Consider the following 288,358-nt stretch of genomic DNA (forward strand, 5'->3'; position numbering starts at 1 on the left):
GTTGATGGACAGAATGCAGAACAATGTCATACATTCACATGGCGTGGTGAGCAAATTAACGATTAAACCCAGATTTGTGACTGGGGGTGAATGTTTTGCCAATGTGCAACATTCCGTCCATCATCTTGTGTGTTTTGCAAATCAACTCTGCCATAGATTTAGTTTATCGAATGTAAATTACTATGACATTATGAATTTGAGTTCCAATGCCTTTACCACTTTCTGGTCTAAGTCTTGCTAGTACCGCTTTTAAGAGATAAGTTTACAAAAGGAATAGCTCTGTTATCCAAATAGAATGAAATAGTCTTAGGCAACCAAACACCAATAGTAAATATTAGCACCCAGCATGGATCACCTACTGCCACAGAACCCAAAGAAAAGGTTTCGCAATCTACTTACATTTTTTCCCATTATATGAAAATATTGGTGAAACTTAAAATCAGTCTAAATACAGATAGTGAGTTTAAAAAAAATCTTTGATGGGGCTCCTATAAATGGAGGAAAAGTCACCGGGGCGCATAGAAAACAGAACAAGATGCAATTGAGTGAATGTAACTATGACACTTTGAGCCAGACTTATCGAGAAGTTGCATCGCTCTTGCGCAACGCAATGGGGTGCAAAAGCGATGCAACTACTAAGTAAGATTTGTAAAGTCACACAAGACCACTTTGCATCACCCTGCGTGGCTTGATAAATCTGGAGTAATGCAACAGAGCGCAAATCGATGTGTTGTGTTACTCTGCCCCAGGGAAGTGTTCCAAGGGTGATGTGTGGGTGTTCACATGCATCCACCCATGGATTTTGGCACATTCCCTAATTTACCATTAGTGGTAGAACTGGGAATGCATAAAAATGCTACGCCTCCCCAGGTGACGCGCAACAAGAAGTATCTTTATTTCTCATTGTTTTTCCTCTTTTTTTGTGTGCTGAATACAGCACACTGAAAAGAGGAAAATGATGAAGAGGATGGGTTTGGTGCAGGAAAATGCCGCTTCCTGCACAAAACAATCCTGTCTGCAACGCAGCCACCCTTGCTCCATGGTGCAAGGGTGCCTGCCTTGGCTCTAGGCAGCAGTTCGTGCAACAGTGCAAAGAAAGGACAGGAATGCACTATATATTGGTAAATACACCTAATTCCTGCACTTCCCCTTGCACGCAGTGCAGCAAGGTAGCTTGCTGCGCTGCGTGAAAGTTTGATAAATGAGGCCTCTAATTTCAGCTTTACCACTTCACTTAAATATGATGGAAATAAATACTGTACTGTAAATCTGGCAGGGCCAAAATATAGAGGCAAACCTGTGATGGTTGGTCCCCTGACCTTGCCATTAAAATCAGTGCCAAATTAGTTGTGGGCTAGTAGGCTAGTTGGGTGGTGTGGAACAAGGTGACATGGTTATTAATTCGAGCCTTCCCATTTTCTCAAAAGTGTATGCTCTAGGGCAATCCTCTTTTGAAACTATTCCTCTGCTTACACTTTTTGGCATGATTGAGAATATTTTGAATCAGTCTAAAAGTTAGTAGTAAGGGTATGGTTAAAAAAGAAAACTGGACTGTATAATATCTGTGGGAGAGGGACAGTCTCCTATTTGCTAAAATTCAATGTGGTGGTAAATGTATAGAAAGTATTAATGTGTTGCAGTCGCAATTTTCTTTAAGACACTTTTTGGATTTGAACAAATCATACTCTTACTATGCCTCTTTCACTAAACTTACAATATGTGAGCACTTTGAAATATGCTCAATTTAAAAAATAAACACATAAGGAATATTCCCATTACAGGACCTGAGGATGGAATAATTCACAAATATAGGGATGTTTGATGACAGGAGGAAGGATTCTGTATTTGCATTTATAAAGCTAACCCCCCGCCCCAACATCTTGTGCTGCAGCTCATCCCCTCCAGGCTCAGTGAGGTACCTTTTACTGCTAATATAACTGTAAAATAGTTTGACTTGGACATCCTCAATCTACATGTCTGTCATGGCAGCTCCAGTCTTCCATTCTTGATTGTCTGGTCAATGGCAAAAAGAGGAGCATTTGTCTAGGCCTGAAAAAACTCTGCCGCGCTACGCGGATTTCCGCAAGTGGCGCAGTGTGTTACATCCCGCTATTTGAGCTGATTTGTAGTGCCGGGTGTTTGTCCTGTGCTGTAAAATCAGTGCAAACTGCACCACACGCCGCCCCAGAGGGCGCTGCTTCTTTCTGCCGCTCGTGTAGATGTTCTACTCAAGCGACAGCTTCCTCAATGTGAACAGAAGGTTTCTCAACGCAAGCAGTAGTAACCATCCGCAACCGCCCGCTTTGAGAAATCTCGCGGGGAGGTGGCCTGGAATAAGATTTCCCTTGTACGCACCCGCCAACATAACGTTGGAGAGTGAGGAAAAAACTCCACTCTGTGGAGTTTTTTGGAACTCTGCGTGCTGCGCAATGGGAAAAACTGCGAGCGTAGCGAAATTTCATGCCCAGGTCTACGTTTGTTGTCCTACCGCAGCTCATTGTGGGTGGTAGGACAAACTCACAGAAAAATGACAGTCCCCACCCGAAATGAGAGGGAAACCCTCAGTGACACCTGATAGTCCTATTCGAGTGTAAATGTATTATAGTGTGGCTAGTAAATACTGCCAATTGACTTAGTCCAGTGTACACATTGAAATTGTTTAAGCTATAGTTGTTATCAAGTCTGTCTTATTTAATAAATATTTAAATATTTAGGCAGTGGCCGCTCGTGACATTTCAAAGTAATGGGGGTAAAAGTTTGGGAGGAGGCTTACGTAGTAAAGTGATCCAGTACAATTTATGAGGAGGGTTTGTCTTTGCCAATTTTGAAAATAAAGAGTGGAAAGTTGTGAATTTTAAAGCAAATTTGAATACATTTTTTTGCATGAAAGCAAGAAAGTTTCTGAAGCAATCGTGAATATGATTACTTGAAATATTTAAACACATAAAATACTGCCTCATGTCTTATTACATTAAATATGTTCTACGAATACTATAGTGTGAAAATTGTATAATTAGACAAGTAAGGTTTTTAATTATGTTACCTGTACACGCAGCTGTCTCTGCACTGCTTCTGTTTGGTAAAACTGAAAGATCTTCATGTTATATTAGTTGATGATCTCAAAAGCGTGGTCATTGCAAAATTAAAATAGAAATGCAAATATGTTCTGAACATTTATGAAAACTTTAATTTGTAGTATTTAATCAGCATGTGGACATATATTACATGGTGGGAGACTACATTCTCTCTATAACAACCAGCCCCAAATTTGCTTCTTACGGTCTAGTTATGACATCAATAAAGACGACCCTATCACTTGTTGACTCTATACTTGCCTTTGACCCTGTACATAACTCCTCTGCCTTTTTGGCCAGAATCCTGCTATACAATTAGTGCACATACACATGACTTACACTTTGTATGCAGCTCCTTGATGCTGGTAAATACATTACTGTGCTATATTAGAAGGATTGCAACATATGAACTCGAAGTTACAAAATGATCTCAGTGTCAAAAGCCCACTTGCCTTCCTACTTAAAATACAAATCTGTGAACTGCACGTTACACGATGTGCTTTGAAGATAGTGGCCGTTAAGGGTCACTCAGGACCACCTCTCAGCCTTCCATACAAATGAAGAGTCGGTCAGACAGCAGAGAATACAAACCAAAGGTATTTATTAAAGGTACACTCGAGTGGAGTCCGGTCTGACCAGCCTCCTTAGATTGCTGCAGAGGGACTGACTTCTGCCAACATGGTAACACATAGGGGCAGATTTATAAGCCCCCTGTGCCACCAGTACGTCACTTTTTGTGAAGTACTAGTGGCGCATTTCACTGCTTCATATTTACAAGGACAGGAAAAGCCACCCTCGTGACTTTTCCTGTCCTTGTAAATATGGCCCCTTTACATGCAGCACTTTGCGTGGAAGGGGCGTTCCATGGGTATTTCTGTGGCTGTTCCCACGCAACACCCATGGAACCAGACACATTTCCAGATATACCAGGAATCGTAAATCTGAAAATGTGTCAGTATGCTACCCCACACCAGGGTTTGCGTAGGGAGGAGCAACGAGGAGAAATGTTTTCAATTCTCCTCGTTTTTTCCTCTTTCAATGCGTGCTGCATTTTACAGCATGCATTGAAAGAGGAAAATGCCTGTAGTGATTGTTTTTGTGCAGGAAGGTACCCCTTCCTGCACAAAAACAATCTCCCCATGACGCAGGCATCCTTGCACCATGGTGCAAGGGTGCCTGTGCTGTCGCATGGCAGCAGTTTGTGCGCCAGTGCAGGGAGAAGCACAGAGATGCGACATATTGTTGTAAATATGTCACATCCCTGTGCTTTGAAAGTGACTCAGTGCAGCGCAGCCAAATGGTTTGCAGAGTCACTTTCATTGTAAATCTGCCCCAGACTGGAAATTTCCGGTTGGTAGCTGGTGAACAAAGGAGATACAGAAGGATGAGTTTCAATACTGGGACTGGGTACATGCTATCTCAGTGTCAAGGTTACTCTGCCTGCGCCTGCCGCTCTAAGGGTGGGAGCAGGCCTATCTACAGGGAAAGGTATGCACTAGCAAAATCGATGTATTCATTAGCACAGCGAAATTCAGCCTTGGAGAAACAAAAAAAAACTATTGCAGCTGCTTTCAGCTGAGGCAGACAGGAAATGAGACAAAAGTTTGTTTTGATCATGGCTCAAAATGGCGGCTGAATACAAAATGGTGCATCGAATGCTAGCTTAAGTCGTACAATGCATAGAGAATTCGGCTAAAAACATTTCTATTCCAACAGCTTTGCCACAGGCACATTAATCTTCTATGCTACTTTATGAGTGAAACCTGAGACTGGAAAGAACAGAGAGCTCTCCCAGAACTGCATTAACCAGCAGAGTTGTCTCACCGCAATAATAATCCCCTCAAAAGTTCTGGGCACACAAATATCTCTGCAGCACGTATCTTAATGGCAGTGGTGGCTGGAAAATCCGCTGGTTAGAGGGGCGGGAAAAAAGTTTACCACATTTTTAAAAAGGCACATAAATACAATAACATACACAAAAGAAAAAAAGGTACTTACCACATTTTCCAGAGACACTTCCTCCTCGCTCAGGTCATCTTCTTCTCTTCACATTACGTTACGTCCAGCTGGGCTTAATCAATCCTAGTGCTGCATGTGAACAGTGCCCTGATTGGTGGGAGCAGCCTCTCTCGCCCTTCCTAAGGACACTGGAGGCTTGTGCAGTCTCTCAACGGGTTGAGAGGTTTATAATACGCATGTCAGGATTACTTTTACATACTCCCTAAAATACACAAACCAACATGTCGTCCTCCAGGAAGACCCATTGTGTCAGGGGCTGGGTCTATTTTGGAACCCTTATCACAGTTCTGTGACTTCTACCTTAAACCCATTGGTACAAAGGATGAAAGCTTACTTACAGGACACTCAGGACATTTTAAATCTGATTAAAGACTTTGAATTCGACCTCCAGAACGAGTATCTGCTGGGCCTGGATATCAAGACCTTGTGCACGAATATCCCCCAGAGATAAACTCTGAGAGTACTTGAGGAACTCCAATATGCTGAATATTGGCTATACCAAACCCCCAGGTCCTTCATCTTGAACCTGGCTGAAATTTCTCTCACAAAGAACTTCTTTGAATTTGAGAGTACTCTATTTCTGCAGACCTATGAGATGTCCATGGGGAGTACCTTCGGCCCGAGTCTGGCAGGATTGTACGTTGGAGTTTTTGAGAACGAAAACATTTACAATGAAGGAAACCCGTGGTCCCAAAACATCAGACTATGGCGCAGATACATTGACGACGTCTTGGTGATATGGAGAGGTGACGGAAGAACTGTACAAAAAATTCTGGAGTGGTTGAATGACTGCAACCCATTGCTGCACTTCACGACTACCATCACAAAAACTGATTTACCGTTTTTGGATTTGGTCATTGAACCAAAAGAAGGAAGGCTCTCCACCAAGTCTACCATAAAAACACATGACAAGAATTCTCTTCTCTCTTTTGATAGCTTTCATCATAAATCTCTAAGAGAAAATTTACCAGTGGGTCAATTATTTCGCCTTTAGTGCAAATGCACAAGACAGGATGGTCTTTAACAATGAAGCCACTCTTCTGACCAACAGATTCCAGTATAGGGGATACCTTGCAGGTTTGGTGAAACGAGCAAGAAAGAGAGCCATGAACACCAATAGAGACATCATCCTGGAGAAAGTGGAAAAACCAACGATGACGAATACCGTATGTGTTACCACCTTCAACACAGCCTCACATTACATCAAACGGCTGATACTCAAGAATTGGCGTATATTGAACTCCAATGGCCTGAAGTTGGAAAAACCATTGTTCTCCTTTAAGAGGAGCGCCAACCTGAAGGATCTACTGGGTCACACATGACCCACCGTGACAAAACTTAGCGGAACCACAGGACAAATGTCTTTGACCCCTGTGGTAGGACACACGAGATGTGGTTCATGTGATATCTGTCATCTGACGAGGGACTTGAAGAGCGTGGATGTGTGGTTGTGTGTGGTTGTGTGTGTGGTTGTGTGTGTGGTTGTGTGTGTGTGGTTGTGTGTGTGGTCGTGTGTGTGGTTGTATGTGTGGTTGTGTGTGTGGTTGTGTGTGTGTGGTTGTGTGTGTGTGTGGTTGTGTGTGTGGTTGTGGTTGTGTGTGTGGTTGTGGTTGTGTGTGTGGTTGTGTGTGGTTGTGTGTGTGTGTGGTTGTGTGTGTGTGGTTGTGTGTGTGGTCGTGTGTGTGTGTGTCTGTGTGGTTGTGGGTGTGGTTGTGTGGTTGTGTGTGGTTGTGGTTGTGTGTGTGTCTGGTTGTGGTTGTGGTTGTGTGGGTGTGGTTGTGGGTGTGGTTGTGTGTGGTTGTGTGTGTGGTTGTGTGTGTGGTTGTGGTTGTGTGTGTGGTTGTGGTTGTGTGTGTGGTTGTGGTTGTGTGCGTGGTTGTGTGTGTGGTTGTGTGTGTGGTTGTGTGTGTGGTTGTGTGTGTGGTTGTGTGTGGTTGTGGGTGTGTGGTTATGTATGTGGCTGTGTGTGTGGTTGTGGTTGTGTGTGTGGTTGTGTGTGTGTGTGGTTGTGTGTGTGGTTGTGTGTGTGTGGTTGTGTGTCTGTGTGGTTGTGTGTGTGTGGTTTTGTGTGTGTGTGTGGTTGTGTGTGTGTGTGGTTTTGTGTGTGGTTGTATGTGTGGTTGTGTGTGTGGTTGTGTGTGTGTGGTTGTGTGAGTGGTTGTGGTTGTGTGTGTGGTTGTGTGTGTGGTTGTGTGTGGTTGTGTGGTTGTGTGTGTGGTTGTGGTTGTGGTTGTGTGTGTGTGGTTGTGGGTGTGGTTGTGTGTGTGTGGTTGTGGGTGTGGTTGTGTGTGGTTGTGGTTATGGTTGTGTGTGGGGTTGTGTGTGTGGTTGTGTGGTTGTTGTGTGTATGGTTGTGTGTGTGGTTGTGTGTATTTGTGTGGTTGTGTGTGTGTGTGGTTGTGTGTGTGGTTGTGTGTGTGGTTGTGGTTGTATGTGTGTGTGGTTGTGTTTGTGGTTGTGTGTGTGTGGTTGTGTGTGTGGTTGTGCATGTGGTTGTGTGTGTGGTTGTGTGTGTGGTTGTGTGTGTGACAGTAATACTAAAAGCATCTCAAAATAAAGGAACACAAACATCGAGTTTGTGGAAAGAGAAAGCATGTTGTAAGTCAAATGGGCGCAGTAAAGCATTAACACAACAACAAAACAAAAAAGATCACTTAGCGAAGACTGATAATGGATACACACAGCCCATCATCTTAAGAGTTCAATTGCAACCAATGTGCACTCAAACCTGCTCCCTCCTTGTAAGTTGCACCCCATATTTCATGAGTTGTAACTGCTGCACCCACCACAGCGCTTTGAGATCTAAAGCGCTACATAGGTCTAATCGATTAACCAGTCGCCAACATGCTGTGCTTTTAAAGAGAATGTGCCAAAAGTTTCCAGCTTCCTCATGACGTCCTCATGAAAGCGCCAACGAAAGGACTCCCTGAATGGTGCAACGGACATGAAGCAGCCCCTGCGATCAGAAATAAACGCTGTGAACGTTGTCCAGTTTCACAGTAACATTTCCTTAATGTTCTTTAAGTCACAAAACAGTAATACTAAAAGCATCTCAAAATAAGGAACACAAACATCGAGTTTGTGGAAAGAGAAAGCACATTGTAAGTCAAACTGGCGCAGCAAAGCATTAACACAACAACATGTTCTTTGAATGAGAACATCAAAGGGGCTCTGCGAAAGTGGTCTCGGGCGAAAGTGAAAGTGATCGGGGGCGCTTAATGAGCATGACGAGGTTTGCCATATGGTGCCTCTGCTCCTAAGCGCGTGCCCGCATACATGCACTGTAGCTCTAGGCTGGCCACGGTAGCATTTTTTGAGTCCTCACTAAAAGTCTCCCCAGACCAGCGCATGCGCTGGGTCAGGCAAGACCTAAAAATGAGCTTTAAAAAGCACCACTGAGAGAGAATGAGAGAATTTGGCCATGCCCCTGTGTTTATTGCCTGGAAAGCAGCCTTTGACTGGGCAAATGTTCTGTGTTTCCGCTGAAAAAGAGCGCTTGGTTGCACTGTTTGCCTTGTGGGAAAGCATATTCTCAATAAAGCAGGACTACATTGGTTATGGAGACAGGTCAATGATCAAGGCTACAGGACTAATCTGTTGATTCTGAAAGTTACGAGAAGGGAAGTAGACCGTATGCATTTATTGTGAACGCATGTATTAAAGCCAAAAGGTATTTAACAGTGAATTGTTATAACACTGTGTTTAGGCCTGTATGGAGGTATTTGGTTGTACGGAATCCCCCAGTTTAATACAGTAGTCAAAGGTTTGGGTGTTGATTACCCCCTCTGACAAATCCTTGAAATAGAAAATGTGCACTGTGTTAATTCTTGTTAGGCCATTTTAGGAGGGATTGTCGTTTATTTTGCCTTGTGGAAATATCTATGATCAATCCAGGAGGGTTGAGTTTGTTATGGTGAGAAGCCAATGATAAAGGCGCTAGGCTGACTGATTCATTGGGAAAAATTATGTATTATCCCTAAATTAAGTTGCAACAAAAAATACTAGGCTTGACTTATTGATTGGGAAGAGCATTTGTTAAAACCAGGATGCGTTTATGGGTATAGTAAAGCATGTAGATGGGTATGTTGTTACATGGAATCTCACCACAGCAGTGGGAATCGCCCAGGACATACTTTTAAGGATCAATGACAAGTCTGTCTGATTATCTTAGCCACAGGATAAGATGATGATCTGCTAAGGCAGGTTATCTACCCATACGTACAGGATGTTTACAATGATAATATGTGGTTCTTTAATGGAAAGCATGTAGTGTTAGGCCCTCTGAAAAATATGGTGTGTCTTGCATTAATGGCACTGATTGCAGTATAATAATTTGCACGTGTCTACAAAATGTAACAGTTTATAGCTACTTATAATTGCCCTCAGAATGGTCCTTTATTCTATGCAAATAAATATGGAAGAATGGAATGAAGGATGTTGATTTTATTTCACATGAAAACAATACACCCCCAAAGAAAGTTTGACTTGAAAAAATGATGAGGGCTGAAGGTGGTTTTGCTAAATTATCAAGCAATTTGTTTGCTTTAAAAAATGCCCAAAAAAGTGTGCAAGAAAAAAAAGTCAGGAGACATATTTCGTGAACTATACTGTGTGTTTAATAGGGACAATTTTAAATTCCATTTCTCAAAAGCATAATTTAAATAAAAATATTTGATATATAACTAATATATACAAACTAATAATGGAGAATTACTTTAAAACCCATCTGGTCCCCATTTTTAGAGAAAGTCAAGAAAGTGCACCCACAAGTTTAAGATCTTTCATTGGTCTAGATTTACCACTTTCAGAAGTTCATCAGATTTTACAAAAGTAGTCCTGGAAAGCTATGGCAGTCCTAGTAAACCTTTGTGAATTCAATTTTTGCATGAGTAAATATACATGTGTATATCTATGCTCATGCAAAAATCTACCAAGCAAGTGCAAATTTACTTGTTAAACTTTGATTTATTTTTGTATCCAAAGGGAAAATATTGCTCTCCAATGGAGAAACTCCCCTCTGCCAATGGAAAAAGTTTTACTCCTGTCCTTGTCAGAATTGAATTTCCATCCATTTCCAAGTTGGTGATTACCATTAGATATCTAAATCTGTGGGTCTGTACAAACTCATCATTCATCCCTAGAATGACCACTTCCTGCCTACTTCCAGTTCCCTCGAGTAAATGTGCTTAAATGAAAATCTTCGTGCCAGTTATACCTTTTTATGAGTGAAAAAATATCCCTTGGATGTGGAGTCCAACCTTACATGTGCAGATAGACCATAACATTTAGACTCTGACAAGACTTTGCAGAGTTGATCTAATTGTAAAATCTAAATGTCCAGTAATTGACAAATCTCTTATTATGCACTCACAGACAAGTGCACTATGGCATAGTGAGATGGAGTGATCCACCCAAAAATTACACAATGTGGTCAAGGGGAGAATGTCAGACTTGCAAGATCTCCTTGATCTTCAATTGCCATCCTAACCACTAGGTCTCAAGTAGAATCTGAGTTTATTTACATGACCATGTTGTGAAATTGAGTGAATGCTTAAAGTAAAGAGCTTTTTCTCCCGTCCTCCTGTTCAGCTCCATGGATCGCCAGAACAATCTGAGGATCTACAAGGATCTGATTGGCTGACTGCAACATGAGAGAAAATGATGTGGCATTACAGGACTCGGGGACTGTAAAAACAGGTTCCAATACTTAATTCCCTAACAGCAACAACTACAACCAAAAAGCATATCTTGAATACTGTGAATGTACTCTTATAGAAACCAAACCTCTTTTCCTTTTTTCAAAGGGTATTTTTGTAGGGGTATGATCCCCTATAATAAAAGACTAGGAAAAAAATGTTTGTAAAAAAAAAAAAAACAGTTGTTTACACCAATATGGTTACTACTGTTTAACCACTCAGACAAACAGAAGGTGCCTAGCTGTGTTGCGCATGTACTGTTGATCCAAGAACTTGATACTTTTTTGATGCATGTTCAGAATGAGAAAACTGATAAATTGCATGGCAACTAGCTCCGCACACATATTTACAGTGGCAGTTCGTATGCCTTGTGGATAGGTAAATTGAATAAAAGTCTTCAGGACAGGAGACTTGTAACAAATTGCAATGCCATACGTGCCACCATGCCATGGCAGGCCACTTGGCATTTTATATCCGCTTTTCAGAAATAAGACCCCAAATATGGAGGTTAGTTTCTGACAAACACAAAAGAAATGCCACTGATGTACACGTTTTCTGTATGTGTCTCAGGGGGATTTCTGTCTCTTCACATCTTGTCCTCCATGCCTTGCATGCCTGATCCTGGCAAGAAAAATCTGTGTTGAAAGCCTAACCTAACATTGGAGTGTCATTTGACTCATGAATACCAGTTACCCTATAGCGTATCAACCACCAGCTAAGGCTTCTGATAGCAAAGCCAGTGGAGGGCTCCCATCGGAAACAAAATGGTGCCACCATCTTTTAATGAGGCAGGGGTTCCATGATTGTGGCAGAGTAGGACAATCTGCCACACTCAATATAACCTCATTTGTATTCTGCTTCTTGCAGATATCACTTGCTGTTAGCAGGGGATAATGTGTATCATTGGCGGACTCTCTGATAGTTTAATCAGTTTGGATGGATGTCTCCTTGCTTCAGTCTTTCATCTTTAGGGCGGCTCCTCCGTTTTAGCGGAGGAGCGTCTCCCCACCTGCTGTGAGCTCAGCAGGCACACACAAATAAGTAAAATGGCATGTTGATGCCATTTTACTTAAACGCCGCAGGGCGAGAGCAAGGGTGAGGCTGCATCCTGCAATTGCAGGATTACAGCTGCCTCTGCAGTGCGCATGTCGGGTTGGCCGGCTCTATTGCTACAGCCCAGTCCGACATGCACACTGTAAACCCAGCAATCCCCAAAATAGCCAGGGGATTGCTGGCACAGGCCTCCAGCCTCAAAATGTGCTCTGAGTTAGCCTACTCTCACCAATCCTGAAGCTGCTCTCAGCATGAGAGCAGTTTCAGGATTGGTTGTATTGGTTTTCACTGAGCAGAAAGGAGGTCCTTCCCTTTCCTGCTCATTGACGCTGATCGGGGAGAGAGGTACACACCCGAGGGAGCAGTACATGGTGAGTTTGGCACCCTAGCGCCACACCATATTTTTATAGTTGTAGCCGTCACTGTGATGGAGCAAGGTTTCGCATAAAAGAGACTTGCTCGTATGCAATCCTCTCGAATAACATGTAATACTATAATCAATTTGTCCGTAAATACTAACAGTGCACTACATTCAACATATTGTATCAAGGGGACGCTTTTCTATGTGCCTTACTAATGAATAACCAGAGTGTCCTATAACGGCCACAGAAAACGCAGGAATTCTTCTGCGCATGCGTCTACTGCATCTACGTTTTCTGTCGCTTGGGGGGAAATCTTATGCAGCTGCGCAATAGCTCCTAAAATGCAATCAAAACAATCAGGGGGATGCCCAAATGACCCTCCTATACCTGGGCATAGAAGCATCCAGGATATATCGACAAATGGTATAGAGGGATAGATCATATTTTGTTTAGCACAAGAGTTTAATAATTACCTTGGCAAACAGCCTATTTCTTCTGGCAAATTTAGAAAATTATTTTATATAGGCACAAATATCCATCGGTGAGCATCAAAACGAATGGATCACAAGACTACACACATTCATTACACAAATACCAAAAAATTCATTTGCAAAACAATACATATATACATATTCATGTGCAAAAATATCTCAATCCAAAAAATCCAAAAAATCCTTTCCCCTAAAGATATATTTCATAAAAATTTACACTTCTCACTCCTAGTGATACATTAGAAGGTCGTCCTCTAGGCAAAACAAAGATATTGATACTCCATCTTAATTTGTAATGCCAACAAACTCATGTATTGATTCCACAAATAGGTGGACTCCTCCTTCATCTATGTGTCGACGCTTTCGCGTTTCAGCCTCCACTTTCTTTATGGCTTCCTCAGGACGGGGATATAATCTACAACAATAATTAAACTACAATGAACTCCTAAAAAAACATAATATTTTATGTGCTGTGTTCTGTCCCTTATTTGCCCAGACAGTGTTAAGAAAGGCGGAGAGTCCACACTGTAGCGACAGTTTACTGGAAACTATAGTTATAGTCTCCAAGCTAATCATACAATAATACCATTAATCAAAATGAAAAATAAATAATAATTACTAATACTGGTCATAAAGCGCCCTCACTAATATAGTTCAAGAAGCTGAGGCACCAAACTGGTGAATGTAAAGTGAGCGCAGAAACCTAAAAACCTCGTGCACACCAACACCACTGTTGTGACATCAAGGTCAACGCTACCCAAGATTATCAAATCCAAGCCAGGTTCAAGGCTGGAATACATGTATATTCATCCGAATCAACCCGGTCTCACACTTTAAAAGGCCGGGCGGCTTATACTACGGCCCCGCTCCTCGGTATCAGGCTCCTACGGGGAAGGAGGAAAGGTGCTTTTTAGCAACTCTTATCATTCATGTAGAGACCTACAGCAGATCACGGAGCACGGTGTCGGTGTAGAAGACCTGGAAGAAATGTAAGTGGCGATCACTTGATTCCCTAAGTAGGAGAGACTGAGTAGGGTTTGCACATGTATAGAATTAGTTGAGACCTAGATTACAGGTTTCGTGAGTTGCTTGGTATGTGTGTGGCACTAGCTAAGATACGTTCTCATTCTTTGTCAGTCCAGGGCCTGCCCCTGTCTTCAGTCCAGCGCGTACGGAGTCGTTGTGGTGGCTTTAATACATGCGTGAGTAGGGCCTGCACCAGCCAGTGAACCACATGCGACCCCTCCCCCATCACATACAGGTATTGTATAAGCTGATGCATTGGCGGCTCAGTAGTCAAGTCTCCCCACGTTAGAGTCAGCGTTCGTATGATGGCTGCATGCAGGAGGAACTGGCCCAACGGCAATCCTGTATCCGCCGACAAGGCTGCAAAAGGCAGCAGGGCACCATCCTCGAATAAATCTCCCTAGTGTCTCCACTCCCGCAGCGGTCCAGGGTGCTAGTACCGTGTCTGTTACAGTATCCCTGCCTCTGGGTGTCCCAGTAAGTGGGAGTATTGGGGCATAGGGAATGACGTTTTTTGTGAGTTGAAGGCTCCTTCGATAGCATCTATGGGCTAATTCTATATGTATCTGTGTCGGACGGGGAAGTTTCGCCAATGGATGAAATAGACTATAGATCTGAGTCTGCGTCCATGACGCTGATGCGGTGGCAGTGTCCGTTAGGTTCCTGCCACTTATCCATTTGGCTACCCATTGTAGCTGTGCCGCTAAGTAATATAATTCTAAATGGGGAACTGCTAAGCCCCCATTCTCCGGCGGTGCATATAGCTTCTGCAATGCTATCCTGGGCCGGCCCGGATTCCAGATTAGACCCCGTATTAATCCCTCTAGCTCCCTAAACATTCGCACCGGAAAATACACTGGGAGGTTTGCAAAGTAATACAACAGCCTCGGCAGTATTATCATCTTGGTTAGAGTGATACGGCCCATGACATTTAGCGGCAGAGTCTTCCAGAACTGGATCTGTGCCCTTATGGAGGTGACAGCTCGTACCAGGTTACCCTCCAGAATGTCCACCGGTGACCTGTAAATATATATGCCGAGGTATCTGAACGTGGTTGGGTACCAAGTAAGCATAGTCCCGTTAACAACTATGTCCTTCACGGCTACATTCTCGTGAAAAGGATAGGCTCCCGATTTAGTCCAGTTTACCCTAAGGCCGGACACCGCCTCAAAGTTATGGAATATCTCAGATATGACCGGCGGTATAGCATGCAAGTCACGTATATATATCAGCAAGTCATCCGCATATAGAGACACCGCATGCAAACCATCATTGAGGGGGACACCCCAGTCCGCGCCGCTCTCCCGGAGCATAGCTGCCAACGGCTCCATGGCAAGAGAGAAAAGTAGCGGTGATAAAGGGCATCCCTGCCTAGTGCCACGTCTGACCCTGATCGCGTCAGATATGAGTTTACCTGTGCGGACCCGTACCATGGGTCGCTGGTATAGTAATTGCACCAGTTTGAGGTACCCGTCGCCTAGGTCATATTTACGTAGCACTGCCGCTAGATAGGGCCATTCCAATTAATCGAATGCTTTTTCTAAATCCAACACTAAGCAGCCCGACCGTGGCCAGTCCCTCGTTGCATACTTCTGAACTCTGAATAATCTGCGTATATTAAGAGAGGTGCTTCTGGTTGGGACAAAGCCGTTTTGATCAGTGTGGACTATGGCTGGGACGAACGGGGTTATTCGTATGGTTAGGGCGGAGGCAAGTATTTTATAGTCTGTGTTCAATAGGGCCAGTGGACGATAAGAACCAAGGAGTTCGGGGTCCAAGAGAGAGACCAGCAGTGCCTCATTTTGCGTGAGCGTGAGGGACGAGTCCTCTAGGGCCGCTGAGTATATACGCAACAGTTCCGGTACTAATATGTCCGAGTAGGCTTTATAAAATTCAGCCGGCAGTCCATCCGGACCTGGAGATTTGCCATTTGAGAGGGAGAAAATACTATCGCGCAGTTTTTCCGATAGCAAAGGAGCACCCAATTCCTCCTGCTGATGGTTTGTCAATTGCGGAAGCGTCAGGGCGGAGAGAAATTCTCTTATGTCCGCGTCTGTGGCTAGGAGGTAAGACTTGTATACCGCGGAGTAATGTTCTACAAAGGCTTCATGTATATCTCTTTGGGAATGTACTAAGTCACCGTGTATGGTTCGTATAGACATCACGGGTGGGGTAGTCGCCTCCTGTCTTATCAGCCACGACATCAGCTTGCCCGGTTTGTCTCTCGCACTATGGGAGCGCGCTGAGTGTGCTGCATAATTCAGATTGCGAAGCCGGTCCAGCAATCTGGAATGCTCCCCTCTTATTTGCAGCAAGGACCTATCATCTCCTCCTAGTGCCTCCCCCTCGCTTTGGAGCAGCTGATTTTCAAGGTGCGTAAGTTCAGTCTCTAATTGTCTCCGCATACCCGCTTGCATGCCTAGGCAATCGCCCCTGACCACTACCTTAAATGCATCCCATTCAACCTGAGGAGTTGCAGCTGTGCCTGTGTTCTCCTCAAAATATTGTGCAATATTGGCGGCTAGGAGACTCCTGAAAGGTGCGTCCAATAATACATCTGGCTGTAGTCGCCAGGCAGGAATTGGCGGTCGGGCGCATTCCCAGGATAATTCCAATACATGCGGGTTGTGATCTGAATGTGTCCTGCCCAAATAGTATACTGTAGATACATGTGGGAGCAACCCTTCTGAGAGCATGCAGCGGTCTAACCGGACATGCAACGTATGAGCACCAGAGTAATAGGAATACACCCTGTCATGGGGGTTCCGGTGTCTCCAGACGTCCTTGAGATGCCACTGCCTTGCCCAGCTGTGTAATGCCTTCATGGCTACATGCGCATTTGTACCCGGAAGGGGTGGAAAGGAGCGGTCCAATGAGACATCCAGTACAACCTTGTAATCCCCCCCCAAGAGCATAGGAATATCATGCCATGGCGCCATGGCGCCAGGACGCGCGACATATCGTCAAAGAAAAGAGCCTGGTCCGTATTGGGAGCATATATTGATGCAATTACCACCTGTCGGCCATCTAATGAGCCCCTGATCACTACATATCTGCCTTCCGTGTCTACTAATGTTTGTGTGACCTTAAGTGGGACCCCTGGACGTACCCAGATTAGTGCACCTCGCACGTAGGCTGAATACCCCGTGGCATATAGTTGATCGCGCCAGCAGCGGTGTAATCGTTGGATTTCTGACTTGGCCACATGTGTCTCTTGCAAAAGAGCTATCTGTATGTGATGTCGTTTGAGGTACGAGTATATCTGGTATCTACGTGACGGTGTGTGCATGCCCCGCACATTCCAAGTACCTATTTTAAGTGTAGCCATAGTTCTTATAATGTGTTGAGTAGCATCTCATTCGCGGCAGTGCGACAAACTTATGCAGTGTGAAGGACCCAGCAACGTACCAGTCCCCAAGCTCAATGACCCAAGGCATCATGCAATATGTGTGAACAGCATACAATAAAGGATATCTCATAATAAAACCAAAACTGAATAATAAACCAAAGAGAATGCCAAAAGGGCGATGATGTAACCAGCAATCGCCCAAACTCCTAATGGAGGTAACAGTAACAACCAATCTAGGGGGGATGCGCTACGTCTCTCGTTCCGTTAATTCACGGAATATGTGGCCCGTGTTTCAGAGGCTCCCCGCCTTGAGGCATGATACAGTATAATAAAAGCAAACTTTGTAACCCGGCTCAGGATTACCCACCAGACCGACGCTGGGTGTTAGTGTCCGCCCAGCCGCAATCAAACTCAAGATCAGTTCCCGTCTTCCTTCCCCCCCCAGCGTGACACTACCCACCATCGCATGCAATATTCAAAATCACATCAGGACTATTACACATGACTATACCGTGTGCGACTGCATACCCCCATGTATAGATTACAATACCTCAGTTCGCAGTCCAGAATAGGATTAAATTGTACAATGTTTATATAATTGTATCGGCTGTCTGCGGGGTAACGTCCGGCTGCTCAGTCGATTCCTGTGTGTCCTGTAGGCCATATATCCTCTCATCATCACTGGACAGGTCACGCTGGCCGGAGCTGGATGCATCCTCGGTCACCAAAGAACCACTGATCTCCGCTACCGCCTGCAGGGCATCTCGTTGTCCACTAAGAATCAAATCTGTATGTGGTCCCACCGGAGGCGAGGGCGGTGCCCGGATCCTCGCCGGCCTACGCTCTCTCCGGCGGCGGCGAAATGGGCCCCTCGATCTCAATGGGGCCGTCGTCACAGGGGCATCACGGGGCCCCACACCGAGGTGAAGGTGTCCAGCCAGTCCTCCGCTTCGTCTGATGTGGCAAAGAAGTGTGTCTTGTCATTTGCCACGACCCGCAAGCGTGCTGGAAAAGCAGGGAGTACTTCAGGTTGTGTTGCCGTAGACGTTTTTTCACTGCCATGAACGAAAACCTCTGCCTCTGCACCTGGATGGTATAGTCCGGGAAAAACATTATTTTATGATTATCTATTTGAATTTCTTGGAGCTTTCTGGTTTCTTGTAGGATTGAGTCGCGGTCTCGATAGTTGAGAAGTCGGAGGAGCATTGGCCGAGGATTCGCTCCCGTGGGGGGAGGTCTTGCCGGTACTCTATGCGCACGTTCTATGACAAAGTAAAGCAAGAGTGTTCCCTCCGGCAGCAGGCTTCTGAGCCATTTTTCCATGTGCACGGTGGGCTCCTTTCCTTCCCAGCGTTCCGGCACACCTACTATTCGCACGTTGTTGCGGCGTGCCCGTCCTTCTGCGTCCTCGGCTCTGTCCTCCAGAAACTCCACTCGGGCGTGCAAATCTTGTACTTGTTTATCTGCCTGCACCACCTGCGGTTTAATGTCTGCAATCGCAGACTCCAGGGCGCTCGCGCGGTTCGTTAGTTTCCGATGGTCAGCATGCAGATGAGTGAGATCAATGGCAACCCTGTGGATCTTAGACTCCAAGGAAGTACGGGTCTGATTGAGGGTTTCTTCCATACGTTCCATTGCAGCCAGCACCGCATCCAATTTGTTCGCAGTCTGATCAGCATGTCCTTGCTTCGCCATTTTGTCTGTCTTGGACTTAGTCGGCGGCTGTTGGGCCTGTGTACCCCTCGTTCCGGCCCGAGCCCGGGTACCCCCTGACATAGGTCGCCGCGACCACACACCCGTGCCGCTCCGTTTAGGACAGGATCTCAAGACAATGGCGTCAGGGCTCGAGCGGGGGTCTCGGTGGTATTCGGAAGTCGCGGTCAGCAACTGCGTCTGCTCCGCTGCCCGGGGCCCCGGCGATAGGGCATTCCCGCCCCGCACTGGTGTCTCCGTCACAACACAACCACCATCCGCGTCTTGCAGGTATCTGGTTCACTCTGGTTCGTGGACATCCGCTGGTCACCCCGACATCCCACACAGAGTCCTCCGAGCGTGACTCAGCAGCGCAGGAGCCTCCTTGTGTCAATGTTCGCCCCTCCGTCAACACAAAGGCTGTGGTGTGGTATTCCAGTATAATAGTCAAATGGCGGGGCGCGCTAGATCCCAAGCGCCACCGCCACCAGGCACCAGACAGGACAGGCCCTGCGCCTCACCATGCAGCACCACATCCCATGCACAGAGGCATCAGCACTGCATTCCTCATCATACCTCAGTTGGTGTAAGATATCCACGCCATGGACGCTGGTGTCGGTAGTGGCAGCATGGGAGGTAGCGACAAGGCGGGCATGGGTCCTCAGGCCTCAGCAAACAGCCCAGTAGCAGTGGCTCGCTCCGATTGAGCCTGCCAGGAGGGCAATGCCAATGATAGCAGGTCTGGCAGTCGATTCTGCTGTCTCTTTCCCCCTGGAGTCCACGTAGCACACAGCAGCCACCCACAGGTTCAGCCTCACAGTAATCAGCAACGTAGGCAACCCCCGTTCAGATGGGGTCACTGCTCGCCTCGATGTAGTGCAGGGGCAGCCAGGCGTTCCCCACAGCTGTCGTACTAACAGCCAGTGCAGTGCAAGCCCTCCAGCATAAATGCGTGGGCAGTCCAGCGTTTTCGCCCGGTGGGGGCGGGGGGGGTCACATATCGCAGTCGCACCTAGGAAGCAGCAGCTCGCTGTGTACGCGTTCGCGATCCTGCCGGCAGCAACTGCAGTCAGGGGTCACAGGAGGCCAGGGCAGGCAGGCAGGCAGGCAGTGCGGCGGGGTGGGGGACTCCGATCCTACCTCACCCATTGCATTAATCGATGAAGGTGCGTTTCGCCGCTACGCCATCTCCTCGCGGCCTAGTGGGCGGAGCCAATCCTCGGGCTTGCCTAGTGCGCGGCAGCCGGAGTAATCGAGGACCTGTCAGTCCGCGGCAGCCGAAGCAAGCTACGGAGCCAGCGAGAGCAGCGGGGGTCCAGGACGGGTGTCCGCCAGGTCGACGCTTAGGTCTGCTTACTAGGGTGTCCGTCGCCGGGGTTTGGAGCCCGTTTAGGGGGAGCCTCCGTTGGAGCTTCACCCGGACACGTCTTCTTCCATCGCTGCCGTAGCCACGCCCCCTAACGTGTTCTTCTTTGACTTTATTAATAGTTCCCATTTGGGCCTTGGAGGGTGACCGCGTCTCTGTTTCCATGTGACTTCTACACATGCGTAAAACGTCTGCTTGCTCTGAACAAGTGAACTAAATTTACTGGCTGACAAACTCAAGCCCAGCAAGGACATGGGAACCCAACTTTTGACCCTACAAGAGGATGAAGAAGAAACATTGTAAATTAGACTTACCAATTCACATATAAAATATCTGTGGGAATAAAGCTTCTGGGTATTAAAATTAAGGGGCGGGGAGTTAGACAATAAACTAAAGAGAAATATGACACTTGGTATGGTGTGATGTCCTCACCCCACTGCTTGGCCCAATCAAATTGCGGGTGAACAGGGAATCAAAACATCTGGGGGTGGATCATACACTTGAATTTGGTATAACAGAGGTAAGTTCTAGTTAGTTATACACACTTGATGCTGAGATGCTGATGCTATGCTGAGATGCTGCCCGATTTTGCTGCAATCTGACTGAAGAATCCAACACTAGGGAAAATTTGCAGAACAACCGAGGAGGCACATCTAGGAAGGGGTCCGGACGAGCCCGGGCCAGAGAGTAGCACCAGAGAGGGGTGTAACGCTGGTGTTACACTAGAAGAGATCACCTTTCCCTGTCCCGAACCTGTCCTGAATCCTTGACTCTTTGATGTAGGGGTCCTCACACCATTCTAGGTAAATATATCTGTAGGGTAAATGCTCCGTACTTGCTCTCTGTCCTTTCTCTCCTCAGGTGCTGTCATTGCAATAATTTATTAATGCAAACTGATTATAAGCTAACTGTACTATTTTTCTGATGGAGATTTCTGGCATATTCATGTGTATTTTGATTTGACTCACAAAATTATTAATTCAGATAAACTTTTAAAACTCCCTCTGAGTCTGTGGTTCTTTAAAATAAAGTTAAATGTATTATTGTCTTTCCTCCCTATTCTAATCTACTACTAGATCTTATTGAACGTTTATTTGCTCAGGAGACAGGAATGGTAAGAATACTGGTGTAAAGGTTTCCTAGGGTAAAATAAAATTGATGACCAGTGGATATTTGCAAGCTCATTGAGTATATGAATGTATATGGGCCCAAATGAGTGTTGTGTATATGAATGTGTAGAGCTGGTAAACTCTGCTGCATCAGTTTTACTTGGTAGCAGAGGCATGATAAGTATAGTTAGTTAGGTGAGGAGTGTATTTGAAAGTTGAATTATTGATTTATGTTTAACCAAAACTCAATATGTATTGTTTTACGTTGTCTGGAAATTCCCGGGAATATTGAATAGCGGGTGGCGAATGGAAGCCACACTGCAGTGAGGTTATTGGTCTGGATCGAGAAAGTGCTGAAACGCAGAACTGGAAGCACTAAGTTAGGGAAAATTTATTGTATATTATTGAGAATAATTGATAGCAAGGAGTTCACTGGTGAAATTTTGGTATTATATCACCTAGGAAGGGTAATACTGAACAAGTAGCAGGTTCTCTGATGCTTGTGTGAAGAGTAAGCAGAAAGGTTTTACTCGTAGTGTGTGAAGAGTAAGCGGAAGGGTTTTACTCGCTGTGAAAGAAATCTTACTATTCTTTGAATTAGTGGGTCAGACAAAATAGCGAATGTTTATTCGTTGTTAATTAATGAAACTGTGTGAAAAGTTTTGTGAAAAATAAGTTGTCGCATTACCTTGTGAAGGAGGGGTCAGTTGCAGGTGCTGCACTGACGTCACTAAGAGCCGCGCTGGGATTAGTTGAAACAGCGGGCGTGTAGTTGATGCGAAATTTTACGAAACGGGTCAGTTGTAAGGAGTAAGACTGACGTCATAGAAAAGCCGCGTAAGCATTGGCAGAGCAAGCGAGCAGAGTAAAAATTGATTGGTCTGCAGACTAGAAAATGCGCTGGTATTGGAGAATTATTAGAATTAAAGCAAGTGTTTGATTGGTCATCAAAATAGAGATCCCGAGAAAAATTATAGATAGTGGAGTTTGCATGTACGATCCAACCTTAACAGGGTCTCGACCAGATAGAAGATTTGTAGGGTTTGCTCACGAGCAGTACCTTAATCAGCACAAGCACGAAATGTACGGATAAAAGAGAAAAATGACATTCATGCAAAACGTTAAGAATTATTTCAAAAAGGACAAACCCATTATGAGTAGAGAGGGGATTCTCATTCCTCCTCCTCCTCCAAATACGCCTGCATCATACATGATGGTGGAGAGAGGCTATCATGCCTGTGTATGGTTAGAAAATCGGGTGGAATACACAAAGGATGATGGTATATTAGCATTTCCTGAGTACGGAAGCTTTAATGGAAGAATACTGTACAATTTAAGAACACAAATGAATGAGTTAGAACTCAGACCTAGATTGACTCAATATGAGGTTTTAGAAGAATGGGAAATTGAAGCATTTGAACGTGACAGGCCGAAGTAACAGGACTTTAAGCAAATATTACCTGAAATTTCCCCGGGAGACTAGAGATAATCAAATGAAACAATGGAGACAGGCCATGGTGGTAGAAGGTTTATATCCTTGTTAACATCAGAAGAGCAGATGGGAGGTAAATGTACAGAGAAGACTAAGCACTTAATAGATAGCGGATAATGATAGATAGCGGAGAAACAGAAGAAGGGTATTTACAGGACGTATTGATGAAAAGTCCTCCACCTTTTAATGACGGATTCAATAGAATGACCCCTAGTGCCCCAATGATAGGAAAACCTTTGGTTCCACAGATAATACATGACACCGCAGACAGGGTACTTCAAGAAAAGGAAAGGGAAGCAACAAATAAGAATAAGGATGAACTGATACAGAAAATAACTCAGATGAATATACATCCTGATGCCTTGACCATACCAGTGACAATAGGTCTGGTAGTTTCATTGTATGGGGAAAAATCAAATTGTCCTAAAGTTCCTGCAATGCCTACTCCAAGCATAGAACCTAGAAAAGAAAAGGTAATAATAGATTATCAAGCCAGTGAATGTGAATCAGTAATATCATTGATGGATTTGCCTATAAGAGAGCCAATAATGGAAAGCCCGAAAATAAATTTGCCCAGTTGTTCAAAGGAAGGTAGACTAGAGACGTCATCAGGAACTAGGAGTGCCACAATAGTAACTCCAGAAGATATAGAGAGATGGTCTCAAGAAATGGAGAAGCCAAAATCACAGCCATATAATATTAGACATTTTTAAGTTGAGAGTAGAATTGGAAGAAATGGTTGCTGGAAATGTGGGTCTAGACCAGCAAAACACATACAGTGAAGAAGAATTACTGTTAATTTGTAGAAGCATTACACGAAATACAAAGGCATTTCATGAAAAGCTGACTAATTTGGCACCAGAAATGGGAATTGACATAGGGAAATCAAAGGTGTTGCAGAAACCATATAGAGCAGAATTTTCTGATAAGGATTTGGTAAACATGAATGTGTCTGGAAGAAAGTTGCAGATCAGAGAGTTGTTATTTCTGTTACAAAAATGGGGAGATCTTGAAAGATGGAGAGTTAGATGGGCAAAGAAAAAGGAAGAAGCACAGGTAAATCGAACAACATCTGAATATGTCATGAGAGAAACGGAAAAGGCTGAGAGGTTTTACAAATTATTTCCCAAAATTGAGAGATAAACCAGTGGAGTGGTATAGACAATTTGAGAGATTTGTGAAGGTTTCAAAGGTTTTATTGAAGGATCTGGATGGTCTGTTTGACATAGTAGTACCTGTAGATTTGTGGACAGAATGTAAGATTACTGTGGATTGGCCTAGTGAGGAATAGCCAAGAGACGCAAAAACAGGAGCTCCATCAGAGGATGTAATGAAGAAGTATCATCAGGTAGTCACCTTTCTGAAGAGTAAAATTCCCCTGAAAGAAACTGATTGAATAAAGATAGACAGAACAACTCAAGAAAAGCATGAGTCTGTACATGCCTACTACGAACGTCTTTTACAGGTGTTCAAACAGTATAGTGGGTTTGAAAGTTTAGAAAATAAAGACATGATTCATTTTGTGTATCGATTTGTGTCTGGGATGAGATTGGATATATCTAAAATGATTAAGCATCACATGCTGTGCTGGCAGTCAAAGCCCATTGATGAGATTTTAAAATATGCAAAATATTGTGGGGATGAAATTAATAACAAACGGAAAGCTTTAGAAGAAAAAGTAATGTGGGCTCAAGTAAAATTAGCTGAACAGCAAGAGCTCCAATTAAATAAACAATCAGAAAACCAGGGAAGGGCACAAGGTCAGAGTGACAATAATGGGGAAAAGCCATGGGGAAGATTAAATCGGGAAGAGGCAAAGAAAAAATTCCCTTGTCATGGGTGCGGGAAGTTGGGACATTGGATGAATGAGTGTAAAGACATACAAGTTAATAATGCCCCACATCAAAATTTGAATCCACAGACGCAGAATGAGGTGTTAATGAGTCATCAGCAACAGGGTATAGATCTTCAGAGTCAATTGCCACCTGTCCCTAAATCAAATTTGTGAGTCAAGCCAAGCACTGTGTGGACGCCGGATTTCCAGAAGGAAGTGGTAAGAACATTTTTGTAACTCTCAGTTTCTTTTGCAGGACCCACTGATTGATTATGACCAGGAATGACGGTGCCCGAGGGGAGAGGAGGGGGAGTGCGTACTTGGCGCATCCCTACCGGTAGATCAGTCAGGGCCTTACATAGAGGGTAAAGTAAAGGGAACTGATATTACCTTCTTGTTAGATACTGGCGCTACCAGGTCTACTGTGAGAACGGCAGACATTCCTAACCTGCCCCTCTCGGGAGAGAACATACAAGTTGTAGGTGTTTCAAACAAACAGATTAGCACTCCAATCACAGAACCCATGGGGGTGCGAATTGGTAATTTTAAAGAAATGCATAAGTTCGTGGTCTGCGACTCAAGCCATGTAAACTTGCTTGGAAGAGACCTGTTGTGCAAAATGAATTGCACTATATTTTGCACAACGGATGGTGTTGCAATACAAACCCCAGATGAAGATGGAGTTTATAAGTTCATATTAGCTAAACAGGGAACAGAAGCAAATTAATTATATTCGATGATGACACAAAATGAATTACCTGCAGACGTCAAACTGACTGTAAATGCAGAAATATTGGATTTTACTGGAAAAGAAATAGGATTAATGGCAAATGTAGACCCCGTAAAAGTGACTGTGAAAGAAGGTGCTGTTTACCCGAACACCCAACAATATAAAATGAGTCCAGAAGTAAAGGCAGGTGTCGCAGCAGAAATAGAGCGATTGGTCGAACAAGGTATCTTGGAAGAAATAATGAGTAGCCCTTGTAACTCACCCATAACTGACATTAAGAAACCTAAAGGGAAATATAGGGTGGTTCAAAACCACAGGAAAATTAACAAGATTGATGTACCATGCTGTCCAGTAGTGCCTAATCCAGCTGTGATTCTTTATCAGATACCATGGAAAGCAGGATGGTTCACAGTGATCGATTTATGTCATGCATTCTTTTCCATTCCACTGCATACAGATAGCAAGTTCTTATTTTCGTTCAAATTTGAAGAGCATGTTTATGATTGGAATCGTGTGCCTCAAGAGTACACAGAAAGCCCTTCAATCTTTAATCAGATTCTCAAAAGAAGCCTTGAATCTCTTGTATTGCCCAGAGAGTCAGTCCTGGTGCAGTATATTGACAATCTATTGGTGGCATCGAACACACGAGAGGACTGTGTTACTGATTCAATTGCATTGTTAAATCATTTGGCAAAGGGTGGACATAAAGTGTCCCCTGAAAAACTCCAGTTTTGTAAAAATTCTGTTAAATACCTGGGACATCAAATAGAAAAAAGAGTTAGAAGGGTGACCTCTGAAAGAATCAGAATAATAAGACAAATGAAGTTGCCACGAACCCAAAAAGAAATAAGAATGTTCCTTGGAGTTGTAGTATATTGTAAACAGTGGATCGTAGGGTTTGCTTTATTAGCCAAACCTCTGATACAAATGACCAGAAAGAGAGCAAATGATCCTATAGAATGGGATGAGGAAAGTATAGGATCTTTTAGGAAATTGCGCAAATGTTTGTGTGAAGCACCTGCTTTGGGCATGCTCAACTATTCAAAAGAATTAGCATTATTCTGCTATGAGCGGGGTAATTGTGCGCTTTCTGTTCTGACACAGAGACACAGATTAATGAGAAGGCCAGTGGCCTATTTTTCTGCTACCTTAGATCCTGTGGCCTGTGCATTACCAGGTTGCCTGAAAGCTGTGGCTGCAACTTGCGTGAGCTTGAGTAAATTGTGATGGGACACCCTGTCAAGGTGTATGTCCCTCATGCAGTGGTGATTTTACTGACCAGGACCCAAACACAGTACCTAACTCCCAGTAGGCTGACAAAATATGAAAGAATAATACTGGGGGCTGAAAATGTGACTATAGTGAGGTGTACTGTTCTTAACCCAGCTACCTTACTACCTGATCCATATGAAGAGGAAGTAAGAGATGAAGTTGAGCATGAATGTCTTGACGTGACTGATCTTAGCACCAAACCACGTCCTGACATACAAGAGGAACCTTTGAAAAACGCAGAACATGAGCTGTTTGTAGACAGCTCCTGCATGAGACACGAGGAGGGAGGATTGAGTGCTGCTTATGCTGTATGTACAATAACTGGAATAGTCGAAGCATCCTATTTACCAGAGGTCAGATCTGCACAAGTTGCTGAATTGATAGCTTTAATTAAAGCATGCAAAATTGGGAGAAATTGGAGAGTAACCATATTTACTGACAGTCCATATGGTTATGGGGTTGTGCATTATTTTGGCGAACTGTCGATGCAAAGGGATTTCCTGACTTCTTTAGGAACTCCTATTAAAAATTGAATTTTTGTGAAACAATTACTGGAGGCAATTCAATTACCAAAAGAGGTAGCTGTGGTTAAGTGTGCAGCTCACCAATCAGGAAATGACTATGTGACAGCCGGTAACCGATATGTTGACCAGGTTGGCCAACATTGTGCAAGGCATAAGATTGCCCTAAACCAGAAAATCAAAACTTGTGGAATCAGCTGCCAACTTATGCTACTTGCAGGAGTGGGAACCTGGGAGGAGGTGAAAGGTCTGCAGGATTCTGTAGACATGAGAGAAAAGGAAGAGTGGGTGAAAATAGGATGTCAAAGAAGGGCAGAAGATGGTGTGTGGGTTTGTTATGATGGCAGACCAGTCATGCCAGACAGTATGCTTGCACCAATGGCTAGAATGCACTATGGAGACACACATGTGGGCAGGGATGCAATGATTCGACTCTTCAGACAAGATTGGTTTAACGCAAAGTTCAGGAATGTAGCAGAGAGCCTTTGCCAGAGATGTTTAATATGTCAACAAATGAACCCTGGCAGGAAAACTGTGGTCTGCATGGGAAAGATTGGAAAGGCAGAAGGTCCTTTTGTGAGACTCCAGTTAGATTTCATTCAACTGCCTGCTTGTCGAGGGTTGAAATATGTACTTGTCATAGTTTGTTTATTTTCAAAGTGGGTGGAAGCATACCCTACCCGAAGAAATGACAGCTTGACAGTGGCCAAACTTTTATTAAGAGAACTCATTCCTAGATTTGCTTTTCCAGTAACGATTGAATCAGATAGAGGGTCACATTTTAATAATGAAATAATTCGACTAATCTGTGAAGCGTTCAAAGTTGAACAGAAATTGCACTGCGCTTACCGTCCAGAGGCTTCTGGAGTGGTAGAACAACTGAAAGGCACAATCAAGTCAAGACTCAGAAAGGTGTGTGCATCCACTCCACTGGAATGGCCTGATGCTTTGCCTCTTGTTCTGATAGGACAGAAATACTGGATTGAGTCCCCATGAAATACTCATGGAAAGAACAATGAGACAAGAATGTGTACCAGGACACAAGCTGTTGAATATAACTGATGACTTGGTTTTGGAGTATGGCAAAGAGTTGGCTGACAGAGTGCGTTCTATCTCTCATCAGGTTGGGGAAGACACTTTTAACAGACAGCTGAGCCACTCACATGATCTGAATCCCGGTGACTGGGTAGTTGTGAAGAATCACACTAGAGAATCGTGCCTACCACCAAGGTGGGATAAACCGCATCAAGTTATTCTGACAACCTCAACAGCTGTAAAATGTGCAGGGTTGTCTAATTGGATTCCTGCAAGCCATACCAAAAGGGTACCAGCTCCTGAAGAAGAAGAGTTACAATTGAAACCAGAAATCGGTGGTGCTGAAGGTTGTGCAGCTGAAGAACTTCCTATAGAAGATCCTGAAGTAGCTGCCCAAGATCAACCAAGCACTTATCAGGATGACTGGATCCCAGGGGTGGACATACCTGAAGTACTTATAAGAACTAGAAGTCAAACACAGTTAGATAGACAGGAGGAGAGTGAGGACCAGACAGGAATAGAAGAAGTCGCTCAGGAAAGTAGGGACACGACTATTAGGGAGCTTGAGCAGGAACAAATAAGGAGAGAACAATATACTCAGACAGAAGAAACTCAAAGCATTGTTTCGGAGTCTGAGGAGGGACAGTCAGGACTTAGAGAAACCGTTCAGGCAGAAGAAGGTAAAAAGACCTGAACAGGACCAGATAGGCATAGAAACGCAGGTTCAGGATACAGAAGAAAAAACAGACATCACTAATCCTGAACAGGGTCAGATTAAGGTAGATGAACCCATCCAGGCAGAAAAGGCCAAAACAATAAACCCTGGACAAGGTCAGATAGTGAGGAAATCTGAAGATGAAGCTGATCAAGTCGTGCCAAAGTCTAAAGAAAGTAAAAAGAGGCTTGAACCTGGCAGTGCAGTGAAGTTGAAGAAGAGTCAAAAAGGTGATAATTGGCCAAGAATTATCAAGAGACTTAAGGCAATCAATGAAGAACCTGATCAAGTAAATGAAGTAACTAGTCAATCTGGACCTTCCAAGGTAATACCAAAGAGAAGGAGTCAAAGATTGAAGACATTGAATAACAAGTTCAAGGGTCCTGAATGGACATATGTTATTCTTGAAGACTTTGAAAACCTCAATTTAAATTAAGAAAGTGATGAAGAATTGAGTGTTGAACAAATTAAAGAAGTGACACCGACCTGAAAGAGAAAAGACGCCTAAGGTGTTATCTCATACAAGTTTCTGAAGTTAAGAAGATATATTCTTCTTGTACAAGATGTCTGATAATAATGTTGCTGGAAAACCAAAACAAAACTGTATAAAGAAGTGTTTTAGGATCTGTATATGTAGTTTAATCTTAGTCCTCATAATATGGGTGATATTAGCAATAGTTATTCCCTATCTGATGGTTACTGACAAACAAAATAGTACTAACACACATACAGAAATTGCAAACATTAAAAGAGATAGAGTAGACCTAGAAACACCAGATGAGCTAGATTCACACCACACTGTAATAAGAATGGAACTGATTTAAATGTATTTGCAAATCTCTTAGTACATTATGTAGAAACTATGGAAGTTAGTGATTGTTACGTTTGCATGAAATTACCAAGCTCAGTAGCTGACGGGGTAACTTATCATCATTTACCCTTGACATATGGAATTTCTTGTAGTGCACTAGCTAGTTTATTCTATAGAACTGGAAAATTGCAGTATTATTATTCAAATGTAGATGTAATATTTTCCGAAGTTCCCATGCAAAAGAGCATGAACCTTGCCCTTAGTACTAAAGACTCACAATTCATGGGTGAATATTTCCTAGCAATGAAGACAATAGATATAGCTGATGCACATAAACGCAACTTAACCTGTAAATTACATGAAGAAGAAAAGATATTTTTGAATTTAGTAGAAAACGGGAGACAGTATTTCCAAAGAAGAGCCTCTGAACTGAAACCTCAGATACCTAAATGGAAGGGAAGATCTTTTAGTAACTGGCAAGACTCATGCTGCTATGTCTCTGGACTTTGAAAAGAAAGGGAAAATCTGTCTCCACAGACTTAAAACAGAATATAACAATGTATTTATTGGTTCCAGTGAATGTGAACATAATTTCCTAGTAATTGGGGGTTGGGGACTAAAATGAGGAACTCATCCAGTATTCCCTGGAATTTATTATATTTGTGGAAACAAAGCCTATTTTAGGTTGCCTGATCACTGGTATGGGAGTTGATATTTCAGAATAGTATTCCCTAAAGTCTACCATGTTAAAAGTATCACTGGAAGCAATAACGACAGTAGTGGGACTAACTAGATATAAAAGAGCTCGTTTTTTGGAAATAGTAGGTGATATATTTGGTGCATTGATACCTTCAGTGGGGGTTCTGCTATATTCTCGAAAAATGTGTCAATTGTCAACAGTAGTTGATCGGTTATCTACTGACACTGCTGGAGGATTTCTACTTATCAATACAAAATTAGTTGCTGTCAGATCTATGGTTTTGCAAAATCGACTTGCCCTTGATATCTTATTGGCAAAAGAGGGTGAAGTCTCTAAAATGCTGAAAGAGCAACATTGTTGCACGTATATGCCAGACAAAAGTGTAGAGATTGGAAGATATATTAAAAATATTACACATTTGGTAGAAGAACTGAAACCACTGGAGGTTGACAGTGTATGGAAGAAAATAACAAATAGTTTTTCCACCATAAGTAGTTGGTTTTCTAATATAGGTAAAGGTATCTTAGGTTAAATGTTATTGCCAATCATGAGCATAACTTTGTTAGTTCTGATGAAAATGTGTTTTCGCAAGTGCAGTGGGAAAAGAAAGAAGTACGAAGTGTAGGCAAGTGGCTCTCTATATACTGTTCCCAAATAGGTACAGAGTATACAGAGTCCCTAGTCCCCAGAGGTTTGGCAGAGGCTAACGTTAGATATAACCTTACTCTCTAAAGTGGTAGCTTGGTCGAGCAGTAAGGCAGTATCAGAGGACAGTGTAAAGCATTTGTTGTACGCACTCAGTCAGCAAATGGTCTGTATATAAAAATATATGGTTGTTTTATTTTAGAACCAACAATAGGTATCAAAATATACTTTCTCAGAATGAGATGCTTTCGTTAAATACTTTGCAATAGGCAATTGACTTTTGAAGGTAATAGTTACAGTTTGTTGCAATAGGCAACACAATTTCAAACACAATAATACATTGTGCTCAATGGGAATTTTAAGTTAAATGCAATTGATTACTTTCAGGATTACTTTTCTAACTCCAGGACTGGACCCTAGGTTCAGTCCTGGGACAGTTCTTTGAAACAAGTGAGTAAATACGTTTTAGTTACTGTTGTGATTTTTAAGCAATATTTTGGTATTTTAAATGTTGACACTTCAAATTATCAATGTTATCCTATGGGAGGAAATTCACTTAGCAGGTAAGTGGGGTTATGGTTACTTTTTCAGGTTCAGTGTTGGATCCTGGATCCAGCACTAGTATACCACCTGTAAGCAGTTGATAGAATGTGTTTAGGTTATACAGGCGATTTTTAACGAATATTTGTAAGTTTGCAAAATCGACACAGAAGAAATTTTACAGAAAACAGTCAATGGTTTCCTATGGGAGAAAGTTCAAGTTACCGATAAAGTATGTTCTCGTTACTTTTGTAATCCAGTGCTGGGCTCCTAGGCTCAGTACTGGGACATCTATCTAAAACAGGTAAGTAATTACGTTTTCACAGTTAGTACGATTTTTAAAGAATATTTGTAGTTTGCAAAAATCGACACTTAGAAGAAATGTCACAGAAAAGCAATGGTTTCCTATGGAAGAAAATTGAGTTAGCGGTAAGTAGGGTTTGTAATTACTTTTCAGGGTAAGTGCTGGGCACCAAGATCCAGCACTAGGATCTCTCTTAATAGCAGGTAAGTATTTCCGGTTTCGTTACTCGGTTGATTTTAGGTGAATATTTTAAAGTTTAGAAACTCCACACTTCGAAGAAATTTAAAAAACCAGTCAATGTTACCCTATGGAAGAAAAGTGAGTTATCGGCTTTTGGGTAAGAACTCAACTGGCAGAGTAAAGGTTTTGGGCATAGACTCAGGGGTCTCCCAGGGTCAGGTAAGTACAGTTGTTACACCCTCAGCGGCACAGGGGCAGCCGGGTGCAGAGTGAGTTAGGCCCAATGTTATCCTATGGAAGGCAGGGGGCCTTATTGGTGGCTTCTGGCTAGCAGGCCACGTGGCTGTGGGAGCTGGGCTCCTGGTCACTTGCTCAGGGCAAATGGGGAAGTAGGTAGAAGTAGAGGTTGCACAGCCAGGGGCACTCGGGCGGCTGGGTGCAGGGTGCTTTTGAGACTTTGGGCGCTCAATAGATTGCAATGGAGAAGCTCAAGAACGAACAAAGGCTGCAAGCTCAGGGACGAAGATTCTTCAGGTGTGACCACCACTCTGGGTAGTTGGAGGATAGGTAGGTACCCAGGAGTTGGGCACAGGGGGGCGCAGGGGTGCCTTTTGGTGTCGGGAAATCTTACCCTCTGTTGAACGCGGATGGGGGGTCCCTGGTTCTGAGGTTGCAGGCGTCGTCAGAAGCGTCGAGGTGGGCCCTTGGGTGCCGGGTTCGGGGTCACAGTCGCCGGGGGACGCCCTCGTGGTCTTTGTCCACTCCCGCGCAGGCCAGGCTTGGCCGGTGCAGAGTGTGCAGGGTTCGCGGTTCCTGGCTGATGCCAGGGGTCAGTTACTTGCTTTGAGCAGTGCCACTGCTCGTGGGAGTCCCAGATGCTCAGAGTCACAAGCTAGCCAGGTCCTCCGGGGTTTGGGAGGTTGCTGGCCACGGGAGATGCCAGGATTTAGCAGGAGCAGGTTTGAGGGTCGACAGGCCGGTAGGGCTGGGGCCAAAGCAGTTGGTGTCTTCGTCTTTTTAGCAGCTGCACGGCAGGTCTTCTTTCTTCTTGATCTTCTTTGCTGTTTTGGAATCTGGATCCAAGGAAGGAAGGTTCAGGGTGCCCCTAAATACTAAATTATGGGGTGTTACAGGTAGGTAAAGGGCAGGGACGACTGGGTCCCTGCCCTGGGGTGGGTACCCCCCTATCCTGCCACTCTCCTGTGGGAGGAGGGCAGTGGCCTAGTCCTGATTGGGCATCTTCAAGATGGCGAGAGCCAGGGGATGTGCTTCACCTTGCCTCCCCCACCTGAGGGGTGGGGTTGGCAGAGGCTGGCACACCCTCTGTCCTTCCTTTGGGTTTCCGGCCAGTCTTCCGACCAGAGTAGGGGTTTAGAACCGGTAGGGGCCAGTTGCTGAGTACAGCAAGTGGCCTGGAGAAGCTCACAAAGGCGGCATGCCTTTGAAGCTTCCCCTGCCCATCCTGGGGGAGGGGACCTAGCACCTCACCCAGGATGTGCATTGTTGCAGGCCCAGGAGAGCGCATGGCTCTCTACCCAGGGGTCCAGCAACATGTCTGCTGTGTGGCAGCCTAGGCAGCCCCTCAGACCAGACATGGATTGTAGGTTAGGTTCAGGGGGCATCTCTAAGATGCCCTCTGTCGTGCATTGTACATTAAATCCAGCACTGGCATCAGTGCGGGTTTAATGTGCTGAGAAGTTTGATACCAAACTTCTCAGTCTTCAGTGGAGTCATCATAGTGCTGTGGAGTTCATGTTTGATGATCTCCCAGCACCATATACTCTTAAATGGCAGCACTGCACTTACAGTGTACAGGAATGGACCTGGGTACTGTAGGGGTACAGGGCTCATGCTCCTGTACCCACACCACTGGCATAGGGCACCCAGCTAGAGGGGTGGATGATGTATGCCAGGGCAGTGTATGTTGTGGGCATGGCACACAGGGATGTGTGCCATGTCAACTCTCTGTTTTGTCCTATACCCAGACATTCAGCCTGCATGGGAAGTGTGTTTGTGTCAGGGTACAGGGCCTCTAAGGGTGGCACAATAAGTGCTGCAGCCCTTAGAGGCCTTCCCTGGTCACAAGGCCCTGGGTACCTAGTGTACCATTTACCTGGGGCTGACATGTTGCCAGGGTTTGCAATTTGGGTTTTAGGTTTCAGCACAGTTTTTAGGGAAGGAACATAGGCCCTGGGCACCTGATTGGCAGGAGCCTAGGGCACACTCAGTCAAAGTACATTCAGCAATTCAGCAAAAAGTGGGGGCATACCATGCAAGAAAGATGCCACTTTCTCACACGAAGTGAATGAGAAAGGTAGAAAAAGAAAATTAGAAGAAATACAATTTGAAGAATTGATGGGAAATATCTACAAAAGAATGAAAGGATCACAATTTAGGAAAGATAAGGGAAAGAATAAAAGATTTGAAGACACCGAAATGGTAGAATGCTAAAGTTGGCATAGAATTTATTGATGGCATAAAATGCCATCAGGGAGGGGATTGATCGAGCAAGGTTTTGCATAAAAGAGACTTGCTCCTGTGCAATCCTCTCGAATAACATTTAATACTATAATCAATTTGTCCGTAAGTACTAACAGTGCACCACATTCAACATATTGTATCTAGGGGACGCTTTTCTATGTGCCTCACTAATGAATAACCCGAATGTCCTAAAATGGCCGCCGAAAACGTGGGAATTCTTCTGCGCATGCCTCTACTGCATCTACGTAGTATGACGTTTTCTGTCGCTTGGGGGGAAATCTTTGCAGCTGCGCAATAGCTTCTAAAATGGCCGCTTTAAAGTAACACACTAACGCACATGCTGAGCTGAAACTAACCCATGCAAGCTCTACTAAGCTATTAATGCAAAAGATTTATTAAGTAAATGGGGTTAGAGTAGAAGTAAGTGGTATACAGTGAATTCATTTAAGTTTGTATTCTAACGTGTTCTTCTTTGACTTTATTAATAGTTCCCATTTGGGCCTTGGAGGCTGACCGTATCTCTGTTTCCATGTGACTTCTACAAATGCGTAAAACGTCTGCTTGCTCTGACGAAGTGAACTAAATTGACTGGCTGCCAAACTCAAGCCCAGCAAGGACATGGGAACCCAAATTCTGACCCAACAAGAGGAAGGAGAAGAAACATTGTAAATTAGACTTACCAATTCACATATGAAATATCTGTAGGGAATAAAGCTTGTGGGTATTAAAATTAAGAGGCGGGGAATTGGACAACAGACTAAAGAAAAATATTACACTTGGTATGGTGTGATGTCCTCACCCCACTGCTTGGCCCAATCAAATTGCGGGTGAACATGGAATTGAAACATTTGGGGGTGGATCATACACTTGAATTTGGTATAACAGAGGTAAGTTCTAGTTAGTTAGACACACTTGATGCTGAGATGCTGCCTGATTTTGCTGCAATCTGAGTGAAGAATCCAACAATAGGGAAAATTCATGGAACAACCGAGGAGGCACATCTAGGAAGGGGTCCGGATGAGCCCGAGCCGGAGAGAGCAGCACCAGAGAGGGGTGTAACGCTGGCGTTACACTAGAAGAGGTCACCTTTCCCTGTCCCGAACCTGTCCTGAATCCTTGACTCTTTGATGTTGGGGTCTTCACACCATTCTAGGTAAATATATCTGTAGGGTAAATGCTCCGTACTTGCTCTCTGTCCTTTCCCTCCTCAGGTGCTGTCATTGCAAGAATTTATTAATGCAAACTGATTATAAGCTAACTGTACTATTTTCCTGATGGAGATTTCTGGTATATTCATGTGTATTTTGATTTGACTCACAAAATTATTAATTCAGATAAACTTTTAAAACTCCCTTTGAGTCTGTGGTCCTTTAAAATAAAGTTACATGTATTATTGTCTTTCCTCCCTATTCTAATCCACTACTAGATCTTATCGAACGTTCATTTACTCAGGAGACAGGAATGGTAAGAATACTGGTGTAAAGGTTTCCTAGGGTAAAATAAAATTGATGACCAGTGGATATTTGCCAGCTCATTGTGTGTATGAATGTATATGGGCCCAAATGAATGTTGTGTGTATGAATGTGTAGAGCTGGTAAACTCCGCTGCATCAACAGCTCCAACCCTTTGCATTTCTAGATGTTGGGTGATTATCTACTTGCTGGTGTACTTTTTAGCCCACTGTCCTTAGTTTGGGTCTGATGGCACTTTTGTGCTTTGTTTTTTCATTTGTACATTCTGTCCTGTGCGGGGTGGATTCATGGCCTCTATATATGGTGATGGTAACACTACTGTGGTCATTGTTTTAAGAGCAACAAACATATGTACATAAGGGTCATAGGGAAAATAATTAAAGACTGAGCAATCTCCAATCCCCATTCAAAGACTTAACAACTAACATGAGATACTCAGTCTATTTACACTAAACAGATACCTAATGAGAATCGTGAGATAGAATAGTGAAACTGAAAGTAGAAAACTAAGAGATCAGATAGTTTGCTCATAAATCGGTAAGATTATAGAGTCCATCAGCCCACCCTTATTGGCGGAGCTTCGTCATCTGGGCCTATAGAAGAACAGGATCGCCGGCCACAGTCTTGAGCCACCAGGCCCTGCTGGGCACCTGACCCTGATACTCCTGAAGAAACTCTTACCCAGATGTATGTTCCAACTATGTGAACTCCAAAAAATGTGCAGTGCTCTATTGCATGTGCTAATTAAGAATGACTACTAGGGCCAAAAAATCTATATTTATTGTGAGTATGTCCAAGTGTCATGTCTAAAATAACCTAATAGTCTTGAAATATATAGACTAATTCCTAGCTAAATCCAATTGTGGTCGACATGTTTCAGCCGGATGGGTCACTCGACCCGGCTTTCTTCAGGACCTCAAAAAATAAAAATAGCTACTGCAAAGTAAACGCAAATCGTGCAAGTGTATATATAAGACAGTTCTTATAACAAATAATAATGTATGTGCTGGTCCGACCAGTCCGTGGCTGTAGCCACCCTACCAGATAACCGGACCCAGTGTTTGGAAGGTAAGAATCACCTCTTCTTTCCTAAAAAAGAAAAGAGTCAAACTATCACAACCATAATAGCTGCAAAAATCACTATCTCAAAAAGTACCTGTTCATTAATGCCAATTATGCACTAATATTTGAGATGAAAACCCACAGGGTGGCCACATTCATCAAATCAAAAATTAGATTGTAACTATATTGGACTTACCCAGCTTTGTGTGGGAGAACCGCCTCACCTCACCCGGCTGACTGCTCGGAGAAAGAGGCACCGCTCTGTTAGTAGGTAGAGTAAAAAACAGAAAAGTTTGCCTCATGCTACCAATCTGACTGCATACTCCACCCATATATCAAACACTGTAATGACCCTAAACAGGCCTAAAACCAGAAAAACACACAGCCCCTGATTGGTACGCCTGTGCAGGAAAAGCTTAGATGAAAACTCAATTTTTAGAAAAAGCCGCTGAGAAAGTCTGATGCTAGAGAGTTCTGCAAACTGAAGAACTACAGGGCCAAGGAGAGCCCTCTGTATGCAGACCCTCACTCCTTGTTACTGAAGATCGAAAAAAACTAAGTTAACAACAAGATAGCGTAATAAAGGGAATTGCTTGTAAACACATTAAAAAACGCCATCAAACTAGGAATTAACGTTAGAACAGGAGAGGGACTTAAGAATATGATCAATATTGAAAGCTCTCCTTTCTTACCTATCCGTCGGTACTTCAGACCAGGCTGCGAACAGTCTGGGAGGTGATAGGCGGAAGGAGAGCTCTTTTTAAACCCGCCGTAATTGGCGCAAAAAGACCTAATCTGTAACAGCTGCCACTGTAAAGTTAAATGTATTATTGTCTTTCCTCCCTATTCTAATCCACTACTAGATCTTATCGAACGTTCATTTACTCAGGAGACAGGAATGGTAAGAATACTGGTGTAAAGGTTTCCTAGGGTACAATAAAATTGATGACCAGTGGATATTTGCCAGCTCATTGTGTGTATGAATGTATATGGGCCCAAATGAGTGTTGTGTGTATGAATGTGTAGAGCTGGTAAACTCCGCTGCATCAACAGCTCCAACCCTTTGCATTTCTAGATGTTGGGTGATTATCTACTTGCTGGTGTACTTTTTAGCCCACTGTCCTTAGTTTGGGTCTGATGGTACTTTTGTGCTTTGTTTTTTCATTTGTACATTCTGTCCTGTGCGGGGTGGATTCATGGCCTCTATATATGGTGATGGTAACACTACTGTGGTCATTGTTTTAAGAGTTCATCAAATAATGGCTTACTTTCTTGAATTGCCTTTAGGAACGAACGGGCTTATTTACGAACTCCCTGTGCTACCGAAGCATCTCTTTTTGTGGTGCGCCTGCGGTGCAGATTACAAAATCATACCTGTGAGGCCACACAAAGCTAATATTCATGGCTTTGGATGTCCTCATAGATATGGAGTAAGGCAAGGCAGCACAAATCGCTGCATTGCCTTACTGGTCACTCTGGAGGCATTCCATGGGCATTGCCGTGGGTTTTCCCATGCAACACCCATGGATTTTGATGCTGCCCCAGATTTACCAAATCATGTAAACCTGGGGAAGCGCCAAAACCCTTTGCCTCCCGAGGTGAGGCATATTATCAAGGAGAAATATCTTTACTTCTTTTCGTTTATTCCTCTTTCTAAGTGTGCTGAATTCTGCAGCACACATAGAAAGAGGAAAATGTCTCTTACGATTGTTTTTGTGCAGGAAGATGCCCCTTCCTGCACAAAAACAATCCTGCCAACTACACAGGCACCCTGGTGCAAGGGTGCCTGTGTTGACACTAGGCTGCCGAAATGGTGCCAGCGCAAGGGGAAAGAACAGGAATGACCCGTCCCGTTTTGCATAAATACAGAGCACTCCTGCCCTTTCACTTTGGCGTAGGGCAGCGCAGCAAAAGCTGCTCTACTCCAAATCCCCGTAAATGAGGGCATTAGACTCTCAAGAGTTTAGATGGTGAGGAGCTTATGGTTGCCTTCTTAGAGATTTCAGTTGAAGACTTGTTAAAGCCTCAAAACGTGTTGACTGTGACAAGAACTAGAAACCATGGGGTAGCTGTACCAAGATTGTGCACCACTGCAAATTAATGCAAAGCGGCGCACCATTTTAGAAAGCCACTTACTTTCCAGAGGAACAAGTATTTTACACTGGAAAGATGCCTTTTTCTCAGTTCAGATTGCCCTTTGTGGTGCTTTGTCCCAGTTTGCGAAAAGAGGTTCTCCATGGGTGCTTCTTGGGTGAATCAGCACAAGCGCCTAAAGCTTCTGATGCTTAATCTGATTTACAAACATACTCAAACCGGGCAATGAGTCAAAAAGTAGCACCTCCTTAAAAGTGGTGCTAAATTGAAGAAATATATTTCCACAAACATTCCACACACTGCATATGTGTTGCTCTGTACAACACGCATCCGGAGTGTGAGGTTTTATAGAACCTGTCTAGATTAAGGGTACAGTTCCAGTAGAAACCTACGCTCGATATCAAGCACACACTTTTGCACTAGGTCTCTGGGGTCCACAGCATGTTTGTGCCCCAGCACAGGGGGTGAGAGCCCAGCATGCAATTGTTAATAAATACAGCTCTGCGCAGCTTTCTTCCACTTGCGCAACAAAGGGCAGCAACTTTGCTGCACTGCGTGCCTAAAAAATGAATAAGTCTGCCCCCAAATGTCAAATCTCTTACTTCATGGTAATCATGGCTGCGTTGAGTTCTACCAGTGGCGTAGCTAGAGCTTTTGCCACCACTGAGTTTGACGCCCAGTGAGGTCGGTGCAGTTAGAGCATGTTTGAGTCGACAGACGAGGAGGAGAGAAAATAAAATTTAAAAAAAGAAAAACACTTACCTTGCGCTCACCTCACCCGCCGCTCCCCAAAAAGTGCCGCCCGGTGTGGTCTGCCCCCCTGATCCCACTTAGCTACGCCACTGAGTTCTACTCATCCTTCTTACAGTTCATGCTTCCTATTCTTCCTCGCTCTGTCCTGTGCTTCCTGCTCCTTAAATACGGTGATGCTGCTTGGAGATTACCAACAGGGCTTCCGGGTGAAAGGTCACGCATGTATCTCCTCTGAGCTAGGGAAGGGCCCCGTTTTATGTTAATTCCAAAGGGCTGGTGCAGCTGCTTGTTTTATGGATGTGTCGCACCCTCATAATGTAAGGAGTCTGACGAAGAAGGTAACTATCACCCAGTGGCTTAATTAATCTGGGTCACACTAAAATGGTGACGAGTCCTTTAAAGGGCTATTCTGCCTTTATGTCTGAAGACAAAAGCTCATGTATAACTGTGTTATGAAATAGCCTGGCAGAGCTGAGGGGTGGGGGGATAGAGAAATTATGAAAACTGAAAAAAGGACTAAGAGATGCATATAGAGAAGGTAAGAGTCAGGAAGGCAAGACAGGAAATACAAGGGGGAGAAAAAGAAAGAAAGAAGGGGAGAAAGAAAGGGGAGGAAAGAAAAAATGAAGGGTGAAAGGTGGAAGGAAGGCATAGAGAAATCAAGGGTGAAATGAAAGATGTAAGGAAAAAGGAATGGTGAAAGGAATAAAAGGAAAGACAAAAGGATAAAGGAGGGAAGTAATGTTGGAAGGAAAGAATGTGAAAATTAGAGAAGGACAGGGGAATTGATCGATTGATTAAAGGACTGATGGATGTAAGAGTGAAGATTTGTGTTGTGCCTTGAGACATATGGGTCAAAGAGCAGAGGTGCTTTAGTTCTGGGCTATACTACTGAGATTGCAAGTAGGTCGCCAGACAGAGCATTGATGCACCGTTTTTCTCTAGTCCAGTGGCAGGAGAGCCCACCTATCACCCCTGAAGAATATAGGCATCCCCAACATGTACCTTCGTAGGTTCTATTTAAAGAATCAAGGCCGGACAGGCCATACTGGGCAGTGGGCGTTTCCCCGGGAGGCTGAAAGAGTGGGGGGGGGGGGCGGTTTTGTTACTGTGGCCATTTTTGTAGCAGAGCAGCAGTTTTGAAAGCACCTGCTGGAGAGTTCCTTGTCTAGCCAACAGTTTTCAGGCAACATTAAAAGTGTCAAGATAATTCTGGTGATCAATGAACCTCCTGGAGAGAGATCAGAGTTTTGTCTAGTGGCAGTTTTGACTCATATAAGGTAGTGCAGATGATTAATATGCCTGTTGCAAAGGACGTGTACCATGCAGATCACAGAACAGTATTTTTTTATATATATATATATATATTTTTATTGGTTTATGTAGTAAACAGTACAAGTCATTGAGGTAATTTGTTATAAAGACAACATTTTATGCATTTAGTGCAAGAGACACTTTTCTGATGGGACTTCTGGGATGCATATTCTCAGGTTCATCCGCACCCATCTCTGTCTTTCCTTGCCTTTCCGATTGATGGAGAGATGCAGATCTCTCCTCTATATATATTCCATTTACCCCAATTTGTATGCCATTTTTTAGGACACCCTCTGTTTTTAAACACTTCCTTTTCAGCAATCATGCATTTATCCATATCCTTTGCCCATCCCTTCTAGGTCGGTTCATCACCAGCCCTCCAGCGCATCACGATATTGTGTTTGACCATTGTGAACCCCAAAGTGACACATTGTTCTGTTGTAGTGAGATCTGTGGCGTCCCATATATTGAGGAGTCCCAACTTAGGTGTTAGTTGGATATCTTTACCAATTGCATTTCGTAAACGTCGTGTGACTTTTCCTCAGAGTGGTATTATATTAGGACAACTCCATAGCACGTGATAGAATGTGGCCTCTTCCTTGCAGTGCCCGAGGCAACGTGGGTCTTCACGACACCCTATTTTAGTAAAGGTAGCCCCAGTTAAGTATGTTCTATGCAGTATCTTGAGCTGGATAAGGCGGAATATGAGTGAGATAGCAGCCTCACGGGGGACATTAACACGGTTTGCCATGCCTTGTCTTCAAGTGGCCCTAGCTCTACTTGCCATTTTTCTCGAAGTCATTGGGGTTGATCAGGTAGGTTGTTGCAAAGTTTTTGGTATATCATAGATATGGCTTTTTTATTCATGGGTTCATATAGTAGTCTATCTTCTAACGGGGTGCCTCCGGTATCTCACCCTGGTAGGGATGGTTGTAATCAGAGCATGGCGGAGTTGCATGTATTAAAATACTTCCCTCTGGTCTAAATTGTATTCTTTTTGTGATTCTGAGAACGGTTGAATTTTCCCTTTTTTCCATAAGTCACCAAGGGTGGAGATACCAATCGTGTCCTATTTGTCAAATCCTGGCTGTGCACCAGAACAGTATTTTTTTAAACATATCTTAGTGGGTTACTGCTTTTGTCTCAGAGACCCTTTTCTTACTGTTCAGTTCATAAGTTACAACCCTAACATAGCACAGTGAGCTATGAAGTGTCATCAAAGAGCTGCATGCAAACTTCATGGGTCAGGTTAGAAAGGTGTGTGTTTGTTCTGAGTTTTTTCTTATCATAATGTTGCTAAAAACGGTTTGTTTGGGTAAAAAAAAAAATCTTATTAGTAAAGCCAACCCTAACAACTGTATTATGTACTGAATTCTGAGTTTGTGGTTCTACAGACCAAGCACTCTTAAAAAATGCCTACCAGTATGGATGGCGTGTGAATCCTACACCTTGCAGTCACCTTTGCCTTATGTAACATTGTCTTTACATTGATTTATAGGGGTGGTCGGAATTTGCAAAAGCGACTTTCACAAATTATCGCGAAAATGTTTAAAATCTCCGCAAACACGCGGAAATATCGCGAAGATGCGGAAGTTTTTTTCCCGCCCTTTCGCGGTATTTTCTGCGTGTTCGCGGCTTGCCAACTTACCCATGCGGTTGCTTGCGGGCGCGGCCATCTTGTTTTCACTCTTCTCGCGGTGCATGATCGCGAGAAGAAAGACGTGATCGCGCGACGCATGACATTACTGCGGGCGCGAACTGTCGCGAGACAGCGCAAATGGCTACCAACAATCCAACATCTTGTGGAGAACGCGACCGGATCGGGAAAACTTGTCGGCGAACGCGGGGATTCAGGTAAGGCGATCGCGTGCGCGCGAGAATGTATTATTTTACAGCGCGAGCAAGAACCAAATTATCGCTAAACTGCGGAATGCGGAAATTTTGACATTTTCGCGCTCTCCGTGGAACGCAAAAATGTCAAATTATCGCAATTTCCGCGAGCGGAACGGAAATTTAGCCCAGGCCTATTGATTTACACACATGTGATTCGTTGTCTCTCTATGTGTGTGATTTAAAGAGCTCCGACACCCTACACTGGTATGATAGGCACTATAAAGCAAATGAAATACATGTTGGAGAGGGGCTATGGAGGGATGAGAGACACTGTTGGAGGGTGATAGTGATGGAATCATTGAAGAGCCCCAACAAAGATTGTCGTATTCTGGTGCACAGTGACGTCATAATTTATTATACTTTAAAAGCTAATACAATTGAACATATAATTAAATATGTGTTGAAGAACGTGCCATTTTTGCCCAAATATTTGGGGAGGGAAACCCCCCAGACCATCTTTGTAGTGGTCTGGCTCGCTGTATTCGCTAGGCAACATCTGGGACTGGTCTGACCGCATTTGCCAGGGCTGCTTTGGGTTCCCTGTAAAGAACTTTGTGTTTTCCTGGGCACAGTACGCCCACTGTAAATAATACGAATAAAATAATAAACTCAGAAACAAGTCTGTGGCGTTTTTGCTACTCCTGAAGACTTCTCGTGTGCGTGTTTTAAGGCAGCTTTTGAGTCGGTTGCCCGGGCTAACAATTTTGTTGCCCGAGGAATGCAGAACCTCTTGAAAGTCACATGAAATAAACATACAATCTTCCTGCCTTTGAGCCCCTTAGGTAGGAAGTCTGCATCTGCTTACTGGACCAAAGGTATTACAGGCAAGGACGTGGCTCTGGACAGTAGAAGCAGGTGCAGGGGCACCGGGGTTCGGGCTGTGAAGGGTCAAGAGTCCGGCATGGGGGTCATTTGCTGCCAAACTGTGCGTGTGGTCCATTATTCCAGCCTGCATGAGCGCCCGTGGCACCCTTGTTACGTCACTGTCTGTAGGTTCAGGGATTTTCTCACCCACACAAAAGAAATGAGTGGCTGTTCTACAGTCCAGCATCCCAAAAAGGGCAGATGTGTGGTTTTATTGTCCCAAGCATTGTCTGCCATAATGTGGGAGCCTAAAATAGATGCGTACGTCGTTAAAAGCCTATTGTACAGAGGGCAAAGTGAGAGCGACGTCAGCGGAGGTCAAGCCCCCGGCGTTATCGAAGAATTTGCCAAATGGCCGTTTGTAAAGCGATGCTTTCTCATCCTACCCGTTATCCCCTACACGGGGTCTTCCGTGGCTCTATTAAACAGCCATAGTCGCCATGACTACCCCAGGACACAAACCTCGACCGGAGAGGAGGGGCAGAGGTGGTGTACCGCCGACAAAGGGCACGAAAGACCATTGTGGCTGTAGGAGAGCGGGGGTCCCCTCATCCGTCGCGCAGGCCGGTGCCTCTGGGGATGGGCTGGGTGACTCGCCCCCTCTGGGCCTGCCTCTGTCCCCGAGGGGGAGGAATCAGGGGGGCTGGCTGACGGAGGCAGGGGTGTCACCGTGTGATCCCAGCGGCACAGCTGTTACATGCTCAGCATCCTCCCGGCCCCCACCAGCTCGCAGCGCTTGGGAGACGAGGCAGCAGCGCGCGCCTAGAGAAGAATGCGAAGATGGCCACGGGCAAGGGGGCAACTTTACAGCGCCTGTCACAGCTGTTTGCTCTGCTCCACTTTGCGACGAGAGGGCTGCACGCCATAGAAACAGGTACGTGCCGGCCCCAGGGCTGTTTAGAACTGTATATGTCCTGCCCCCCCCCACCCCCCTTTTAACACCGTAACTGTCATTAATTGGAGTGCACCGAAAGCTGTGAGTGTTGACGCTCTGCCGTTACCGAGGAATTTACACCAAACTCTTTACCTTAGAGCAACAACTTGTTCCCAGACTCGAAGTTAAAGGATTAACGTATCCCTCCCTGATTGACCGCACAGAGCAACGTATTCACAAGCGAACTTTACAGGAACAACATGTTCACAGACTCAACCCTACAGGAAAACCCTGTTCCCAGATTGAAACCTGCATTAACAACAATGTTCCCCTTATTCATCATACCTACAGAAGGAGCTTGTTTCCAGGCGCAATCTTACATCTACTCCTTCCCAGAATTGACCTTACAGAAACACCTTCTTTCCAGACTTATTACTATAGGCGAAGATGTTACCAGATTCATTCTTACAGGATCAACTTGTTAGCAGGTTCAAACTCGCAGGAACAACTTATTTTCAGACATGACTTTGATGGCTGAATTTGTTTGAGGATTGAACTTTATAGGACTTGTTCCCAGACTCAGACTCGAACTCATAGAAGAAACTTAATTCTAGAAGTATCCTTACAGGATACATTTGAATTCAGACTTAACTTTATAAGAACAGGTTGTTCCCCGATTCAGCTATGTTGGAAGAACATATTCATGGATTCAACTGTAAAACATGTCGCAGACTCAAACCTATAGAGCCAGCTTGTTTCCTGACATGTCCTTGATGGAAGAATTTGTTTGAGGATTACATTTTGTAAGAGAAACTTGTTGCCAAGCTTGTATTCACAGGAGAAGCTTGTTTCTAAATGTAAACTAAAAGAGCAAACGTGATCCCAGACATAAACTTACAAGAAGTGTCTGTTCCCAGATTCAAATCTATAAGAACATATTCACAAATACAGTTATAACAACTTGGTCCCAGACTTAGACCTACAGGAAAAACATGTATCGAAACATAACCATATAGTAAGAATGTGTTCACAGAGCTAAAAACGACAGGAACAACTTGTTTCCAGACATGACCATGAAGGATGAATTTGTTCGCGGATTAAACTGTTCAGGAAAAATTTGCTCCCAAGCTTATAGTTACTGGAGAAACAAGTTTCTAAATGTAACCCAACAGAATAAACTTGATCACATACCTAACCTTACAAGAAGAAGTTGTTCAGACACCCAACTCTATGAGAGCAACATGTTCACAAATTAATTCTTAACAAATTATTCCCAAACGCGAAATGACAGAAACAGCATTTTTCCAGACTCAACCCTTTCGCAAGAACATGGTCCCATATTCAGTCTCAACAATGTGTCCCGGGACTCAAATCTACAGGAACGGCATGCTTTCAAATACAACATCGCAAATAACAACTCTTTCCCTGGTTTAATTTTACCAGTTACATTTATTGCCAGATGTGACCTTACAGGATCAGTTTCTCGCCGTACTCATTCTGAGAGTTTGCAAGAAAAGGATTTTTAATTCCCTTTTTGAAATGTTCACTTGAACAGGGAGTAATAAACATCTTTCCCTGGGCATCCCACTTCCCCATCAGTCTAAAGAAGGCCTATATGAATTAAAGCATGAATTATTTACATATACTTTTAATATATTTGTGTGCTTTGTGCAGCAGCACCTTGTTGTTTTTCAGCACTCCAATGCTCTTTGTGTTTCTGTAAACACAGAGGAACACAATAAATGCCAATGCTCTCGCTTTAAGAGGGGGACCGTCGAATTTTAAAGCAAAAATGGCTTTATTTCCACTTTCATTCACCTGAAACTGTATCCTGTTCAATGCAAGTCAAATGGGAAATACATTCTTATAATTTTATATTAAATGTTCCTCTTATCTGTTCTCAAATGTTGGCTTGTATGGGTTACATAAAGCAATAGAGGAATTCAGATACTCTAAGCTAAGAGTGAGTGCCTCGTGTCTCCAGAAGGCAGCAGGGCTCTTGAGCTATCTGCTGCTTCCCAGCCAAAATATGACAGAGTGCCTCATGCCTCAGAGTGGTGGTGCTGTCATGGCCTGAGTGTCTGCGTCACTGCCAAAGCTAAGGGCCATATTTATAATTTTTACATGCAATGCAAAACAGCAAGACACATAGCTGTGCTGCGTAAACGGGAGCGGCATGAAGAACAGGGTATATGGCACACTCCTGCTCTCTACTTGTGCTGGCACACTTATGGCTGCCTAGTGCCAGTGGAGGCCCTCCGGCAAAATGGTGCACGGGTGCCTGCGTTGCAGGCAGGATTCTTTTTGTGCTGGAGGGAACATCGTTCTGCACCAAAACAATAATTTGAGGCTTTTTGCTCTTTGTGTGTGTGCTGCAGAATACAGCCCACGTAGATTAATAATGAGATTTCTCCTCGTTATGCCTCCACTGTAAAGGTGTAGCAATTTGGCACATTTTCAGGTCTACCACTCATTGCAAATCTGGGAATGCACCAAAATCCATGGGTAGATGCATGGAACACCCACACGTCACCCATTAAACACCTCCCTTGGGCAGAGTTACGCAAGGCAGCAACTCTCTCTGCCTTACTTTCCTCCAGATTTACCATGTACCGCAAGGTGGATCTTGCGTGCTTTGGTAAATTTCATCTAGATTTTGCGTTGCCTTGCGTGGCTCAAGGGCGACTCAAAACCTTTATAAATAAATAGATGAATATGCCTCTAAGTGTGAGTGCCTCATTCTTCAAGCAGGCAGTGGGCTGAGATGATGCATCACTGAAAAGATGAGTAAACCTCATGCTCAAGCTAAGTGAGCGTGCCTTGTTCTTCAAGAAGGTAGCAGGCAGTGGACTAAGGTGCTGTGTCACTGTAGAAGCAAAGTGCGTCTCATGCCTCAGGTAGGTAGCACTGCAGCGACCTGAGTTTCTGTGTCACTGTTCAAGCTGAGGGAGAGTGCCTCTTTCTTCATGAAGGCAGCAGGCAGGAAACATAGGTGCCTTGTCTCTGCATAAGTTGAGTGTACCTCAGGTCTCAGGTTGGAAGCACTGCTATGTCACTGTCCTTGCCTTGAGGGTGTGCCTCGGTGTAGCAGATCTAGTAGCTGAGGTGCTGCATCGCGTACCATTCTCAGTGAGTGTTTCATGCCTCAGGGTGGTAGCACTGCCATTAGCTGAGGTGCTGTGTCACAGTACAAGCTAAGAGAGTGAGCTTCATGCCTCAGAGTAGTATCCAAGGTCTGAGGTGGGGTGCTCCATGCTCCGGTGGTATCTGTGGTGGTGTGCATCATGCCTCAGCATGGCATCCGTGGTCTGAGGTGGTGTGCTTTATACCCTAGGGTGGTATCCATGGTCTGAGGTGCTGTGCTCCATGCTTCGGTGGTATTTGTGGTCTGAGATGGTGTGCGTCATGCCTCAGTGTGGTGTCGGTGGTCTGAGGTGGTGTGCTTTACACCGTAGGGTGGTATCCATGGTCTGATGTGATGTGCTTCATGCCTCGGTGGTATCCGTGGTCTGAGGTGGTGTGCTTCATATCTCAGAGTGGTATCTGTGGTCTGAGGTGGTATGCTTTATACCTTAGGGTGGTATCCATGGCCTGAGGTGGTGTGCTCCATGCTTCGATGGTATCCGTGGGGTGAGGTGGTCTGCGTCATGCCTCAGCGTGGTATCCATGGTCTGAGGTGGTGTGCTTTATACCGTAGGGTGGTATCCATGGTCTGATGTGGTGTGTTTCATGCCTCGGTGGTATCTGTGGTCTGAGGTGGTGTGCTTCATGTCTCAGAGTGGTATCCGTGGTCAGAGGTGGTTTCTTCATGCCTCGGTGATATCCGTGGTCGGAGGTGGTGTGCTTCATACCTCAGGGTGGTATCCAGGGTCTGAGGTGGTGTTCTTCATGCCTCAGAGTGGTATCTGTGGTCTGAGGTGGTGTGCTTTATGCCTCAGTGATATCCGTGGTCTGAGGTGGTGTGCTTCATGCCTCGGTGGTATCCATGGTCTGAGGTGGTGTTCTTCATGCCTCAGCATGGTATCTGTGGTCTGAGGTGGTGTGCTTTATGCCTTGGTGGTATACGTGGTCTGAAGTGGTGTTCTTCATGCCTCAGATTGGTATTCGTGGTCTGAGGTGGTGTGCTTCATGCCTCAGTGGTATCCGTGGTCTGGGTTGGTGTGTTTCATACCTCAGAGTGGTATCTGTGGTCTGAGGTGGTGTGTTTCATGCCTCAGTGGTATCTCTGGTCTGAGGTGGTGTGCTTCATGCTTCGATGGTGTCCGTGGTCTGAGGTAGTGTTCTTCATGCCTCAGCATGGTATCCATGGTCTGAGGAGTTGTTCTTCATGCCTCAGCATGGTTTTCATGGTCTGATGTGACATGCTTCATGCCTCGTTGGTATCTGTGGTCTGAGTTTGTGTGCTTCATGCCTTGGTGGTATCTGTGGTCTGAGGTGGTGTGCTTCATGCCTCAGAATGGTATCCATGGTCTGAGGAGTTGTTCTTCATGCCTCAGCATGGTATCCATCGTCTGAGGTGGTGTGCTTCATGCCTCAGGGTGGTATCCGTGGTCTGAGGTGGTGTCCTTCATGCCTTAGCATGGTATCCCTGGTTTGAGGTGGTGTGCTTCATGCCTCCGTGCTCTGAGGTGGTGTTCTTTATGCCTTAGGGTGGTATCGTGGTCTGATGTGGGGTGCTTCATGTTTCCGTGGTATCCATGGTCTGAGGTGGTGTGCTTCATGCCTCAGAGTGGTATGTGTGGTCTGAGGTGGTATGCTTCATGCCTCGTGGTATCCAGTGTCTGAGGTGTGTGCCTCATGCCTCGGTGGTATGCGTGGTCTGAGGTGGTATGCTTCATGCCTCGGTGGTATCCAGTGTCTGAGGTGTGTGCTTCATGCCTCGGTGGTATCTGTGGTCTAAGGTGGTGTGCTACATGTCTCAGAGTGGTGTCCGTGGTCTGAGGAAATGTGTTCTTTATACTTCAGGAGGTATCCATAGTCTCAGGTGGTGTGCTTCATGCCTCGGTGTTATTCGTGGTCTGAGGTGGTGTTCTTCATGCCTTGGCATGGTCTCTGTGGTCTGAGGTGGTGTGCTTCATGCCTCGGTGGTCTCCGTGGTCTGAGGTGGTGTTCTTCATGCCTCAGCACGGTATCCATGGTCGGAGGTGGTGTGCTTCATGCCTCGGTGGTATCAATGGTCTGAGGTGGTGTGCTTTATACCTCAGGGTGGTAGCACTGCCGGGGTTAAGGTGCTGCCTCACTGCCCAAGCTGAATGAGTGCACCTCATTTTTCAGGAAGAAAGAAGGACCGTCAGCTGTGGGGCTGCGTCACTGCCAAAGCATTCTGCTGGTAGCAAGATGGTGGGATGAGGGGGTGCACCGCTATTTACGGGACACACTCCGTGGCCATTGGCTTCAAGTGAGTTCTTCTTAAGTAGACAACGCTTCCTTGTGTGTTTATCTAGTAGCCACATTTAATACAAATTGCAGCAATGTAATTCAAGATTCTGTAATCCCTGTGAACTAACAGGCACATGCATCAATGTAGGCTTTTGCGATTCCTTAATTGCGATTATTAAGGAATCATAATTAAGGAATTGCAAAAGTCTATGCATGTAGGAATCGCTATAAAATTTGCGATTCCCAAACTTTCCTTAATTGCGACTCGAAAATTGCGAGTCGCAATTAAGGAATGCCTTCCCATTCTTTCCTATGAGCCAATAGGTACTCGCAAATTGCGCATGCAATTTCAAGGGTGCAAGGGTGTCAAAAGGACACCCTGTTGCAACCATGAAATTGATCTGTGCACACATGTTGCACACACACATGCCCCAAGGGGATATGTGTGTGTAACCTACAACTTTGAAAAATTTACTTTAGTGCATTTTTCAAAGTTTTTGAAAATCACCATCAAGTACAAATTGATGGTAATTTGCACCCCCTAGTGGCAAAATCGCAATTTGCGATTCCATCATGCATTGCATTTAAGGAATCGCAATTTGCCATTCCATCATGCATTGCATTTAAGGAATCGCAATTTGCCATTCCTTAAATGCAATCGCAATTTAAGAAATCTCAATAATTTGAAATTTCTTAAATTTGCGAGAGGTTGACAGGTTGATGCGGGCGTAAAAGGATGACTTTTGCGAATCGCACCGTTTGCGCTCGCAAAAATGGTTGATGCATGTGCCAGTAAATGTCTTTAATTTTATTATTACAGGATACATCTGACATAACTAGTCACCATTTGTAACTGGTCAAATGGATTTTCGTTTTTATCATTGCCACGCGTAGCTTTCCCTGAAAGTGTTGAATGACTGGAGTAGAACTATTCGTGCAGGAGAGATGCTATATAACATTCAATATAAAATGAAATATTTTTGTTGTTATTATTGACCTTGGTTTTATTACATAGTCCACAAGCTAATTCAAGGGACCATAGATTTACTCCCTGCCCTTCCTATATAGAAATATGTCTATAATGTTTTTTAAATACATGGAATCCCGCATCCCCTTTTTCAAAAATCTGTCTCTAATTTTCTTATTGCAGTCTAGTTTTGTCATTGCCTGTTATAAGAAGACTATGTGGCTAATTTACTCTAATAACTTATTAATAAAAAAACGATCTGGCTACCTCACTGTAACAACCTATGACAGTTAAGTTGTGATGTCACAATGTCTCTGCCAGAACCAATAGAAAGTTTGAAAGAAAGCTTTTTCAGCAGAACGCTTAATGACGTTTAAACAGCTAAAAAAACAAGCTATTCAGGCCCGTTCTTCCAAACTTTCCACAAAACTCTCAAATGGTAGCATGTTTTTTCTACAGCTGGGATAATTTATTATACACAGGGACGACTATCATACATGTTACCACACATTCTTAACTTACAGACATGCCCATAAAATTGTTTTGCAACAAATAACCAGCTGTATACTGGTGCCATGAGTTTCACACAGTAGATTCCACACTTATTCTACATATCTGCCACCATGCTCTTCCATATGAAGGATTAAGAGATCAAGAAAGTGAGCTTTTGGCTGGATGGGTAAAGGTGTGATCACATAGTCTAATAAATACAACTTCTTCTGCCAGGGCCGGGGTTAGCACTGGTGGCGCCCGGTGCGACAATACCTGTTGGCGCACCCAACCATGGTGCAGGTAATGACCACCTCCACCACGGATTCCCTCACTACCACCTTTTTACCGTGCCCCTCAAGTCTCCATAACCACTCTCTTTTCAATGCATTTAGGGGCATATCTACAAGGCGGCGATAAAAAATTATCGCTGCTTTTGCGGCCGTTCTCGGCCGAAAAGTGGCGATAATTTTATCGCTATATCAGCAAGGTCACGCTACCGCGTGAATTCTTGCCTTAGCGCCTGTTTACTGAACGCCCAGCTTTGCATCTCTAATGAGAAATAACTGGAGAAATGTCGCTAACCGACATTTCTCCAATTATCAAGGGAATCGCTAACAAGCATAGCGATATAAAAAATAGCGCTAACCATGGTTATCGCTACTTTCCTTACGCCTGCTTTAATTCTGACTCAGCCATGTAATCCAATGGGAGGTGGATTACATGGCTAAGACCACCCTGCCCTATCAGCAAGGTATCGCCGGTCACAGTGCGATTATCGCTGGATTTCCAGCGATAATCACACTGTTTTCCACCTAACGTTTGCATCTCTATCGCTTTGGAGAGAAGTGTTGCTGATAGCACGCTATCTCCGCGATAGGAAGCAGAGATAGCCGGTGATAATTATCCTAGCGCTAAGTGCGCTTAGCGATAATTATCACCCGCCCTTGCTGATATGCCCCTTAATTAGTTATATAGCACCACTCTTACCAGTGCAGGGTGTCAGAGCACTTTGCATCACACACATATTACACAGAGACAATCAATCGTATGTGCGTAAATCAGGTTATAGGAAGTCTTACATAAGCCAGAGGACCACAAGGTATAGGAGTGACATGCCATCCATACTGGTAGGCAGTATAGTTAAAAAGGGTTCGGTCTGGAGAAGCTCAAACTCTGAATTGAAAACGGAACACCAGAGATGGGGGTTCTCTTCAATAATACGAATCGATTTCTACCCAAATTAACCCTTTTCGCAACATTAATCTATGCTCTAATCTATACTTGTGTGCAGTGTGAATGCAGTTCTATGATGACAGTTAATAAATCATGTTCTATATTAGGATTTTAACTTATAAACTACAAGTAACAAAAGGATTTCTCTTAGATAAACGGTCATGTGTACTTTGTGATATGCATGGTACACGTTCTTTGCAGCAGGCATATTAATCCTCTGTGCTATTTTATGATCCGTCAAAACCTCAACTACACAAAAGTCTGATCTCTCTCCAGGAAGAACATTAATCACCAGAGTTATCTTGACATTTTTACTGTTGCCTGGAAATTGCTGGAGGCAAGGAAGACGGCAGCAGGTGCTTTTAAAACCAAAATAAACTTGAAAACACAGCACCCCTGAAGTCAGCACCCGGTGCAGTGACACCGATCGCACCACCCTAGAGCCGGCCCTGTCATCTGCCATCCTTTAAACTAACATTGCAAGTCCCTTCAGAGTTCCGTTGGCAGTATAAAATAAGTCAGCCTATGGCCTTGTTCCTTTACATGGTCACGGCGCTCCTTGGTGACTAGCAATGTCTTCATAATATACTGCCAAGGGAACTTTATCCACGTATGATATGTGGGAGTCTGCAATCCCTGAATACAAAGTGTTTTTTATTTTCTTATTACAGGATAGATCTGACATAACTAGTCACCTGAAATAAAACATACTGTAGTTGCTCAACTATGATAAATTATTACAGTTGAGTTGTGACATCATGGCAGTTAAGTGCATGGAAGTAGGACTTTTTCTGCATTTTCCCCCCAACATATTCTAATGCACAAATGTAACCTTGACACTGACTCATGTGAAACTGTGTATGGTTGTGTTTGAAAGAAATTATAAACTGCTTAATATATTTATTTTCACAGTACAAATTTCACATTCATGATGCATAACCTGCAACCAGATGTTTTCTTTGTGTGGAAGGAGCAAGAGCCAAGAATTTAAGGGGGGCTGGGGGGTACAGGAGGAGGGGTAAGGTGTGACCATCTTTTAGAATGAATACAACATAAAATGATGAGGTCTTGTTCTTCGATATGATTAAAGACCTCCTCTTTGACTTGCAGTATCCTTATGGTAACACAAAAAGATGATAGATGTAATGCTGAACATTGTCAAACATTCACCCCCACTACAGAAATCTGGGCCTAAATCCATCATTTTTTGCCCACCATGCCATTCTAATTTGGACCTAGCCATATGCAAAACAGTTTTGACCCTGCTCCCCATGGGAACAGTCCATCCCAAACTGCCAGGCAGGGTCCTTCCTGGACTGGAAACAAGCATCCTTGGACCGGTTTCGGGATATCACCCCTCATTAGCCAGGCTAGCTTGAATCAAGTGGCAGAGTGAGCACAGGACTCATGTCTGGGCCCCCCTTCCCACTTAGGGCAACTATAGTAACACAAAAAGATGATGGACGAAACATGCAATATCCTTATAGTATACAAAGGGTGTACTTTATCTCATCCATTATTATTCCTTCTATGAACATTATGATGGTTAGAGCAAATTAGCTACACTGCATTTTTTTTGTAATAAGGATATTGCAAGTCACTCAGAAGTTCATAATCATATAGAGGGAGACGGCAGATGGCCAAGCTTCTTTACAATGTCCTTTTAATACACAGCAGAGGTATTTTATTCCTCATAAAAACATGGGTACATCATTTCTTTCCACAATAAGCTCTTTTTGTGAATCTTTGGTCTCTTTGATCCTTCTTCTAAAAAGTAGAATGAATATGAAATATATATTAAAAATGAAAACACCATTATGCAGTCTGTAATTTGTTGCACGGATATGAGCCAACTGTGGGTTAGAATGTGTGGTGACACACAGATTGTTGCTTACTTGTAGAGCCATCTTGCCTTGTAATTAATAAAGGTTGCACCATAATATATATCTTTACCACCCAATTATGGTGAATTTTCAGAAGTAAATTGTTCAGACAAAAGAGGGATAAAAAGGCAGATAACCCCTTAATTGTTTAGGCCAAAGCTGTGATTTTGCTCAGGGACCTACCTATCACACTGTGGCTGACTCAGATATGTCACTCTGACATAATAACTCAAATGCAATTGATTATAATAGTAAATTAGAAGCATAGTTTTTTTTTTTATTGCAGATGGGTTGTGATGTCACTAGAGAGTGATAAAGAAATTAAATGTGGTCCTTTAGGTGTTTGTGTGTTTTTATACTTTTTAGTATATCATTGCTATGCTTACTTGTAAGCTCATTATAATATTATTAAGATCATTAATTGCAGGCACAACGGGCACAGGTAAGAGCGGTCGGGCAGGGGCAGGGCGGGATGGGGGAAGTCGACAGATGACGGGATAGGTAAAATTAAATATAAAAATAAATAAAACCACTTACCTTGCGCTCTCCTCATCGCCGACTCGGCGATGCAGCAAGCACATGGTAAGTGGTTTTATTTATTTTTTAAATTTGATTTTACATATACGGTCGTCTGTTGACTTCCTCCACCACCCAGCCCTGCCCCACAGCCCACCGCTCTTACCTGTGCTGGCCGCGCCTGGTGAATTGTTATTATAATTATTACACACAAGTTTTAATACGTTTCTTATTGTGCATATCATATCTGACTGATTGTCCGGTGACTAACTCTGTCACAGCTATATTTGATTTTCAGATGTTGCAGCCCAAATATCTGTACATGCCGGCACACCTCATGTTATCTTATGTCTATCTGCAGAGCGCACTAATCACCTGTGAGGGTATCCAGGCGCTTGAGCAGATGTGCAGGCGTGTAGTGCCCTCAGAATTATTCAAAGAGCCAGGTCTTCAACTTCTTGCAAAAGTCAAGTAGTGAGGAGGAAGCTCTGATGCATTGTGGGAGGTCATTCCATGCTCTGGGTGCGATGTAAGCAAACGAGCGACTACCTGCTCTGCATCTGTGAATTCGGTGTGTGTGCGCGAGATTCAGGCTCTGGTCATGTTTTAGAATTTGGCAGAGGATTACTCTGTGACAAATGTGACTTATATTTCATCAGCCTTATTACAAGTGCACTTGAATACAATTGTAATCAGGCGGATGTCATCTCTGTCACCTGTGTTACGTAGTAGCCTTCCGCCAAACTAGGTCCTAAGCTTTGTTCAAGTTTGCCTTCAGGCTGGTCTCTGTGGCTCTTTCCTGGGACTTGCTTTCCAGAGAGGCTGGTGGGTGAGATGGTAACCAAGCAGTGTGCCAAGTTATGCCTCGTTGGTACATTTCCGTGCGGAATGCTTCCAGCCTTCCTGTTCGTGGAAATCCAGCTCTCGCCTTAGGCAACAGGCAGGCTTTTGGCAATGTCTGTGTCCTCGAGGGACAAACAAGCATTGCCGGCAAGTGTCTCTCCAGGAGGCCATTCTCTAGAAAGGGGCGACCGCGTGACCTGTTAACATGTTGTTTTCTTTTCTATACTTTCCATATCTTTTGTCAGCACCGAACCAAAGTTATCATTTACTGTTTGCTTCATACACTAAATTTTCAGTCAGGAACCAACACAGGACAGAACAGGTATGTCTGACTTCCGCACAATAATAATTGAGCTATCCACCTGTCTGTGTATCCATCTATCCAACCACCTACATTTCCACCCGTCCTTCTAGCCGCTAGTTCTTCTACCTGTCCGTTCATTAATGAGTCCATTAAACTATCCATCTACCATTCATTCATTCATCCATAGATCTAGCAATCAACCTACCCCTGGGGTAGGTGTTCCTTTTTATGATTTCAGAACGGATGTGCTCAACTGCAGCCCCGCCATTTTGTTATGTGGTCCTTGTGGTACTTGACCTGATCCCTCCATCTTGCGGTTGCCTTAGACTTCCAGATTGTTCCTCGCCGCTTGGTTTGCTCCTCTTCCGCCATATGGACCTTTAAAATTCTTCCAGTAACCGATGTTAACTGTATTTTGATGCAATGTTTTTAATCACTGTTCATCCTCTTGTATTTTGCCCCTTTCCTCTTTCACCCTCTACCCCCTCTGCTCCATTGCTTCTGCTTTCCCCGTTCGCAAATTGCTCTAGTATCTTATGTAACGGAATATTGTTTTGTTCTCAACCTCATGTAAAGCGCTCCGATACCTCCGGGTCTAGCCAGCGCTATATAAAACTCATCAAATAAATAAATAAAATCTATACATCTAATTCACACCCTCTTGTCCTTGCATACACCATGAGGATTTCTGCTGGCTGACAAAGTAAACCACAAGGCTGGAGGCTGAGTGCTGTATTTGTTACCACAACCCAAGATGGCGACAAAGGGCAATATTATGCATATTTCACTTTACAATATTTTTGTTATCAGGGGTGTGGCTTGAGGGGGGTGTTTGGGGAGTTACACCCCCTTAATAAATGTTTTTTTTAGTAAATAGTTGGGTTCAGGTGTCTTCAGACAGGTATGGTGAGGTGGCTGTGGGATTTCACCTAGGATTTTGACATGCACACGCAAGACAAAAACATATACACACGCACTCACTCCTCTCAGTTTTGAAGTTTTCAAAACTGTTGGCTATTTACAACATATTGGGGCACATGTATCAAAATTGGAAATTGCGTTTACGTAATTGCGATTTTCTGAGAATTGCAATTAGGTAATCTCAATTTCCAATGTATGAAACTACAAGAGTGTCATATACCGATTCCAAAGGAGTCGCAAATCGACCTACCTCATTAATATTAATGAGGTAGATCAAATTTGCGACCCCCTTGGAATTGTTAAAGGGATGGTGGCCTGCGAGGGTTAGTAGACCACCATGTCCGTGATTGCTTTTAAATAAAGCAATCTTTTTTTTTTAATGCAGTTCGTTTTCCTTAAAGGAAAACAGGTTGCATTAAAAAAAAAAAAAATGAAAAGTTTTCTTTTAATTTTTTAAGAGCAGGCAGAGGTCCATGGGACCAATGCCTGCTCTTAAAAACGTTTTTGCAACCATTCCCAAAGGGGAAGGGGTCCGTGGGGAACCCCTCCTATTTGCGTATGGGTTACGACCTACTTGAAGTAGGTGGTAAATTGTGAATGTTTTGCGACCGCATTCACGGCCACAAAACATTGATACAACCATTTGGATTCGCTATTTGGAAGGGACGCCCTAAACATGCCCTTCCAAATACCGAATCACAAACCCATTTTGCGATTCGGTAACAGATTACAGAATCACAAAATGGGTTTTCATACATGTAAAAAGCCTTTTTTGCATTCGCAATCAGGCCGATTATGAGAATTGGCCCGTTTGTGAACACAAATTTGGTTGATACTTGTGCCCCATTGTCTTTCAAGTAACCCTAGCAATCCGCACTGCTATCCCTTTGGCCCCCTCATGCTCTGCATCTCAAATAATGCATTTTAGTATGAGATGCCGCCGTGATTGTTGGGAAATTTGACTCTTACTCCCCCCTCCATCTTACTGACCAAGCTTTACCCCTGTACATTACTTGTTTATTTTAGAGAAGCTTGCTTGAAAAAGGTGGGTTTTTTTTAGAAAAATATTTATTAAATATAGAAAGTTAAATATTGGACTCTAATATTTGGCCTTCTGAAATAAAATAAATACTTATGTAGCAAAGAATGTAGAATTTTATTAAAAAACACTACTTTGCTTTTTTTAAAAAACACATTCTGTCTTTAAAATAGAGAGACAGATAAAGCTTCAAGGCACAACTGATAATGGCCCCTGATGGAAATTCGATTTTTTTAGGTTTTATTTATCTTTTCTAAAGATTATTGATAAACACTAGACATTGGCCATGGCCAGTGGAGTAATACAATTTTGCGCCTGCCATGTTTATTACATAACTTTGGATTTCATGCATTTACCAAATAATATTCCACATTGTTGACAGTTTTCAGCAAAAAAGGTTGGCATCATGTACTAAGTATTTTTGTGAATGGACTTATGTACTATTAGGTCAGTTCACCTAAATCCCCATTCACATGGTCGAAAATAACCTGACTAATAAATATTAAATATTAATTAGGCAAGCCACAATTAACGATCACGTGTGACTGGCCACAAACACAGGGGTGGGGGCCTGAAGGGACCACAGACCACAATTACGGTGTTTGCATTCCTGAACAAGATTTCTTTTTTACAGCAGCAATCTCCTTAAAAGAACCAGTGAAACTTTAAAAAATACAAGTTTTTATTTTTGGAAAACATTGGGGCGAGAAGACAATGGTCCCCTAGATCACGCCCACTCTTCCCCAGGCTGCCAATGCAATTTCCAAGGTTGAAGGTATCCCACAGGGACTCATTCCCCTTTGCAAATCAGTTACCACCTCCATTGAGTAGTCAGTCACGGGTCGATGTTTGTCAACCTAAATTGCAGTCACAAACTATTATACATATTATACAGAATTGCAATTTGGACAAAACATCAATTTCAAGCCTCTTCAAAATTCAGCATGGGTCGCAAATCTCATTTTACGAGCCAGAAACACATTTCTGACTCCTGATAGGAAATAGCCATTTTTTGCAGTGCCAAACCCTGTGATGTTGCAAATCACAGGGTTTGCAATCGCAAATTAGCTTAGTTCATCTAGCTTGTTATATAATCCTACCCGAGAATATGTTGCATAATGTCACTTAATTTGCTTGTCTTTCTAACTAATTTAAATAGGGATGACACAATGCGTGATTTGATCCTACATTTATGCATATAATCTTGGCGGCCCTGACAGTAGTAAACCTTTGCAGAGTGTTTGGCTGTAATTATGAAGACAAAACCCATATGTCACAGCAATTCGTAAAAATGCTTTCCATATTTTATGGGTCTCTGTGAAATCTGGGATGTTATACCCCTACATTTTGTGCAATAAAAGCACCCAAACATGTCATAATTAAAAAGCAAGTACAAGTGTTGCTTTGTTTGTGTTTAAAGGGCAATTCGGTATGTTGAATAGACAAGGTAGACAACAAGCAATCAGGATTTAGAAACAACCACCTCGCTGAAACTGCATTCATCGCGACCACTGACAATATTCGAAACATCCAGGATCAAGGAGAACCAGCCGCCCTTCATCCTGCTCGACCTCTCCGGGGCCTTTGACACTGTCTCCCTCGACACCTTCATCAGCAGACTCCATGAGATTGGCGCACAAGGATACGCTCACAAATGGATGAACCCAAAGGTTCAGGGTGCCACCCTTCATATCAGAGAACAAGAAACTGATATACAGTGTCTTACAGGGATCATCCGTCAGCCCCAGCCTTTTCAACATATACATGACACCGCTCGCCACCATCATCCGATCACAAAACATCACCGTCATCTCCTATGTCGATGACACCCAACTCATCATCTCCCTGATGGACAAGACAAACATCACCAGAATCAACTTCACCAATTTCATGACCATAGTAGCAAACTGGTTGGGAACCAACTGCCTGAAGCCCAACTCCATGCCACTGGAGTCAAGCTATCCTGGCTGATGAGGGCTGAAAGCCCGAAACCGGTTCTAGGTTGCTTGTTTCCAGTCCAGGGAGGACCTGGCCTGGCAGTTCGGGCTGGACTGTTCCCATTGGGTGCAGGGTCAAGACTGATTTACATATGGCTGGGTCCAAACTGGAATGGCATGGTCAGAAAAAAAACGATGGATTTAGGCCCAGATCTCTGTACTGGGGTGAATGTATGACATTGTTCTGCATTCTGTCCATCAATTGTTGTTTTTGCATTTGTCACCCCGAGTGGGACGGGTATGCCCAGACGTGGGTCCCGTGCTCTCCATGCAACTGGAGTCAAGCTATCCTGGCTGATGAGGGCTGAAAGCCCAAAACCGGTCCTAGGATGCTTGTTTCCAGTCCAGGGAGGACCTGGCCTGGCAGTTCGGGCTGGACTGTTCCCATTGGGCGCAGGGTCAAGATTGATTTTCATATGGCTGGGTCCGAACTGGAATGGTATGGTGAGCAAAAAAACGATGGATTTAGGCCCAGATCTTTGTACTGTTGTGAATGTACGACATTGTTCTGCATTCTGTCCATCAATTGTTGTTTTTGCATTAAGCCCAACTCCGACAAGACCGAAGTACTGGTCTTCAGCAAAAAGACCTCCCCATGGGATTCCACCTGGTGGCCATCAGAGTTGGGACCCACAGACCATGCAAGAAACCTAGGGATCATCAGAGATGACAAGCTCAACGTGACAGTCAAGTCAACGCAGTGTTCACCTCCTGTTTCCACATCCTATGCACACTGAGAAAGATCTTCAAATGGTTGTCTCAGAACACCAGACAGACTGTCACACAAGCACTCATCACCAGCAGGCAGCACTATGGTAACACTTTCTATGCCTTAATCTCCAAACAAATCCTACACATACTCCAGACCATCCAGAACGCAGCCGTAAGATTTAGTCTAAAACTCCAATGCCTCACTCAAATCACACCGTACCTCACAAAGTTTCTCTGGCTCCCCATTCACAAGCGCAGCCAATTCAAACTTCTCATGGAGAGGTGTGGCTCACTGGTTAGAGGCGGCCGATCCGTAAGCAGAGAATCGGCCAGGGACCAGGGTTCAATTCCCGACGCGGCAGGGTCGTGGACCAGGGTCAAAACGGACTCGATAATTCTCGCCTCGGTACCTACTCTAACCAGGAACACACTCGGCAACTCTGGGCATTAGCTTGCCTCATCTCCACAACGGCCCCCCACATTCGCCGGGGATGCCTGGTTTCACCTTGGAGATACCCTGGAGGGACCATCTCACAGGGATAGCCAGGACGGGTTCCCCAGCGGTCTACAGCGCCACGACGCCTCAGGGCAGCAGTGCGCTTTACAAGACACATACATACATACATTTACATTTACATTCATGCACACATACAAAGCCCTACACAACACAGGACCCGAACAGCCACATACACTTCAACAGCCCGCCAGACACCTATTCTCTGCCTCACTCTCACTCGCACACAATCGCCACATCTGCAAAAGGAAAACTAGAGGTTGCTCATTCCTCTGCATGGAACCCGGGACATGGAACGATCTCCCTCAACACATCAACCTGGCTCTTTATGTTAGTGTGAGAAGTTGGCCTGAGGTATGATGTCACTAGTTCTAGTGTACACCTTATATCAGTCCAAACAACCCTTATGGTGATTGGTTGTAAAGTCAACCTTATAGACCAGCTATCCTAGTGGTAGCATGGACAAGAGCAGTCTTAGGCTAAACTCTGAATGGCATGTGAAGCCAGCTGTGATACCATATATAATCCCTTGAATACCAAATGAAAGGACACCACAACAGATATATATCAAAATAAAGTGTATTTATTCTAGACAAACCCTCAGCACTCTTTATGAGATTAGAGGTAAGTACAACACAGTCTTATTTAAGCATACATTAAGTCACACAGGTAAGTAATACAGTTAGGCCCTAGGGGCCACGCAAACCATATACTAAGTAAGTGGTATAAGGACCACTGTCACGGAAATAGGATAGGCCTAGGCCTAGGGAATCGCTGGGGCTACACTATACTACCAAAGGTTAGGAAGTGGGAGGCCCACGGGATTCAGGTGCAGAGTGGAAACACTCACGCGTAATGCGTATAATCGATAGAAATAGTACAGTTTTGAATTAAATAGATTTAGGACACTTCCGGAGTAGCTAGGAAGTCGAGACTGGAAAACTAGACACTAGGATAGCCACTACCCTGATGAGCACCGGAGTACCCAAGTTACCTAGCCCACAGGCTGCGGGTGCATAGGTGTGAAGTTGCGTCGGGTTTCGTCGTCGACTCCTATGGATGCCTGAAGAAAGATGCTGACAGGCAGTCAGTGAAGAGTGTCCGGTGGATCCCAAGGCTGGGATCAGGAAGAAAGGATACCTGCAAGCAGAGGCGACAGAGTCAAGGTCACTAGCCAGTGACCACGTGGAACCAGGAAGGAACCAGGCGATGTCGTGAAGATTGCAGGTGAAGGTGAAGCTTGTCGCTGCAGCCACGAGGACCAGGGAACGTCGAGGACGACCAGGACCAGGAGGCGAGCTGTCCCACGAAGGCTCTTGCTGTCGGCGGCGTTGAAGTTGGACTAGGACTCACCAAGCCTTGGCAAGCGGAACCCACGAAGAACGGAGGACTTGCTTCTGGTGCAGACCAGGAAGGTCTGGGGTGCTTCTCTTTTTCAAAGAAGCGGGAGCCAGTCTGGAGGAGCCAAACCAGCGCTGAAGATTTCAGGGTGCGTTGTCTCAAAGGCCACTAGCCAGCGGGCAAGCAACCGGACATACGCGGCAAGCAGGAAAATGCAGAAGGGCCCCACGCAGGACTCGTGGAGTGTGGGGGGCTGATCTTCGGTGCAGATGGTGCTTGGGGTTGGGGCTTCTCAATCCCCGGTGCACAACTTCGAGGGTGCCTCAGAAGCTGCGCTTGAAGATACTAGCCACTTTTCCCAGGTAGCCGGTCCCACGTCTCTCGTCGCCTCCATGGATCTCAGCACGGCTGTGGATGTGGATCAGGATCGGAGAAGTCTGGAAGTCAAGGCTCTGGTCGGGCTCTGCAGTCGGTCCCTCGTAGAACTTCAGCAAAGCAAAGGGTAGTCTCTTGATGGTGCCTGTTTGCACAGGGTAGCCACTCCTGGGCCACAAGGGAGATTCTTCAGTCTTCTTCTTTCGTCGAAGGTCCAGAGTTTCTGTTCAAGTTGCAGGTTCAGGATAATCTAAAGTCTTGAGGCCCAACTCCCACTCTTATACTAATCTGGGGTGCTGGGATACCTGCTAGGTCACGCCTTATGGGTGGGACCTGGGAGGGGGGTGGTTACACCCCCTTCCCTTTGTCCAGTTTCGCGCCAGGACTGGGACTGGAGTGCCCCAGCACCGGTTTGAACTGGACTATGCACGGGACACCTTGTGTGCCCCAGGCATGTCTCATTCTATTCATCCCTCCCTGCCCCAATACACTAAGGCCTGTCTGGGGTGGTGCTAGCACCTCCCAAGGCAGGAAACCTATTGTCCAAGCCTCCCTTGCCGGGATCACTCCCAGCAGCAGGAGGTCAGACTCGTGTCTGTGGCAGCAGCATCCATTTTGTGATGCTGGGGCTCTGGTTAACTTTAACCGGGTAAGTAGGTTACAACATGTCTTCTCCCTCTAGAAGGGAGGGATAATATCCTCATCCCCAGAAATGGGATGGGGGTATTATTCCAAAGTGTTAGACACTTTACACGACATGTTTTGATAAAGCCAAACCATAGTTACCATAACCGTTTAAGATTATAAGGCACTTTAAGAGTATATGGTAGGCTATATCATAGAACAGCTATAAGGACATGGTTCCGAAAGCTGCAGACAGGCTCAGCTCATGCTAGAGCACCATCTCACATGTTACCAAGCACTCTGCCTCCAGGATTGTTAAGGCCTGCCATAGGAGTGGCTGATAGGTACACATGTGTCTATATGTAAGTTAGGTATAGGAATACTACACCTAAGCAAGGGGTGATTACACGACCTTGCCCCAGCTGAGTGATCAGCCAGTTGTGTCATAATGGAAGGCCAGGCCAGGGGTGGCATAATACATGCTGCAGCCCCTGGTAGGCCTAGGGTACACCTATGCCCTGGGTACCTAGGGTACACTGTACAGGGGCCAATAAGGTGATCCTATTCCAATGGGTTATGCACCTAAAGTACATAGTATCAATTTAGAGAGAGAACAGCAGGGCTGTGGGTCTGATTAGCAGGCCCACAGCCACATCTAAGTCGAAAACCAGTAAAGCAAAAAGTGGGGGTGAACATAGAAAGCAGACCCTACTCTCCTACACAACCCCTCCCCCCCCAAACTTAGGGACATTAAACTAACCTTGACCAGTTGAGTCTTCATGTTCTAAGTGGAAATATCTGGAGAGTCCATCTGTATTGGCATGGTCAGTCCCAGGTCTATGTTCCACTGTGAAGTCCATCCCCTGTAGGGAAATGGACCACCTAAGAAGTTTGGGATTTTCACCCTTCATCTGATTTAGCCACAAGAGGGGCTTATGGTCTGTCTGAATCTTGAAGTGAGTGCCAAACAAGTATGGCCTCAGTTTCTTCAGGGCCCAAACCACAGCAAAGGCCTCCCTCTCAATAGCTGACCAACGTTTCTCTCTAGGGGTCAGCCTTCTACTTATAAAAGCAATGGGCTGGTCTTGACCATCTACATTCAGTTGTGAAAGAACAGCTCCCACACCTAACTCAGAAGCATCTGTCTGGACAATGAACTCTTTGGAGTAGTCTGGACTTTTCAGAATAGGTGCACTGCACATGGCCTGCTTCAGGTCATCAAATGCTTTTTGACAGCTTACTGTCCACTGAACTTTCTTTGGCATCTTCTTGGAGGTCAAGTCATTAAGTGGTGTCACAATGGACCCATAGTTCTTAACAAACTTTCTGTAGTACCCAGTCAGGCCCAAGAAAGCTCTGACCTGAGTCTGGGTAGTTGGAGGAGTCCAGTCCTTTATGGTCTGGATCTTGCTCTCCAGTGGTTGAACCTGACCCCCACCAACTAGGTGGCCCAGGTATGCAACCTTGCTCTGCCCTATCTGGCACTTAGTGGCCTTGATAGTGAGGCCTGCCTTTTGTAGGGCCTCTAAAACATTCCTCAGGTGGACCAGGTGATCCTCCCAGGTGGAGCTAAAGACAGCAATATCATCAAGATAAGCTGCACAATAATCATCCAACCCAGTAAGGACTTGATTCACCAACCTTTGGAAAGTGGCAGGTGCATTCTTCAAACCAAAGGGCATTACCACAAATTGATAATGTCCTCCTGGGGTCGAGAAAGCAGTTTTGGCCTTTGCATTCTCAGCTAGTCTGATTTGCCAGTAGCCTGCTGTCAGGTCAAATGTGCTCAAAAACTTAGCAGCTGCCAGTCTGCCAATGAGCTCATCTGCCCTAGGTATTGGGTGGGCATCTGTCCTAGTGACAGCATTGAGACCTCTGTAGTCTACGCAAAACCTCATCTCTCTCTTACCATCTTGGGTGTGAGGTTTTGGCACAAGAACTACAGGACTAGCCCAAGGGCTCTCTGAAGGTTCAATGACTCCCAGCTCCAACATCTTTTGTACCTCAACTTTTATGCAGTCCCTGACATGGTCAGGTTGCCTGTAGATTTTACTCTTCACAGGCAGACTGTCACTAGTGTCCACGTCATGGGTGCACCAGTTTGTCTGACTTGGGGTCAGAGAGAACATATGTCTGTAGGATTGCAGAACCTGTCTGCAGTCCTGTTGCTGATGGACAGTGAGGCTGTCAGAAAAGACCACACCATCAACTGAGCCATCATCAGGGTTCTGAGTCAACAGGTCTGGGAGAGGGTCACTCTCTTCCTCCTGCCCCTCATCTGTAGCCATGAGTAAGCCCATGTCTGCCCTGTCAACATATGCCTTCAATCTGTTGACATGAAGCACCCTGTGGGGGCTTCTGGGAGTCCCAAGGTCCACCAAATAGGTGACTTCTCCCTTTTTCTCAACAATAGTGTGGGGTCCAGACCATTTGTCTTGGGGTGCTGCTGGGGCCACTGGCTCCAACACCCACACTTTCTGCCCTGGCTGGTAAACAGTCAGCACAGCCTTTTGGTCATGCCAAGCTTTTTGGAGTTCTTGGCTTGCCTCAAGGTTTTTAGAAGCCTTCTTCATATACTCTGCCATCCTGGAGCGGAGACCAAGTACATAATCCACTATGTCAAGTTTGGGTTGTCTGAGAGGTCTCTCCCATCCTTCCCTTACCAAACACAGGGGTCCTCTTACAGGATGCCCAAACAAAAGCTAAAAAGGGCTGTAGCCAACCCCCTTTTGTGGGACCTCTCTGTAAGCAAACAGAAGGCAGGGTAAAAGGATGTCCCATCTTCGCCTAAGCTTGTCTGGTAACCCTTTTATCATTCCCTTTAGGGTCTTGTTGAATCTCTCAACAAGCCCATTGCACTGTGGGTGATAGGGTGTGGTGAACTTGTAGTTCACACCACACTCCTTCCACATTGCAGTCAAGTATCCTGACATGAAGTTGGCACCTCTGTCAGAAATGACCTCCTTTGGAAAGCCCACTCTGGAGAATACTCCAAGCAGGGCCCTTGCCACAACAGGAGCTGTTGTGGTCCTCAGGGGAATAGCTTCTGGATACCTGGTGGCATGGTCCACTATCACCAGTATGAATCTGTGCCCAGATGCTGTTTGTGGGTCCATTGGACCTACAATATCTATGCCCACTCTTTCAAAGGGGACCCCCACCACAGGTAGTGGTATGAGGGGGGCCTTTGTGGTGCCACCTGATTTGCCACTGGCTTGGCAGGTGACACAGGTGCGACAAAACTCCTTAGTATCTTCTGACATGTGGGGCCAGTGAAAGTGAGGGACAAGCCTGTCCCAAGTCTTGTTCTGCCTAAATGTCCTGCAAGGGGAATATCATGGGCCAAGGTAAGAAGGAAGCCTCTGAACTTCAGTGGTATGACCAACCTCCTGGATGCACCAGGCTTGGGGTCTCTAGCCTCTGAGTACAGTAGCCCTTCATCCCAATACACTCTATGGGTACCTTGAGCATTCCCTGCAGCCTCAGCAGCAGCCAGCTGTCTGAGGGGTTCAAGAGAGGGGCAGTCTAATTGAGCCTGCCTCAGATCTGCCCTTGAAGGTCCCCCTGTCCCAAGAAACTCAACCTGATCAGGTTCAAGTTCTTCTAGGACAGTTCCTTCAGGGCTCTCAGAATCATCCTCCTGGGAGGGCTGATCCACCACCTGAGGCAGGGGGGAAGGCACAGCCTTAACCCTACTGCTCTTTCTCTTGGGTTGTGACTGGCCCATAGTTTCAGGGTCCAGCACTTGTTCAGTGGTGCACTTTTTGGCCTGTGACCTGGTCACAGCAAGGACATGTGCATCTATCCCCAGCATTTCTGCATGGGTCCTATACTCCACTTCAGACCAAACTGAAGTTTCAAGATCATTGCCCAGTAAACACTCTACAGGAAGGTCTGAAGTAACAACAACTTTCTTGAGGCCAGTTACCCCTCCCCAGGAGAAGTTAACAATAGCCACACTATGGGAGGTAGTGGCATTGCTAGCGTTGGTCACTAGGTAATTCTCACCTAGTATGATCTGTCCAGGGTCCACAAAGGCAGGTGTCACCATAGTGACACTAGCCCCAGTGTCCCTGTAGGCCTGAGCCATTCTTTGGTTGATAAAAGGAGTCTGTCTGTACTTGCCCAGGTTACTGGGGCCTACAGTAGAGGACAAAGCTAAGTCCCCATCACAGATCAGAACAGCCTGAGTAGGTATTCTGACTAGGCCAGAATCCTCCTCAGTTCCCAGGGTTAACCCTACTACACCCTTTTGCTGGGAACCACCACTTACAGCTGAACTAGGGGGTACAGTTGCCTTAGGGGCAATGGTGGCTGGGGGCTTATCCTTTTTGGTGCACTCACTAAACCAATGTGAGTTGGACTTACAATAGTTGCACCATGGTTTCTTTTGGCCATCTTTCTTTTTATCCTTTTGGGACCACCCTCCCCCTGAGCCTTTTGGGGGCCTGGTGAAGACTTCTGGTCTTTTTGTTTCTGATCATTACCCTTCTGGTCTGCCTTGTTCTGATCACCGCCCTGGTTCTGGTTTTTCTGCTTAACTCTAGTCCTGACCCATCTATCTGCCTTCTTTCCCAATTCTTGGGGAGAAGTCAGATCAGAATCAATCAGGTGTTGATGCAGTAGCTGGTTTTGACAGTTGTTAAGGATTTGCTCTCTCATGATCAAATTATACAATCCTGTATAGTCCTTAACCTTACTTCCCACTAGCCAGCCTTCCAGAGCCTTAGTGGCACAATCTACAAAGTCAGTCCAGTCCTGAGTCTGTGTCTTCTGGGTATCCCTGAACAACAACCTGTATTGTTCAGTGGTTAGGCCAAACCCATCAATTAGAGCACTCTTCAGGACAGTGTAATTATCTGCATCCTCATCACTAACTGTGAGGAGCTTGTCTCTGCCTTTCTCAGAGAAGGAGAGCCACAAGATAGCTGCCCACTGACTTTGGGGTACCTGCTGTACTTTGCAAGCTCTCTCCAAAGCAGTTATCCATTTGTGGATGTCATCCCCACACTTGTAGGGAGGGACAATCTTGCTCAGGTTTCTATTATCATAGTGCCTGTCTCTATCCTTAGGGATATTGCTGCCACCAGTGGGTTCTAACCCACTTAACTTTTGTTCTCTAGCCAGAGCAAGCTTCTCTTTGGCAAGGGCAAGTTCTTCCCTCTGAATCCTCAGATTAGCTTCCCTCATTCTGGCTTCATGCTCCTTTCTCTCAGGGGAAGTCATTCCCCTGTGAGAGGAAACACTAGAGATGCTAGAGACATGGGAGTGGATGGATTCCCTTGAAGGGGATCTGTCCCTCCTGCTCTCTGGTTAAGCCCACTTGGGGGTCTGTATGGGGGGACCCCATGCAAACTCCCATGTAAACTTAGGTTAGCCTGGCTAAGTCTTCCTACTTGGCCCTGGCTGTCTACCTCTTCATCTGAAGCCCCATCTGACTCCTCTGTGGTGGGTAGACCCTTATCTACAGCTATGGCACCATCCTTGGCAGCTCTTTCAGCATCATAGGCCTCCAGAAGCTCTACTAGCTGTCTAAGGGTAGGGTTGGAACCCTGTTTTAATCTCCTGGAGGTACACAGTTGTCTCATCTCCTGGAAAGTGAATGCATCATATCTAGAGGGAACCTGTCTAGGATTCTCCTCTCCTGAGGGAGCATCAGTGTGATCTCCATTCAGGGACATGATTCTAGTGAGGGTGTGGTGTGTGCACCTACCTACACTAGTTGTATCTACTAAACCTCTCTAGTAGTTGTAGTCAGGGTGTGTTACTCCCTTCAACCTACAACCACTAAGTCCAGTAGGACTTAACTATTATAATCTATGTTATATGTACCTAAACAATATCTGTGTGATCTTTCAATTTAGTATCTCAAGATTACAATGGTATTACAACAGCAAGCTCAGATCCCAACCGCTGCTCACCAATGTGAGAAGTTGGCCTGAGGTATGATGTCACTAGTTCTAGTGTACACCTTATATCAGTCCAAACAACCCTTATGGTGATTGGTTGTAAAGTCAACCTTATAGACCAGCTATCCTAGTGTTAGCATGGACAAGAGCAGTCTTAGGCTAAACTCTGAATGGCATGTGAAGCCAGCTGTTATACCATATATAATCCCTTGAATACCAAATGAAAGGACACCACAACAGATATATATCAAAATAAAGTGTATTTTTTCTAGACAAACCCTCAGCACTCTTTATGAGATTAGAGGTAAGTATAACACAGTCTTATTTAAGCATACATTAAGTCACACAGGTAAGTATTACAGTTAGGCCCTAGGGGCCACGCAAACCATATACTAAGTAAGTGGTATAAGGACCACTGTCACGGAAATAGGATAGGCCTAGGCCTAGGGAATCGCTGGGGCTACACTATACTACCAAAGGTTAGGAAGTGGGAGGCCCACGGGATTCAGGTGCAGAGTGGAAACACTCACGCGTAATGCGTATAATCGATAGAAATAGTACAGTTTTGAATTAAATAGATTTAGGATACTTCCGGAGTAGCTAGGAAGTCGAGACTGGAAAACTAGACACTAGGATAGTCACTACCCTGATGAGCACCGGAGTACCCAAGTTACCTAGCCCACAGGCTGCGGGTGCATAGGTGTGAAGTTGCGTTGGGTTTCGTCGTCGACTCCTATGGATGCCTGAAGAAAGATGCTGACAGGCAGTCAGTGAAGAGTGTCCGGTGGATCCCAAGGCTGGGATCAGGAAGAAAGGATACCTGCAAGCAGAGGGGACAGAGTCAAGGTCACTAGCCAGTGACCACGTGGAACCAGGAAGGAACCAGGCGATGTCGTGAAGATTGCAGTTGAAGGTGAAGCTTGTCGCTGCAGCCACGAGGACCAGGGAACGTCGAGGACGACCAGGACCAGGAGGCGAGCTGTCCCACGAAGGCTCTTGCTGTCGGCGGCATCGAAGTTGGACTAGGACTCACCAAGCCTTGGCAAGCGGAACCCACGAAGAACGGAGGACTTGCTTCTGGTGCAGACCAGGAAGGTCTGGGGTGCTTCTCTTTTTCAAAGAAGCGGGAGCCAGTCTGGAGGAGCCAAACCAGCACTGAAGATTTCAGGGTGCGTCGTCTCAAAGGCCACTAGCCAGCGGGCAAGCAACCGGACATACGCGGCAAGCAGGAAAATGCAGAAGGGTCCCACGCAGGACTCGTGGAGTGTGGGGGGCTGATCTTCGGTGCAGATGGTGCTTGGGGTTGGGGCTTCTCAATCCCCGGTGCACAACTTCGAGGGTGCCTCAGAAGCTGCGCTTGAAGATACTAGCCACTTTTCCCAGGTAGCCGGTCCCACGTCTCTCGTCGCCCCCACGGATCTCAGCACGGCTGTGGATGTGGATCAGGGTCGGAAAAGTCTGGAAGTCAAGGCTCTGGTCGGGCTCTGCAGTCGGTCCCTCGTAGAACTTCAGCAAAGCAAAGGGTAGTCTCTTGATGGTGCCTGTTTGCACAGGGTAGCCACTCCTTGGCCACAAGGGAGATTCTTCAGTCTTCTTCTTTCGTCGAATGTCGAAGGTCCAGAGTTTCTGTTCAAGTTGCAGGTTCAGGATAATCTAAAGTCTTGAGGCCCAACTCCCACTCTTATACTAATCTGGGGTGCTGGGATACCTGCTAGGTCACGCCTTATGGGTGGGACCTGGGAGGGGGGTGGTTACACCCCCTTCCCTTTGTCCAGTTTCACGCCAGGACTGGGGCTGGAGTGCCCCAGCACCGGTTTGAACTGGACTATGCACGGGACACCTTGTGTGCCCCAGGCATGTCTCATTCTATTCATCCCTCCCTGCCCCAATACACTAAGGCCTGTCTGGGGTGGTGCTAGCACCTCCCAAGGCAGGAAACCTATTGTCCAAGCCTCCCTTGCCGGGATCACTCCCAGCAGCAGGAGGTCTGACTCGTGTCTGTGGCAGCAGCATCCATTTTGTGATGCTGGGGCTCTGGTTAACTTTAAGTAGGTTACAACATGTCTTCTCCCTCTAGAAGGGAGGGATAATATCCTCATCCCCAGAAATGGGATGGGGGTATTATTCCAAAGTGTTAGACACCTTACACGACATGTTTTGATAAAGCCAAACCATAGTTACCATAACCATTTAAGATTATAAGGCACTTTAAGAGTATATGGTAGGCTATATCATAGAACAGCTATAAGGACATGGTTCCGAAAGCTGCAGACAGGCTCAGCTCATGCTAGAGCACCATCTCACATGTTACCAAGCACTCTGCCTCCAGGATTGTTAAGGCCTGCTATAGGAGTGGCTGATAGGTACACATGTGTCTATATGTATGTTAGGTATAGGAATACTACACCTAAGCAAGGGGTGATTACACGACCTTGCCCCAGCTGAGTGATCAGCCAGTTGTGTCATAATGGAAGGCCAGGCCAGGGGTGGCATAATACATGCTGCAGCCCCTGGTAGGCCTAGGGTACACCTATGCCCTGGGTACCTAGGGTACACTGTACAGGGGCCAATAAGGTGATCCTATTCCAATGGGTTATGCACCTAAAGTACATAGTATCAATTTAGAGAGAGAACAGCAGGGCTGTGGGTCTGATTAGCAGGCCCACAGCCACATCTAAGTCGAAAACCAGTAAAGCAAAAGCAAAAAGTGGGGGTGAACATAGAAAGCAGACCCTACTCTCCTACAGTTAGTACCTTGGGACCACACTCCAACACACCTTGCCGGAGGTGATTAGTGTGCTATATATATCAACATAACATATAACATAACAAGGTAGTTTAGAGGGGCTGGCTGCTGGCTTATCTGAATCTGTATGTAATCTATAGGGTAATGGTTCAGATTCTGTTGGGTCCATTTAGTATTTCAATCTTCTGAAATTGGTAAAATGAATACAGTTGACCTGGATTAATAACAATGCTTGCAACTACAGCTCTATGAACCTGTCTGCCTGGGCAACTACAGTTTTGAAATGCACTTGCAGCAGGTTTGGTGCTATACTTAAATGGGGTGAAGCACACTAGGGGGCATATGTACAAGAAAATGGTGCAGAGGGACGCTGCAGCAAATTTGCGGCACCGCCATGCATCATTTTCAAAACACAGGACAAACTCGTGTTTCCACGAATACGGTGCACCCATGTGTTTTCCCTAGCGCAGGCACTAAAAATAGCTGCCTAGTGCCAACACAGACACCCTTGCGCCATAGTGCAAGGTTGCCTGCGTTGCAGGGATGATTGTTTATGTGCAGGAAGGTGTGCCTTCCTGCACATACACAATCAATAATTGCGATTTGCTACTTCTATATGTGCTGCATTTTGCAGCACACATAGAAGTAGTAAATGACCATTATTTAATTATTGTTTTTATGCATAAAGGGACAGCATCCTGCACAAATACAATCATTAATAGGGTTTTCCTCTTTCTATGTGTGCTACAGAATGCAGTACAAATAGAAAAAGCAAAAACGCCAATCTGACGCCTGATTTCGCATGGAGTTAATTTTTGGCGCTGCTCCAGATTTACAGATCCTTGTAAATCTGGGCCAGCGTAAAAAAGCAATGGGTGTTGCGGTGGAACGCCCACAGCAACGCCCATTGCACACCTCTTTCATGCAGATACCTGCGTGAAAGGCTACCATATTTACAAAGCGGCATTAAGCCAGGCAAAGTGGCATAACGCTGCTTTGTAAATATGGTGCAGGGCATTGCGCTACCAGAACGTGGAAAAAAGTGACGTTCCGGTGGTGCAGTCCCCTTGTACATATGCCACTAGGTATTGTAAAATTCAAAAGAGGTGTGTATGAAGGACTGCTGTTAATTGGGAAATTATTTTTATTGGAGAGTAGAATGCAACAGAAAAAAACACGGAGCATATTCTCAAGAACGTGTGATAATCATCGCAAATTTAGCTTAACGCAACTTTGCATATCTCAGTCTATCGCGGGAAAATCACCATGTTAACGTGGTATGCCCAACACGGCGGTACCATGCAATAGTCGCAGGACAACGCGTCAAATGAACGCATTAAAACCAACGCGGCGCAGAAAAAACGCGACACAAGAATGCGAAAAAAGTAGTGATGAGGCCAATCGCGATACAAAAATCAGCGATAGGCCTGCAATTCCCATGCGTCATGCGGGAAAATGCACCATAAAAGCAGAGTAAAAAAACGGTGAGATGACAATGTACGAGCAGAACCCCACATCCGTGACGTAGAACAAATGACCATTGTCCCGCATCAAATAGGCATCTCGTCATAATCACAATGTACATTGACATGCAGTCTGCATGTCAACTGTGCCAATGCTGACACATGCATGAAACACACTGTGAAACCGCATCTCTCCTTCACATTGCAGAGGGACAAGCAACCCCTCCTGCACATAGACGTGTCATGACCATGATCAATCAATTATGAAAGCGTGGACGAATGTTGGGGCAGTGACTCCCGCTTACATACATATTGCCCATGTTGTGGGACTTGAGTCACAGGGGGCATCCCTGCATCATGGTGGTACATATCTGACCCCAAAAGGAGCCCTGTTAACACCTGTAGGCCAGAAATGGCAGCCTAAATGGAATGATCTTGGACACATGTGAAACGCCGAAGAGTGGGATACCCTACTAACTGTGACACACAGAACTGGCATTTCGAATATGTGACACCCCGAACAGCCTCTCTGCACAGAGGTGACACACCCACCATCCATGAACAAATCATAAAATCATTAGCAATACATGTTGCACTCACACTTGTCTGAGTGATGTGCCTGTACAGATGAGTGACATGCACTCATGGAATGTGTTTTTGGAATGCATTTATTTGCACATGCTGTGCCTGTGGTAATTTTGTGCTGGCCCATGAGTGTCAAGGACTGTCAAAATGTGACGTGCTCATCTGAAGAAATTTGCAATGATGGTGTCCCTACGGGCTATTCCTGCGGCGGCTGCAGTGGGGTGTGGTCCACCTGCATCATCTTCATCATCATCGTTCGATGCTTCTGGAACTTGTATCCATGGTGCCTTGCTGCGTACACATATGTTGTGCAACACACAACATGCAATGATCATCTTGCACACGATGTCTGGGCTGTACAGAAGCCTTCCACCTGTGACATCCAGGCACCTGAAACGTGACTTCAACACGCCAAATGTGCGTTCCACGATGCCCCTGGTGCGTTTGTGGGCCGCATTGTACTGCCTCTGGGCCTGTGTGTTCAGGGCTCGGAGGGGTGTCATCATCCAAGCGCAGAGTGCATATCCTTGGTCACCTGTGACAGTGCAGAGAGACATGAGTCAATAGTTAGTTCAGCATGATGTGTTGGCAGGCTCACTGGTTCATTGGTGTGTTATATGTGTGACTTTGTGACTCCTGTATGACATGTACTGCTTGTAGCAAATGAGCGGCATCAATGTGATTTACGTAGCCTCACTGATGCTCCTCCCTCCCCCCGAGCCTATTCACTAGTGTGCACAGCGCGGTTGGATCACTTGCACCCCTACGGCACACCATTGTCATGCCTGTCTGCGCATGTCCACAAGCCTGACAATGACAAAGTGATGTTGTGCGGTGAAGGTGGGCAGCCACGTGTGTGTAGGCTTATGGTAGGGACAGGGCGGATACAGATATAGAGTACATGCCTGGCTGAACTCGCCATGCGGTTGAAGTCAGACCTTAGGTTCATGCTGCGGAAATAGCGACACACACAACAGTTGGCATGTTTGAACCCTGACCACGAGCGGGCTTGCGCACCATCATTTACCCCTCGACCCAGTCCGTACTCCGGGGGCATGCTACATGGCAACATTGTATATTGCGTGACCGGTGGCGCCGACACTACACCAGAGACACACGCATTAGTTACTTCCTTGGCAAGGCCTAAACTTAACCACGCCCAGAGCCACATGTTGAATGACCACACCCCTACACTGTACTGCCGTACGCCGGTCCACTCCCTCACGCTCACAGAGGGGTTCGACATAGCTACATGTCCCAGGTCTACTCCAGTGCCTGAGGTGACAAGGTTGCGCATGCTGTACACAGCACAATGCATACATAATGACCACACGGACACACACAGATTATTTGTGGAACTGGCTACAGGCATGTGCGCCCAGCACCTTTTATTGCCAGGGTCACACGTCCAGTGACACCTGTGCTGGATGGGTGTTGTATAGTGTAAGCCACCCCTCAGAGGTTGGTTGGTGCTGGCAACAACTACAACAGTGATCAGACAATCAGAAGTTCAAAGTACTAACAGCAAGGGTCTATGACTTGTGCTGCACAGAGTTGGCGGCCCCGGATGCACAGTGGCAGGCACAGGCACACCGCCACGGGACGGTGACTTGCGATGTACTGAGGTAGGGCCACGAGAGCTGAGCGGGTCCTCGTTGATGTACAAGGAGAATGTTGTGGAGTGTTACAGGGGACAGTGGAAGGTGTCCATCCAGGGCACGATGCAGAGGGCAGAAGCAAGCAGAAACAGGCAATATGGAGAAATTGAATGCTACAGTCTCCTTTTTCCCACAATGTCAGTATCAGCTACATGATGCTGAAGACAACCCCCAGGCCATAGACTCAGACGTCACCAAAGTTCAACCAGAGAGAGTCCATGACTCCCGTGGCACAGAGTCAGTGGCACCAGAGCTGGAAGGGGATGCAGTCTGCGATGAGGCCTGTACAATGATATAAACTCTGCAATGCACAAATCAAGACTCAGTTCTAATTTTGTGTCCTATTCGACCGCAGTGTGTGCCGGAGGCAGCGGTCAGCGCGGGGCAACCGCTGTGCAGTCGGCTCCTCCTGGATCTCTAACACACAGCGTTGGAATGGCATGTGGAGAAGATTCCTGATTGACGGTTGTGGAGGCACCAGAGCTGAGCGGGTGTGCAGCCTGCGACGATGCAGTGTCCTGCCTGGTATGGACTGGATTGGATTGGTCTGAGGCCTGCTGGACCGCTGTGTAGGCCGAAGGCAGAAGTCTGCAAGGGCCCACAGACATGTGTGGTCGGAATGCTATGCACAGAGTTGGTGGCACCACATCGAAGGGAGTATAGGGATTTAAACGATGCCATAAATATATACTCTGCTATTGTGCATTAAAGAATCAGTTCCAAATGTGTGACCTACTTGTTCGCTGTGCATGCCGGTGGAGTACGTCAACGAGAAAGGAGTACTGCGGGCCTTGCTCGAGGAGGCCGTGATGTTCTGAGGAGGCTGCCAAGGTCATGGGCCTCTGGCTTGGAGCTAGCACAGCCACGTGGTGGGCACTCCTGGAGACACGCCGGTGTCGGCAGGTGAGCAGCGAGGCCTGGATGCGCAGGGGCGGATGGGACTGGTTCGGGGACCAGCAGCCGGGGTGCAGCAGGTGCACAGGATCGCAGGCACTACTGCACACGGCATCGGCCTCGTGGCGGGGTGAGAGGCGCCACCCTGGCAGACACGTCGGCCATTCCGGAAGAAAACCATGCTCAGGGCTACGTGCATTTTATTCACACCCCTACGCTAGCCTGGCGTACGCCGGGAAAGCCCACTCCGCACATGCTTACAGGGGGGAGTAACAAGCTACATTTCCGAGATCTTCCCCACTGGCTGGGGTGACATGGTGGCGTCCACTGTCCACAACACTACCACCACCAGCCTTATTTGTCGACATGGATATGTCTGTGGTCTACATACTGCAGTCTGTCCAGCACATCCACGCCACACTTGACAATGATAGCATTCTCATTCATGGGTCACTTGCCTCCTTCGTACATGCCTGGTTGCCACCTCTCTCCACATTCCGCTAGTGTGTGGCTGAGGTGCCATGCTGTTGATGGCTCATGTACATGGCTAGCCCAGGTTGCCACAGTAAGTTGTGCTGTCGTGTCTGGTGGGTGGGCATGTTGTTCGGCATGTTGTATGTGATTTTGTAACGTGTGCATTGCCAGAGTTGTGAGTTGCATGATTGTGGAGTTGAGGTGTGTGGTGTGTTCATTTGGTACTTACCAACGAGCAGTGCATTCCCATAGGTGCCATCCTGAAAGCGCCGGTTGATGATGGACTATCAGAAGATGTATGAATCATACACACTGCCTGGGTAGTTGGTGACGACATTGGTGAAGAGTCCACGGTGGTCCACTATTGCCTGCATATTGATGGAATGCGTGTGCTTTCTGTTGCGGTAATTGTGTGCAGTGTCGGCAGGGGGCACAAGTAGGACATGTGTGCAGTCAATTGCACCCAACATGTGCGGGAATCCAGCTATGGCGTAGAATCCTTGCTTGGTGTCCAGCTGTTCCTGCACCATGTGGGGGAAGTATAGGTACTGGGGTACCAAGCTGATGATGGCATCCAGGACAGGTTTGAGGAACTTGGATAGGGCTGGCTGTGAGACTCCTCCGACTCTGGCGGTTGTTGGTTGGAATGTCCCAGAGGCCAACGAGTGCAGCACAGCCAGCAGCTTTATCTGCGGAGGGATGTTGGTTGTCCGCTGTGTTGGTACCGTCAGCCTGTGGGCAATAATTAGGCCTTCTTGTTTTCAGTTTCTATTTTTGGTCAATTCTGGTGGTGTTTTTTCAGTGTTTTCCTGTGATTCCAATACCTTAAAAAAACAGTGCTTTTCAGTGGTTACTCGTTTTCACGCCATAAAAAACTAACAAACAGTGTTTTAACGGTGTTTATGGAATGCTTTGCTCTTATTATTGCTTGCTTTCTTCATTGATGCATGGTATATAGACAGTGTGCGTACAGTGTATATGAGGTCCAAATACATTTTTACAAGTCAAACTTATTGTAGTACACCATACAATATTTCTTCAGTGAGTCTTTGGTCATTTGGGCTCTCTCTTTCCTTCCCATGTAAACTTTTATTTGTGAAAAGGCCCTTTTGACATTGGCACTTGAGATTGGCAACGCCAAAACAATCAGTACACAATTTGCCAACTCTGGCCACTGACATAGCCAGTCAGTCAGTCAAAAAGCTTTTATTTCGGCATGATGCCATAAAAAGACATAAATAATTCTGTACAATAAAACTCAATTAAATCAGATATACATAGAGTGCAAGCCATAAAAACATTAAAACTTTATGCTAAAAAATTTGCACAGAGAACAAGATAGAATATTCCCACAAGGAGCCAGTTATAGAAACTATGACCAAACCCCCAAGTAATCTCAGGACATCGGCAGATTCTAGAATAACCATAAAAACCATGCCGGAATCAAAAGGGTTGTGGGACAGTGATCATCTTTTTGGACCTGGTAAGCCACATGGAAAAAAGAAATTTAGCCATCGCAAAGACTATCAATGGAGTGGTGTCATATTTTAGAATCCTAAAGACTAACTGGAAGTCCCTAAGGCCCCTAGACTTACATAGCTGAATAATCCATTTCTTCCTAGCCTTGACATAAAGGGGACAAAAAAGAACAACATGCATCTCAGTTTCGCAGGTGTCAGTACATGCGGGACACGTGCTTGAATGATCAGATGCGTTAGACCATCTATAGGTGAGGGCCCTCAAAGGTAATGAACTATGACGAAACTGGATGTAGAGTTTCTTTGCCAGGGGGGGTTGGATAACATCCAGGAAGATTTCATACTGGGGGCTGGACTTAATGTCCAAAAAGATGTCAGTGAGCCTACCCAAAGACGAGTGTAATAACAATTCCTTCCGATAGAGACACAAGGCCTCATTCAAGGATTTCTTGGATAATGTGCCGTTTGTCTCTTCCGGGGCAGTCCAAAGGTCCCCCTTCCCTATGGCATAACACAAGGTCTTAACGTGTGATAACCAGGGAATCTTATTCAGTTTCCCCCTTGTCAATATGTCGGCCAGGTCAAGCCTATAGCTCGCAAGCTCGGGTGTTGACCAAAGTCGTCTCCAAAACAGGAGAGGGCGATTCAGGGCAATTTCTTCTATAGGAACTAGGCCTAGATCCCATCTCAGGGGGATTAGGGGGGTACTTACAGGTAGTTTCAGAAGACGCCTGATAAAGGAGTTCTCAGTTACCGCTAAAGAAGCAGGAGTAGAATACCCCCAAAGCTCAGCGCCATATAGCGCGCCCCCTCTTGCTTGGGATTTATAGATTTCCATGGGGGGGCCCAGAGGTTTAGAAGAGGTGTTATTAAAAACCTTCAATAGACCCCCCACTGATTGAGCTAGCTTTAGGTTTGCCTTTGCCATGTGAGACCCCCATTTCATTTTATCATTGAGGGTCACTCCTAAATAGTCAAAGGTAGCAACCCTGTCTAGTTCTACATCTCCCATCTTAGGGTGGGGACAGTTGATTGATTTGGGGCTAAAAACCATAAATTTTGTTTTGGATAGGTTCAATTCCAAATCCCTTATTTCACAGAAAGAGCAAAAGGCCTCCAATGTGCGCTGAACGCCCATGAAAGATTTAGATAACAAGAGCGTGTCATCCGCGAACATAAGGGCCGGTATCCTACGCCCCGCGAGGATAGGAGAATCCAAATTAGCGGAGCGCAGGAGATGCTCGATCATCCCGTTGATAAAAAGGGAGAAAAGGGTGGGGGCCAGGACACAACCCTGCCGCACACCCTTTTCAACCGGAAAAGGCCCTGAAATTTCCCCACATCTCCCATATCTCACCCTTGCGTAAGTGCCTTGGTGTAGGCGTTTGAATAAATGACAAAGGTAGGGGGGGACACCCATCTCTAATAACAAAAGCCACAGTTTTTCCCTTTGGACCAAATCAAATGCGGAGCGAAGGTCCACAAAGATTAAATAAAGATTACCAGCTCCCATACTGACTGTCTTCCAGTAGATCAACTGCAGCCTAAACAGTTGGTCGATAGTGGAAACCTTTGCTCGGAACCCTGCCTGGAGCGAGGATAAAATTTGATGTTCCTCCATCCAGGACTGCAACCTTGTTAAGAGGACTCGGGCAAATAGCTTCTGCAGGACGTCAATCAAACTAATGGGGCGGTAGTTGACTGGGTCCAGGGGGGGGGATTTTTTATGAATGGGTATTATTTCCGCTCCCGACCAGGTATCCGGGATCTCAAGGCCCTGCAAAATGGCATTAAAATATACCAATATGTAAGGGGCCCAAATATTTGGTTCACTTCTAAACAGATCACCGGGGATCCTGTCAAGCCCCGGAGCCTTCCCTGCAGCTAGGGTGCTAAGAGCCAGCTCTATTTCTGAGAGGGAGAAAGAACGACTCACAGAGTCTTCTTGGTCCTTCTGGTACGATGGAGTAAAATTATGCGGGGTTACCAGGACAGCTCCTCCCGTGGGGGCACTTAAAGAATATAGGGGTTTGAAATGGGCGAGCCACACCTCCTCACTAAGGTTAGGAATGATAGCGGGACTACAAGCTGCTGAACCAGTTCGAACGATGTTCCAGAAGGCCTTCGAGTCATGAACTGCTAGTGCTTGTTTCATATTTTGCCACCTAAGGTCCTCCCATTCCGATTTAGCCTCCTTAATCAAATATTTATAAAAAGCCCTTGCAACCCGGATACTCGACGGTGTGCCGTTTTTTACCTCCTTGATCAGGGCAGTCTTGGCCAGCCTGCAGGAACTGTTGAACCAATGCTCAGGCCTAGGTGCTCGTGGCCTTGAAACAGAGGCACTATAGAAAAAACCGGCCAGGCCACCAAGAAGTTCATTATGGATGTTTTGGAGATCAGGGAGATGGTTCTGTTCAATACCCCCGTTAGGGCTCAATATGAGGTAAACCGCCTCCAAGGAACGAGTAACACTACTATATAAGGCTGCAAGCTTTGTTTCATCGGTCACAACCCTTACCCACCTAATCCGTCTACCACCTGCAGCTAGAACCAAGTTCTCGCTATTATGTGACGGCTGAACATGTAGGCTTGCACTGCCACCAATATTGCTTAACAACTCTAGTGACAGTAGATTATGATCACTATCGACCCGCGGAATAACAGAAAATGCTGCTAAGTAGCCCCAAAATTCCACGTTCACCAAGATATAGTCGATAGTTGAAAAACTCCCGGGTCTATTGAAGGTGAAGGCTCCCGGTGTGTCAGGGCACAATCTACCATTACAAGCCCTCAAAGAATGTGCAATAGCTAACTTATTAATCTCGAGGGCTAGAGGGAGGAGACGTTTAGCCGAGTAGATGGTAGGGACAGGGATTTTATAGTGTTCGTCCTCATCGCAGGTAAGGGAAGGGATCCCGAGAAGAGGTTCGTAGTGGCAATTAAAATCCGCACCTAGTAGTTTGTGCGATTTAGGTGGCAGGGAGTGTAGTACCTCATCCAAGGCTCCCAAAATTGACCACCCCAGCTGAGCCGGATAGGGGCGTAGGTAAACATTTAGGACTACCAACGAATATCCGGCGGGGAAGGTAAGTAACAGGCACAGGATATCAGGGGATTTAGTATCAATTGATTTTACAGAGCAACCTAAATGGGTTGCAACCCAAATAACTAACCCCCCCGATGGTCTACCCCTTACACCTTGGACCGCGGGAATAGAATAAGTTGCGTAACCCACCCTCGCTGGGCTATATCGGAGCCAAGTTTCTTGAAATAAACAGATATCGAATTGGTCCATTAGCTCTCCCCACTCTGGGTCAGAGAGTTTAGTCTCTAGACCGGCCACATTCCAGGACCCTATTAGTGGTCTACGAGAGGGTGTGGAACAAGGACCGGCCACCAACTGAGGAGAAACAGAGGACCCATGCGAGGCAGTATGTTCAAGGAAACCCAGCTCAGGGTATCCTTCCATAAGGCTATTGTACAGTTGGGGAGGGGGGAGGGAAGTGGGTCGACTCCCGATACCTAGTGTGGTCAGGGAAGAATCCCTCACCACTCCATACACCTCTCTACCAAGATTCCCCTCTATACTCATGTGCCTACCCTTAGTATTCCTTCCGGATGATGGTCAATCCACGGAGCTAAGTGCATCAAAACGATTAGCAACCGGGATGTTGAATAAAAAATTATGGGTAGGATGGTGGAAGTGTGAGAGTCCTACCGTGCTCCGGACGTTATGATGAGGATAAAAATACCCCAAATGGGAAGTATCAATAGAACCTAATTTAGGTTTCCCGCTCAAATCCAAAATATGTCCCACTACTCCAGGGTCCCTGAAGTTGATCAAAACGCAGTCCCCGCTAATGTCCTTTGGGCGGGTCCCCAGCCAACTAACCCTACGAACAAACAGGATCTCCCCATTACCAGCTCCATTCAGTGGTCTATTTTTGGACAGCCAATATGTGACTTTGTTTTTTAATTCGTAGTAGGTTTCCCCCTTAGAACTAGATAACGGAGGAACTCCTGTGAGCACAATCACATACGGGGCAGACTCGGGGGGGAGCTGTACAGATGGCAGAGGATTAACCAGATTCCAAGGGGCTAAATTCCCTACCGTACTAGGAAGGGACCTGCCCACCCCAGGGCCCCGTGGGCTATGTTCCTTATTGCTCAGAGGCTGGTCACATGCTGATGGAGCAATAGAGATTTGGGGAGCATTCCGGGGATTAGGAGAACCAACGGAAGGAGGAGGGGCAGTTGGTAGCGCCAAAGGGGGCTGGGATAAAATCGAAGAAGTGGGGGGCAAGCAGGCGCTAGGCTGATCCTGGGAGGCGGGATTTGTGGACTTAGCTTGGGTATTACTGCCTACCATGGAGCGAGAAGTGGGCAATGGATCAGGATGTGACTGTTGTGGCCCTATACCTTTGGTGTTAACAAGAGATACCAGCCTGTCTATTTTAGATGACAGGGTTTTTAGAAAAAGGTTTAGGGAGTGATCAATGTGCGATTGAAGATCTAATAATAGATTAGAAGCCCAAACCGGTGGATTAATAGTAGCAGGTTGGTGAATCTGGTCTAAAGAGGCAAGGCCAGGATCAGGGGGGGCAGAGTTGACGGTCCTTTGTTTTGATTTCTGTTTTATTTTCTGTTTATTTTTCTTTGATTTTACCCGTTTCGTGGTGGCCACTATAGAAACAAAAGAAGAAGATAATGGACCAATTTCCGAGCGCTCAGGCTCAGCTGCAATCACCTGTGCACAGGGTAAGTGGGTAAAAGATGGCAGCATAGATGTCATAGCTTCCATATCTACCTGATATGTGGACGCATCAGCCGAGCCCTCATGTGGGGGTTCCAAGGTAAATGCAGGAGTAATGGACAGCCGTCTTTCCGTATTTTCAATGGCTGTAGCAACCACCCCAATTGTTTTCTGCAACATTTTATCTATCGCAGTCAAACTTGGCAGCGGAGGATTCAGATTAGCTAATTGTCTGGTCATGGGCCGACTCGAAGAGGGTTTAGTATGTTTCCCCATAACTCAGTTGGGGACTAGCAGACTAGTATAATACGGGTAAAAAACAAAAAAAAATATAAAAACCCTCTAGGTATGGTAGCTTAATACTAAAAAATACAAGAATAAAATAACATACAACACGCTATGTAGCTTATGACTGAGTACTGTGTAACGATTAAAACACTACTCATTAATAGTGTGATTTACAGTCCAAACTAACCCGGAGTCCAGAGCCAAGAGGTGTTGCCCGGTCCGGCCTCTTCCGGCCCCGGACGGCCACAGACGGTCCCGCCCTTGTCCCGGGCTTCTCCCGGCGCTACCCGCGCGCGATCCCGCGTCGCGGGGGCGGCGGCGGTAATTTAAGCGCCTCCTGGCGCGCAGCTGTGCATCAGGTGATGTGTGCCCGCTAATCCTCCTGGGACAGGTAGTCCTGTCTCCCCACTGCGGCCGCGGACGTTGTGAATGCGGCGGCGGGAGACCAGGAGCACTTCAGGGCAAAGGGCAGCAGAAACAGGCAGCAGAGTTCAGGGACCACAGAACCTCAAGGGTGAGTGGAGACAAGTTGCCCAACAACGATGTACAGGAAACGAAACCCGCTCTGCCGGAGCGGCGGCGGTAATTTAAGCGCCTCCTGGCGCGCAGCTGTGCATCAGGTGATGTGTGCCCGCTAATCCTCCTGGGACAGGTAGTCCTGTCTCCCCACTGCGGCCGCGGACGTTGTGAATGCGGCGGCGGGAGACCAGGAGCACTTCAGGGCAAAGGGCAGCAGAAACAGGCAGCAGAGTTCAGGGACCACAGAACCTCAAGGGTGAGTGGAGACAAGTTGCCCAACAACGATGTACAGGAAACGAAACCCGCTCTGCCGGAGCGGCGGCGGTAATTTAAGCGCCTCCTGGCGCGCAGCTGTGCATCAGGTGATGTGTGCCCGCTAATCCTCCTGGGACAGGTAGTCCTGTCTCCCCACTGCGGCCGCGGACGTTGTGAATGCGGCGGCGGGAGACCAGGAGCACTTCAGGGCAAAGGGCAGCAGAAACAGGCAGCAGAGTTCAGGGACCACAGAACCTCAAGGGTGAGTGGAGACAAGTTGCCCAACAACGATGTACAGGAAACGAAACCCGCTCTGCCGGAGCGGCGGCGGTAATTTAAGCGCCTCCTGGCGCGCAGCTGTGCATCAGGTGATGTGTGCCCGCTAATCCTCCTGGGACAGGTAGTCCTGTCTCCCCACTGCGGCCGCGGACGTTGTGAATGCGGCGGCAGGAGACCAGGAGCACTTCAGGGCAAAGGGCAGCAGAAACAGGCAGCAGAGTTCAGGGACCACAGAACCTCAAGGGTGAGTGGAGACAAGTTGCCCAACAACGATGTACAGGAAACGAAACCCGCTCTGCCGGAGCGGCGGCGGTAATTTAAGCGCCTCCTGGCGCGCAGCTGTGCATCAGGTGATGTGTGCCCGCTAATCCTCCTGGGACAGGTAGTCCTGTCTCCCCACTGCGGCCGCGGACGTTGTGAATGCGGCGGCGGGAGACCAGGAGCACTTCAGGGCAAAGGGCAGCAGAAACAGGCAGCAGAGTTCAGGGACCACAGAACCTCAAGGGTGAGTGGAGACAAGTTGCCCAACAACGATGTACAGGAAACGAAACCCGCTCTGCCGGAGCGGCGGCGGTAATTTAAGCGCCTCCTGGCGCGCAGCAGTGCATCAGGTGATGTGTGCCCGCTAATCCTCCTGGGACAGGTAGTCCTGTCTCCCCACTGCGGCCGCGGACGTTGTGAATGCGGCGGCGGGAGACCAGGAGCACTTCAGGGCAAAGGGCAGCAGAAACAGGCAGCAGAGTTCAGGGACCACAGAACCTCATGGGTGAGTGGAGACAAGTTGCCCAACAACGATGTACAGGAAACGAAACCACTGACATAGCTTTCCATGCCAATACTACGTACAAATTCAGGGTGTGACACGCCAGTGGGGTAACACAAAACAATGGGTCTCCCTGCATAAAATAACACCCACCCCCTAGTCTCCCAAATTTCACAAATATTAAATGGCATTGTATTGTATTGTAATTGCATTTATATAGCGCTTACTTCCCCTAATGAGGCGTCGAAGTGCTTTTTCAGGGAGTAGCACACTACTCTGGAACCCAAGGAGGATTAGTGTTGAATTAGTATAGTGAAATGTGAAAGTAATTTGAGTGGTGGATATTAGTCAGTTATTTGGATTGAGAAGGATAGCGGAGGGATTGGAGAGGCAAAACGGTTTGCATTTATATAGTGCTTGCTACCCGTGTTAAAGGGAGGTGATGGAAGGGAGACAGCTAGGCCCTCTGGCATATGGACGATCTTAAAGCACGTGGCTAGCCTGTACCATCCCTCTGCACAGGGTGAGGGGTATGAAGACAGAGATGCACCTGCCAACATAGAGCAGTACCTATGTAAGGTTGATCCTCCACGACACGATACTCTGTCCCACCAAGCTAAAGATCATCTTAGACAGAAGTTATTCTTCTTCACAGATGCTGCAGAGGCCCTGGTGTGGATCACACAACATGACCGAGCATAACCCCCAAAAATTGCAGAGCAATGGAAATAAAGGAGGAGCAAGAACCAAAGTCTGCAGAGGCCCGGACACACTGAACACTCTCAAATTGTCTCTACCCCCACACAGCAGGAGCCACAGAAAAGGCCCTAGGTGCTGTGGTGGCTCTCAGCCAAGGCCCGCAATTAACTCAACTGAAGTAGGTGTCTCTACAGATTAAGATAACTTTGCCAGCTCAATTATGAGCACCAAAGGGGGTGACCTGCCAAAAGTTACACCACAAAAAACAGAAAATATGTTCTGATCCCATGCTCTGAAACGTACGACTGCCTCACTGACAGAGCAAAAATGTTTGTGAAGTGTCTAATAAACAGGAGGTTATCACCGCTATGGGTGGAGCAGGTAATACAATGGTATCAGTGCGATCAGGGTTTAAAGAAAAGTCTTATTTGGTCAGGATCTGGTGTGTGAAGGAGAAGTTGGAAAGTTTTACCCTGGATGAACAAGGGTCTCCTTCAGTGCCACACTAGTGTTGCACAAGTGTTATTTAACAATATTAACAATCTAGAGATGCTAAGAGAAGCCATCCATGTGAAGAATGAGAGGTAGGTTTATATGAAATTTAAGAGAGAGAAATGGCGGACGAGTTGGCTGTACAAACAACTGATTACTTACACCAACCTGGACGAAAACAATCAACTCTAGGCAAGAACCAAGCATGGGCAGGAAAGCAGCAGGCCACATTCTCTACAAACAATGGTGGAGCGGTCTCATTCTGGTCTCATCAAGGTAAACAACAGCTATGCCCATGCTGAAGCACGAAACACAACAATGAAACAGTTAGCAAAACAGTGGACTAGGAAAACATTACCAGTGTATTATGGAAAGCAAACACTAAACAATTTCAGAGACACGGCGGCGTGGGATTTCTTTTGTTGAAAACTGTATCCACTGTTGAATGCAGGTATATAATTTCTCCTGAGCAGGGATAGATCCTGTAACGCCATTTATCAAGGGCCCACAGACCGTCATACCCCGATGGAAGGTACATGCTTGAAGCTTGCTTGTGTAACTCTGCACTGCAGAAGCCTCTTTAACGTCAATGATTTCAAACATGAGCTCAAAATAATATCATATTACAAAGGAAGCATCACTTCAACAAGACTTTGTCAAACTAAAAAAGAAAGACACGTCTTACAGAGGTTTAACAATTAAAGATGCGTTTCATGCTGTTTGTGAAGGCGGTCGCTTAGACAACTATGTAGGCAATTACCGACGGGCCACATACCAGCATTACTTAATCACCCTGTGCCAAATAAAACAATGAAAAAAAGCTTTGTCCTTGAGTAATGTAAACAGGTTCTCATGAAAAATGCACTAACAGCTTTGGGCCAAGTTCACGCTTTATTCCAGACTATGCAAGACGAGCGAAGGCAGCAGTGCAGTAATTATGTACTCAGTGTGGAGCTGCTGTCCACTCGGCCCCTCGGCTGCTGGCACGGGCGACGGGGGGTTGCGCTCTCCCCTGCTGGCACCCAGAGAGGAGCGACTGGTCGATCGGATCCAGCCGCGACGGGTGCCCTAGGCGGCGAGGAGCGGACCACAGTTCTGGGCAGAGCCGGGGACGGGAGAGGGGCTCCTCCCTTCTCAGCCACACATAATCTCCCGGCATCGCCGTAGGTGCCGCGTACAACAGAGGGTCAGGTCATGAATGAGTAAATATACAGTTACCCGTACCTAGTTTACATATTAGTATTAAATGGCTCTCAGAGGCGCAACTAGAGTCAAAATCGGCAGAGTGTAGCTGCAGGGGCTTCTAAGCAGGGGCGAAAGAAGAACAAAGCTTCGTTAACTAAATGGTCTTTTTAATGACTTGTGAAGTACTCTGGTGCGGCCGCAGTGAAACAGACGACAGACCACAACAGCTTCTCTCCCCCCAAGCGAGCCAGGCAGGGGGCCTGGTGTTGCTCTGACCCTTGGACCATTCACACCTCGGCTCCCCTGACACCTCTGCGCCAGGCCCCCACAGGCAGGCCAATGCGGATGGGCAAGAAGTATGCGTGGGCCTCGACAACCAATGTGTCTTCCAAATTTAATGGGGGTGGCTCGCGTTCCGATCTGCTTCCTTCTCGGGCCTAATTTGCTGTTGGTTTGTAATGCTTTGGCTTCATCTAGTGGCCAAGGCATTACAAACCAACAGCAATTTAGCCCCAAGTGGTGCAACAACTATGAAAATCAGTGACACTCGGTTTAAACCAGGTCATCTGATTTTCATCCGGTAGAGTACTGTCCAGGACAGTCGGTTTTAACCGATTTCCGGACAGCCTAGCAATAATGTTCAGGATGCGGAGGATGGTTGTCCTTTTGAGCCTGTAGTGGGAAATTACATACACTGGTGTTAAGTCTGTGAGGCTGGTGCGTTTCCTGAAGGTCTGCTGTCTTTGTCTGCGCTGCCTCTGTGGTGGTCCAGGGGACGGGCGGGAGAGTCCGGGGGTGTGGCGGTCCTAGGGAGGGGTGGTGGTGGGTGTTGTGGCCCTGTTGGGGCTCCGAGCTGCATGATGAGTAGCTCCATGGCATCTGTTGTTCTTCAGGTGTGACTGTGGGCTGGGCTCCCTTTTATGCTGCAGGTTGTCCTCCGACTTTGCACCAGGTCAGAGCAGGTGTTAATTTCCTGCTGCTAATGCACCTTATCTCCTGTTTTGGGATCTTATCGCCGATGTGGCTGGTCGTTGAGAATGCTGAGGTGTTGTGTTGTCGCAGATTTTTGCTCGGGAACGCCTACTCTGCACCTCATTAGCGATAGTTGCCAGGGTCATCTGTGGCGATGTATTTTGCGGATGCTATCGCAGGTAAACTGGTAGTATCAGCTGTTGGCACCAGCTTGTGAATGGGGCAATATATTTATCGCGACTTTGGCTGCGATGAAGTGCCGATATCTCGGCGATAGATCCTTGAGAATATGCCCCAGGTGCCGCTAATACGTTGTTACACACTCTGGAGAAGTTACTAATGAGTAGGGTTAAAGAAAAAGGTGTAAGTCAGCTATCCGTGCAAGAAATAAACACATTTCCTGGCACACAAGATCCAAACCATGACTGCTGTACATTTCCATGCTAAGTACTAGAAGTGATATAGTCAATTTACCACACTATGACTCATATTGGCAACGTAATGCAGCAAGTAAAGTTTCTGCACTGCTTTGCGTAAACTGAAGATAGCAGAACAGAGCCATATCTACTAAGATGTGGAGCGGTGCAGCTATCTCCCTGTGCTGGCACACTTTAAGATGGCATGTGCCAACGTAGACACCCTTGCGCCATAGTGCATTGTGGGAAGCATAGTTTATGTGCAAAAAGTCCCTTGCTGTACAAAAAAACATGCTTGAAAACATTTCTCTTTTAGTATGTGTGCTGTAGAATGCAGCACACAGGCAAAAAGGGAAAAACAAGAAGAATTAAAAAAAAATCTTTCTTATGCCTGCCTCAGGGAGGGCATGATTTTGGAGCAAAACCCTGTCCACGGTTCTTTGTAGATAGAGATTTGTGTCAAAGCCCATGGGTGGTTGCACGGGCACTCCCATGCACCACCCATGGAAAGCCCCTTTGAGCATAGTAACACAAAGCAGATCATTGCTCAGCTTTGCATTACTTTTGGTTACAATCCAAGACAAGCTCTTTGCAAGGGCCTGTGCATTTAGAAAGTGTGGGATGGTCAGAGCAAATCTGTGAATATCCGAAAGTTATGCCTGTGTGGGTATTCACCCCATTCAATTGCTCTGACAACTCCCTTTGTAAAAATAATTTCCCACCTATGGTCAGGTTGTACAGTCATAAGTGCAATCACCTCAAGAATTCTTCTACAGATCCTCACTGTGTGAAACCGGATTTAGAAAAGATTCAGCTTTTTAGGCATATGTGCAGGAAGTTTTGTGACTCAAGACACAGTGTGTGTTGGCTCTATAGTTTAGGGTATAATGAAAATGTCATAAATGCATACAATTTACTCGTATGGGAAGGCATAGGTCATTAAAAAAAAAATGAATCCACTCTTCAGTATTGTTATTACAACAGATAGCACACGTGGGCATTTTTGCAATTTTTTTACCCAATGCAGCTCAGCAAGGGAACTTTCTGCGCTGCGTTGTGTGAAAGGAAGAGAGCAGAAATTGTCCAATTTAAAAAGATATGGAGCATTTCAGCTCTCTCCTGACTGCTTACTGTGTGGTGCCTAGTATCAACGCAATCACCTTTGCACCATAGTGCAAGGGTGTTTGTGTTATGGGCTGAATTATTTTTTGTGCAGGAAGGGATACCTTCCCACTACACAAAAACAATCCAAAGAGGCATTTTCCTCTGTCTATGTGTAATGCTCAAAATGTAACATAACATAGCGCAAACCACTGTGTTGCATTGCATTTCTTTACATAGCCACGCAAGGCAGTTCAAAGTGCCCATTGCGTGACTTTGGAAATCTTAGTGACGCTTTTGTGTTGTCCTTGAATCACCTTATAATAATCCATACTTGTAAAGTACGAACACATCACCCCTTAAGGTTCCAAGGCCCTTGAGGCTGTTGGGGAGATTAACTGAACTATTGCCCAGAGTCACATGATGCTGAGTTGAGCTGGTGCTGGCGCCGGGGATCGAACCGCGACCCCAGCGCTCCAGTCAGCCACTCTGGCTGGTGCACCACACCTCTCCCTTGTGTGATGCAAGGACAATGCAAAAGCTAGTAAATATGTGCCAGGATGTCCTTGAATTTAATGGGGTATTGGGTGAAGCACTTTAACATAGATGTCCTGGGTGCTCTAGGGGGTTTTGGGATTTGCAGGAGACCCTGGGTCTGGCCCAGATTATCCTGGGGCGTCCACAACCCCCCTCCCAAGACATTGTAATAGTATTTCAGGCCTGCCTTAGTTCAGCTACAGGCCGTCTCATAAATATATTGTGAAGCAGGACTTGATTGCCAAGCTGTTCAAGAAAGGGCTCTTTGTGGTGTAGGCTGCGAAACATTTTACTGGACTAACATGGGGCATATAAATATTTTATGGCACATTGTCCACAAGGGGTCTGAATAACGGACCGTTGTGGACCCAAATGCCTCAATTGTAAAACCCTATCGGTCAATTTGTTGAACAATAAAAAGTGTCAGATCCCAAGACAAATGCATTGCCAAACAAGTCAGCTAAGCGCTGGCTGTTAGCATTTTTCGGTGTTTAACAAAGAACACCCTCTCTATCACCCACATGGTTGTTGCTTTGCAAAAAAGCAAGTAGTGCGGATAGTTAGATCAAGATCTCCAAGTCTGTGACGACATCACAAGATTGACCTCTTGTCCCACCCTAGCCACTGCTCGCTTGGATTGATTATATTAACAGCTTGGGGCATATTTGCAAGGAGATATCGACATGAAATTGTCACTTTTAGTGGCGTTCTGGTGGCGATATCTCTGTCTCCTTATTTACAAAGCAGCGGTAAGCCACTTAACGTGTCTTAACGCTGCCTTGTAAATAAGGCCCATTTTCACGCTTCACTTAGGGTGTAATGGGCGGGCAATAGGTGTTGCAGTGGGCTTTCCACCACATCACCTATTGCTTTTTGACGCTGCCCCATATTTACAAGAAAGGGGCAGCGCCGAAAACTAAGACCAGGGCGCTCTACAAAACCTTTCCTGTTTCAAAGATTCCTTGCAATGTACTCTGTCAGGATGTTTAATGGTGACTGCTTGCAACACACTACATTAGAGGTGTCTTTCATTGGTCGAGGAGGGCCATATCCATGCCATTTTTGCCCGGATACCACTGACAATATAAGTGAAAGTTACATGGTGCACCATTTAGAAATCACTGAAGGATGGAGTGAAAGCAGTAGTTTACGTTAAACAAGGTAAAGGCTGAATATCCCTGATTTGGGTTACAGAGAGAGAGAGGTATGTTGTGAAGTAGGATGTGGCTTAAAGCCAAAGCCTGTTGCAAAAAATCTGTGAGGAAGACCAAAGCTTCTGTTAACAATAAACTATCCACTGGTGGATATCTGGATACATGTCCTGGTTAAAAAGTTCTAGTCATGTTAAAATTGTCTGTGGCAAGGTTTTTTATAAGATGTGGATGTTTGTCTCCAGAATTTTGCTAAGCTTTTGAGGCCCTGAATAATGTAGAATACAGGTGTTGTAAACATGGCTCTAAGAATGCATGCAATTGTACCCATCTCTGGAATGTTTGTAGTGTATTTCACCAAACTGCAGAGGGCTGTCCAAAGGGCCTGACAGAAGGTGTGGTTTAGTGGCATATGCATATACACATAAGTTTCCAACCTCTTTACTTAATATTGGGGGTTATATGAACTCTTTAAAAGGGTAATCCGGTAATCCCATTGAGGCTAATCGAAAATTGGCCACAGGTGTAGCTTTTTGGGTCACCTCAAGTCCACAAACAGTATAGGATGCTGTCAAAACGACTGGATGATGTTATCAGTGGTTTCATCAATTATGTCACTTAAAATATTGAGTCGTGTAATATGTGATGTCATAAGCAAGTTATAGTTAGCTCAGGGATTCTTTGTTTTTAAAACATTAGTTTTCATCTCATTTCAAAAACTAACTGTAACGTCACTTTAAACTTTGTTTTATTCTGTAAATGTTGGCTTTTTTTTAAAGTAAGGTCAGATACTATTACCATGTCTAAGTATAACATCACTTTAACCTTTGTTTTCTTCAGTGATTATTTGGCGTTTTTGGATACTATTCAGCCAATTCCCCCACTGGCCACGGCCTTTGGTAATGCACAATGGGAGATTGGCTGCAGGGCCTGGCCTCTGGTTAGGCTCTTCACCCAACCCCGACACACAGCCTTCGGTCATTTGCAGTGGGGGGGAGGGGGGGGGGTTGGCCTCAGTGCTTGGCCGGTTTGTCCAACTCCGCCACAGCACTTTGGACATTTTCCTTTGAGTTGTGGCCAGTCAATCAAAAAGCTTGGTACCGCAGGACTGGGACCAACCAACTGTATTGCAGTGGCTGACAGGAGTAAAAGCTCCCTCAACCAAACAGAAGGCACTGTTATTTAACAAGCATTTGCAATGCAATAGGTCTCGCATTTATAAGAGTTTGAGCTATTGGCATTGTAAAATTACAATGCCTTTTATTTATGTTTTGGTTTTAAAACAAATAAAAGGCATTGTCATTTACAATGTCAGTAGCATAAACTCGCATAAAAGCAGTGTGTGGCGTGCAGCAGTGTGCGGCGTGCAGCAGTGTGTGGCATGCAGCAGTGTGTGGCATGCAGCAGTGTGTGACGTGCAGCAGTGTGAGGCATGCAGCAGTGTGAGGCATGCAGCAGTATGAGGTGTGCAGCAGTGTGTGGCGTGCAGCAGTGTGTGGCGTGCAGCAGTGTGTGGCGTGCAGCAGTGTGTGGCGTGCAGCAGTGTGCAGCAGTGTGTGGCGTGCAGCAGTGTTTCGTGTAGCAGTGTGAGGCATTTTGCACTGTGTGGCGTGGCACGTTGTGCAGCAGTGTGCGGCGTGCAGCAGTGTGTGGTGTGCAGCAGTGTGCGGCGTGCAGCAGTGTGCTGTGTGCAGCAGTGTCGTGCAGCATGCAGCAGTGAGTAATGCAGCAGTGTGCGGCGTGCAGCAGTGTGCGGCGTGCAGAAGTGTGCCGTGCAGCAGTGTGTGGCGGGCAGCAGTGTTTCGTGTAGCAGTGTGTGGCATGCAGCAGTGTGTGGCGTGCAGCAGTGTGTGGCGTGCAGCAGTGTGCGGTGTACAGCAGTGTGAGGCGTGCAGCAGTGTGTGGCGTGCAGCAGTGTGTGGCATGCAGCAGTGTGAGGCGTGTAGCAGTGTGCTGCATGCAGCAGTGTGTGGCGTGCAGCAGTGTGTGGCATGCAGCAGTGTGTGGCGTGCAGTGGCATGCAGCAGTGTGTGGCGTGCAGCAGTGTGTGGCGTGCAGCAGTGTGCGGCGTGCAGCAGTGTGTGGTGTGCAGCAGTGTGCGGTGTGCAGCAGTGTGCGGTGTGCAGCAGTGTGAGGCGTGCAGCAGTGTGTGGCGTGCAGCAGTGTGTGGCGTGCAGCAGTGTGCGGCGTGCAGCAGTGTGTGGCGTGCAGCTGTGTTTCATGTAGCAGTGTGAGGCATTTTGCAGTGTGCGGCGTGCAGCAGTGTGCTGCGTGCAGCAGTGTCGTGCAGCATGCAGCAGTGAGTAATGCAGCAGTGTGCAGCAGTGTGTGGCGTGCAGCAGTGTGCGGTGTGCAGCAGTGTGTGGCGTGCAGCAGTGTGCGGCGTGCAGCAGTGTTTCGTGTAGCATTGTGCGGCGTGCAGCAGTGTGTGGCGTGCAGCAGTGTGTGGCGTGCAGCAGTGTGTGGCGTACAGCAGTGTTTCGTGTAGCAGTGTGTGGCGTGCAGCAGTGTGTGGCGTGCAGCAGTGTGCGATGTGCAGCAGTGTGCGGTGTGCAGCAGTGTGCTGCGTGCAGCAGTGTGTGGCGTGCAGCAGTGTGTGGTGTGCAGCGGCATGCAGCAGTGTGCGGCGTGCAGCTGTGTGCGGCGTGCTGCAGTGAGGCGTGCAGCAGTGAGGCGTGCAGCAGTGTGAGGCGTGCAGCAGTGTGAGGTGTGCAGCAGTGTGAGGCATGCAACAGTGTGAGGCGTGCAGCAGTGTTAGGCGTGCAGCAGTGTGTGGCGTGCAGCAGTGTTTCGTGTAGCAGTGTGAGGCATGCAGCACTGTGTGGCATGCAGCAGTGTGAGGCGTGCAGCAGTGTGAGGTGTGCAGCAGTGTGTGGCGTGCAGCAGTGTGTGGCGTGCAGCAGTGTGTGGCATGCAGCAGTGTGTGGCATGCAGCTGTGTGCAGCAGTGTGTGGCGTGCAGCAGTGTTTCGTGTAGCACTGTGTGGCGTGCAGCAGTGTGCAGCAGTGTGCGGCGTGCAGCAGTGTGTGGCGTGCAGCAGTGTGCGGTGTGCAGCAGTGTGCTGCGTGCAGCAGTGTCGTGCAGCATGCAGCAGTGAGTAATGCAGCAGTGTGCAGCAGTGTGCGGCATGCAGCAGTGTGCGGCGTGCAGCAGTGTGCCGTGCAGCAGTGTGTGGCGTGCAGCAGTGTTTCGTGTAGCATTGTGCGGCGTGCAGCAGTGTGCGGCGTGCAGCAGTGTGTGGCGTGCAGCAGTGTGCGGTGTGCAGCAGTGTGAGGCGTGCAGCAGTGTGTGGCGTGCAGCAGTGTGTGGCGTGCAGCAGTGTGAGGCGTGTAGCAGTGTGCTGCATGCAGCAGTGTGTGGCGTGCAGCAGTGTGTGGCATGCAGCAGTGTGTGGCGTGCAGTGGCATGCAGCAGTGTGTGGCGTGCAGCAGTGTGTGGCGTGCAGCAGTGTGTGGCATGCAGTGGCATGCAGCAGTGTGTGGCGTGCAGCAGTGTGTGGCATGCAGCAGTGTGCGGCATGCAGCAGTGTGTGGTGTGCGCCAGTGTGCGGCGTGCAGCAGTGTGCGGTGTGCAGCAGTGTGAGGCGTGCAGCAGTGTGTGACGTGCAGCAGTGTGTGGCGTGCAGCAGTGTGCGGCGTGCAGCAGTGTGTGGCGTGCAGCAGTGTTTCGTGTAGCAGTGTGAGGCATTTTGCAGAGTGCGGCATGCAGCGGTGTGCGGTGTGCAGCTGTGTGCTGCGTGCAGCAGTGTCGTGCAGCATGCAGCAGTGAGTAATGCAGCAGTGTGCAGCAGTGTGTGGCGTGCAGCAGTGTGGGGCGTGCAGCAGTGTGTGGCGTGCAGCAGTGTGCGGCGTGCAGCAGTGTTTTGTGTAGCATTGTGCGGCGTGCAGCAGTGTGTGGTGTGCAGCAGTGTGTGGCGTGCAGCAGTATGTGGCGTACAGCAATGTTTCGTGTAGCAGTGAGCGGCGTGCAGCAGTGTGCGGCGTGCAGCAGTGTGCGACGTGCAGCAGTGTGCGGCGTGCAGCAGTGTGCTGCGTGAGGCAGTGTGTGGCGTGCAGCAGTGTGTGGCGTGCAGCGGCATGCAGCAGTGTGCGGCGTGCAGCTGTGTGCGGCGTGCAGCAGTGTGCGGCATGCAGCAGTGTGCGGCGTGCAGCAGTGAGGTGTGCAGCAGTGAGGCGTGCAGCAGTGTGAGGCGTGCAGCAGTGTGAGGCGTGCAGCAGTGTGAGGAATGCAACAGTGTGAGGCGTGCAGCAGTGTGAGGCGTGCAGCAGTGTGTGGCGTGCAGCAGTGTTTCGTGTAGCAGTGTGAGGCATGCACTACTGTGTGGCATGCAGCAGTGTGTGGCGTGCAGCAGTGTGTGGCGTGCAGCAGTGTGTGGCATGCAGCAGTGTTGGAAGGCGGTTCCCGGGGAGGTTGCGGAATACGCTCCCGACCACCCGGAGGCCCACCTTTCCCAGAGTTAGGCCGAGCAAGAGCGGGGAGGCCCTTCCTGGAAGGGTCTTGTACCTAGGATCGCACACGCTGCACTCACTCTCTTCGGATAGAGAGACACCACACAGGAGTTCTTTACAAGATAATAATCTTTATCGTTGGTTGTCAGGGATCTTTATGATCCGGAAGGCAGGTGCAGAATTAGTGCCACAAGCGGCAGCGATCTCGTGATGAGAGGTAAGGGGTAGCGGGACAGTCTTTGAATCAGTGTCTCTGCGGAGTATCCGGCGCACAGCTCTCACTCCTCGAGCTGAGGGGATGTTGCTTCTTTCAGCGATCTCTGCCGATTCTCTTGGAGGAGCGGGCCGCGAGTCACTCAGCAGGCACCGGAGGTTTGTAGTTCGGGGAGCCGCGACGGCGTCAGCAGGGCTCAGATGGTTCAGAGTTCGGGGAGCCGCGACAGCGTCAGCAGGGCTCAGATGGTTCAGAGTTCGGGGAGCCGCGACAGCGTCAGCAGGGCTCAGATGGTTCAGAGTTCGTGGAGCCGCGACAGCTTTAGCAGGGCTCAGATGGTTCAGAGTTCGGGGAGCCGCGACAGCGTCAGCAGGGCTCAGATGGTTCAGAGTTCTTCCGTCGGGGAGCGATCGAGCCGCGACCAGGTCAACAGGCTCCCGTCAGTCCAGGTCTTCTCTGCCTCCCGTCCCTTCAGCACCCCTTGTTATGCTTCCCCTCCTCTTTGAAGTCCGGAGTCCTCGCGGAGAGGGGTATGGTGCCTGGGGGCGGTGTGTCGGGACTTCCTGTCGCTCGGCCCTTTGATCTGTTCAGGTTGGTCTGGGAGGGACTCCAGACACCCAGCAGGCGAGGCGGCCGCTCACCAGGGGCCTGGTGGTCGATCGAAACCTCCCTCGGGGAAGAGACCAGAGGTGTGACAGGGTCGGCGCCTCTCGGTCTGGTTTGGGGGGTTTCGCTCTCCCTCGGCTGGGCATGCGTGTAGGGGATCTGGCCGGCCCTCGGGATGTTGGGCCATGGGGGCCGGAAGTCTGTGACATCGAGGATCGGTGCGGTTGCAGGGTAGCTTGCTGGTCGGGAGGGCCCACGCCACGAGGCCGGTCTCACAAGCAGTGTGTGGCGTGCAGCAGTGTGAGGCGTGCAGCAGTGTGAGGCGTGCAGCAGTGTGTGGCGTGCAGCAGTGTGTGGCGTGCAGCAGTGTGTGGTGTGCAGCAGTGTGTGACATGCAGCAGTGTTTCGTGTAGCAGTGTGAGGCATGCAGCAGTGTTTCGTGCAGCAGTGTGAGGCGTGCAGCAGTGTGAGGCGTGCAGCAGTGTGAGGCGTGCAGCAGTGTGCGGCGTGCAGCAGTGTGTAATGCAGCAGTGTGCGTAGCAGTGTGTGGCGTGCGGTAGTGTGCGGCGTGCAGCAGTGTGCGGCGTGCAGCAGTGTGAGGCATGCAGCACTGTGTGGCATGCAGCAGTGTGTGGCGTGCAGCGGCATGCAGCAGTGTGTGGCGTGCAGCGGTGTGTGGCGTGCAGCAGTGTGTGGCGTGCAGCAGTGTGTGGCGTGCAGCAGTGTGAGGCGTGCAGCAGTGTTTCTTGTAGCAGTGTGAGGCATGCAGCAGTGTTTCGTGCAGCAGTGTGAGGCATGCAGCAGTGTGAGGCATGCAGCAGTGTGAGGCGTGCAGCAGTGTGAGGCGTGCAGCAGTGTGCAGCGTGCAGCAGTGTGTAGTGCAGCAGTGTGCACAGCAGTGTGTGGCGTGCGGTAGTGTGCGGCGTGCAGCAGTGTGCGGCGTGCAGCAGTGTGTGGTGTGCAGCAGTGTGTGGCGTGCAGCAGTGTGTGGCGTGGTTTGTAAACAACAGGAAAAGCGGACATCAAAGGAAGGGTGCGAGGGAACGAGCATATGGGGTGTGAGTTATAACAAAAGTTAATTGTTGTAAGAGGGGATGCAGGAAGTGAGGCCGAGCGCGCGCTGGCAAAAGCAGTCTGCTGCTTTCAAGTCCGATGCCAGATGCCAGCTTGGCGCTTGAATGCCTCACATGCACTGGCCATAAACCGCATTCCTAAGGTCTTGTGCCCCTTACTAAATCTCTCTGAATGTGTGAGGCGGCGCACGCGCAGGAAGTAGCTGGTGGCAAATGGAATGCGCGTGGTTGTGCGCATAACCGCCACCCGATCCGCCTGGGAAGCCTTTGGGAGCATTTTCTGAAGCCCCTACATAAGTCTCGCTGTGCGATCGCTTACGCGATAGCCAGGCAAGACCTAAAAAGGTCAGCACTGTGGAATTTCCACAGGACCAACGATCCAGATTAACCCTTCCTGCCCATCCGAGCTCCTTTTTAAAAGTGAATTCGATCAAAACAGCTGAACGCATTTACAACAAATCACAAAAAGAGTGCTTTCTAAATAAAGGTCTAACTTTCTGCCAAATTTGATGTAATTCCGCTCAGCTGTTTTTTTTCATTACTGGAGAGCAAAATTTCCTATGGAAATTAACATTGCAAATCAACATTTTGAGACCCTCCCCAACTTTTTCGTGCATCGGCTTGATGGATTGCCACGAGGAAGGAGCCAGCTGAACTGTTTTCAGAACATTTCACAAAGATTTGTTAAATGGCACCAAAGTTATTAGTGAAAAAAAATGCTCCTCCTAAGGAAACTGTGATCTAACAATAATCTCACAGTGACAGCTTCTACTGTGTAATACACACACACACACACCTATGTAAGTGTGTGTGTGTGTACACACACACACACATATATCTATTACCCAGTGGTGGTCATCTCTGGGTAGTTATAGTTACAAACATGTTTCCATAGGAAATTGACTTTTGGTTTGCTTATAACTTTTGACAAATCTTCAAGAAACTTTAGAAAAAAAATGTCATTCATCTCAGCGTCTTCCTGGAAAGTAGGTTTCTGGGTCATCCATCAAGTAGGTTCCAAGAGAAATGAGTGGTCCCAAAATAGGAAACTTGGACAGTGATACCGCAAAAAACGGTTGAACGGAATTACACCAAATTTGGCAGAAGGCTTGGTCTTGGTCCACCAAACCTGCTTTTTGTGATTTGGTCCAAATCTATTGAGTAATGTTTGAGAAATTAAGGTTTGAAAGTTATTTATATATATAGGGATGCAGACCCTCCGTGGAGCCTACAGATCTAAAGATAAGATCTGATTGGCTGCCACCACATCAAAAAAATATATGGGGCAGCCACTTTAGGACTTAGGGACTCAGTCCCCTGTCCTGCAAAAACAATTATAAATACATATAGGGGGGAAGGGTACCCTACCCCCCAGGACTGGTGATGTGGTCCTGTTAAAAAAAAAAAGAATTGGCTCCTGTTCGTTTTAACCCTCCATGGGCAATGGCTAGGGGGTATTTTTAATATTATGTTAAGGGAAGGGGCCACGCAGTGCCACCCTCCCTGAGTGGTTACCAGGCCCAGGGCACACTTAGCCCTTTGGCCACATCATATAATTAAAATGGAGGGCAGCTTGCGGCCCCCTCTCCATTCCATTAGGAAGCTCCAAGGACCCCGTGGAGCCACAGCAAATGGCAGCCATGGGACAGCATTTCTTAGCTCCCGCCGGGCAGGAGCAATCCTGTGTTCCCTGCAGCGAGTTAATGTTGCTTCTGCCCGCACACTTGCGGGCAGGGTACAGCAGTGGCCTGGGAGGTGGGGTCACCAAGAAACTGCTGCCATCAGGCCCCGGGAATGGTATCTCTTAACCCACTTGATGGTTCAATCAGGAGGGCCTCATACCACCCTCCCCCCAAAATCTTCACCCCAGGGAATTGGGACAGCGTGGGGGTTGGGGACCCATGAGAGGGGTTGGCCAGACCCTCTGCCCGGCCCCACCGTGCACAGCCAAATACCATGCTCTGCATGAGTCAAGTGCCCATGTCCCATACAGCTATAGACAACTTAATTCACGTAAAAAATCATAGAAATTCATTGAAAAATTATAGTTCGGAAATGTAATACATCTTACTTTACATTAAGAAAACCTCAGATATTCAATTTAAAAAACTAAGGTTAAAAGGATGTTATAGTTAGGTGAAAATGGCAGTTAAATCCTACCGTTTTAAACTAATTAAACCACTGAAATTCACCAGTTTATAGTTATCTCAAGTAACTGTTACTCATACCCTCACCATGCACTGCTAAATACCACACGTATTCCATCACTCATGACAACTTCTATGACATCACTGCAACATCTGCAATCACATCATTCATAACAATAATGTGCATAACAGGGCAATCCTTCCACTCGAGGTAATAGTCGATGTTCAATGTATTGAGGCAGTGTCCAGTCACACTCAATGGCTGTTCCAGTTATAGGGTGAGGACGCAGCCTTGACTGCTTTCTTGTTGGCGTGGCTCGGGTTTCATTCAAAGACAAGTCAAAGGACCTCCTGTGTCCCTCCACCTTGCCATGCGGGCAGGGCCAAAGAGAACCGTCATTCCCTATAATGAAATAAACCCAGGGCTGGATCTAGGGCAGTGCTACGGGTGCCACCGCACTGGGAGTTAACTTCAGGGGGGTCCAATTTCTCAAGTATATTGTGTAATTAAAAGCACCCACTGCAACGTTCCTTGCTTCCAGCAATTTTCAGGCACAATAAAAATGTCAAGATAACTGGTGATTGATGAAGCTGCTGGAGAGAGATGGGGTTTTGTGTAGTAGAAGTTTTGACTCATCATAAGGTAGCGCAGAGGGTTTATGCTGCAAAGCATGTCTACCATGCGGAGCACATCGTGCATATAACATAAATAGTGTAGTGGGTTAGTGTTTTTGTCAATAAGTTCCTTTTGTTACTTCAGTTTATAAGTTAAAATCCAGTCCTTAGATAGAACAGTGAGCCACTACCTGTGATCAAAGAGCTGCATACAGAAATGCATGTGAGAGTGGGTGGTTATGGAGACTTGAGGGGCACTGTTCATGGGTGATACTTATGGAATCTGTGGAGAAGGAGGTCATTGGGGGTGCCAAGAAGCATTGTTACACCGGTCGCCACCAGCACTACAGCCAGCCCTGAATAAGCCCCCCTATACAACCTCACTTGGTTGTAAAAGGAAAGAAAATTTTGAAGAAAAGAGGAGGATGGGATATCTTAAAAGTCACAAGTAGGAGAGTTAAGCTATGATCAACATATGACCACTGTGTGACTAAAAATTAATAGGATCACTGACAGAACATTGAGAACAAAAATGTTGTGCGGACAGAATATTGTGTAAAAAATAGGGAGGATCTAACTATTGAGAAGCTAAGTACAAATAGGTATGTATAGATTTATCATTCTTAACTCCACATCTACGTATCTTGACGATATATATATATCGTCAAGGTACGTATATGCAGAGTTAAGTATAGTAAAACTTAACTTTCCTATAGAAACTTACTTTCACGATATTCTTGTCCTCGATATTCTTGACACAATATTTTGTCCACATGATATTTTGGACTTGATATATTGTCCAACACCAAATAATAAGGCTGTGGGAAAAACTTGGCCTGGTAGGAATTTCATTTACACCGGAGTGATCTCACATAGTTTCAGGCAATTCACATTATGCTTGTCATGGAAAATGTCCGAGATTATGCCATATTGCTTAACTTATTACATTTTGGTAAAAATTCTATTGCAGGGCATGGGAACAATGTGTAGAAACAGAACACGAGCAGCTGTTGCTTGCATCACATTCAACTTTGCGCTAATTCTGTAGCGCAAAATGCATGCTTAGATCCATTTTGGACACCCGTATGCATCCCGCACTAAAAAAGCACAAAATGCTGAACCAGCATTTTGTGTGATAATGTGTAATTTTGCAGAATTTGGGGGGCATTTCATATAATTTCTGCAAAGGAAGGTATGTTAATTTCACATAGACCTAGAGAAAATTGCAATAATATGGGTATACATAGGGAAGAAATAACAAGGATAAACAAGCATTGGCATAGCCTATAGATCTCGCCTTTGGGACCTTATAAGTGTTTAGCCATGCAACAGTTGCATAATTAAATACTTATAAGGTCCCAAAAGCGAGACCTATTGGCTATGCCAATGCTTGTTTAAACATATTGCACATGGCTTTAAAATAAAAGCAATATGAAACAGTCGACTCTGGCTGCGTCATGGCATTTTCTTTCTTGACTTTAAATCATGTTGAACACCAGCCTGCGCTGCTGTGCAACATGTCTTAAACACATTGACAAAGCCAATAGCTCACACATGGGTGAGGCCTATTGGCTTTGCCAATGCTTGTTTGTTAAGTGGATGCCGCGTATGACGGCTAAGATTTTGCCTTTTGTTGTGAGTGCATTCTTTTGAATGGAGAGTACCCTGATCAGAAATTCACCCTTATGTCCTAATTAATAGACGTTATAACATAAACAATGGCTTTTCCCATTCCCAAGAAAGTATCCACTAGGTCTATTCAGATGTACAAGGACACGCAGGTACAGATGTGCATTAAAACTAAGACCAGAGTAAATACAGCCAGGCCGACAGTATCTGACACTAAAAGCATCAATAGACGTAGAGCCACCGAGGAACAAGCATTGACCGCACGGTCGTAAATGCGTGGCCGCGAAAGTGATCGCGTTCGCGATCAAGCGCGGTGAGCGATGCGCTTAATGAGCATGAGGAGGAAAGCCTCTGCTCTCAAGCGCGCGCCCGCGCACATGCACTGTAGCTCATGGCAGCATTTTTTTAAGCCCTCACAAAAAGTCTCGCCAGTCCAGCGCATTCAGGCGAGACCTAAAAAGGGATGTCATGTTCCTACCACACATGTATAGTCTCATTGGATGTGATTTACTTAGTGGAGATTACCTGTGGCGCTTCCATATTGCATAAACAAGCACCTATGCTTGTGGGTGCTTTCCAATAAAGCAGCTATTCAAAAACATTGACTAGTGTAGACATGCAAATTCATGAGTAATATGCTAAGAAATTATGGCACCGATTTATTAACACTTTGCACAGCGGTGTGTCACACGGGGAGGGGTGAGGGGGGGGTCGTAACTGAGATCCAGTGGGTGTGAGTTTGAGAATTGTCTACCATCTCCGCAGGTGCCCGACTAAGTTAGATGGTGCGTCATCGAGTGAAGTTTGTAGGGTTGAATGATGGGCAATGGGAGAGTAAAGGGTTTGACTGTTAAGGGTGTCAATGACAGGGACGGTGATATTCTGATAAGTGACAACATCTTTTGAATCCAATCAAGTTTAAGTGATTATTGCATTTAATATTGTATGAGTTTGACAATAGCTGGCTGTAGACTGGTGAGTTGGAGACATGCTCTAGAAACAGCAATTTGCAGGAAACTGTCACATACAGCTTACAGTTTCTGATCCAAATGACATAATTCACAAGGTTGAGCATCTGTTGCAGCGATCTGTGTATAATAACTTTAAGGTCATACTGCCAGATGGACTAAGATGTTGGCCAGCAGTATTGGTTGCAAATTGCAGCTCTTCTTTTTAGGACCAGTATAATTTTGGGCAAATCGACCTATGTGCTAATAGGTTGGTTTACAAAATACTGAATCGCTGTGGATCGCAGGGTGACCTACCTAGTGAATATTCATTTTCAGGTCCCAATTGTGACCCACTATGATTGGATACGGTCACAGGGGTGGTCACCTGCAAGGGTCAGCAGACCACCATCCTTGCAACTGGTATTCAAAAAAAGATATTTTTTTTTCTTAAAGGAGCTTGATTTCCTTAAGGGAAACTGGGCCGTTTTTATAAAAAATTAAGGTTTTTCATGTGTTTCCACCTCAAGCTGTAAACACTGATCACAAAGGGGAATGGGCTCAAATGGGTTACTGCCACAATTTGGAAGTTGATAACTTATCATTCGGTCACAAACCATTCACAAATAGGAATCCAAATCTCAATTTGAGAAGGAACACCGGCAACACACCTCTTGCAAATTACGATCCAGTATGCATTTTTAAACCTATTTTAGGAGTCAGTAAAACTTTACTGATTGCCAAAATAAAAGTCCTAAAATAGCAGTGATAACCTGTAATTTTGCAAATCACAATGTTTGTGACTACTTAAAAGTTTTTCACCTCTCACCCATAGTTTCCAATGCCAGTGAGATAGCCTGGAAGTGCTAGTGCACATGCCAATATGTGCATGTGTGTGTTTTGTGCAACATCATGGCTGTTCTTATTTTATATTAGATATTTGATATTTAGGATGAACCTTACTGCAATGAGAAGGGGAGAGCCACAGAGGGCTGATTTTTTACCAGCAGGAGTATCTCATTCCACAATAGGTGCTACTAAATCAAGCATTGGCATAGCCAATACGTCTCACCTTTTGGACCTTATAAATGTTTAGCAAAAGCTTTTGGATTTGCCAATGTTTTTAAGCTATGTTGTAGAGCATTGTGGCTGCTGTACAGCATGTTGAAAGTTATTATGAAAAAGTGTTATAACCATTTTTGTTACCTTATGTATAACCAAGAAGACATTATGTATAACTGAATGACCCTATTAAAAAAAGAAGTAACATAAAAAATGTCTTCTAGTTTGTTTGTCTTTGCAATGGCTGGCTACTAGTTCCTGCCTGTTTTAGTGCATGTGTTTAATAGCTTTTTTTTGTTATGGGGGGGACATAAACAACAGGAGGGTGGAAGTTGGGAAATAGTATCTGAATTACAACACGACCAGCAGACGGACAATAGGGGAGAATCAACAAATGCCAGATTACGAAGGCAGAATGAGGTAGTGCAGAGGTGGTGGTGGTGTGCTGGTTTGGAGGTGATGCTCAGGTGATACTGAATGATACTCAGGTGGTGCTGAGTGATAATTATGTGGTGCTGAGGTGGTGGTGTGCTAGTATGGAGGTGATGCTCAGGTGATGCTGAGTGATACTGAGGTGGTGCTGAGTGATGCTGAAGTGATGCTGAGGTGGTGCTGAATGATGCTGTGGTAGTGTTGTACTGGTGCTTAGGTGGTGCTAAGTTGGTGCTGTGGTGAGGTGATGCTGTGCTGAGGTGGTGCTGCACTGATGCTGAAGTGGTGCTGAATTGCTGCTGAGGGGGGATGTGCTGGTGCTGAGGCAGGGCTGCACTGGTGGTGGGGTGGGGCGTGTTGGTGGTGGTGCACTCATGCAGAGGTGGTGCTGTGCTGATGCTGATATGGTGTTGTGCTGATGTTGAGGTGGTGCTAAGGTGGTGCTCAAGTGGCGCTGTGCTGATGCTTAGGTGGTGCTGAGATAATGCTGAGGTGATGCTGTACTTATGCTGCGCTGATGTTGTGCCGGTGCTGAGTGATGCTGAGGTGGTGCTGAGTCATGCTGAGGTGGTGCAGAGGCATGCTGAGGTGGGAGACCTGGACTGGTGCTCAGGTGGTGCTGAGCTGGCGCTCAGATGGTGCTGAGTAATGCCGAGTTGATGCTGAACTGAGGTGATGATTTGCTGCTTCTGAAGTGGTGTTGCTGAGTTGCTACTGAGGTAGGGCAGCGCTGGTGCTGAGGTGGGCTGCGCTGATGCTGGTGCATTGATGCGGAGGTAGAGGTGTGCTGATGTTGAGATGGTGCTGTGCTGATGTTAAAGTGGTGCGGAGGTGGTGTTGCACTGGTGATGATGTAGTGCTGTGCTGATTCTGAGGTGGTGCTATGGTGGTGCTCAGGTGATGCTGGGCTGGTGCCCAGGTGGTACTGAGAGTTGCTGAGTTGGTGCTACACTGGTGCTGAGATGATGCTGCACTGGTGGTGAGGTGCTGCTGCGTTAATGCTGAAGTGGTGCTGCATTGCTGCTGAGCTGCTGCTGAGGTGGTGCTGCGCTGGTGCTGTACTGATGCTGTGGTGGGGCTGTGCTGGTGCTGAGTTTATACTGTGGTAGGGTTGAGTGATGCCGAGGAGATCCTGTGCTGGTGCTGAGGTGGCGATGAGTGATGCACTGGTGGCGCTGAGTGATGCTGTGCTGGTGCTGCGCTGATGCTGATGTGGTAATGCTGCACTGATGCTGAGGTAGTGCTGTGCTGATAGTGAATTGGTGCTGCACTGGTGCATAGGTGATGCTGTGCTGGTGCTTAGGTGGTGCGTTGAGGCTGCACTGGTGCTGAGGTGGTGTTGCACTGGAGCTGAGGTGGTACTGCGCTGGGGCTGAGTGATGCTAAGGTGGTGCTGTGCTGGTGGTGTGGTGGTGCTCAGGTACTGCTGAGTGAGGCTCAGGTGGTGCTGAGGTGGTACTGCGCTAATGCTGACTGGTGCTGAAGTGGTGCTGCACTGCGGTGGTGCTGAGGTGGTGTTGCACTGTCTATTTGTACAATATATTGTTAAGTCACCTCACATTACATGCTGCATTTGGAGAGCACAAGGAGGCATCCCTTGATATTGGTTTTATTTCACTGATTGAAAGCTATAAAAAAGCATCAAAAGTTGAAAGCACGCTACTTAAAGCTGCTTCCTTTTTCATAAAATGGAGCAATAACAGAATGTTTACCTCTTTAATTTTATCCAAATAATCCCGTCAAAGGCACAATGTAAATAGGTTAATCTAACTGTCAGCCGTCTTCTTAAACTACACTTCCATTACGTAAGTATATTATTTAAGGTTTGGACATTTGAGCTCAAGAAACCAAAAAGGTTATAGAATAAAAAACAATATAGTCTCAGACTGAAAAAGAGTTTGTGAAACCAAAGACAGTGTGAAACAAGATAAGGACATGATTTGCAGCCCTTGCCTTAACAAGCCCAGGCAAAACAAAAGTAGTGCGCCAAAACTAACTTATATGGCTGATAGTGAAGTGATCCATGTAACAGGGCCAATCTCCAGGGTGTGAGCAAAACAGCAAAAGAGAGACTAATGTACACTATTCACCAACGAAAACAAAGGAATTTCGAAAGGCACATGAAGGAACTAATTAAAATGGAATGGGCGTGCTGAAAGCCCATACAGTAGACACAGCAAGTCTAGAAAGACAGCACATGCGTTGCCCAGGTGAAACCTAAAAAGAGTATACTCTGTGGTGAAGCCCTAAAAACAAAATAACATGAGGAGTTGGGGATTAGCTGCATTGCTTGAACTGGTGAACAATTAACTTGACACCGTTTTCACTGTTCAGCTCTCCAACATTAGATAAATGTAACTTTCACCATTTGTAGAATAAAGTTTTAGGAAGGAACAGGCTATTGTGTATATAAGCACACTGAAAAGTTATAAGCCTGAAAGATAGGATTGCCTTGCTAAAAATGGCTGCTGGGGAAAAAAAATATACATGCATACATACATACATATATATATATATATATATATATATAGTTTTTTTTTTTCACTTAAAAAACTATAGGTTTCACAAAATGTTATAGTTAGGTGGACATTTCACTCGTAAAAAAACAATGAAATTCCCCCGTTATAGTTAGTTTAGATAACTATAACTCGCGCGCCCGCAATCCACTGCTCATGACGTCACATATTACATCACTCATGACATGGTCAGTGGCATCACTCATGACATCACTCATGACATCATCCTTGTGATAGAGTGGCGGTCGCGCGAGTTATAGTTATCTAAACTAACTATAACGGGGGAATTTCATTGGTTTTTTACGAGTGAAATGTCAACCTAACTATAACATGTGTGAAACCTATGGTTTTTTAAGTGAATTTGCAAGGTTTTTTAAATGCTAATTCCTAACTATAACGTGTGTGAAACCTATGGTTTTTTAAGTGAATTTGTACGGTTTTTTAAATGCTAAGTTATGTATGTATTATTTCTTTTTTTTTTTAAAGATTATTCACCGTGCGTGCACCGAGCGCGCACAGCTCGCTGCACGCACCTCGCGATTTAAAAAATAAAAAAAAAATGTTTTTTCACCCTTCGGGGTCCTTTAGGGACCCCCTGACAAAGGCTAGGGGGTCAGGAACTCTCTACCCTGCCCCCTTTTCACGTTCGCCACCTCTCTTTTTCACTCTCGCACCCAAAACAAACAAAATGGCGGCCGACACTTCCTGATTTCGACCGATTCGAATGTTCACTGACATGTAACCACCAATCAGAATTACACTCGCGCACGTTAGGGTGCGCGCACCGTGCGCGCACGGTGCGCGCCTATAGATATTTATGTGCTTTTAACTGCAATTTTCTCAGGAAATACTGAACAGATTAACTCCATATATGCAAAAGGCACATGCCTGACCTGAGGACTACCTCTCTGCCAAATTTCAAGTAATTCTGTTCAGCCGTTCGGGCTGTACCTTCGACTAAAGGTCCTATGGGAAAATGCATGGGGAAAATGCGTTTTGGGACCCCCCTTTTTTCTCGGCCCCCGCTTGACGAATCACCCCGAGACTTTCAGGGTAGGAGCTGAGCGGAGCGCCCCATTAGTTTTGAAAATTTCGCGAGGATTCGTCAACCGGCGCCAAAGTTATTCAAAATAGAATTTTCAGATTTCCTATGGAAACACGGTCCTAACTATAACTATCTACTGGCGACCGCCAGTAGATAATATATATATATATATATATATATATATATATATATATATATATATATATATATATATATGTATATATATAAATATACATATATATATCGAATGGGTCTCGTTCTTAGTACATCCACAACTTAAGTGCCACATGCCACAATTAAACACAATTTGTTTTAATGTCAACTAACCCAAGATATAAAAAGGGGTGTTGTGCACTTTTGTTCCGTTGAAACAATCCACACTCCTCCACTTTCATAAAAGCAGAAGAACTACTGAACAGAGGACCACTGTTATATAGCCTTGCGGCAATTTTTTTTCCAAAGTTTATAAAATGGTCTAAACACGTTCTTCCCAGATTAAGATGGAAATTTGCTTGTGCTATGAGTTTTTATGTTTATGAGTGTTTAAGGAAAACCTAACTTTAACACTTTAGGACTGCTAAACCCAACTCAGAGACCCTGGACCCAAGTAGCAACTGGATAATCAGATTATTGGGGGGTTACACCCCAATCACCCCCCGAAGAAACTCCCCTGGTCACACTGAACCATCTTCCAGCTTTCCTCTCTGAAATAACTGGTCTGTGCAAAGGCTTAATGAGCAGGGGTGCTGTGTTTTACTCACTCTCCTGCTCTGTTTTTGCAACTCTACTGCATGTATATGTTTGTGCAGACAGTGTTTTCAGGGGGATCTGTCAGGTATACATACTGAGCACCTGCACTTCTCAGCAGTGGTGCAATACGTTTAATCAACATAGGGGAAACCACCAGGTTCAGAAAAAATCATCTTATTATCCTTTCAGTGTTTATCTGGTTGTGGGGTGGGTTTTAAGGGACAATTGTCCTTCTAAAAGAGTGTGGGGAAATCTGAGTTGGGAGGCAGACTGGTTGCAAGGGCAGACAAAAGCAAAAGCTATCTCTAGAGTGAGACGATGGAGCCGTTGTTGGTGGAGCTCACAAGAGCCCATTCAAAGATGTGCCTCAACAGGTTCATTCCTGTTACCGTTGCCATGGAGACAGCTGCCTGGACCAAAGAGATAGCTGAAGAGAGGGAGGGCGTGAGATAAGACAGTGAGAGTGCCACATACACACACGTCATATGTACAATCAGTTCTCGGATAGGAGATTTTTAAACGTGTTTAATTGTTTATTTCTTTCCGCCATTTAATTTATCTGGGTCGCCACATGGCAAAGGATGCACACTTTGTCAGAGATACGGGAACGGTATGCTTGATAGTAGGAAAAACTACATCAAGCTGTAGGTTTCTGGTTGCTTGTATCACTACCGATTTCCCGATGTGCAATTTTTTCATGTATTTATTTCTGGCCCTTTGTATATGCATGACATTACAGACTGACGGATCACGGCGGCAATAGCTAAAAAAAAATCTTGAGGTCTTTGGAAATAATTGCACCTCTTGCTCAGCAGTGATGTCATTAAGGTAGATCATTCATGTCTCTAGGCTAGAGTCAAGGCATTTCTTGATTTTTAGCAGCCATGTCTTGGACTATATATCTGTATGCTATAGACAAGTTTGTTTTCTTTTTCCTTTTTCCTTTTTCCCTTTATGTTATGCTGTGCTGTGCCTTCCTCTTCGGTGTGTCTCTCCTTTTTCATATCACTTTCTTAATCCCTTAAGGCTTTCTCCATCTAAAGACTGTCTCTTTTTACTCTCACAATCATAGAGTGTCTGTCAGTACAGTGTCATTTTCTCTTAGTGCTGTCTGTCTCTGTATGAGATGAATTTCCCCTTTGGGATCTCACTCCTCCTTATGGTAGGTTTTTTGTTTTCCACGGTGTCTCTCCCTATTCAGAGTGTCTTTCCTTCTTCAGAATGTCGAGGCTGTCTCTTTCCCCTTCTATCTGCATCTTTCCTTACATTTCCTCAGTCTTTTTTGGCCACCCCTTTGGCTGCCTCTTCCTTTTATTTTTATCTAAATTCTCTCTTGTTGCACTTCGCAATCACTCTTTCCCTTGAGCTATCCCTTCTTGCTCTCTCACTTGTTGCATCACTCGGTTGGTCTCCATCTCCTGCATATATGCTGTCTTCCTTTATGGCTTTCTCCTCTCACGACTATACGCCACTTAGTTCATCTGGTACGCCCCTTTTGTTGCGCTTGCCTCGCTCTGTTTACATTTTGAGTTGCCGTTGCCAGGGAGAGGTCGAGATTCCATTTTAGAATCGAGTTCAGTGAATGGCGGTAGAATCCTGGCATGTGAAGATACCACTTGACCCCAGAAGGTGTCAACACATTTCACTCTTCCACGTGTGAACATCCATGTACTCAGGCCCAGGCTTACTAATATTTTGTGTTGGGTTGCGTCACTTATTTGACGCAGCACCAACTCAAAATCTGGGGCATTTTTACAAGGAGCTAGCACCGCCACAGCATACTTTTGTTTTTACGCAGTGGTGGCGCAATCTTTACTCCACACTGCTCCATATTTACAAACGGATGCGTTGGACCTGCGTCACATTATACCTGCGCCAGATATAATGTGTAAAGGGTTGGCATTCCCACGTCAAAAGCCACGTAGAACTGATGCAGTGAAATTTACACCTTTTAATTGCATCACTCTACAACTTGATTGCATCAAAATCCCTTTGCCTTCTCAAACCAGGCGTAGGGATTGAAGTAGGGCTTTTAACATGGGACTCGCCTCTGTGTTCTGACGCATTGCTGGAGTTGCGTCAGTCTTACGAACAACTCCAGCAATGCATCACTTTAGCGCCAATAGATGCGGTAGAATTTCGGACGCATCATAAATTCTTGCACCATGGAGCACTGTATTGTAAATACGTGCAAGAAATATGACGCATCGATGTGTCAGTTCTTTCACTTCACAGATGTGTGGGGTTTAAAATTAAATGCAAGATACCACAGTTCAGTTCCAAGTCTTTCCTGAGGAGGTTGTAAATAGGTCCTTCCAGGAAGTGTGGGTTCATCAAGTTTCACAGTCTGGGTCTCTGGTCTCCCAGGGATCTCTACTCGGATTTTAACTTCTGGTGGGACACTGAGATGTAAAGTTTACCATTGCTGATCACAGGTTTGTGCTACAGAAGTAATCAGTGGCTAGATTTTGCAGGAATCCTGGATGTCTGCTTAGTGAACCTTGTGTGTGGTGCAAAGAACTTTAAACATTATTTTTACCTCTCCTGTGAGTCAGTGGAGAGCTTTCATGTCTTGCCTAATGCAGTCACGCTAGCATGGGTTTGGGAATATTCAGCGTGCTTGTGTCATAGAAGCCTCTTTCCTTGAAAGGTCAATACAAGCCATGTTATAGTAGTCTAGGCCAGTCATCACAAATGCCATGGTTACCTCTATGCAGCTATCAGTTTGAAGGAGTGGGAAGAAGATGCACCAGAGGAGAGAGATCTGCAGATTAATGCGGTTGACCATGACAATGACCTGTAAAATGAATGAAGGTTCAAATCCCAAAATAGCTTCCAAGTTCCTAACTTTCCTAATAGCTTTGAGTTACCCTGCCTACCCTGTGACGATTCAAACTGTTCGAGGCCCCCAAAGCTGTAAGAATGGTTTGGGAGGCAGGTATTTGTTGTTTTATATGTATATTGAATGAATAAAACAACTGTTGCTCTGCTTATCTGTATGACGCATCTGTCATAAGTGTCGGGGTTGACAATTAGGTGCCGGTGACAAGCACCGGAAATCACCAGCTGAAATTAAGCACTGCATATAAGCAAATCTTAAATACTTTCTCAGTCTGGCCATCTCTTCACCCATGCTGATATGAAATACGAGTGGCATGATAAAAATTGAAAAAAGGATGGCACACAGCAGGAATCCTATTCAAGTTTTCCCCTTGGGCAACCTTTCCATTTCCTATTAATGTTTATCTTAGTTTGAAAGTAAAGCATGGATCGGCCTGTTGAGCTGGGGAGACAAATTAATTTGTTCGAAAATTTACTGCAGATACTCTCAGTTCACCAGGACAAAATATTTTCTCTGAATTTGAAAGTACTCTTATGGAGGATATGTATTCTGTGTCGGCATATTCAATCTGTTTTCTTAAATAATTCACATTTGCGGATAGCTCCATCTCAGATAAAAACCTAGGCAGATCCGAATGTACTAGTCTACCAATTAAACTTGACCTCCGGTAAGCAAGAATCTTCATAAACCTTTTGTACCACACTGCCTGTTATTCTTTCTCGTTTTTGAGAAAATGATCAATTACATTGGGTGAATAATTTAACAATTCGAGACAGACAACCTCCATTCCAACAATAGTCAGCTAATACTTTTTTTTTTACCTTGGATATAACTCAAGATTGCAGCTCTTGTATAACATATTACAAAATCTATCATCCTCTGGAAATGGTTAATGAGCCTTCTAATTGTTACAAATTATTCTGCTTTATCCACAACATTATGGCTCAAGTCAACCCTGTAAAAGTTTTGGTTGGTTGCCTGCACATTTCAGTTTTCAGGAATTTCCTAAAAATTATGTCGTTCAGTTTTGGCTTCATATCCGGCAGAAGAGTGTTCTATAATTTTGAACTCTTTACTACCAAGGATTTGTCTCCATCTCTGTGGCTAATTTCTGTGAGTTGCACATCTTCAGACTGTCCCATCCTCTTCCCCACCATCCACATCCGCTGGAAAAGGGCACCATCACTTTAGGCTGAAATGTTGCATTCACCCGAGGCACTGAATGGCAAGAAGGGAAATATTTCTTGGGATTCGGAGAACATGTAGCAGCAAGTGGACCAGTCGATGAGCATGGCTTTGTTTGGCCCTGAGGCAGTGAAGGAGGTAGTAACCAGGACGCCTTTTCTTGTGCCCTGTGGATCTGGCTGTTTAAAGGGAATGCATTATTGCTTCTCTCTAGCATTATATTGTGCACTTTTAAATTATACCCACATTCACAACTGTGGGAAGCTGGTTCCGTATATGGTATACCGAAACGAGGTATACTGTGCAAATAGTCCAGGTATTCCCTTACCAGTGGACAGGGGCGTGCTCTAGCAAACCAAGGTGCTCTTTTAGGGGGTAGTGTGGTCAAGCACCTTAGGCTCATCAGAGAGGAGTGTTAGACATCCGCAAATACACAAAATAGTCAATAAATGATGCACACGGCTCCATAAGGAGATACACACCAATTTAAAAAAATAACCCAAATCTTTATATATGTTTAGGCACCAGACACAATACGATCAGGCAAGTAAGTCTTTCAAAAGGAATACTTTTGCATTTCAAAAGTTGGCACTGTATTTTTCAGAAGCTGCTATGTTATCCTATTTGAGGAAAAACAAGTATGACATTCAGGTACGGTAGAGCGACTTTTGAGACCACTCTCCTGGACTTAAGGTGAGTATGGGGCAAGGACCAAGGCAGCACCCACAGGTGGCACTGGGGTGGCCAGGTGCAAAGGTGCTTTTCAGCGTCGGGTGCCCAATGTTATCATTGGGGGGAAAAACATGTACTGCATTTAGGCACTTCACAGCAACTTATGGGGCCGATCGCCTGGTCTTAAGGTGAGTTTGGGGGTAAGGTCCAAGGCAGCACCTACAAGTTACCCCGGGCGGCACTGGGGAGGCCGGGTGCAGAGGTGCTTTCCAGCGTCGGGTGCCCAATGTTATCCAATGGAGATCGATCTTGTTGAAAAGAGGCTGCAGGCTTGGACTGTGAAGCCAGTCGGTCTGAACCACTGCTCAGGTCTCATGATGCTTGGAGGTGTGGGACACATGTGGTCCTCTTCACCACGGTCCAGGGGTAACGGTGTAGAGGTGTTTCCAGGCATCGGATTTTCATTGCGAGGAGCACTCGCAGTAGAGGGGGCCTGCAAACACAGGCTGCAGGCCATGAGAAGTACACAGTGGACAAGTCCAGGGTGGGTTTTGTCTCTGGAGGGCCGGGGGGCCGCGCTGGCACCCTGACCCACTTCAGCTCGGGCTAGGCAGCATGGGTGCAGTGGTGCTGTCCTGGTGTCGGGCTTTGACGGTCTGGAGTCCTCTCAGGTCTCTTTGGGTGCCTGCAGGGAAGCAGCTCTGCTGCTCCACGGGTCTGCTGCTCCATGGGAGTTCCTGAGTCTTGGCACGTGTGCTGAGGCACAGCAGCTTGAAGGATGAGTTTACTTTGACACAATCATCGGGAACAGCAGACGGCAAGTCAGTTGCTTCTTCCACAGTTTTTGCTTTTCATGGCTCTTTGGTCCTTCTTCTTACGGTCACCAGGATTTGGTTTCCTGGTACCCGGGTTACCCTAACTACTGAATTTCGGAGCGCTAGAGGAGTGTAGGGTAGTAGCTACCTACCCTGGCGTCTCTGCGCCCCCTCTATGAGCACTTCCCGGGGGGTCATAACCCTGTCCCAGAATTCCTGATTTGCAATCACCAATATGGCTAACTTTGAAAAGTCACCTCCACTTCAGGTAACCCACCTTAGAGGTGGCACCAGCCTGAGGGTGGACATACCTATCTGACTAGATAATTCTCTCGCCTGACCAGGTGCCTAATGGCTCTAGACAAAGGAGGTCGGCTTTGCATCCTGTAAGAGAAACCAGATTCAGATACCAAAGGCGGTAGGTGCTTTGAAGCTCCCCTGCATTGGAATGTTAATCTGCAGGCCATCCCGTGGGAGGAGGTGAAAATACCCCCTGCCCAAGCAGACCTGGTTTCTGGCCTACCGAGAGTAAAGGCCCTCACCAATGGTGTTCAGACACTCGTCTCTGGTGGCCTGCTGATGAAAGCCAGTCAGTCAGCACCAGGTGCTGGTAGGTTTTCAGGGGACCCCTCTAAGATGCCCTCTGGATGTATTTATTACTAAACCCAACACCGGCATTGGTGTGGGTTTTATTAATACAAGATGTTTGATATCAAACATCCCTCTTTTCAGTGAAGCCATCATGTAGCTGGGGAACTCGTTTTCACCACTGTCCAGCACGTGTCTTAAAATGGCTTCCCTGTTCACTGCTACTGGCAGTAATGGAACTGACCTTGCACTGGGGCATATATGCTCATGCAGCTATGTCGCACAAGTAATATAAGGCACCCTGCCTTAGGGCTTTAAGGCCTGCTGTAGGGGTAACTTACAAAGGTTACATGCAGTGTTAGGGGACATGGCATACAGAGATGTGTGCCATGTCATGTTTTCCCTTTTGTCTGCACCAAGACACGCCTGCAGAGGCAGTTTGCATGAGCTTGGTGAGAGGATCTTTAGGGTGGCACAATCTGTGCTGCAGTCCTTGGGGACCCTCTTTAGTGCCTCAGTCCCTAGGTACAAGGAGTACAATTTACTAGGGGCGTACAAAGGGTACTAAAGGTATTGCCAATTGGGCAAAACAATTGCACAGTTTTGGGAAAGAGATCTGCCACTGGAAAACTGGTTAGCAGGAGCACAGTGCACTTCCAGTTGAACTCACATCAAATACCAGGCAAAAAGTGGGGGGTGAACATGTGAAAAAAGGGCACTTTCCTACAACAACTATGCAAGCTACCTGCTGTTTAAATTTGTAATGAAAAGGGAATGCACTGCACCTCAAAGACTAACCCTCTGCCTTTCCATGCATATACCTTCCATTATACAAGGTCCTGAATCTTAATTTAAGTATACCCCCCATTATTAATATTCATTCTTGCACATTGAGCCAATCAATATACAATATTAATACTTAAATTGATGAACAATTATTTAAGATTAGAACATGAGATTTTCTGATGAGTGAACCGGATCAAGATTCCAGAGCTCCCAAATTCAGGAATATGCTTTTCATTTGTCTCCTTCTTAGAGCAGTATCAAAAACCTTGTGAACATCAAAGTATAGCTGTGGGCAACATGAAAAAGTGCTTTTCTCCAGTACTAGTCTCTCTTCTATCTGTGATGTTTTATTATTTATTTGTATTCTTTATTGGTCCAAAATCGAATTAGTTATTACGAATTTGCAAATAATTATGTTAATCTTTGCAGTGCACCATAATGAAGTGTTCGAAATGCAAGCACTTCTAAGGTACTCCAGGAATGCACTAACACGAGTTGTGTGTCCTACCCAAGTTGCTAAGTCAAAACTACACCTAACACCAAATTTGTGAGAAAAAGATCACGCTACTGTTTGTAAAAATATAGCTAGCCTATCTTAACCACTTTAGATTACAAAACCTACATATGTATTAAAAATAAATTACCTGGGTTCATTAGAAACTAGGGTTTAACAAGCAGGGTTGTTGTTTTAGCAACAATTGATAAATTAACATCGTTTTTTTTAATGTAACTAACATAAAAGCTTGAATGCTATATAGTGAATTTTTAATTCCAGCCCTGTTTTAAAAAAAGAATAATAATTCTGTGTATGTATATGGCTTTTCAATTATGAGTTTTTGAGTTTCCCCAAGAGACTGTGGTGTTGGAAAGCATGTTGTTAATTTTTTGTGCCACTTTAAAGGTTTTCATTACTGAGGGACTGTATAATATTGTTTCCAGTGTTGCTGGTGCAGACAGTAAAAGCACTGTGTCTGTGTCACAGGTGCACTAGGTTAAATGGTGCTTCGGTGTCGCTGGTGCAGCCAGTGAAACAGTATTCCTGTTGCTTTGGGTAAAGACAGTGAAACATTGCTTCATACATGTTTTGTATCACTGGGGCAGTTAGTAAAATATTATTTCTGGAGTAATTAATGCAGACAGTAAAATATTATTTCCTGTTGTTTTGGTATCTTTAGTACAAAGAGTGAAATATTGTGTTTCAAATATCATTGGTGCAGTCACTGAAACAGTATTTCTGCTGCCTTTGGTGCAAAACGTGAAGCATTATTTCCATTGTCACTGCAGATAGTGAAAAGGTATTTCTGTTGTCTTTGTTTCAGACAGTGAAACATTGTTTCCAGTGTCGCTGGTGCAGACAGTGAAACATTTGTTCTGTTGTCTTTGGTACAAACAGTGAGACATTGTTTTAATGTCATTGTGCAAACAGTGAAATATTATTTCTATCTTCTGTTTGCAAAGAGTCAGACATTGTTGCTAGTGTCATCGCAGACAGTGAAACAGTTATTCTGTTGTCTTTGGTACAAACAGTAAAACATTGTTACCAATATCATTGTGCAGACAGTGAAATAGCATTTCTGTTGTCTGTGGTGCAAACAGTAAAACAATGTTTCCAATGTCATTGGTGCAAACATTAAAATAGTATTTATGTTGTCTGTGGAACAAACAATGAAATATTGATTCCTTTTTATAATTTTTTTTATTTGATTTGGAGAGAGTATACAAAATAAGCAAATTGTTCAAGAATGCAGATAAATAAAGTCTTTGCTGATATCTGTTTGCTGGATTCCATACAGTTTCCTCATGTCATATATATACAATACCAAAAGAATCTACAGTCAACCAATACACATAATATGAAAGAAAAAAACAATAGAAAAAGAAATAGAAAATATAAGAGTGTGGAAAACAGACGAGTACTGCCCAATTCCATGAGTTCTCCAGCCTAGGCCAGCCAATTCCTCCCTGCATTTTGCCTTGTGAGCCATTTGTTCATTGGAGCCCAGATTTTCCTGCCTCTCCTGCTAGCGCGCCAGCCTTTACAATTATACAATGACCTTCAAGATTATATATGGCCAAAAGACAACCCAACCAGGCGTAATACCTAGGTGGATCAGCATTGTTCCATTGTGTAGCAAGAAGTAGCCGAGCCACAGCTACTGTGACAAAGACAAACGTATTCTTCCGTGCATCGTATTGTGCCTTTTCGTCGTACCTAACAGCATCAATGTAGGGGTTATGCAGATTATGCTCCCTAGTGCTGCTGAGAGAAATTCCTCCATTCCCTCTTTTAAAGGTCCTAATTTCTCACACCCATATAACATGTGTATTGTGTCCGCTGGCCCTTGATCACATCGAGGACACTTGTCATCCCCTCTTTTTCCCCAATGGCAAAGCTTTGCAGGAGTAAAATAGAGATCAAAGATGGTATAATAGTGTTGGGCTTTTAATTTACCTGAGAGAAATGTCCCCTTACCTAGTGCTACTGATTGGCAGAGATCAGCATCAGGGTTTCCCAATTTGGTGGCCCATTTGGTTTCTACTGCTTCCAGATCGTCGGGAAGTGTGTCTATTAATATTTTATATATATGTTTAATTCTTATCTGGGAGTGAGACATGGCCTCCATTAGAGGGATTCTGTTTGTGTAGATCTTTTCCCTGCTTATTTGATTTAAAAAACTGGTGATCTGCTTATATTTAAAATACGGCCCAGCCGTTATGCCATATCTTTGCTGCAGTTCAATGAATGAAAACCTCTGATCGGTTGAGAATAGATCCCCAATTTTAGAAATACCCTTTTCCTCCCATTGCCTATCCAAATTATCATACATTGATGTGGGAAATAGAGAGGATCGCCACAAGAGTGTGTATCTATTATACTTCTGAATTTGCATGAGTCCTACCATTTTGCTCCAGATTTTCTACCACCTTAAACCGCTTATTCTTGTAGTAGCTGTCCTCCACTTGCTGGAGGAGTACTCCCTGCGCTACCTTCCCTATGGTTAGCTCGTATATGGAGGGAATGCCCATATTTGCCTGTCATATATCCATTTCCTGATGAGGTTACAAAAGTCATCTGTTGCAAGAAGGTGGCGAAGTTATAAAATCTAAGATTAGGGGCTGACCAGTCACCGCGATCTTGTGGTAGTGTGAAAAATTTAAGGGAGCGTCGAATTTTCGTGCATCTCCAGATAAAGTTGCTAAAAATACCGTCCAGTTTCTTTAAAAGTAGGTCTTCAATTTTTAGCGGAATAGATCTAAACATATATAGAATCTTAGGAAAGATGGCCATTTTGAGTACATTACATCTTCCTATAAGTGAAAGTTGAAGTCTATCTATAAATCGTAGATCCGTGCTGATCTTATTTTTCATGGACAGCATATTTATTTTCCAGATAGAATATACATTGCCACTGATCTCTATCCCAAGATAGACTACCTCATCCTGCCTTCGGGGATCATTACAGAGAGTTTTAGAGTTGCATATAATCTTCGTTTTCCCCGTGTTCAATAAGTAGTCTGATTCTCAGATGTATTCGCTGGCCAGTTTCTGAATTTGAATTTGCTTTTTCTGGATTAGTCGCCAGGTCATCGGCATAAGCCATTATCTTAGATTTAAAACCATTACAACAGACTGGTGTAATTGTCTGATCTTGAAGAATTTGTTGGATGAAAAAAAATATATATATGCGGCAAATAGAATGGGAGAGCAGGGACAGCCCTGTCTTGTCCCCCTTGCGACATCGATACGGCTTGACTCTTGGCCCATTATATGTAGTCTCGCATACGGTCTAAAATACATTGCCCATATAGCTGTTATGAAACCTGGCCCAAACCCTCTCTTTGCCATAATAGCCCATAAATATTGCCATGACACTCGGTCAAATGCCTTCTCTGTGTCTAGGAAGATCATAGCCATCTTCTCTCCTGTTACCTCAGTTATATCAAACAAGGCTATAGCACATCTGATATGGTCTGTTGTGCCTCTTCCCGGTATAAAGCCATGTTGCCATGGTGAGACTAGATGGGCTGTGATCCCCCCTTAGTCGAGCCGCAAGAACTTTGGAGTAAAGTTTGGTATCCACGTTCATGAGGGATAGGGGCCGATAAGATGCAGGGTTGTCGGGGGGGTTCCCCTTTTTTATAAAGATCACAATATCTGCTCCTTGCCAGGATTCTGGGGGAACCCCATTGTATTGTACTCCAAGAAACAAGTCCAAAAGTAGCGGAGCTATTTCCTCCTCAATCGCTTTATAGAATTCCAAAGGTATTCTATCAGGGCCAGTCGCTTTTCCTGGGGCCATGGACTGTAGGGCTAGTAAAACCTCTTCCATTGTGATCTCTCTTTCCATCTCCTGCCTAATTTCTTCGCTTACCCTACGTTGATTCCCCAAAACTATTTCATTTTCATTGGGTAAAATAGGATCAAGATTATCTTGCCCATATAAATCTTGATAAAACCTCTCAAAGACCTTGATGATGTTCTTTATGTCTGTGGGCGGTGCGCCATCCTGTCCTTTAACTTCAGTTATATCATTCCTAGCACCCCTCTGCTTAGTGCATAAAGCCAGCATCTTGCCCACCAACTCCCCATACTCATAGCTCTCGTTTTTAGGTCTCGGGACCATCCGGTCTGCCGAAGGCAGAACCGGAAGTCGAGAGATTTAATGTTTTGGAGAAGAGGGGCTTGAACCCGCCCCTCTTCTCCCCTGTTCTCCATTGGCTGGCCTCTTCAATGCTGGCCAGCCATTGGAGAAGAGGTCCCGTCACTACGATCAGGCCCCGTCCTTTTCGGATCGGGGGCGTGTTTTTTGCAGAAGGTCTAATTATCTCCTCCAGCCAATGGCTGGAGGAGATAACAGCAAAACACGCCCCCGAATCCGAAAACGACGCTGCGTTTCTCTGAGGCATTTCTGCTCTGCCTCGGAGAAAGGCAGCGGTGTTCGATGACTGCTTGGAAATATGCTTTTTACAAAACGCTGCAAGTACTGAGGTACCGAAGATTCTCTGTTGCAGCAAGGCACTGAGTGGCAGTAAAAGGAGTTTGATGTAAATATACATGCGTCAGCAGCGGAGGTGCAATAAGCGTGTGTCTCAAACAGAAACTTAAACTTCTCTATCAAGGGGAAACATCACTGCCAAAGTTCAGAGCTTGTGAAAAAGCGACCAGCGAAATCACTTGCTAGTTAATGTTCGGGGGGGGGCTAAGAAAAAATTTCGGGGGGGGGGCTGAATCTTTAAACAGTAGGCAGAGTGGCGCTGATTTCGGGGGTGGGGGGGGCTGAATCTAGGCAGAGTGGAGCTGCGGGGGTTCTTAGAAGGGGTGAACCAACAGCGAGGCCTCATTAACATGCAAATGGTCTTTTTAAAGACCTGTGAAGTGCTCGGGCGCGGCTTTGTGTCTTCCCGGGAAGCGGTCTCATCCCGGGCTGCCACACACGACGGGGGGGGCTGAAGCCCTTTGAGTTCAATGGGTGATGCGCGCCTGATCACAGGTAAATGTGGGAGAGAACGGGGTTGTTGAGTAGGGCCGGGCTGGCTTGCCCGGGCATCGGGCGTTTCCTGTAGCAAAAGTGCTTCACAGTTAACCTCCCCCATGACCCTCCAGCTGGTCCGACATAATTGCCAGGCCTACTTTGGGGTTCCAGTTCGGCCCTGTTGTTGAGTATCTACCCAGGGCTTTAAGTGGGATAAAAAAAAATGGGTGGGGGTGGGGGGCGGTGTTGCGTGGGGTCTATACGACTTGTATTTTGCTGTCTCTTTTGTCATTGCATCCAGGCATAATGATACAGCAAGTAACATGATACCTACAACAAGTTAGGACTATTGGCATTGTCAATCGTTGTTAGTTGCATAAGATAAATTAGCAGTAACTGTGGCTTGTATATAATATTGAAAAAGCATCCACTTGAAGCCCTAGTGACACCACGACAATGTTACTGCTCCTGAGTTTCAAAAAGAGACAACAATATAATCATGCAGTGGCTGAACTCGACAGATGAAGAAATATATCCCAAATTATATATAACAGTCGGTAGACGCATGCCTCTACAGTGTTCTCTTATATTTTGAAACCAGAATTGGTCAAGTTCGTATCCTTTCAAAGTTCCCTTTTCAAACAATCATTATCAACGCCAAGTCTGGCCCTGGCACGGTAGTGCGATTTTTGTTTAGTATTAATAACATTTGACACTTCAGACAGCAGTTTCAGCAGAGAGGACAAAGAAGGAATGGGCATGGAATCCAAATACAGAAACTGAAACTTCTCTATCAAGGGGAAACATCACCGCCAAAGTTCAGAGCTTGTGAAAAAGCCACCAGCGAAATCACTTGCTAGTTAATGTTCGGGGGGGGTGGGGGGGGGCTAAGCAAAAATTTTGGGGGGGGCTGAATCTTTAAACAGTAGGCAGAGTGGCGCTGATTTCGGGGGTGGGGGGGCTGAATCTAGGCAGAGTGGAGCTGGGGGGGTTCTTAGAAGAGGTGAACCAACAGCGAGGCCTCATTAACATGCAAATGGTCTTTTTAAAGACCTGTGAAGTGCTCAGGCGTGGCTTTGTGTCTGCCCGGGAAGCGGTCTCATCCCGGGCTGCCACACACGACGGGGGGGCTGAAGCCCTTTGAGTTCAATGGGTGTTGCGCGCCTGATCACAGGTAAATGCGGGAGAGAACGGGGTTGTTGAGCAGGGCCGGGCTGGCTTGCCCGGGCATCGGGCGTTTCCTGTAGCAAAAGTGCTTCACAGTTAACCTCCCCATGACCCTCCAGCTGGTCCGACATAATTGCCAGGCCTACTTTGGGGTTCCAGTTCGGCCCTGTTGTTGAGTATCCTACCCAGGGATTTAAGTGGGAGAAAAAAAAATGGGTGGGGGTGGGGGGCAGTGTTGCGCGGGGTCTATACGACTTGTATTTTGCTGTCACTTTTGTCATTGCATCCAGGCATAATGATACAACAAGTAACATGATACCTACAACAAGTTAGGACTATTGGCTTTGTCAATCGTTGTTAGTTGCATAAGATAAATTAGCAGTAACTGTGGCTTGTATATAATATTGAAAAAGCATCCACTTGAAGCCCTAGTGACACCACGACAATGTTACTGCTCCTGAGTTTCAAAAAGAGACAACAATATAATCATGCAGTGGCTGAACTCGACAGATTAAGAATTATATCCCAAATTATATATAACAGTCGGTAGACGCATGCCTCTACAGTGTTCTCTTATATTTTGAAACCAGAATTGGTCAAGTTCGTATCCTTTCAAAGTTCCCTTTTCAAACAATCATTATCAACGCCAAGTCTGGCCCTGGCACGGTAGTGCGATTTTTGTTTAGTATTAATAAAATTTGACACTTCAGACAGCAGTTTCAGCAGAGAGGACAAAGAAGGAATGGGCATGGAATCCAAATACTAATCATGCATATTAGTCTGGGCCACTGGCATTTTGCGATGCTGCAGCGTTTTCCTCATAATTATGGATTTGCCAAACTTGCCAAATAATGCTTGCAGAATAAATCTCGCTTTTGAGAGTGATTAAGCTATTGACATTGTAAATAACAATGCCGTTTCTTTAAATGTTTTAAAAACATAACCAAAAATAATGTCATGAGCAATGCCAATAGCTCTAACTTTAACAATGCCGAGACCGTTGCATTGTAAATGCTTGTTATATAATTGAAAGGCTGCCGCCCCCTTCTTGCTGTAATAGCTATTAATCTCAGCTTTTGCTACCGCTATTTCCTGCCGTAGTGATGCCTCCGTAGCCTCCTGCTTTTGCCTGATAGCGCGGTGTGTTCTTTTTCTAATTCTCCCAAATCGTTGATCAAAACGTTAATTTCATCTTTCTCTTGTTTCCTGGCCTTTCCTACAAAACTAATTGCTTCCCCCCGAAGACCCGCCTTAAAGCTATTCCAGACCATACATCATGATGAGCTATAAAGATTTATCTCAAAATATTCTATCACCCACTGTCTAATATATTTCAGATACCGCTCATTGGTCAATAATGTTCTATCAATTGTCCATTTACTTTTTGCATGGTCCCTCACTTGAAATACTAAATCCATAATTAGTGGGTTATGATCAGATAACAATTTTGGTAATCTCCTTATTGACACCGCCATAAGAAGGGATGAGGAGACCAAAAAGTAGTCTATTCTGACGTACTTCTTATGAGAGCCTGAGAAGTAAGTGTATCCTGGGTCGGCAGGGTATTGATTCCAATGTAATTGGTGCAGAGAGTGAACCAGCATTTACATTGTCTTTGGAGCAGACAGGCAAACAACTGTATATTATGTGAGAAATGTGAGGCGTAAAACAACCATATGAAACCTCAAATAAGTATGACAGGGTGAAGATGTTTATAGTTTAAAACATATCAGTATTTGGGGACAGGGATAAAGGATGGAATGATGTGACACAGTGTTATGATATGTATACCTAGAGGATTCTAAGACGGGCAGAGAAATAAACAGATGCATAGCGGCGCACTAGAATGAGGACACATATCATCCTACAGGGTGGACTGTGCTATTCAATAACGTTAACCAGGAAGAAGAAAAGAAAGGAGCGTGTGCTGTTGGTTGGAAGTGTGCTGGAATCCAGTCAGTGGAAACGGGTGCTGCACACTTGCAAACTTGCAGGACTACCCGTCTCCATTGTTAAGCAAGAATCCTGTACCTTGTTGCAGTAGTGACCAGAGGCGCAATGCCCAGGGCCACCCATGCCATTTCTTGGTTGCACTGTAAGCTTGGGACTGATTTTAAGGCAGCATGGGCTGTTAATGTCTATGTCTGAAAGTACGCGGCCACTATCCTTACACATTGTACTATAAAATTCACTGTTTAGACCCATGTTTTCTAAAGCACTCTTCGGGAGAGAAATTGCATGTTCCACCAACCTACTGAAGAGTGACAAGGTCACTCAGTTGCATAGCGCAATGTTAACCTGGTTTAATATTTTTACCAAGTCTGGTTTTGGTTCTCAGTCTGGACATGATAGTCCTTGCAGACAGACAATGCCTGGATCCACACAGATATCATGCAGCACATGATGATGTCAGTGGGGGCTCACGCTGGTATTTAAAGCCTAACATTAAGTCATGTCATTTTATGTCATTGGACCCTTCTCCAATGACCAGCCACCAAATAACTTCCTACAAGATCATTTTCATACAGCCTTGATGACTCATATGAAGCATTTTACATTAAATGTTTCATATAAAACACAGACACAATCAGATATAAATGTGTGGAGTCCTTGCGTGAGGTAGGTGTTCATGGTCCAGTATCAGCAGTGTTGTGGAAATGGACCCTAAAGTGAGCACACTGGTGCAGGGTCACCCTCTCGTCCACGGGTCCAAAGACCAACAAAATAGAGATCGGCACTGGAGTTGAAGTAAAATAAATCAAGATTATTAATCACTCATGAGTGGGACCACATCCACACAACACTCTCAAGTGCTGCAAGAGGTAGTACACTGAACTCATAGACCATCGTCCTTATATACTGGTTTTCTGCAATGTAAGCATGTGGACAGAAATGGAAAGAACAACAAGGGCAGACGGATAACCACTTGGTCAGCAAATAGGGAGGGGGAACAGGAATGCTTATGGCAGCAGTAAACAGTCAACAGATGACATCTAAGACAAGGTGCATTGGCAGCTACAAACCCACAGCATGTACATTGCTTAGCCATGTCAGGAGGTCAACTAAAATACCTGACACAAGCAGAGTGAAAAGGCAAACAGCAGAGAACGAAAGAATTGCAAAGGAAACTAAATTAACACCACAGCTAAAATGGCTGTTGCTTATGCTAATGAAAATCTTACACGTTTTCCACAGATGACCCTTTTAGCATAAGCTGAGTCATTTTCTTATTTGTTCAAAGGGGTACGCTACACATCATGAATGTCAATTAACATAATTTCACAGATTTCTCGTTCTATTGCTAAACGGGCATTAGCATTTTGGACATTCGTTTTAGATGGTAAACAAGTAGTCCAAGTGGAAATACAGAGGGAACAGAGCATTGGCCCACATTGAACACATAAACAACAAGAGAAGAGAATTGCAATAAGTATGAATAAGTCCGACAATATTTTCAGACCCCATACAGAAAATATGCTCCAGAACCATCCAGTCCAAGTCCATGTTCCTGAGTCTTGATGTATCTCAGTGGCTATTTTATGCATTTTGGAAATGGCATCATAAACAGAAGGGGCGTGGTCAGGGATAAACACGCAGCAACTACTCCCGATAATGCAACATGCTCCGCCACGATCAACAAAGATTACATCTAGCAGCATTCTATTTTGCAAAGTCACAATTCTCGTCATTTGGAGTTCTTCTGTAATATTTCCAAGAACCCTTGCTGTTTGATTAGTGTAAGAAAGTGGGTTTCTGTTGCAGTAACCTCCCCCCCCCCTTTTTTGCCTAATAGCTATTGCACCTTTCCTTGATGTGCACTGGGCTCCTGCCAATCAGGTGCCCAGGGCCTGTGTTCCTTCCCTAAAAACTGCCTAACAGCCAAAACCCAAATTGGCAAACCCTGGCCACATGTCAGCCCCTGGTAAATGGTACCCTAGGTACCCAGGGCCTTGTGACCAGGGAAGGCCTCTAAGGGCTGCAGCACTCATTGTGCCACCCTTAGAGGCCCTGTACCCTAACACACACACACTGCTCTTGCAGGCTAAGTGTCTGGATACAAGACAAAACAGAGAGTCGACATGGCACACATCCCTATGTGCCATGCCCACAACCTACACTGCCCTGGCATACATCAGCCACCCCTCTAGCTGGGTACCCTATGCCAGTGGTGTGGGCACAGAGGCAGGAGCCCTGTGCCCCTACAGTACCCAGGTCCATTCCTGGGTCCTGTAAGTGCAGTGCTGCCATCTAAGAGTATATGGTGCTGGGAGCTTGTCAAACACGAACTCCATAGCACCATAATGGCAGCACTGAAGACTGAGAAGTTTGGTATCAAACTGCTCAGCACATTAAATCCACACTGATGCCAGTGTGGGATTTAATGTACAAAGCAACACAGAGGGCATCTTAGAGAGGTCCCCTGAAACCTAAACCTACAATCCACGTCTATTCTGAGGCTGCCTCAGCTGCCACACAGCAGACATGTTGCTGGACCCCTGGGTAGGAGAGCCCCTGCTCTCCTGGGTCTGCAACAATGCACATCCTGGGCGAGGTGCTAAATCTCCTCCCCCAGGATGGGCAGGTGGAAGCTTCAAAGGCATGCCGCCTCTGTGAGCTTCCCCAGGCCACTGCAACCCCTCACTCTGGTGGGAAGCTTGGCCGGAAACCCCAAATAAGGACAGGGGATGTGCCGGCCTGCCAACCCCACCCCTCGGGTGGGGGAGGTGAGGTGAAGCACATCTCCGGGCTCTCGCCATCTTGAAGATGGGAAGCCCTGCCCAATCAGGACTAGGCTCCTGCCCCCCTCCCACAGGAGAGAGGCAGGATAGGGGGTGTACCCACCCCAGGACAGGGACCCATTGGTCCCTGCCCTTCACCTACCTGTAACGCCCCTAAATCTAGTATTTAGGGGCACCCTGAACCTTCCTTCCCCAGATTCCAGATTCCAAAATACAAAGAAGAGAAAGAAGAAAGAAGACCTGCCCTGCAGCAGCTAAGAAGAGGAAGACACCAACTGCTTTGGCCCCAGCCCTACCGGCCTGTTGACCCTCGAACCTGCTCCTGCTCCAACCCGGCATCTCTTGTGGCCAGCAACCTCACAAACCCCGGAGGACCTGGTTACCTTTTGGCTCTAAGCCCCTGGGACTGCCATGAGTAGAGGCTCTACTCAAAACCTACCTCTAATCCCTGGCAGCAGCCCGGAACCGCGAACCCAGCACACTCTGCACCAGCCAAGCCTGGCCAGTGCCGGAGTGAACAAAGACCACAAGGATGACCCCACGGCGACTGTGAACCCGAGTCCGGCACCCAAAGACCTCCCTCGACACTCCTGAAGAAGCCTGCAGCCTCAGAACAAGGTGCCCCCCCTACCGCGATCAACAGAGGGTAAGATTTCCCGACACCAAAAGGCACCCCTGCACGCGGTGCCCCGCAGCCCCCTGTGCCCACTCCCGGGGTACCTACCTATCCTCCAACTACCCAACTTACCTCTCAAAGTGGTGGTGGCACCTGAAGAATCCTCGTCCCCGAGCTTGCAGTCTTTTTCTAAACCAGAGATTTCCCATTGAAATCAATTGAGCGCCCGAAGGCTCAAAAGCACCCTGTACCCAGCCGCCCGAGTGGCCCTGGCAGTGCAACCTCTACACCTACCTACTTCCCCACTTGCCCTGAGTAAGTGACCAGGAGCCCAGCTCCCACAGCCGCGTGGCTTGCTAGTCAGCAGCCACCAACCAAGGCCCCCCTATCCCTCATAGGATAACATTGGGCCTAACTCTCTCTGCACCCGGCCGCCCTAGAGTCGCTGAGGGTGAACCAACTGTACCTACCTGACCCTGGGGGACCCCTGATTCTATACCCAGAACCTCAACTCTGTCAGTCGAGTACTAACCTTTAAACCAATAACTCAATTTTCTTCATAGGGTAACATTGACTGGCTTTTTTTTCCTGAAATTTCTTCAGTGTGGACTTTTCAAATCTTAAAATATTCACCAAAAATCAGCCGAGTAACGAAAACGAAAATACTCACCTGCTCTTAGGTGAGCTCCCTGTGCTGGATCTTGGTGCCCAGCACTGACTCTGAAAAATACTTACAACAGTACTTACCAGTAACCCAATTTTCTCCCATAGGAAATCATTGACTGTTTTTCTGTGAAATTTCTTCTAAGTGTCAATTTCTGCAATCTTTAAATATTCTTTAAAAATCGTATAATATCTGAAAACGTAATTACTTACCTGTTTTGGATAAAGGTCCCAGTACTGAGTCTAGGCACCCAGTACTGGATTACAAAAGTAACGAGAACATACTGTACCTGCAACTTGAATTTTCTTCCGTAGGGAATCATTGACTGTTTTCTTTGAAATATTTTCTAAGTGTCAACTTTTAAAATAGCTAAATATTGTTTAAAAATCACCACAGTAATTAAGTCGACTTTCATCACTTGGTTCTAAGTACTGACCCAGGACTGAAACTAGGATCTAGTCCTGGAATTCCAAAAGTAATCCTAAAAGTAATCTGTGGCAAATAACATGAAACTTCCATTGAACTCAATGCATTATTGTGTTTAAAATAGTGTTGCCTATTGCAACCATTTGTAACTGTTTACAAAAGTCAATTGCATATTGCAAAAGTATTTATATAAAGCATCTCATTCTGAGAAAGTATATTTTAATTCCAATTGTTGGTTCTTAAATAAAACAAGCATATATTTTTTATATATAAACCATTGGCCTAGAGTTCAGTTATTGAGTGTGTGAGACCATTTGATGACTGAGTGTGTGCAACAAATGCTTTACACTGTCCTCTGATACTGCCTTACTGCTCGACCAAGCTACCACTTTAGAGAGTAAGGTTATATCTAACTTTAGCCTCTGCCAAGCCTCTGGGGACTGTGGACTCTGTACACCCTGTACCTATCTGGGAACAGTATATACAGAGCCACTTTCTCACAATTAGTCACTGCCTTTACCACTCGGGTCAAGCGTCTAATTTTCCTACAGTTCAAAGCCGCACCAATAAAGAAAAAGAGTCACAAATTAAAGTCAACATATTGCTGTAACGCAGTGTCAGTTTGATCCACTTCATTATTATTTATAGTTCTTTTGAATCGGTTCACGGAAATGTCATTAAACTATTTTTTATCTTTATGATAAGATGCAGGTGCTAAGAACACAGGAGGAAGCAAGAAGGACACATAGCATATTCCAGTTCATCCAATTGGTAGATGTTAGTAACCTTTACTTCCACAAATAAAATAAGTGTTGTGTGAGGATAGAAAACTGCTATTGTTCGTTCCAGTGATATTCAATACTGTAGTACAGTCAATTTTTCCCACTGGGATACTGCCAAAACTACTCACACAAAGATTTGCTTGGGCTCTATTAACAGCAATAACAGGAGGCCCATTACCTTTAGCTGTTCAAGTGCTGGGGAAAACGTATCTTGTAGAAGAATTTCCTTTGCGATACTCCTCCATTTCCCATACAGTTCCTTTGGCTTGTGTGTCCCCTTTCTCATTGGGGTAACAAATCTTATTCAGCAGCGCATTAAGTCCTCCTACATCAGCTAGAGTAATATTACTAATTTCAGAGGCCGCACAAAAGTGCGAACCAGGCTCTACAGGAGCAATTATGTGAGAATGGGAAGGGAATGAAAGGTGTTCCTCCCTTCTTCTGATGGACTGGCATCATTTCACCCACATACCCAGCAGTTGGTAGTGTTTGTAGCATTATGAGTATGATGCAACATTTGTATGAAAGTGTTATTAAGATATGACATTCAATGCTTCTTTTCATGATAGGAAAGAGTGAAGTAATAATGTTCTGTGGGGAGGGGAGTAGTAGCAGACAGTAAGTTTTGAGCCGGAGTTACTTCCTCCACAACCCACATTATCACAGCAATGATGACAGCAGTCAAAGTTAGTCCAGTGATGAACATTGTGCATTTGCTACAGATTTTTGTAGCATTTGATTTCTTCTTCTCAGGCATGTTCATCTCGTCGGCAAACAACAAAACAGATGATGCCCTAAGGTCCTGGGCGGGCGTTGGTTTCTTCACTAACGTAGAGACGAGTAGTCACTTAAAGACTACCCCCCTTTGTAGTCAGTCTTTAACGACCCAGGACTGTGGCTCATACAGTCTCTTTCTGCGATGAAGTGTCTTTATTACTGGATTGAAGCAGATATCTAGATGCACCAGGAATAATGTGGTCCGGGAAGATTTCCTCAGGCCCTTCAGGTGATGCTGCTCATCCTTTCTCGGTGACCAGGATGTACCGATGATCTGTCAGTACAGCTGGGCTCACGAGGGCATGCAGAATTTTTCGGCAACAGCTGGCATGGACCTAATTCTTCCGGTTGGTCACTTGCACTGCAGTTCTGGTAGCAAGGAGGAACTGCTCTGGGCCACGACAAGCTGTCAGTTAACTGGGACAGATAGTCGCTAATCAATATGTGGGGAACATCATGTATAGGGCGAGGCTTAGGGACCCCCCAAATATTCATGGGCCTTCCAAAGACAATTTCATATGGCGTAAGGCCAGATCGTGTATGTGGTATCGATCTGATAGAAAGCAAGGCTAGGGGCAGTGCATCAGGCCATTTCAAAGACGTGGAAGCATGTATTTTAGCCAATTTCAATTTCAGGGTGGAGTTGCAACGCTCCACCAGGCCTGCGGATTGTGGGTGAAAAGCGGCATGAAATTTCTGCTTAATCCCCCAACCCTTTCATTACATATTCTACAACTTGACCAATGAAATGAGGTCCGTTGTCACTCCATAGGACCCAAGAAATGCTGAATCGAGGAAAGAACTCCTTTAGGAGAACCTTCGCTGTCGTGAGAGCTGTATTATCCTTAGTAGCATACGCCTCCACCCATTTACTGAAGGCACAATCCACTACTAGGACATATTTTAGATTATTACAGTGCTTAAACTTAATGTAATCCATTTGCAGGACCTCAAAAGGTGCAGTTGGTGTCGCAAACCCTCCTGTTGGAGTTTGCATTCCCTTTCCAGGATTATACTGGAGACATACCAGACAAGACTGGACAATCTTTTTAGCAGTGCCAGCAAAGTCAGGAGGATCCCAAACTTGCATAAGTTGTTTTGCCATTGAGGATGCACCAACATGTGCCGTCCCATATGCCATGTGAATCAAGGGGTATAAGTATGCTGCGGGTAACTTCCATTTGGTCATATCTTTATTCCTCCAACAGCCCTCGTCATCCAGTGTTCCCTCCTTAGACCATTGATCTAGTTAATTAGCAGAGGCAGATTGTTGCATGTCCAACACTTCCTGCCTCGCATCATGCCAACGTTCAGCTTGTGGCTTCACTACATACAGAGATGTGGTACTTCGCTGCATTGCGGTCTCGTGGGCTGTGTGATCCGCAAAGGCATTATCTGCTCCTATTTTATCAGTCACTTTTTTGTGTGCACTACACTTAACAATTGCCACTTTCTTAGGATAGGTTAGGGCAGTAAGAAGATTATGCACTAATTCTCCATGCACTATCTATGTCCCATGTGTGGTGAGGATGCCCCTTTCTTTCCAAAAGCGACCAAAATTGTGTGCCACCCCAAATGCGTACTGGCTGTCGGTAAAAATATTGACAAAGAAGTCTGCACTAAGCTCATATGCTCTCATCAGTGCAATCAGCTCGGCCGCTTGGGCCGACTTCTGTGGGATGCGAGCTGTCTCAACTACTGCCTGAAGTGTCGTAATAGCATAGGCAGCAGATGTAGTGCCATCGGGTAATTTCAGACATGAGCAATCAACCCATAACTCCATATCAACACTAGAGAGAGGTGTATCTTGTAGGTCAACACGACCCTTTGTTTGCTCTTCAGTGAGGAATATACAATCATGTAACTCTTGTGACTGAGGCTGAGTAGCTGGAAATCGTAGCAGTGTAGCAGGGTTTAATGTCAAACATCTTTTCAATGTGATATGAGGGGCCAAAAGTGTCAATTCATATCCTGTCAAGCGAGCACTAGTCAAATGCAGTGTTTTCGTTTGATTTAGCAAAGCATCAACTGAATGGGGTACTAACACAAGCAGTTTGTGTGACAAAACTATTCCTTCACTCTGACGTATAGATACAGCAGTTGCAGCCACTGCTCGGAAACATCCAGGCAGGCCATGAGCGATTGGGTCAAGGACAGCTGAGAAATATGCACAAGGACGTTGTTTATCACCGTACATCTGTGTTAAAACCGAGAGGGCACAACCTTCCCTCTCGTGTACATAGAGTGTGAAAGTCTTAGTGTAGTCTGGAGTTCCTAATACTGGTGCCGAACAAAGAGCTTGGCGTAACTGTTGGAAGGCATTCTGACATTCAGTAGTCCATGGGAGGGGCATCGGAGTGTCTTTAGTCAAATGGGCCAACAAAGGTTTGATAATGTGTTAAAAACTGGGGATCCACAGCCTACAAAAAGAAGTAAGACCAATCAGTGCACGGACATCCTTCTGAGTACGGGGCACAGGAGTATCTAAAATGGTCTGAATGCGATCTGGTCAATAATGAATCTATACATTTTAGTGTCAGTGTCTTTTTTGTATTGGGGCAGACGAAGCAATGAAACACCTTCCTTTACTTGGATGTGCACAGGTGGAATTACCATTTGACCCACATCAGTATCTGATCTAACCCACAAAGTACAAGGTAGGGACGCCAGAGCTGCATCCTCATTGATAAGACAGGATCTCTCAACCATTGGATAATTGTCATTTAAAATAACATGCACACCTTCCGGAGAACAACGTATTGTAGCACGAAAATATTTAAGCATATGGATACACACAATGTTTTCCGGCGTGTTAGGGGAAAGCAAAAACGGACATGCTGCAGTGAATTTGTCTAGTCCGAATTTAAGTAGCTGAGAAAGCGGGCTAGGTGTCGGTGTTCCATTGAACCCTATCAATGTTATCATTGTGCCGGACAGGGGAGCCCTAGGAACCAATCTTTTAGACAGAGCACTACGGGTAGGCCCTGTGTCAACCAGAAACCGATCAGTAGATCCCAAGACATTTGCGTCAACATAAGGACCCATTTAATCTACAGGCATCTCAACCGGTCCTTTACACCATCCTAGGCATCCCTATGCGTAATCGGAATCTGCAAGTTCATCAGCAGAATAATCAGACATTTGGGGGCAGATTTATGTTTCCTGGCGCATCCCTGCAAATCAGCAGGGATGCGCCAGGAAACGATGCGTCACGCAAGTTTACCCTTGCGCCACCACAGATGCGCCGCATTTACAATGCAGTGCATCGTGGCGCAAGGATAAACAGATGCATGACGCATCTGATGGCGTAAGGGCGGCGAATTGCTGGAGTCGTGTCGCAAGCACGACGCAACTCCAGCAACGTTTAGGGGCTGCCCATACCTAACATGCTGCGTCATGCCTTACGCCTGCTTCTAGCAGGCGCAAGGTTTTGACGCAGCAGCGTCGGAAAAGTGACTGAGTGAAATCTTGTAGATTTCACTGCGTCACTTTTCCGAGGCTTTTTCCGATGGAACGCCCACCCTGCATACATTAAACCTGACGCAGGTTTAATGTGGCGCAGGGCTTTACACCGTGACGCATCTCCATAGATGCGTCACGATGTAAATGGGGCGTAACGTGGCGCAGGGTTTACGCCGCCGCTGCATCCCAAAAGAGACGCAACGGCGGCGTAAAAGTGGCGCAAGTCTAACATAAATCTGCCCCCCAGTATTTATTTTGTCTATCAAAAGTATTAGAGTAATTTGGTCCTTGTTCAACTGCCTCAAACCTAGGACGAGCTCCTGTACCTCTCCTGTTTACTGAATTCCCTGGGCGTCCTCTCATACTTTCCCTTCCCCGCTGGTACTGCTGACCTCACAAAAGAGGGCACTCAGAACGCCAATGCCCAGTCTCTTTACAATAAGCACACTGATCAGGGGGCAAATTTGCTCGAGGGAGAGGGGGCTCTCCAGGTGTATACATGTCACGTCCGCCTCTTCCACCTCCCCTAAATGGTGGGCCATATACTTGAGCCAACATACGTTTTGTCTTTAACTCTTTAACCTTCTTATCCTCCCTGCCTTTCGCTTCCTGTTGCTCATAATATTGGGCCACAGTTAAAAGGGAAACCGGGGAAGACGTGGTCCAAGAACTCTCACAAGCCTTTAAGCGACTAGCTATTTCCGGTAACATATTAGAGACTGATTACCCGTATCATCGGCCAATGACTGGCCGCTAAAATCATGGAATGTCCCCTCAAATCTTGAAAAAAAATCAGAAACTGACTCATCCTTTTTCTGTTTACAGGACGCTAACGTAGTCCAATCTATTTAGCTTTAGGAAGATCTAATATCTCCTTCTGAGGTTTCTGCGAAGGCTCTCTTTCCGCATCTTTTTCTTCTAAATGTTTCCAGGTATCACCAAATGCCACATTATCATCTATTTTACGTATTGTTCTCCACATATCAGGGGGCAAAATAAGCCCATAGAACATATCAATATCTGGCAAGGTCATAGTGCAGGAGCTGATGGCTCCTTCCACCTCCTCATAAAAGACGGCGGGATTTTTCCGGGGGTCGGGCAAAGCAGTCTTAAGAGCCATACCATCTGCTCTACTCCAAGGAGTGTAAACCCAATTATATATAAAATATCCCTTTGCATCATCCGAAGTTTTATCATCATTTGTTCCCACACCCTTCGGAGGAACATACAGGGGTGAAGCTTCACGCATTGGTTTCATAACAACTTCACTACTACTGGGTTTGTTCGCATCCACCAAAGCACCTACTTTCTTTGTCTGAGATTTTTCGGTTTCTACAACTTTACCCTTTCTAGCTAATTTTTGCTCCTTTTGTAAACGCAATGTTTCATCTCGTAATTTAACTATTCGTCTAATCATTTCAGGTAGGTTAGAAAAAAGGAAAGTCCCATCTACTAACTGTTTATAATCAGTACTCATATCATCTGGCTCTGTTTCATTAGAAATATGCCGCCAACCATATATTACCTCCCAAGTGAATTTTTCTACAAAATAAAATTGCTCTATATCTTTCCACTGTTGAATTATAGCTACGAGGATCGGTGGAGTGGTAGTCCGGCGACCTTCCTCTAAAGCAGCGGTTTTCAATGTATCTTTTTCTTCTTTAGTCAAAATAGAGCGAGTCTGTCACCCAGCTTGCTTGTCTTTATCTTTATCTTCTTCTGAAGAAAGCTCCTCTTCAGAAGCCTCATCCTCAGGAGCACTTGGAGTGGGAAATTTATACGGGGGTGGAGGTCGATCTAATAGGATGCAATCATCCTGGGGTTTATTAAGTATGGGATAGATAGGGCACCTAATAGGGTACTGGCCATTTACCTTTAATCGACGTTTCCTATCTTTCTTTTCTATTCTTTTCTTCATTTCTTTGTCTTTTAGTTTCACTGCTTTTTGATATATCGTTTTCCGCTGCTCTTTCTCTGCTATAGATTCTGCTCTCTTTGCTCTCTCTCGCACTTATTTATCCCACATACGTACACAATCAAACATATCCTGTCTACTCTTTCTTTTAAATAAACACTGCTCTACATTTTGAACCTTTTTAGAATCGAATGACCCATTCACTGGCTATTGTAAATCGGACTCTTTCTTTGTGTATTTGTTCCACAATGAACCGTACATTATGGGACAAATACCATATTTAATATACATTTCTCTACTGGGAGTCCCTTCTGGAGAAGCCGGCTGACTTTGCTCTAAATTTTTCTTGGTACCACAAGAGCAGCAACACCACTTACGGAGTGTGCTGAGAACAGGCATGTTTTCACAAGTATATGTAAAATATTACTACTCCAAACAAATATTCCAAAAGGAGAAAATCTCCACATTACCTGCCTTCAGTCTTTACAAAGAATGAATACTAAAACTAAACCAAAAAACCAAACCAAGCAAATCAAGAGTGCCTCTTCAGCGACCTTACCAAACAGAAGTCTCCAAATCCCACCTGCCGATCTCTGGTCGACCTAATGGTCACTACAGAATATGCCAAAGAAAGCCCCAGTCGAGACCGGCCACCACCCGGAGGGTCAAGTCGGGAAAACCAGAAAAGTCACGTCGGCCTGCAAAGACAAAGGTCTTCTCATGCAGTGCGCATCCTCAGTAATATTTAGATCCTCCGTCAAGACCACTTCTTCAGACGGCCGCGTCTCCGATGGGGCCCCACGTGTCGGGCACCAACTGTGGAAATGTACCCAAAAGTGAGCACACTGGTGCAGGGTCACCCTTTCGTCCAAAGACCAACAAAATAGAGATCGGCACTGGAGTTGAAGTAAAATAAATCAAGTTTATTAATCACTCATGAGTGGGACCACGTCCACACAACTCTCTCAAGTGCTGCAGGAGATAGTACACTGAACTCACAGACCATCGTCCTTATATACTGGTTTTCTGCAATGTAAGCATGTGGACAGAAATGGAAAGAACAAGTTTAGAAATGGCTATCAGCAAACAAGTGCTACGCAAACAAATGATGGACGGAATGCTGAATGATTCATGCATTCAACCCCAGTCAAGAGATCTGGGTTAATCCATCATTCTTTTGCTCACCATGCCACCCCAGTTTCGACCTAGCCATATGCAAATCTGTCTTGACCCTGTGCCTCATGAGAACAGTCCAGACCGAACTGCCAAACCAGGTCCTCACTGGACCGGAAACAAGCATCCTGGGACTGGTTTCTGGGTATTACCCTTCATCAGCCAGACTAGCTTGAATCCAGAGGCACAGTGAGCAAGGGACCCATGTCTGGGTATACCCATCCCACTTATGAGTGGGAGGGGTATGCACAGACGTGGGTCCCGTGCTCTCCATGCCACTGGAGCCAAGCTTTCCTTGCCGGTCCTAGGATGCTTGTTTCCAATCCAGGGAGGACCTGGCCTGGCAGTTCGGGCTGGACTGTTCCCATTGGGTGCAGGATCAAGACTGATTTGCATATGGCTGGGTCCAAACTGGAATGGCATGGTGATCAAAAAAACGATGGATTTAGGCCTAGATCTCTGTACTGGGGTGAATGTACAACATTGTTCTGCATTCTGTCAGTCAATTGTTCCTTTTGCATTCCTTTTGCATTTGTCACCCCGAGTGGGACAGGTATACCCTGACATGGGTCCCGTGCTCTCCATGCAACTGGGGTCAAGCTATCCTGGCTGATGAGGGCTGAAAGCCCGAAACCGGTCTTAGGATGCTTGTTTCCAGTCCAGGGAGGACCGGGCCTGGCCGCTTGGGCTGGACTGTTCCCATTAGGCACAGGGTCAGGACTGATTTGCATATGGCTGGGTACAAACTGGAATGACATGGTGAGCAAAAAAACGATGAATTTAGGCCCAGATCTCTGTACTGGGGTGAATGTACGAGATTGTTCTGCATTCTGTCTATCAATTGTTCTTTTTGCATCAGCAAACAAGGATAACCACTTGGTCAGCAAATGTGGAGGGGAGCAGGAATGCTTATGGCAGCAGTAAACAGTCAACAGATAACATCTAAGACCAGGTGCACTGGCAGCTACAAACCCCCAGCACGTACATTGCTTAACCATGTCAGGAGGTCAACGATAATAGATGACACAAGCAGAGTGAAAAGATAAACAGCAGAGTACAAAAGAATTGCGAAGGAAACGAAATGGACACCACAGCCAAAATGGCAGTTGCTAATGCTAATGGAAATATTACACATTTTCCACTGTGTTTCCTAGTATAGAGAGCGCCTTAGCTGCGAGTATAGTATCCAGACAACTCAAGCATTAAAACAAACAGAAACACTCTCCCCAAGCTCATTGACATGTTCTACAAGGTATGGATTGTCACCTGGTCAATACACTCCAAAGGCCAAATCCTGTACCGCAGCTTATTGACATCACTAACCATCAACTGCAAGCCTCCTGTATCTCTAGACTGTACTGACCACCTCTCTAGTCCCATCACCCTGCTTTGCATCCAACCAACACATCTAGGTCAACCCAAAAAAGAATACCACCAGACTTCATAAACACCCTAAAACTCAAACACACCACTCGCCCTGCCATCTCCCCATCTGATGCCAACACACTCCTAAATTACTTCAACACATTTCTGGAAAGTCATGTAACCACCTACACTCCAACTAAATCACACATGTAAAAGCAAAACCTTCAACACTGTGGCATCCCAAAGATCTTGTCAAAAATAAACAATCCATCAATCAGAGGTTTGTAAAGTGCACTACTCACCTGTTAGGGTCTCAAGGCGCCGGGGGGAGGGGTGCGCAGATCCATTGGGGTCAACTGAAGAGTCAGGTCTTGAGGTCTTTTCTGAACTGGAGCAGTGTAGGGCTTTGCCAGAGGTGATGGGGGAGGTCATTCCAGGTCTTGGCTGTGAAGTAGGAGAAGGACTTTCCACCCGCTCTGTTTCTGTAGAAGCGTGGGATGGTGGCCAGGGAGAGGTTGGCTGAACTGAGGTTTCTTTTGGGGGCGTGGAAGGCAAGGCGGTTGTTGAGGTATTGTGATCTGAAGTTGTGAAGGGCTTTCCACCAACAGGAAAATAAATGGAAGAAAAATAGAATTCCCGATGACGTCATGCAAGATAAGTCCCTCCGTGTCATACACAAACTGCTCATCACAATAGTCAAAAACAAGCACTCTACCAATAGTATCAAAGAAGCTGCCAAAAGAGGTGGGACACTCTTCAAAATAGTCAACTCCTGTCGACCCTCCTATCTCAGACTCCATGCCATGCTAAATTGATCAACCACTTCTTAAATGAAAAGATACAGAAGATCTGACATCACATCAACAAAGCCAAATCTGCTTCACCTGTGACATCCATTCCTTCCCCCTGCATCCCACAATGAACATCCTTAAAAGTGTTGTCTCTTCAAAGACCTTACAACTCTCCTCTACTACCTCAAATCCACTACCTTCAAAAATGATGCCTTACCTGCTTTCTTCATCAAAGATCACACTGCAGAAGGGACACCTGCTACCTTACAAATCACATATGATGCCTTCCTTATCACAGATAAACATAACTTCTGATATTATTGGACCTCTCAGCTGCCTTAAACACTACACACCCTGAAATCTCGAATCAGATTAATGGGAAATGTACTTCACTTGTGCTAATCCTACCTATCCAATTGGCAGTGGTGTATCAAAGGCCCCTGTAGCCCCAGCAGTTCGGGGGAGCCCGAACTCCAGGGGACCCCCTCAGCACGATAACCTGACCTGAGAGCTCCTGAGTGAGTTCAGAGGGTGGCCCCTCCATGTAATTTGCAGCAGGCCCCCTCAAGTATTGTTACACCACTACCTTCTGGGCTTGTCCCCTATCACCTTCAACAGCAACATGGATCTACATAGCACTCTATTTACAGATAACAATATAAAAATCTAGCAATACGATGATGACATACATATGTATTTGACAATCTCCTCTGATCCATACATATTTCATCTCATACACTGATTGCTCCTCATCCAGACCTGGATGTCCATGTCCAGCATCTACCTGTAGCTTTACCCACCCAAAACTGCATTCTTGCTGTGTACCTAGAACAACAAGAAACAGTAGTCCGCCTGGCTCCGCAACATGAACCAGGGTTGATTCGGAGTCCAACTTTCACCCAGTGCCAAGTGTTTCAGATTGAACCTGGACATCAATCTCACTCTCATGGAATAAATCACCAAGAAAACTAAGATGGCCTTGAACCAGCTCTCGCTATTTAAAAAAAGTAAAACCATTACTCTCAGAAACAAATTCTGAACTTCCATTCAAGCCCGTCTACTCTCACAGCTAGATGGAAGCAATGTCTTGCTCCATTGTCTCTTAGACTCGACACTGCCCCTCCGGCCTCTTAAATAACATCCTACATAGAGCAACATGCCTCAATAATGGCCTGAAGAAATCTGAACACATCATCCCCATCCTGATGGAACTCAACTGGCTGCCCTTGCCAGCCAGCACCATCTTCAAAACCATCCCAATCATCGACAATGCCATCACATCTGGACTATCCAGCTGGCAAGCTCATTATCTCTGGTGTCTTTCAGCACACCTGCAGCCAGGACACCATCAGACAAGAAACAAAGAATTGCAAAAAAAAGAAAAGAAAAGAAATCAAGGCAACAGGCCTTCTCCATCTAAGCTCTTAGGATCTAAGGTGACATTCTATGTCCATCAGGCCTGCCTAATCACTTTTCAGTTTTGGAAAGAACTGAAGATGCAACTCTTTAAGTAAATCTACATCATGATACAATAAGAGACAACTATCACTATTAGAAACCAGATACTCACCCAGTAGTGGCTGCGTCCATTCTAAAACAGTGGGGCAAATTTTTTGACTCACTTAGAGGCACTTTGAGAAACCAGCAAAGTTCTCAATCGTGGTCCGTTATAAACAATGTTCATAATTGTCCATGATTGAGAGCACTAGAGCCAACAGTGGCGGCTGGCAGAGAAAGGTTGTGGGAGGGCTAGAAAAAAAAAGAAGACTTACATGCACGTCGCCGGTCGCCAGCCGCTGCATTTCCTCTGTCCTCTGCTCTACCTCGTTACGGGCAGTACTCATGCTTCCAGGCTCCCCTAATCAATCACGACGCTGCTGTCACTATGACAGCATTCCGTGATTGGTCTGAGTGCCATGGTTCAGCGCTCAAGCAGAGAGTAGGAGCCTGTACATGTTCTCTACTAGGGCCGTGCATTACAGTCCTGTGGAGAACATGCTAAATGCGCATTATGGTTTTGTCGGCCCAAGATGGCCAGCCAAACCGTCATGCACACTTATGCTCACTATCCACTACTCTCTCTGAAACAAGCCCAGCCCCATCCTCCCAAACTTGGCTCTAATCTATTTCATTCACTTGTACCTGTTGCCAGGGTCCAGGAGTTCTACCCGTCATTGGTTAAAATAACCCTCATTCACGTCAACAGGCAGTAGGGCGGTATATCTTGATTCTCCGCCTTCAGTCAGATACGTGACAGCATCATCATTGGGTTAAGTCCATGCTTCCTCCACTTGGAGGGAACCACTGGTCATTACAGTAGTGATCAGAAATCGTGAAATGTGCTCAAGTGAGGTGAATTGTAAAAGCCTCCTGCTGCCTAAATTGTAGTTTTATTCAGTTTGGAGCATGAGGTAAGTTAAAAACAGTGTTGTGCAGTATTGGACATTCAATGAGTCCTCTACACTCGTGAGTCCATGTGGATGGTCGACATGTTTCAGCCCTTTACACTGCCCTTTCAGGTCGGGGGGCTTTCATCAGGACCTAGGAGAAGTGGGTGTAGGAAATGGGTATTGTCCAAATCCAGTAAGGGTTCAAAGAAAAATTCCCTCAACATAAGGTCAAAAGTACCTAGCAAATAAAGGAAAAAACAAAGAAAAAAACTGAGACTTTTCAAGTAGAATAGAGTGTCTCGACACTCTATTCTACTTGAAAAGTCTCAGTTTTCAAGCCCCGACCCGAAAGGGCAGTGTAAAGGGCTGAAACATGTCGACCATCCACATGGACTCACAAGTGTAGAGGACTCATTGAATGTCCAATACTGCACAACACTGTTTTTAACTTACCTCATGCTCCAAACTGAATAAAACTACAGTTTAGGCAGCAGGAGGCTTTTACAATTCACCTCACTTGAGCACATTTCACGATTTCTGATCACTACTGTAATGACCAGTGGTTCCCTCCAGGTGGAGGAAGCATGGACTTAACCCAATGATGATGCTGTCACGTATCTGACTGAAGGCGGAGAATCAAGATATACCGCCCTACTGCCTGTTGACGTGAATGAGGGTTATTTTAACCAATGACGGGTAGAACTCCTGGACCCTGGCAACAGGTACAAGTGATCCATTCCCATTTGATTATGAATTACTACTAGGAAGCTGAATGGATCTTCGCTTCTTCTACCCCCCCCCCCCCCCACCCCTGATTGATAGATCTAATCTATTACAGTCAAAATAAAATGATAATAATGTTCAGTTATTATCATCTTATTTTTCCTATACAGTGCTCATAGAGCAGTGGGGCGATGCTCCTCCGCCTTAGCGGAGGAGCCGCTGCTGGGAGCCAAGGCAGTGCGAGTTTTTCACACTGCCTGCAAGTGGGTTTGAAAGCATTCTTTGTTAAAAAATAAAACGGCTTATTTACCCACTGCCGTGTGTTCCTGTTTTGTGTTGCAGTCTGAGGCTCCAAAGCAGCGAGGCGTCTCAGAGCCACTCCCCTACTCAATCCGGACGCTGCTCTCATGCGGCTGATAATATTACCCAACGTGAGAGAAGAACCAGGATTAACTGGAGCGGACTGCCTTACTGTTCCCTCGAGCACTGGGGCCTGTGCCTGCTCTCCACTCAGCTGTCTAAGACACTGGCGTAACGAAAGCTGAGGGGCCCCCTGCAAGGTACACAGAGGGGCCCCCATTCTGGATTTAATCCGGAGCTCTAAGGCCTGAGTACTGGGATGAGGGGGCCCCCTGCAGCTCGGGGGACCCCCCGCACTGCGGGGGATGCGGGGGCCTGTGTTACGCCCCTGGTCTAAGACAGCTAAGGTTGGAGAGGGTTAAAATGCGCATGTCAGGCTGGCCGCCGCAAGACAGCCAGCCAAAGTGACGTGCAGTTTAAACTGGAACAGCAACCACCACCACTCCCAGCTGCCAATCAGCAGCAATGGCCCCACTGACCCCCGACACTCGGCTCGGGCTGGCTACACTGAAAAATAAAATGGTAATAAACTCGCTTTATTACTATTTTATTTTTCATGTTTGCTGCACCGACTGGGGTTGGGGGAGGGGTGAAAGGAATGCTCCTCCGCCCTAATGGAGGCTCCGCCTCTGTAAAACTCATCCAATAACATGGTGCCTGTGTTTTTGCCTCTGACTCTGCACAGCACTTTGCTGCACTTGGGCTGGGCTGCACTACTTGAATATCTCATACTTGCACACAGAATTGCCCACAGGCAGAGCCTTATAATCACTGGGCTTGCTTGCGTAAAAGAGATCCACCTGCTACAGAGATCTGTATGTAGCTTGCATGACACATGTTTGAATGTCCAGCAGGGCCTTCTGAACCATGTGTCCTGTTTGCACGCTCTACCGAAGTCTGGCATTTCTCAAGAGGGCCTTTACAACAGCAAGTAAATAGATGCAATCTTTTGCATTCCACAAGCACTCAAGAACAACTTTAGTAAAGGATGGGGCTAGTATTTAAAGGCAAAACAGCTCAGTGATAAAATATATGTTGCTGACATCTTCCATCATTTGTGGGTCATGATTCAGTATCCGAGCAGGGCCAGATCAGGCTTCTCCCATTAAATCGGGTAATGCTAACAACCTGATCTATCTAGAGCTTAGAAATGGCAGGGGTAGGGTATGCAGTGCTGTTCATATGTAATATCATCCGCTTTTGTATTGCCAAGGATACCACATAAAATGATAAACATTATCAGTATAATTCTCAAATATAGGCCTGATGAATAGGTCGAGAAAAGAGAACTGGAAGAGAGAGTGAAGACAGACTATATGTAATGTTGTAGCTTGAAGGCTGCCCCTGCCTGGCAGCGTGCATCCCCCATCCATGCTGCCTGTGTGCGGTGGGGGTCTGCATGGCCTTAATTAGCCAGACACGCCAATCACCCTTATCTCAAACTGAGCAAGTTACATTTTAACTAATTGTGTTTGTCACCAGCTATAGAAATAAAGGTCTGGGGGTGTGCCTGCTATTCACTGCTCTGGATTCTCACACAGGAAAGGGGATTCCAGCATTCCCAACCCCTAGAGATCCGGCCCATAAAGGCCTGGGACATAAATCTCCATATTGGATGGCATTTGATTCCAATGGTGGGAGGGCTGGGGCGACTACAAGGGGGTTAGTGGAGGATTGTTTTGGGACAGTGGGAAATTCAAAGTAATAAAGTTTTCACAGACGTGTGAGCACCTGCCAGCTGGTAAGCTCCAGAAACATCGAGCCTGTGGGAAAGAGGGTGCAAAGATGTAGTGTTTATAGAACATCTTGTTCCTTATTCGGTGAGTGTAGCTCACTTAGTCGTGAGCTTACTAATCCTGACATTTGTAAATGGAAGTACAAAACTACAGACACCGATAAATAAAGAAAGCCAGCCCTGACAAAGCCTATAGTTGTGGTTTTTAAATAGTGAAAAAACGGGTTTGTGTTGGTCTTTGACTGGAAATAGAGTTGGAAGTGGGAAAGAGGGTTAGACGTGCATACTACTACCATCCATCCAACTAGATAGCTGCCCTCCAACACAAAATACCATAACAAGTGGAGGGAATCACGTATAGAAGGAAGGGACAGCCAATAAAGAAATGAGTCTATCATTGAAGAACAGTCACAACATATCACTAACCAGGAACACTCGGAAAGTATCACAGACCCAAGAACACCCAAAAAGTATCACTGATAGAAGAACACTCAAGATTAATAAAACGTATCACTCATACTGATACAAGAACACCCTGAAAGTAGATCTTTTTCAAGAACAGCCAAAAACACTCAGAAAGTATGGCAGATCCAAGAACAATAATGACCACCGAGAACATATGACTGATTCAGGAATACTCAGGAGCACTTGGAGCACTGGTACTTCTTGAGTGTTCTTGGGTGTTCTTTGATCATATGATCTAAGAACATTTGGGTCAGCTGACGTCTGACACCAAATACCAAAGCAAATAGAGGGCATCGCATATAGAAGGAAGGGACAGTCAATAAATGAAAGAGTCTATGATTGAAGAACAGTCAGAATGTATTGTGATCCAAGATCACTCCGGAAAGTATCACAGACACAAGAGCACACAAAAAGTATCACTGATACAAGAACACCCAGAAAGTATATCTGCAGTGGTGGCTGGCAGGGGGGAGGGGATGGGAATGGGCGAGGGGGGTTGGGAAAGACTTACCTGCTTGCGGCCGCCTCCGTCTCTCCTCCGTCATTGAAGACGAGTCCCAGAAGCACACAGGCTCCCCTAAGCCAATCACAATGCTGCAATGCAGCATTGTGATTGGTCTGAGCGGCGTGGTTCGGCACTCATGTGGGGACAGGGAGTCTGTGCATGTTCCCCACCAGGCTGTGTACTGCAGCCTGGTGGAGTACATGCAAAGGGTGCATGACTGTTTGGCACTCCTCCCAGGCTCCGACACCAACCCTGCCCCGCCCTAACCCAGCCCTCTAGCGAAGAAAAATAAAATGATAATAATGAGGGTATTATAATTTTATTTTTTGTCCTTTTCTGCTCTGAGAGCAGAGGAGCCGCCCTTGGATATTTGGTCCAAGAAGAATCAAAAACACTCAGAAAGGATGGCAGATCCAGGAACAATCAAGAGCACAGAGAACATATCACTGATTCAGGAATGCTCAAGAGCACTAAGATCATATGATCAAGGAACACCGAAGAACACTCATGGAGAACCGGTAATCCAAGTACACTCGGGTCAGCTGACCTCCAACACCAAATAGCAAAGCAAGTTAAGGGTATTGTAGAAATGAGAGAAGGGCAGCTAATGGAAGAACCCTCAGAAAGCATCTCTGATTCAAGAATGCTCAAGAGCGCTCAGAATGTATTGATGACCCAAGAACACTCAGAAAGCAGCTTGGGTCAATAGAGTCCACCTGCCTATGAAAGATAGCTTTGCAAACCTCGAAATCTCATGAAAAATCATGAGCACTCCTGGACTCCAAGACCCCGCGATCTGTATTTTTTGCCTCTGGTTCGAAAACAATGGGAAACAACCTTTACATCGCGGTCATTAGACCACGATGCCTTTACAACGCGGTTGTTACAACGACCGCGCTGTTACAACGCAATGCCATTACTACGCAAGTCAATACATCAACTTGCAGTAGATGGCGCTCTAAGATAAGGAATAGTATAATTTACTATTCCAACATCTTCCCTATTGTTGGCTAGAGTTGGAATAGTAAATTATACATTCCTAATGTTACAGCACCATCTACTGCAAGTCGATGTAATGACTTGCGTAGTAATGGCATTGTGTTGTAACAACGCGGTCGTTGTAACGACCGCGTTGTTATGGAACGCGATGTATTTGCATGCGTTGTAGCATGCTATATTCAAGACAATATCTTCTGAACCTCTGCCTTCCACATGCATCATTTCAGGTCCCTCTGGGTTCTGAGTTCTTACTTTACGGGACAGAACTGAGATTTGAGAGATTTTGAACAAAAATGCAATGCTATGCAGCATGGTAAAAAATGATTGCTAACGCCAACAGGTCACAAAGGTGAGACCTATGGGCTTTATCAAGACTACATCCACTGCAGTACCAAAGGCCAACCAACCACTGGCAACATGTGTTTCTCAGTACACTGACTATTCTTGTTGATAGCACTGCATGTGCTCTCTGCTTGACACCTGTTAGGAGTGCGTGGCTACATGTATACAACCAGCGCATAGTCAAAAGCAGTGCTTAATTTTAGCTGGGGGTTTGTGGTGCTATGCATCAATCATCACTTAATTGCCAACACCCACACTTATGGCAGTCTGCCACATGGTGGTACTGTTTGTCCAAATTAGAGATGGAGACAACAGTTTTTATTAATTCAATATATATTAAAAATAAGTCATACCCGCCGCCCATGCTATTCTTATAGCCTGGAATAGTCTGAATTGTCACACTTGTACAGAGTGATGTTTAGTACTTGTGTTGGTTCTGTCATTGGTGACGCTGGCAGGTGCCGGCTGCAGTGGCCTCCTGACGAGGGTCCTGGCACTTATGTGCTTTTTTTTTACAATTTAAGCACTAGTCAAAAGGGTACCCAGCTGCTATCATGCCACTGTCAAAACCACTTCTACGCCTGCCAGCCTTTCCCGCCACCATCGCCTTACTACAAACATTCATGTCCACGTCTGTGTGCAGCAATCTTTGACTTAGACAATCCAGAGCCAGGGAGTAACACAGTGCCCCGACAGCCACAGCAACAAGAGGCTGTAGAATCAGAGGAAACGTGCTGCCCTAAATGCACAAATCCCAATAACATGACATAAAAGAGGCTCAGAGATAGATGAAGATGAGGTACTGCCCATCACAACTGGGAAATGGCACACAGGTAAAACTGAGGAGACACGATCGCCTTATAAAACTCCTAAATTAATGATCATGGTAAATTATACGTCTTGAAGGATGAAATAGAAGCATCCATATATAGAGAAGATGGAAAAAGGAGAGACTTCTTGGAAAACCAGGAACATCCAAGGGTCAGGCGAGGGAGTGGGCAAGAAGGAACACGAGTCTCCCCTTCAGAGTATAAAGTGTCCCCTTTGGGTCCAGTCGACGCTTTGACCTCTGTCCCGAGGAGGGCAGCAGCGCTGTCTTCCATTGTGTCCTGGGCCCTGGGAGCAGGAGATGTTTTTGTTTATTTTATGAGCCGCTAATGGATGGTGGCGGTCGGGTGGCACTGTTTGAATGGGAAGTGTACTCTGTGCCTTTGTTGGAATGGCGGACAGGGGATTAGTGAGAACACGAATGGTCCTTTGTGTCACCTTCTTCTATTTAGGGGTTTGGGGGTGTAGGGGGCGGATGAGAACCAGACACTTCTGTCTGGTCAGAGGAAACGATCGATAGCCCTTCCTACAAGGCAGTGGTTTCACTGACAGAAGCAAGCTTTTCTCTTTATCCCATTAAAAAAAAACATTGGCACAGTCAAGTCGTGTAGCAACTTCTGTAACTATTGATGAATTTAAAAGCACATCTTTTGCTGTTTCTAGAAGGATGCTTGGCTACTACTGGTGATCAATTTGAGCAACCTCCATTTTTACACCTGCAGGCATATTACCTCGCTGAGTTATCTTACTCAGGGCCTCATTTATATTTATAAATGATTGCCAAGCAGGCGGTCATTTATAAAGCATTGTCAGGAGCCGCCATCCCCACATCTCGATCTTTGGTGCAGGGCTGCGTCAACATGACACAACCCTGCACCAAACAATATTCTTTTTTCAAAAAAGAAAATCCTAAAACTGGATTTTCTTTAAAAAAAAAAAATAATAAAGTAATGCTCCCCTCACCATGGGAGTCATCTCCCAAGGCAAGGGGAGCAATGTATTTGGTTTTTACTGAGCCTCCTGGTGGTGACGGACAGTAAAAAAATAGCTACATGTCTGCCCATGCTGATTGGATGGGCGGCCACACATCCATTTCTCCGATGGCCCTTACTCTCTCTGTTGGGGAGGTTGGCCTATGGCAGTGACGGAGTAGTCACTGAAATAGTCAAACCAAAGGTCCGCCTGCATTCAAATCAGGTGGGCGGACCTTCATGTTGGCGGTATGTTTATTCTGTTGCGATGGAGCATACATACCGCCAACATATAAATCGGGCTAGTACTAGTAGTCTGCAATCTGTGACCTATGGGTATACGCTGATCTCTGTAAGAGACACATTGAGCCCTGAGATATTGTCATGTGATGCAAATATATAGCATTATGCATGAACTCTTTAAATGCCCTCCTGTAGCAACTTGGAAATAGCTTTACATCCAAACAATGGTAAAATACTACCAGAATGCCCTCTTCAGAGCATATAACATTAATACCCCCTACATTCACCTCTTTTTGTAGGCTGTTGCCCAGTGAAATGTGTCCAATCATTTCTTATTGTGAGGTGGTATGTTTTTTATGCATCTGAATTTGAGTAGAATGGTGGGTGTACGAAGAGAAGCATTTGAAGTGTATTTATCTTGAATGGGTAAAGTTAGGCACACACTTCCAATTTTTGAGAGTGTATATTTATTTTCAGCTCTGGTGTAGAAGTGTGTCCGTAAAAAGGAAACACCTACATGTAAAAATTGCTCTACCGGGTAAGATATAGAAGGAAATGCTTATTTGGAGGCTGTATAAATGATAACGTTTAAAAAGGTAGGTTATTTTACAATGGGAGTATTAGTTAGATCAGGCGGTATAAATGCAGGTTGGATTCTGAAGACCAAGAGGGAAAGTGCCATACAGGCCCAGGCTGGATATGCCCAGAAGCCAGAGATAAAGGAAAACGTGAGCAGCGAGTCCGTGGCTCCCGGATAACTACCTGACTTGTAGTTTCCATCTTTCTTTCTTTCTTGTTTCACAGACATGGTTTGTTTGCTCCATAAATCCTGTTCTGGAACTGGTTTGCGGCGGTGCCTTCACTTTCTGTATCCATTCTGTCCAGAGCAGACACACTCTCCAGGAGATAGCAGGCAGAAGGAGTCTCCACTGGGAGAACCCGGGGCACAAGTAGTAAGAGGCTGAGGGGGAGGATGTGGCGTTACCTGGCCGAACTGGGGAATCAGGTTCAAGTCTCAGCATCTGCTTAACATCCTGTGGTTCTGGGCAAACCACTTAATCTCACCGTGCCTAAAAACATTAATCTGACCGAGTGTAGTGTAACTAGTACTCAGGTAAAGCACTCTAATCACTGCTTAATTTACAAAATAATAAGTGCCAGGGCCCTCGTCAGGAGACCAGAGCAGTTTGCACCCTCCATTTCTCCTGCCAGCGTTGCCAATGACAATTCAGACTATTCCTGGCCCCCAAATCTATAAGGCTTGGGAGGCAGCTATTAGTAATATATTAATAATACACTATTGTTCTGCTTATTTCGTAATCAGACAGACAGCGCCACCCTGTGGTGCCTGTCGTAAGTGTCGGTGTTGACAATTAATTGCCAGTGCTGAGCACCAGAAACTCAAGCTCAAATTAAGCACTGACTTCAATGTCTCCAAGCCGAGTTTGCTCTATGTAAAACTGCAAGTAGTGGGTTGTTGGGTTTTTAGGATGATAGAGTGGGAAGTTCGTTACGTTATCAACAAGTATACATTATTGGTAATTCGTTTTTAATTGCTACTTTTTTAATTGATTGTTAATTCTATAAATAGTTTAATACTGTTTTATTAAAGTTAGATTTTAGTTGTGGGTTTCTGGGGTTGTGGGAGAATAGGGTGGGAAGTTGAATTAAATCAAATGTATTTTAATGTAATGACATTTTTGTAAAATTATTTATTTGATTATTAGTTATGTATATTACTACATGTATGAATTATTGGGTAATTGTAATGTTTTATTTGTTTTAATTTATATTTGACTTTTTGTATGTTTATTAAACATGTATTTTGTAATGCTTTGTTATTTATTTAGGTGAGTTAGTTGCTAAGAAAAAGAAAATGCTTTTTTGTTAATTTGGTATTTATATATATATATTTAAATCTAGTACATTTAATGTTATGGTTTTGTGCAATTTTGTTTCTGAGATATTTATTACTTAAATTTAATTTGATTTTGATGTATCAATTGAAAGTAAATAAATAAGTGATGATTTTATAATTGTGGTGTTTTGCAGTAGTTGAAGTTTAAATTACTATATGTACTGTCAATATTATTATTATTAAATTTATTTTTGGATTTTACTTACAATCTCCAACAGTTGTGCAATACATCATAAACATAGCGGCTTATAGCCAGTATTATGAACTTTGCAGGTGACACGCTGAGTGATATGCATAGCAATTATCAATGGCAACAGAAGCAGAACAGTTCTCTGTTATCCATGGTTGCTCATGCAGTTAATATATAGAATCTAAAGGATCAGAAATCCTGCAAACTAGGATGGCATAACTGGGGGTATTCAAGAAGCACATAGTCAGTGAGTATCAGACATTGCAACATCGGTGTGTCAACAATCAATATGCAACAAAAATGTAACATTGGGCTTATATTCAATGCCATCTTCTATTCAGTCTCTAGTCATGTTGTCTGTCAATCATGTATCTGGGGGAGGGCAGGCGATAACTACAGTGAACCCAGTCTTATCGTTGGCCAAGAGGTCTCTGGGTTCACCGCCCTAACAAAGGCTGCCAGGACAGATGCCCAATCCTCTGCAAAAGGCTGATCTCTCAGACCCCTTTTCTCTTCGTTTCGCAGTGCAGTTTCCTCTGCTAGTGCCCAGGTTCGACCTCCCACTTCCACCTACAATGGGGGGGTGGGGGGGGGGAGGGGAGGACAGGCGACCTCCAAAGCATTGCAAGGGCTTGTTAGACAAGGACCAGTGGCAGTCGCAAGAATCTAGCCTAGGTCATCCTAGCCCTCAGGGTGGTAGACAGCCCCAGAAGGCATATCTCCAGTTGCAGAAGCTCTGTAATGTTTAATTTGTGCTCTAAATTGGCCATCACCCACTATCAGAATGACAGGATATGAGGGCCACACCAAGTCATGTGTATAAAGTCATACTAAAGTATGCAAAAGTGATGGATGGAATGCTTGAATTAATCTTAGCCACTCATAATTACTCGAGCCCACATCCCAGTCCATCATTATTTTGCACAAGATGTCACCTCAGTTTGGACGCAGCTATATGCAAATCAGTCTTCATCCTGCTCCAATACGAACAGTCCGGCCTGAACTGTGAAGCCAGGTTCTCCCTGAATCGGAGCACAAGCAATCCAGAACCGGTTTCGCCCTTGTTATGGGCTCATCAGCCAGATATATAGCTTGGTTCCAATTACACAGTGTGCCCGGGACCCGTCCCCCTTAGGGCCACATAATAAAGTATGCAAAGTGATGGATGGAATGCTTGAATTCATCTCAGCCACTAGTAGTTTCTTGAGCCACATCCCAGTCCATCATTATTTTGCACAACATGCTACCTCAGTTTGGACCCAGCTACATGCAAGTTGTTCTTGATCCTGCTCAAATAGAAACAGTCCAGCTCGAAGCACAAGCAATCCTGGATTGGTTTCGCCCTTGTTATGGGCTCATCAGCTGGATATAGCTTGGTTCCAGTGACATACTGTGCACGCGACCCACATCTGGGCATCCCACTTAGGGCATCATACTAAAGTATAAAAAGTGATGGATGGAATGCTTGAAAATCTCAGCCACTGGTAATTACTCAGAGCCGCATCCCAGTCCATCATTATTTGGCACACCATGTCACCTTAGTTTGGAGCCAGCTATATGCAAATCAGTCTTGATCCTGCTTCAATTGGAACAGTCCAGCCCCAACTACCAAGCCAGGTCCTCCCTGAAACGGAGCACAAGCAATCCAGGAACAGTTTTGCTCTAGTATTAGGCTGATGAGCCCATAACAGGGTGGTATTATACCAATCCAAAGCTGTAATACTGTGCCTGGAGTGGTAAAAGGCTTTGGCATTTTAAAGCTCTGCATAGATGGCACTGTGCAAATTCTATGCTTAAAGACTGCAGTAGAAAAGGAAAAAATGCTCTGTCCCTTTCTAGCTCAGCATGGACGGCACTGAGCTAATCCTATGCATAAAAACACTTTCTAGAAAAACAGACATTTGAGGTGAGCAGATTCAGTGTGTCGCTGGTGCTGTAGGGTGCTTCATGCAGGAGCTACCATCCACCTAAACTTGGAACTACTCAGTGTTCTCTGCTTCTTTTTTGGATATGTATAAACATATATATGGAGGAGGACAGAAGGACGTGATGGCAGGGAACTAACAGATACAAATGCAGCTGGGGTCAATGAGGTATTCGGAGAAACAGGAGAACTACAGAGGAGACAAAAAGAAGCGGGGTGGATGGCGGAGCAGGGAAGGGAATAGTTTGAGCACCAAAGTGGGAACAAGGAAGAGAATAAAGGACTGAGTAGAAGGTGGAATGATCAATTACAGGCAGAAAGTGGTGTCAAAAATAAAGAGAGAGGCAGTTGATGTATATAGTCAAGAGGCTAATAGTCCTTTTGAGTCGGATACAGTTCGAAGAGGTGCGGTTTTAGGAACTGGTGTAAAGACAGCAGGGTGGGATTACCCATGGGTTACAGAAGATTAATGCACCTCTGACACACATATGTTATCTGGCCGAGGAGACACATTCCAAGGGATCTGAGGTAGATATACCGTAATTAACAGTGTGTGGTTTTCTAGGAAATGAAAATGCAGGATTTACATAAAATATTTCAATTAAAATAAGTCCCATGTTGAGAGACATGTTGAGTAAGGAAGCAAGTACTGAGGCAAAAGATTTCATTTTTGGAGAAGATTTAGAAAAGAGCTTCGATATATATGTATCCACTTCTACAATTTTGGACAAAGCCTACAGAGTCAGTTGTACAAATATTTGGCGACAAAATATCGGTCAGAAATTAAGCCTGTATCTTTGCCTCAGGGAAAATGTTTCAGATCCTAAAAAAACAAATTGCAAAGGGTTGTAATGTGACCTACCTCATGAACATTAATTAGGTAGGGCGCAAATTGTGACTCACTTTTATTGGAGGCCATCACAGCGATGGTGTCTTGCTGGGGACAACAGACCACCATATTAGTGTTTGCCTTTCAATAAAAGAAAGTTTTTTTTTAATTGCAGCTGATTTTCCTAAAGGAAACAGTACTCAGTGTAAAAAGAAATGTTTAGTTTTTTTTGTTTGCTTAAGAGTTGGTAGTTAGTGATCTTGTGCACTTAGTCTTGATACATTAGATGCTGATTCAGTATTTGGATGGGACACCTACTATACACTGCTTTGAGATACTGAATTAGTATCCATTCACAACCCCATTTTAGGAGTCAGAAAAGCTTTTCCAATTCCTAAAAAGGGATCAGTACATAAGAAAAAGCATTTTAAAAGCCACAAATGCTACATTTGGGGCATTTGCGACTGTGAAAAATTCTTAGTACATCTGGCCTATAATGGATATTTATAGGAAGTTGTGTTGTTTGCAGTGCTGCATCCTGACAATGATTTCCAAAGTTCCCTTATCAGAGACAGGGCAGAGTCTCATGCAAAGGGTGTAGGCCACAATGGGGTTTTCCACCACAGAGAGAAATAGTAGATAGAAGCAAAGGTGATAGAGAAAGAGACCAGATTCCACAGTATGGAGATCTTTACTGGTTCTTCCAGAGGAAAAGCGGGAGACATATTAAAAGCCCATGCAAAATTCTCATTACACAGACATAATTACGCATAATTGTGGGAATTTCACTTTACACTTGTTAGATGAAATTCCCACAATTAGACCATTACACCATCTGGTTTAATTACGTTTTTGCGCAGAAACAATGTGATTAACCAGAGCACCAGTGGGTGTTGTTGCTACTTTTTAGCGCAAAATGCACCATAACATCCAAAATGGATTCAAGGACCCATTTTGTGCAAACAATGGCATTAAATGTGAGTTTTGCATTATGTGTAATTTCACATCTTTTTTGCAGAATTTCACGTAAAAGAGCGAAAGCGAATTACGTAAATTTCGCACTCTGGTTTTTACAAGAGTTGGGAAAGTATCATAACATAGCCATGGATTTTTTTATATGGTACAAGTCCGAGTCTTTTAAATTCTAATCTAAAAAGGAAACAAGGAAATTGGTTTTGTCAGAGGGACACAGAGAATTGCAATATTTAAGGTGAAGCAAACAGTAAAGAAAATGACAATCACAGCAGTAGACCATATGAGCAAGGTTTACATGAGCACAATATTTTTAGTGTTGAAATAGAAAATGGGCTTGTGACCAGTACTACATAAAGACATTAAAAACATTCCTAGTGTATATACATTTTAAGATGGAAGTAGTCCATCTGTTGAGAAACGTTTTGCAGGAAGTAAAGCTGGACAATTATATAATTTTTTATGTTTACTCATGGCCTAAGGATGGGGAACTCATTTAGATCAAAGGGAGACAGGAGGAAGATAGACAGAAAAGGAGAAGACTAAATATATAAATTGTTTGGAGATGAATGTAGCTTTGCTTGTATTGAGAAGCTTCAGAGAGTAACCAAGAAATTGTATGGTTTATTTGTGCATGGGCAAAGTGTCAACTGTAAGCTACATAAATTGTTATGAAAGAGGAGAATTAAACCATTAACAGATTTGGCAAAGGAATCATCGCATTTTTGCTTGCAGCGTAAAATTTCACTGAAAGTGGAGTATTTACCAGGTCAGGAGAACGGTCTAGTAGACTGGAATTTAAGGTACCAAAGAGATTACACAAAATTAAGACTGAAAAGTAGTTATTTCAAGAGGATTAAGGAAATCTGGGGGAAGCCGGTAGTGAGTTTTGAGCAGGGTGAGTTATCAGATTCAACACAATTTCAGTTGCAGACTGGAGGCTCTAGAAATGAGTGCAAAACTTTGGAGGAAGATGAAGGATTACATATTTCCTCCCTTTATGATGACTCAAAGAGTATTGGTAAAGGTGAAGAGACAGAGAGGGAGGGTGGTATTAGTAACTGCTTTTTGGGTGTCACTACAAAGGTTTCCAGCAGTGATGGAGTTAGCTGTAAAATAATCTTTTTTAATTCCAATAACAGAGGGTCTAGTAGTAGGTTGGAAAGAGAGGAACATCCTTTGGTTATGTCTGGGATGCTTAACCTTCTTCATTGGACATATCATGGGATCAAGAAGATATGAGAGTTTTCTGTGGAAGGCTGTAGAACCTCTTGGGTACCTGGATCAAAGAGGAGACATAGATGTGCATGGATTATAGAGTATAAAAGTGGAACCGGCCAAACAACAACCAATGCAAGATATGATACTATGTTGGATGTACATGCAGTGGTCAGGTTGTTTCAGACTGGGCCAGTGAATAAGATTTACAGTTATGGGTGTTAAATTGGTAATTAGTTACCTTGTCTTGTCTGATCTCTTTGAGGAGAGTTTTGGATGTCAAAGCTTTGAAAGTCAGTCAAAGGTATTTTTATCCAAATTTTGAAGAGTATTCAAAATGTTGATAGATTGTTTGCAGGAGTATGAGAAGCATGTATTGGATGACAGCGCAGAAGAGGTAGATTGGATGTTGCTATCCTATATGAGATCTTACAGAGCGGTATCCACAGCTTTCATTGCAAGAGGGGTTAGAATGATGATGCACGAGGCAATTGATATGTTGAAATTTAAGGCCCTTTCTATGAGCAGAACGGTGGCAAATAAAGGTTAAATCTACCAGAAATAGGTTAGGGGGCATTTTCAAAGCAGCCAATTGGTCGAATTCAAGGGCGCTTGAAAGGTTGTAAGACCCGTGAAGCATGTTACTTTGAATATGCATAGTGCTCGCCTCTGGTCTTGCATTAATGCAAGCATCCAGTCTTGACATATATTGCAGATTCTCCAAGTGTTGTTAGAGAGAGAATTTTGATTTTATTAAAGACATCTAGGCTAGCATTATCCCTTGCATCCTTTCCAATGTAAATAAATTTAAAACACAGGTTGAGGGGAAAAGTACAGTTTATTTAGGAAAATTAATTGCAAATAAATGTTATACAATGTTTTTAACATTTTGAATTAGGTTGTTAAAGAAATTGGACATTAGTTTTATTTTACATATTCTATATGGGAGATGGTCAGTGGTCATGAAGAAAGGAGGAGTAATCACTGCTTTGTAAATACAGCAGTGTTCATGATTTGTGAAATACAACAGACAAGGAAATAAGATTTGCAGCATCCGAAGAGAATTCATTTGTAGTGATGATGTTATATGCACAGAAGGGGACATTCCGGGTCCATTTTACCACTGCTTGGTTGCAAAGTTATTTGAAGTTACTGCAGGAGACATTAAAAGAGTTAATGCATAATGCTAGTTTGCGTGGCTTTAATAAAATCTAGAAACTCTATACATAACATTTGGGGAATCATAATTCTTTTCATACCGCACTTCCTCCCTCTCCTTCTTGCTGTCCAGCCCTTCACTCTCCTCTCCCAGTTACCCACGCCTCTTCTCCATCCAGTTTTGAGGACCCCTCTTGTTCCAATTTGTTGTTTTGTTTCTTTAAACTGTTCAATGTAACCTTTGAGATACAGCTATTTTTGTTGTTGTTCTTTGTAAACCGTTCAGACACCCTCTGGTAAAGTAGTGCTATAAAAAATAAAAAATAAAGTAAATAAAGATATCTTCAAATTCAACTCAAATTTTCCAAATGTATTAATGAAAGCACATCAAATCATCAATTTCATTGATTCTTTTCTGTCTGTTATAATGAATTCAATTTAATCAAATTTTTTCAGCCAATTGCATCCAATCTTTACAGCCTACGCGTTTCGTCCTAACCCAGTACTTCATCAGGGCTGAAAGAAAGCAAATATATACACTCATCAATTCAATGCAATGTGAATAATTAATTCAGTGTACAGTGCATAAATACACACCAACCTTATTAACCCGTTAACCACGGCGTAAATTCCACCGCGGTGCGGATGATTTATTGCTGATTGATGATTTGTTCCGAGGTAGTGCTCGCGACGGCCGTTGGCCGACGCACGCACGCGAGGTGTTTAACCAGTTTAATTCAATTCACAATACTGTTTCTAAATATTCATGCCTGCTTATCTCCAGTCTAGTATCTCTCCTCCCAGGATGAGATTCCAATAATATCAACATGGCATCAAAAGTATACAATTGATTTGATAAATCATTGCAAATTGTATTGAGCTTATCCTCCTATCCCTGATTTTATCAAAATTCTGAACATCACCATATAGACTACTTATTAACCAAAAAATAAAAATTTCTCAACATGACAAATATACAATCTACCCTGAGGTCTGTTGTATCTTTCTTCACAATTCCCTTATTATTTGTCTGACAGAGACATACCTAAATTACTCCTTATTGTAGCCTTTCCTGAATTGTCGATCCCATTTTAATTGGTTAAACAATAGGACAAGGTCAATACCAAAAAAACGGTGGTACAAATTCAGTACTGAAAGACGAAGGTACAAATTCAATATCGAAAAATGACGGTGCAAATTCAGTACCGAAAATCAATAGCTACCATTGTTACTCACTGCTATCGAGCTATTAATGACAACAACAAAGAAAAAAGCAAATGTCTGCCTCTCTAAAGCCTTAAGAGATCAATTTAGAAAGAACCATACAAAACTCAAATCTTCACATAACATATTTCTTCTTAAATTATGCATGGATTTATGGCCTTTAAGGGGTATTCACAAAAACTCAAGTAGTGTGGATAGAAGTCAGATTTTCATGCATACTCACTACTGCCCTGCTGTTGCTCCTGAGTTGTGTTAGCTAGCAGACAATCTGCAGGAGTAAATGTGGCAGAGGTGATCACAGTCGCCCCCCTAGACAATGAGAAAATGTGGAGTGTTTATGTGAACACTTGCTGTAGTCTTTTTTGACACCAAATGTAGGTGAGAGAATGGAGAGTGAACAGCCATTGTGACGGTTTGCGAATATCCACAAAGCTAAGAATTTGTATGTGTTCTCTATCTTCCCACTGGGCAACCCACAACTCCTCCTGTGACAATGCCCACTATTCCTTTGTTGACCACATATTTTGTACTGCAGAAAATCCACCATGCTGGTGTTTTACCACTCGTGACTTTGCATCTACCGACGCAATGGGTAGAAGTACTACATTATGTGACTTAGTATTGCCACTTCCACCTGCAGATAACACTTGGGTACTCAAAATATGAGTCGGACTTCTAAACTCTACCTTTCACCCAACTGCAGGCAATGATAGAATCATGCTGTTTTCCTGGATGACTTTCTGATGACCAAAAAAGGTTAGGAGGGTCATGTAGACTCTGCCAGTACAGTGGAGGCCCTGGCCTCCGCTCCTCTGTCGAATGACCTCTCTCCATTTGTAGAAACCTCTGTGGCTTCAGTGCATCTGTCATTGAGGCATATGTACTGAAAGTGCACAGGAATGATTGTGAGGCCCACTTGGCATTTCTTTATTTTCCTAAAGTGAGAGATTGTTTCAGACACAAAGCTATGGTCTTGAGAGGGCTTTCTTCCTGGAAGTCAGGGCCATTGTTTGTTTCCCTGCCCCAGATCTACCATGCATTAAATGCCCCGGCAGAACAGGAAATCAGGTACCAGGTCAAGGGTTTCTGATGGTTTAGCCAGAGGAGACACCCCCGGCAGAAACTCTGTATTTTCCCAGCACTATTTCAGACTATTTTGCTAAGGTCTATGGGGTAACCTTTGCCATGTATTACAGTGTGACCAAATTCTGACACAATTCTAGTACAGCCTGCCTCATAGAGGTATGTATAATTGGGACTAAGCCACACAACTCTGTAACTTGAGAGTCATCATACAGAGGGAGATAAAAAAGACTTGTTTGTGATACTAACTAATTCAGCTTTAGCTAAGTTTGTATCTTGTATCTGGATTCTTCACTGAATTCCTGATCAGTCTTCTCAATAGCCACAAGCAGAGTACCTGCAGGTGAAGTTAGTATATATCAAAATATCATCAGCATAGGCTGTAACTTTGGGTGCGACATTGGGTGAGTCATCAAGCATTACCTTATCATGAGAACAATGGGGTAATGCTTGATGTCTATGAAAGATCAGCAATAAAATGTAACATATACGGGGTATAGAGAGCACCTCTGCCATGTAACACGCTGTATCAGAAACCAAGAGGTTATGCCTCAAACAACGCAAGCTACAGCATGTGGTGGATGACAAATTGTCTTGATCCATCCCTCATAAGGATCTAGGATAACAAAAAGAGTCATAACTATCCAGAGACATGGCAACTCAACTGATCAAATACTTTCTATCAGTTAAGGCGATTAACCCTGTAACTAGACAAAGCAAATTTGCTACGTACTGTTGTACCATGCCCAGCTATGAAGCCTTCCTGCTAAGGTTTCACTAGCTTAGTAAACTAGGGAGATAGGTAGGTGGCATAAATGTTGGCTTTGGTGGCTAACAGTGAAATTGGTGATATTGTTTTGGATGAAGTGCTGCTTTGTCTGCCTTCAGAAAGACAAAGAGCGTGATTTAGTGATTGGCGGATGTGTAACTTTTTTACAAACATGACGGATATCATGTCCCTCTCATCAAAAGTACCTTAGGATATAATGCACATGTGACAAGGTAGACAGGATATCTGTCATGTTTGTAAAAGAGTAACCCGACTGCCAAACTCTAAATCCGGCCCTAAGATACAAGCAGCGTACCAGAATTAGAGGAGGGGGGAAAGTGTGTTGTGAGAGCTCTTCAAATGTCTTAATTCTGGGACACCTGTGTACTGAGCAGCTAAGGCACCAAGGGGTTTGCATGCGCTTTAGCAGTAATTACAGATACAATAAGAGATGCTTAATTTGCCTTTCTTCTTCCTCTAAGCTCCAGGGACCCTTAAAATAATTATTTAGAATTAGTTTAAGGACCAGGACTTACCCTATTTTCTGACGGTGGGCACAGAGAAAGAGTGTCTAAAGGCCCTAAGGAAGAAATCCAAGATGAGCTCCCATATGAAAATGCCTAATTCCTTTTGGGGTAAGACTAAATCTAGCATTGCACACACTTTCTTTTATTGGGTACAATATTCTTGGTAGAAAGTAAGGAATTATTTCTGCTCTCAAGTATAAGGGGGTATTGCCTGGGAGGTATTTGTATACCAGCTGGCCATTTTGAAAACAATTCTACAAGGTACCCAGCCAAAGTGATGATCACACTGAAGAAACGTGGTTCTACTTTCAAGAACCACAAAATATCCTATCCATGGCATTCTTGTCAATTTAAAGATGTGTTAGGCACATCGGTCGGAGTCTTTCCAGGTGGACAACTGGTACTTTAGTTGAGGCAGAGATGTACCAGTACCACATTGACATCATCCTAATTATTTTGGGACAGCACTTGGAGACTGTAGGCAAGTGTGTTGCAATGAAAGCAAACTGCCTGAACCACAAATGATACAGAGAGTTTCGATGACAAACCTAAGTTCATAAGGACCCTGTGGCTTTTAACATGTGAAGCCGGGGTAAATGGCTCCCCAATCAAGAAAGGAATTACGGCAGACTCAAAGGATATGCAGTTCTTGGCTCGGAAACAAATAAATATTTTTGACGATTAGAAAGGATCCTGCAGTTTTTTAAAGTCCTAGTTTAGGCAGGTGTACCACACACAAAGGAACAGACATACTATGGATCCCCGAAGGACCGCATAAGCTTTGTCCATCATTTGGGACAGAAAGTTAACTAATTGCACTTGATGCCAGCAATTGAACAGGAAACTCCTACACCACTGCAGGTTTGATATCCTAGCCTTTGGAAGTAGTCAAAGAGTGTAGGAATATCCACAGAATCAAAAGCCACATGGCCACAACAAATAACAAAAGACTGACATGGAATATAAATAGATTTCATTAACAAAATATAGATAAAGATATCTCTTAGCACTGAGCATCAAAGTGATAAAGAAATATTTCAATATTCAGGGGCATACAAGAAAACAAACGTTTTATTACTTAATGGGTCAATCAAAAGACACACAGAAAGCAATTGTGATTGCTCCTGGTAATGCAAGGCAGCAGTAGGTGGTAAGCGTTTGGGAAGGATGGTGAGAAGTAGCATTGGACAAAATGATTTATATTCTCAATTATGAGAAAGAGGATAGTGGAGCCCAAGAGTTGGTTGGTGGACGGAGAGAGTGTGGGGGGGGGGGCAGCTTATTGTGAAGTACTAGACGGTGTAAAATGCTGCAAGGAGTCACAGGTTACAAAGATAGGCAGCTAAAAGAATTAACAGCAGCGGAGAGGGAGAGGTGCAATAGCACAGGCAGTGCTGAGGAGAACGTGTGTGTAATTCTAGAATGTTGAAGAAATTGGGCAAACATTTTGTAATCAGGATATTTAGCTTTTCCACCCTTTTTTCTAAATCATTAGAAAGGACTGCACACATTTCTATTCTGATTCACTGAGTTATTCAGTAGGGAAGGCATGTGTTAAAGAGGTGACTTCACGTCCTAGAGGCAACAGCTTAGAAGAGCCCAGACAGAGTGACGCCATGCTGCTGACTTAGAGATATGTGCATACATGCACCCTCTGGGTTACCATGTCAACTAATTCCTTTCTCCCTCTTTGTCTCTCTTCAGTTCACATGGTGGACTTCTGCGGACAAGTCATCAAGGACGACGGGATGATTGTCAACTCCCACGCGGAATCCCGGAAATACTACTTTGTGGCCATAGGAACAGACTGCCGGCTGACAATGCAGGCCTCATCCCCAAAGGACAAGGTCCAATTCCAGTTTCGCTTCTTCCTGGTGTACAGCCTACTGCGCATGTCAGCCGGCCTGCAGCCCACCCCAGCTGTGCTCCCCCCACTCAATGATACCAGGACATCAGCTCTCTCAGACAGCACGAGACCTGGGATGAAAGGTGCAGAGGGGTTGGAGCCTCCGGACCCCTGTAATGCGGGCTCCTATGTGCAGTTTTATGATGGCAGTGACAGGACCGCGCCACCACTGGGGCCACCGCTCTGTGGGAAAAGCATCCCACGGCCAGTCTTGTCCACAGGCAATTACCTGACACTGCGATTGGTGACCAGAGGACAGCAGCCAAGAGTGGATTTTGTAGGGGATTTTACTTCTTTTCGATTAGGTAAAAACTCTATTTTTATACATTTTGGTTACCAACGTCATTGTTGTTCCCTCATGTGGCACAGTGAGGAGTTGTTCTTACATTATCATCTAACAGCCGTCTGCCTACTGCCATTTATGACCTTCCTTTTTATTGGCTGTGTCAGAGCCACGTGCTCCCAGGTTGGTCTAGGGTTGGTGAAGAGTGGGTGAAGACAGAGGGATGATTCACAAATTACATTTTCACGTGGACATGCTTATTTACAAAAACCAGGCTAAAAGATAATTGATATATACACTGGATTATGAAGGGAAGGGACTCCTTCATGCTCAAAATGCCATGGCGCAAATGATATTGCCACGTGGATGTTTGTTGTGCATGCCTGTGTGCTGTTTTTGATTCTAAAACGCCTGTGTTATTGTGTGAGAGTTTAAAACGGTCTGGCTTTTTAAAGAATGTACTGCTGATGCTACAGTGAGAGAGGCATCTGAAGTCTACTGTCCCAGGCAGGCTTCCGTCCCTGACATTTCCCGTTGCTTTGTTTGAAAGGGAAACTATCGACATAAATACCGCGGCTCTAATCCCTTTCTCCCAAAATGAGCAAAATGATGTCATCATTCGGTCCCTCATCTTCCTGTACCTCGTTTGCCTCATCTGCCAGTAGAAGGACAGCATGAAAACAGGTTAAAACCAAATCCCAGCCATTCACTTCAATATAAAACGATAACCAGAGGTTTTTTGTCTGCTTGGAGGTGCTTGAAAGTGACACTGTATTTTGTGTTCCACTATATAAGCCTTTTCCAATCATGGGCCACATTTAGTATGAAGACTAGGGTGCCTCCCCGTCCACGTGTATCCATTCAGGAACTCTGTTGTTCTTCTACGCAACTGTACCCATATACCCAAGCACTACATTGGCTCTATGATATGTGGGTACATTTGGTGAGATTCGTTTTTATTGGTGATCTAAGTTTTTGTGTGTTCAGTATAGAATTTCTTGCTGCTGGATCTAGACTAGTTTGACATCAACATGGAACAATCACAAGAGAGCATCTTGCGTCAGCTCGAGCCCAAACTTGACTACCTGGTGATTGTTCTGAGGTTTCCCTGCAAATCCTACATTTGCATGAGCAAGAATTGTCAGCATCTGAACTGGGAGCTGTACACGCAGGCTAAGGAACCATTTGTCTAACTACCACTGATAGCTATCGTTGCCTTCACAAGGATTTGTGTGTTACGAAGCACAGTGGCTAAATTAGCATAAATCAATGATTTGTGAATTGGAGGTAATATGTTACTATATCCGCCATCACTGCATTGACATCACCACTGTATCTAACTCTACGCCATCAAGGTTAATTTTTCATTTACTTTACCACAGTCTCACCCACTATGGATTGACCATAGCTGTGCCCTACATCCACATTGTTTTAAAAAAAAATCTTCTTTATTTTCCTAATTGCAATAATTTTCTGTGCGCTTAATTTAGAATTAATTATCTATAATCTAACCTTAATCTTTAAATATATTACATTTAATTAATTGGATATACAAAATGTATTCAAACATTTAAATATATTCAATTAAGGTATAATGGATACACAATCCTAACCTTCTAAATATATGCATTACATTTCTAAATTATTTAAATTTAAAAACATAACTTAATATTTTAACTATGTAAAATTTGTGTTGTGGGGATACCAACTTGCACCCACCTTTTTATTTTTAAATCTATTAATTTTCCTTGTATTTAACCCTATTTTTCATCGACCTGTATCCATATGTTAATTATGTTACTGATCTTTGTCATATAATGGTCAGTGAAATAGTGACCCTCGAAGTAGTTGTTTCCCTGTTGTAATGGAGTTGAAATAATGGTATGCAATGAAATGGGCTTGCAGTAGTGTGTGTGTGTGACGTGTTGTTCAATGCTGATGGATTCAGGGGTACCAGGGTGACACAATTATAGATCTATAGGCTATATTGAACATTAGAACAGTGGAATGTTCGGAGCTCCTTTGAAGACAATCACATGGCTAATGGCCAATAATGGCTGGTATAAGCCTTCTGCTCCAACATTCCAATGTTTGCCTTCCTGTTTTTGCTTTGTTAGGCTTCAGCTCTAGACAGCATGTGCGCTGTCTTGAAAGAGACATGTTGTATATACTTTGTGGGCTTCAGCCCAGTCATCCGCTTCCTATTTGCTGGCTTCATCGTCGCTCTCCTAATCTTTCTCCGCATTTACCCATGACATGCATCCGTCATGCCTCTTCCTGTGTTTAGTCCTCCCCGAGAGGAGGGACCAATTATTACTATTCAACCCCTCCTCCCATTTAATGACCATTTTAGGAACTTCTTTTTTCTATGTTTAACAACCCACCCATGCCTGTAAAACATTTTCTTATCTTGTTTCTTGTCCCGTCCCCAAATCACCCCCTCCCGCTGTCGCTTTCTCCATCCCACACCCCTGTGTCTGCTTGCCCTGTGCGTAACCGACCATCATGAAACTGCTCTCCCCCACTCAGCATATTTTTTATCTCGTCCCCCAATCACCTTCCTCCTGCTGTCACTTGCTCCCTCCCATGCTCCCGTGGCTGCTTGCCCTGTGCTTCTCCGGCCATAATGGAACAGGCCTGTAAATCATGTTCTTATCTTGTTTTTCGCAGTAAGAGAGCGAGAAAGTCAGCAATCCCCTCCATGGTCTCCATTGCCTTGCAAGGTCATGTGACTGCTTCGTATCAGCGGCCCTTTACGCTCATTCTCACCCCGAACCCTGATTCGATGGTCACTAATAAAACAGGCTGCAAGAAGAGCTTGTTTCAAATCACTGGATGGCCATTGTAAAGCCTCACATGCCACCAACTTCACTTCTAGGCGCTGCAGTGCATCTGTATAGTAAGCGTTGGTTTAGAATACAGCACACAGTACATCAGCAAAACCCTCCATGGTCTTCATTGCCTTGCAAGGTCATGTGACTGCTTCGTATCAGCTGCCCTTTACACTCATTCTCACCACAAAGCCTGAGATAGTTACAAAAAACAGGAGCCCGTCCTAACGGTTTCACTTGTTGCTAATAAAACAGACTGCGGAAATGGCTTGTTTCATTTTACTGGATGATCACTGTTAAGCACCACAAGCCACCAACTGCACTCCTCGGCGCTGGAGTGCTTCTGAATAGTAAGCATTTTGGGGTTCAGAATACAGTGCACAGTACATCAACAATCCCCTCCATGTTCTCCATTGCTTTGCAAGGTCAAGTGATCACTTCGTTTCTGCTGCAGTTCTCTCACACATTTTCACCCCTTCCCCACCACTAAGACAGTTATATATAAAAAAAAAAGAACATGTCATAACGAGCTCGATGGTTACTAATAAAACAGGCTGCAAGAAGAGCTTGTTTCAAATCACTGGATGGTCATTGTAAAGCATCATATGCCACCAGCTTCACTTCTAGGCGCTGCAGTGCATCTGTATAGTAAGCGTTTTGTGGTTTAGAATACAGCACACAGTACATCAGCAAAACCCTCCATGGTCTTCATTGCCTTGCAAAGTCACGTGACCGCTTCGTTTCAGCTGCCCTTTACTCACTCATTCTTCCCACCCCCCCCCAACCCCTGAGATAGTTACAAAAATAGGAACACGTCATAATGGGCTCACTAGTTGCTAATAAAACAGGCTTCTGGAAGGGCTTGTTTCAATTCCTTGGATGTCCATGGTAAGCGCCCCATGCCACCAACGGCGCTCTTAGGCGCTGGAGTGCATCTGTGTAGTAAGTATTTTAGAATACAGCACACAGTACATCAGCAATCCCCTCCATGGTCTCCATTGCCTTGCAAGTTCATGTGACCGCTTCGTTTCAGCTGCCCTACACTCACTCACATCTCACCCCCCCCTCCCAACCCATGAGATAGTTACAAATAACAGCAGGAATACGTCATAACAGGTGTGCTGGTTACTAATAAAACAGGCTGCGGGAAGGGTTTGTTTCAATTCACTGGAGGATCATTGTAAAGTGCCACCAACTGCACTCCGAGGCGCTGGAGTGTATCTGTATAGTAAGCATTATGTGGTTTAGAATACAGCACACAGTACATAAGCAAGCACTTGGTTTGTTATGTTGCTAAATTACAGGTTAAAAGCAAATGATCAATAAAAGGCTTATTGCAAGATAAAAATGAACAAAGGTATTTTCAACAGATGGCACCCCGCCTTGGAGAGGTATGTTTGGTAGATGTTGATGCCAGCATCCAGGTAAATTCCCATTACTCAGATTTTGAAAACTGCAATCTACCAGTGGCACCAAAAAGGCACTTTGCACACTCTCTAAGCCCTGTGTGAACCATAATTACAACAGTGGTAAAAAATAGTACAATACTATTACACAATCCTTTAAGGCTGACATATCTAAGTACTGCAAGAATTTGTTACTGTTACACAAAGTAACAGGATTAATTTTATCAACCACAGAACGTCCAAAGGCTGAGCCCTGCCAGGATCCAGTCAAGTGACCCAGTGATAAAGGTACAGTGGCCTAATGAGCTGGCTTACCACTTTCTTGCAATGGCCTTGTCAGCTAGGTGGTCGTTGCAAATCCATTTCACTGGCTGGAAGGGAGGTATGGTCAGACTATACCATGTTTATGTCAAACCAGATAGACACAACTGTGACCCACAAAACACCATGTAGTAGGAAGAGGGAATAGGTTTAATAAAGGATTCCTGCATTCGAATCTATGCATGCAATGATCTCTGCATTTTGATGATTGCTGGCCGTGATACTTCTAGCCAGTTAGGTAGCTCATGGGGTTCAGTGCCTGCAGCAGGCATGTGTGTGTGTGTGTGTAAAATGCAAGTCACAAGTATGAATTGCACCAAGGCAAACAGTACCTTCTGTTCTTGAGAGGTGAACAAAATAAGTATCATGATTTTACTAGTTAATTTTAGCAGCACTCGTTAAAGGGAATTGACACATTTCATTCTGTGTTTTGCTCTCTATCAAATGATAAATTTAATTTGGGATGCCTTGTTCATGTATGCCTGAGGTTACACAAAGGAGTAATGGCACATCAGCTGTGGGTGCTTTGGTACTGCATCTGCCTGGGGAACACTTACCATCTTACCATTCAATGCTGAAACACACTGACAAAGCCAATAGCCCTCACACTGCTGACACTGATTGGCTTTGCCAATGCTTGTTAATTTAAAACATTCTGATCTCAGTGGGTGAAATGTTATAATAGGCTTTTGGTATACCAGCTGTTAAAGGCCCTCTCGCTGTTATAACGATAACTCAGCTACATGGTCTTTAACAACCGACAAGCCCTCAGCAGCTGGCTATATTGCATAACACATGCTATGCACCACGTTATTTGTGCAAACTGCAGGTCACCTGCTTAGGTCTAAGTGGGTCCCCTCGGACTTTCATCCGACAGAGTTCTTGAAAAGGAATACAATTGCTTAAGGGTGAAAATAAATCCTGTGGCCGGCTTATGTTATCTTTACCTTGTGCACGGCATGTTAAATGCTCTGGAAGCGCAGATGTGAAGTGCCTCTATTTTTTTACGTCCCACAGATGAGGGACCGTCCTGAGAATGGTGTGCTGTGGAGGGGACGAACATTGCCACCCCTCCCCCCCCCCCCCCCAAAATACAGCCATTTCTTCCAATGAGAACCACTAGACAACTGTACTTCATTAGAGAAATTTCAGCATTCTCCGGCCGTATTTATTATACATCATAAACCCGACTTTAAAATTCAACAGTTGACTTAATATTACATAACATTTCATATACACCAAATGAATACAATATTCTCACACTCCATTAGGAGTCATGCTTGACCCCCTCATAGGCTCCTCGGGGCATCGTTTACAAGGCACACCTCCACTCGCCCAAGTTGAGGGAGCCAGGGCCAACTCCACATCTGACCCCTAATAAGAACCATCCGTGCCAGAGCAACCCAATCCTGATAAACCAATAACCAAAATGTAAATCCAACCCAATGAAGGGACACCCCCTGGCACCCAATCGGGGGGGGGGGGGGGGATGAGGCTGGGCAACCGGGCCATACCTTGGTCCCTGGCGCAGCCCTCATACCCCCCACTGCCCCGGGGCGTATCACAGGGTACCCTCCCAGGCCAAGGCCAATTGCGGTAGCAGATGCCGCCAGCCCTTCACCAGTGACCGTGTCACCCCAGCCCCTGGTTATTCAAAACCCACTATAACTTGAAACCGCCTGCGATTGGATTTGTGATGCCCCACGTTGACAATCCGTTTTGTGGTCCAGACAATACTCCTTAACCGCCTCCCCTATAATCCTCCAAGCTAAAGGGATGGGAGGGTGGGGAAAGAAAATCCCGGCCCCTGCTCGCAAAATTGGGGCGGCATGGATCAGCAATCGTCAGGGGAAGGCAGGCAGCAGGGGCACCCAAGGCCAAGATAGCACCTTTTAAGCGCTGTCCTGCTGCCCCTGCCCAGTACCCAGGTAACCCTGCCACCCTCCGCCAATCACGCTTGACCACAGGAAAACGCCCCGCGAAAATTTGAACGACGTGACCACCGTTAGGCTGCTGCCGCACACCGGCCCATACCGCCCGCACCTGTCTTCAGGGCCTGCGAGTTGTTGTTGCAGCCCCTTGTCCAAATTCACCAATTGAATCCATTTGGGCTCTGGTTTTAGTGCAGTACAATAGAAACGTATGTGGCACAAACATCTAGTGAGTTTTATTAATCTTAACATGAAATATGCAGGCGCCCAGCAGACACCAGCTCCAGCTGGGCATTTACTCATTTCTACGGGGCCCAGCTCAATGCAAACGAGGGATTTCCAGTCGGTTTGGTGCATTACCTCATTATGAACTTCGACAGATTCCACCAGGAGAGAGGGCCTAGATGGTGTAGCTCTCAGTCGCGGGAGGCAGCGCCAAAAACAGTGATCCTGAAATCTATGATTTGTAGTTGAAGGGTTCGGGGCTGGAGAAAGTCTCCATAACGACCCTGCAGGAGGTGGTCACCCCACTATGAAGCGCCAGCCTTGTTTCATATCTTAACATTACCGACAAAGAGGTGTAATACCTTCTACCCCACCCTCTGAGCTGCTGGTGGTAAGAGCATTGAACAGAAAGGCTCCTAGTGCTCAGCCTTGATCGACTATTTTGACTTAGATTATAAAACACGCCAGCTCCTAGAAGCATCTTAGTGCTGGAAAAAAGCTACTAATAGAACATACCTCAACCAAACTAGGAAGCCAGGGGAACAAGACATCTGTTACAAGATAAGCCACAAAACAACTATTTTGAGGACTTTTCTGAAGGATAAGTAGCTCCACAGTGTGTGCAGATGATGGTGAGATCATTCTAGAGCTTAGAGACAAACAATTCGGCATAAGAAAGTTTAAGATGTAGGACTTACAGGGGAAGAAAAGTTAGAATGTAGGGGCCTTGCAACACTACGCTTGGAACACTTTCAGGCGCTATGGAGTGCATTGAAGACATGGTCATAAGGCCTACAGTATTGAAAAAAGAGATTTGCTTCACTGGGAGCCAGCAACGCTTTCTGTGTGAATTTGAGACATGGTCATATTTCTTCAGGCCTCTTTCCTTCTGGTCTACAAAAAATGTAATTCACTGCAGCATTGCCACTGGTGTCCCCTCTTACAGCTTCTGCAAACCCTTAAAGCAAACACCATTCTCCACAATCCTGGTCTCAATACTGAGCCTAATGATTCTGAAACTGTGTAACAGTTTCTACAGATCCCCAATGAAGTGCATAAAGTGTTAAAAACCAGAATGAAAGAATTGATTGGATATATCCTCTGCGATAATACATCCATACATGTTTGATAATATATCAAAAGTAAGCAGTTACATGTTTCTCCTGCAATCGGTTTCCTAAACCAGAGCTAAGGATTGTTGATTTATAGCCCAAAAATATATTTCTGGCTCATACTGCTCCTTTTGTAGTATTAAGATCACATAAGATAGCATTGGACCACAGCGGCTGACATCAATATCAATTCACTATACTTTGGTGCAGTATAAAGCAAATGCAAACTAAGAGGATGTGATGCAGGAAGCAACCTATGGAACAGGATTCAGTGTGGGGATAAAGAATATGAATTTACTAGTATTTACGTCACATGTTTGCTCATGGTTCTAGGTTTCAACTCTTCAGCATGCAACGACGAGCCATATTTCCATTGTTGGAATGGTAAATGCATCCCTACAAGCCTGGTGTGTGATAAAAGAAATGTTGACAACTGCGGAGATGGATCAGACCAGTCCCCGAGGCCGCCAGCAAAGTGTCCAGGTGAGATCAAATTTGGGGTGCAGACTATGGGGAGAGAACCTTTGGATGAATCCATATGACATGTGCCACAGTACCAAGATGGAGTCTTGGAAATGATCTTTTGTGACGGCATGAAGGAGTGTATTGCAGAGCCCAGTGCAACAGCATGCCAGAGTAAGAGAATATGGACCTCATTTACAAGCCCATTGTGCTGCCGGTGCGACACTTGTTTTGACGCACCGCCAGCGCAATGGGCTTGCCCATATTTATAAGGCCAAATAAAGTCACCCTGCATGACTTTTCATGGCCTTGTAAATATGGGCCCCTTTCACGCATTACTCTGTGAGAAATGGGCGTTCCAGGGGTGTTACTGTGGGTGTTCCCATGCAACATCAATGGAACCCAACACATTCCCAGATTTACAACATTTTGCAAAGCTGGGAATGCGTCAGAATACTATGCCTCCCTAGGGAAGGCGTAGGAGTGGCGCAACGAAGTGAAATACTTTTGTTTCTCCTTGTTTTTCTCTTCCTATTCACATAGAAAGAGGAAAATGCCATCAATTATGGTTTTTCTGCATGAAGGTGTCCCTTCCTGCACAAGAACAATCATCCCCACAGCGCAGAAACCCTTGCAACACGACACAAGGGTGCCTGCACAGGCGCATGGCAGCCAATTGTGTGCCAGCGCAGGGGAAAGCACACAGATGCGTCGTATTGTTGTAAATATGATGCATCCCTGTGCTTTTAAAATGATACAGCTTGGCGCAGCAAAATGGCTTGGAGCACTGCAATGTAACTGCGTCCTTTTGTAATAAATGAGGCCCTATAGCTCCTCCTACCTTGATGGAGTGTAAGATGAGATGAATGTGATACAGTACTAATGCGATGACGTGTGGGAAGTGGCCACAGCAACAAAAGTGCGTATCAGGAAAGAGACCTCCAATACAGCATTATGAAGGAGTGTAGGAAAAGACCTGTTTGATAAATTAAGAGACGTAAACTATAACATGAGCTTATGTAGCAACAAACGTATGCAGTAATACCATAAATAAGCATGGGGGGAGAGTTATGTGATAACACTAGCAAGTTTGGCAAGACGCCAATGAACTATCATTAAGAGGTGCTGGAACAGACCTTTAGGATTACATAAGGGACTGTAATATGGGACATATGTGATAACAGGACTTTGTGTGGGGAAAGACCTATGTGATAATATTTAGAAGTATGATAGAGTGTTTTTTTTTATAAACAAATTTTATTCAGTTTACAGAAGGAATGCACCAGCCAAATCGCACCATATTTCAATAATCGAGAAGTACAGTCACAGAATCCTGCTACCCAGTGTACAAACATTAATAAAGCAAAGGTACGGTGGAAACAATAAAACCCCTCGTGATTAGACCCCTCCCCCCAACCATTTCCCCCAAATTCTGCGGTATTTCTTGGGGCAACCACGTGCCGCGTACATAACTTTCCCCTGTGTGGCGCACAGTCCACCGCATTCTGCCAACGCCCCACGGTTGGGGGATCAGGACACTTCCAGGAGGCTGCAATGTCTCTTTTGGCTACCACCATGGCTGTAGTGAAGAACAGTTTTTCATTGCGCGACCCGTCTAACCCATCAGTGGTGCTCAGAATCGTGTGCTTAGGGTCGTGTGGAACCCCCCACCCCAGAACCTCAGACAAATAGAGTGTTTTAAGAGACCTTTTAAACGTAAAGGAATGAGAGAAAAATGGTAATGTATTGATTTTTCGGGAACACCATAACACAATGAGGAATATTATCAAATCTAAGTGATAAAACGAGACAATGTCCGAAGAATCCTTGGAAATAAAAGTTTTCAATATGGGGAAAGAGTGGTGCTATAACATGGAGTACAGGAAGTGAACTGAGTGATAACCGGAAGAAGAGTGTGAAGGAACCCTAGAAGGCGGTGAGGGACGAATTCACTTGTAGGAAAATAGTATAAATGCGTATGAGAGGAAACCTGGGTGACAACAAAAGAGAATGTCACAACAAATGACAACGATGACAAAGTGCTGCATGACATGTACATCACAAAATAAGGTAGAGTGGGGAGAGACATGAACAATCATGTAGGGAGTGGATCCCAAAGCAGAATCCAGCCCTAAGTGTGGCTTATGACGAAAAAGAATTGAAGATGTGCATGCATGCAGTACTTAAAATACACAAAGGTACTTTGGGTAAATGGAGATGTTGTTGAAGTGTGTATAGTGAACAAAATATATGCATGCTTTTTGCACACATAAGTTGCTTCTAGACTTTCTCAGTAGAGTGTTAGAGGAATGATCCGGGAAAAGCTCAGCAAATGAGGTGCAGACTTACACAGTAGTAAATACTATTGTAGCACCTTGATCCCAAAAAGGTGTACTTTCCCTAAAATTTGGCCTCTGAAGAATATTATTGCCTTACTGCCAGGAACCTGCACCTGCTTTAAAGACCCAGGCCCAGATTTACTAAGGATTGTGTCGTCCTTGCATGACGCAAGTCGTGGCGAGAGAACACAAATCCTTATCTAGATTTACTAAGCCATGAAAAGCCGCTTCGCTTGGCTTTGCGTGATTTAGTAAATACAAAGTAACGCAAGGCCTTGCATTACTTTGCATCAGGGAAGTGTTCCATGGGTGGAGCATGCGCATTCCCATGCATCCACCCATGGATTTTGACGATTTTGCACCAAAATGGTGCGCTTCACAGACCCAAGCGTAACAAGGGGAAATATCTTTATATCTCCTTGTTATTGCGTTTTTCCATGTTTGATGCATCCTGAATAACACATAGAAAAAGGAAAATACCTTCATGGATTATTTTTGTGCATGAAGGTACCCCTTCCTGCTCAGAAACAATCCTGCTTGTAACGCAGGCACCCTTGCAGCAAGGTGCAGTGGCACCTGCATTGGCGCTAGGCAGCCTCAAGTGCATCAGAGCAAGGAGGGAGCAGAAGTGCACCATATCTTAGTATATATGGCTCATTTTTGCTCACTATTTCATGCAATGCAATGCAGCGCAGTAACTTTGCTTGCTTCACTGTATGATAGTAAATATGCCCCAGTGTTCCACCTCCTGTTTTGAAGGGGTTAGAGTCATGAATGGTTCACCTATCGTTAAATGTAGAAAAAACGGATTAAGTAAATAAGTAAAAATTAAGGACCGGACCTAAAATGGAAAAAGATAGCTCCCACAAGCAACAAGAGGAGATCAAAGCAGGATTTTGCTATGCAATGTAGCCTACTCACACAATGTTCGAGATTGTTTTTTTTTTTTTTTTTTTTTAAAACCTTTATTGACAGTTCAATAAGAACAAGTATGGGCCTACAACCCCCCAGGGCCAGCCGCTAAGCAATCAGAGCAATAACGACAAATATAAACACAAACAGCACTTCGGGGAGCAAAATCGTACAGCTAATACTGTGAACAGCGTAGGTAGGGCACAAGGAGAAAGAGGTTTTCATTTTATGATGAAACAAGGCAGAAGGATCAGGTGACAAGCAATTTTAAGACAACTATCACGGATATGCAGAGTAATGAACGTTAGCGATTTACCGCAATCTATTCGGTCAATGGCGCAAACACAAGAACATCAGGATGGGGAAAAACATAGTATACAGTTGCGCCCGCAGTCCCCCGCCAGAACTCCCCAAGAACACCCCGGAAGTTGTGAACACGTGGAACAGCAACGAGGCATAGCAAAAGGAGGTGTATCACGCTGATCCAGAAAAACAAAAACAAAAAGAATCAGAGAAGAAAAAGGAGGCCATGGAAAAAAGATGAAAGAATACAGAATCCCCTCCCCCAACCCCCACCCTGCACCTCTGCAGATGAGTACGCCCCCCCCCCCCAGCAGTGTGCCTGTCGCCCTGGAACCAGACCCGAAATGTAGGAGAATAGGGAAAAAGAAGTAGGAAAGGACCCCCACCAGACGGGGGGGTAGAGAAATTATTTATAGACTGGAGGAGGGCCTTCATAACAGACCCCCGGCTTCTCCCTCCCGCACGGTAAGGTTCCCCTAAAGTGAACAAGGAACAGCACAAAAACAATCTTCTCAAACCACGATGGGGAGCATTATGCACCCATTGTGCCAGTAGCCATGTCAGGAGAGCACACCACCCCAAGCCCGCCCGTCCACTAGGCGACCACCCCCGAGGAGCCAGCCTCATCCCTGACCACTCTGTGGAATTCTGCCCATGCCAGCCCCTCGACCCAGCACCATACCCAATGTTCCTAGGCAGAGGAATGTCCAACAACGACAGAGAAGCGACACACACAGGTGGGGTGGAAGTCTCTGAGCATCAACACAGTCCGCCGCGTGAGGAAAGAGGCTTCCCGGTGCTGCCTTAGGATCTACACTGCACGCAGGGTTCAGGAAGGCAGAAGCAGCCAAAGCAGACATTAGTTGCTGGAGTTGTCTCTGGGTCGCAGGAGGGCATGCACGGGACGAGGCCACCACATCCCACTCGGGTCCAACGCCTCCGGGACAGATCAAGCCCTCAGAAGATCGAACACACTGTAGCATACTGGCCGGGGCGTCCAGTCGTGTACTAACCTCAGGGGTGGCCGCCACACCGTCCTCCTGCGCGCAGTGTGGGTAGACTCTGTGTTCGTGCGGACAGGCGGGCCGCCACTGCCCCAACTCCGACGCCACACCATCGAGCTTACTCCCCAAGATCACGAAACCATGAATCAAGGAGGAGTGAAGAGTACCAAGAGCCTCGAGGAGGTCGCCGTACCCCAGCTCAGCTCTCTGTGATCTCGCCGCCACACTCCCAACAATCGTACGCTCACAGGCCCGCTGCGGCCCAGCGGACAGGATGGTAGGCTTCATCGACCCAAGATGGCCGCCAAGTATGCCCGACCCTCACCGGGGCCGGGACCCCGGGACAAGCGTCGCGATGTCCACGTCGCGGGTGACCGGGTTCCGGGGGCAGGCAAAAAAAAACTATCCGTGGTCACGGGCAACAGTCGTCCCCACCACGGACCAGCTCCCTTAGAAATCCGGGGGCGGCCCGCAATGATCGGGGCAGGATACGGACGGCGGCCGGGCAGCTCACCAGCCAGGCAGGGGCAGTCACCGGAGGATCTAAGATTTGCACCCCCGGTCATGCACTCGGTCAGCTACACTGGGCAGTAGAAGTGACCACGCCGAAATGTAGGCCGAGTTTGGCACCGCTCCGGTGGGCCGACTCCACCCAGTCACCACCGGCCGCTGTTGTCGCACTGCCACCCGGCCACGGCGTCCACTCGATGTCCCGGCTCCAGGGCCGCACAGGCCGGAAAGTTCAGATGCAGTTTTCTCCGGCGATAGCACGGCTAGAAACCTCGGAGTCACACAGTCGGGAGCCCCTCTCCTTCAGAAACACGACCACGTAGCACAGGTTGAGGATCTCAGGCAGGATATCCGTGCGGGATGCGGAGGTTCACGGAGCCGGGAGTCTACGCTGCCGTCCCGGTCGCCATCTTGGCTCCTCCCCCCCATGTTCGAGATTGTTAATCGCATGAATTCAAGGAGCGGCCCTCGACTGCCACTGCGGAAAGCATGTAGCCAGAAAAGTAGTTAATCACAGAAAGAATGGGGGTCATGTTCATAATACCTAAAATGAGAGCAAGATTCAATAGAGAGGGAATGATACAAGAAGTCAGAGGAAGGAGAAAGTAACATTAATAAGACCCACTTGGGAGGGAACATGAAGATCTACGAAAGCCATGCACCTATCTGCTGGCGTGCATAACCAGGCACTGTCCTCTAAATGACCTTCAGAGGGTAACGCTGACCAGGAAGCCTGACTTCATCAAGGGCCTCCAAAAGGGGATCCCCATCCCTATTCCCAGGTAACGGGGAGACCAGCTCCCTCACAGTCCGTCTCTTCAAGGATCGTGGGATGAAGCCTCAAGAAAGGAGGACAGCAGCACCAGATAGCTCTAGGACCCATATCAGAGGGCCAAGTCCATCTTAGAAGGCAATATCCAAACCAGCGGGTGAGAAGCGATGGGTTGCAATGCTACCCATAGCAGTTGGCAGCGATTTAGACGATTTGCAAGCATTCCTCGAATCACCTTTTGTGAGTTTATTGCTTGGGACTGGGCCAGCTAGTCAACAGCACAGAAGAAACTAGAGAGTTTAAGAGGGGTGATAAGCCTTTTGAGCGTTCCCTGGCAAATATCCAGTAACCCATACTTTTTTCTAGCCACAGTGCTGGAAAGAGAGGGTTAACCTCAAAGATATAAAAGAAAATTAAGTGGCAGTGCTCCAAGCAGGTCAGACTTGCCAGGACTGAGCCTAAGCAAAGCAAAACAAGCAATGGCAAAGGCAATGGGTCTCGCCTTTGGTACCCACTGGCTTTACCAATGCCTTTTTACAATGCTGTACGGAGCCTTTAATAAAGCAAATTGCTTTTTCCAAGTGACGTTAAGCACTGTCAAAAAAATATAAAAAGAAAATAGATGCAATAGCGCGATCACTGCTGGTGATCACGTATGCGTGCATGTGCAGCAGTGGAATGACATGGGCACCATTTGCTTAGGGTTTTTTTTATTTACCTATGCAAGATGGCTGATACCAATTGGATCAGTAGATAAAAAAATTAAGATTTTTGGTAAAGAAAATAACCGAGGGGTGGGGGGCAATGGAGGAGCATGTGGGGAGTTTGTTGCCAAGGAGGGGAAAAGCAGCCACACCCGATGAAGAGAAGAACGCAAGGGTTGGGTAGAAGCACATGCGAGTAAGAGCAAATGGGGATCAGGGGAGAAGAGAATGAGAGTTAAGACAAGACAGGTGAAGAACAGAAAGGAGAGAGCAGCATGGAGTGTAGCGGGACAGGAGTGGAAGAACAAGGGAGAGAGAGAGAAGCACATATGCGAACAAAGAGCCCGGGGGCGCGGCACACATGGGATTGAGTTGGAAGAAAGATGCATTCTCATGGAGTGCTTAACCTAAAAGGAAAAACGTTTTCTAAAAGTGAGCATGGGAATGATGCATGTCTGACAATCAAAGGATAGAAAAGAGCCCATGCTCCAGCGGAGGAATACACATAAGATGAAAAATCAGATATAAACAGAATGACAATAAAGCCAACCAATGATAAGCTATCGGTGGCCTTTAAGGAACTGGAAGTTCTTGGTAAGCCCACAACAGGTCTTTTGCATTGCAGAAGCCTGTGATGTCTGGTAGGCAAGACCCAAAACACACATTGAACCAGACACCTCTTTTCTGTCTTTCACCACTTGAATGAAAAATTAACTGTACCTGCCCACCACTCACACACCAGTGCTGTACCGCAGTTTCATCAGAAGTCCCCTTTGTGACACAGGGACAAATCGCCATGGAGGATACCGTATTTCACCATTGGTGTTCCAAAGCTTAAGATACTTTTTATTCAATAACCGCTGTTCACTTGATAGCAAGCATTCAGGGCTCTGTCTACTTTAACATTTACCGTTTGAAGATCCATTGCTCATGATACAAGATAATGGTGCTATAAACTGTTAAATAAATATCTCTTTACCGTGGAAGCTAGGTTATTCTTCGGCTAGTAAGACATTATTTAAGAATGTGTGAAGTGAAATATTCCTCTTCACTGTATTAAGACTCGTCATCACTTACATAGGCCACACCCCTTCTAGAGGTTTGATAAATACACCTGAGGCCATCCTACCTTTCCTACCAACTACTAGTGCATTTCGTCACAGCCGTTCCTGTCAATGCATATCGCTGTTTGGTGTGGAGTTGCATCAGCATGACGGAACCTTGTACCCACCAGTTTCATTTTTTTATTTTGACAAAGAAAATCCCCAATCGGGAATTTATTTGTCAAAATAAAGGAAATAATGCATCCCCGCACCATGGGAGATCCTCTCCCATGGTGTGAGGAGCAGTATTTACATTTAACTGTCCCTCACCCCAGGTGGTGATGCACAGTAAAAAAAATGGCTACATATCCGCCTATCTAATTTGTGTAAACGGACATGCAGCGATTTCTCTGACTGCCCTTACTTCGTCTGGCTGTCGGAGCGGTTTGGCTACGGCGGTGACAGAGGAGTCACCGCTGCAGCCAGACCTATGGTCCGCCCGCAATTATATTGGGCGGGCAGGCTGGCCATTATGTTGGCAGTGTGCATGCTCTGTCAGAAGTATAGACACCACCAACATTTAAACTGGCCCCATAGATTCCCAATGAAAGCTGATGTCAGACGGGGCGTGTGATAAGGCTTGCAGAGAGGCTTGTGACCATGGGCAAGGGTGATAAGGATGAGTTTATAGTGCGCACGTGTATGGTGCAATTAAAATGAATGGAGCATCAGCCATACATTTGATCAGAGTGCAGAAATCATTGCGATTAAAGAAAATTATGATATAATTTTTAGAGAACAATGTGTTAATAGAAGAGAAAATGATGAAAAGGTCCTGGAAAACGAGCTAAATATTGGACATTTTCTCCTCTTCCTGCTTCCAGGTCTGTCATCACAATTACCTCCTGGGCACCCTGCCAGTACAACAACCCGTACTGTTGCTCGAGTGGTGCCTTCCAGCAGCCTGCACCTGGCAACAACAGGGAATCTACAACCTTTTTCGCCAGACACCATCATCCAGCAAGGCTCAGGGGATGGTATGTTAACTATCTCTTCTATTTTGTCTGTTGACCCTAGAAACGTATGGCACACATACTCATTTTATATATGACTTTTATGTATGACCCTCATATTGGATTATCCCCCAAAACGCACACGCAAAGCTGGGTGGCCAAGCCCCTGTCCCTTCAAAAAGAGAGTAATGAGAGTTGGGTTGTACGTCACTACTGAGGTCCAGAATACAAAACTGCACACCCATCAGCTCCACAATCTCAACTACCCACATATCTTCAAGGATGGTCTACACAGGGGAGCATCGATGGTCTACACAGGGGAGCATCGATGGCCTACACAGGGGAGCATCGATGCTCTATACAGGGGAGTATCAATGCATTGATGGCCTACACAGGGAAGCAGCGATGGTCTACACAGGGGAGCATCGATGGTCTACACAGGGGAGCATCGATGGCCTACACAGGAGAGCATCGATGCTCTATACAGGGGAGCATCGATGGCCTACACAGGGGACCATTGATGCTCTACACAGGGGAGCATTGATGCATCGATGGCCTACCCGGGGGAGCATCAATGGTCTACATAGGGGAGCATTGATGGCCTACACAGGGAAGCAACGATGGCCTACACAGGAAAGCATTGATGGCCTACACAGGGGAGCATCGATGGCCTACACAGGGGAGCATCGATGGTCTACACAGAGGAGTATCAATGCATTGATGGTCTACACAGGGGAGCATCGATGGTCTACACAGGGGAGCATCGATGACCTACACAGGGGAGCATCGATGCTCTACACAGGGGAGCATCGATGCTCTACACAGAGGAGTATCAATGCATTGATGGCCTACACAGGGAAGCAGCGATGGTCTACACAGGGGAGCATCGATGACCTACACAGGGGAGCATCGATGGTCTACACAGGGGAGCATCGATGGCCTACACAGGGGAGCATCGATGCTCTATACAGGGGAGCATCGATGGCCTACACAGGGGAGCATCGATGGTCTACACAGGGGAGTACCAATGCATTGATGGCCTACACAGGGAAGCAGCGATGGTCTACACAGGGGAGCATCGATGGTCTACACAGGGGAGCATCGATGGCCTACACAGGGGAGCATCGATGCTCTATACAGGGGAGCATCGATGGCCTACACAGGGGAGCATCGATGGTCTACACAGGGGAGCATTGATGCATCGATGGCCTACCCGGGGGAGCATTGATGGCCTACATAGGGGAGCAACGATGGCCTACACAGGGAAGCATCGATGGCCTACACAGGGGAGCATCGATGGTCTACACAGGGAAGCATCGATGGTCTACACAAGGAAGCATCGATGGTCTACACAGGAGAGCATCGATGTTCTACACAGGGGAGCATTGATGGCCTACACAGGGGAGCATCAATGATCTACACAGGGGTGCATTGATGATCTACACAGGGGAGCATCAATGGTCTACATAGGGGAGCATCAATGACCTACACAAGGGAGCATCAATGGCCTACACAGGGGAGCATTGATGGTCTACACAGGAGAGTATCTATGCAACGATATCCTACACAGGGGAGCATTGATGGTCTACACAGGAGCGCATCGATGGTATACACAGGTGAGCATCGAATTGTTATTTTTAACCCTACATCTACCTTCCATGATGATGTGTTGGTTGTCGGTACTAAGAAGTCTGTACTAGTGCAGTTCAATATTTAAACTTTGACACTGTTGTAGAACGCCCAAAAGATGTAGTGTACGTTGCATATTCAAAAGGGATATACAAGCAGTGTCACATGTTTTAATCTATAATCACAAAGCGAGTTGAAAATGTATCCGTTTGAGATTACCGGAAATATTTATGTTTATCACCAGAGTATAAATCCTTTCCATCTATGGAGGAAAGATATTAATATTTTAGCATTACTGCTAAAGGTATCTTCGTAGCAATAGATATACTAATAGGGCAGCACTACTTGTCACCAAAGAACAAGAACACACACGCCAGTTGCTTCACTGCACCTCCTTGTATGAAACTCTCCTGTCTATTTCTTTCAGTAAACTCATAGAAACAGCTCAGCTTCGAATCCATCTTTTCATTTAAATTTTTACTTTTTAAACCTACTTCAAAACTCATGTTTCCTCTGCCATCTCTGCCTATCAATTCAAGAACCATGACTTCCCATGTGGGGAACGGGTGTGGCGGAACTATCAGATCTGTCAACCTTGAAGCTGGAGACCCAGGCTTGAGTTTTAGCATCGGCTCAACATTCTGTGATTCTGGCAAATCACTAAATCCCCCCTTGCCTAGTAAAAACATCACCTAGAGACCCTCATGGGTGATTAGCTGTACCATACAAATCAGAATATTATATTATCATTCATTTATTTTCTACTCCATCTGTCTTGCTCAGACTCTTCAAAAGATACCACTTTCATCTTGTTCAACTCTACAAGAGTTTAGCTCAGTTCAAACCTTCCATCCTTTATGTCGCACTGCCTTGGTTCATACTCCCAGATAATTTAAATTACCAGTCTCTCACACTGTGGCTCAAACACGACAAAGCAATAGACACAACACAAAATCCCCTAGAAAGGGATTTCACTTCATAAAATGAAGCCCATCAAAGACTCTCTTTTCAGAATAAGGCTTGGGGTTTTATTTATACAATGCTCTCTAACAGATAGGCTTTCCCAGAAGTCAAATAAACAACATTCAAATATATATATATGTATAAGCAATAATAACACACTTGGCAAGTGCAACTGTTAAATGCATGGATAATATTATGAAATAAAACACAAGAATACAAGCAAGCTATACCGGAAGTCCTGCAAGAAATCAGAAAGATATATATATATATATATATATATATTACCTACTGGCGGTCGCCAGTAGGTAGTTATAGTTAGGACCCTGTTTCCATAGGAAATCCGCAACATTCTATTTCGAATAACTTTGGCGCCGGTCGACGAATCCTCGCGAATTTCTCAAAATAGGTGGGGCGCTCCGCTCCTACCCTGAAAGTCTCGGGGGGATTCGTCAAGCGGGGGCTGAGATAAAAGGGGGGTCCCAAAACGCGTTTTTCCCATGCATTTTTCCATAGGACCTTTAGACAGGGCTACAGCCCGAACGGCTGAACAGAATTACTAGAAATTTGGCAGAGAGGTAGTCCTCAGGTCAAGGAAGTGCCTTTTGTAGGTTTGGTGTAAATCTGTTCAGTAGATTCTGAGAAAATAGCCTTTAAATCAATATATATATCTGAGCCAGCTTACGGTACGCTTACCGTAAGCTTACCGTACGCGTACGGTGGCGTGCGCGAGCGCGATTCTGATTGGCTGTTACATCTAAGTAAACATTTGAATCGGTCGAAACCAGGAAGCGGCGGCCGCCATTTTCTCTCTCGCACTCTGAGGGGGGGGCTGTAAACAAAGGCAAAAAACATATAAAGGGGCTGTTTAGACAGCGCCCATGCACATAGCCATGTTAGTTGAGTCCTCAAAGATCCCCCAAGGCCAAAAACGGTACATTTTAATTTTTTGAAAATTTCGCCGATTACGCTTACCGTACGCGTACGGTGCGCTTACGCTAAAAATTTTAATAAAAAAAAAAAAACACTCTCTGTGTATGGCATATTATTGTCATCACTTACAAATTAAATTTAACAGATTACCTATCACAAGGAAGCGCATAATATGTCCTCCATGTGCGCACGGTGCGTAACGTGGGCACGCGGTGCGCGTAGCGCACCGCGTGCCCACCGTGCGTGCACGGCACTAACTGCGTAAAGTGGGCGCACGGTGCGCGAAGCGCACCGCATGCTCACTGTGCGCGCACGGTGCGCGAAGCGCACCGTGCGCGCACGGAACAAACTGCGTTAAGTGGGCGCGCACGCCACGAATGGCGTAAAGTAACTTAGCATTTAAAAAACCGTACAAATTCACTGAAAAAACCATAGGTTTCACACACGTTATAGTTAGGAATTAGCATTTAAAAAACCTTGCAAATTCACTGAAAAAACCATAGGTTTCACACATGTTATAGTTAGCGGAAATTTTACTGATAAAAAACCAATGAAATTCCCCCGTTATAGTTAGTGCAGGCAACTATAACTCACGCGACCGCAATCTTCTGCTGATGACATATGTGTCTTTATGAAAAAAAAATATTTGTAATATATGTATAGCTAAAAATGTATGGAAGAAGACATGGGCAAATAAGTGTCTAAATACAGTATTAGCATCAGCAGAGGATTGCGGTTGCGTGAGTTATAGTTGCCTGCACTAACTATAACGGGGGAATTTAATTGGTTTTTTATCAGTAAAATTTCCGCTAACTATAACATGTGTGAAACCTATGGTTTTTTCAGTGAATATATATATATATATATCACCACCAAGTGCTCACTTACTTAGTAAGAAGTAGGCAGGACACTGCTCCGGGGTTCAAACGATTTATTCGAGCAAATGAAGCGTATATATATATATATAGATAGATATATACACTAAATACATCAGATGATTACCTTGGATGTGCACTCAGACTCACTCACACATCACAAAGTCAATACTCAAAAACAAATCACCTCACTGGTTGCAAACACTGCATCTAAGCCCACTCCAGAATGGGGGTTTTTATAGCCAGAGTTAAGAGCCCCAGCAAACCGGGTTCTGCTGTACCGAAGTAGACACGTCCGTCCACATCTGGATTCCACTAGCACTGCACACACGCTACTGATTTCCCTACTGGAACATTCTGCTGTTCCATAGGGTCCAATGGTGCCACTGCTAGATCCAGTACTGCTGTTACAATCTTTGTTTCTGTACAACTCAGGCGTGCAACTACATCCTCTTTACCCCCTCTCAGACCCAGGCCTCTGTACAATTCTATCTACTTGTTCCATAGGACCAGTCATATGGTGTGCCCATCCTCAGTTCTAGTCTGTCCATGATGGCACCATGTCAGACTAATCAATATCTCTTTAATCATGTAATCTTTCTCATCCTTTTATCTTAACTGTGTAAAGCCTTTAACTCATCCACTCATCGTATACCACTCATTTCATTCCTCTAAGAACCATACCTCTATTCTATGGCCTCTGTCACACCAGCTCACAGCTTTATTTCCTTTTCTTATGCCTACCAGCCCCTTGGATTTACTCTACCTGCCCTTGTGGCAGTAATTTTAGGCATGCATGACATCCATCTTAAACCAGTGAATTTACTACATACACTTTCAATACTTACATATTCATGCGCTCACTATATGCTACTAAGGCACATACTATCATCCTATCACTTTACTCGGTCTCTCCTTGAATATCTATACCATCATGTAGGAATTTTTAATTTTTTCCGATATCTTAGCCTCTCCTCTTTCCATCCTAGATACAGATATTTCATCATCGGCTACGCTGCTCCTATATCAGTATCCCAGTTACATGCGCTTATTGAATCCATTCTACCCCAATGCCTAAGGTGCACCTCCTTTACAATATCCACACCTTTAATACTCCCTTAATATTCCCTCTCCTAAACATATTTCAATTTCCATTTGATTCCAGTCTCTTCTAGTTTACCTTTCTGCTGAATGCAGTGATTTTAATTCACAAGTGTGGTTGGTATATATTTGTTTTTTTCACAAAGCTTCTTTCTAATTCTGTGTCATACCTGGAAACCAGAAACATTACCTGTGCTTTGAAAGCCTGTGTTCTCTGAAGATATGTTTCCTATACTGACACAAAGGTTCAGATAGGAGACCTATTACATTTTGTCTAGGTGGTGAGGACTTGTTCACTCTCGAATTTATAGTTTCCCCCTCTCTCTTGTCTTCACAGATAAGACAACCTACACATCCCTCTTGGCTTTGTACATTATCCTGGGCTTGATCGTGAGTATGGCCCTACTCTTTTGGTGCTGCTGGTCGCCAGGATGGTTCATCTGGAGAGTCAGTGCTTGCCGAGCCATCCCCTGTTGCAACTCCTTCTGTGCCTCCTGCCACCTCTGCACCCGCAGCTGTGGATGGAAAGACAAGAGTCGGCCCGGAAAAGTGACCCCACAGGACACAGCCAGCGTTCCAGCGACATCAACTTCGCCACACTCAGAAATAAGATCACCCTCCTAAATATAATGAGGGGAGGAGGAACAAGAATGTAATATTCCATCTCTGATGCCATCCAGCAGCATGATGCCAGCCAATCCTTCCACATCTGCCTTAAACCCTCAAATTGTGACCACTGTCCTCCCTGCCAGCCAGTCCACCACAGCCAAAAATGTGTCCATATTTGACCCTTGAAAGGTACCTGATACTACATCCTCTTTTAATCACTATACGTTGTCACGGACAAGGCAGTCCAAAACTATTCTTTTTGTCTCTTCACCTATTCCTATAAAATAATCATCCATTAATAGGTAATATTGTTCGCATTGCTCAAAATGAAACAAGCCTTATGTGGATCTTTTTAACTTGCTACGTAATGATGTACGACAGAAGTTATTGAACTGATATCTCAGACCCTGAAGACCGGCTGTGGATGACGAAATTTATCTGGGATTCACTGCTATTGAAGGACAAGTTATGAATGACCAGTACACATCTAACACATGGTCTTCAATGGTAAAGAAACTAGAAGTCCACAACAGTAGGAAGTCATAGAAAATCCTCTACATGTTGAAGTGCATCATAAAGGATAAGACAAGCCTCGATGGAGTGCATTGAATGTCCTTGAGATCTGCCCGAGGCCAACTTTGGCACACATTCTCATGTGCATACCCCATGTCACTCAGAAGCTCCTATGGGGCTCAACACATCACAGTGTGTTGCTCAGCTGGAAGTAAAAAAACAATATATTGAACAGATGCTGACGAATGCCTCTGATGAGCGTTTAACTTGGAAATGTGATTCAAGACAATGGAAGTAAAAAGAACCAAGAATCATAACAAGAGAAAGACCACCAGCAATACCTCATACTGACGACAATCTCCTCTGGTACACACACCAATATTTATTTTTTGACATGCCACAGTTTCACTGACATTGGCTGGATTTTTTCACCTGCTGACAAGCAAATAGCACATGGTAAAACACAATACTACTAAACGCTGGCATTTTATTTTACTTTTGTAGGCAAATTACTTGTAAACATTCAAAATTTCCTAGGTGTGGCATGTTTTCATTCTATCACCAGGTCAAGGATAGACAAAAATAAAACTTGCCAGAGATAGATTGCACCAATCTGTATCCAGACAACGCATGTATCTCAACAACATTACCACACAGGCATCTTTGTGCTCAAAAGGTAGAACCATAATTTCAATTGACTGGAATGTAAAAGATCTGAAAATCCTACTCCATGCCATTTGGACGCAACTGAAATATAAACAGATTTAAATGGTCAGTTTTTGACCTCAGTTTCCACAAATTGACCATATATAGATCCATCTATCTTGTTATTCGCTTCTTAGTGCTCTGTGTTGCCTTAATTTCCAGAACCTTCTGTCCTTCATATGCCAGTAAATATACATCGGGCCATTATGAAGTTTTGGTTGCAACCATATATACTAGAAAGAAAGCAATAATTACGCACTTTCTGTCCATGTTTATCAATTTGTCCAGAGCATTTAATCTTCTCTGATCCCAGAGCTGATAAGGGGGAGCTGATGGAAAGACATGAATCTTGTGGAGAGGTGTGCTTTCTTCTGAATTGAAGGAGGTACCACTCAGTTTGGAATAGTTAACCCATCTTAAAAAAGGTTTTCTATTTAATCACAATTCAAATCTTTAAAAAGGACCCTGCTCCTAAACAATTTGCATACTCTGGTTTGACACAACTGACTAGTTAAAGCCTCAGAGATGGATCATATCACAGTCAAGATAACATTGATCGCTAAGTTTCAGCAACGGATTATCCAGGGTTTTTAATAATATATTTTCTGTCATCAATGTTTCGGACTTTGATCAGTCAACTGAGGAATGTATGTAGGATAGTGCAGAAATGTGTGTGTTAAAGTGAGCATTGTATGCTACTTCTACCTTTATTATTGTCCCAATAAACATTTTATGCTCATCTGATCCATAAACAATGGATTAAACTGCAACCTCAATATATTGACATGAACTTTTAATAAGCCATGTACTACTAGGTGTTCTCCAAAGTGCAGGCATTTCATAATATCAAGTGACAAAATATTGTCCTGCCGTAAAATCATGTTTCTATTAGCGACTTCTTCAATATCTTAAAGGTAACCGTATATGGGAAGGTATAGATTTATTTGTTGTATTATAGTAAATCTATGCTCATCTCTTTGTACTCATCTTGATGAAATTATGGTAGTCGATATTCTGGATACAATACTTTGGCAGGATGATATTTAAAATTTGCTATTGTTGTAGATCACTCTCCAGGAGTTACTACTAACATAATAATAGGAGTTTATCTTGGCTATGTCTAATTTACATAGAATGCGCCACCCCTGGGGTGGCGTCCCCCAGCTGTACAGCTGGGTGTCCAATAAATGGAGTGTTCCAATTTCAATCAAGAGTAAAAACCATTGATCAGTTCTCAAAGGTACATTTATTAAATTGTCATAAATGGCTGTTCGTAAATGATAAGGTTTGTTTCTTTCCAAGGCTTCACAGTGAGAAAACTTTAATGAAACAAATTAGCAGTCGCAATGCCTTTCGGGCTAATCGAGCCCTTCATCAGGGGAATTGTCGCCTAAAGTAATGAAGTGAAAAAGCAGGTGTCACGATATGATAAATGAATGTACTTATCATGTAGAAAACGTAGAAAATGACTTTGGTCATATAGTTGTTGCTATGCAAATCAGGAAATATAAACCAGCCTTTCATTTAATTTTTGAATGCACCAATCAAAAATGGTATACTATTCACTGCCACTGTATCAATGTTTACCATCAGGTTCTTTGTGTCAGAGCAGCCATCTTGTCTTTCTAGAAAACATTTGCATCTTTTATAAATCCCAGCAATGTTGGTCTGCAGTATTGTATACCGTCTAAAATGGATGTTGTCCATTGTCGTGAAGAAAATATTTAATCACAATAGACCAACTGGTAAACAACACATTTATTTAAGAAATAAAGCAACTCTTTGAAAAGCAAACAGTTCTAGGAGTGTGATTCTTTTCCTTAATCTAGATTTTCTAGGTGTGTAATGTTTTATGGCATAGAAAGTGGTTTTGATGGAGAGATGCTAGTGGTAAGGAGCCAAAGGCAAATATTTAGCAGTTCATGATATTGTCAACCGCATGGAGGAAGTCTGTTACATTAGGATCGAATTTCTGACCTTATTTCCAATCTTCAACTTGTTACAAGAGGGCAATCTCCAAAATATCTAACTTTCCTCTGATTTCAAATTATATAGGATGCCTAGAAATATTTTTCTCTTTTCTTAGCAAGATTTCGTGCAAGAAGCCAAAATAAAGGATGGCTAAAATTGCTGTTTGAGCAAGTAAGATACTTGTGCAGAAAACTTTACTGTCTAAATACATCTACACATTGTGGTAGTAGCTTCACTTATCATTTACCCACCAAATGACAGGGCCGACTGGAGCAATTGAGTAGTGTGGCTCATGTTCGGTGGGATTTCTTCTCTCTACATGGGCACCCACAAATATGCAAGAAATGCTGCTGGTTGGAAAGGTTAGAGTCTGTCCTTTCCAGCTGTGCCTTTCTCAAATGGTTTCTGCTCAAACATCTTTATGCAAGAATGCCCACTTGACACAAAGGGATCTGTTTTGCCGGGAGAGGCGACACCACCAGGGCGGTGCATAAGCAAATAACATTATTTTACCTTCCCTGGTGGGGTTGATTGGGCCCCAATTGGTCCTACAAGGAAGGGAAAATGGTGGCTGACATTTTGGTTCTTTTCCCTTCTTGCTCTCAGGGACTTTGTGCCACCGCTAGATGAAAAATGAATTAACAGTATCACCATTGGATGGGGAGTGGCTTCCCTTTCAAATGGTGCCCCTCTAACAAGAATTCTGGCGCAGAGATCACAGCTAGGCTAAGATCCCTGAGCCGGCCCTACTAGGCACCAGGGTTCTGTCTTTTGGGAGGCTCACCCTACAAGGCATAATTTGGTATCAGAATTTTCCCTTCCCTTGATTGTGGGGGGACGATCGGGCTCCCTACGTCTATCATCCCCTAACCACCCCCCCATTGAAGAGAAAATGGTAGCAGCCACTTTTAGGTCTGTCTTTAGCCAAGAGTTCCCGATTTCACTCAAATTACATGTATAATATACTTACTTAAGGGGGCTTTCAGCCAGCCCTTTACATCCGTTGGCCTGTTGTTATGTCATTCACATTTTTCTTCCACCCTCTATAACATACAGCACTGGCCAGTGGGTCGGCCTACTTCAGCCATTGAATAACTTCACTGTGAATGGTGCCATTCTGTCTGTTCATATTGAGCACATCCTTATACAAAGTAGTATCTTTAGGTGCCAGGGACTACTATGAGAATATGTTCTTTTTGAGACGAAGTTTTGCAAACAACGTAACAAAACAAAGCAAGCATGACAAAGCAAAAGGCTGGCAGCCAACACGACCTACTGGCTTTCCAATGTTTCTTCTTTAAGTATATTGGAGCTTGGGGGCTTTGTACCACCCAAGCACATAAACCCACATGAGGGACCACATTGGAAAGGGGAGAGTCACTCCCTTCCAACAGTGCCTCTCCAGGACAGGTTCTTGCTCAGGGATTTCTGCCACATCACAATCCCCAAGTAGAGATCTATCACTGGACACCAGGAAAGATTAGTTTTGGGTGGCGGATCCCTAGAACTGGTGTCACCCGCATAGAGGAGCATAAATATTTTTCAGCATTTGGGGCTATTCTGTATTCACATCTGGCGCCTCTGGAGTGGTGCCACTGGTTGTCACCATGCAGAGACCAAGGGGTGTTCCGAGCACTCAACACTATAGGGATTAACACTATACGGGACCTATTTGAGGGTGGCACTGTGAGGGAGTGGGACTCTGTGGCTTTGGAGGGCGACACACCCGCACTCCTCACTAGGTTTCAATTTCACAGGACGCGCCAGCCACTGCTGCAGCTGCTGGGGAATGATCTGTTTGAACCTCTGGACGTGACCGTACTGACACTAATCATTAAAACTCAGGCCCAACAGGGACTGGTTTCTAAAATCTACAAACAGGTTATGTCATACAGGGAGAATCATTATACCAAAGCCCGTTTGGCTTGGCAGAACGACCTCAATAAGGAAATTGATGATGACATGTGGTTATACTGCTGCCTCAGCACGAAATGGGTATCCCTTAATGGTAGACACTGCCTGGTTCATTTTAAATTTCTCAATAGAGTCTACTATACCCCAGAAAGGCTATGCAAGTACGGACTGCGGGATAGCTCGAAATGTGAGAGATGTGACGAGCAAGTTGCGGACTTTGCACATTTGGCTTGGCTTTGTCCTGGGATAGCTAAATTTTGGGGGCAGGTATTTTTGGAACTCGCAGAGATCACGGGGAGTGCACTCACGCGGACCCGGCTCTTGCACTGCTGGGCTACTCCAAACCCCTGCCTAAGGGAGTACGCAGGCTGGTCGACATGGGCCTCTTGATGGCCAAACGTAGAGTGGATATCTGCTGGTTAAGGGGTCCGCTCCCTACGTTGAAACAGTGGGCATCTGACATGGTATATTGCTCTACCCAAACAGAATGCTATAGTGATCTCCTACCCCCCGCAATAGACCTAAGAATTTTTGGGCACTGTATACCACGTATCGGGCCAGACACTGTCGGGTGGATGGGGACCCTCCGGATGACGGACAGTCAAGAAATACATGACTCAGTAATTTACCATTCCTGGTATGGCGTACGGGGTTTCGGCTTGCTCTCACAGGGTACTATGAGCATGTGGGAACGGGCGAGACACCACGAGATAGTGTTCTTGTATGCCAGTGGTAACGCGCCACTTTCTGGTAGCCCTACTATGGGAGGCGGATATGAGTCAGAATGGGACTGTCTAAATTTGCATGTTCTAAACCCTGCCGTGCTATGTACAATTTGTCTTCTCATAAGGCTTAGCGTTTCACTGTCAAGATAATTGAAATGTTTTTGGAAAATGTGCTGTGGACCATGTAATTGGTGTTCCTCTTGTCACTGTTATAACACAATAAAGAATTTAATAAAAATAAAAAAAAATTAAAAAATCAGCATTTGCCGGGGACCTGGCACCTGTTAGAAACCCTCCCATGGGAGGGAAAATTGAATATTATTATGGTAAGTTTATTTTAGCTTGCCTTAATGTGTACGATGAAATTTAAAGTATTATTTTCTTTATTTCCTCTTGTAGGTTCTTTTGGGTGCTAAATATTGTTGCAGTTCCTGTGCTCAATAGCCAAGACATTTCGTTTACTTAATGAATCAATTTTTTGGTTATCTCTATTACTTTTGCAAAACACTTTTAGCATTGCACTGCTTTCTCCTTCCTTATCCTATCACACACTGCATTCACAAATAGTAGTTCAATAAAAACGTTTTTAAATAGGAAGCAGAAATAGCTTCTCTGTGGATGACTTCTGCCCAGGCCTTGACTTAAATAACTGAGGAGAGCCCTGATGCGGGTTCTGATAAGAAGTCTGCGTTAAAGGGACAGGCTCATGGATCGGAATATGGAAGTGATTTTTCAATCGGTTGAGTTCTGCTCCTCTTCCAGTGGTTCTGAAGAACATGGTCTTCCAACACGGCAAGGTAGTTCTCAAGCCCAATCTCTGCAGCTGAGAGACAGCAGCAGTGAAGCTAATCCAGAGTGTAGGTCAGAGCTGGGTGGAGCTCAGGAAGAGTGCTCACTTGGCAGCCCCCTAGTATATTTCAGCCACAAATGCCCCCATTCATTGGAGTTGCAAATCTGTTGCCCACTGACTACTTCCATCTTTTTGTGGATAATTTGTTCCTTGAGTAAATTGTCCGCCAAATTAATTTGGATTCCCAACAGTTTCCAATGGAAACAAACAGACACTCTGGCGCTCATTCTAGGACACACTTGTGGACTTCCACTTTACCTGGGGAGTTTATAAGAAAAATGTGGGGCTTTAAACCGTTAACGGAAATATTGCCTAAACTGATTTTAAACTGGCTGCAATATTTGGCAGTGTATGCTACATTAAAATGATAGCACTGCCATGGGGCATTACAGGTTTTTCACAATTTGGTACTTTGTGGAACATTTCTCTGCAAAGGTTCCTGAGCTTTATACTCCAGGGAACATAATAGCGGTCAACAAGTCTTGATACTCTACAAAAGGTGACTGCTGTTCAGGCAGTAAATACCAAGCCAGAGTGGTTGTTGTGGTACCAAGCTGTATATGTTGTGCGTGGGCTCCACATTGCTTATGCATACAGCCTGAGAGGGCATAATGGGAAGGACTCCAAGGTAAATCTTGCAGGCTGGCCTTGCACATTGGAAGTTAGTGAACCAATTTAATAAAGTCTAAACAAGCTGCACAAAACTGCCACTGTGGCTCGTGGTACAAGTCACTGCAAAGGATTCCCCAAGAAGACTATAAGAATCCCTAAAAAGGTCAGAGCAGCGCAATATGTTGCAACACACTGCTGACTGTGAAATTTTCAAATTAGAGGGACGTACATATGCTCACTCTAATTCATGATTAGAACACTTTTTCAACTTACACAAGAGATCACTTCCTAACAAACAGACCGGACTCTGAATCGTACACCACAAACTGGTGTTGATCCTGAAATGTTGCTATTCTCACAGGTATCTCATCTGTCAACGGGTTTGTCATTCTCCTCTTGGCAACTGCTACAACTTGGAGTGATTGTCCCGAGAGGGGTAGGTTTGGGACTACTGCAGATCTCACAGTAGAATGGAGAGCACCAGTATCAATCAAGAATGTAATGGGATAACGGTCTACATTTGCCTCCACATATGGTTCACGCTGGTTTACCGCTAAGACGGCTCCAAGGGTAAAGTCTTCCTCCCAGTCAGGCACCGTCATTGCAACGGGTCTGGATTGAATCCGTCCAGAGTCTCCATGAAGGGCTTTTGGTGATACGCTCGATTCCCTTGAGAAATCCTCGGAGGTTGGGGTTCCTGCACTATCTGATTCGGACCCCCCCACCACATTTACAGATCTAGGTCTTCTTACCGTATTGATAACATCTGCCATCTACACATCTTCTTCATCCTGAAACTGATTTCCCGGACTTCAACTCCACTCGAGCTCCTAATGCCCGATTTTGTGACAGAAATGACAGGTATTGGTTCTTTTGGATGTACCAACGTCTACCCCTGACTTGGAATCTGTTCCTTTCCCTTATCCCTGTCCTGTATTGTTCTGTGCATTCGGAGCCCCTCCTGGATTATTTCCCTGATTCCGACCTAAAGTCCCTACATTTGTCTGCGACTGTTCTACTCTGTTTGCACTACTCATCTGGACCAACATTAGTTTGTCCTTCATTTTCCTGTGCTTGGAATCAACCTCATCGCTACAGTATCTGGCATACCATAGGATCTTGTACACAGACTTGTTTTGCCAGCAGATTAGATGTTGCTGGATCATGACGCTAACCTCTGATCTCAAACCCAGCACAAACTTGGACACAAACTATCCCACATCGTTCGGGCCCAAAGTATCCAATCCACTGTACTGCTTAAAGGCTTGCAACAGCCTTTTAGAATATGCATGTGGTCATTCCTTAGGCTCTTGGGTGTTTCGGTCTATCTTAACCCAATCAATATCTTGTGGGGCAATATTAGACTGTAAGCATGTAATTACCGGCTCAAACCTTTTCATGACCAAAGGTGAAGGACCATGCGTTATAGGATCTCTCTTTGCTTCAGTAAAACGCCAATCAATAGCAATTTTACAAGCGGACCATAAGTCGCTAGGAACCACAATGTCGAACAACTTTTATCACAAATTTTAACAATTATCACAAATTAGGAGGACGGCAACGAGGACGGTCTTCTTTCCTAACCGGCACAAGAGCCGTTTCACTTTTAACTGTCCCTGGATCCAGGAGGGAACAGTTGCCGCATGGGACTAATATAGTTCCTAACTTTCTTCATTTTAAAGACCTACTACTATAGAAGATTAGACTCACTTTCAAGCCATGATGAAGTCCACACCTGTTGGACAAAATGTGTCAGCTGTTTGGCTGTGGTTTTATTGAACAAGAAGAATAAAGAAACAACTTGTGTAATATCAACAGCAGTTAGACATAATCTTTTCTTGGTGTTGGTGGTGCATTCCACATTTGTGTGAAAACGTATTCAAATCACTCCAAGACACTTTTCAAATCTTCACAAAGCGATCGACATGCTTATACCATTCGGCAGGTTTCTCCCTCAGCCGAAGAAACTCATTTGTGAACGCTGCCAAATCACCCCTGCTCCAAGGCACATGCACATACCCTCTGCTTGGTACCTCTCGCATTGGGTAACCTTCAACTCCTGATATACCTCCTCCTGGCGGAGGTGTATATCCTACCACCCTCCAAACATTCTTCTTCTTTGACCACCTTTCCTCCCATTTATCGAGCATGCTCCATGTGAGTATCCCTATGACCAACTCTCAAATGTGTGTTTTCAATCCTATGACTTTTCTCTTCTGGTTCCTGACAGCTATACGTCAACCTATGGTGTCCCTGTAGCATTTGTGTCTTAGACAAAACCACATCATACTTTTTGTAGAAATCAAAAACCTTTTAAGGGGTTCACTGATGCACCTGGTCCTTAAACAAACAAAGAAGAGATTGGCACGGAAGCTGTAATATCAAAAGAATGCATTTATTAACCTCACATGAGGGAGACTGCATCAATACGCTACCCTCAGGCCACTGTAGGAGGCAGTCTAAGGAGAACAGAGAACAGGGGCATTATATATGCATTTGTTGCATAGTCAGCATGAGACCAAGGGGAGGTACTGGCACATACAAGAATAGTTATTGACTAATATGGGTATACAAAAATTGCTTGCTCAACAAAGTGGGAGGGGAGACATTTCTCCTTACATCAGTAAGAACAGCCTGACAGTTATACACTAGGAGCAGGTGTATTTGCAGCAACAGGTCTTTCTGAGCATGTACAAGGCTCTGGCTCAGTGCTAAAGGAGTTAACTATATCACATGACACAAGCAGAATACAAGGGCAGTCAACAGTGAAGAGGGAGAAAGCACATGGCGAGCACATGGCTAACTAAAATGGCTGCCACAAACAAAATGGCTTCAGCTGATGCGAACAGCCATGGTTGCTAGTTTCCACAGATGGCAGTTTTAGCATTAGCTGCAGACATCCGTTATGATCTAGAAGGAAAATAGGAAATATTTTGCAGATTTATTCTCATAAATTCATTAATATTCTGATCCATTGCTAGGTGGGCATTTACATTCCAAGCATTTCATTATGCAGGTATATATAAGGTATAAGCAGGAGTACAAAGGGAACAGAGCATTGGGTCATAATTAACACACAAGTATCAGGAGAACCCATATCTAATAAAAACATTTTCAATAGACTTTTCCAATGTTCTTTTTTAGAGTATCACTTAATATAATTAGGAAGAGGGCAAAGAAGAATTTATCGATTGTTTAGCAAAATGTTTCTCTTGCAGAATAAACATTACTAATGCAAATATTAAAGAAAATACAAGAATCATTACAAAAATTATCATGGATGCAGGGGACCAGGAGGACCAAACGGGGCCATGGGAATTGGGATGAGGAGCCGCAAAGGGCTGCTGCTCCTCAAAAATGGGACTACCAAAGGGGTACATTACTAACAAAAAGAAGTCCTTGGGAAATTGAAGCCGCTGTACAACCAGCCAGTGGGGAGTCTTCTCCCTGTGTCCATCTGAGCCTCACAGGCAGGCTCTTGTTCCCACGGTGGAGCTGCACAACTTGCAACTCAAGAAAACAATCATGGCCCAGTTTCAAGGGAAAAGTTTCTTCTTTCAGGATAGGGCAATCACCTTCCGGGGCAAATGCCCTCAGCGATCCTGTCCAGTATCCCAGACAGTGCACCAGTTTTCTCCTCTTTAATCTAACAGGCAGCAAAGGCACAGCACCTGTATCCTAAACTCAAGTCCTTCCCTAACTCCTGTGTTGCTCCGCTGGCGCACTGCTCTTTTGTTGGGGCCACAGATTGTACCCAGTATGCCCAGGCATTCCTTGATCAACAAACGAAGGTGCAGACTTTCATTCACTTTGGGAAAAGGATTCGGAGGCCTGAAGCAACCCTTGTTTCAAAAGGGGTCACCTCAAGCAAAAGCCTCCTTGCCGTCCTTGTTGGTCTGTGACTCTCTCAGCGAGCATCAAAAACTGGATCCACGAAGGATCACTTCTCCATTCTGATTTGTGACCCCGTCTTTCGCCCAAGACAGTGGCAGAGGTACACACTTCACGTCCCAGTGCCTCTGGCCTTCTACGTCCACTGAGGTCCTAGGTGCCAGCAACACCTGTGCTGGTTACCTTCACCTTGGCTTCAAGCTGGACTGGTGCTGACTTCCCAGGCTGGATCTGATGTCCGGGCCCCTCTGGCAATGGTTGTAAGGCAGCAAATATCTATTGGTGGACAGAACAAAAGGTCTTTAGACAAGGCACGTAAGTAATCTATCAACAGAGAGGATAGTCTCAGAATGCTTTCTCAGTCTTGGGGCGCCCTATACATTAGCAAGGCACCCAAGAACCACTTCATCTATCTAAGAGTAAAAAACAACAGTCTGGATCTGTTGGCAAGTATAAAAGGAACTCTTTGGTGAACTGACAAGAGTAATACGTTCCATTATTTGATTTGTTTCTCCCAATCAGCCTGCATTCTACTTTTCACAATCCGTACTATGCAACATAATTTTCAAAGGAAAAAAACCTAATTACCAGCTCTAATAAGGGATGTCAGCTTATTTACACAGACTAACTAATAAGAGACTAGCAATGCCCTTACACAACTGTATATAGCATGAGAATAACATATAGTTCCCCTTAGCCCCTTGTGTGCCACGCCCTTTCCCCGCCCTGTGTCGGCCTTTACATTAGCGGGCGGGGTTTATGACGAGCTGGACTCGTCATGGGCACAGCGCAACCGCGGCCCATGACGAGTCCAGCTCGTCATGGGCACACAAGGGGTTAAAGGTCAAATAAGGGAACAGCAACCTAGACTACTCATACTTTCATAATTTCATCAGACAGGATGGACAGTAACATGACGTATTTATTTATTCATTTTATTAATGCGAACAATAATTTTTAAACAGTTTTATTGAATAGCCAATTAAATGTCTCATGGCCGTTCCTAGACAGCTTAGACAGGCTCAAAAGAGAGTGAGAAAAAGAGAGAGAAAACATAAATTTGCTTACCCTTAATTTGCCCAGGAGCTAACCTCCTTTCCCCCATTTCGACAGTAGGAAACCTAAAACAGGTAACCTTCTGTCGACACTATCTACCCCTAGTTTTGGCAAGTGGGCACAAACAAACTTGTAGGAGGTAAATAGCACATTGAGCTAGCTAGAAAACATTAATAACCAACTACCAATTCCTTCAGCAATTGTACTAGTGTAACATGAGGGCGCATTAATGCAAACAGAATCCCATTGCCTCCTTATCTCAGCCCTTGCACAGTAATCTTTAAACTAAAAACATTTGTGCTATATACACGGCAGAGCTATTCTCAGCATATGGCCTACAGGCGCTGCTATCCCTTGATAATGTTATTCAATAGGATAAACCCCACTTGCATATATCCTACACTTGTATTATGTCTCAAGAAAATAGTGTTATCCCCATTTTCCTAACAGAATATGCAATATTTCCTGTAGCTAATGTTACCAAAAACAGATCTGTAGTGCTTTACCCTACAATGTGAGAATCAGGACTGTCACAGTGGCTACCTGTGTGGAAATTTCACGTTCAGTAGGGCTGGTCAGTTCTAAAAACAGACCCTTAAACCTGTTTCCCCCTGCCAGTAAGGCTATTCCATGCGGTCTTTTCAATTCAAAGCAACTCTGAAGAATCACAGCTGAAAGGCAGTCCTGTTCTGTACCTGTGGTCTAACAATTTTAAAGGTAGGATAATAACTTCTGCTGGTTTCTTTATACCTCGTGCAGTGTGTGTTGTGCTTTCTAGCAGTTTAGATGTCAGCTGCTTGTTCTATACTTGCATGTGTGCATTACTGAAGCCTGAGATCAGTTTGAAAACTGCCCTGAGTGGCAGAACTGCTTTTAAAAAGTAAACTTTGCCCAAATTCGACTTTGGTGGTAGGGGCACTAAAGAATTTATAACCTACAATGTTTTTGCATATTAGGGACCCCCAGGGTCTCTCCTAGATATCCCAGGGGTAGGGGATCAGAAATGTATAAGGTACACCCTTAAAAAATGAGTTTTTATACGCCTGGGTAAAGTGAAATTTCACATTTCCACATTGTGGTTCAGTGCTGATTACATTTAACTTTGATGCTAGGAGCTTATATTTCACAGATTGATTATTAGACATTACAAAGATCAAAAACGATTTTAGTGCAATTATTTGTAATCATTTTTTTTTCATATAGTCACATTTCTTTTTTTAATAATTATCACTAACCCTTTTGATGTTTCCACATATGAAAAGCAAGCCTTATTCCTTTCCTTTTCGCCTTTAAATGCATTTATTTATAACACTAAGCACAGAAGCTTTACTGAATCATGAAATAACCTGCACCACTTTTTAAAGGGCAGTAATTATTTTACCATCAGATCCACAGATGTACTTATGTAAAAAGGCAACAAGAAAGAAAGTCCTTACTTTTAATCCTTTCTCTTTTATCCAAAACAATGAAACTGTCTTTCTAACTTTCAAAATCCGCAGTCTTTAATGCACGTGCCTTCATTCAATGTCGCACTAACTTGAGATCTAGTTGACCCAGCATTTCCTCTGTAACTTGTGCCAGGAACAGCCATGTGTTATTTACTCAGCTGTGCTTTTGACGTCCAGCAGGCATCAACTTCTTAAGCTTTTTCAGGAGAAAACCCCTTTTACTGTATTGTAATGTCCTGAAAAAGTGTAATCTCCTTTTGTTGTGTCAGACAGCCTCTTCTCACTGAGACAGCTTAAATACAGCTGTTTGAAAGCTCTTTTTCTGGCGCTGAAATGTGAGCACCGTCACAGTCTATTTAAAACTCAGGCGTTGCAAGCCAGTCAAAATCTATCATTTTGTAATGTTGTGTTTTTTTCTGCAACAACCAATTCACTCAGATGAGGTGGATGACTTATAATATTAATATCTAAGGATAATGCTGTAACATTTTGTATGGAGTCCTAGTAATGCAAAGCACACAATTTTGTTTTTTCTTCCTTTCTATGATGCCTATTTTATTCCTATTGGTTGTCAATTCTAATTTATCTTTACCATTGTTGCAATTTGCACATCCAGACTTTGTTACTATTTTACTTCTAATGTGCTATTTAGCATATGTTACATAATTCATTTCTTGAATTTTAAAATGTCATTCTTTAAATGACATTTGCATAACAGAATGACAACAAAAACCAAATTGAGCTCATTCAAGACATTTTCAACAAGGGGGCCACACATTCATAACACACAACACAGCGTGCTTAAGGCTAGGCATTCTTACACAAAAAACAGTCTACTTTACTGAAACAAGTACTTTCAAGCATGTCAGTCCACAACCACATACAACAAAAAAACAATGAACCCACAAATCAACACTTAGGACAAAAACAAGAGGTAGTCCACAGACTGCACTCAAACCAAACCATTTGTAAATACCAATTGTAAATTATATTTACAAAAAGAGAGCTCTAAAAAAAAAAAAATAGTCAAGAGACTGCACCAAAAACAGCGTAAAGATTGTTGCATGTTCAAGAAGCCAAATACACCAAATTACCAGTTTGGCTGACAGAACACTCCATATCACCACTTATGAATTTTACTAAGTGCGCAAATGAGGATCCTCCTTTTCCTATATATATTGGTTCCACAGTGTACTTTTACATTATAGAAGAAATACCATGTTTAATGTACATATCCCTATTTGGTATCCCCTCGGGGGAAACCAGCTGAGTTCGTTCAAGATTCACATTGGTACCTCCAAGAAAGCAGCACATTCTACGAAGTGCGCTTGAAACAGGCATGCCAAGAATATTGTAGCATATACAATATTATACATAAAGTGGCACTTAACTTGAATGGCACACTTTGAGTTTCCACAGTTTTCTCATTACCTGCCTATATAAATTGCAATTCATATATACCCAGACAAATCACGTAAATCATTTTTTTGGCCAAACAAGCAAACAAATGTCGATGACCTTACCAAGCACAAATCTCCAGCCTCTCACTGCCAAGTTCTGAGTGACCTAACGGTCGTTTTAACATACTCACGCCAAAGAAGTACTCAGCCAAAGAAGTACTCAGTTGGGAGCGGCAAACACTTGGAGTGGTCAGATCAGGAAAACCATTAACACATTGGGCTGCAAGGACAAAGAATCTCTGTGCGCAGGGTACCTCCTCAGTAGATTCCTGTCCTCCTCAGTAGATTCCTGTCTTCCGTCAAGACCACTCCCTTGAATAGCCGCTTCTCCGATGAGGTCCACGTCGGGCGCCAATTTGTAGAAATCAAAATCCTTTTAAGGGGTTCACTGATGCACCTGGTCCTTAAACCAACAAAGAAGAGATTGGCACGGAAGCTGTAATATCAAAAGAATGCATTTATTAACCTCACATGAGGGAGACTGCGTCAATACGGTACCCTCAGGTCAATGTAGGAGGCAGTCTAAGGAGTACAGAGAACAGGGGCATTATATATGCATTTGTTGCATAGTCAGCATGAGACCAAGGGGAGGTACTGGCACATACAAGAATAGTTATTGACTAATATGGGTATACAAAAATTGCTTGCTCAACAAAGTGGGAGGGGAGACATTTCTCCTTACATCAGTAAGAACAGCCTGACAGTTATACACTAGGAGCAGGTGTATTGGCAGCTACAGGTCTTTCTGAGCATGTGCAAGGCTCTGGCTCAGTGCTGAAGGAGTTAACTATATCACATGACACAAGCAGAATACAAGGGCAGTCAACAGTGAAGAGGGAGAAAGCGCATGGAGAGCACATGGCTAACTAAAATGGCTGCCACAAACAAAATGGCTTCAGCTGATGCTAACAGCCATGGCAGCTAGTTTCCACATTTTTAGCCCATTCTGTCAGTTTCTCATTTGCTCGCCCTGCTTTACGAGTGACATCCTTTGCTATGAACAATAATTCATCCTGTTCATAAAGTTCTATTCTTTCTAACGGTAAGCTTTCACTGATTACCTCATCCACCTCTGCTTTCAACCTCACTACATCTAACAATTTCACCTTCACTGCAGCTTTAATCGTTCCCTGACTTGACACACTACTCTGTCCTTCCTCTACACCACTCTGCTTCTTCTTCATCTGTTTTCCGATGCTGTAGTCTGTAAGATGTGCTGATCTCCAGTGGCTCCCTGATCTGTTCCTACCTCTGATATCCTCGTCATGGGTCCTCTGACTGTAGCTTCCCACATCCTTAAATTTGAATTCAACTTTGCAAAAGACACTGATCATATTGTACTAGACCCAACACGCACCCTTGAAGAGTCTGCAGTTTCTAGCAATGGGGTACTAGCTTCTATGGGCATCAAAAACGGACCATTTCCATTCACCGTCAATTTTTTTTACTGGGTTGACCCTTTCTCCCAATCCTGGCTGCTGTTGACTAACGTTCTCTCCTCGACTTCGATCATACACAGAAACTACAGGTACAATGGTGACCGGTACCATAGGGGCTTCCGGTAATCTTATAGCAGCGTTGACTCCACTCGACTCTGCACCTCCAAATGTTGGAATCCCTGTCCCTTCTGCTCCTGTTGAAAAATCTTCCCCACCACTCCTGCACTGGGACCTGCCTGTGGTGTTACCATTCTTTCCATACTTGCTGCATTCGCCAATTCTCACCTTCCCTTTCCTGAGTGTGGGTTGTATGGTGGAGGACGCTATGCTAGCAACCTGTCTAACAAATTGTCATCGGTGTCACTCCCATCATCTCCATCTCCATTCCTGTTCCGAGCGTCCCCATCCTTCACTAACAGTAGGTACAACTTCTCTCCCTCAGTGGTGTCTACTCTCCATCTCTTCGACTCTGCATCCCATTGTGCATCCTGATATGCTTTCTTTGCCTTCCTCATCCTCCCCTGACAATTTTCCCTGTTCTTGGCCTGAGCTGCTCGCATCCAAGCATCTAATGCCTCAAACTGTGTTGGTCTAGGTGGAGGCCAAAATGAAGACATCACTCCCTTCAACGGATACAATACCTCTAATCGAAATGAACCATGGCGTGGAAAAGCCAGATCTCCCTCTTTTTCAGGAATCTTATGCTAATTTTGAATCCAAACTATAGTGTGGAGACCTACGTTCGAGGCCATGTAATGTTCTGGGGTACCTTCAGACGGTGCTTCCTCACCCACTCGAGTCACTACTCCCCTATCTTCCCTACACAGATCACGTAATACTTTAAAACATGATTAGGCCATTTTTCTTCAGCTGACAAGATTTCTCACTTTAACTTCCTCGAAGATCACAAGCCAGTCCCAGTGCGGTGTTACACCAACTGACCGGCATACCCTGACGTCACCCTTTCCTCCTCGCAGCGGTTCTCCTCCTTTCGCAATTTTTCTCTATACATATTCACTCTCGCAATCATCAAAACAAGTAATTGTCTGCCTTTCTAAAAGATCGATAGAATTCAATCACTCAAGAACATTCACACATCGTGACCCTAGACCTGCACTGCCCACTCAAATTGATGTAGTCCACCCCTGCGCATGAGGCTTTCCACATGATTCTAATAAGTCCACTCATGCAAAGATCCCTGTCTCAGGTGGGTTGTCGATAGTGCTTCACGACTTCCCAACAAACCAATGGTCAGACAATTACAACAATTCGGTGTTTTCTACACCACAAATATATACCGGGATTTTAGGCATCTCTTGAGCCCGATAACCAAAACGAAACTCTTGGACCGCACGCGTCCGGCCCAAAACCATATTCACTCACTCTCCTCCCAACTCTGCAAGACATCACACACTCAAATCATCACCAGAATCTGTCACACGATACATCCCTATTGATACTAACTCCTCTGTTCACATCTGTTCTCGCCACACCTTCAATCTCCGTCGGTCTCCACCAAAATCTGCCATTCTTCGTTCTCGATCATTGGCCTCTATTTTTGGGGCTCTATGGATCTAAATGGTTTCTAGATTTTTCTAGATTCTCCCTTCACTTCAAGAAACAACCACCCTCTGCTACCAACTGAAGGAGCCGTGTTCCACGTTCTAGTCTTACTCTGGAACCCCCGGCCAATGGTTCTTTTTGTCTGCTTGGAATTGTGGAGGGGAGAAAGTTATTTCAATGACCCATGACTCCGAAGAATCACGTACTCCCAAATTAGTTTAGTTATTTTATTATAAAGCCAAGAACAGCTGGACATACAAACACCTCAAGATGAGGGTGTAGAAATACATTGGAACTAATACAAAGCCAAATCTACGTGTAAAGTTAAGACGGTGTAGCAGGCACAAAATAACTACTTTGAGAATCAGGACGCAAAAGATTATCACCCGACATCCAGAGTCCCCCCCCCATTGGAGGTTCGTAGGTAAAGAGCACTAGTCTATCCCTACACTATCACTATTGTGACATCCCTACTTAACACTTCCCAAGGCAAGTTCTGAAAAGGTGTTAGCTCGTGAAGGCTTCCTAAGAAGACTATTCACGCTGAATGGTTCAGGTAGCATAAAGCTACAGAGCTCGTTCTAAGATGCTCTCTCTTGTCACGGCAGAAGTCCCGGTACTCTGTCCCTAACCCCAATACAAGAATCGAATGCAAACACCCAGAGAGCAGTGCGACATCACGCCATCCATGCAAGACACCTCTTCGTAGGTAACTTTCCATGCAGCAGGGATGCTCTCAGGCCTTGGCTCGATGACCTTGATTCCCAGGCTCTCTCCAGTGAGAAAGAACATCATCCCACATTATCAGCATCGCCGTTCAATGTATCTTCTCCTCCCTAAGACTAATTCCTAAAACAAAGACATTATTCCAACTAAGAAATATGCATTTCTCTATCTGCAACAGAAACGTGAGAAAGAACAAGTTCTGTATACACATGAATTCTACTAGAAAACCCAGCTAGAGAGCAACAGGGAGAAATACACATTAGGCCTACAGAATTCGGCCAACATAAGAAACAGCACCTAAATTCATAAACACACATATACATGATTATTGTTACTGAGCACATTTAAATCAATGCATACGCATATGAATCATAATGTTCATTAGTCACCCGCAGCATTCTTTACACCAATATTTTAGTCTAATCCTATGTAATGATAATGCAGATTCTCCAAGTTATACAGAAATGTCTCTATCGATTTGATTCCAAGTCTTTATTTCGATTTTTACATCATAAAAGACAACGTAATTTTATAAACAGTTTAAAAAGAGAGGGGTACAAAAAGCAAAAGAGGGGACCATAAATCTCAACATAGACAGCCAGTGTCACATATAGAGCAGCAATGGTTATAAATAAATAAATAAATATCTTATTTGTTAAAATCCCATCAAAATATTAAAATTACCAATTTTATCCAGTGAGTCGTAGTTTGTAAGCACGAATAATCCAAGTCCAATGGAGGAATTTTGCAACAGCAATAGTCACAGCTTGGGATGTGTTTGTTTTAAGACACCGCAGAGCCTCGATACCTGGCCGAAAACCCATAAGAAGACAAATTGGTTTAAGCCAGACCCGTCTTGGGGTTTTATACTCTGGACAGAGAAATAAAATATGCACAATGTTTTCCAGTTGTGCTGGACAAAAAGGACAATCGGGGTTAAGGCCCTTTCGCCATTTAGCGACAAAAGAATTTACTGGAAGAGTGCCCACCCTGAATTGGTGATATCGTTTTCTGTCCTCCACAGCTGTAATGTATTCCCAATATTTTTCAAACATGGGGCTATCCTTAATTGCCAAAAAATCCGAAGTTAAGGACGGGCCAATGCTTGAGCCAAAGCTTTTTTCTGAAACCACCCGCCAATATAGTTCTTTTAAAAATTTTCTGGGGGGAAAAATATGTAAAGTGGGTTCTTCCCAGTGTCTTGCTAGGCCCATGGCGTGATATAATATCCTAACCTCCCTCATCCACGAAATCTTTTGTGCCTTGTCGGCCCCCCTAATATCCAAAAAAGCCCAGGCATATTCAGAAAGTTCGGGGGTTACCCATAGCCGCCTCCAATAAGCCACTGGTCTATAGCGTGCTATGTCCTCTAAACGCAAAACACCTAGATCATAGCAGAGGGGAATTAGAGGAGTGGATGTCGGGAGGCCGGTAATTATACGCAAAGACTTATTCTGAGCCCTAGACAACTGGGTAAGGTTGGAATACCCCCACAGTTCTGCCCCATAAAGAGTTGCTGTACCTATCTTGGCATCATATATTTTAAGGGCTGGGATCATAGGTTTGGTATAAGACAGGTGAAGCTCTTTTGTTAAGACACCAGTTAGCTGTGCATGCTTTAATGCCACCTGGTCTAAATGCGGTTTCCATTCCAGTTTCGATGCGAGGGTTATACCCAAATATGAGAATACCTTTGTCTGTTCTAATTTGACTCCGTTCATCAGCACGGTCCCTCTGACGTGTTTGGATTTGTGCAGGACCATAAATTTTGTTTTGGTAACATTTACAATAAGCCCATGGTCCTTACAGAAAACTTCAAACACGTCAATCGCTTTTTGTAGTCCCTGCTGAGTCTTGGAGATTAGAAGAGTGTCGTCAGCAAACATCAGCAGAGGAATCAACTTACCATCCAACTTTGGGGCATCAGTCGGGGTTTTGTTAAAATAGTTGATCACTCTGTTGATGTATAAAGAAAAAAGAGTCGGGGCTAAGACGCACCCTTGGTGTACTCCCCTGGCAATTGGGAAATTGTCTGTGACACTGCCTGATTGATTCCATCTGACTTGGGCAAAATTATCCTCATGTAATTTCATTAAAAAATTTAAAATGTCAATAGGCATCCCTTGATCTTTAAAAACAGACCACATTTTTGCTCTAGGAACTAAATCAAAAGCTGATTTTAAATCAACAAAGGCTGCAAATAGCATACCATCTCCCAAGTGAACTTCCCGCCAGTAAATTAGCAAAAACCTAAATACCTGGTCTATGGTACTCGTGTGGCTACGGAACCCTGCCTGTAGTGGTGATAAAGCTTCCTCCTCCTCAATCCACCCTTGGATTCTTAGTAGGACGAGCCTAGCCACCACCTTCTGAATACAGTCGATCAGGCTAATAGGCCTATAGTTGCCTGGATCAGAGCGCTCTCCCTTTTTAAAAATTGGAATAATTTGAGCGCCCTTCCAGCTATATGGTATGGGTGAGCTATTTGATAAACAGTTGGCTAAACATAGAATGTAAAGTGCCCACAGTTCCTTGTCATACATGAACAGATCAGCCGGAACCGAATCTAGACCTGGGGCTCTGCCTCTGGGGATAGAATTCAATACCTTTCGCACCTCGTTTATATCGAAAACCAGGGGAGTTGTGTCTGTGGTCACAGAAGAAATTAATGTACAGCTCCCCTCAAAAGCATCTGTTGAGGCAAACTGAGACTCAAAGTGCGAAACCCACAAATTAGGTGGTACAGAGTTAGCAGGTTCTTCTCTATTTGATCCCCTACCCCACCGGACCAGGTCCCAGAAGGAACACATAGATCGTTCTTTACTGGCTATATGGAGATCATTCCAGTAGTCCTGGTCCCACGCTCGTTTGGCCTCATATTGAGCTTTTTTTATAGGATTCACAAGCTTTCCTTATGCCAGCTATATCCTTAATTTTTACCGCTTCTGACAGCGCCTGGTATGCAACCCTACATGATTTCCCATACCATTGATCCTCCTTTCTGGAAGGCCTATTTGGTTTGGCATGGGTCTGTTTTAAAAAGTATACACTAAGTCCGTTAAAGAGATGAGTATGAATAATATTAGCTTTGTACAAAACAATTTGGAGAGAAAAGGGAAAAATCCAAGAAATGGAGGGATATACTCCTAGTCCCCTTGAAGATATATAAGAAAAACACAAAAAGGAGTAAATCCAGGAGGCTGGTCAGAGTCTCCGAAAAACCTGGGAAACACACGCACAAAACGAAGAAAAATAAATTCTATTTAGAAGACCCCTCACTCACCAACCTGGTTGGTGACATGCTTCATCATAGGGGTCCCACCTGAACAGCCGAATGCCGTCCAGGTGTGCTGCAACAACCGATTACAGTGGAGCTGGTAGTTCTTCGTAGTGCAATGTGGGTGAATAGTGGATTAAAAATGCGCCAAATGTACTCACCAAAATTGATTTTATTCTGGAGTCACTGATCCATGTTAAAAGCAACAGTGAGATACCTTACTTGGTTAAATTGACCATTGGTATCTGACAGTGGAATAATGAGAAAAAAGTGAAAAAAACGGTCTACATGTTTCAACCTATGTGGTGCTATTACTTAGGTTTTCGTCAGGACCAAGTGTAGTGACCCGAGCGGTGTACATACGCTAAGATGTACCCTACTCTTGATCACCAGAACCTAACAATGTACTCACGGTCAGGATTGCCTGTCATCCAATTCGAAGACAGGGGGAAATCTGTAAAAGAAAAGCACAAAATTACAGGCACACGCAGTGTTACGTGTGCGAATACAGTGTTTTCAATGTAGGCAATACTTGATGTGTTCCCAGGGGTATGCAACAGGAGCATACAAAACCAAAGAAGAAACCTTCGGTTGTTGGTAGTAGAACCAATAGCCAGACTCACTACTGGAAACCTGATCATGAAGTGATCATAATTCGTAGAATTACACGTGCTTGAAAAAACGCTAACGAAATGCAACATTTCTTGAGTTACATCACAGGAACTAATTGATGCCAATGGAAAACTCAAAGCACCCAATCTTTCATTCATCGTTCAAAGTGGGTGAATTAGCGATCAAGCAAAGTGATAAGTGCGTGCCTAATTTAAGCATGCATGCTAATAATAGTAGCGTTGTGAAGTGCACATGGACACGAGGGGGGAATAAAAGGCAAAGCTTACAATAAGACGCGTAATAGCGGGCCTCATAGAAGCCAGGGTCGAGGTGGCAGCTCAGTAAAACACAATCTGCAGAAAAAAGTAATGCGGTAAAACAGAGTCAGAGGGACCGCATACATCAGGGGAAATATCCGAAAAGATCCATGAGGCCCCAAAACATAAAAGAAGAGTTCACTTACTCTGTGGAGCTGGACACCGGCAATTGCGCCTACCCTAAACGACCCGTACCGACTCCCCGAGGAAAGCCTAGATGCATCGTCTGGGCGGTAGAAGTACTTCCTGGTGACGGTGCTCAGGGGGCGTGGTGACGCGGGTCACGTGATCGGCGTGCTTAGTGATCGTCATTTGTTGCCATGGTGTGGTGTCAACATAGATCGTACTTTATTGAGAGCTTACACACACAAAAACTCATTATTTAGAAAGGAACATCCTAGAGACGGGGCTAAGGGGGCGTAGTGACACGAGTCATATAATCGGCGTGCCTGAAGGTGATAGTTGGTCGCCATGGTGAAGTGTCAACAAGGATCATGCTTTATTGAAAGCTAACGGACACAAAATAAATCTTATGTGAGGAGAAACGGTGACGCTAGTAGGGTCAGATCGGGGCGGTGGTGACCCAATTCTGTGTAAAATAGCGGAGCTCAGACGCAACAAAGGCACATTCATTACGGATGTGAAAAAAGGTGCTTAACCCCGTGGTGTCATTACCTCTAAACCTAACTTCATCCATAAAGTGATGGACAAAGTCTGAACCTTTGGAAGAATTATGTTGCAAGTTTGGAGACACCAATGTGAGTAATGTTGACTGTGTTGAAAAAATTGATACTACCTTCTCCAATGACCTGGCTGTCTCTCCCAGAGTCTTGTTAATACTCTTCATTAGGGTGTCTAGTACGCTGTTTGTCTGAAATTTGGGCAAAATTGTGTTACAAGTTTGGAGACACTAATGTGAATGACGATGACTGTGTTGACATAATGGAAACCACCTTCTCCAATTATTTGGCTGTATGTGAACAATGGCTTTCTATTGACGATCACTTTATGGATGTCTCTCCCAGAGTCTTGTTAATACTCTTCATTAGGGTGTCTAGTACGCTGTCTGTCTGAAATTTGGGCAAAATTGTGTTACAAGTTTGGAGACACTAATGTGAATGACGATGACTGTGTTGACATAATGGAAACCACCTTCTCCAATTATTTGGCTGTATGTGAACAATGGCTTTCTATTGACCATCACTTTATGGATGTCTCTCCCAGAGTCTTGTTAATACTCTTCATTAGGGTGTCTAGTACGCTGTCTGTCTGAAATTTGGGCAAAATTGTATTACAAGTTTGGAGACACTAATGTGAATGACGATGACTGTGTTGACATAATGGGAATCACCTTCTCCAATTATGTGGCTGTATGTGAACTATGGCTTTCTCTTGTCCATCACTTTATGGATGACGTTAGGTTTAGAGGTAATGACACCACGGGGTTAAGCACCTTTTTTCACATCCGTAATGAATGTGCCTTTGTTGCGTCTGAGCTCCGCTATTTTACACAGAATTGGGTCACCACCGCCCCGATCTGACCCCACTAGCGTCACCGTTTCTCCTCACATAAGATTTATTTTGTGTCCGTTAGCTTTCAATAAAGCATGATCCTTGTTGACACTTCACCATGGTGACCAACTATCACCTTCAGGCATGCTGATTATATGACTCGTGTCACTACGCCCCCTTAGCCCAGTCTCTAGGATGTTCCTTTCTAAATAATGAGTTTTTGTGTGTGTAAGCTCTCAATAAAGTACGATCTATGTTGACACCACACCATGGCAACGAATGACGATCACTAAGCACGCCGATCACGTGACCCGCGTCACCACGCCCCCTGAGCACCGTCACCAGGAAGTACTTCTACCGCCCAGACGATGCATCTAGGCTTTCCTCGGGGAGTCGGTACGGGTCGTTTAGGGTAGGCGCAATTGCCGGTGTCCAGCTCCACAGAGTAAGTGAACTCTTCTTTTATGTTTTGGGGCCTCATGGATCTTTTCGGATATTTCCCCTGATGTATGCGGTCCCTCTGACTCTGTTTTACCGCATTACTTTTTTCTGCAGATTGTGTTTTACTGAGCTGCCACCTCGACCCTGGCTTCTATGAGGCCCGCTATTACGCGTCTTATTGTAAGCTTTGCCTTTTATTCCCCCCTCGTGTCCATGTGCACTTCACAACGCTACTATTATTAGCATGCATGCTTAAATTAGGCACGCACTTATCACTTTGCTTGATCGCTAATTCACCCACTTTGAACGAAGAATGAAAGGTTGGGTGCTTTGAGTTTTCCATTGGCATCAATTAGTTCCTGTGATGTAACTCAAGAAATGTTGCATTTCGTTAGCGTTTTTTCAAGCACGTGTAATTCTACGAATTATGATCACTTCATGATCAGGTTTCCAGTAGTGAGTCTGGCTATTGGTTCTACTACCAACAACCGAAGGTTTCTTCTTTGGTTTTGTATGCTCCTGTTGCATACCCCTGGGAACACATCAAGTATTGCCTACATTGAAAACACTGTATTCGCACACGTAACACTGCGTGTGCCTGTAATTTTGTGTTTTTCTTTTACAGATTTCCCCCTGTCTTCGAATTGGATGACAGGCAATCCTGACCGTGAGTACATGGTTAGGTTCTGGTGATCAAGAGTAGGGTACATCTTAGCGTATGTACACCGCTCGGGTCACTACACTTGGTCCTGACGAAAACCTAAGTAATAGCACCACATAGGTTGAAACATGTAGACCGTTTTTTTCACTTTTTTCTCATTATTCCACTGTCAGATACCAATGGTCAATTTAACCAAGTAAGGTATCTCACTGTTGCTTTTAACATGGATCAGTGACTCCAGAATAAAATCAATTTTGGTGAGTACATTTGGCGCATTTTTAATCCACTATTCACCCACATTGCACTACGAAGAACTACCAGCTCCACTGTAATCAGGTGTTGCAGCACACCTGGACGGCATTCGGCTGTTCAGGTGGGACCCCTATGATGAAGCATGTCACCAACCAGGTTGGTGAGTGAGGGGTCTTCTAAATAGAATTTATTTTTCTTCGTTTTGTGCGTGTGTTTCCCAGGTTTTTCGGAGACTCTGACCAGCCTCCTGGATTTACTCCTTTTTGTGTTTTTCTAATATTAGCTTTGCCCAAGTCATCCTTCTGGGCAATACAGTTCTGTAAGTCAATTGTGGCCTTAGTGATTAGGTCCTTAATGGTTAAAATCTGCCTCTCATTCATTGGACAATTTTCCCATTTAACACGCCTTAGATCATTAGATGGAACAATTTCCACCTTCCTAGTAGGAGCCTCCTGACGGTTAGTGTTAAATAACTTAAATGTCAGTAGTAGGGGATCATGATCACTCTCCACCCTTTCCACCACCATCATGTCCTTAATACTAACCCAATGTTCTTTATTAGTGAGGATATAATCAATACGACTTTTACGAAGTCCATTATTATAAGTGGAGGCCCCATGTAAATCAGAGGCTGATCTACCATTTGTTGCACGTAGTCCATGGCCAATGCAAAGTACCTTAAGCTGGAGTACTGCCTCGGTCCACTTTTTAATTGGCGGGAGTGTCAAGTGGGGAATATTCCAAATACGATCCTCTTCTAAAGTAAGATCAATATTATTAGTGTCCAGAGGTTCAAAGCAGCAATTAAAATCACCTGCTACTATTACATCCCCCTCCTGGCTATATACATCAAGTAACTGGTCCAACTCTTCCACAGTGTTCGAAGGTTTACCCCCCGGTAACCCTCTAGCATATATATTAAAAACAAAAAGATCCTTTAACCCAGGGCACTGGACTTGAATAAGTAGGATATCCTTACTTTGCGAGTCCAGTTGTGTCAAAGAATACCCAATGTCCTGTTTGATCCATGTTAATAGTCCCCCCTTAGCTCTTCCATGGAGGCTAGGGACAGCTGGAACATGAAAGCTAAGATAACCGGGTCTATAATCTAAAACGGTAGACCAGGTTTCCTGCAGTAGTATAATATCCCTATTTTCCCAAAACTTTGACCAATCAGATGACACGACTTTGTTTCTAAGACCTGCCACATTCCAGGAGACTAAAGACGAATAAACATTGACACAATCCCTATCTTTATCTTTACAGGTACACTAATCTGAACCACTTCAATTTGGTCTGGAGATATTACACCTGCTTGGCCTCTACCAGATAATGAGTTTCCTACAGATAAAGTTTTCAAGAGAGGTCCACTCAAACTCTGGTCTTGGCCATAAGCCAGTCAGTCATTACAGTCTAAAGAGCTCAATGCCTCAAATCTATTATTTACTTCACTAGGTCTGGCATAAGTATCATAACATGGTGCTGAATTACTCTCCCTAATAAAAGCAGTGGGGCGCGGGGGGTAAAAATACCCTTGGGGTAGAATGTTGATACGATCTTGGTGTATCCTCAATGAGCCTGCCTGTCGTAGGATATGATCCACCAATTGGGGAGAGGCAAAGTTGAGAACAACACAGTCTCCACCCATGTTCTTCTTGGTGTCACCCACCCAATCCACCCTTCGAACCATCTTGAAATTATTAAACAAGTTATTGCCCAACACAGTTTTTAAATTCAAATGGTGTAATGCCTTATTTTTGAGTGATGTCCAATGTTCCTCTAAACCATCTGATGTTTTAGGGACATTGGCCAAGATGATCGTATATGGGCACGCCTCAGGTGGAAGTTGAAATTTTGTGTGTTTGTGAAGAGGAGGGTGGATAACATTGGTATTGCCCATAGAGCCTTCACGACCAGAAGTAGTGTGTCTTGTAATGACTGAGTTAAGTGGTACAATCTTTTCCTGCACTGCTACCTGTTCCCTAAGAATTTGTACATCACTGTTCAAACTTGGGGCTAGCGGTGTGACTAGCGGTGGATGTGTGGGAACACAGAGCGAATGGCTGCCAAGTCAATATTCGTCAAAGAGCCCTGATGATTTAGTACCTGATTTTCCAAGGCTAACAGCCTATGGTCAATTGACTCAAGTTTTTTCATAACAGGACTAATCAAAGCTTTTAAACTCTCCTCTAAGACCCCCAAGAATCTAAGCAGTTGGTCGCCCTCAATAGGGTTATTTGATATAGAGGCCGTTTGAGCTCCCTCTACATGGTGCTTAGATTTGTTACTCTGGGATAGTTGTCTTATAACCGGAGCACTCTCACAAACAATGGGTTTGCTTTTCCTTGCTTGTTTTGCATATGGTTTACTACCCTTAATAGCACTATCAGCCTTCCGCTTCCTAGGTGGCTCTTTAACTCTAGTGACAGGCTCAGCCAGGGCCTGCCTAGTGCATATATATTGGGGGGTGGTGGCATTAGGCTGGGAGCAAGAGAACATGAGGCATTTAATGGTATCTTCTATACCATACCTAAAATACACAAGGACACAAGGACAAATTCCCTCCTCCGGGAAGACCAATTGTGTCTGGTATTGGGTCCCTTTTGGAGCCTCTTTCTAAATATACTGACTGGTTTCTCCGACCATTATTCACACGTACCAGGTCCTATATACAGGATACTAAACATCTTCTGAACACTCTCCAAGATGTGCCATACAATCCGGAGAAAAACATACTCGTGTGTCTAGATGTAGAAGCTCTCTACACGAGCATCCCCCAAGAGGAAAGCATTGAAGTGATTGAAACCATCCTGAACAATGAGGACTGGACCTGGGAAGCTCCGGTGAGCTGGGTCATCACCCTATTACGTTTGGCACTGAAAGAAAACTTCTTCAGATTTGATAACCAGCTCTATTTACAAGTCCACGGAACTTCTATGGGCAGTACATTCGCGCCGAGCATGGCGTGCCTGTATATGGGGCAATTTGAAGATGAATGCATATGGACCCCCAATCCATTCTCAAACAATATAAAGAAATGGTGGCGTTACATTGACGACGTTCTTGTCATATGGGAAGGAGACGTAACCACACTAGGGCAGTTTCACGGATGGCTTAATAGTCGGAACCCGCATCTTAAATTCACGATGACCTATGATCAAGACAATGTATCATTCCTCGATGTCATTATCAGTGCAAAGGACGATGGCATTGTCAGTTCCCTATACACTAAGCCCACAGACAGAAACAGTTTGTTACATTTCAACAGCGCCCATCCACGTGCATTAAGAGAGAATTTACCTGTGGGCCAGTTCCTACGTATACGTAGAAACTGTGCAGATCTGACCGATTACAAAATTGAGGCAAAAATACTGGCTGGAAAATTGGAAGAAAGATCCTACCCAAAAAGAATCATTGAAAAGGCACAAAAACGATCCCGGAATACCCCACGGGAAGCTTTACTTGAAACTCATCAGAGGGCAGAATTGAATACCCTTATCTGCGTTACCACCTTTAATGCATCATCTAATGAGTTCAAGAAAATCATTAACAAAAAATGGCCGATATTAACATCGAACAAATTGAGTTTTGAGAAACCCATGTTCTCCTTCAAAAGGAACAGGAGTTTAAGAGATACATTGATTCACACAGACTTACAAAAAATAAAAACCACATATCAGAGTACCCTTTGGAACCAGCCACAAGTTATGGGTGACTATCCATGTGGTTCATGTGTGGCATGTGCATTTACGGAACATACCAAAGAAATTGATCTGGGTATTCATTACAGATGGGAACAGAGGTCCCATACTAATTGCAACTCGGACAAAGTCATCTATGTAATTAAATGCCCATGCCAGTTGATGTACATAGGGATGACAGGGAGAAAAATAAAAGTACGCATTAACAAACATAGAAGTACGATCAGGAGATCCATATCAGCAACCAGACTCACTGCACATTATCTAGAGAAGAAACACTCAGACAGCGACCTATGGTGGTCTGTAATTGAGAAGGTTAGAGGGTTTGGTAACGTGTCAAAAACCCTCTTAGAATGAGAACAAAGATGGGTCTACAGATTGAAAACCCACGTGACCGGTCTAAAGGACCACATCCCTTGGAATCAATTAAACAAGAATAAGTAGCCCCTATAATAACCCTTGTTTGAGGGATAGATATGAGGATATAAACTACGATATAGTGTGTGTATATAGCCTTTACATTATTAATATAAAACACCTGGGTCTATAGTATATTTAACTTTGGTTTAATTTATGGGAGTAATTTTGGGAATCCCATCAACATCAAATATTGTGACTCTGGGGTATGTACATACCCCCACTTGGGATGGCCAAGATATCACAATTGATAAATCAGGTACAATTGGTTTGTCAATAATAACGAAACACACATGAGTTTCCTCGGGACTTGAACACCGGCAGATAAATGAATAACGTAAGGGAAATGAGTTCACATCACTACGAGAACCACTCATTACACAAAAACTGCATGTCCCAGACACCCCTTAGCGGTACATGCGCAATACACACTTCCGCGTGGGGGCGTGGCCTCAAAGCTCCGGAAACATCCATCGAGGCCTGAATACCAGTTTAAAAACCAGGGCCGCGAGAACGGGAGTGATTCCAAGCTGTGGAAACCTCTACCAAATAGGTGTCTATACGGGGCAGGATCCTTGATGACGTAAGTAATCTGACTGTGTGAGATGAGTAGACAAAGCAGGAAGTTGGGACACAGAGTGATTACGAACGAGTGTTTGCCCACTTTGCCTCATTTCCTTTTCCTTTTTCTTTCATATTTCGGCCAAAATCTGTGGGAATGGACTTCCTCTCTATGAACGCTCGTTTCAAAAAAACCTCGATCGTTTGGTCGGGGATGCACCGATTTGAATATATTTTTTATGTTACGAATTCACAGTGTGTGACTACAGGGCTACCCTACGTATAGAGGTCCCACATGATGTTTATCCTCTCCTAAATTGGGGTAAGCGATACTGTGTGACATATGCTGGAGTGTAAATGCGTATTTACCACAAAAGAATGAACTGAGGATGGATTTGTTTTAAACTCGTGTTGATGTGTTGAGAGGCTGACTGATAAGACTTTTGTCTTATAATCACAAGCAAATGAATGTGTGAAAATAGGATGCGGCAAAACACCGCCACCTTAATTTTTAGTTTTTACACGCCACGATAATGTGTGATAATAGGATGCGGAAAATCACCGCCACCTTAATATATACACGCCACAATGATGTGTGTCACTTATACGAGTGGTTATGCCTAATCACGTGCACATTCTATTTCCTGGTTTCACGTATGATGATGTGGAGAGTATAGAGATTAGTTTTTTTGGTTAGTTTCTTTGGAAAACGGAATTGATGCGCTTTATATGTTGTTTGTCTTCTTTCATGTTTCTCACAGATGGAGTGAATTGATCGACAGAACGATAGAATTTTAATAAGGAGCAGCTATCTGCCCTTACTGCACATTAGTATAGGGAACTTCCCGTGTACTTTCCTAATCTCACAGGGGGTAGACGCCCTGAAGAATGTCCGTGCACCCTTCATGGGGCAATTAGGACAGAAACATGTTGGCAATAGGGTCCTAGGACCATAATATCCCTGGAAACCCACTTCTTTCGTTTTTACTATCAGTGCCAGACCGAAGAATAAAGGGAAACTGGGGTCTAACACCGATTTTTTATCTTTAACCCCCTGGCCAAATAACATCTCATTAAGTGCTCCCTGAAATATTGGTTGAGCCCACCCTGACTTTTAGGCGTCGGGGTGTCCCGATGATGAAGCATGACACCACTAGGGTGTGTGAGGGAATATAATAACAAAAGGACTTGCTTCATTCCCCACACTTAGGTGGTGTTACACACTTCTGATAGGGCATACCATCTTTTGAGTTAGTAATAGATTATTATTGCTGGCTGGTCCACAACGGGAGTACTTCTAGTGATCTAGTGTTTACCCACGGGAGGGTGTACTCCCTCACAGACTTCCTCTCGGCCCCTTGCCTAACTAGGAATTCCTCCTAATACAGGTATGTGTATTATGCTAGTGATTCACACCATAGCTAACTCACCAAGAGAAAATGACCAGAGGAAAGACGGGATCTGACAGTACACACAATACATCAGTGAAAATCCAGATGCAAACAGTGAGTCTGAGATGGTGCACTTACTCATGGATTTGATGAAGCTTGAGATGCCAACCACACATAGAGGTGACTGTTATACAGTTCCAACTAGAAAAAGTAGGACAGCATGTTAGAACGCAGAACTTCAGAAAGCAGGGACTGAGTCCTTCTATACTATCAGAGACTCTCAGCCCAATTCCTAGCTAGCTCCCAGTGCCTCACTCAAACTCCTAACATTCCTGGGGTGGCAGGTGATTTTGGCAACCTCAAACATTACTCTCATCCCCAAGGGAATCATGGAAACAGATCTTATCCCATTTTTTGTTTATGCATGCATGTCCATGGTAAACACAAGAGGGGTACGAATAAAGTATTCAATATATTTATTGAAACAACCGTAATCTTGCATAGAAAGAACGAGCTGCGATTATTAGGCAGATCAAACAATGCAATGTAACCAGCACGATGAACATGGTGAAAAGAATAAACAGTCCAACTATAGCAGTCAAATTTCTATATATTTCTACCTATCACTACCCTACTCTGAGAGCATAGTGGGTGTACCCTCTGCTTGATCTCTTAGGTTAGCCTGAGTACCCATATCTGGATAGCTATAACGGAGAATCTGCCTGAAGTGGAATTGGCAATCACTCTCTGCAGGATGGGAGATCAGAGTCGACAGAGCTGCATATTGAACGCAGCATTTGTTCCAGGACAGTCCTGACTGGAGTGCTCCTCTCTCTAGAGGCACATCTGCCTTTTTACCAAACAGGTGGGAGCAGTCAAAAGGCATCTTCAAAAGGGTGCCTAAGTTTCCCCAGTGTATGTGTGGCGTCAAAGGACCAATCTCTTTCACTTAGCCCTACCCAGACAATCTGTGTTGCCAAGAGCTGAGCAGATGACAAATGATGCCATATCCCACCCATCATAAAAGGTTTGGGATAAGGAAGCATGTCAGTCTTCTGAGAAAGCAGGCAAGATCTCACTCACCATCTCCTATAGTGCGTAGGTTTAGCGACTGCGCAGACAGACTGCATTAACCGACCTGAAGACAAGGGTGAGTGAAGAGAACACAGGCTTGCCAAATGTATCCACCTGTTTTGGCTCCCTGTCAGAGAGAGTGGTTAAGAAGGTGTTAGGGTTCACTTTGCTGGTAGTCACATGTCCCACCAGACTATCAGGGGTTGGATGCAAAGTTAAGTCCAGGTCTCCTGGAGCATGTCTAAGGCAGCAGGCTACTGGTCAGTTGGCTGGGGAACCCAAATATGAATTAGCCCAAGTGCCTAACACTGTGTGGCTTTATTGAAGGGCAAAAGAGGTTCGGTCCATGTCTGGCCAGGATGCTGAACCTCTGTTATCCAATTTGTCTTTACCTCCACAGTGGGGAAGTAGAGGTCATGGACCTCAGCAGTCCCCCTGATCATAGTAACAAAAGAAGGGCAAATCTTATGTTGCTGGCCTTGGGGGCACAGGGAGAGCCAGTGCACGTATTGGGTGAGGTGTCCAGCTCACTGTCATATTGTTGATCCATGTAGCAGGTGTCATCACAGAATGAGGCAAATTCTTCCCCATCCCCACTATTGTCATCTCCATATGGCTGGCTGTGGTCAGAGTCTGAACCAAAGAGTCAGTGTAATGTCTGCATGGGTGCGTGCTAGTGAAATCGTGTGAAAATCAGATGGATTCAGTATAGGCCGCAGTACATCAAGATCTGAATGAGGCCTTGGACGAAATGCCGCTGACTTGTATTAGGGTTACGGTTCCTCATTTGGCACTGGCGGCATCAGTACAGGCATTGACACTCAAGAGGCAGGCGTGGATTTCAGCACATGTCCAGATGCCAGTACAGAACCTGAAGCATTGGCCCCAGAGGGAAGCAAGGACAAACCCACCAGCAATACCTGTATTGGCAGTCCCTGTGGATCCTTGGAGCCCAAAGGCACACTAGATGGAAACGGGAGGGTGTCAAAGATGCAAAGCATGGCCCCACTAAAGGCCTCAGCCTGCTGTGACATCACCAATGGACTCAACAGGGTCTTCACTTTCGACTTAGAACTGGAGTGGTACCGGCATGAAGTCTTCCAGTGCTTCACCATGTAGAGCTGCCCCTTGCACTCTCAGATGGCTTTAGGATTTATTGTGCGAAGAACCCAAGCACCTGAGGCACACCTTGTGGGGCACTGTCACCGACATCTATTTGCTACAGTCCCAACAAGGTTTAAACTCTGTTATTTTAAGAGATGACATGTCCCTTGCACACAGGAACATTTGAAGGAAAATCTCTTCACAGAGTGAAGAAAGAAAGAGCGGAGCTTGGGAAATGTATCTGAAAGTGTGGAAAGAAATGGACTGACGTCAACGCTAATGGGTGGCATTTATATGCAGCTCGTTCATCATTACTAGAGCTGAACAGTGCTCACGGCGCCACCTACCGGCGCACAGGAACATTGCTTTTGAGCTTTCCAGCTCTAGTTTGGCACCTGGTGTAAACCACAAGGTGGGGAACCTAAGGTTAGAAGTATCCATCAGAACAGGATTGATTGCAATCACATTAGCAAGTTTATCTCCAGCATCCAAAGTATTCCCCATTTCCATTTGGGTGGAAATGTATTCAATTAGACATATTGGCCCAAATCAGAAGATTAACAGGTATGTTTGCTAGGAGAGTGGTGCCTTAGGCAATAGAACCGTTCTCAAGATTTACAACCATCTACTTTCCTTTTTTGATTGCGCTGTAGGAAAGGCACTGGGCTCAAGTGATCTTCAGACTGCTCTGTGGCTAATACGGAATTTAGATTGTGTTGTTCATTTCCCAACTTATGTTTAAGTTCCAAAAGGTTAAACGACTGGGTTAGAATACGGTTTACAATACTTCACATCAGGCAAGGGGTGATTTCTCGTCTATTAGGGTACCTGTCTTGGGTTACACCAGCTTTTACTATTCTTCTTGCGAGCCAGTAGAACACATTACTTACCTTTGGTAACACTTTTTCTGGTGGGTACATTGTCCACATGCAGATTCCTGATTTTTTTAAATAGATTCCTCACGTTATTAATATTTCAAGCATTAGTATTGATCCAGAAACTTTTTGATAGCTCTCCCATGCCGGAAGTTTGTACGGCTCTGCACATGGCACAGCTTGACATCAATGGAGTCAAAGCACCTCCCATCGGTGTGATGACATCAGTTTCCATCCATTTTTTAACACGCTTTCGAGGCAAACAGATGAAGCTCATTTCGATTGTTTAGGTGAATTTTTCTTTTAAATGAAGATAACAGAATACACTGAATCATTGGTGTGAACAACTGTGGGGGGCTGGTAGGTCGGTGTGAAATCTGCAGGAAGTATAATTTCTACAAAAAAGTGCTACTGAATGCAATTTGCTCTTCTGAAGGATACATCTACCTGCAGATTCCTCCCCTTTTGAATAGATTCTCCAAGCAGTCCCACTCACAGAGGTAGGTACATGGCTGTCTATACCAAGAAACCTTTAGAATTGAGTGAGCAAAGGGACCATCTCTCTTCATTTTAGAATCTAAACAATAGTGTTTCACAAAAATGTGAAAAGATGACCAAGTGCCGCTTTGGTAGAATGAGCCTGAATACTTTCTCGGGGTTCCTTGTGTGCCATGCATAGCAGATCTTAATACACAGGATAATCCATCTACAGAGTGTCCACTTGTAGACTGTCCTGCTTTTAATTTTTCCAATGTTTACCACATAGAGCTGATCATTCAGTCTGAACTCATGTTCTGTCAACATAGAAGTGGACAGCTCTTTTGGGATCAAGGCGTTGAAGTATTTCCTCCTCTTATGTTGAATGTTGAGGAGGATAGAAAGTGTAAAGAGTGATGGACTGACCTAAGTGGAAGTATTAGAAATGGGGTTTCTGGTTGGGTAGGGTATGCACCTAAGCCAGGTAGAACCCACCACTCTAGGCAGGGCAAGGGAGTTACACACCGAAGATAACCCCTGCTCACCCCCGTGGTAGCTTGGCAGAGCAGTCAGGCTAATCCCAGAGGCAATGCATAAAGTGTTTGCGCAACACACTCACACAGCAGTGACACACTAGGCACACCACACAAGAAACTCCACACAAGGTTATATAGAAATGTCCTTTGTATTATCCATAAAAACACATTAGAACACAATCACATACATTACCGTGCCACTAGGCACTTGTCATGTCTTCACAGGGATTTACATAAATCACTTGGTCAATCAGGCTACTGTCATAAACATTATAGTTAGGGAAACCAGTAACTATTGGTAGGATTGCCTTAAACATAAAACCCTATGTAAAACACTTCATCCACAGTGCGCACATTGGAAATAACCATCATATTACGGTACATTACAGAACCCACTTGCAGAGTGCACACATTAGGAACCTTATGCCAACCGTATGCATACCGCCATTACTGCACATGGGACAGAGTAATTACTCCTAGCTTGCACAGGTTACCAAACCCCCTTGGTTATACACACTGCAGTGAATGCCCTGCACACCCGCCCCTGACACTCATTATCCTGCCACTGCTGTGCCAGGACGCCCTATCCTCCTGGACACAAAAAGGGCAATGGATTGTACAAACACAAAACTGAAGGTAGAGGCTGATTGAATCCGCACCCAGCAAATGTCAGTGGTTGTCGTAATCAGTGAATAGTAGTGCACGAAACCAGAGAGTACTCCCCTCTTTACTCCCAAAGGTGTAGGATAAAATCCTACATCAACACATATAAACACAAACGGTTCAGCACTATATACTATACACTATCGTATAATCAAGGCATGTGACACAAAGTATAAAGATTTTCTTCTTTATTTCTCTTGGTTGAAGATTTCTTGTATTTCATATGTTCACATAACCGTAGCCAACGCGTTACGTCTCACACGAGACTTCTTCAGGGCTACCAAGAAAACATACCTGAAAAATTCTCAAATTTCTTATTTTATAACAATTTCTCCATACATATTACAAAAATATATATACTATTTCTTTAAAAACCAATGCACCTCTAACAGTTGAATTACTTTACCAACCTCAAGACAAAAAAAGGAAGGAAGGCCTAGGCATGAAATCATAGAGAAACCCTTGTTTGCAATAGAATATAGAAGCTGAAGAGCTTTGTTGTTTTTAACTCTGTTTAACTTGGGTTCGCGTGGATTGTAAAGAAGGCATTAAATGTGTTGCTTAGCTTAAATAATTATTGGACAAGCAATTGGACTATGCCTGTAACCGTGAATTCATTTCAGCACGTCCTATTGCAAGAAATTTGAATTACCCTTTAGCGCCTCGCCGTAAGATAAACGTAGAAACGGCAGTTTGTGTATTCGCCGCAACGGCGCAAGATGAATACAAAACGGCACTATACGTTACATGTGTCACGACTTATAATCACTATATCTAAAAACATTTATTTAAGATGAAATAGAGAGCAGTAATGGGAATCCTTTAAACCGAGCAGGTCTTTTGAAAAAACAATGAAAACATAACGAGTAGAGGACCTTCTTAACCATACACACGTTATTTCATATCCAAAGCATATGAAATAAGCAAGATGAATACAAAACGGCACTATACGTTACATGTGTCACGACTTAAAATCACTATATCTAAAAACATTTATTTAAGATGAAATAGAGAGCAGTAATGGGAATCCTTTAAACCGAGCAGGTCTTTTGCAAAAACAATGAAAACATAACGAGTAGAGGACCTTCTTAACCATACACACGTTATTTCATATCCAAAGCATATACATATAGCATCTAGACATTAGACGATAAGAGTGCATGAAGTGATATTATCAAGGACTCTGAATAACCTGTCCAGATTTCAACACATGTCCGAGTTTCAAAATTCAATATTAGGTTTACACAATATATATCATACTGCATCTATGCTCATGTCATGGTGTTAGAATGCACAAGAGTTGAACAAGGGATAAATCATATAAACAGCTTTGGTCTGCAATATACCACATGGTTGTAAAAACGTAATTGACAATTAGCCCATGCACATTTTAATAAATTGTAAGTTGATAGCATAATTAATCTCTAGCTTAGTCACGACATTTGTTAATAAGAAATGTTGTGGCAGACGTTATGATTGCGTGTATACACATGTAAAAAAATCTTTCTTTTAGAATAATATGTGGTTTTGAGAAGTATTCATCGCAGAATCCACACCATAGGAAATCTCCATTACAGAAGGATCGTACACATGATATATTTGAGGTATGCTATATGTATATGCTTTGGATATGAAATAACGTATAGTAATAACTTCTGAACGTCATTGTCGGTATTTATCTTGCGATTTACCATAAACCAGAACAGCTTTCATGTAATTAGAATAATATGCATGTTTCCAACGAGTATGCCTCAGAAGGTTTAACACAAGTGATTAAATGTTTGTGCTGAACTCTGATAAAATAATGTGATACACTGGTGTCTATAGAAAGCCATTTACATATTTATGAAGCTAATAATGTGATTAGTCCATGATGTAAGATATACATATTCTATTGCAAACAAGGTTTTCTCTATGATTTCATGCCTAGGCCTTCCTTCCTTTTTTTGTCTTGAGGTTGGTAAAGTAATTCAACTGTTAGAGGTGCATTGTTTTTTAAAGAAATAGTATATATATTTTTGTAATATGTATGGAGAAATTGTTATAAAATAAGAAATTTGAGAATTTTTCATGTATGTTTTCTTGGTAGCCCTGAAGAAGTCTCGTGTGAGACGAAACGCGTTGGCTACGGTTATGTGAACATATGAAATACAAGAAATCTTCAACCAAGAGAAATAAAGAAGAAAATCTTTATACTTTGTGTCACATGCCTTGATTATACGATAGTGTATAGTATATAGTGCTGAACCGTTTGTGTTTATAAGGGCAATGGATTGAACCAGGAAGAAAACGCCTCCTTCTCATCGCTGGCGGGGAGAATTCACTCAGTCCCCTTCACCTGAGGAATGGCTGCGGCAGCCCAGCAGGTATCTGTGCAGCTGCCGGCTTGACAGGCGGTGGTAATATTACAGTGGAGACCTTCCCCGGTCTCTACCCTCTGCTGATCTGGCAACGTTGTACCTTCTTTGCTGCCAGCACTACTGGGGCAGCTGCCCGCGACGATGCTGCCGGCGGGACTCGCTCCCCTCTTCACAAGGGCAGTGTCAAGTCAGGAAGTATAGCCTCAGAAGTGGTGTAAGATGTTTATTAAATAAAACATCAAAAAGGCCCACACGCAGGTGGCACAGGGACAAGTGAACAGAAGAACGCTCAGAAACAGTATCATGCACCAACATTCTAATACGTCATATACATACAGAACCAAACATTCTAAAACATCTACACCATAATACAGCTGTGCAATCTGGATGAAATATGCAAAACACATATATCAACATTGCGCGTGCATAACAAGCATAGGCAAATGAAAGCGCCAGCACAACACCTCCCTTTTTTCCAAACACAAAAAATTAATACAAAATCTTTTAAACGATTAGGCATGCCTACATTCCTACCAGTTGTTTTACCTTCACTACATACTGCAGAATCACTTCTAACATCAACTTTTAAATTGTTAGTCAATATTTTATCAGATCCTTCTTCAATAGTTTCACTAGTCTGTCTTATAGGAGTTGAAAGAACAGCATTGGATACATTGAAGTTTCCTGCAAGATCACTTGTATTTATTGTCGAGTTATTTTTAGAGGGGTTTCTACTGAAAATATCCTCAAAGTCACAAACATCAGATTCCACAGTTTTCTCCAAACTACTAAACTCAGAGTCCAAACATGAATCATTTTTTTTCTTTGGAAGTACAACTTTCCTTCCAGGACAATAATATTTCTTCTTGTCCCGGTTTGAGTTTTACAGCATCACTTTTGCTCCACCATCCTTTTTCACCGAGGAAAACAGAACCTTTAGATGTCTCTAAAACTTTGTAAGGTTTAGTGAACTTAGATTCTCCTTTCTGAACTCTTGTGGGTATTCTGACAATTACCCAATAATTTTTATCAATAGACTTGATCACAGCTTTGTTAGTTAGGTCACTTTGTTTCTTGCTTTCTTTTTGATGTTCCTGAATTTTTTCTCTTACTTTTAACTGTTCATCATCAATTTTGTTACTCTTCACACTTTGTCGGTATAGAAATTCAAACTTGGGTGTGAGCATAGTAATACACTCTCTTCCTCTCATTAGATAAAACGGAGTTTGCTTTGTAATTTAATTGACTGTATGCTTGAAACAGTTCACTTTTTCTCTTAAAAAGTCTAACAGGTAATTTGGAAGCAACAGCCAGTTGAATACCCTCTTTTAGAAATGTATTAGTTCTTTCCTCCTGTCCATTTGAAGATGGACTGTACAAAGGTGTTTTTCCCTGTCTTATTCCCAAGTTTTTTTAGAAAAACTTTCATTTTATCAGGTACAAGTTGTGTCCCGTTATTTGAAACAATTACTTTTGGTTGTCATTCTATTGAAAAAATGTTGTTTTTTTTAAATCAATAACAATTTCTGTAGTAATGTTTGGAATGAAATCGTAATGTATCCATTTGGAAACTAATCTGTTAAAACAACCAAGCATTTGTTACTGGCTCCTAGAATGTTAAATGGGACAGAAACATCTATGGCTACCTTGGCCCATGGTCTGCCAGGTATCTCTACCAACTGCAACTCATTCTTCCTCACTTTCCAGTGTTTGTCTGCACTCAAACACTCTTTACAAAAATCAACATACTTGTTTACTTCAGAATTCATTTCAGGCCACCAATAATTCTGTTTTAGTAAGCTCTTTGTGGCAGTAGTACCTGGATGACTCCTGTGAGCTATACGGATACGTTTTTTTCTTTACACTGAACGGTGGAATGAATAAATCATGTCTCATTAAAAAATCATTAATAACACTCAACTCATCTGCTACATGTAAATAACATTTTAACACTTGTGACAAGTTCCTTTGTGGCGGCCATTTATTGGTAACATATTCAATAACTTTTTGTATGGCAAGGTCTTTGGCTAGGCTATTTTTCCACTCTGATTCTGTCACTACACCTTCAAACGTTTCCATAGCATCCATATAAGCCACAACACATTCTATATCTTCAATGCATTCTTCTTCTATTTCTTGTACCGGTGATCTAGATAAAAAATCTGCTCTGTAACTTTGAGATCCAGGTATGTGTCTGATATTAAAATTAAATTCCTGCAGTTTAGCTTGTAACCTGACCAATCTAGATGATGTTTTACCATTGTCTCTACCACAGCCATTCATCATGTATATAAGAGGCTTGTGACCTGTCACAATCTCAAATTCTTTGCCCCAGAAGTACATCCCTAATTTCTCAACTGCCCAGATGCAAGCCAGAGTTTCTCGTTCAATTGTACTATAAACGTTTTCTGCCCCTTTAAGTCTCCTGGAAATGTATGCTATAGTGAATTCCTCATCACCTTTCTTTTGGCTGAAAACTGCACCAATCCCAACGCAACTAGCATCAACAGTGAATATATTACGTCTATTTGAATCAAAAGGATGCAATGCTAGTGCATCAACAATAGCCTTTTTGATTGTCTCAAATGCCATTTCCTGTTCTTGTGTCCACACAAATGTATTTCCTTTTGTTAACAGTTTCCTTAATGGTTCAACTATATCAGCATACCCTGAAATGAACCAAGAATAGTACTCACTTAGACCCATGAACGTGATGGAGCAGGTAATGCAATCCTGCTTGTTATTTTTCAATTGTATGGTCTGCTCCTTAGATTTGTCGCTGCAATCTTATCCTTTTTTTCTCATACAAATCTTATTCGTCATCCCTTTGTCCTTGTAATGACGATAGCACCGCATAGAAGTAAGATTGTTAATTACCGTCCGGATAGACATATCACGAGTCTACGAGGATATAAAGAAGTGCGGGTAGAAAAACCACGCTCGCATAACATATATTTTAAATAAGATTTTATTCAAGTCTATATACGTGGCCTTTAAATATACATGATTAATACAAGGACACATATCACCAAGATCAACAGATGGTGAAAGTGTCTGCATTATATGAGAAAAAAAGGATAAGATTGCAGCGACAAATCTAAGGAGCAGACCATACAATTGAAAAATAACAAGCAGGATTGTCCTTAGCCTTAAAGCGGCAATACGACAGACTTTTCCTACGATATTAATTGTATAAACAAGAAGAAATGTGAGCCCGTATCGCACTTTGTCCTGAGGAAGGTGGTTCAGCTTTTAAAGCTTGTAGACCGCCGAAACGCGTCGACGCTTCTGTAACTCAAGAATCCTAAAGAGCAAGTGACCTTTAGATAAAAAGGAAATCCTTTCTACAAAAAAGTGTCGGACAGATTATACTCAGCTCTGGGATCCAATGTATTTTCAAACAGAGAACAAGGACTGTTTTGTAGTAGGGTTGCAATAGGTTTGTTGTTCATGATTGTTTTTGGAATCATGTTTAATGATATTGTAATGTACTAAATGTATTTTTAATAGTGTATACCTTCGGAATATTTCCGAAATTTTAATCATATTTTTAAAGAACAGTAAACTCTTTTTTAACCTGAGAACAGTGTATGCATTACATTTCAGTTTGAATCTGTATTTGAGTTTGGGATGTCTGATGTAATGGTGATGAATGGTCAATGTAATGTGAGGGTTCAACAAAACCCATAGTACAATTGGGTGAAGATTTCAGTGTATGAGTGGCTTTCGAGGGATTTTTTACTTTGCTTAGCTGTTCTAAGAACCCTGTTCCCTGGAACAAGTTGGGTCATCTCTCTCTTTGACAAACTAAATAACTCTTCTAACTTAAATCTGTATGCATACTAACAATAGTATATGTGGTAATAGAATACTGCATGTTATATGTTGCTTTTGTGACGTTTCTGTTCCTGATTGGATCAAAAAGGTGAATATAAAGGCTTTAAATGTCGCTATATGCTAGATAAATACAAGCACATAGAAGGATTAGCAAGGGGTCAACATTAGGATCACCAATTCCATGAATTAATTATTCTTTTGTGTTTGTTTCGCTTAAGTTGGCGTTTGGGCCTAAATCAAAGATGGGCGCTGTCACCACACGACGAAGTGGCCACTGTCTCATGAGGCGCGGAGTGAGCTGCGCATGTGCAAGAAATCTCCTAAACCTCGCAGCGACCTCTGCACAGACTGTCCCTGGTCAAGGATGGCAAATCGGATTTTCGCCAAGAAAAGGGGAACAATCATCCTTACAGTAAACCGAAACAAGCCGATACTTCGTTAACCAATGACCTCACCCCTCGAACTGTACTGAAATCTTGGGACAGTGGTCGTACGATCTCACGACTGCCCTAAAGTTTAAATTTGTATCTTCTATGATTTGTTTTATTATAAAAGGCTAGTAGGTAGTAAAAAACTACCTACGACTACCTACAGCAGCAGCAGCGGATGCCACGTTCGTTGTGACGCTTTCCCTGATGATCCAGATGCTGTCCGATTGTTTGATGACTGCGAACGTTTCCAAAATCTACGGGCTATGATAGATGCTTGCACGGCTTCTGGTCCTTTGATAAATTTGGGACTGTAGCGTGCTGAGCAGAGGACTTTGAGCTTTGGCCTGCTTTTCGGACAATTTTTGGTTATGCAGAGCCAATGAATGAGAGGACTTCAATTAGCCAGATTAGGTAATTATGATGTTCTGCAATTTATTTAAATTGATCTAAACCCCTGAAACTTTGACGAGACAAATGCAAATAATAATCATTATGAAAATTTAGATAAACAGATATTGATTAACGAGAATTAATGAGTTTGTGCTTTTCTTTAAGAAAAAGAAGGATTCTGAATCTTAAAATAATGGTCCATTCGACCAAGTGGGAGGAGTGCCTTGATGTTTGAGATTAGGGATCTGTAGGTGAATGATGTCAATGTACATTTGGTAAAATAACTTTTCTTTCCTATAGCTTACAAGGTATTTCCCCCCCCACATGTCTAGCGCTGAATTACTTATCCCTCCTCTGTGTGCAGGCTTGTGAGTGAGAGACGTGTGTGTATTGGTGTTATGGGCCCCACCAATGACTGCGTGTGTGTATGAGTTAGTGTGACGTCGCGTCTGTGACGCAGGGAGGGTATTGGTAAATGTTATTCCCCATTTCCCAGTCTTGCGCTGGATCAAACGATTTCATCGTGTCTTTATCATATCGTCTAGATGAGTCTCCAATTGCCTTTACTAAGTCATTTTTAGGCTTGATTCCTTCACCAGTTAGTAACCAAGATATTCAATGCTTTTTTGTAAGAATTTGCACTTGTTTTTTGAAACGGTCATTCCTCTTTCCTTTAGGATAGATAAAACTTTATCTAATCTCTCGTTATGTTCTTCTTCACTTTCTGCATGTAATAATATGTCATCCTGAAATTTTTCTACTCTAGGAATATCTATAAATAGTATATCCATTAGTTTCGGACTGGCTGGAGTGAATGCACATCCCCTCTCCTCTGTCAGTCAGAACCAGACGGTCAAAACACATCCAGGAAGGCACAAAGACACACAGCCCACAGAAATGTCAATTTCTAAAAGTGGCTTTTCTAAAATAGTAATAATAAATCTGATTTCACCAATAAGCAGGACTTATCACTACTATTCTAAACATACCAAACATGGTAGCGCTACCCCTCTCATGTCAGGAATTACGACTGAAGCACATATCAGGGAATCCCCAATGCATCTCTATGAGAGGGCAGACTCACAGCAGTGAGAAACCAAACAGGCTGTTTGTCACTACCAGGACATGCCACACAGGTAAGGCACATGTCCTACCTTTTACTTAAATCACACCCTGCCCATAGGACGAGCTAGGGCCTACCTTGGGGTGACTGATATGTAGTAAAAGGGGAGTTGCAGATGTGGCAACCACTGTCTCTGCCATGTCACAGTGGCAGTAAACTGCATGTGCAGGCCCTTCAGTGGCAGAGGCCGGAGACCGATTTGAAAGGCTACTTTGGTGGGTGGGGCAAGCAGCGCTGCAAGCCCCCAGTAGCATTTAATTTACAGGCCCATAGTACATGGGATACCACTGTACAAGGGACTCACAGGTAAATTAACTATGCCAAACATGTGTAGACCGATCTTACCAAGTTTACAAGAGAGAGCACAAACACTTTAGCATTTATCAGCAGTGATAAAGTACCCAGAGTTGTAAAACCACCAACAACAGGTCAGAAAAAATACAGGAGGAAGGCAACAAGTTCTGGGATGACCCTGCAAAAAGGGCCAAGTCCAACAGGAGCGAGTAACCACTGTAGGCTGGAAGGCAGCCCTGGTTCTCAACACCAGCTTGACAGGAAACAAAGAGGTGAATCAAGTTTTACATTCAACGCCTAAAGTTAGCTTACCCAGTTAGCAGGCATGATAGTGATTAAAAAGACAGGTTTGTGGCCGCCCTGACCACTGTGCAAGCGACGGTGGGGTCGATATCCACGGACGTGACGCTCCTCCGGGCGGACTTCCAAAAAATGTTCGCCAGAGTCACAGAGGTTGAACAGGTGACTACCACTCTGAAGAGAGACACTGGCACGCTGCTTCAAAAGGTGTCGCGGCTGGAGGCCGAGAATAAACGCATGGTCGAGAGGCTTGAGGATCAGGAGGGGCGCTCCCGCCGCAGCAATGTCCGCATCACGGGCATTCCGGAGAGCGAGGGGAGCCCAGCCATGGACCTCTATGTGGAGAACCTTATAAAAACTGAACTGCAGCCCAGGGGGCTCTCTGCCTTCTTCTCAATGGAGCGGGCGCACAGGGTGCCCGGGGGGAGGCCGAGGGTCGGGGCTCCCCCCCGGCCGGTCCTGGCCCGCATTTTGAATTTCCGCGATCGCGATGCCATTTTGCAGACGGCCCGCGTGGCCCCACCCTTGCGTATCCAGAACTCCCAAATATCCTTCTTTCCGGACTACACGGCGGCGGTGTCGGCGCGGCGGCGGAGCTTCCTGGAAGTCAAGAAGAGTTTGAGGGCCCGCGAACTTTCCTACTCTATGTTATTTCCGGCCCGACTGAGAGTGGTGGCAGAGGGAAAGACTTTGTTCTTCAAATCGCCAGAGGAACGCGCATGACTGGCTGGAGGGGTGGCAACAAGTGAAACAGTCAGGCCGTTCCGACAGGCGAAAACGACCGGCGGGGGAGGCGCCGGACCCCACTGGCCGAGATGAAGCTCTGATGGCTGCGGCGCGGCTGCAGCACGAGGCTTAACCCGAAGGCGTTGGACACTGCTTACTTAAACGGACGGTGCAGGGTAAGGGGGACGACCCTGTGGTGGGGAGATGGCTGTGCTTCCTAAAGTAGCCCGGGACATATGGACACTCGAAATGGGGAAGGTACTGGTCTTCCTCGGACCTTCCGCTCCTTGCACGCGAGTTAGGTGCTGGGATATGGGGTCAAAGCGCTCTGCTGAGTTGGGGTGGCGGGCAGTTTGGAGTCCGCATGGCAGGGAGGCAGGGAGGGGGTTGGAGGGTATGAGGGTAATTTGTTGGGGTTTCTTAGTAGTTAAGGTTTACATTGGCAGTAATGTTTGTTGTGCGGCACATGCAACCACTACAGAGCACACACTGCGCGCCGTTTGCTGCGCGCCGCTAGTTCCCCTGGTGCACGAGCGTTCTGACGGCTACTGACTGGGAGAGGGCGCCTGAGCTGGGCCCCTCTGCTCCGATACCACCACTCTCCCTGCTCACATGGAATGTGCGTGGCCTGGGGGACAAAATCAAGCGAGGCCTCGTTTTACACAGTCTTAAGAGATGCGCCCCAGCGATTGTCCTGCTGCAGGAAACCCACCTGATCGACACCACCAGTAAAGCGATGGACAGGTGGGGGTACAAAATGGTAGTACATTCGGAGTTTACCTCCGGGTCCAGAGGGGTGGGTATTTTAGTACGGAAGCACTACCCGCTTATTATACACAAACATAAAACGGACAGAGCGGGGCGGTTTGCGGCTATAGCCATCCAGTGGGAGGGACGGCCCCTTAACAGGGTCTCCGTTTACATCCCTCCTGCAATGCACGCCACCGCGCTGCCGGCGCTTAGCGAATTCCTCCTCGACCTACCGGAGGGGGAACTGCTCATTGGCGGTGATTTTAATGCAGTAGTGCACGAAGCACTTGATAGGCACCCTCAGCGAGCGGGTGGGGCGGGACTGTCCCGGTTCGGAGGTTTTCTGGAGGCCATGGGCCTGCTGGACTTATGGCGGTTGCACCATCCAACGACAAAGCAATACACGTACCACTCGGGGGTGCATAACAGTCTTACTAGGATTGACTACTTCCTGGGTTCCACTAACTGTCCTCGCAATATCGATAGTGTTGAGATTAGACCTAGGGGTATCTCCGATCACTCCCCTATACTTCTGAAATATGACTGTTACGGCCTCGCACGTCGCCGTATTCCGGTGATACGCCCAGGTTGTCTCCAGGTCCCGGCGATACATAAAGCGCTGTCAAAGGCGACGGTCCTCTTCTTTAAGGAAAATGCCCCTTCTGCTGCTTCGCCGACGATATTATGGGAGGCGTACAAAACAGTCCTCCGAGATCAGGCGCTCACTACCATGGCGGCGCACAGGCGTGCAACGCTGGCGGAGCTACAGTTGCTTGAACGGGAACTGCACTTGGCGGAGGCTCGGCAGGCTCGGGACCCAACTCTGGAGTCAGCCGCAGCCCTGCGGGCTGCGCAGACCAAGTATCGGGCGCACCTTACGGAGCATACGAAGCAGCAGCTGCTGGCCACACGGCACAGGATATATGACCTGGGGGATAAGACAGGGAAGCTCCTGGCGTGGCTTGACAGGAGGGAGGGTGGCACCAGGTGGATAGCGCAGCTCACCTCTGAGGCAGGCCAGGTGCTAACAAAACCTGGCGAGATAACGGACACTCTCGCGCGTCACTTTCGGCGGGTCTACTCCTCCAGCTCCTCCATGACAGAGGAGGAGGCAGGGACGTATGTGCAGGATCTGGCGATGCCCCGGCTCGCCCCTGAGGCGGCGGATGTCTTGGAGGCTGACATTACAGTGGAGGAGGTGCAAATGGCAATCCTTGCGCTGCAGTCGGGTAAGGCGACGGGACCTAACGGTATACCGGTCGAGCTATACAAGCGTCTGGCCGGGACGGTCGCCCCTCATTTGCTCAACATGTTTACGGATAGTCTCCGAGCGGGTGTACTCCCGCAGGACCAATGGACAGCTACTATTGTGGCTATCCCTAAACCTGGCAAGCCGGCGTCAGAATGCACTTCCTATCGCCCTATCTCTCTGCTGAACGCAGAGGCGAAGATCCTCGCGAAACTCTTGGCATCCAGGCTCACGCCGCATTTGCCGGACATTGTACACCCGGACCAATCGGGTTTTATGCCTGGCAGGAGCACGGCCCTTAATCTGCGACGATTACACGGAGTGTTGGCCCGTGTGGGACAGGTGCGGGAACCGGCGGTGCTGCTCTCATTGGATGCGCGAATGGCATTCGACATGGTCGAATGGCCCTTCCTCTTTGCCGTCTTGTCGCACTTGGGCCCAAATTTAGGGCCTGGGTCCGGCTCTTATATGCCCAACCACTGGCCCATGTGGCCGTGAATGGACACATATCGAGAGACTTTCCCCTAACACGTGGCACCCGACAGGGATACCCCCTGTCGCCCCTGCTCTTCGCTCTGGTGCTAGAACCCTTGGCGGCTTGGATCCGCTGGGAACCCCAGATACGGGGACTTAAATGGACAAATGACTGGGAGGACCGTATCTCCCTCTATGCGGATGACGTGCTACTCTATCTCTCCTCCCCGAGACGCTCCATCCTTGCCCTACTCAACATTTGTGATATTTTCGGGAGAGCGTCCGGTTATACTATCAACTGGTCGAAATCGGTGCTCTATGTGCTGCGCGGCCCCTCTCCCCGGCTCCCCGTGGACTGCCCGTTGCAGACGGTGATGGAGTCGTTTAAGTATCTGGGTATCCACATCACGGCCAACCCCACGGACTTCTTACAACTAAATCTGCACCCCCCATTAGACCGCCTCCGGCGCGATGTGCGCCATTGGGGTACGCTACCGCTTGCGTTGCTGGGGAAGGCGGCCCTCTTTAAAATGATGGCCCTTCCCCGGTTCGTCTACGTGCTGGAAAACACACCGTATCACGTCCCGCCAGACTACTTCCGCGCGATAGTAGCGCAGGTGACTACCCTTCTGTGGGGTGGCAGACCGCCGCGCATAGCGCAGTCAAAATTGACTCGCGGCTGGTACGACGGGGGGATAGCGCTTCCCGACATTCAGCTCTATTATTGGGCAGCGCAGCTCAAAGTAATAAACCAGTGGCTTCATGTCCCGCATACGGACCCGGCATTCAGAGCAGATAGGGACATAATGGGGGAGCGAGGTGTGTTGGCAACCCTGTATGATGGTGGGCTGACTCCGCCTTTCATCGGCCCTCTCAGACAAACGGTGGCCATATGGCATGCAGCACAGGCCAGATTAGGGTGGCGCGGGGTGCTGACCAAGCTCACACCGCTGTGGGACACCAGGCAGCTTGGGAGGCTCCGGCACAGCAGGGGATTTGACAAGTGGGACGCTATAGGGATCTCTACGATTGGCGACATGTGGCATGGGAATGACGTTATCACATTCGACCGTCTCCAACAGCAATATGAACTGGCGCCCTCCGAATGGTTCCGCTACACGCAAATTAAACACGCCTTGCTGGCACGGCTAACACCGGGTGTGGCGGTGCCAGAGGCATCGCCCTTGGAGGACCGGTTATTAACGGATTATATGCCGAAAAGGGCTACGTCGTTTACATACCGTAAACTGATTAACAACCTGCCGGACCCAATGGTCCCGTGATCTGGGGGAATTCGACAAACCGGAGTGGCGAGAGGCGCTGGCCTCGCCACGGGAGGTGGGTATACCATCGAGGCTCAGGCTGGTGCAGCTTCGCATCTTCCACCGCTCCTATTACACCAGGCACACACTGCACAAGATCGGCAGCGCGACACATCCTTTCTGCCTGCGTGGTTGCGGGGAGGTGGGAGGCTTCTTCCATACCATATGGGAATGCCCCGTGCTTCAGGAGTACTGGCGGGGGGTGATGAACATGCTGTCACAGTCGGGGGAGTCACGCTGGTGCCGGAGCCCAGACGCTGCCTGCTGAATATCTGGGAGCCTAACGACCTCTCGCGCCTGGCGCAGGGCTGGGCCACATTAGGATTAATGATAGCTAAACGTAACATAGCTCAAAAATGGGGGACAGGGGAACTGCCGCGCCTCACTGCTTGGGGCACAGACATGGACGAGGCCATGTTTGCAGAGAAGTCGGCCTTTATTAGACGGGGCTGTCCTGGCAAATGGAGTAAAGTATGGGGAGCGTGGAACTCCTATAGGGGTGACATCTGTGACCCGCCCTCAGATCCTGAAGACGATGCCTCAGACACAGACTAGGATGGGGGATCCCGGGGGTGGGGGAGCGGGATGGTGGATGTTGGAGAAATGTACCGCTGTTGAACTGTTTTCTGCCAACTTGCCGCATTCAGGGGCTACTGCATTACTCTACGTTGTGGAAAATTATGTGTCTGATTACTGTATTGTGCTGCTGCTAATGAATACAATAAAAACAAGTTAAAAAAATAAAAAATAAAAAAAAGACAGGTTTGAATGTTAACAATTGTAAAAGACAACTATGTAAAGGGTCAGACTGGAAACACAGTTAGGTGAGAGCCAAGTTGAGATCTCATGTGGCATAATGAAGGGAGTAGGGGGGTACTGGTTTGTAAAACCCTTAAGAAATCCTAGATCAATGGGATATTTAAAAAGTGTTGGTTGATCAGGAAGGTAAAAAAAAGCCACTAAGGCAGGCATATAACCTTTAACAGTAGTAACTATGCAGTCCTGCTAGGCTAGCGTGAGAGCAATATGGAGAATGCCAGATAGATGAGCCTGAAGAAGGTCTATAAATTTGCCTGAACACCATTTAATAAACCAGGCCCATGTGCCAAAGTAAACCATTTTGGCAGAGTGTTTTCTTGCACGTAAAATGAAACCTACCACTTCAGGAGGTAAAGAAAAGTCACGATGGTTGTTCCACTCAATCTCCAGGCATGTTGGTGGAGGGTCTGGAGGTTGGAGTGTAGAACCTACCCCTGTGACTGCAGGGGAGATTTACCCTGTGAGGGAAACAGATCAGAAGGCACAGGGAGAGGTGAATGAGGTCTGCATACCACACTCTATTTTAGCCATTCCAGGCTAATAAGATTAATTGTGGCAGGTCAAGGTGAACCTTCCTCAACGCAAGAGGAATTAAGGGTATGGGAGGACATGAGTAATGAAGTGGAAAGTTTCACTTAGGCAAAACATGTCCCCAATGCTTACTGCACTGGATGATGAAGGACATAGAATTTCAGACAGTGAGCATTCGAAAGTGGCAAACAGATCTACTTGAGGAGTCCCCTGCATCTGGAAGATGTCCTGTGATACCTGCAGGTAAAAGGAGCACTCGTGGTCAGCAAGATGGCTCAGATCGAGACTGTACACTCGTATGTCGAGTACTCCAACCAGGTGAACAGCTACCACGCAATCAGATGATCCTGAGCTTAGGAGGACCAGAGACGTAGAGCTTCTCTGCAGACGACACAACCCTACTCCCTTTTGCTTGCTGATGTACCACATTGTGGTTGTGTTGTCTGTCAAGATCTGGACCGCAAACTGAAGGGAGAAATGCCTTGAAAGTTAGACATATTGCCTGCAATTCCAACAGACTGATGTACATAATCCCTTCTTCTTGTGAGCAGATGCCACTGTTCTCCAGTTCCTCCAGATGAACACTCCACCCTGGGGTAGAGGCATCTGTGATTACTGTTGCACCGAAGGAAGGGGGTGAAACAGCTTACTTTAAGATAAGTTGTTGTTCACACTCCACCTTTGCAGATCGCTGCAGTGTCCCAGGAGATTTTTATACAGTCCTGTAGATCTCCGTTGTGTTAGAGCCACTGCTTGTGGAGGCATCACTGAAGTGCCCTTATATGCCAACATAAAAGGGTGACCAACAGAATGTAGGAGACTAACAGACAGAGACCATCAGGACTGGAATGCTTGCTCCATCTTGAATCATCAGAATCATAGACTGAATGTTTTAAACCCCCCGAGAAGGAGGCAAGGCTCAATTTGATGTTGTGTCCAGTACTGCTCCTATTAACAGGATGAGCTTAGAGGGCACTAGGTGAGAATTGAGCTAGTTGATAGAGAATCCCGGGTCGAACAACAAGTGAATTGCCACTTGCAAGTGGCAAGACATCATCTTTGAAGAACTGGCTTTGATGAGTCAGTCACTCTGAATATCCTGACCTTCTGAGATGGGCTGCAACCACTGCCATCACCTTTGTGAAGACTCAAGGCGCAGAAGTGAGGCCGAACAGAAAGACCGCAAACTGGTAGTGCTCAAATCCAAATGAGAACCCTATATACTTCTTGTGTGACTTCTGGATCAGAATGTGAAAATAGATATCATGTAAGTCGTCAGACACCATCCACTCTTCTGCTTGCAGCACAAGTAGAACCTGAGCAAGGGACAGCATCTTGAACTTTCCCTTTTTGAGGAAACAGTTCAACGCCCTGAGTTTTAGTCCACTGTTTTTTTTGCAAATCAAGAAATAATGAGAGAAATATCCTAGATCCCGCTCTTGCTCTGGAACCAACTCCACTGCTTTGGTTGTGTGGTAGAGGAAAGGATTTGGGAGGGACGTTGGGTGGAGACTGTTGAAGGGGAAGGGCAAACCAATTTTCCACAATTGGTGGAGTGTTTTTTCTCCACATTTGTGGATAAGGTAGTTAGAGAACCAACAAGTTGGAAATATGGCTGGTTCCCAGTTGTGGCAGTAGAAGAGGAGGAGGGGAATGGGTAAAGCACAATGTCTTGCTTTGCTATGGCCTCTGTGAGAGAGGGTTTACCTGCTGCTATCGCTGCTGCTGTGCTGAGTATTATTTGTGCCCTCAAAAAAGAGAATCCTCTACAGAAGCCAGAAAACGTTTTGAACTGGCAGTAATACTAGTTAGAGTATATAGGCCAAAAGTTCTTGCAGTAGCCAAACTTTCTTTAAATTTTTTCAGAGCCTTAACATGGAAAAACTAGGACAAATCGAATGGGAAGTCCATTAACGCTGTTTGTACATCCTTTGAAAATCCAGACCTTCTCAGCCAGGAATGTCTTCTGAAAGAGAGTGAAGTCACCATAGCCATGGCTAATGAGTCTACAGTGTCCAGTCCTGATTGAATGACTTGTTTCATAGCTGCCGGACCATTACTATCAGCTCCTTAAAGTGGTCTTGAAGGTCAGTAGATATGTTGAGAATCACTGCCTGGGCAGAGTCTAGCAAGATATGTACATAACAGCCCATCAGATAACGTTCATTGAGAAATCTGAATGCCATAATTCCTGAGGAAAATGTCTTTTTAGCATATTATTCCATTTTCTTGGACTACTGGTCAGATGTGTAGATGGAAATGAACCAGGAGTTAGTTTGGAGTCATGAGACGCCTGCACCACTGAACTTCCAGGTGCTGGAAGGGTCCTCACAAAAACAGGCTTAGATCTATGAGCTAATTGTCTAGATACTGCAGCGGAGGTAGAGGTTCCTCCCAGACACCTAGTATGGGTTCAGAGATGGCCTCACTGAAGGGGAGGAGTGGTTCTGCAGGGTGAGATGAAGAATGCAGGATCTCAGTCAAAATATTAGAGTTGGTCTCTGTAGATTCAACATCTCTGCAGCTCTCTTACCACAGCATAGTAAGAAGTTACTTCAGGTGGAGGGAGTTCTGTCAGGGATAGTAACTCTCATTCCTGGGAAATGTCTAGACCACTAGCGTTCTTTATTACTTCAAAGTCTGGGTCAACGAGGACCAGTTCGGTTGTTTCATCATATAGAATTTCATAATTTTGGTATTTTTCCTCCCGATATCAGATCCAGTCCTTCCACTGCATCTTTCAAGAAACATGTCAAATGGCTATTCCTGAGTGAACATTAACAGCATCAACCTGTACTTCTTCTCAAGCCCCCATGTCCACAGATCTGATATTTATTTTATCTCTGTTGTTTCAATTTATTTTATGCTTGTCTGTTAAATTGTTAGTTCACTCTATGGCCCTTCTGTAACTGTAATGGCTGGGCTGACTACCCGGCCCCAGACCTTGATTGTTTACCCTCTTTGTTTGACAGTGTGTTGACTTATGTACATTTTTTTTTATGCTTTATTTATCATTTCTTGACATACTCACAAGAATTATATGGTAATGCACCGTAAAACCAAATCTATGCAAAGAAATCGTGTACATACATATATAAGGGATTGGAAACAGGTAGTGCCTGAAACATACATTGACATTTGTCCTATGACCCATTCCCGCTCACCAAGCCATTTCTTATAAATTACTTCTTCATCCTCAATATGTTTACGGGTGCCTATTTAGCATTCTATTGAATGTATCCAATTCAGCCCACTCCGGTCGGCACTATACCTGCAGGTTGTTGTGTGGGGGAAGGCAAACCTATGCCAAGCAGGTATTATTTAAGCGGTCCCCAAATATCTTTTGGCTGGGAAGTTGGGGGCTGCATTGTGACAGAGTTCACTATTTATGTTTCAAAAAGAGAGACTAGATAACCAAGTGTTAACTGTAGGGGTGACTCTACTGCCCTATTTAAGTGCTATTTCCCGCTTAGCTAACAAGAGAGCGAGAGCGATGAATTTGCGTAGTTCCCTCGGCATGTTATAAACATATCTCAGCAGGGCAACCTCAGGCGTGGGATCTATTTTCAGGTGTGTCATCTGGGATATTAGCCCAAAAATAGCTCTCCAAAAGCTCCCAATCTTAGCACAGTTCCACGTCAGGTGGGCAAAATCGGCCCGAGGACTCCCACATTTTAGGAAGTTGTGTGAGCGGGGGTGGGTTAATAGCGTGGAGCTTCGCCAGTATCATATAAGCCCTCCATAAGTACTTAAAGTGCATTAATTTGTGCCTGCTGTTAAGGGACACCTCTCTAATCAGAGTACAGCAAAATGTCCAATGGTCGTCCTTAATTGGGTGTCCTAAATCACACTCCCATGTTTCCCGAATCTTAGTGTCGTGACAAAGAACTAGGGCCACGCAAGCCTTATATAGTTTTGAAATCAGCTGGTCCCCATTTACACTAGCGATTCAAAGTGTCAGAGGAGGAAAGGACTCGGGCTCCAGTGGGTATTCCGGAATTCCAGCACGGAGGGCCCTGTGAACTCTACTGAACACAAATTGGTCCATAAATGACACACCACTAAATGCCCCCCCCCCACCTCTGTACTGGCGAATACTTGACCTTTCAGAAACAGGTCTCTGAACTTAGCAAGGGAATAAGATGCCACTGTGCGCTGGAACAGTCTCTCCTCAGTAATAGGAAGCCATGGATTATTAGCGATAGGTATTTCAGAGGAGTAGAGCGCATGAGCCCACGTGACTCGCGCCATCTTACGCCAGGCCCAGCTTGTTGTTGATACAGTTTGAATGTCTCGGGGGTCCCGTGGGAACCCTTGAGGCAGTAAGGCATGCAGTGGGGTTGGGAGCACCAGATCAGCCTCCGGTTTCCTGTAACGGATACGGACATCCAGGTGATTCCAGGAGTGTGTGAAGCTGAACTGTGCAATGAGATAATAAAGCCGAAAGTCTGGGACACCAAACCCTCTCCTCTCACATGGTAAAGTCATAGATTCCGAATGAACTCTCGGTCTCTTGCCACCAGGCCCGGACTAGCCATAGCGGACACCGGGCATTTCCCCGTTAGGCCGCTAGGGTGGGGGCCGGTTCTGGCCCCCTGAGGGCCGTTTTTGTTACCGGGGGTCGGCAATATCGGCCCTCGTAACAAAATCGGCCGAAACCGGCCCTCGCAAACTGCTCGGCTGCACTCCCCCCCTCAACCCAGGGGGGGTGCAGCTGAGCAGTTTGCCAGGGCCGGTTTCTGTTCCCAGTCCGGCCCTGCTTGCCACCCCCCCCCCCCCCACCCCAGTCTGATGAGATGTGCCCTAAGGGTGTCATAAAACCTATTCAGGAGTGCAATGGGGATATTATGAAATAGGTACAGGAACCTTGGAAGCACAATCATCTTCATTAAAGAGATTTTGCCTGCCAGCGAGAGTGGAAGTTTCAGCCAACGTTCAATCTGCATTTCTAGATTCTGCAGAGCTGGCCCATAATTTCACAGAATAATCTGTTCCGTGTCCCTGTGAATCTGGATCCCTAAACATCTGGCCGACTCCTGGCACCACTCCAGCAGGAACTTGCAAACCCAGCGCTGTGCCAATCGTCAGAGGGAAAATCTGACTTGCTCCAGGTTATACCCAATCCCGAGAAACTCCCAAACCGTATTATCTCTGATGAGTGGGTCAAGGTTTACCTGGGGGTCGCGGACATCTAATATTGTGCACATAAAGTGAGACTAGAAGTGGGCCTGTATTAAACTGGAGACCTCTCTGTAGGTGCTTTTCTTGAAAATGTCTAACTGGAGGGTGAAGGGCCAATATAAAACGCAGCGGGGACAGAGGACACGCCAGTCTAGTTCCTCACTTAAGAGCAAACGAAGGGGACAGCATGCCATTAAAGCGAAGTCTAGTGGTGGGAGCGGCGTACAATAAAGCGTTGAGGTCACTAAAGCCCTTTGGGATTCCCAACTTCCTCATTACCGCCAAGAAGAAAGGCCACTCCAAGGAATCAAAAGCCTTTTCAGTGTCCAGTAGGACAGCAGAGGTAGGCCTTCCAGGGCAATTCTGTGTATTGCTGCGAATAGGGTACGCACATTCAGCGCCGTCGATCTGTGGGGAACAAATCCCGAATGTGCGGGGATGTAATTCGATCGAGCAACAGTACAAGTCTAAATGCAATCATTTTGGCAAGGATCATATAATCCAAATTTAAGAGCGATAATGGCTGATATGATCCGCATACTGTTGGATCCTTTCCGGGTTTTGGAAGAAGCACAATTACTGCTTCGCGCAACGTGGGGGGCAACATCTTATTTTTGAGTGCTTCGCTGTACATCTCAAGGAGATATGGAGCGAGCAAGTCCTTGTATGTTTTTATAAAATATACCAGTGAAGCCATCTAAGCTGGGGCAGTTGAGTCATTCAAGGCATCTTTAGCACTAATTATTTCTTCCTTGGAAAAAGGTTCGGCCAGGAACTGTTGCATACATTTTTCTAACCACACCATTACTATCTCATCAAGATATGCCCTGCGGTCTTCTTCACTGTATGTTGTACATGTGGAGTAGAAGTCTGAGTGATATTTTAAAAACTCATCTCGAATCTCGAGAGTATCAGTGAGTGTTTGGCCAGTCTCAGAACGGATGCATGTAACATAAGCTTTCCTGGTCAGAGGCCTCAAAAGCTGTCCTAGTGTGCAACCTGTTCTGTCGCCCTCGCCATAGTGCCTCGCAGTGGCATTCTTGCCAAGAAAGTTAGTTTCTCGTCCTGCTGCTTCCCTAAATTCAGTCAATAGTAGTTGTCTGTGGCTAAGTCTGGATGGGTTAGGACTCTCAATTTGTTCTTTGTCAAGAGCACGTCATTTTTGCTCTATATGAGAAATAGTGTCTCTCAAGGCCTTCAATACCCCACTGTGTTTGGAGAAGCATACTCCTCACATATAGGCCTTAAAGGCCTGCCACAGAGTAGTCCACGTGCTGAGCGAGCACTTATTGAGTTCAAAAGATGCCACTATTGCTTCTCGCAGTTCCGTGGTGAACACTGCGTCATTCAGAGCTTCTCCAGGAAATCTCCACGGTCTCTTGCAACCCTCAGGTCTCGGGATACGTATCTGCAAGACAATCGGGGAGTGCTCCGAGTACGTTCTAGGGAGATGGAGAGTCGACCTTTACCAGGGTGCCGTGTTGGGAGAGACAAGCCAGTAGTCCACCCTTGTCCAGGTATCATACTGGGCTGAGTAATGCATGTAGGCTTGACCTTCCGGACTGCGCGGTCGCCATATGTCCACCAGACCCACCGAGTCACAAAGATCCCTCAATGCGCGGCGTGCGCAAGGTTGGGTGTTGGGCGAGTCTGCTGTAATGTCATGTTCCGGATCAACGAGGAGATTGAAATCTCCACCCATGCAAATGTAGTCTGCGCCTAATTGTAGGAGCTGTGCATGTAAATCATGAAAAAATTCAGTATCATCAACATTAGATGCATATACGCACAGCAGAGCAATGCAGTACCCCATTAATTCCCAGTTAGCAGTGTGTATCGTCCCTCTCCATCGTTGTACACTTGGTAAAGTTGGAAGTTTAAACGCTTATGTACCAGTATGACTGTTCCCCCAGAATATGTGCTGTAGTAAGTAACGATGTGTGCCCCAGTTCGAGGCGAAAGTGACAGGGGAAGTCGGACACAAATGAGTTTCCTGTAGAAATGCAATGTCAACCTTATGACGTTGTAAATAATTTGAGACATGTTTTCTCTTTGTGGTATTGTTTAGGCACCTAACATTCCAGGTGACCTGATTCACATCTGAAATAGCAGACAACCCTCCCACCATCATCATTTGCACCATAGTACATAGACTTTAAGCATGCAACAAGATTAGTACACGATATACAGCAGTGAATTAACTGTAAGAAACAATTGTAACCAATCCGCTAGAATGTTCCCCTCCCCCAGCCCCCTCCCATCCCTGCATACCCCCTCGCAGGGAAAATCCCCATTAATAACTCTGTAATCTGCATCATGTCAACAACACAATAAGGCATCAAGCAGCAAGGTGAGACACATCACGGTCTCTGAAACAAATAACTATACCTGATATACACGGGGGTGACAACGCCACACCAGAAACCCAAGAATTTGCAATAATCATCAAGGCGTCTCATGCACCTCTGTATAATGTTGCTCTTGTACCTTACCCATACTATTTCAGCATAAGAGGCATACTATTACTCACTGGAGAAAAGTTCCACACTGGCCCCAGAGCCACTGTGCGAAGGGGAAACCCTCAACTTATCGTTGTTCCTGTGTCCGTCATTCCTCTTATAATCTCTGCAGAATTCTTGCACAGCCTATGGTATGTCAAACATGCGAGACCGGCCGTCTACATCAACCCGGAGGCGTGCAGGGTAGATCATGCCATATCTGAGACCCAGATTTCAAAGAGTAGCTTTAACACCTATATATTTATGCCTTGCTTCTTGTACCATAGCAGTGAAATCTGGAAAGAATGACAGCGTGGAACCCTGCCAGGATATGGAGCCCTGTTCTCTAGCCAATCTCAATGCAGTGTCTCGGTCCCGGAACTTTAGTAGGTGGGCTATGATGGGCCTCGGTGGGCAACCCAGGTTGGGCCTTGGTCCCAGGGAGCGGTGTGCACGTTCCACCTGAAAAGTTGAGGTGAAGGTCTCTTTATCAAAAATGTCCAAGAACAAAGTTTCAACAAATATATCCATGCGGCCCGTGTTGGTGGATTCAGGAACCCCAAGAATGCGTATGTTGTTTCGCCTACTTTGCGCCTCTAAATCTTCATTCTTTATGGCAACGTCTTTAAGGATTTTTCCATTCCATCTAAGCGTTTAGTGGACTGGCCCCCCCCCTATTCTCTAAATCAGAAATCCTACCCTATCAAGGCGCTTGTCGCGGGCATCTAGTTTAGTTCCCATGGTATCTAGTTTCTTTTTAAGGTCATCAAATTGGCCATCCAGCACCCTGAAGCCGGCCCACAGTTCTTGTAAAAGTGCACCAGATCCAGCAGGAGCGTCACCGGTGCCCGACACCTCCATTTCACCCTCAGCCATGTTACTTTCAGGATTCGCTGGTTTCTCAGCAGGTTTATTAAACTGTAGCAACCTTTGCTTTGGGTCTTTTCATCCCATCCCTTAGTTCACCAAACTGGATGGTTGCAGGGTTGTCTCCCTGTTGTGCGCTTGCCCGTGGGGGCCAACCAAATCAGTTCCTGCTAGCCCACGAGATAGTAATAGCCGCAACGTCACCAGGATCCGCATAGCGTGGTATGATAAGGCGGCGTCAGGGTACCCCACCCACGGTGTCCTGCCACAACACTCAAGCCTGCGCTATACGTGTTGGGGCACTGCACCTCAGGGAGCTCTTCTCATTGGTTCCCAGCCGTATGAGGATTGGTAGGAGGAGGTGGGTGGGTGCTTAAATTGCAATGTAGGCCTCACCGCTTCAGGGATCAGGATTCTCCATTGCCTCTCATGAGGCTGTTGATGTTTCCGTAGCTGCCCATTTTCCTACAGCGCCACCGAGCAAGCACTAGTCACCGGCGCCCCCGCCCCCCTAAACCGGCCTGTCCAGCCAGGTGGCTGGCCTCCAGGCTCGCCCGCGGCCCCTGACGCCGCAGGGACTCCGGGAGCTAAACGGGCGGGTAGATCGAAGGTGGATCGCGGGGTTGAAGGCGCACCGGGGGCACGGAGCCCAGGACCCACTCACCTCTGTGTCGCCTGGGCTTGCTGGGTGTCCTGAAGCTGGAGGAGCGGCCGAAGATCATAGCGGCTAAGCGCTTTCGAGTGTACGGGCTAGTAACAGGCCGCGCTTGCGTTGTTTCGGCACCGGATGTCTCAGTCTCCAACGCTCGCTCCCGTACTAATGCTGGCGTTGTAGGACAGCCGGACCGCACGACAAGCTATGCTCGTCTTCCCTCATGTAGGACGGATGCTGGGGCGCATTTTATTTTATCTGCGATGTAACTAACGGGTGAGGTGGGCTTTTTGGGTTAGCCTGGCAGAGCTTCAGTGCTGCGCGGCCATCACGCCGGCTGCCTGGCCAGGCCCCCATGTGTTGACTTATCTTATCTGGGTCTCAGATATGGCATGATCTACCCTGCACGCCTCCGGGTTGATGTAGATGGCCGGTCTTGCATGTTTGACACCCCATAGGCTGTGCAAGAATTCTGCAGAGATTATAAGAGGAGTGACGGACACAGGAACGACGATAGGTTGAGGGTTTCCCCTCCGCACAGTGGCTCTGGGGCCAGTGTGGAACTTTTCTCCAATGAGTAATAGTATGCCTCTTATGCTGAAATAGTATGGGTAAGGTACAAGAGCAACATTATACAGAGGTGCATGAGACGCCTTATTGATTATTGCAAATTCTTGGGTTTCTGGTGTGGCGTTGTCACACCCCCAGTGTATATCAGGTATAGTTGTTTGTTTCAGAGATCGTGATGTGTCTTACCTTGCTGTTTGATGCCTTATTGTGCTATTTACATGATGCAGATTACAGAGTTAATAATGGGGATTTTCCCTGCAAGGGTGTACGCAGGGATGGGAGGGGGCTGGGGGAGGGGAACATTAAAGCGGTTTGGTTACGATGGTTTCTTACACAGTTAATTCACTGCTGTATATCGTGTACTCATCTTGTTGCATATTTAAAGTCTATGTACTATGGTGCAAATGATGATGATGGGAGGATTGTCTGCTATTTCAGATGTGAATCTGGTCACCTGGAATGTTAGGTGCCTAAGCAATACCACAAAGGGAAAACATGTCTTAAATTATTTACAACGTCATATGGTTGACATTGCATGTCTGCAGGAAACTCATTTGTCTCCGACTTCCCCTGTCACTTTCGCCTCGAACTGGGGCACACATCGTTACTTTGCTAACTACAGCACGTATTCCAGGGGAACAGTCATACTGGTACATAAGCATTTAACCTTCCAACTTTACAAAGTGTACTACGATGGAGAGGGACGATGCACACTGGTAACTGGGAAATTAATGGGGTACTGCATTGCTCTGCTGTGCGTATATGCGTCTAATGTTGATGATCCTGAATTTTTTCATGATTTCATGATTTTCCTGTTTTTTTAAAGCAGTGTTCAATCATCTTAACAGAGTTATGGTCCCTTCTAGTGCGCCTATTGGCCCTATGGGACAGATGGCCTACTCTTAAGGTGGATTTGCAGCACCGTATCAACAGGTGGCTTATACACCATCCATGCCTCTGCCTCAAGTATCTTGGGAACCTATAGTTCTGACACCAGTGGCTCCGACGCAGACGTCAACTCCTCCACTGTTGTGTAGTCTGGTATTGTTGAATCTCAATAGATCACTGGTGCTGCATCAATTGCCATTGGTGCCACAACAGATACTGCAGGCACCCCAGCCGACACTGCCAGCCCTACAGGCTATCATGACTGAGCCAATACCCCTTACATCTAAAGTTACGTTGTCCATGCTTGAACATCATTCCACCAGGGAAGCCCAAAGACTAGTTAAAGAACAAAGATACTTCTTTGGGGAGGATTTTATTAATTTATTTGAAAAGTTTTATAAAGCGCAAACATGGCCCTTGCGGGTATCAGAGCGCTGTACAAAGTGGCGAAAGCACGAATATCACAATCACAATGGTACACATAAAGTAGATAAGTCAACACATGGGGGCCTGGCCAGGCAGCCGACGTGATGGCCGCGTGGAACTGAAGCTCTGCCAGGCTAACCCAAGAAGCCTACCTCATCCGTTCGTTACATCACAGATAAAATGCAGACCAGCATCCGTCCTACATGAGGGAAGACGAGCATAGCTTGTCGTGTGGTCCGGCTGTCCTACAACGCCAGCATTAGTACGGGAGTGAGCATTGGAGACTGAGATGCCCGGCGCCGAAACAACGCAGAGGTATGAATGGTGTATTAGCCATCTGTTGATACGGTGCTGCAAATCCACTTTAAGAGTAAGCCATCTGTCCCATAGGGCCAAAAGGCGCACTAGAAGGGACCATTACTCTGTTAAGAAGATTAAACACTGCTTTCAAAAACAGGAAAGGGTCCATCCCAGATTCAGGAAATTCTAGGCACAGATGTCCAAACTGAGGGTTAGAGCTGGCCCTACAGTTGAAACATTTTTTGGAGCCAGCAGCGGGTCTGGTGGAGCCGCTGACACCAGGCCTGCAGGATTCACCCCAATTAATTGAAAAGGACAGAGTTGAATAGGTCTCCTCTGCTTTCTTATGCTTTCTTTTTGAAGACTTAGAAGAGTGAGGCGAAGGAGACTTGGTTCTTGGCCGATATTTCCTTTGACCACGCTGCTCACCTTGTGCTTGAGCTGCAAACATTTTGGCTTCACGCTCCTTGAGCTCCTTTGGGATTAGTCTTCGGACAAGAGACACAAGCGTTGACATTATGGTCGGATCCCAGCCATCATGGCCAAATGGTGTGAGGATCAGTGATGGACATTTTACCATTGCAGTCTTTACACGATTTGAATCTTGACTGTTTGCACAGTGACATTTTGATGAAAACTGCACCTTAAGGGAATAAATTATAAAGAAATCTGCAAATACTTTCTCCTGACGAGAGCTGAAGATCCGGTTCATGCCAACGGTGCTGAACAAAGCGAACCGACGTCATCATGCTGACTGGGGCGCTTTGGCTCTATTGACATTAAGCGGTGCTGTTTGTGGAGGCTGCGCTCCCTACCGGCATGGAAAGCCCATCGAAAGGTTTCCGGATCCAGACTCAACAACAAGTTACTTACCTTCTTTCTGGTAGAGACCATCTAGCCACAGATTCTTCAGCTTTTGAATATTCCCCAGGTGCCAGGTTGGTATTATGGAAACGTTTCCATAATACCTCTGCGTGTCAGAGGATGGTGCCTTATGACATGCAGGGCATATAAAGGTGCCACTCCCACTTCTAGGTGCAGATTCCTCTTCTTTTGAATAGATACCTGATCAAGAGGACTGTGGATGGACTCAAACCAGGAACTCCTGCTGGACTGACTGGGCTAAGTGCACTGCTTGGCGGACTTGGCTATACAGACAATAGTGCTTCATAAACGTTTTGAGGGACGCCCACAAATCTGCCTGGCACATGTCCAGGACAGAGACTCTGTGAGCTAACACAGTGGTAGCAGCTTTGGCCCCGTGTAGCAGATGTTAATGCAGAGCATGATCCAGCATGAGATGGTATGCTTCTGCAGTGCCTTTTCACATTCCAGCGAACTCCACAATGTAGAAGCTGAACGCCCTCTTGGGGTCCAAGGGCTGGAACCTCTACTCCTCAGAGGGGTGAGGTGGAGCACAGAACACCAGCAGGGTGATGTCTTGGCCGACGTGGAATGGCATCACAACTTTTGGGAGAAAGGATGCCTTAGTATGCAGAACCAGCTTGTCAGGGGAGAAGGTACTGTAAGGTGGATGAAAACAGAGAGCCTGAAGCTTACATGCTAAACCAAGGTAATTGCAACAAGAAGCACAGTTTTGATGGTGAGGAGCCCTTGGGGCAACCCACTGGGGCATCACAAAAGGAGAAGGGGAAAACATTTTGCAGCCCTTACAAAAAACGTATCACAGGTGAGTTAAATAAAATAAAGAGGGCTGATCAGGCAACCGTAAGAAGGCCAAGAGGGTGAAAAGATAACCTTCAACTGTCCCCAGAGCAAGCCCTTGCCATGCGAGAGACAAAATAAATAATAAGACATAGGACAGCTTGGCCTGTAGGGGGTCAATCTGGCGAGTTAGACACCAAACCGCAAATTTAGCCCAATGACAGGAAAACACCGTTTTTGTCAAGGGACCCCTGGCTGCCAAGATGACATCAACCACCTCTGGAGGAAGGTTAAAGGAGTTCAGCTGTCCCCATTCACTATCCATGTAGGAAGGTGGAGGGTGCAAGGCTAGTATGGAGTACCAGACCATTCTTCTGCAATAGCAGATCCTCCAGAAGAGGCAGCCTGATCGGAGGACAGATGCTCAACACAGGAGTTCTGGATTCTATACTCTCTATGACAAGTCCGGAGCACTAGGATGACTTGGGCTCAGTCTGTCATGATCTGCTTGAGCACTCTGGGCAAGAGCGGTATCAGCAGAAAGGCATACAGTAGTCTCAAGATCCACGGGAGGTGAAAAGCTTTCTCCAAGCGAGAGACGTCTTGGAAGCTCCAATGCACAGAACTGCTGACACTTTTGGTGGTAGCCAACAGATCAAGACATGGTTCTCCACATTCTCGAAAGAGACCTTGAGCGACTACCAGATGAAACTGCAATCTGTAATTCATTAGGCACCAACAGCTGAACTCATCCGCCCTGGTAACGATCCTGCCAGGTGGTTCACCACCAGAAAGATTCCAGAGCAATCCAGCCACTGCAGAGGCGCCAGGCAGAGGGTCCATAATCCCACCCAACCCTGTCTGTTGCAGTGCTGTTGTCTGTGAATACCTGAACCAGTCTCTCTTTGATAGATGGGAGGAAGTCTTCCAATGCCAAGTGGGTTGCCCTCAGCTCCAGAAAGTTGACATGGAGCTGGAACTCTGCTGGTGACCAGACGCCTCTGATCTCCACCTCTCCCAGATGACAGTCCCAACCTAGAAGTGATGCATCACTCACTATTATCAGCTCTGGGTGGGGAAGGGAGAGAGATCTGCCAGTTACTCAATTGCAGTGCAGTAGCAACTGGGCCCATTGGGACTTCGGATCCCACATATGGCATCTGTCGGGCACGCACAGCAGGATAAAGGAGGCCATCAGTTCCAGTAACCTCAAAGTCAAGCTCACTGAAATCCAGGACCCAGGCAGGAAGATTGAGACATAGCTCAAATGTCCTGGACTCTCTTTCCTGGGGGAAAGGTACAAAACCTAACTGTGTCCAGAATGACTCAGATGAAGTGGAGCACTTGAGAAGGAGTCATGTGTGACTTCAGCACGTTTATAATGAATCCCAAACATGACCGGAGGTTCGCCATAGTCTAGAGGTTGTTGACGACTTGCTGAAGTGAACCAGTCATCAAGGTAGGGGAAGACTTCCACCAAAGGTGTGCTCCCACCACCATCATTTTCATGAACACCCAAGGGGTGTTGGTGAGTCGAAAGGGGAGCACAGCGAACTGGAAATGCTTCTCTCCGACCACGAACCGCAGGTAGCGCAGATTGGCTGGCAGGACAGAAATATGTAAATAGATGGTGTGCAGGTCCAATGCCACCATCCAGTCTCCAGGGTCGAGGGCAGGCAGACCCCGGAACAGAGTGCGCATACTGAATTTCTCCTTTTGGACGAAGCTATTGAGAAGGTGCAGAGCAAAAATGGGTTGAAGACCTCGATCCAACTTGGGCACTAGAATTTAGTGGAAATAGCAACTACGTCCTACTTGTGGCACTTTCACACTCTCTACGGCCCCTTTAGCCAAAAGGACTGGCACTTCCTGCCACATAATGGAGAGATCGTCCTCTGTCAGTAGCTCAATAGATGATGGAATGTGCAGTGGGGATGGCAGAAAGGGCAAGGTAAAACCCTTGCGGACGATTTGAAGGAACCACCTGTCTAATGTGTTCACTTGCCATCCCAGATAGAATCGGTGGATTCCGCTTTCCTCGGTTGGCTGTGACTCTGTGAGGGTACACTAAAGAGGTTCAGCAGGTGGGTCATCTAAGGGGCTGGTAGACTAGGCAACATGCTGACCTTGGCTGCAAGGGTGGTGGGTATGACAGCCTCAGCCACAAAATTGCTGGGTTCCCAGCTAGGGCAGGATACCCCTACCAAAGCCACAAAAGGACCGGTGGAAATGCTCCCGCTGCTGCTGGTGAGGCTAGATAGACAGGCAGAGCGAGCGAACAGTAACCCTACTCCTCCTTGAAGTGCTCAACGGCAAAGCCAGCCTTACCCCAAACAAGCGAGTGTCATCAAATGGCATGTCAATGAGCAAGGACTGGACTTCGCCTGAGAACCCAGTGGATGGAAGCCACACATGTCGGTGAATGGCGATACTAGTGCCTATGTTCCACCTAAAACGTGAACTTTACCACATCACAACCATCTCAAATTGCCCGTTAGAGGCAGGTTGAAGGCCTTTTGGAATGTCTGGGAGGACTTATGCTATTGATTCCCAAAGGGCATCGGTGAAGCAGCCTAGCAGACAGGAGGCATTAACTGATCGGAGGACTAAGCTGGCTGAGGGGAACAATTTCTTCCCAAACTTCTCCACACTTTTGGATTCCCTATCGGGGGAGTGATTGGGAAAATTGTTGGGTTTTGTCCGGCTATTGGAAGCATGCACCACCAGACTCTTCGGAGAGGGGTCCTGGGACAAAAAGGCTGGGTGGCAGGGCAGTGGTGCCTGGGAATCTGACTGTTCACTGAAGGACCAGCAAAAGGCTTAGGCCAAGCCCCTAGGACAGTATCTGTAAAAGCCTCTTTCAATGGGAGAAGAGGATCATAAGCAGTCTGTCCAGGCTGTAAGGCTTCAGGAAGTCCATCTGTCTTCACCTCCATAGTGGAGAGGTGAGGTCAAGCACTTCTGCCGCCCAATGCAAAACCATAGTTTAGGCGGCAGATTCTTCCAGGGCTGGTCCTAGAAGAATACGGCCATTTCAGGGGAGGTATCCAGCCCACTAGTGTCTTGCAAGTCCTTATGACAATTAACATCCATAGAGGACTGATTGAACTTATCACCATCATTGTCTGAATCCATTCCAAAAAGGAAGTGGAAAGAACGTGGCAGCTTTGGGGTAAAGCCGACACTGAGATCTCGGTCAGATTTGGTTGGGATGTTATTCGAAGTCGGACCTGCATCATATCGGTGTCAGAAAGTAGAATGGGAGCCATCAATTTCGGGTGGAGAAGTGTTGCTCAATGGAGAATAGATTCCAAAACAGTACACCTCACTTCCAGGTGCTGGTCTGAAAGTATGTTCAGACAAGGAAATAATGGAGAACAAAGAGTGCAAAATGACCATTGCTCATTACTTCTGAGCACAAGCACTAACACTTAGCAAATGTTTGGAGATATGCCCATGTCGCTGCACGGCAAACCTCAGCCACAGAGACACCTCAACATGCTCTGGTAGAATTAACACAAATTGCCTCAAGGGAGTCCTTTTTGGAAAGGGAGTAACACACTTTTATGTACAAGATAATCCAGTGCAATAACACCCTCTGCTGCATCACTGTTCCTCTTTTGTTGCCTACGTACCCCACAAGAAGGTGGTCATCAGACCTGATCTCCTTCGTGTGGTCAACTGACCACCCTCCAGGAGTCCGGTTGCTGTAGTCTCTCCTCCTTTGTGGGATTGGGGGTAGTGGGAGAAGGGTAAGACATAGGAAGGATGATGGACTGCACCAGATGGAAGGGGGTCACCACCGTAGGAAGGGAAGCCACTTTAGTCCTCAGGACAAGGACATCTGGGTAGAAGTATGTAAAAGGTGGCAGGCACACAGCACCTTCAACTAGCTGATACACCTCACCAAAGTAATGGGCACAGGAAAAACATTCTTTTCTGAAAGTAAGCAAAAGCAAATAGTAATTATGGAGAAGTTCAAATGCAGCTCCCATCATCAAAACCAGGTTCAAATCCCACTGGGCATCACAAAAGGCATAGGTGGAAACACGTCCCTTCAAGAACCTAATCACAAGCGGGGATTTGAATAAGGATGTTTTTTAAAAATTTATTTTATTTGTCATTTTAGTGCGTTACATCAACAGAAACATGGGCACTCACTGTCATTGTTGCAGTTAACCAAAGTATGCAATAATATATTTTTTAAAAATATTTTTATTTTGTTTTTGTTATGAAACAAAACCTCAAACCAAGCATGAATACACAATACACAGTGAATATCTGTCCATATCAACATAGCAAGGTACATAATAGGGTATATTATCCTCATCCAGCAAGGCAATGGCCAAGTTCAGGTAGCCCGGGCACAGCAGATATACAAAGTCTTAGTTACAATGGTCGTGGGTCTTGACAGAGGACCGACAATATATTATTCAAGGCTCCCTCCCTGCCCTTTCCAGTAGTAGGTCTCCATTCCCTTCCTCCCCTTCCACTTCTAAGTCGTAATATTTTATCCATGGTGCCCATATTTTACAAAATTTCCATGGACAACCCCTAGCCTTGTAGGTTACTTGTTCTGCCATCATGTATAAGTCAAGACTCGCCCTCCATTCATTCAAGGTGGGACGTCGCGGGGCCCCCCAGTACTTGGCTACGTCCCGTCTGGCCAACCCCAGCCCTAGGTTGGCGAGGACAAGCTTGCGTCTCGGGATGTCCACCTCCGTAGGAATCCCCAGAAGGAGAAACTTTGGTTCCAACTCCAGTTGGACTTCGAGTATATTATTCAGCTCTGCCACAATCTTTTCCCAGTACGTTTGGACTTTATTACATTCCCAGGGAGTGTGTATGTATGTTCCATGTTCAATGTGACATCTAAGACACTCGGGATTTGGCGCTCGCCCTATTTTGTGCAGTCTTGCCCTATCAAAATAGACTCTGTGTAATATTTTATATTGGATGAGGCGCAACCTTAGTTTAATGGCCACCTCACGTGGATGCATGAGTGCCACTTCCCAGTCAAGATCATCCATTACCCCGGTGGTTCTTTCGCATTTAGCTTGGAGGGGGCCCAGTTTATCCGGCATGTTATTAAGTAGCGTTTTATAGGTATAAGAGACAGTTTTAGCTGGGATCTCCTCCTGTAGGAGTCGCCCCTCTAACGGGGCATACTTCGGTATTGTCGCTCCATCTAGGCCTTCCGCCATCCATGCATGCTTCAGACGGAGGTATGCGTAAGCTTGGGTGTCCTGGAGCTGATATCGGACCTGGAGCGAGCGAAAAGAGGCCAACACCCCCTTTTCGAAGACATCCCCCACTCTAGAAATACAAATTAAGTCCCATTGCTTAAACCCCCGCAGCTTCCTAATCTCCGTCAATCTATTCCCCTCCCATAGGGGTGTCTCGCTCGTTGGTTTTTGGTCCCATTTCATCTATCGCTCAGCGCCTTTCCACGCCTCTATCGTTCTCTGGGTTGCTTGCAACAAGCGGCTACCTCTCCTGCCCCCATAGAGATAATGCAAGTGCGTGTACTCTCTAAATTGCAATCTCTCCAGCCTGTATGTCGGATGGTCCCCAGATGCATGAGTCCATTCATTAATTACGATAAGATGGGATGCTCTATAGTACGCCCTAATGTCTGGTAGGGCCAAACCTCCATTGTATGGGTTCCTCTGGAGTGTTTGCAGTTCAATGCGTGGATGGGCCCCATCCCACAGAAGTAAACGCTGTTCGCGGTCTATGTTTTTAAACATAGTTTTTGGTATTTTGCTGTAGGTGTTTTGCAGCATGTAGAGCAACTGGGGAAGTGTGATCATTTTATACATGGCGCCCCTGCCCATAATTGTCAGGGACGCCTTCTCCACCTCTTGACATCCTCCTGGAAGTTGGAGACAACCCACCAAAGGTTGCGAGCAAGGCCCGCAGCCACATCTGTGGTCATATATAGACCCAGATATGTAAAGCCTTCCATTGACCATCTCCAGCAGCTGGGGTAGGCCTGTGGCTCCACCACTCCCCCCACTGGATGCAGGGTGGATTTACTCCAGTTGATCCTATACCCAGCCTGGCGCCCATATTCCTCAAAAATCTGTAGCATTTGGGGGGAGTGTCTCTTTCGGGTTTGTCACGTACAGTCGAATATCATCTGCATACAGTGATATGAGTTCTTCGTCCAGTAGACGGGCTTCATCAACAAACCCTCCCAGCCCCAGGACAGCTCTGATGACACAGGCCAGGGGTTCAAATATAAGGGCAAATAGTAAGGGGGCATCCCTGCCTTGTCCCTCTCTGTATCCGCCAGGTGCTCAAGAAGGCACCATTCACCTGAACTCTGGCTTCTGGATCCGTGTACAATAGAGTCACCCAGTCCCTAAACTCCAGGCCAAAGCCAAACTTCTCTAGCGTGCATCTCAGAAAAGGCCAATGGTCAGTGTCAAACGCCTTTTCAGCATCCAGCGACAGGAGCAGGTGGGCCTCCTCTCGATCTCGAACAATGTCCATCCAGTTAGCCACTCTTCTCAGGTTATATTGTGTGGCTCGTTTCGGCATAAAGCTGGTTTGGTCGCCATGTATCAGGGAGGTGATGACGGTCAGGAGACGCGCCGCAAGGATAGTAGCCAATATTTTGGTTTCTATATTTAACAATGATATGGGATGGTAGGACCCACACTCTTCTGGGAGCTTCCCCACCTTGGGTATCACCACCACCATTGCCAGTCTGAGATCCAGAGAGAGCATTCCACTATCTTTTGAAGCCTGAAACATTTTGAGTAAGTATGGAGCCAGTAGGGCACTGTGCGCCTTGAAAAATTACCCCGGGAGCCCATTCGGGCCTGCGTTTTTCCTGGTTTTCAGGCGGCCAATGGCCTCAAAGACCTCCGCCAGGGTAATATCTTCCTCTAATCTATCCCTGTCAGTTTGCGTAAGACCCGGGAGTTCAATCCCTTTGAGGTATTGGGTTATATGGGCTTCACTTACTAGCGTCTGTGGTGCATAGAGTGCTGAGTAATACCGGGCAAAAACCCCTGCAATGTCTTGGAGTGTGGTATGAGTCTGGCCATGATCTCCAATGGATGTAACCCATTTTGACTCATGTTCCTTCCTGCCCAGCCAGGCCAACAGTTTACCGGTTCTATCTCCCGTCTCATATAATCTATGCTGAACTGCGAGTGGGTGTGCCCGTGCATCCCCAGTGACCAGCGCCTGGTATTCCCTTCTGGAAACGTCAATTTGACGGAGGGTATGCTCGGTTGGTGTGGACGAGCTACTATTTTCAAGGTCCACTAGCCTACGCTCCAGCATCTCTTGGGTTTCCAGTCTCCTCTTGTGTGCAATAATATTTTGGGCCGGACCCCTCAACACTGCCATAAAGGCCTCCCACGGAGTAACAGCTGACTGTACCGAGCCAATGTTTTCTTTAAAATAAAGCTCAGTTTCCACCTCCAGCTCTTTGGCCACCGCTTCATCTTTCAGTGCCCAGGCATTTAATCTCCACGGCATACCTTGACCTCCCCTGTGCGTTCCCACCCACATGTGTAATGGTGAGTGGTTGGAAATACCCCAAGCCCAATATTCCACCTCTTCTATTTGTTCGACCTCTCCAGCTGGGGCAAAGAGGCAGTCCAACCGTGAAAACACCATATGGGCCCAAGAAAAATATGAGTATGCGCGTACTGAGGGATGATGGCACGTTCAAAGGTCCGTTAGCCTAAGGGCCGTCTCAAACCATGCCAGGGCTGTAACCTCGTGTGACCCGTTTCGGGTCAATGTGCGATCCACAGAGGGGTCACTTACATCATTAAAGTCACCCCCAATAATGTGCGTAGCCAGGCCAGACTGCAATAGGAGTTCCGCCAATTTATCCAGCGTACGTTGTTGAAGGCGTGGGGGAGCATAGACACTAATGAGTACCCATGTGTTGTGATTCCAGGTGCCCTGGACTGCTACATATGGGCCATCCGGGTCCTCCCATCGTCGGGTAACATGGAAGGGGGATGACTTCCTGACCAGAATCGCCACTCCCCGCGAACCTCGGGTGAAGCCTGCGTGTGCCAGGGTGGTATAGAACCCTCTACCCAGAAATGAACAGTGGGGGCCCACAAGGTGTGTCTCCTGCAAAAATATTACATCTGGTTTGAGCCTTTTAAGGTAATTGGAGACCAACCCCTGTTTAATCTTGCTCCCCAGCCCATTGATGTTCCACGTCAGCACAGTGTAACTGCCCGCTGTCATTGTGAAAAGAGAATCAAAACATCCCAGTTTCTCCCGTGGTGCCCCACAACACCCAAATTGTGCCTTTTCATTACAGTGCCAATACCACCACCAGTACATTGCCAATTCACGTCATTGTCAGCATTCATGCAAAAATTCAAAACAGAACTAACCTCCCTCCCACCCCTCTGAACACATATTTGAAAACAATTAACAGAGTCCATCATGTCTCCCTCCCTACACTCTGCAGGTACCCCCACCACCCCCAATCTTGTCAACTTGACAACACTGGTGCAGGTAAACCACTCAGAGGCCTGTAACCCGCCCCCCCTTCCCCGCCCACTCAACTATCGTACGCTACAAGAATGACACTCTACTGTATACTTCCCTCTCTCACAGTAGAGGCAAACTCACCACGGTAACTACAACCCACTGTATACTTTCCTTTATTGTGGCTAGAGTCCCAAAAGTTCACCAAGCCTCAGGAGTCGTACAGCGTGGTTAGGTGGGTGTCTGGCCCAGATTCTTCATTCCTCTTCGCCCTCGATATGTGGCTGCGGCACTCGGGCGTCCACCTCCTGGGGACCCAGACCCGTCACCTCCACCCGTTGAATCTGTTCCAAAAGGGGATGTTCACTGTCAATGTCCATGGAGTTTTGCCTCTTTGACTGGTCTGAGTCTTCATTTGCCGTCGCTTTCAGGGACGCGCGGGACCCACAGTCCAGAGCAGTGTCCTCGTCCGTGTCCAACAGTGATGTTCCGCTCCCTCAGCCTCAGCCTCAGGGACCATGCTGGCGTAGCTCCACCGGGGGTCCGGCGTTTCAACACTCTTCGCCGCTGCCTTTCCTTAGGCCGTTCCCAACTAGAGCTTGGTTGCTTGTCCACAGACAGGGCCGCCGCGGCCGATGACTCAGGGCGCAATCAGGGCCTTTCTTCAGCCCAGGACCATGCCTCCTCCGGCGTCTGGAATAACTGCTTAGTCCCTTTAAAGATTACTTTAAGTTTGGCTGGGAATAACAGCATATATTGGATGCCAAGGGCACGAAGTTTTACTTTTACCGGGTCAAAGGTGCGTAGAAGGAAGTGGCCAGGGTGCGAACGCTCCACATTTTACGGAACACCTATAAAACGCAGATTGTTTCTTCGGGCCCGATTTTCAGCATCATCCACATGCCAAGCCACTTCCTTTACAGTATCCATAAGTCCCGCTACATCCTTACGTGTGGATCGTGAGGTGTCCTCCAGTTCCGCTACGTGCTGCTCCACCTCGGTGATTTGTTCGGAAACCTTTCGCAGATCTTGGCGCAAAAAGCAAACCTCTGTCCGGACCTCCGCAATTTTGCCTTCCAGATTTTCACGAGATGCATGGATTGCCTGTAGTATCTCGTCGGTGTCTGGGCGGGGGGGGCATGCCACCATCTGCCCCAGCGGGGGTCGACAGCACCTTAACAAATCGGTCCAGTTTTCCTTGCTTGGAAGCCTTGGGATCTTTATCTTTCACCATCACACCCCCACGTTCAGCCCAGCACTCACCACCACTACCGGGCTCTCAGACCATGACGATCACCAGGGCCGGGGCACCTAGTCTCGACAGGGTACACTTGTCGTCGTGGGAGACCAGCCAACAGGGAAACAGTGCGCACATCTCCCCACCAGGGGCACCGTTTCTGTTGTACCAGCTAGCTATCTTGTCTTGACCGCACTCGCTTGGACGGAGGGTTCTTGCACACACTGCAGCCCCTTCAACTCCACACAGGGTCAGTCTTGGATCACCTCTCCGCCGTTAAGGTGCTTTTACAAGGTTCCAGTAGGTCTCCGTCTCTGCTCCTGGGTGGCCCCCACGTCTCTCTCTACAAGTCCACCTTCCTCCCACTGCCGTAAATACAAGCAATTATTCTATGCACCCAGGCATGTGGCCATTGACGGGGCGCACAATTGTCACCAGCGCTGTGTTGTTCCACACCTCGCGACCATACAGCTTAGCAAACCGGCACTCTAGTGTCCCAACAGCAAAAGCAGCGTGTTGGTGGCATATGGTGAGGGAGGGACTGCAGCGAGAGCCCCCTTGTGCAGCACTTTGCCAGTGCCCAGAAAAGAGGGGGGGCAAAGTATATCCCCTGGGCACACCTCTAGCCCAATCGCGCAGTGCAGGCTCCGTAATTCCATCTTCAGCGGGGAAGCCAGACGTCCTGGGCCGTTCCCGCATCACCCAGTCTGCTTCAGCCGTTCCTGGCCGCACTCCGACATAGGAGAGGGAGCCGGTCCTGTAGTGTCGCGGTCTAGTGGACGCGCGCACTACGTAATGATGTAGATGTGCGTAGCGACCGTTTGGACGCTACTGCGCATGCGCGAAGTATAGCGCGCGAGCGAGAGACGCGATCGGAGCGTGTTGCCCGGCGCTCTCTCTGTAGGTGACTTATATAGTGTAATAAAGGTTCCTTTTTGCAGCAGAACGTTTCCTGAGAGTCTGTGGGGGAAAGTAACATACAGCCTGGCACCCTACAACATTACAGTGGCGACGAGACTGGGACAAGAAGAACCCTAGGTGCAACAGGTGGAAGGTGCCCCCCAACCTGCAGCAGAGAAGAAGCCCACCAGGGAAGATACCACCCTACGCGGTAAGAAGACCGGAAGGACCAAGGGCAGACACCTACAAACCGGGAGAGCGCGGCAGAGGCAGATAGAAGCCGGGGAGTGGCACGTGGGCAACGGAGGAGCCAGCCACGAGGTAGAGGATATCGCAGGCGGACAGCGGAACCGCAGAGGAGATCCTGGCGGAGTCAGGGGACGACGGAGCAGCCAGCTCGAACGCGGTCCCAGGTACCCGAAGCAGGGGAGCGGGGACGGACGCACCAGGTAGCCCAAGGAAGCAAGTGGACGCCAAAATGAGTGCACAGTCATCGACTCTGACGACGCCGATACCTTTCCTACCACGCCCGGGAGAACCCATAATGAAGTGGGAAGACTGGAGGGAGTACTTCAAAAACTACCTGGAAGCGCTAGAAGATGAGAACGAGGAGGCGTTCTCTAGTGCCAGGAGGAAGAGGATACTCCTACACAACCTAGGACCAGAAGGGATACGAGTGTTTCAAAATCTCACACCAACCACCAGACCTGTAGGGGACACAGATGTGTTCACCCATGCCATAGAAGATTTGGACAACCACTATCGACCGGCAGTGTGCACCTCCATCGACCGCTATAACTTCCAGCAGAGGAAGCAAGAAGCGGGGGAATCCGTAGATGACTACGTGGCGGCGCTGCGGAAGCTGGCGATGACGTGCAGGTATGGCGGACTGCAGGACGAATTCATCAAGGACCAGATCGTCATGCACACGACAAGCAAGTCAGTACAGGACAAACTATGGGCGAATGGCGATGCGACGCTGAACGAAGTGATCGCCATAGTGAAGAGAGCGGAGCTAACAAAACGATGTGCGGAAGCAGCCAAGAGAGAACCGGCCCCCAGACTCACAGTCAACAAGGTAGACGACGCGGACCACCAGACGCGGGGGAAACAAACGACGGGGGAGTACAGAGGAGCGGCCACAGGGAAACCAAGACCCGGACCGACATGGAAACAAGGGAAAGGCGATGCCATGAAATGCTACAGGTGCGGCAGCTCGAACCATGCAGCGCACGACAAACGGTGCCCCGCGTTCAGAGCCAAGTGTGCGTTCTGCGGCCTAGTTGGCCATTACGAAAAGGTATGCCGCAGAAAAGGAAGACAGCAGGCGGTGAAGTTCGTGGCACAGGACGAGGGGGAAGACGCAGAAGACCGCGAAGAAGACGAAGAAGTCCTGTGTATTGAAGACCAGGTACTGGGCATAGAGGGGAGAAGAACGCGCAAACCCCAGTGCGACATGATCATAGGAGGCATACCCATCACCATCGTGGCGGACTCAGGATCTCCTTACACGATCATTCAACGTTCAGTATGGAACGAGAGGTTCAGACCCACGTGGGGCGCGCGACTAGAACCCCCCGACATTCGACCTGTTACTTACACAGGGGACCCAATCCCGATGGTAGGGTTCAAGACTATGAAGTTCCAGTTCAAGGAGCGGAGTGCGCTCTGCAAGCTGTACGTCGCGGAGAAGGGACCGTCAGTCCTGGGCTGGATGGACCAAGGAGTGTTGGGAATACAGCTGAACCCAGGAGGGGACACCCAGGTGATGGTGACTCTGGACGGAGAGGAGTCGACGGCAGAAAAATGGCGGAGCGGGCACCCGAAGGTCTTCGGCGGGAAAATCGGGAGACTGGAGAAGTTCTCCCACAAAATCGTCCTCAAAGAAAACGCCCGGCCGGTAGCGCACAAGGTACGGAACATCCCGATTGCGGTAAGGGAGGCGGTGCAACAGGAGCTCCTCCGACTGGAAGAAGGGGGAATCATTGAGCCCATTGACAGCGCGGAGTGGTTGGCACCATTGGTGGTGGCCATGAAACCGTCAGGCAAAGTGCGCCTCTGTGTGGACCTCAGGGAGTTGAACAAGTGCATAGTGGTGGAAAGGTTCCCCTTGCCACGCATAGAGGAAATGTTGGCCCGCACGAAAGGAGTGAAATGGTTCTCCACCATAGACTTGCAATCGGCATACCACCAGGTAGCACTACATCCGACAAGCAAAAAATTGACATCGTTCATCACGCCGTTCGGCTGCTACCAATTCTGCCGCATGCCCTTTGGTCTCGCCTCAGCAGCGGCGGTGTTCCAGAAGCTAATGGCCCGCCTATTCAAAGACATTGAGGGAGTGCAATACTTTCAGGACGACATCCTAGTGATGGGGACGGAGCTGGAGGACCATGACAGGAAACTGTCGGCAGTATTGAAGATCCTGGAAGAGAAGGGCCTAACAGCAGAGTGGGAGAAGTGTCATTTTGGAATTACATCAGTCACCTACCTGGGACACGAGATCGGGGCGCAAGGAATAACGCCGAAGAGAGGGAACGTAAAAGCCATCTGCGAAGCACCGCCGCCCACCTCCAAGGAAGAAGTACGGTCGTTTCTGGGGATGGCAGAGTACTACAGTAAATTCGTCCACCACTTTGCCACAAAAACCCACCACATGAGGCAACTCACGAGGGACAAGACGGCGTTCATATGGACGGAGGAGACGCAAGAGGAGTTCGACACAGTGAAACGGGAAATTGGCGGAGCGATCCCGTTGCAAGGATTCGATCCCCAGGGGCGGTCAATATTGATGACGGACGCGAGTGAAAAGGGGCTGGGAGCGGTGCTCATGCAGGAGAGACCAGAAGGCGGCACGGAGACGATCAGCTTCGCGTCCCGGACGCTGACAGCATCGGAACAAAAGTTCAGCGTGATAGAGAAAGAGATGCTAGCGGTAGTGTGGGCCATGGCGAAGTATCGTCAGTTCCTGTGGGGAACCAGATTCCAGGTGAAGACAGATCACAAGCCTCTCGTGAAAGTACTGACATCAGATGGCCATGCCAGTGCCACGCCCCGGATTGCGAAAATGACACTGAAACTCCTGGAGTACAGGTACGACGTGGAGTACATCCCGGGCTCCAGAAACAAAATAGCGGACTACCTCAGCAGGGCATCTGCGATGGACAGCGCCTCCGACGACAGGGAAGACGACGACGAGATGGTGGCTCTGACGGACGATCCGGAAAAAGCCATCAGCAGGCAGGAATGGAAGAACGCGTATGAGGCGGATGAGGACATGGAGGACGTCAAGACGTACATCGTGCGGGGATGGCCGGACAGAAGGAGACAAAGATCAAAAATCAGGCAGTTTTACGAAGTCAGAGAAGAGCTGTCGGTGGGCAACGACGGAGTGTTTGTCTACAGGGGTGACAGGGTGGTGCCACCGGAGAACATCGTACCCACCCTGCTAGCCATACTTCACGAAGGCCACCTGGGAATCGTGAAGACAAAGGCCAGGACAAAACAAACTTACTGGTGGCCAGGGATGGACACGCATGTAGAGAGGCACGTGAAGGACTGTGCGCAGTGCCTAGGGGCGGACAAGACACTCAAACCAATGAGACCACCCTTAGGGAAATTCACAAACCCCAGCAACCCGTGGGAAGAGGTAGCAGTGGACATCCTGGGACCGATACTGGACGACCAGGGGATCCCCAAATATCTATGTGTACTAGTGGATAAATACTCGAAATGGCCAGAAGTGCACATCAACGAGATCATGGACACGGACGAGATACTACGCTTCCTCAAGGCGTTGTTCCTCCGGGAAGGCATACCCAGGAGTGTTATCAGCGACAATGGCCCCCAGTTCATCTCCGACAAGTGGGTCACGTTTGCGAACAGGAACGGCATAATACTCAAACACACCTCAATATACCACCCATCCAGCAATGGACAAGTAGAGAGGTTCAACAGGGTGCTGATGGGCTCCATACAGGCGGCCATCACAAGAGGCAAAGACTGGGAGAAAGAGGTGCTCAGCACGATATGGGCCTACCGCATCACCCCCACTGGTACGGGGTATAGTCCCTTCCAGATCTTACGGGGACGACAACCCTTTACCAGAGACAATGTGGCGTGGCAGGAGAAGACCATCACCAGCAAATGGTCTCCAGCGGTGGTGCAGCACAACCTGCAGAAGGCACAGCGCATCTATACGGAACACTACAACAGCCACAAGAGGACAAAAGAAACAGCGTTGGAAAAAGGGGAGTGGGTCAGAGTGAAGCTGGCAGTCCTTAAGCGGAAAGGTGAAAGCAAGTACTCCCCACCCCTCAGAGTAGAAGAAGTGTATGACCGGGCGGCACTACTCAGTGACGGTAACGTGTGGTCACACGAGCGCATGGCCAAATGCAATAAGATCTTACAGTGGCCCCGAGAGTACATGGAAGGGGAAACCCCGGCAGAAGGGCCGATAATGGACACAGAGTCATCCGAGGGAGGCCATGGAGAGGACACGAGCGGTGAGCAAGAGAGAGAGAGAGACAACTCAGGGAGACGACCCTTGGGGGAGACCACTAGAGAAGAGGGCGAGGTAAAAGAGAGGGAGAGCCAGGGCTCTCCGAAAGGTACCGACGGAGGCCCGGTCGCAGAGGGAAGCCGAGAAGGACATTCCACTCCGGTAAGACACACCCGGGGGGGAAGAGCAGTGGTGAGACCATCCAGGTTCAGAGACTTTGAAATGGACTGACCTCCGGGTCGAGGACTTTGTGTGTGTGATATGAAAAGGGGGAGATATGTAGTGTCGCGGTCTAGTGGACGCGCGCACTACGTAATGATGTAGATGTGCGTAGCGACCGTTTGGACGCTACTGCGCATGCGCGAAGTATAGCGCTCGAGCGAGAGACGCGATCGGAGCGTGTTGCCCGGCGCTCTCTCTGTAGGTGACTTATATAGTGTAATAAAGGTTCCTTTTTGCAGCAGAACGTTTCCTGAGAGTCTGTGGGGGAAAGTAACATACAGCCTGGCACCCTACAACATTACAGGTCCCGCCTCCGCTGACTCACCCACCTCGCTGCCGCTCGCAGGCTTTGCAGGATCTCTCCTGCCGCAGATGTCCTCTCTCAAGCAGTCGTATGGGACCGCCCTGCCCCTCCGTTTCTTGGCAATCAGAGTCCGCTCCGCCACCAAAATACAGGCACTCCCTCAGGCCTCCACAAATCCCAGATCTCTTTGTGCCTATGTCGGAACGGGGCGAGTCTCGGCCCGAGCCGCAGTGCCTCAATCCTCTCCGGTCACAGTGCACAGCAGCCCCCTAAGGGAGAGCACAGCCACTCAGGCGCTCCGCTTCACTCACTGCGCCCTGGCCGCCATTTTGTTAGAGACTATGCGCCGGCCCACGCGCTGATAAAAGTATCATGTACCAGCCTCCGGTCCATACCAGCCTTACACTGGGCACTCCAGCGCACGTCCACGCCTTCCGCTCCCCAATGGTGTGTTTCTGTATGCGAAGAGGAACAGGATAATTACAGGATTTTGTCCGGGGCCAGCAGAGCTCGCGCTGAACGCAGCTACCCGGCCATGTTGCTGGCCACCTGAATAAGGATGGTTGATCTAGAAGACAGATAAATGCTGATGAAATGTACTTCTTGACAGTGCCAGTACCCAATGCACAACCCTGCTAAGCCAGAGATAGGGCAAACTAAAGGACTTAACAAGCGAGCTTTCAAGTGGTCCACACCATGTTCAATACACCATGCTACAAATCTGTTCCACCTACCCGGGTAGATTGACTTTGTGGAGGAGAGGCAAGCTGACAGAATAACATCAACCACCTACAGTGTCAGCTTGAAGGAGCTCAAGTACCCTCACTCAATTTCCAAGCATGAAGATGGAGCTCCAGAGATTAAGATGCAGTATCTTACCCCAACACTGGGAAAGGAGGTCCAGCCCGAGAGACAAAGTGAAGGGCACATGGAGTGTCTCAGAATATCTGCCCACCCCACCCTTCTAAGGTCAGTCAGGGGCAATGCTAATGGCTTGGGCCCAGAACTGGTGAGTATTCCTCAGAATCAAGGGTATAGGAGGAAATGGTTAAAGCTCCACTTCAACCGAAATGTGTCCCTCAAGGCTCACTGTAGGTGATACAGGAGGACACTACACAGCCACATTGTCTGTCAATATCTGGGAAGACTGTCCTGGAGGAATGCCTTCAGGGATAGGTAGATTGCCTTTAGTTTGAGAAGGTTAAATGTGAAGCACCTTTTCTTAAGGAAACCACATTACTCTGATCTCCAGTTGAACACCTCCACACTTCTTAGGCACCAGGAAATACCAAGAGCACCACTGCCCAATTTCCTGCTCTGGGATCAACTTCAACGCTCATTTTTGCAGCCACCTCCCACTCTAGAATCGGCAGGTGATCCTCTGACTGATGAGAAGAAATCTGGGGTGAAGCCTTTTGGGAGTGTAGGGCATACCCACTTGCTATGATTTGTAAGACCCACTGTTCTGAAGTTATGCTATGGTTTTGCAGGCCTGAAGAAAGGAAAATGCCTGTCCCAAACTTTTAGCTTATGCTGCTTTAAGGGGAAGCTAAATCAACTTTCCAGGCAGTGCAAGGGAGGATAAGGAGGGTGGCTGCTGAGGTTCTTGACCCTCTTGATTGCTTCCAGTTCTGTAAAGGTGCAGGAGCTGACTGGGCTGGCAGGAAGGGCTAAGAAGCCTTTTCAAGAGCCCTGAATGTCCAAAACTGCCTTTAGTCCAGGAACAGAAACTGGAGATCAAGGAAGTGTGGAACCTCTCCAAGGCAGTCACACTTGCCCGAAAATAAGCGAGCCCTATCTAATTTTGGGCAAGCACGTGAATTTGTTCGAGTTCTTTGTGGACATGGTATTGTTTTGAAAGCTGGGTTTGGTGAGGTCTGTGGACAAATTTTGGTAAGGTATTTGCAAAGGTCTGTGAGGCATCATTGTGAAAATGTTTTTGTTTCAAAATGCCTTGTTTCAGTAGGCTATGTTGTGTGAGTTGTCGTTGTTGTGCTAGTGATGCTCGATTGAAGGAAAAGCAGCCTGCGCCCCCAGAGGGCACACCAAATTTTGACATGTACGTGAAGCACGGCCTTGGGCCTATTATGTTTAGTACATTATAGCACAAATATACGAGGGACAATGCCGCATTGCAGTGGCCGTTAACAGATACCTTTGATGAACAAACACTGAATTTCCTGCAGGATAAAATGTTTGCAAAACGGAGTAGGCAGTCGATGTTTGATTACCTCCAGGTATGGCTGAAGGAAGCTAAGCAGAGATGAATGAAGGCAGAAAAAGAGGCCCGAAAAGGGAAAATGCAGACAGTGACGCAGAAAGCAGTAGTGTATGATAGAGAGAAAGTAGAAAAAAGTATAGAGTGTGCTGATAGAAAGTTTTTATTGCAATGTGACAAATCCTATGTTGCCCAAGAGGAAGGAAATACATTTGTGGAGGAGTTGTTGGATACCCGACCTCCGCCTCCATATGCCCCGCAGAGAGTATACCCTGCTGTGCTACAGTCCCAGTCGTCTGTCTCTTATGCTCCTGCTGTTTCTGCCTCTCTTGTCCTTGACTCACTTGCTTCAGCCGCTGCGCCTCCTGTTAATTCTGTGGCTTTGCCCTCTGCTCCGGTTATGACTGCTGGCCTCTCCACTATGCCTTCTGTGTCCATTTCTTCTCTTCCTGCAGCCCTTACCCCCACAACGCAGCCATTAAAGTCATTGGTGCCTACCCACTCGGTTACTACCCCTTCCCTTTTCTCTCATTCCCCGGCAGTACTAGGTAGTGGAACGCCTGTACATGGACTGGTAGATGGGGGCGGGGTGACAGCTAGGGAGCGGCTGGGATGAATTTTAATACGATCTGATGTGGGGGAGGAAGAGAAAAAGGCAGTAGCGAATCAGGCCACTCAGTGGGCCCGTCATCCCATCTATACTACTGAAGATGTGTGGAGTGTGATGAGATATTATGAGCTGTTTGTGCAGCAGCATGCCCTTAAGCACATGTCGGCTACATTGATGGGTTGTGGGAACAGTGCTTCAATGGTATAGCACCCCAGATTATTTATGATATCAGAGATGATGTATATGTAGCTGGTATGGCACCTGAGGAGGTTTTCGAGAACGTCGCAACATTGGTAGCATACTGTGGAAGGCTGTTCAAGAAGAGCCCGAAGACAGTATCCCAGTTTCCAATGAGGGAAGTCCACCCCGTATACTTGCCAGAGCTGCGAGATCAGCATGATGCTGTCATTAGACCAAAGGTAGAGGCCCGCTTCCAAGAACAGTGGGTCTATTTCCCATGGAAAAGGAGTGAGGTGTTATCCCTCAAGACTCAGATACCTGACCCTAGGGAAAAACCTACAGCATATCATAAGGAATTGACAGAAGCCACTTCGTCGACAGTAATGACACTTGCTGATCTTGCAATGTTTTTTGGGTTACTGGTACCTGTTGACATTTGGAGACAGGTGCACACGCAGGATCACGCTGTAGAATCGGGTGGTACATGGGATCAGATTAAAGCATCAGACAAAGAAAGGAAGCCTGGAGAGAAACCAAAGGCCGAGATATTAGCTTTACCCGGTCAAATTATTACCTATATGCACTCCCTTATTCCTCCGAGAAGGGTGGATTGGGACAAGTTTGCGGCATGTCATCAGAAGAAAGATGAGTGTGTCTGATTTTTTCACACGGTTTGAGGGTGTGTTCTTAGATTTCAGTGGACAGGATTTGTCAGTAGAAGGGGGTGTTTGATTGTTTGTCAATCGATTCAGTACAAATCTGCTCCCAGAGATCGCAACTGGGTTGCAGGCTTCAGAGAGCACTTGGACATCATCATCTCCTTCCGTAATTTTGAATATGGCACAGTATTATGAGCACAGGGAAAATGAGGAGAAGGTAGAGAAGATATTGGTCCGGCCCGCCAGCTTCCCCGTACTAGCAGGAATGCTGCACCTGTAGGGCCAAATCAGTGCGCGTACTGCAAAGAGGAGGGGCACTGGCGTAGCAAGTGTCCAGTGTTATTGTAGGAAGTCGCGGCCCCTCAAGGACAGGTTTCTCATGGACGAGGTCGCCGAGTAAGTGATCGGGATAAGGCTTGGGAGGATGGGACATCACAGGGTCTCTCTGATCAGGACTACTTTGATGACCCTCGAGGGAAACAGTATTACCACGATGATTGCGATTTGGACAAGGTGACAAGGATGTCTCACAGCTAGGACAGCCAGGGACAGTTCAAAAACCTGTAGATCAGCGCGGTCCTTATGTCACCACAGATTTGCAAGGCTCAGTTAAGAAATTCTTAGTGGACACAGGTGCAATGAATAGCTGTTTATCGTTCGCTGGTACCCGGGGCAGCTCAGTCTGGCCAAAATAATGTTTCAGTAGGCTTTTCAGGTGTACCAGTTGTGAGCCCCATTTCCAAGCCACTTGCCTTGACTATTGGTCCCTTTACTGTGGATTCGCCCTTTCTCTTGACATTGTGGTGAAAATCTAATGGGTTTAGATTTGTTGAAGAAGCTGCATGCAACAATTTTTTGTTCTCCAGACGGTGTCTATATAACAATGGGACCAAATGTAACGAGTTCCATGCAGTGTTTCTCCAAAGATGCACCCCTTCCTGCTGCATTTGTGGGCGAATGGTGAAACGGATGTGGGACTCTTACAAATTTCCCCAGTTTCCATCAAGATTAAGGGCAATGCAGTGTTGCCCCGTATTCCCCAGTACAAAATACCACAAGCAGGGGTTTGAGCTTTATTACGCATTATAGAGAATCTGATTGAGTCGGGGGCAGTTGAGGAGACAGCATCGAATGTGTGCAACAGCCCTATTCTTCCTGTTTTGAAGAAGACATCCCCGACTCCTCTGATGACAATACGGATGTTTATCGTTTTGTGATTGATTTGCGTGCTGTTAACAAAATAGTGGTTCCTCAGTTCCCGGTGGTCCCTGATATTACTGCCCTCCTGACTATGATCCCTTCTTCTGCCAAATTCTTATTTGTAATTAATTTGAAAAATGCGTTCTTCAGTGTCCCAATTCATCTTGATAGCCGTCACCTGTTTGGTTTTACACTAGCGGGCAGGAGCTTTAGGTTCTGCTGCGCTCCTCAGGGCTATACTGAGAGCCCTGGTATATATAGCCAAGCCTTAAAAGCCCAATTAGATTCCCTGACGCTTTCTTCAGGTAAAGTATTGCTCCAGTATGTGGATGACATTTTGACCGCTTCTGACACTGAACAGGGATGCAAAGACAGTACAGTTAAGTTGTTGCTACATATGGCTCACCATGGACATAAAGTGTCCCTGTCTAAATTCCAGTATTGTCGACAGGAGTTCACCTATTTACCTACTGTTGAAGGAGGGTAGGAGATTGACACCTGAGCGCTTTAGCGCCATTGTTAAAATGCCCATCCCTAAAACTCAAAGGGATGTACGCACCTTCATTGGCATCACTTCCTACTGTCGACATAGGATCCCTAATTATTCATTACTAATAAAGTGTTTGCTAGTGCTAACCACTAAAGATGTGCATGGTCCCCTGCCTTGGATGCATGAATGTCAGCAGTCTTTTGAGCAACTAAAAATTGCGCTCTGCTCTGCCCCTGTGCTTGGCACCTCTGACTATGCGAAGCCGTTCATGTTGTATGTACACGAGACGGCCGGTTGTGAGCTCTCTGTCTTAACACTGGCCTTTGGAGGTAAGCAACGGCCATGTGCTTATTTTTCTGCTTTGCTTGACCCTGTCGCAAGAGCCCTCCGAGCTGTCTAAGAGCAGTCGCGGCTGTGGCCATCTCTGTAAGGCAATCGGCTGAGCTCGTACTTGATACTGACCTCACAGTCATGGTACCGCATGCTGTGGTCACTCTTTTGAATAAGACCAAGACACAGCACCTTACCAGTGCACGTCTGACCGGCTAAGAGTTAACACTTTTCCCACCACATATTACGATAAAAAGATGTGCCACTCTGAACACTGCCACGTTACTACCCCTCCCTTCTGAGAGTGAAGAAATAGACATACATGATTGTCTGTTTCGGACGGAGGAGACAAAGTGACAGGTAGACCTGACTGATGTTCCATTATCTGACCCCCAGGGGAAACTATATGTCGACGGCTCTTGCTTCAAATTACCAGATAGCACCACCAGTGCAGCATATGCACTCTACATTGCAAATGGTAGTTGAGACATCACAAGTTCCTTATCAGTCCGACCAGGCAGCTGAGTTAGTCGCCCTTATTAGAGCCTGTGAATTGAGTGAGGGACTGGCAATCAATATCTACACTGACAGGCCGTACGCCTTCGGGGTCACTCATAATTTTGGGCAGCTCTGAGCAGAGAGAGGATTTCTTACATCCCATGGGACACGTATTCAGAACAAGCCCCTTGTACATAGGCTTTTGTTTGCTCTGACACTCCCCAAGTAATTGGCTATTGTGAAGTGCCCACAAGGCAATCACTGATGATGTAGGGAGCGGAAATGCATTTGCAGATCAGAGAGCTAAGGAGACAGCTCAAACGAAAATGAAGATGTTTGTAGCCGGTCCTTCCAGGTGGGTACCTGAGGCCACCATGTTTGAGGACACTCTGGACAATGTCCAAGAGATCCAGAGGGAGGCAATGATTGAGGAGTTAGCAGAATGACAGGAGAGTATTGCCGTTTGGATGAAGATGGATGCTGGACTGATGGGTCAGAGAAGCAGAGATGGATGCTACCAGATGCATATGTTCTTCCTGTGGTTACTATGGTGCATGGGTCAGCTCACATTAGCGTGAAGGGGATATGTAAGTTGTTGGACCCTGTATGGCAAAATGACAACATTCCCAAAGTTGCTGCTCACTTAGTGAAGTACTGTATGGTATGCATGATGTATAATCCTGGGAAAGGCACCCCTACACCTCCCAGTAATTTTGCACCACCTTCTTTCCCTTTTGAGGTTCTCCAGATGGATTTCATCGAAATGGAACAAGTCAACACTTTTAAATAGGTTGTTTGTGCATTCAGTAAATGGATTGAGGCTTAGCCCACTAAAGAGAACATAGCCACGGCGAAGGCGCTCTTAAGAGTTCTTCCCGTATTTTGGTTTGCCCGTTTGATTTGGAGTGACAACGGAAGTCACATCAACTCAAAGGTTATCCAGCTGGTGTGCGATGGTTTGCACATCAAGCAGAGATTTCATGCTGCAAACCACCCCCAGTCGGCAGGTCTGGTTGAGAAGTATAATGGTACTCTCAAACTAAAGCTCGCAAAAATCAAAAAGAGCACGGGATTGCAATGGCCAGATGCTTTTTCATTAGCTTTGTTGTCTACAAGAGATACAGCTCACTCTAGGACAGGATTCTTACTGATGAGGTCGTGTTTTTCTGAGATAGAATACCCCTTGCTTGTGGACTATTTGTATGAGTTGACTAAAAACTTGCACTCTATTCACCAACCGACTCAATGAGCTTTAACGCCAACTCCCGAGGGGCCAGGCCACGATATCCGACCCAGTGATTTTATCTTGGTGAGGAATCACTGGGTCGGAAGGGCAGTTTGGAGCCGTGCTGGAAGGGGCCTCTCCAGGTTCTCCTCGCCACCCGGACGGCAGTGAAGGTAGACAGTCAGAAGAATTTGATTCACTCTACCCACTCCCGGATGGTGCCCCTTCCATTGCCCCACGACCAGTGGAGGCTCGATGGGATCAGCACTCTGAAATGGAGCAGGTCTCTTATTTCTTTCCCTTCTCAGATGCACGGCTGGCGTGGGCACCCACCGAGGAGGAGAGCAATGCAGTATTGAATGAGGTGGTGCCATCTGAGGTTAAGGCCATCCAGGAGCTCCAGCCTGTTGGCCCATCTGTGTTTGAACCCCAACCATTAAGCCCCAGCCTCCTGGCCCACCTGTGCTTGAGCCCCTGTCCATTGGTCCCTCTGAGTCTAAACCCCTGTTTGCTGACCCCTCTGTCCCTGGAGTAGCTCGGTACAATCTGCTTCCCCGACGGAAGAACAGTGCACCAAAGGAGAAGTCAGATTAGTAGGGATGTACTGCGAGGATAAAGAACAGGGTGTACCCTGACTGTGGTACCAACAGTAGTTTAGGGAAAGGGAGTTTGGTGCATTGTTCAGACATTAGACAGGGTGAATTTGCAGTGCTTCCCTAAAACAAAAATAAGGCCCTGGATGATGTGGGATTTCTTTAGAAAGGGCTGCGATCGCACAGCTCCACCGAAAGTGCTTAGCAGCACCACGGTAGATGAACAATAGGAGTCTACCAGAGAGGCTCTGACGGACACTGGGAACTTTGTCCCTTTTCTTGCTTTATCATCGTTGGCTCCATTGCATGGCCTTTCCTCTGATTAAAAAATGTACCCATTTGATTGATTGAGGAAGAACAGCCCTATGTAGCCCCACGTTTTGGGCAGAATGTGTCTGGTTGGTCTGTTAAGAGTAAAAGTGTCTTTGTAGTGATTATCCTGATCTTTCTGATAACAATGCTTGGAATAGCGTGGTTCCTTGAAGAGAAAAATCCTGTGCACTCTTTGATTGGTACAACGCCTGTTACCCCTGAGCACATGTTTATTACTTCAGCCCCTCACAAGGGTGAACACAGAAAAACGTATATAGATAATGTCTTTCTGCAGATGCTCCACCAGGGCCACCACACATCGAATGCTAACAATTGCTGGATTTGCGGCCTGCTCCCTTCTGTGACACATAAAAATGATGTACTGTTGTCCTTGCCATTTTCTTATCTGGGAAGCTACGAGGCCTGGTTTCAACTGTTTAGAATGATGTATACCCATTTCCATGCGATGCCATGAATATGACATATGCTGATTATGATATTGTGCTAGAATATATACATGTTCACCAAGGGTTTACTCCAGGAGAGGGAGGGGCCCCTGATACTTTGTCTCTGACAGCCTGCATGAATATATACGAGAATGTGAACAATGTAAGATGGCTTCAAAATAAAAAGTTGGACTTTCAGGGGTTCACCGTCTGTGAATACTTCAGGTCGTTACAGATGCAAAATATTACTCAGGATGAAGCAATGCCACCACAGCTAGCTTTTGCGTTCATGGTTTGGGAAATGTTCAAGTGGGACAGAGTAATTGCAACTATACCTATGTGTTCAGCACAATAAGTAGCCCGCCATTACTTCCACCCCATAATGTTTATTTTGTTTGTGGGTACCAGGCTTATGTCTGGCATATGTTATGTCTCTTTCCTCCTTCCCCTAGTGTATATAGCTCTTTACCATAGGGATCACTGATCGCAGCGCAGGGGTGTCCACTTATCCGGTATTAGAAGGGTCATCAATACAGAAGACATTGATCAGACAGATACCCTTTTTGTCATCAGTGAACTGTTGTAGGGCAATATCGTTCCTTTATGGGGCCCTATGTCCAATAGTCTTAATATCCATCGCCTCACCAGGGTGGTGGAAGGGGTCATTAATACAACGGCTGGGACTCTAACAAATAATACAGGTGAACTCCAGTCTATGAGGCTTGTTGCTCTTCAGAACAGGATGGTGTTAGACGTCAGCCTTGCTGATTGGGGTGGGGTCTGTCGCATTATCGGTATGGGTTTTATTTTGAGCAGACACAGCAAGGAATAAATTAATATAGCCAGTGTGTCTAGCTCATTTTTAAAGTTAGACACACCGGGTTTCTATGCTAGACCCCGGTCTTCCTTTTTTATGGGTCATTTGTTAAATCTATTTTACACATTTGGTTCACTTTTTCCTCACAACCTTTCATATTTTTCAAGTTGACAGATGCTGATGATGAGAACCTGAGGACGCAGGCGAGTACCAGCCTGTAACCTCCCTTGGTGTTGCTCCCGTGAGGCACTGTCTTCTTTCCCTCACCTTTTTCTTTAGTTTCTTTCTTATTCACCTACACGTTTGTGGGAAACCCTGCATTAGTAGACAGTATACACCACAATTATAAATAGTGATTTAGGTAATTGAATGGCAGAAGTACAATTTGGATTCTCTGCATGGACACGTAAAGTTATGTGTTTCCTTTAAAAGTATATGGTGAACGTTGTGTTTTTGTTCACACACTAAGATGAAACAGGTCTGTTGTTGAGGTGCAGCTTTTGAGTGGGGGGGCGACTGGTTTCATTTTCCCCCTAAGCCCCCATTTGTGGATATAAGCATTATCGGTAGTAGCTGCTGTGTATACATACCGGACCACGCTCCAAATGTATATGATGAGATACAGATTGCACAGGCTTGCATCCGACATTCAGCAAGAGAACGGTACTTGGACCCTTTCTGGTTCGTTGTGGGGTTTAATGGTGACATGGGGTTGGAAGATCCTTATCTTTCTAGTAGTGATTGCTGGTGTTCTTTTCACTTGCTGTTTATGCATCCATTGCCTTCCTGCTTGTTGTGCTTAATGTATTTGGAAATTAACACCTACATCAAAGGCCCCTGTGCATAATGTTAAGTCTTCGACTATGATGATGCAAGCTGTTCACAATTTGATGGCCATCGACGAAGGCCTTTTTGAGTACTGATAATGTGTAAAAACAGATACCAGTAGTATTTTGATGTGAACTCTTATTACTCTCCTATGCCTTAGACAAAAATCACTTCCTTCACAGTAGATATCAGCCAAGCATGTCTCCTCGGGACTATGGAGGACCACATGGCCCCATGACCTTCACAACAGAATCCACTGTGTCCAGGCATGCCTTGGTAATCTGACAGGAGGCATCTTGGCCATCCCTCACCACTTTGACAAAGTAGTCTGCAACGCTTTGAGGGAGATGTTGAACAACTAGGTTTGCCATCTCCCACAAAGCTTGAGTGTACCGGAGAAGAAGACAAGCTGCGTTCATCGACCATAGGGCCAAGCTGAGAGGACTTACAAGAGTGCCTCCAACTTTAGACTTCTTGTATGGAGGGGCTGTCTGAAACGCACCAGGGTTCTGCTTTGTGCAGGACAGAGCATGCACCCCCAGACTATGGTGAGAGATGGATTGAGGGGAAGGCAGTATCCCCTGGAGAAAGTCTGTTCCTCCTGACAAGAAGTCAGTTGATGACTGGGCAGAGATAGACGTCTCCCACACTGCCTTGATGGGCTTAAACAGGACATTTCCAAAGGATAATTAAGATTTCAATGCCACCGAAGTTTGCTGCAAGACTTCCTAATGGATATTTGCTTTGGAGGATTGCAGGGAGTGGGGGGAGTGGTTGGTTGCAAATTTGCCACCTCACTCCTCTTATCTTCATCATTTATGACTGGGTCTGGATTCTGTAGATTGTCAGAGTCAGACCCGAAGAGTTCCTTCTAAGTTTGGCAGCAGCGTTGGTGTGGCACTGGTTCAGGCTGTGAAAGGTCTCCGTGTGTTGCCTCCTCTGTCAATCTCTGAGGCTCTCTTCTGGTCTTGTGGCGGACAGGCTTGGTCCTAGGGTGTTCCTGTGGAGGAGGTGGTGCCTGCGACTGAGTCTATGATGTCATACACACTGCCGTGGCATGCATTGGCTCAAGAAGTGTCATTAGTGAAGGTTCTGTAGCCGGGGTAAATCTAGTCTGCACCAGAGATATTCCTTGAGGGGGAACACTTGGATTGAATGGCACAGATAGTGGACTCACCAGCAGAAAGCTTGATGGAGTGCCAGTGGACCCATGGGGCATGAAGGCACACCAGAGGGGACCACAGCCCACCTGAAGAGCGTCATTATGGCACTGAGGAACTGAGCTCGATCAGCTCCCGCTGCCAGGAACTCTGGGTACTCTAGCACCAGTGCCACATAAGGAATAGGCTGCAAGGACCCAGATGGCACTGGTGGCAGGCACTGGACACAGCAGCATTGAGGAGGCTGGGTGAGGATGACTCCAAAAGAGGTGTGCATCGAGGTGACCCATTTCTCAACTTAGAACAGAGTCACTCTTATTCTCTTTGGAAGATTTCAGTACAGTAGGGTAGCACAACTTCAAGGAGAACTCTAACTTGACCACCATAAATCCAGACTATCTTTGTGGGGCATAAAAAACTTTGCCTTTCACTCCAATGGCCTTGGAGGGTGCATAAGGTCAAATTAGGGAACAACCTTGAGTTGAGCCAGGCTTGGATCACCAAGCACAACAAGCAGACCTTGTGGGGGTCTGAAATTGGCATATGTCTATTGGAAGTGCAATAATGTATAAAGCACATTTTCTTTGGTGGTGACACCTTAAGCACTGAAGAAATTCTGTAAAACAAACTGTAGAAAACAAACTAAAAACGAGAAGAATGATAGAGAGCAGATCCAGATTGTCAACAAAGGGCATGAAAAAAGGGCACTGACGTCAGTGCAACGGGGTGGATGCTATATGTCTCAAGTGAGGTTATTCCAACAATACTTATGGCATGGGAAAGCTGTGAAATGTTTCTGGATCTAATCTGGCATGTTGGGGTACTCAGTCAGTCAAAATTACTTTATTCGGTTCATAGCAAAAACCATAAAAGTACGATGTACATAAGACAATACAAACATTATAAGAACATTTAAAATAGTATTACATACATGTTAAAAGATAATTTAATAAAAATTAATCACAATTCAGAAATTAATTACACTACGACCACGTGATTTTTTTCCTTAGCCTCATTGAGATTACTAAAAAATTAGCTATGTTAAAAATCTCCCAAGGAGAACCCAACATCTGAAGATACAAAAGTGCTGGTTTGACCTGTCTGAATCCTTTGTTTTTTATAAGGGGGATAATAATTTTTTTACGAATTAAAGACAGGTGGCTACAAAAGAAGATAAAGTGCGTAGTGTCTTTGATGGAAAATCTGTCACAAGAACAGATTTCCAGATCCCTCTCCTTCGTCCACCCAGGAGAATCAGTAAGTAGAAGATGGAACTTGTTCATTCTGAACCTAATCAATAAAAAGCGATGATTCATGTTGTTAACAATACCCAGGTAAGGCTCTAGACTATTAGATGTAATGATCAGCTGATGAGCCCTTACCGTGGGTTTAAGTAACTCCTTTTCTTCCCTTATTAGCATTGCCCTCTGTTTATGGGTATCTTTAGCCCATTTTAGGTCCCCCCTTTAATATGTTACTTGGATAATCAAATATATCTGGCCGACCCAATTCCCTGGCTAGGTTCTTGATATAGTTCAACCAGGGGATAGTTTTGCCATACTCTAGAGATAAGCAATCTTTTATGATCGCATGGTTCAACTCTAGTTCAGGGTTTAGCCAAATTGAAATCCATTTCAAAAATGGGGCTATAGCTATACGGTCCGCTAGATGGTCTATCCCACATTCTTGGTGGACAATATAACCAGAGGTTGAACAGGGGAGGGATAATAAGGATTTAAAAAATTTATCTTCTACGACCTGTAATTCTAAAACGTTTTTAATTCCCCACAAATCAGCGCCATACAATGCAATCGAGATACATTTAGCTACATAGATGTTCAACATAGCTTGCATAGGCTTCACCCCCAATTTACGTCCAAACTCCAGGACAGCAAGTGTTGCCCTGGCAAAAGCATTACGTTTAGCTGCTAGTTGTGGGGCCCAGGTAGACTTATCATCAAAAATGACCCCCAAATAAGGGAATCTCGTAACCCGGGATAGAACATGGCCTTCACAAAATATAGTCTTTGCTTTCTTTGGTTTGGTGCCCACGATCATCACATGGGATTTGGAAAAATTCACGCCAAGATCAAGTGCAATCATAAATTTTGCAAAGGAATCTAAAAGATTTTGGAGCCCTACTGCTGTACGTGCTAAAAGGGCGGCATCATCTGCATATAACAATGCCGGGATGAAGTATTTGCCCGCCCTGGGGATATCCTTGCATGACTCAGTTAATACAGAGCCCAAATCATTAATATAAAGTGTAAAAAGCAGGGGGGCTAAAATACAACCTTGCCTAACGCCATTAGTGATTCCGATCTTATCCGTGCAATTACCAAGGCGATCATATCTGACAGTGGCAGTGAGGTCTCTATGTAGATCCGCAAGGAAATACACAATGTTTGCATCTATGCCACATTTAAGGAGTAGCCCCCATAGTTTCGAACGATTTACTCGATCGAACGCAGAGGACAAGTCCATGAATGCTAGATATAGCGTCCCTTTTTTAGCGATGGTATATTTGCCTATTAAAAGGTGAAGGTTCAGGCTTTGGTCTATGGTCCCGCGACCCTTACGGAACCCATATTGTAGGCACGAGAGGGTATCCGTGTCTTCTAGCCAGTCTGTTAGTCTGCCCAGAACCACACGCCCCAGAACCTTCACTGCTGAATCAATAAGGGAGATAGGCCGATAACAGCTAGGATCCCCCCTGTTACCTTTCTTAAAAATGGGTATGATCACAGATTCGGACCAAGTGTCCGGAATACCTGCGATACATACCCTGTTAAAAACATTTGTTAATACTATGGACCAGGTCTCAAGATCAGACTTAAAGAGGTCCGCTGGGACACCATCGGGACCTGGAGCCTTGTTGCTTGTCATTTTCCCAATGGCCTCAGCCACCTCTGTTTTAGAGACTAATAAAGTATATGGGTTCACAATAGGGGAAGAAATACTCAGTTCCCCACAGGTGCCCATTTCATAGAATGATTTAAAATGGGAGTGCCATGATTGTTTCCCGATACCGCAGTCTAATTGGTCATTACATGTGTCACGAAAGAAGGGTTTATTTACCACAGACCAAAACTTGGCGCTATTTCTGAGGACATCCACGCAAGAGAGTTCTTCCCACGCGTCCTCCCTAATCTTCTTTTTCCTGATGTCCAGGATTTTATTATATTCTTTCCTCAACCCAGCAACAATAACCCTATTCACTGGCTTGGATTTTAGGGCGGCCTTCAACTTTCCATTTGCATTTGAGCAGTTTTTGTCAAACCACCCCAGCTCGGCCTTATCCTTGTGTTTACCTGGGCAACTCAGGTCTGCAAGGATCTGCGAGCAGATTACAGAGTATGCCACCAGAACCTCATCATTCCCTGCGTCAAAGTCCAGGCACGTATTTAGCTCAGGTCCTACTTTACTTTTTAAATTATTGTAAAAATCGCCTGGAATAACTTTATTCCATCTGATTCTGCGATCCTGATCTGTAGGACGGATATCAGATTTATCCACGCTAACTTGGGATTTAACAGGTTTTTTTAAAGAGGTTCAAAATACTAAGGATCACGGGATTATGGTCACTGAAATGGGTCCAAGTCGCCATGTAACTGTTGATACTAACCCCAAAGACTGAACTAACAAAGATATAATCAATAACTGAATTTTTCCCATTTCCTTTAAAAGTGGGTATATTATCATCTACCATAAAAGGGAGTAGCAGAACATGGTCTGCCAGTATGGTTTCGAGAAGATCTCCCGCCACTGTGTGTTCAAAATGTGCATCCCCTAACTCGGTCGGACCCAAGGGATCCGAGGAAAAGCACTTAAGTGAACAACCATGGATGTTAAAATCACCCATTATTATGGTGAGACAATTCTTGCTATTATTTTTGTTGGTCTCCTTGTGATCAACCAAAAAACGGTTTAACGCGGCCAGGTGATCAGTCGTGGCAACTCTGTCATAGGAATTGTAAAAATTAACAATTAAAATATCAAATCCCTCGATCATCGAAATTTGGATTGCCAAACAATTTGGCGAACCTGTTTCTAATTGAGTAAATGACCCAGGAATACTTGCCGAAATTAGTGTGACCAGCCCACCCTTCGCCCTCCCCATACTAGTCGGGGTAGCAGATGCAAAAAAGCTAACATACCCATCAATACTCAACGTATCCTCTGTGTCCCATGTTTCTTGCAAGCCAATGATATCACCCAGACCAATTAGATCTCTCCAAGCAGGGTCATCTAATTTACTTTTTAAGCCTGCTATGTTCCAGGTGATCAGTTTAGATGAGGAACCCGATAATCCCTGATTTAAACTTACTAAAGTGGGGACATTATTTGGCGATATCACGGCTTCAGGGACAACAGCCCGTATGTCAGGGGTAATACATTGTTCACGTGTCCCTAGTCACTCGTTTTCTTCCAAATTGGAAAAGACATCAAATCTATTCGAGACTGGGACAGCAAAATTATTAGGGCCAAGTCTGTTGGGTTGGTCAATAAACATCGGTCTGGTATAAAATGGGGGGTAGAAAAAACCCAAGGGGAGAACATTCACAAACGCTTTATGGATTCTCAGTGACCCTGCCTGTCTCAGTATATCATTCACCAGCCCTGGGGATCTAAAACTTACAACAATACAGTCTCCCTCCAGGTGTTTAACAGTCTTGCCCACCCATGGAACCCTTCTGATCATCATAAAATGATTGTCAAGATGATGGCCCAGGACCGTTTTATTTGACAAATAGTGGAGAGCCTTATTTTTCAGGAAGGTCCAATGTTCCTTTTTATCAGACTCCAGTTTAGGAACGTTAGCTAAGATTATAGTGTAAGGGCATGCCTCTACCGGTAAGTGTAATGACAAATCCCCTCCACGTTGGGGTGCTAAAGAATGTGACCCCCCCCCCTTAATCTGTGTTTGCCCTTCCTTTCCATGTGTATTTCCCAGGGTGTCTTTTGATGATAGGGGAATGTTAGATCCCAAACTGTTAGTCACTGCGGGAAGAACTGGTTGTTGTAATGGAGTAATCATTGAATTCAACAAGCTGTCAACAGAGGCCGTAACTGTACTGAGTGTGTCCCCTACCAAGGTACTTGGGCCTGTCTTAGGCACCTTGGTACTAAGGTGAGATTCAATAATACTAATACGGTCCTCAATGCGCTTCAAAGTATCCATTAAGGGCTGGGTAAATGACCTAAGGTGAGCATCCATAATTGTAACGAGGCTCGACATGAGTGACTCCCTACTCTTGTCCGTGCCTGAATTAAAGCAATCACACCTTCTCTCACCCTGATCCGCTCTATCTAGATGAGAAAAACTACTATTAGTTCGATCCAACCCTGAGGCGATAGTATTAGTCCTTGGTTGTTTCGCCTGTTTCCGATTGCCCTCTGGATTTTTGTTAGCCTTTCTTTTCCCCGTGACAATTTTCACCCCTTTAATCATCAAATCGCTTTTAGCCCTAGACTGTCTGGTATGTATAGCCACAGGTGAGGGGGCTGTGCTATCTATATGTAAGGGGGCAGTAGCAATCAGTTGACAATCTTCCACAATTGACCCATTTGGAATCACACGGGGATACAATGCAGCTGGAGGTGCATTGGAAGAGGGAGTGTCTACCGAAGGTAGCGGAATACTTGGATGTCCAGTGGGGTCAAGAGACAGTCGCCGTTCAACCAGGGCGATTTCATTGACTACAGCAGTTTCAGCCTGTTTTAAAAAATTGTCCAAAGTCCCCATGCCCGCTGTCCTTGTACTTGGTTTGGGAGGCCCCTTCGTCATCTCACATATGAATATATGACGACACTGCTACAAGTACTTTACAGGACTCACCCCAGTTCCAGTAGGTATGACAAAAATAACACAATGTTAAGGGGTAGTCCCAACCCGACCTCCTTCGTCCTCTGACGGCCTTAGACGGCCCGCCATCTGCCCGGGCTCAGCTCGGCGCCGCCCGCGTGCGTCCCGCGACGCGGGGGGAGCCTCGCGGTATTTCAGCGCCTCCGGGCGCGATGTCGGGCGGAAGTGCCCCGCTCAGGATTCTGGGTAATGTAGTCCGCTAGAGACCGCAGAGCACGGCCACACCGGGCGCAGCAGGACAGGACCCTCAGGAACCTCACAGCCTCGGAGCCTCGTCACGGAGCCCAGCTGCCTCTCTCCTCGCCAAGGTTGGTTTTTGAAATGAGCAATCTGTAGAAAGAAGTATACATCAAAAGGAAGAGTTACTTACCTTCGGTAACGATATATCTGGTAGAGACACAGTCTAGCCGCAGATTCCTTAACTTACAATATCTCCCCAGGCAACTGAATCCAGAAATTCTATTTTCTTCCCCCAGCAATACCTCTGCACGCCGGGAGGTGGCGTCGCCCGGCCCCGTCCTGACGTCGTCCACAGAAGTGACGTCAATGGAGCAATAAAAGCCACTACCGGCATGCTGACGTCAGTTTTCTAAAGGAAACTTTTTCGCGCCACAACGCAGAGCCATGCAAAATACTGCGATAGGAACAGTGTGTGTTAAAAAAAGAGCAAAATCATTGAAACAACAACGATGAGTAACATGAAAATGAGAGTCAAATCATTTGGAATGAGAAACATTAGGAAGTTGAAAAAGCACCCGATACTCAGAGGGACTGAAGGGAGCTCATAGAGCACTCGCTGCAAGCAAGGGCCCAACAAATTGCCAAGTCGTGCCCCACCTCGAGGGGGTAACGGCTGCGGCACAAAAGATATGACAAGCCAGGCACAGCTTGTCACCACAGGAGGGAAATTAAAAGAACCACAATGTCGAAGCAACATGTTGCAAGACAAGTGACTAGAAGTGAACGACCACCAGAAAGTTCACTACACACACCCTCCAGAGATTGAATGACTAGCACCAAAGAGAACCCAACCCACTGCCATACAAAGGAGGCGGCACAGGCGTTGGCAGTGGAAGGGAATCAAAAACAGAATAACTCCACGCGTGAAGAACACCGGTGGAGCAACATGAGAAGGCAGTGAAAAATATAGACCTTAACCACCTAAAAACCTGGACATAGTGGAGAGCCTAAGGGCTCGAAAGGAGAACAACACCCTCTGCGCCAAAGGAAGGTATGAGAACACGCCACCAACCAAACACTAGAATGGAGGGGAAGCAAGGCCCCACACAGGAGAGCACACCCTACCCCAGAGTGAGGTGCGAGAGCATACCTTCGGAAGACCAAGGGCACCAGAAAGAGGGGGGGGGGGGCTAGGTGGAAAAACACCATATGAAAAGGCCTTCGCAGAGCGGGGAGGATGGGCGGGCGTTAAGGAATCTGCGGCTGGACTGTGTCTCTACCAGATATATCGTTACCAAAGGTAAGCAACTCTTCCATCTGATAGAGACATCCTGCCACAGATTCCATAACAAAGCCACACCTCATAGGAGGAGGGTCTGCGAAACAACCACCAAGTTCCAGGAGAACATATTCGTCAAAATGCGGACGAAACACGGTGGGAACTGCAATGCCAGGGCAACTGACATTAGACCCAGGACACTCCATAAGGGACATGTACAAGGGACGGCAAAGACACCTAAATCCGACGAGGGATGGTGTGAGACCTCTCTCGCCCAGGCATAGACAAAAGGAAATACAGAACTAGAAAGATCAGTGCCAACGTAAGAAATAATGCAGTAACTCCTTCAAAGAAGGGAGGCGCTAGGTGGCGCACAGCGGAATGGCTGCCTTCGGGTGAAGCTCCCGCAGCCCAGCGAAGAAATCCTTAATAATCCTTCCTGAAAGTCGAATTTGTCAGCCCACACGGGCCTGTGTGGGTGGCCCAACATCCCCACCGCAGTCGGAGCACTGTCTCATCCCTGGCGACCCGGTGATATCGGACTGCGAAGCCGCTGCAAGTTGTGCCGGCTGTGGGGGACGTTCCGCTGGAGCTGTGTCCGGGAGGCTGCTGCGACGCGAGTCCGGTGCGTCCCACGTGGGTGACGGGCCTCACCTCCGGATCCGCGGCTGCGAGCGGCGGCCCTGCGACGTGTCGGCTGGGGCTTGCTGGGGCCCACGTTGGATACCCCCGGCCGGGGGCAAGAGGACGGACTGGACTACGGCGTGATGCACAACGGGCGCGGGCGTTGGTGAGGGGCGCACCCGGCTGAGTCCCCGGCTGGGGTCGCCGCATTCCCTGCCCGCGCCGCCTTCCCTGCCCGCGCCGGATCCTTACTGCTCGTACCGGCCTGCGCGGATCCCCCCCCCGGCTGCTACCCTACTGCTAGCCCACTGGAGGCGATTACACGTCCGACGGAGGGACAGATCGGAGGAGGTGCGGGGCCCGGAGAGACTGTTGCCTGATGCGCTGACAGCTGACCCTCCTGCGCTGGGGCCTCCGAGGTGGTGCCTACGCTGGGGAGAGACGAAACAGAGGAGGTAGCCATCGGACAGAGGGGGCTAGACGGCGGAGTGTGCCTGGCGCGCTCGCGATCGCGAGGCCGGCGTGTGGGGCCCCGACTGGGATCCTCTTTGCCCCCATCTGCCGGACTCTCTTCTGCTGGCGCTCTGCGCGGAGATCATCCCGTTCACTCACGGAGAGTCGCTACTGGCCGTGGAGGTGAGAGGTGTGCTTGTGGGGTCGCGGGTGGCCCCGGGGGAGGCGCCTGGTCCCCAGCGAGATCCTGCGTGGCAGGTGGAGGGGGTTGCACGAGGTGCTGGTGGTTGATCCAGTGACCCGCTGCACGATCTGGCCGATCTCCCTCTTCCCTAGGCTGCCGCTCCCCCCCTCCTTGGCCGCTTGCCCCCGGGGCCCACCCGGGCGTCCCCCCTGATCCCGCCGCGGGCGACCTGGTGGCGCCGCCATGGGGAAGCCGGACAGCCGACAGCCTCGCCTTACTTTTGAGTCCAAAAAGCAGACCAGGCCGCAGCCGGAGGCTACTGCGGCGGGGTCGATGCCGGTGGAGGCCCCGCCGGGGGATGATGTCAAGTCCATTTTGCTGGACATGCGGCAAAGTCTTGCGACCATAGTCGACAAAATGGATTCCATGCAATCCCGCATGGACTCGATTGTACATAAGGTTGACAGCCATGGCGAACGCATCACGGAAACGGAGAGATGTATCTCGGACACCGAAGATCGCACAACGGAACTGTCCGCCGCTATGGCGCGCATGGACAAAGTCCTCCATGTAATAGCAGCCAAAAACGAAGACTTGGAAGCGCGTAGTCGGAGGAACAATATCCGTATAATTGGCATACCGGAATCGACCCACACGGGCAAGATGGAGGACTATGTGGAGGGTCTCCTGCGCGAGGTGGTGGGCACGGACTCCCTATCCCCCCAGTTCATAGTGGAAAGGGCGCACAGATCTCTGGCCCTGAGGCCACCGCCGGGGGCTCCCCCTCGCCCTATTATAGCACGCCTGTTGAACTTCCGTGACCGAGATGTCGCGCTTAGGACGGCGAGGGAGAAGAAGAGCCTATCCTATGGCGGCAATGCCTTCACCATTTTTCCGGACTTCACCCCGGTGGTTCAGGAGTAGCGAAAGAAATTTGTCCAGGTCAAGCATAAACTTCGCGCTGCACAAGTTGACTATGCGCTTCTTTACCCTGCCCGCCTGCGCATCACGCATCAAGGGAAACAAATCTTTTGCACTAAACCCCAACAGGCGGAGGAGTTTTTGAAACGACTCAAGAAACGTGATCAGGACTGCACCTCACCGCCGGCATCTGACTGATGGGTCTGGAGTGTTGACCTGTCGATTCTGAGACTGAGGCCTGTCAGCTGGTAAGGTGGTGCGAGTATCTGCTATTATGGGACTTGATACAGTGACCCATGGATCCGGCTTTGTCCACTGTGAGGGGCTGCTAGCGGGGTGTAGAAACTCTTTTGTTTGCACTAGACTCTCAGGCAATCATCGCCT

General features: G+C 45.7%; 1 protein-coding gene across 1 annotated transcript; it reads left to right on the forward strand.

Annotated features, from left to right (window-relative positions):
* The first annotated feature begins 44,460 nt into the window (after positions 1-44,460).
* On the forward strand, positions 44,461-189,865 carry LDLRAD2 (low density lipoprotein receptor class A domain containing 2). The gene is made up of 5 exons (XM_085608909.1): positions 44,461-44,823; positions 163,383-163,889; positions 172,027-172,176; positions 180,627-180,779; positions 186,591-189,865. Exons 1-5 carry the CDS (start codon positions 44,730-44,732, stop codon positions 186,875-186,877), a joined length of 1,191 nt encoding a protein of 396 aa, XP_085465035.1. The 5' UTR covers positions 44,461-44,729; the 3' UTR covers positions 186,878-189,865.
* The last annotated feature ends 98,493 nt before the right edge of the window (positions 189,866-288,358 follow it).

Source organism: Triturus cristatus, chromosome 1_2, assembly GCF_964204655.1.
Source record: "Triturus cristatus chromosome 1_2, aTriCri1.1, whole genome shotgun sequence".
NCBI lineage: Eukaryota > Metazoa > Chordata > Amphibia > Caudata > Salamandridae > Triturus > Triturus cristatus.

Excerpts from the sequence above, each read along its gene's own strand:
- LDLRAD2 (XM_085608909.1), top strand. The coding sequence starts at position 44,730 with ATGGCCACGGGCAAGGGGGCAACTTTACAGCGCCTGTCACAGCTGTTT. Across the intron at positions 44,824-163,382 it reads GCTGCACGCCATAGAAACAG|TTCACATGGTGGACTTCTGC; the intron begins GTACGTGCCGGC and ends GTCTCTCTTCAG. Across the intron at positions 180,780-186,590 it reads CCAGCAAGGCTCAGGGGATG|ATAAGACAACCTACACATCC; the intron begins GTATGTTAACTA and ends TTGTCTTCACAG.